Genomic DNA, 268,407 nt, shown 5'->3' on the forward strand with positions numbered 1-268,407 from the left:
CAAAATAACGTCACAGACACGAGAATTCAGTAGAACTTCTAGAAATCAAAGATTCATGATATTGACTGAAACTCATTTTATTAATTCTTCCTTTAAGTCGTAAGAGAGGTTGAAGAGCAGCAATTCACCAAGCACGCCGAAATGTAACCAAGCTCGTTATAATCTTCACAAAAATATAAAACATAATTAGAACAAAACATATTGTTACGTGAAGAAGCGAAGCTTTGCTGGAAACTTAAGATTAAAAGCTCAGGTCAATTTAACCTTGAATAAATAGCTATCTCGCTAAATTGGCCTCCACAGATAACACTCTAAATTGGTGAGGTATCGATAAACTGGCAATGGTTTTGGCGACTCATTTTTATTGCAAATTTGGCGAGAAATTGCCAAAAGTCTCCAAACTTGACGACTATTTGGTGACATTTTGATCTAATCCTTGTGTAACTAAAGTTGGTATTGTAACTAAATAACTGTAACTGATACCTATATATATAGCTGTAATCGCATCCAGCCCCTAAAAGTAACTTTAACCGCATATGCCTTCCAGTAATTTCGAGAAATGTATGGTGCTAGAGATTTCTCGGTGGCCGAAGTAAAACTATACAAGTCTGGAGAAGCATTAGTTCTCATTTTTTTTAAGTTCAGAGTCAACGTCGGAGTATTAAAATATACCCGTGTCTCTTTAGATGTGCTGTGCATAGTATTGTGTTTAACGTTCTTTGTAGTTCGAAATTCAACTACTAATTGTGCTCTGTGATACTGAGAAGAGCTGTGCGAATATTTTTGCGGAAAGTTCCAGAACTGTAAAGTGTTTCTTTTGGTAAAATGAACTTTAATCAAGCTATCATCGGTTGTGTGTGCATTCAGTCCATTACATACGCATGTAAAAATATGTTTAAAATCATCCCATCATAAACGCAGTTATCAGCAAAATCACAAAGGAGAGAGGAAAAAAAAAGAACTCTAGTTGCTTTCCCTTACGTTCCCCAAATGAAGGAACGCGCTCATAGTAAATTACGCACTCTTAGTAAATTCTAGAAGAGTGTTTTGCATCTGCACTACTTTTAAGTGGATTAAATAAGCATAAGAAACTGGATTAAATAAACATAAGACAACAAAAATAAGATAAATAACAACTGGATTAAATAAAAATAAGAAATATTGTTTATTTAAATCCAGTTGCCGTACAATTGTTAATTTAAGCGTTTCTCAGGAATGGTATCATCCATCGATCATTTAGCCGTTTCCTCACTCACGTAACCAGCCACCCATAAGAAGAGAAGATAGACCAGTGGTTGTCAACATCTTTTGCCACAAGCAACTCTTTCATTGTTGCTAGAAGATCATTCTCCTCCTCCTTTCCAAAACTTGAAAATGATAGATTATTTTCCAATGTGTTTTATAAACAACAAATAGTATATAGGCAATATTGTTAAATACAAAAACTTAAATAAAAATAGTGCTTTACAACCATAAACTAAAACTAAATACTTGCAAGTAAATAAAAAGTTGACTGCATTTCCTTCTGAAACTATGAAATTCCCTTGGTTTAGAACCCCTGGGATAGAGAATTACATACATACCTATCTGCCTTCTCCAGGCTTTGAGCCCGAGCCCAACGCTGTAGTAGTCGGCTACCCTACCACTATTGCCGAAAAGGGCGGCTGCTTATAAAGATGATTATTATATATATTATAACTTAAATGTATTAAAATATATTTAATTTGTAACAATTAATTATTAACAATAATTAAGTGCATGACAAATGCGTGCTAATGGGGCTTAATGAATGTAACAATCCAAAAATTTTGAAAACTTCCTCTAAAAATGACTATTTCAGTTATTAAAAATATTTCCGGAATAGTTTATTTTAGAGTGTACTTTTTATCTGTTTCACTTAAACATTAATTGTTTTATTCTTTGAGATATGTAAGAAACTTCAAGTTGAAATGATGGGAAAAACAGTAGTTAATGCTTTCTATCAATTTTTTTTTTTTTTTTTTTTATCTTTCAAAAGATATGCTTTAAAGCAAAAGGTCTCCTTCCTCCCTCCCCAACATATTTTAAAGGTACAGTGAACTAGCTATTAAAAAAAATAAAGATTCCATTGTTTGATCATCTATTGTCGAAAAGAAAAGAAAGAAGTACATTTCAGCGTTAAAACCGAAATAAAATAATGAACTACTTAAAAAGAATATACTTCTTAATGGCATGAATAATAAGCGTAAACAGTAAAGTACTGTAAAATATTGTTTATAATATTATATCGCTATTACATATCCTATTTACTTGGGGATTTTTTTGCAAGCATTAATGTAATTAACAATAAAGATGCCTTATTGCGCCATATATTAAACACTATAACTACAAAATAAAATTTGGTTATGTAGTGAAGAGGTAATTTTTGATCTTCAGTAACGGCTGGCGCAGTTAACCACCTAAAATGGTTACAATAAAAACGAAAAAAAAAAAAAAAAAAAAAGCAAAGCTTTTGATGAGTCTAGCTAATGTAATTTCACTGATCCAGCTGGTAATTCCTAATAGCAGAGGTAAAGAACTGCATTTACTGCTTTTATATCGCTTAATTTGTTGATTAATAAGAGACACATTAAATTTGAAAGGAAAATTAAATACCTTATGCTTCGCTAAAGGGCAACAAACTGGCGCGTGGAAGATAAAAATATTTTATATCGAGCAGTACGAACACATTTGTTTTAAATCGCTGATTTCTTTTATTAAATTAAAAATGCAAACATCTTTTTAATTAGATCTTTCAAAAGTTCTTCAAACAGCAAAGTAACAACCTTGTGTTGGACATAGATCTAGTCAAGAGCTCAATCGATTTCAATCGAATGTCCTCGATTCAGAACTCAATCGATTGTCCTCGATTTCGAGAACAAATAGGTACGGATCCCTCGTCATCAGGAACAAAGAAATCTGCAAGACTGGAAAGCAGTTTTCGAAGTTCCACTATAAGCTGAAAATATCACGTAGATGGTGTGACGTGTTCCGTCTCAGTTGATATGGTTCCTCAAGGGCTCACGACGGTGTAAATTCTGGATTATGGTTCTCCAAGGAGAGAGACGTTGAAGGTGCAGAAGAGGACCTATGCATCGCAGTCTAAGGAATTATAGCATTTCATCATGTGTTGGTTTACAATGGCACATTAAGATGATACAAGAACATAAGATATGTACAAAAATATGCCATGGTTATGAGTGCATACAAGAAAAATATATACAAGCAATTTGCAATAAAACAATTACACTACACGTTAAGTGTGCCGGTGACACACATGATGTCACCATTGGTGCAGAAAGTATAAGGTAGAGGAAATGTTATGTAGCAAGTAAATTGAGTATAAAGTGGGACAAATGACCATCAAAATATTCAGAAAAATTTGATCAACTCTATAACAAAAGTATTTAAATTCTAAAATAGAGTAAGTGCATAAATATATGAGTTGAAGATAAACTAATGAGTTCATGCAGAGCAGTGCTCTGATTGATTGAGATGACAAGTCATTTTCAGTCATTGAGAGTTCAAAAAGAGCACTGGGCAAAGTTCGTAAAATTATATTAAAAGCAAGTTTCATTACGTAAACAACACAGACAGTTTTAGCACTCAGCAGAACATGTTAATCTCCTATATTGGGAGTTACGTCATAGTTCTGGTGTTAATACTAAGTATGGGGGGGTGGAATATAAAATTACAAAGTTTGGAATAAATGCTGACAAATGGCCCATCAAAATTCTTTAAAATTAAAAAAATTTCGACATCATGAAATGGGTGTCCGCCGAGAACGTCGCGAACGGAAATGTCGCGGAGAAAATAACGCAAGGCGAAAACCTCGTGGTACGAAACATCGTGGGAGAAAAGAAAGCAAAGAAAAACCACCGCTGTTCTAAAAAACATCATGGTACAAAATATCAAAGTAGAAAATAAAGCGGTTCAAAAAATTCGCAGTTTAAAAACATCGTCGTCAAAATTAAAGTACTTACAAATCATCGCATGACGACAACATCACAAGCGTGCGTTTTCAGGTTTTGAAAGTTGTAAATGCGTGTTCGTGTAAAGATTTTGAGCACAGGAAGGAAACAGGGATTCTTTTACTTCTGTACTTCACATTTTTGAACGAAATTATAAATTTTTGCTGAAAAAATAAGAAGGAAATTCAAGCATTCAAAAATTGGAAATGAGTAGAAAATTAATGCAACTTAAGAATTCAAAATTTATGTAGTCAATTAACAAAGGTCATTAATAAATTAACCTTTTTACTTCCTTGTACGAAGTAAAAAGGAAGTATTGTAATCGCGAAAAATTTCAGGTATCATATTTCAACGAAAATGTCCATTTTGACCGCACCGCTATCGAATGCAATTTAACGATGTTTTTGAGTGACATCTGCAGTGGCGTAGCTAGGGTGAGGCAAAGAGGGACGTCTGTCCCCGGGCGCACCATACAAGGGGCGCCAAATTGATACTATGAAATTTTTTAATGAAATGTTTTCCATTCTTGGCACACAGAAAGAGGCGTAAATTCTTCAGTTGTTCCCGGGCACTGGAAACTTTAGGTACGGCCCTGGACATCTGTACGTAAACAGAATAAAGGACCCCCCCCCCAAATGAAAATTGTAAAACTGATTTAAAATGAGTTCTGAAACGCGCATAAATCAAAAACGAGTAGCTTCAGAACGTTGACATTTTGTATATAGGACTACTATAATATGCAGATGTGCACCTCCTATTTTACTTGCGATCGGCCGCACCAAAAGTTTATAAATACAAGTAACCCTCGTATAACAGGGTAGATAGATTCCTAGAAAATTCCGTGCTGTGTGAAACCGTGTTGAACGAGACCCAGAGGCAGTATAAAAAAGGGGGGGGTTACATTCCGAAAACTTATTAAAAACAAATATTTTTTAAATTATACATAATCAACTTAATTTTTATTAAAAATATATGTGTGTGTACAAAACAAAACAAAAACTATTACACATTTTAATTTAATGCAACTTTAGTTTAAAAAAATTCTTCATTGTTTTTAATATAAATCAACAGAGAACGTTTTTCGGTGGAATGAGATCGCTTTCACTTTCAGAATTTCTTTCTTCATTTAAAGTTCTGGCATTTATTTCAAGTTCATTTAAAGTTCTTCCCTCTTCAAAAAAATTTGTAATTTTACTTTGCTTAATACTAGTTCCTACCGGGTCATTTTAAATTTCTCGATATAGAGCTAGAGAGTTTTGCAGCTACCTTTTCAATTTTCGGCTTATTTCAGCGGAAGGGTCTGCACTCAAGAAAATTACCTCTAGATTTCCAGCCAAGCCTAGACCTTCTTTTAATTTTTTTAATGCTAAATTATTAACTTTACAATCTTCAGCAGTGGTAGTGTCCTCAGAATCGATTTAATTTACAGCTTCGGATGCCATTTATATCAAATCTTCGTCAATTTCTTCTTCCGCTAATAAATCTTAAACGTTCTCAACAGTCATGTTCACAAAACCTTTGCCTCCCATTGGTTTAGCAAGTTCTAATATGCCACCAATTTCATTTTCTGACGATTCAGGCTTGTTTCCTAATTCAACTGAAGAGGGTACCCTAGGTATGACGTCATACCTTCTTCTAACATGCATTTAACGTTGATGGTTTCAGTTCTTTCAGCGACAAAAAATACGATGTCGATTCAGTTCTTGATTGAAAATGTCATCCAAGCTTCCATTACATTAATCGATTTTGAATCGGTTATGTCTAAAATCTACTGTAATGCTCTTCTTATGTAATATGTTTTAAAGGTATAAATAATACCTGGATCCAATGGGTGGAGTAACGAAGTAGTGTTAGGTGGTAAGAACAGTATTTTGATATTGGGATGATTCAAATCTTGTGGGTGACATGGAGCATCATTTAATAGTAATAAGAGCCTTGAAGCTCAAATTTTTCTGCCTTAAATAACGTTCAGTGTCTGGCACAAAACAATTTAAAAACCAATCTTTAAACACATTCCCAGCTACCCAAGCTCTTGGATTTGCTTTCGAATATACCGGTAAAATGTTCTTATTTTCGCTCTTCAGTGCACGTGGATTTAAAGATCTATAAACTAACAAAGGTTTTGTCATAAAGTCCAAAATCATACTGCACAAAAATAGCGTTAGACAATTTTTAGACACCTTAAATCAGGATGCAGTTTTTTCCTTTTTTCGATATAAAGGTTCTACTAGGCATATTTGTTCCACCAAAACCCAGTTTTATCGGCATCGAAAACTTGAATTGCTGCGTAAACTTGTTATTCTATAATATTTTGAAATTTTTCAGAAAACGTCCTGGCAGCTTCATTATAAGCCGATGCAGATTCTCCTTGAATTCTTATGCTATGAATTGCAAAACGCGGTTTGAAATTTTCGAACCAACCTTTTACTTACCAGGAAATCTGGGTTGACAGAGGGTTCTCAATGTTCTTTGAAGTGCTTGAAAATTTTGAGTGCTTTTTGTTTAATGATATTATCATCCAACGAAATTCTTTTTTGACAGCTATCATCAATCCAAATGATGAGTGCTTTTTCCATCTTCTCAATTATTGGGGGCCCCGGGGGCGAACTGCACGTTTTGCGGATGTCGAAGATCCTGCCGCAGCTGCACATTTTTTATTTTTCTTAATAGTCCGCACTGTTTCTTCATTCCAATTAAAACTTTTTCCAATGTGAGATGCTTTTCTCCTTTTAAAAGACGGTCCAAGATTTGTATCTGAACTTCTAAATAAATGAATTTCCTCTTAAACGTTGTTTCTTTATGGGACATGTTCGAGGACAAAACTTAATGTCTTAAAGACGAAAAAGTTTAACATACCGTGGCTCGACTCAGACTGCCGACCAGCAGCATGAGACACTTTTGTTTTCAGGCCATGGAGACGAGGATTCGAATTTTGGAAGCCGAATGTGCAGGTTGTGCGTTTTAGAGCACTTATTGTGACCTCATGTTGTTCACCTTCTGTGATAGTGAGGTTTCTTCATTGTTATCTGGGGACATTTGTTCATACGAGTCATCTAAAGACATTTGTTCACCTGACGGCTACCAGATCTTGGAAGACAACTTACGAAACGAGGATTCTTATGTGTTAAATGACTATATGGGTGCTTTGTAAAATATAGAAAAACTTCGTGCGGAGTTCGTTGAATTTCTTCGGATTGCTTGAGCAATTTTCTTATCGTGATAGAGCGAAACCGTGTTATAGGAAAACTGTGTTGTAGGAGAGTTTTCGCAATTTATGAATCGTGTTATAGCGAAACCGTGTTACATGATGCCGTGTTGTAGGAGGGCTACCTGTATATGCATATATATGTCTCCTCTGTTACTTAGCTCATTGAGATCAATTTCTTTATTCTTATATATTTGTAAACTGTACATTTTTTGCTTTAAAAATGATTGAATTATGTAGTTTTTATCTTCCGGTTAAGATTTTTATGCCTTTAATTAACCTGCATGCAATAATTGTGGAATTATCAACATTTAAAAAGTTTTTTTTAAGTGCGGCTAAGCCTAATATTTGATTACGATAACAGCCATGTTTGTTTACATTTGAAATTGAAACATAGCAGAATAGTGGATTTGTTGCCAATCTAGAGAAACTAAGCTTCGCAACAACAAAGTAACGTCTTCTTTTATTATTGCGAATTAAATTATTCTTAATTCATTCTGGAATTATCATTTAAGTTATTAGCTTGTTTTTGCGTACAAACTATAATTTTTTAATTGTAAAACGTGTTTTTAGTCCAAAGGGACTTTGTCCCTGAAGGACTATAGTTTTCGTTTTGCGATTTTGCGTCGAATCATTCTGAATGTCCGTTTCTCTTTTCAAACTGTTGCCACCAAAGATTATCGCCCTGTATTATTACATTTTATTTTTACGAAAAAAAAAATGTTTTTATTAGTCCAAAGGGGCTTTATCCCTGCATGACTACTGTTTTCGTTTTCGATTTTGTGTTCGTTCATTTTAAATGTCCGTTTCACTTTTCAAACTGTTGCCACCAAATGTTAGAGTCCTGTATTATATTTGAAGAAATTAAATAATGAAGAATCTGCATAAATGTATGTATGTTTCTCTCATTATGATAAAACAACGGTACCTAAAGCCATCCAATTTTGAATGACGTAACTCTACTGCGAATATGAGCATCTGAAAGCCCAAATTTGAAATTTGGAATTTGCTTTATTATCGATTTCATATTTTGTAAAATTTTAACAAATTTTTGATTAACAAACTCAAGGATTTCAAAGCGAGCAATGGCAACGTTGTGCAGAAAAAACATTTTTATCGTCAGCGCTTTAGACTGTGTATCGGAAATTCTAAAGATATGCTCAATTTAAAATTATTTTGCGATATTGCTCTTAAACGGAGTTTTATGGTTTAAGTGCAAAGAACATAATATTTAATAAATAAAGGTAACACACAAAACGCCTCTTTAGACGTAATTTAAAACCTGAAACCTTTCCGTTTTTTTTTTTTTTTTTTTTTTTTTTTTTTTTTAATTTATATATATATTATATATGTGTGTGTACTTGGTGTTTTATGTTTTTCTATATCTTTTAATTTTTAATGAAAATATTTTTAATTTTTATGTATTTTTACTTTATCGCGAAGTAAGAACTGAATTAATTAGTAGGGCATGCGCATAAGCGGCGCTGAATCGTCTGCGAAAAACTGTTTCTTTTTTATTTGTTTAATTTTCTTTTATACGTCGATTTAGATTTATTATAGTATTTGAAAAGAACTTGTGGTAATGCTTTAGATGATATAATTTTTGTGCACTGTGAGTTAAAAAATGAATGAGATGTGACGCTGTTAAGTGAACCTAGCGCCGAAGTGTAGAGATGGAAAATTAATATAATGAACTTTAAAAGAGTGCATTTATTCTATTGTGGTTTATGCGCTATCGACGAAGTAGATTTAATTTAAAACTCGTTAACTGTTGATTCAATGTGTTTAAATGAAATGCAAGAAAATTGCGCATAATTTAATATTCCGTACAAGGAAGTCATGTGGTGTACACATCAGAATTTTTATAAAGCTTAAATGATAGATAACGTTTTATGTTTAGAAAAAGGAAGATAAATAGCTGCATGAAGCCTACCTCTATAAAAATTGCTTAATTATAATGAAGTTATTTTATTTCACATTTTTTAATCTGAAATTGTGTTAATGAAAATTATGTACTGTTTTTTTATGTTTATTTTTATTAAGTGTCATTAATATCTTCATGTATAGCGTGCAATCCCTTTTTTGGATGTCGATTTGTTAGTTATGACAAGAGTTAGTTACATCATATGTCACTATACGATTTGCAAAACGCATGTGTGCGATGTTATCGTCATGCGATGATTTGTAGGCACTTTATTTTTTACAGGATATTTTCGACGAAGATGTTTTTAAACTGCAGAACTTCTGAATCGTTTTATTTTCGACCTAGATATTTTGTACCACCATGTTTTAGAACTGCGATGTTTTCTCTTTGCGATGTGTTCTCCCACGATATTTTGCACCACGACGTTTTCTCCTTGCGTTGTTTTCTCGGCGACGTTTTCGCCCGCTATGTTTTCGGCTGTAACCCATGAAATGAGGTTTAAGAGTCGTTGACTAGGTAAAAAAGCAGAAACTGAAGAAAAGCTGCGTCAAGTTTAACAGTGTCAAACACGAGGCTGGCTGGGTGAGAGACCCTACCCCTGGTTGAATTAAATTGAAAGTTACGAATTAAATTTTGCCAATAACTTAGATCAATTATCTTAAATAATGATTAAATATTAATAATTTTTAAAATTGTATTTAGAATACTAAAACTAAGAGAAGAGGAAAACGAAAACTGCTGAGCTGGTGCATAATTCATAAGGTAAATGCTAATCACAGAATGCCAGTAAATAATAACATATTTACACAAAAAACAATACAAATAAGTGCAAATACAAATAGAAAGAGCTTGATGCGACTTTCAGAAACAGCACGTAATACATTACTTTTCCATCACAATGCTGAAGTAAGGAAGCGAGGGAGAAGACAGCTCCATTTGTCGGCAAAAATAGTAAGGAGTTTGAAAAGTTAATAGAATTTTAAAGACGTTAGGAAGGACTGGATTGGACTTACAGTCATTAACTAAACAAGAAGAATGTGAATAACTAAATAAGATGAACTGCATGAATGTGATGTAGGGATTATTTAATTTTTTTTAATGGAGTTTTTTTTAATGGAGTTTTTTTTTTTTTAAAAAAAAAGCTTTGAAAGCCTTTCCTTTAAATTCTTGTTTTCCAGCTACAACTTCCTGCCAGAGTGATATTTCGGTATGATGATTTATGTAAATGAAGTAGAACCAGTATTTAATGGAAAGTTCAGTCACTTCTCAGAAGTTCTAAGTTGTGTTTTGCTTTTGGGCCACGTCACTGTTTTAAGCCTATCTTAACTACGTACGGCCGTAGTCTTACGTGCCTGTTAGTATTCGTCGGTGAGGCTTAATTACGGGCTTACTCGGTTATTTATTTTTGTACATCTAAATTTTAGCTAGTTAGAATTAGTTCAATTCTTTATTTTCTAGCTTAAACTAAAGAAGACCAGCGAGTAGTCACCAGACTCTCGACTAAAGCTCTAGCAGCAAAGGACACGTAAATTAACTAGAACTTTATAGTGAAAAGCTTGAAGAAAATCCAATTCACCAATTGCAGAAGCTTTTTGAATAGTTTTTGCAGACCCAAAATCAAAATTATGATTAAATTTCCAGCTATGATTAGCTATCGAAGATTTGTTAATTTCGCCTTTTCGGTCATACCATTTGTGCCCTTTATACGAAATATTTACGTTGTTTTAGTTTGGCCGCCGATATATCTCAAACCACTCTGACACGATATGCCATAAATTCCCAAAGAATGAAAGTCAGAAATGGAATGAAGGATGGAATAGAAGCAGGACAAGGTAAATAATGTTATTTCAAGTACAGGAATATCTTTGATGGTAAACTGAAAATTTTTTAAAGGTTTTATCAACGACCAGGGAAGAAAATACTTGGTAAGTGGCAAATGATTTCAAATAATAGAGTTCATTAGCAAGCAAAGGTTCTGGGGAATAAACTGCCAGAGAGCGAAATATTCTTACTCTTTGCCAAGTGGACAGAGATTTTTTTTTTTTTTTTTTTTTTTTTTAATCGAGAAGTTTTCTTATTATATTCGAACCAGAAATAGCTTACGATTTGCCTAGTGGTAACACATTGCTTTCAATTGCCGACATTTTTAATCAAGAATTCATTTAATTCACACAGTGTACGAAATAAATAAATTTGATAAAAAAAAATATCCGCAATTCAAAGTTCAGATTCTGGGGTGAAGAACTATATGTGATCAAAATTTAGTGGTCGTAGTTGCTGCTGTTTTTCCTTAAATGACAAAGTATTATTTATAGGTTAAAGTTTACAGAAAAGCCTTCGAGTTATAAGAATATATTATTACATATTTTCAAATCAACTCACTCATCTTTTCACACGTACTCTCAAGGGTAAAATAATAGATCCTTGAAATGTATTATTTTATCCTTGAAGGTGACTTTAACAACATTGCAAATCGTTATTGAAGATGATGAGCAACGGCATGAGGAAAACGTAATGAAAGTTAATTATTATACTGTGGGGCATTTTGTGCACAGATTTCTAAAGGCGATAAAAAATAAAAGGTAAAGTCCATCATCCTATTTAAATGCAACCTAAAAAACTAGTCTACTATTATTAATATTTTGAAAATATAAATATATAAACAATCAAATTTTAATGAAATGTTATAATTCATTTCTAGTCACTAAACGAGAAATTAATTTTCTTGATTATTTTTTAACCAATGCTCCCAAAAATTTGAAGTTATAAAATTTTTATTTCGTTATTTGTAAGTATCTGAGCCTAATGTTTGAAGAAATCGAACAGTAAAGTCACTTATTTAACAAAAAAAAAAAAAAAAAAAAAAAAAAAGAACACAAAAATTGCAGCCTGATCAGATTATAACTAAATACAATTAATTTCGGAAAAGAGTTTATAATTAAATATTTTTTAAACGTTTTTAGAAAACTCTAATGTGGTCAGCACATGAGCTTTCCCTATTTCCGTCTTTAAAATTGGTAAACTTTACGTAAAGCATCATTTCCGATTGATCATTCGTAAATAAGATCTAAATTGCTGTTCAGATAAATAGAAGGCCTGTAATACGAAATTTTTGGATTGACTATTCGTAAATAAAATCTAGTTTACTGTTCAAATGAACAATGCTGTTCAAATGAAATAGAATGTCTGTAATATGAAATTTTGGATTGATCATTTGTAAATTTTGGATTGATAATCCGTAAATTTCCAATTGACAATTCGTAAATAAAATAAGTTGATGCTCCAATAAATTAAAAGTCCGCAATATGATATTTTGGTTTGATTATTCTAAATTTTGGATTGATCATTCGTAAATACCTATTGGTCATTTGTAAATAAAATTTAATTTGCTGTTTCAATAAACAGAAGACCTGCAATATGAAATTTTGGATTTTATTTAGTTAGGCATAATTGGCCATAAGTGCTTCGATATTTTTCCACGAAAATGTATTAAGAGTTCCAAAAAAGTATCAATTTCGGTTTATCATATGTAGTCAAAATCTATTATGTTGTTGTCAATCATATACAAGTTTCAAATATCGCATGTGAGAACTTTTGAATTATAGCATACTACATTTTTTTCACGAAAATCTCTTCAAAGCTTTAAGCAAAGTGTTATTCTGGTTTATCAGTTTTAGCCAAAATCTAATTGGTTGTTTCCTTCTTATGAAAGTCTTAAATACTAAAATGGAAGAGTTTTAAATAATATTTTAATATAGTGTTTCATTAAAACTGTTATTGGCTTCAAGTACAGTACTACTTTTGGTTATCGAATTTTACCCACAATCTAAACAACTTTTTATAGTTATGCACAAAGTTTAAATGCAAAAAACAGAAATTTTTAGAAGTTTGTCATAAGAGTTACCGTGGACGAAAAAATCGATACACACATATACTCAGACAGACAGGCAGACATCATTATCAAAATAGTAAAAATGTGTGGTGAGGATCCTAATTTGCGCTTATTTCCTAAAAACTCACTATCGAATTTTTGAACAGAAACAATTGCCTCTCTTACGTATGTATATGTAGGTCGGAAAAGGTAAATACAAAAAAATTTTAAATACAAAAATAAATAAATAAATAAAAAATAAAAGAAGAAATAATTTTACAAGTTATTTACACATCATACAGCATTAACAATTTTATTAATTAAAACAAAGTTACAAATATTAATAAAAATTATCAGTTGGGTGTATTACAAATTAAACTCATTTTAGTTTATATCAATTTAAAGCATTACCAAACAAATATGGAATAAAGATTTAAAATATTAAGAATTGCGTTTATTGTTTTTGTCTGCTATTGAGATTGCTAGCCATGAGTAATTTAGCTTTCTGTTTAATCAAGTTTTATTAGTTTGTTAACATACTAATAAAACTTGAAAGCTAAATTAAAGATCTTGTGCGTTGCGGAATACCTGCGCGCTGAGAAACGGCCACATCCGAAGAAGCGTAAAATAATTTATAAATAATGATAAATCATTAATTTATAATTAATTATCTTGTTTTATTCAGTGGAAATTACTCTCCTTTTAAACTGCTCTGAGTACTGGTAAGACATTGATGATGTTTGCAAGATAAATTAAAGATATGTTTTTTGGAGTGGCTATACTTTAAAAATCGGCTTACGTGACGGAAGCCTAAAGTAAACGTAACGGTGAACATCAATCAGCTGACTTGCGTCCACGGCACAAACATTCGCATTTTCTAGTACTAAAAGATTACTAGTTGAAATATGGGCTATGAAATATGGAGTCATTAAAATCATATTTTTTTATTACAACAGCTTGTCCATTGTAATAATAAAATTACCAAACTCGTTGGCTTAAAGTTGACTTACATTAAAAAATTTTGACGCACAATTACGCACATTAAACAACTTTGACAGTTGAAAACGAGATTAAAATGTCCTTAAAAGATCTCGAGATTGCTAGCCATGAGTAATTTAGCTTTCTGTTTAATCAAACTTAATTCTCTGAATATTCTCTACTTACATCTATAGAAACACCACAGCTGGTGATTTCGCCGTGCAGCAATTCGTAAATCTTGTGGCGATGCAGATATTAAGCAGATGTCATAAATGAAAACCTGATGTGGGCACTATATGACTTCCTTTTACGGTCTATTAAATTACACACATTTTTTACTGCACTTCATTTAAACTTATTAATACATTTAAACTTCATTTAAACCATTTTGACAGCTGTCGAATGAAGTTTAACGATGTTTTTGTTTGACATCTGTACGCAAGGACAGAATAAAGGACTCTTTTTTTCCAAAACGGGTCGCAAAAAGGACTTAAAATGGATTCAGAAGAGATTTTTTCGTGTCTTCTGTGCGTACATATGTACGTATCTCGCATAACTCAACAACGATTACTCGTACAACCGTGAAATTTTGTATATGGGACTGACCGTGAAATTTTGTATATGGGACTGACCGTGAAATTTTGTATATGGGACTGCTATAAAATCTAGTTGTGAACCGTCTTTTTTTTTTATTTTTATTTATTTATTTATTTATGTTTATTAAAATCGGCAGTACCAAACGTGTATATATGTAGTAAAGCAGGCACTCATTGTACTGAAGCAATAGACGTAGAAGTAATGAAAGAAGAAACGCTGGTAGTGTAAGATGTAGATCCATGATGAAGAGCCATTTGGCAACTGAGGCGGATTAAATGATAATTTTTTTTTTTTTTTTTTTTTGTAAACATTTTGTGCCACAAACAACTTGGCATTCTAATTCGTGCCTATTTCAGAACGTTTACACTTCTGATAGCTTTCCGGTAAGTAGAGAAGCTGCAGGCAGCAATCTATCAAGGCCGAAGGTCAGAAAGCGAATATATACCCATCTCCATGCCATTCCTTACCATTCCTTATTACTCCTTTTATTCATTACTTATTTACTATATGACTTTCAATTACAAAAGTGCTTTAAATGATGAAAATATTTATGTTTTCGCAATTCAATTTTTGTTTTAATTTTATTTTTAATAAATAACGAAATATAAATTGTCTTGCGGTCTTCCGGTTCCTATACCTATATTTGGTAAAGTGTTATACTCGTTATGAAAAAATTTAAAAAAAAAGTTTGATTCCCGTACAACAAAAATTGAGCGGTATATTTAATTTCAAAATTTGCAATTTTTTATGTCTTTTTTAACTTATCTTGAGGGGTTAGTAAATTACGTTAGAATAACTCGAGGAAATAACTTTAAACGAAGTGCAACAAAAAATGTGTGCACTTTAATGAAAGGAAAAAAAATCATTTATTATATAGTTTAATAGGAACATTAAATTAAATAATTCTACTTACAGAATTCATCTACAATTTTTTTTCGCGAATATTAAAACCGTAGGGTGCTTAAATAGCGAAATCTATTAATTAAATTGCATTGTCAAGTGTATAAGCCATAATCTTTTTTAATTTTCTATTAATTTAATCGCATCATAAAACGTATAAGCTATTATCTTTTAAATTTATTACAAGCGTTCCACGCTTTTATGATTCGCGATATAAAATTGTAGATGAATTCTGTAAATAGAATTATTTAAGCTATTATTTCCATTTAACCAAGTGATTTTTCTCCTTTTAGTGCAACAGTTGCCATAGCTGTTTTAAATAAAGCCAATTGTATGAAAAACTTCTTTTTAATCGTATTTTATTCCTAAATATTTTAATGATATTCAAACTTTTTTTATTATGTATGTTAACTTTCTTTACAATGGAATGGAAAATAAATAAACAAAATGAAAAATACTAAAGGAATGCAGTAAGATTTAAACACGGAAAATGCAAGTATGATGTTTTGTTAAATATGTTGTTTGTTTGTTGTATGATGTTTTATAATAAAAGCTGGTGACATTTACACTAAAGAAAATATGCACACTCCAGAGGCCATTTTCATTTCATGTTATATTTTTAAAAATACATTCATACATTCGGAATTTATACGTTTAACGATAGTTTTTATTACACGAAAGTTTCTGATTTCTGTCATAAGAGGCTCCCATTTCAGACTCACCAAGAATAACATTTTAAAATTATATCCATGCTATAAAAATAACTGAGAGATAATAAAGCGGCAGTGAATAAATTTCAAAATAAAGCATTCAAAAAACAAAGAGATAAAAGTTTATATTGTAAATGGATGTGTTATTATTAACCGAAAAAGAAAAGCATTTTTAAAAATCCATTTGTCAGATAATAATAACAACCGAACTACTCTAAATTCAAAATAGTGTAAACTTTTAAAACTTGATATAAACTCAGTTTCACATATTCCCCTTCCCCCTGAAGTTAAAATGTTGAATTAGTGTTATACTCAACAATATGTCTGTTAATAATAAGGTGACCGTACGTCCCGAATTTTCAGTCCTTATCCCGATTTTTTACAACTCGTTTTATGGTCCCAAATTGTCCCAAAAAACCGTAGTGTGCGTGTGATTATCACAAAGCCCCGCTGGCTATCTGCCTAAGGGAAGGGATAGCCTTCGTGGAGGACTTTCTAAGGGAAACTGGCTCGTATATACGTTACACATGGGGAAAACTACGAAAACGCCCATGCAGGCAGCCCGTTCGCGGAATTCGAACCTCGGACCGAACTACCAGTGTTCAGTGACTTTACCACTCGGCCGCTTGTGGGCCTACCGTAGTGTGAGAAAGTAAAAGTTTAACGGCATGTATTCATTTAAGTAGGGTAGATTGGAAACTGAGAATTCAAGCGTTAAGTTAAGAGACACGCGCCATACCGGCCGCATAAACAGATGATTCTCCATCTAGAGTTTATATTAGAAAAATTGTAGTTGGGGGGGGGGGTTCCATTTGCCATTTTTACATTTCGCTCACCAACCGTCCAATATACACGGAATTTTTGCTCACAGCTCACAGTTGCAGTTCAGATTTTCACTTACAGAGAGCACTGCAATTTTTAATTGATATTCGATTGTGATTTGAATTTATGATGCATACATATATTTTTTAATTATCAGCGGTGCATTACGTGTTCAACGGGAACATTACATACGTTAGAATGTATCATCCAATTACACATTATTACATGGCATCGAAAAACAATTCTTTTGTAATTTTCTGAAATTTCATTGTAGATATCCATCTAGAATTACCTTTCTTTCCTCACGTTTAGATCGTAAAGGTTTTACTACATTTTGATTTTGCGCAAAGGTTAAAAATTTGTTCTAAAAATCTGTCGAAACGATGACGTGTAATGACGTTTTCCATTTGGTAACGACATATTTTTTTTATTATTTATTAACGGTGCATTACATACGTGTTAAGGGTATGTTTTACTGCAGTCAATTTTAATTAATTATTTTACCATTAATCTTTACTTCCTTGTACGAAGAAGTATTGTAATTATGAAAAATTCCGGGTACCACATTTCAACGAAAATATCCATTTTGACAGCTATCGAATACAATTTAACGACATTTTTGGGTGACGTCTGTACCTAAAGACAGAACAAAGGACTCTTTTCCCCCTAATAAATAATTTCCTAACCCACATTTTGAATTTTCCTTTTTGATTTATTCCATATTCTATACGATATTAAAAAATTTTTGATTAACAAACTCTGCGATTTAAAAGTGATCACTGGCAACGCAGCTCGAAATAAAATATTTTTATGTCCAGAGCGCCGGACGTGTCATTCTGCAAAATGTAAAATACTTATCTTGCCGTTTTGTTAGAAATTTCGGCTATTAAAAGCAATGTGTTGCCACTGCATGATATAAAATGCTTCTATATTCCACGCGCTAGGTCGTTATTGATTCACAAATCGGGCGATTTAAAAGTAGTTCTCAAGAATACTTTTCTGTTTTTTAATCTGACTGATTTAAATAAAATTGCATTAAGTAATGATATGTCTAATTAGAAATATTAAATATTTTTATGATATTACTCTAGCTGAACTCATGCAGCATAAAATTAAAAATGAGTGAATGGAATAAATAACGAAATTTTAATTTCATAAATAAAAGTAAATTTCAGAAGCACTGGATATAAGCAATGTAATTTCAAAAGCAAAATCAAATAAATAAGCTCATTGTAACAGCTGTAAAGTGTATAAATAAAGCTGGTTATTTCTTTTCATAGGAAAATATTATTCAGTCTTAATTTCATGTTGCAAATAGTATTAAATTTAAAACAATTAAGTACATCTAAGTGTATTTCCACAAGCATCATTTTATGGGTTAAAAATGACGATAACTTAGTCTTGTCAGTTTCCACGTCTTGCTATTATTATGTTACATTTATTTTCAGTGTGGCCAGGGAAACCATCAGTTCTTTTATGCCATTTCACATGGTGTAAAAATCTAAGCAACTTTATAAATTTTATCATTTCCGACAGATGTTGCTTGGTATGGCATATATCTATATATTCCTGTGGATATCGTTTAATTCCTGTGGCATATCTTTTAATTCATTGTTTCAAATTAAAACTGATCGTTGGATATCAAACTTGGTATTTTTAAAGTAATATACACAAACATCTTAATAAAGTAATTTAAATCACTATTTTACTTTGAAAAAATCGTCAAGGGATACTATTTTTAACATATCTAGCTTACATAATCTAATATTTAATATTTAACCAACTTATAGAATTTTGAAGCAATACATGTTTTATATGTATACATCACATCTTTATATACGTGCAACATACATACATCATACATTACATTTTTACGTACATAGATCACATTCAATGCAATTTTTAGGATATATAATATATAAATTAGATATTATTTAGATACAAAACTCTATTAAACATTCGTACTATTATTATAATTAATCAAATATGTTTCCACTCCACGTATTTATGTGTATCCGCAGAATAAAATTCTTGAGCATCTAATAACGAATTTATTACATTTTATTTTTACGAAAAAAAAAATTTTTTTTATTAGTCCAAACGAACTTTATCCCTGAATGACTATTGTTTTCGTTTTCGATTTTGTGTTCGTTCATTTTAAATGTCCGTTTCACTTTTCAAACTGTTGCCAACAAATGTTAGAGTCCTGCGTTATATTTGAAGAAATTAAATAATGAAAAATCTGCATAAATGTATGCATATTTCTCGCATTGTGATAAAACAACGGTACCTAGAGCCATCGAATTTTAAATGACGTAATTCTACTGCGAATGTGGGCATGTGGAAGCCCAAATTTGAAATTTGGAATTTGTTTTATTATTGATTTCATATTTTGTAAACCTTTAACGAATTTTTGATTAACAAACTGAAGGATTTCAAAGCGAGCAATGCAACGTTGTACAGAAAAAACATTTTTATCTCCAGCGCGTGAGACTCTGTATCGGAAATTCTAAAGATATGCTGAATTTAAAACTATTTTGTGATATTGCAGTTGAACTGAATTTTGTCGTTTAAGTTCTAAGAACGTGATATTTAATAAATAAAGGTAAGAGACAAAATGTTAAAAAGAACGCCCCTTTGGACGTAATTTAAAATCTGAAAATTTTATTAGCCCAAAGGGGCAATTTACAGTGAAGGGCTATTAATTTCGTTTTGGCATCTTACGTCGTCCATTCTAAAACGGCATGTCGCTTTTTAAATTATTGCCACCAAATATTAGAGCGCTGCATTACATTTAAAGAAATTAAATAATGAAGAATCTGCATGAATGTATGCATGTTTTGTCGTATTTTGGAAAAAAAAAAAAAAAAAAAAAAAAAGGTATCAAATTTTGAATTCAGTAGTCCTTTACTGGAACATAGGCATCTGGAAAACCAAATTTGGAATTTGTTTCATTATCTTTTTCATATTTTGTAAAGCATTTATGAGTTTTTGACTAAGAAAGTCAACAATTTCAAAGCGAGCAATGTACGAGGAAAAAAAAAGTATCTCCAGAGCCCAAGTGGAAATTTTAAAGATATGCCCCTTTTAAATATTTTGTGATACATCTGTTGAAATGAATTTTATGGTTTAAATACGAAGAACATGATATTTTACAAATAATGGTAACACACAAAACGTTACGAAAAACACGGCTTTGGGGTAATAAAATCTGAAAGTTTTTTTTTTTTAATTTATTTATTTATTGTGATTGTTAATAAAATCAATGCTGTGTAAATATCGCAACCATTCTCGCTCGGGCTCAAATTTCTTTTCAAATTCCATTGGCAACAATGTTAACATTCGCCGGATCTTGCTAGCTGCGTATGGAGTAATGAAGAAATTGCAGGGTACTGCTATCTCACCAAGGATGCCGCGAAATAGGGCAAGTTGATGACATTACGTAAAGACCTAATGTACGAGATTTGCGGCGAAGGATGTTTTGCGACAAATACTAAAAATGCCTCGCGGCCCGGAAAGCCGCCGAGCGAGTCAAAAACAAGACAGAGAAAACAAAATCTAGCCTGAAGCGCAAAAATGCGAATGGAGTCAAAAGGAAGGTAGGAAGTCAAGTCTTTTTTGAAGAGAGAGGTGGAGCTTAAAGCATATGTGAAGGTCGACCTGTTGTGGGGCAAGTACGCTAGCGCACGCTGTTACCTCAGCTATGTGGACAAGCCACATATTTGTAGCTTCGCAAAGCGACTTGCGATAGTGATTTCGACGTTCTTGAATCCACCGAGTCGAACGATTGCACCTGCCTCAGCCTTTCTTTGGCGTTCTTTCGCAACACCTGTGTTTCTCTTCTTCTCTTCCCCTGTCTTGTTGTTGTTGTTCGAGATTACGCAATGCCACATCGTCGCGTTGTAATCTGTTATGGTCTCTTAACGTTTGTTCGATAAGCCGAAATCCCCTCGGATAAATTCTTCATATTCTGACATGTTTTAAGAATTTATCACTTTTTTAACTCACGCGTGAGCTGTTCTAATTGGACTATGACAATTGCTCTAGGTAATAAATAATTTCTTAGAACTTTTAATATATATATCTTAATAGATCATCTGTTATCTGAAAAAAAAAAAAAAAAGTACATCCTCAAGTTACCAAACTTACTTCGAATTATATTGCTTGAATTAATGAAAGTATTTATCAAGTGTAGCATTTAATAAGTATGCAGTGGTGTTGCTAAAGAAAACACGAAATTTGTGTTTTTTTAACTGTATTTTATTTGTCAATAAAATATAAAACTGTTGAATACCATGAAAGTAATACTACAAATTGCTCTATGACAGTTACTTTATATTTTCTTCAAAAGCTATCCAAAACATGAACAATAATATTTATAATTTTTGATATCGTTTGGTATAAAGCATGTATAATCGATAAAAATTACATTGACTTTTGCCTAAAAAGTTGCTTGTTACAGAAGAAAATAATAATAATAATAACTAACTAACTAACTATACGGAATTAATTCAGAAAAAGAGAAATTCACGATATTGTTTACGGAAGAAACATAAAAATAGAACAAATATATAGAAGGAAAAACATTTTCCTGCCATGAAGCGATGAAATACGTTACCGATTTTCAAGTCAAGGTCAAAAGGTATTCGAGCCTGCTATATTTTATAATCATGCCATTTAAGACTGACTGTACTCATTGAGAATCGACCCATCTTTCCCACGAAGCATGAAGTCGGAAACATTTTAACTGGTAGAAAAAAAAAATCACCTGGATTATACTTCGAGCACCTACGATGCATAACTTTAGATAGAAGTAAGTTTACACTCATAATTTTTCTTTTATGTTTATCTTTTTTTATTACGATCGAAAGCGGTGATGCAAAGCATTCTAAAATTTTATTTGATTCCCCCCCTTCAATTATGATTTTGTGCGCTAGATTTCGCAAATGATAACTCTAAATAATACTTTTGGCCTCCTAAACAAATGCTTCAGTTACTCGTTTTATGGTTATTTTTGTTTATTTACGTTTTCTTGAAAATGGTGAATCGTCTGTGAATAATGTTATTATTTGAAATTTCATCTGAAGCTATTGGTTTGTTGTACTTGTGAAATGTTCATGTATTTTTTTTAAACATAGCTTCTTCATTCTCAAAGAATATATTAAATATTTTTTCATGTTTTATAATTCAATCTTGCGTTCAGTGGAAGTGAAAATGTGCATCAAAGTTTTTGGTTTTTTCTTTTATTTTGAAAATTTTAATGTTATTAACAGTAAGTACAGATCTTCAGATAGATAAGTATTTTGATGGTTGTTAGCAGTTACGCAGGCAAATTTCCGATTAACCAGCTTCCGTAGGACCATGCCTTAAGCAGGATAAATGAACGGCCGGTTAATTGGAAAAACAGCGCGAAATTTCACTTGTAAATTATAAATCGAATTAAAAAAGTAAGTAAATATTTTTATAAATATTTCATTAAATTTAATAACCAACAATTTAAATTGTGTTAATTAACAATAAACATAAAAGAATAGGGATTGGTTGATTTGATTATTGCAGAGTACGTGAGGGTTATCTGCCGAAGGGGAGGGATGCCTAAGTTAGAGGGCTTTCTAAAGGAAATGACTCGTATTCACATTACCTCGAAAACCTCCAGCCAGCCTGTTCACTAAGATTTGAACTACCAGGAATTAACAAATTTATCTGTACACAACTACCAACTAAGGGGGAGGGATTAAACATCGAATCGTTACGTCGAAAGTTTTCCAAATAATTCAAAATAATAAAATATTATTATATAATAATAAACAGTCTATTACAAAAGCTATGTCGAAATTAAAAAACAAGTTTTTGAAAATTATAAAGTTACTTAAGACTATAAAAAGGCTTGAGAAACAAAATTATTCTGTATAATTTATATTTTAAATATTTCATATTATTTATTCTATTTTTAAATAAAGAATTATTTCTAAAATTAGAAATATAGTAAGAATTAGAAAGAAAATCAAATAAAAATCAGCAATATACTTTTCCTTTTATTTTCTAATCGAAGATCTTAGTTTTTGTTTACAAGATTAAAAAAAAAAAAAAAAAAAAAAAAAAAATAGACAGAGATGCTTCAACATGTTTTGAAACATTTTGCGTCCTCAATTATTATCTGAAATATTGTTTTCCGTTTCCAGTGAGATAAAAGGTCAAAGAACTTTAGTTCAAAACATAGTATAAGGCTAATACTTCTTAAATTATATTTATGTTTCGAAAATTTCTAATAGGAAAAAAAAAAATTATGAAACTTTAGTTAAAAATGAAATGCGAAGCTGAGTATTATACATAAAATTTTGAAACCGTGTGATTTCGTAACAGAATGGAAAAGACGAAAGGAGATTTACTTTTATAAGCAAATGTGAAGAATCTACTTCCAGTTTATAGTTTTGAATTGTATTTTTTAAGGAAAACTTTGAGTTAATTATTCCTTTAAAAGATAATGTCTGTATAGAAAAGGCATATATTTCAAAAAGCATTCGTTTTTCAAGAAAACGGTTGATATCTAGTCCAGTTTCTGGTAATGTAATCGAATGAACTGAGATAGCTTCTTTATTTGGTTAAAATGTTTGATAGCATCATTGTATCGAAAGATTCAGCTGTCCAATCGTTGCTGAAAAAAATATTTTATAAGCATAAAATACAATTAACCCTTACTTAACGATAATTATTAAGAGCATCACAAATCCAGGCAGGGTAAAACGAATCCATCATATAATGCAAATGAAAATACGTTCTGCATGTAAACAATATATAGTTTTAATGGCCCTTAGGTACTATAGAATAGGCTCGTAGAAGCTATCTCCTTCCCCCAGATTAATCAACATAACCATGGCAACTTCTGCAGCGGAAAGATGGTCGAATCTTCTAGTTTCCGAGATCACCTAAATTCCTTTATGCGATAACGACGATACACGTTACGATTGTAAATGAAAGGAAGGTCGCTACAACCTTGAAGCGTCAATTTTAAAGTTCCATACATTTTTTTAATGCATCTAGCTGTTGGGGTTATAATTGCCGATTTTTTTTTCATACCGCCCATGACAGTTCTAGTGCTGCCGATAATACCGCTCATGACAGTTATAGGGCTGCCTTATAAGAACAGCAGAGTAGTTGATGGTATTGTTGACCGTGTATCGCAGTGTGCCAATTAATACATATGTACCGTTTTCTTTTAGACCATTTTAAAATAAGTATTTTTGAGATTAAAATGAACTTGAAATATTTTTACATTTATACTTTACATATAATTACATATAATGATTAAATTATTATTCATTATTATTTATAGCCGGAGACAGAACGCGATTTATGAAATAGCTATCCTGCGTAGGTGTTACTCAAAAGTGGCACTGGATGCAATTTAAATAAATCCGTAATTTCTAAAGCATGAAGTGCCGGAGCCGCATGGAAAGCTGTTAGGACAATGAATACAAATAAATAAATAAGCAAAAAAACAAATACATGTATACATACATATCCTGATTGCTACTACGGCAGAGTGCAGATAAAAAAATGCCTATTTTAAAAGGAAGAGGATATCTAATATAAAATAATAATAGTTGATGCTCCTGCAAAACGTGGCTTAAAGGAAGAGAATGAAGACGAGCATATACATGCACCATCCATGTATTTAAAACACCTATAAGCCATTTCTTATTTACCTGAAAGCTTATTTTCTTATCTTAAAATATACTACCTACTGCATTAAAGTATATATAAGTAAAAAAAAATAAAAATAAATAAAGACATTTATTTAATGTAATGTATTTCGGAAACAAAGCTACGTATAATTCGGATAGTATACGTATAATTCTTACTGATTAGTTGGATACTCATCTTGATATTTATAAAACATTACAATTTAAGATAGATAATACCTGCAAAAAGAAAAGAAAATCTGAAAGGCTTCAGATTTTAAATTACGTCCAAAGGGCTGTTTTTTTTTCAAACATTTATAGCCGGACTAATTCATTATCTTATATTCTTCACCTCAATTAATGTTGCTAATGCATACGAATAGAAAATTTTATTTTTACATTATTTTTACAATACTAGCAATTGGAAATAACTAATAATATTAGTAACTGGAGTATATTATTATTAATATTAGAATTTAGAAAAAAACATTGCGTTCGTCTCCTCTTCAGAGTTCTAAGGCTAAAAGGGATGACATAATTTTTGAAGTTTGTGATGCGGAAGGATCCATAAAAGGGTAAGCAACACCGTCACGGCAATTATAGATAAAGAAGACTGTAGAATACCTTTAAAAAACTATAGATAATTCTAGACATTTCTAGGCAATATATCATCGCTGAGGACACAGCCCGATTAAGATTGTCTGGAGACTTAGGTCTAGACAGTTTGGAATTTCGCTATCACCTATGCCGATTTTTTTTTTTTTTTTTTTTAATTTTCTTAAGGAGGGGATGATTATGAGGATTTAAAGAATAATTTTGGAATTCTTTAAAATTCGTGTCCACCTAGCCTCAGCTTATCGCTAAAGCCCTAGTTGCGGAGATAGTACTGAAGAATTTTTCAAAGTATAATCTCATACATGCATTGCTAAAGTAAGTATAGTGCTGGTATAAATATATTTTTTATGCGGTAAAAGTTATTTTGGAAGAAACAGGAGGGGGAAAAATAAAGAAAATTCTGAAAGCATTCAGATTTTAACGTCGCACAAGAAGATTTTATTATGGTTTTTCATGCTTTTGCTCAGTATCGCACTCTGCTCTTGGACTCAAGCCTGCTAACACAATTTTTTCCCCCTGTTTTTTAGCTTTGTTATTAAGCATCGCCTTATTATATTCGCTATATTATTTCTTTGAAAATTAGCCGCTGAAGCTGCCTAAAAGAGCTAAGAGTTATCATGAAAAAGAAAAAATATATAATAATTTTAATAAGTCTAACTAGTGATTTTTCATAAAAATATGTAATATTTCTAATTAGACGTCTCATGATTTTAATGAATTTTTATTTAAATCAGTCAGATTAAAAAGTAGAAAAAATGTTTTTAAGAATTGCGTTTATTGTTTTACAATCATTTGATTTGCTACTCAGTAATAGAAAGATTAAGTAGTTAAATAACTATCTAACGCTTTACGGAATGACAACGTGCTGGTGCGTGGGTATAATAAGTACTCTTTTTGAGGCAGTGGCAACATGTTACTTTCAAATACCTGAATTTGTAGATTAAAATTGAACGACAAATATCTTACATTTTGTCGAATGGCAAACATTTGGCATTCTGAGATAAAAATGTTTTATTTCGAATAGTGTTGACACTTCTCGCTTTCAAATCTCTGAGTCTGTTAAACAAAAATTCCTTAAATTTGTACAAAACATGAAATAAATCAAAAACAAATTCGAAATTCAAAATTATGACTTTGAAGTGCCCATGTTCAGATGGATGATTATGCGTATCACAAATTCGATGGCTGTAGGTGCCATTGTTTTCCCACAATGTTAGGAACATACATATACAGTACATATAATGATTTTTAAATGCGCAGTCGAAGCCTGGAACTGTTAACAGCTTTCGATAACAATCATGACTGAGCAGACAGTTAATGGTTGAAGGTAGAATCTATGGTGACGCAGTTAACACACCTGAGCTTGAAGAATTTCCAGTCTTTACTTCCACTCATATAAACTCATCTCAATAGATATTTATCCACTCATAATGAAATCTGATACATTTCCATGATTCAATCATAATGAAATATGATAAATTTCTATGTTGCCTTGGTTTTTTAACAAGAAATGACTCAGGCATTTTCAAAGAAGCGAAGTGAGAAGATATTAGCAATGTAGAAGCTAGCTGAATAATAACGTAATTAGTTCGCCAGAGGTATTTATACCAAAGTAGGTGCGATTCTAGAGACAATCTGTGATTTGTTAATATTAGTTTTACTTGCCCTTTTCACATACCGTTACATAACATAGAAAGATCTCGAATTTGGGAGAACAGATGAATTTAGGGGCAGAGTACCAGTGCTTAAATTGCGCCGAAGCCCACCGGAGCCCGGCTCCGGTACTTCTCAATTTTTAAGATAAATTACAATTCTAGCCGGAGCCCTAAATAAGATGAGCTCCGGTACTTCTTTTTATAAAACAGAAAATATTTCAAGGAAAAAAAAAATAGAATCCGTAACGTTTTAGTTTAACAATAAGCAGACCTCGCAATACTCTATTTCCCTAGAAATACGAACTCATGAGAACATGAGACGTTCAAGTAAAGTCCCCTCACTCACATGCGGAAACCTTACCCTTTAAGAAGGGCAATAAATTTGGGGGAGTTTGTTTAGGAAAACGTCAATTTCTCGCCATGCCATCGTATCTAGCGTACTGTTATCAATGGTTACAGTTAGTTATCCTCGCAGGAAGGAAAATTTGTGTTCCTAAATGTGCGTTAAGTGACAGCGAGTACAATAAGAGTGAAATACTGAGGTAAACTGCTCAAGTACGTCCTATACATCGTCTTCCAATAGTATCTATACTAATGTAACCAAATACGGAGGGGGGCGAAAAGCGTAACCATCAACTTTAGATTCATCCTTAGGAGTGAGATTCAGGACTCATTTTACCCCTGACATACATCCGCTTGATGACTATAATTATATCAGCAGAGAGCCGCTGTCAAAGAGAACATTCTCTCTCACCAAGATTCCCCTCATTTTTTGTTTCCACCCACTCATACCCTTACGCCTTCATTCTGTTTCCTTCCTGTTTTTAGATTATCTGAATTTTCATCAGCTATTCTTTAAGTGTATTTAATTTTTGGGATGATAAAAAAGAACTCTTTCCCCCCTTACGATCACTTCTTAGTTTTTGTAATAAATCATAATTCTAGCCGGAGCGCCCCGGAGCTCTAAATAAGAAGGCTGCTGCACTTCTTTTATGTAATTGAATAACAATTTCAGTAGAAATTTTATCTCGAATATTTTATTTTTAGCAATAAAATTATATTAAAATTCACTTATTAAATTTTAATTTATCTATTTATATTTAATTTAATTTCTTTAATCTTTAATTATTTAATTATTTCAATAAATAATGATTAATTAATGATATAATAATTAACAATTAAACTATAATTAATTAACCATATAATAATTAATAATTAAACTATAATTAATTAACTATATAATAATTATTGATTAAATGACAATTAATAAACATTAATTAAATAGCTATTAATTAATTTGATAATAATTAACTATTTAATTTAAAAATTATTAATAAGTTTAATAGTCATTTTATTTATTTATTTACTCTTGTTCCTCTTTGCTGACGGTCTTCCATAGGGCTCCGGTACTTCTAATTTTAGAACTTAAGCCCTGCAGAGTACCAAATCTAGAATGTTAATTTTGAGGTTGCCAGTTAAATTTTTTTAAAGTAGCTATGGTACTTTGTTATATCTTACATACATACACATCTTTCATTATTTAATTTTTTTTAATAATACATCACGATAACGTTTTGTGGCAACAGTTTAGAAAGTGATTCGAAGACAAAAGCGATACGGATGAAATGTGAGTTTCGAAACTAATAATAACACCTGACCTGAAACAAGCGTATAAAAGCGACGATTTTAATTGAATATACAGCTTTTCGATATTATGGATGCTATCTGATTATCTTTTGATCAGTTCTCACATTTTCTGTATATACGAGTATTATTAATATTATAAATTATGCTACTTACATAACAATATAATTGTTATTATTAATTATGCTAATTACATAACAATATAATTGTTATTATATTGTTATTTCTTTAATGTTATTAACTAAAGACATAAACGAATCTCTTTTTTTTTTTTTTTTTTTGTTGTTGTTGTTGTTTTTGTTTTGCTAAATTATAGCAAAGTAAAACTTCATTACCTTCTCATAACTGATAGTCATAAATAAAGTTATAGTTCGGGAAGGTCATTATACTTTATCTGCGATTCCATAGCATGTATTCTTTCCTTCCTTATTTTTACCAACAGAAACATTTGAATGTATAATTATAGATGTAGTTAATTAAATCCACAATTAAAGTGTTCTTTGAGAACAATGATTTTCTAGTAGCGAAAATAAAAGTGTTTACGTTTGGGGAATATTAAAAAGGTAACCTTTTTTCGGTAGATTTGTTGCAATTAAATATTCTCAAAATTTTGATTTAAAATAGCGTTATGAAAAGAATAGGAAGAGTTTTATTATTGCTTTCAAATGACATTTAGTCATTGCTTGCCGTTTAATTGTTAATTGGAATTTAATTAATGTGTTCAAGTATTTTAAATGAACTTTTAACAGATTAACTAAAAAAATAATTTTATGCAATTAGTGAGAATTTTGTCTAGGACTTTCGGTTAATTCTCCAACGCATAACACAAAATATAAATAAATAAATAATGAAGATGAGAATTTGTAGTTTAATCTTTCAGATTCTTCGTTTATAAACAAACGCAATGTTTCAAAAACTTGGATCTTTGTAATGTGAAGTACGTGAGAAAGAAATCGAGTTTTTAAAATTTTATTAATTTTTTTATATGATAACAATTGCTTATATGTACTATATAATATATACGTATAATAATATGTTAGCCAAACTATAATTGTAATTACTCCAAATTTAACGGAAAAAGCTTCCCAATAGGGGGGAAAATAATAAAATAAAACAAAAAAAAACAAAAAAAAAAAATCTGAAATGTTTCAGATTTTAAATTACGTCCAAAGGGGCGTTTTTTAACATTTTGTGTGTTACCTTTCTTTATTAAATATCATGTCCCTCGCACTTAAACCATAAGATCCAGTGCAACAGCAATATCGCAAAATAGTTTTAAAACGAGCATATCTTTAGAATTTCCGATACAGAGACTCACGCGCTGGAGATAAAAATGTTTTTTCTGCACAACGTTGCCATTGCTCGCTTTGAAATCCTTGAGTTTGTTAATCAAAAATTCGTCAAAGTTTTAAAAAATAGGAAATCGATCATAAAACAAATTTCAAATTTGGTCTTCCACATGCTCATATTCGTTGGAGGATTACGTTATTCAAAATTCGATGACTCTATGTACCGTTGTTTTATCACAATACGAGAAATATACATACATTTATGCAGATTTTTCATTATTTAATTTCTTCAAATATAATGCAGGACTCTAACATTTTGTGGCAACAATTTGAAAAGTGAACCGACATTTATGAGTCCGACGCAAAATGCGAAAACGAAACTAATAGTCCTTCGGGATTCAAATCCCTTTGGACTAATAAATAAAAAAGAAAAATTGAAAAGATTAACGGTTTTCATTTTATATTACGCCTCAAAGGGTCGTTTTTTTCATTTACGTACACATACACGTTTCGAGAGCATTTGAGCTAACGTCTCTTAGGGCTACAAATATTTAAAAGCAGCATATCCTTAGAATTTCCGATAAACAGTCTCGCACGTGGGAGATAAATGTGTTTTATTCCTGACAGTTTTGCCATTGCTTAACCAACCACCAACTAAATTCTCTATTCTAGTAAGAGTTTCAAATATAAATAAATGCAGCCTCATTACGCGTAGCGTCACTTGAACGTTTAAATTGTTGATAATTCTACAGTTGATAATTAATAATTATATATTGTGTGCAGATTAATTAAAAGCATAAAAACCTTAACCGGAACATAAGAACAAAACAATTCAATCACTTTTAATGCAAAAAATGTACAATTTACCATCATATTTTGTAGGATACTAGATGATTCCAATACAATTTTGTAGGATACAGTTTTGTAGGATACTAGATGAATATATATTTCGGTTAATATGGGGGGTGTTTTATACACTATATATATTACATATGTATTTGAAAAGTGAAAATATAAAAGTAATTCTATGCATTTGCAAAGTGAAAAAATGTACTACGTAATTCTATAAAAATATTTAATAGATACATCATGAATTAAATGCATTTTTATTAAAATAATTCAGATTAAAAAGTTAAAAAACTCTGAAACCTTTAAGATTTTATATTACACCGCAAAGGAGTGTTTTCTTAACGTTTTGTAGGTTACCTTTATTTATTAAATATCATACCAACAATCTCTCGAAATGACTTTCGGCTCGCCGCATATTTAAGTGTTCCTATGCTGCACAGACATTATACATTGACAAAAATCCATGCCTCATCAGGGATTCGAACCCGGGCCCTTCCGTACGGCAGTCAACGTCGCTAACCACTATCCCGGTTGGACGGCTTTTTAATTTTTTTGTGAATGAACGTATGCGATACATGGAGCTACTTTGAAGTCTCACAGGATGTGCCATGGCGATCTGAATCGATAATGGTCATGGTATGGCTGTCATGAACTTTAATTGGACGATCAGATCGTTGCGCAGTTTTTGAGTGAAAAATCACCAGAATAAAATTTGCAAACCAATTTTGTCACTGCCTTTTTTTAAGGCTTCGTTTCCGTATATGGAGTACAACTTCTTATATGCTTGCGACACGTCCTTGCCTTTTCGGAAATAATACAATAAAATATGTCTGAAATGCGCATTTTGTTCTTCTACTATTAAACTGGGGTAAAAACGAAACTAAATAACTAATCTATAAAATTTTATTAATAATTAAAGGTAAAAGTCTAAAAAACAAGAAAACAGTGCAGGTTAGATGCTTTGAATAAGCTGACAAAGCAAAAGACTATGCTCTATGGACAAAAAGTCATCTATGGACAAAAATCCGTAATCACTTAGTTGCCAATCCAATACATGCAATTTCGAAACTTAATATTCAAAGCGATATCTTTTCTATGAGTGACGTTTAGTTATTTTTTCTTTATTTCATAATTTTCTTATAATTTAATGACTGTGTTTTAATAATTATTAAAAACTGTATGATATAATACGGGTAATTGATTCTAAAAAAAAATAGAAAATAAAATACAATTTAAAAAAAGTTTTTTTATGTAATTAAATTTTATCTAAAACAGGTATGATAATTAATGAGTAAAGGGTAAAAATAATATATTATATAGGTTTATGGGAATAACTATTATTGCGTGCGTACGGGTTCGTAATGGATTTTAATGCACACAAAACCAATAAAAGCTTGATAAAATTTATTCAGCCAAACAAAACATTTTACAGTTCTGGGACTTTCCACAAAAGAAACTCGCACAGCTCTTTTCAGCATGATAGGGCACAGCAAGTAGTTACCACTTCAAACTACTAAGAACGTTAAACACAATGCAATGCAAAACTCAACTAAAGAGCGAAGCTGTCCCAGAGATCTCTCTCTAAGAACGGAGAACTGATGCTTTCTCCAGTCTTTTATAGTTTTCTCCGGGCCGCCGAGGCGTTTTCACTACTTTCCATTCCTGGAAATTACTGAAAGGAATATACGGTAAAAGCTACATATAAAGGCTAGATGCGTATAGAGATCAATCGCAATTATTCAATTACAGTTTTGCAGTGACAGAACCAAAATGTGCCCTACTTTGGCGACCTTTGGCGATTTCTCGCCAAATTTAGTGACAAAAATTAGTAGCCAAAACCGTCACCAGGTTTTCGATATCTCATCAATTTAACGAGAGAGCCATTTACCTCAATGTTAAATAGACTTGCCACTGTAACTTTATTTTTCCGGCAGAGCTTCGATTTTTTCAAGCATGCGTTTCATGTTACATTATACAAATGACGCTACAATTTCACATATAACTTCATTAAAATTATTTACATGTATACAAAATTCGAAACACTTATTATTACCCTTCATTAAAAAGCGTAAAATAATTCATCATGTAGTTCTTATTAAACTATACGATAAATGATTTGTCTCGTTTTAACGTATTAATTATCATGTCCATCTTAAATAAAAATTTACTGTATAAAAATCCTTTTTTTAATAGTAATTTATTTTCGCGGAAAAAGTGCTTCATCTACTGTTAGAATGAATCTAAAACAGAAACGTCCAAAATCTCATTCATGTTTATTTCTTGCTGCACCATGACTAAGTGCGAGTGCACCTGCCGTTCCGCGTTATAACGCAGACCAGCAGGTGAAAGTACGAAGTGCTGGTAAAAATTCTTCTCAAGAAGTGAAGAAGCCTTAAAGATTTGCTATCTAAGCATGACTTTTATTTAGAAAGGAATGCATTTTGGAGACATTTTTTGTAATGCCGCAAGTTGTTAAAATCATTTTCTTTCCAAACGTAATTGAGTTTATTAAGCAGTTGAATTTAGTAGAAGGCAATTTGTAATTTGCGAATTTTGATATCATTTATAAACCTTTCAAGAAAACTAATAACTAACAATTAATTCATTAAAATAATAATTAAGCATTAAAATTAAACTATTTGCACAGTTTTGAAATTCATTTTAAAGTTTTTCATGAAAATATTTTTGTAATCACGTTCTTGATGAAATTTTTTATGTCTTACAAACAACTATTCTACCAATGTTTGTTCTTACCGTTTTCCAGTTTATTCTCAGTTTCGTAACAATGCTGGCATCTTTTTGATGAGCAAGCAAGAATGTATCTTCACTTTCGCCGCCAGTTTCTGCAGTTCCTTCAAAACTTCCATTGCCAGATTTTTATACACGTTGTCTCAATATTGTTGTACATTCACATATATTCTAAAGATGAATCTTCATAACTTCCTTCACCTGATATCTGAAAGATTAGTTTATTCCTCTGGAGTTTCTTCTATATAAAGGCCATTATGCAAAGTCTCCATTTTTCCTTAAAGGTGCCGAAGATTTATATCATTACTAGGTTAATTAATCAGTAACTGAAATGAAAATCGGATTTATGCAAGGGTGCGCGCTCTTTCAAGGAAAAAAAAAATTGGATTGACATATAAGTTCGTTTTAAATCAGAAACTAATCTTCATCAGTTTGCGCTTCCTTCCTTTTGCCTTGTCAGCATTACGAAGATTTGTCTTTTTCCACAGCGGTTAACATGCGTAAAAGTCATGCACCTCTATAAAAGCATCCCCAATCCTCCATAGCATGTTAAATGGATGAACTATGAAAAGGTTTGATATGAATATTTAGTACTCGTATATTCTGGCACTGAAGATTTTTCTAATTTGAGTTTCGTAAGCGGCGAAGATGAGTTTAATAAACGGCATTGATTAGCAGGGATTTGTTTCGATTCTACAAATTTCAATTTAATTTCAATGTAATAAAGCAGTTGACTTTATTAACCTGTAACCCTAGTAAGTGGCGAATACCGTATTTTAAAAGTTAACGCTTAATTATGCTTAAAAAAAACTTGTTAACGTTGGACGGAACTTGTTAATGCTTAAAAAACTTGTTAATGTTAGACTACGGACAGTTTTATTTCATTTTATTATTATTTTTACTTAGTTGTACGAAACAAAGGAAATATTGTAATCACGAAAAATTCCAGGTGTCTTATTTCAACGAAAACATCCATTTTGACAGCTCTCAGTTCCATTTGAATGCTGTTTTTACGTGACATCTGTACGTGCGGACGTAATAAGGGACTCTCTTTCACAAAACGGATTGCGTAATGGATTTAAAATGGTTTAAGAAGAGATTTTTTTCCGTGATTTACGTATGTATTTATCTCGCATAACTCAAAAACAAGTAGTCTCAGAACGTTGAAATCTTCTGTATGGGACTGCTATTACATGCAGATCAGCACTTTACTTTTCGATTCCAATCCGCCGCACCAAAAAGTATATAAATATATGTATCTATATGCCCGCACTGTTATGCAGCTAAGCTAATATTTTTTATTCTTATATGTTTGTAAAGTGTGCATTTTTTGCTTTAAAAATGATTGAATTATGTTGTTCTTATCTTCCGGTTAAGTTTTTTATGCCTTTAGTGAATCTACATGCAGTAATTGTAGAATTATCAACAATTTACAAGTGTGGCTAAGCCTAATGGTTTAACTATAGCAGCCATATTTGTCTACATTTGAAACTTAGCAGAATAGTGAATTAAGTCAGTTTCTGTACCTTCAGTGTCTTTTAGCCGAATGGGACCAAAAGTAAACTTTCAATTTTGTGCATCAAAAAATCTGCCTTCTGGCCCACTGGCCGAATACCTTGTTTTTGCTTAGAAGCTCTAATTTTCATTGTAAAAGTTGTTTTTTAAATTGCTTTCACTGTATTTGGTGTTTTACTTTTTCCTATATTTTTCAATTTTTAATGCTGTTTTGAGGTTTTATGTATTTTTTGCCTTGACGAAGTGATAACTGTATTAATTGAATGAGAAGTATATCTCTAATGAAATTCGAGGAAATAAGTTTAAATGAAATGCAGGAAAAGTGCATATAATTTAATATTCCGTACAAGGAAGTCTTGCGGTGTCCGCATCATATTTTTAATATTGTGAATAGCAAAAAGAATCTAAATAGTAGAATAATTTCTCTATAAATAGAGATGCAGAATAAAATTCTTGGGAAAAATGTTCCCATATGTAATTTACTAGAAAGCCAAAAATTATCTTCAAATATTTAGCTCAAGAATTTCATTAATTTTATGATTTGGAAGTTTACATTGTATTTTGGGGTTATTGTTGGGCAAGTTTTTATAATAAAAAAGTATCTTTTGATTTGAAAGAAAAAAAGATTTTGATATGAAAAAAATCAGAGATATTTATTATTAACTAATTCTGTATTCTGACGTCACAATTAGCCCAAATTTAAGCCATTCAGAAGGAGTGCAAACTATCAATTAACGCGCCATTTTTCATCTCGTCAGAATTGTGAGCTGAAGCGGAAAATTAGGTAGTTAACTTTATTGTTATGTTATTTTAGTTTTAATTTTATTAATAATTTATTATTTTTTTATTAATTTTGTAATTATTTTCTGACAGTACATTGTTCATTAATATAACAAATCAAGCTGTTTATCAGCAATGCATTCATATTCTTTCGTAATAGTTTTGTACTAGTAGTAACAGTTCGTAATGATTTCGATAAGTTTATTAATATTTTGAACGTGAACGTAATTAATAAAATGTGTTTATAAGGCCATACGACATTACGACGGCTCTGGCATTTCAATACTTTCCTAATTATAATATAAAAAATGAAAAAAAAAAAAAAAGCATTCTTAAAATTTAAGATTATAGTCTAACATACTAATCAGAAAAGATTTTATTATTCAATAACTAAAATTATAAATCATTTGATATCAGCACACTATGTGCATTAGAAATATCTTTTTATTAATTATAGTAGTGCTGCAAATTTTCATAAAGATAAAATGACCTGGTAGCGTAAGGTAAAATGCAGTGTGTATGTAATTATCCAAAATTTTGAAAGAAGTCGCTAACAACGTTGCTGACTACAAATAATACCTACCACTGCCAATTAAGAAATCGCATCTTTACTCTCAAGCAAAATTCTAGCGTTCGTTTGCATGTCATCTTTTTGATTGTCAAATAGTATAAATAAAATGATATCAAAATACTAAAATTTACATTACCGTGTAATTTTAAAGAAGCGAGGGAAACAGAGACGGGAGATAGAGAACACTGCAAAAATACTATATATACAAAGCACAAGGAAATGACGGAATACTGTAGATGCGTGATTAGACCCATATTGAAGAAGATTTTGATTGCGCAGTATGCTAGTAATGCTAACTTGGTAACATCTAAAGAACTTGGCAGTCGAGGCAGTTTTAATTCCATTTTTATTTCCAATTGATATTTGTGGCCACAATCACTTGGCACTCTAGTCGTGCCTTTCCACAGAAGATTTACATTTTTGATATTGTAGAGATAGAAAGCAAGCCAGCGAAATTACATTTTAGGACGGTAGAAAGCAAAAGCTGAAGTGCGTAGTTATGAAAGATGGAAGCACGCGAAGAGAAAAGTTTTGGTTTACAATTCGGTATTGGTCGTCAAGAGGCATCTGGTATTAACGGTTACGTAAGATCGCATGATTAATTTGAATGACGCAATACAGATAAGTTATTACGATTTTAGAATAGAGAGGAAGAATTAACGTTTATAGTTATATTATAATTCTGATTCATACATTTTAATCTTACATATTTCCCCCCTTCAAAAAGAAAAAGGCGTAGCGACAGAGAAGCCTTTTTAAAGAGAAAGAGTTAAAGCACTAGTAAATGTAAAAAAAAAAAAAAAAAACATAAATCATAAAATTTTTGTCCTGTAAAGTATAATTTATAAATATCAATTTTTTTAAAATAAAATTTTAATTTTTAAAGTCCTATTGAATTTTTCAGCATTTCAGTCCAAAAGTCTTTTTGTTTGAGAATTCACATAATCATAATTCTTCAGGGAAGGTTCTTGTTATTACAAAATATCACAAAAACTTTTACATAATCATTACTTATAATTAAATGTAATGCACATAAATATTTATGATACTTATTTCTATACTGATAAATTATAATTTAACATCATAAATAATAGGATTAATATTTTCAGAATTTATGGTTTCACCGTTATCATCTTTCATTTACAATTCCTGATTTTACCAAACTGGAAGCCTCGCAATACTTCTAAACAAACATATCCATCAATAGGGCTGTCCTCTTGAGCTAACCAGTGTGTTTTCTGCACTGGTGGCCCAGGGTGCCTAGACAGTTACTTGAAAAGGCATCCGTTCCTTGCATTAAGGTAACTGGCCTTTGAGAACTGCACTAATACATTCCATAATAAAAAATATAATAATAATAATAATAATAATATAAAAAATTTACATGCATTCATAAAATGAGAGCCTCCAACATTATCTTGCATGAAGAGGGTAAAAGGAACAACTGTACAGAGGTAATAACATGCCTCTGTTGAAGGAACCAATACTCCCTCGACATACACTATACTTAACATACAATCACCCATAAATTTAACATGCATTTACCATAATTTCATATTACGTATCTGTAATAATTTCACTTATTTTTTACACCTACTTCATTTTTAGAATAATTATAAAATTCGTATTCAAAATTCTCAACAAAATTTCTAAACATAAAAACTTATCTTAATATCCTTCCCTATGAATAATTTAAATAGCTTAAATTTCGTTACTTAATTTGCTCACACATAATTATGAAAAATTAGAAAAATTAATCAAAAAGAATTCCAGATTTTCTCAAAACAAATTGCAGAAATTTTAACCAAAATTGAAATGAAAACTATAGAATTCTCAGCATATTAAATAATTTAGTTCCTGAGCTAGATTCACACGAATGTAATAATTTTTGAGCTGTTAAAAAAGCGGAAGTGCAAATAATTTTCTATGGCGCATACTTGCAAACACTAACTCAGATCGACCTTGAACCCGCTGTAATGCTTAATTCCTAAACGGTAACTCACTGATGATTTTCTTTTTACTAGGCATTCGAACTTCTCAATTTATCGAGAGATTACTTTCAATCTGTAAACACTACGCGTATTTTTATTTATTTATTTATTTTTTTTGAAACACTTGCAAAACACCACAGCAGAAGAATGATCTGTTATTTTTTAAACACTGAAAAAACAAATTTGATGATTCACTTCTTTCACATTATCTTGGATTTATCACAAAACGGTGATTTGAAGAGCCGAATTAAATTTTCCATTGAGGTTTCAGGCTGCAGGAAACTGACACTGTATATATATGCTTCGACAAAACTTCACTATCAGATTTGATTTAAGATGCAGACGATAATAAATAAATAAATACAAGGAATAAACTTAAATTTTACTGTCGACTGTCATATGGTGTAAGAAACGTAGTATTTTATTTATTACACACTGTATGTCATTATAAAATAAGAATCTTGCAAATTTTACTTAGCAATAGAAATAAAGATGATTAAATGATTTACTTCGTTATTGTCATGAATAATGCACTTTAAAAATATGAAAGTTATATAAGAAATCTTAGTCACTGCCAAAAGTCAAATCTACTGCTAAAAATATTTTTATCTTTATTGTACCGAACAAAAAAGGCTAAATGAACACTGTAAAACTCCTACAAGGTGTTGACATATGGAATTAAAACTGTATTCTCTCATATATGTTCCTTGCGTTGGGAAAAAACGGCTCTACCAAGAGCCACTAAATTTTGAAAACCTTTCGAAGATCAAACTTTGAATCTTTTTTTTTTAATTATTTTATATTTAGTACGAATTTAATGGATTTTTGATTTTCAAACTCAGCGACTCAAAAGACAATGACAATACTGTCTGAAATAAGACATTTCTACCTTCCGTGCTCTGGACTGTTTCCATTCAGCATGTATAAGATATTTAGCGTTTAAATTTAATCAACAAACTTGGCTATTTAAAAACAATGCGTTTCCCTAACCTGAAATAAAATATTTTTGTCTTCCACTTCGCCAGTGTGTTGCCATTCGGCAAAACGTAACATATTTCAAATGTTATTAAAATTTAAACCTGTCTGTTACTGGCCATTCGGCAAAACGTAACATATTTCAAATGTTATTAAAATTTAAACCTGTCTGTTACTGGTTAAAAAAAAAAAATTAAGCGATTAAAAATCAACAGACGCAGTTTCAAAGCTTTTTTTCTTTTTGGTTTTCTAATCTGACTTAAGAAATTATATTAACTTGTTTCATTAAATCAATATACATTTTTTTCGTTCTTATAATTACTCTTTTTGGCGGCTAGTCGAGCAAACGGCTGACAAAGCATTAATTATTAAAGCACTAATTATTAAAGTACCAAATAACATGTTTAGTATTTCTATTATTCATTATACAGTTTTAATTTCAGGAAAATTTTCTTATTTAAGGTTACAGCGTTTAGCAAAGTTTTTCCAAAATTTATGGGTTATTACTCCGAATAACTCTATCGTGCATGTATCATCCACAAGATTTAGCAAGTGTCGCAGCTGAGACTTTTAAAGGGGGACTTTTTAGTTTACTTTTGACACGGGCCGGGCAAATGGAACATATTTAGTAATGCCATTTTATGTCACTTTAGATCTTTAACTTATCTTTCAAATTATAACTCTTTAAGAAATCGAATGTCTTAAAAACAATAAAAGTATTTCTTAATAGTTTAAACGTTTATTTGGATGCTGAAAATGTCTTTACCGAAATTTCAAAGTTCTGTTGGGCCACTGCATTACGTCGCACTGTATTAGGTGATGTTATGCTATGTTAAGCTACTAAGCATTTATTAGGTACACGATTTGTTAAGTGACTATTGAACGAAATGCAAAACTCTTTAACTTCCACGCTGCCTGAAACCTTGGCAGTTTGGACAGCGTTGCCATTCAACGTAATGCAGGAACGATACTTTTTGTTCGTAATTTTAATCCAATCTAAGTTTTTTCTTTTTATCCGACACGTGAAAATTTTCCGACACGGACAGTTTCATTTAAATACATAATTTTCCTGATTAAACTTCAAAGACGAATATCTTACCTTTTGCTGAGTGGCAACACATCACTCTTAAATAGCAGAGTTTATTAATAAAATATCTGATGTGGATGCCACATAACTTCCTTGTATGACCTATTAAATTATGTACATTTTTCGCTGCACTCCATTTAAACTTATTCCCTAGAGTTTCATTATAAATATATTTCTCATTCAATCAACTTAGTTCTCACTTCGAAGCAAGGCAAAGATGCATAAAAACTCAAAATAGCTTCATTAAAAAATGTAAAATATAGTTAAAATTGCAAAATACAAAGGAAAATAAAACATCAAATACAGTTAAAAAAATTTTAGAACTGAGTTTCTACGAAAAAATGAGCAATTCTGCCGGTATGCAGGAAGACATAATTTTCGCTGCACAAAATGTAAAGTTAACCCTTGGTTCCACTGGGAAAAAACACACTGAAGTTGTTGCACTAGCTGACTTAATTCACTATTCTACTAAGAGTTTCAAAAGTATACAAATGGCTGCCTTGTTAGGCCTAGTGCCATTTAAATTTTTAAATTATTGATAATTCTACAACTATTGCATGCATTTAACTAAGGGCAAGGAAAAACCTTAACCGGAGATAAGAACTACATAATTCAATCACTTTTAAGGCAAAAAATGCACAGCTTACTAACGTATACGAATAAAAAACTGAGCTCAAGGAGCCGAGCAAGAGAGAGGGGATATTTATATATATATTTATAGATACGTTTGATGCTGCCGGTTGCAACGAAAAAGTTAGGTGCGTTACTACATATTATAGCAGTCCCATATATAGAATTTCAGAGTTCTACGGCTATTCATTTTTGAGTTATGCGAGATACACACATATGTACGTAACCTCTGTACGTACGTAACGTACGTACAGAGGTTACAAAAAGAATCTGTTCTGAATCCATTTTAAATTCATTTTAAGATCCGTTTTGGAAAAAAAGAGTGTTTTATTCTGTCCGTACGTACAGGTATCGCGCAAAAACATCGTTCAAATGGAACCGAGAGCAGTTAAAATGAATATTTTCGTTGAAATATGATATCCGAAATTTTTCGCGATTACAATACTTCCTTTACTTTGTACAAGGAAATAAAAATTAAACAAATTCGCACAAAATGTGAAATAAATTCTAAATTGCAAATTCGACCATTGTCTGCTGAAGGGACTACGTGTGTTCAAAATTTGTTGTCTCTAATGTGCCGACGTTTATCCAGAATGGAAAAAGCATACATATATAGATTCTCCATCATTTAATAATAGATATAATAGAAAAGATAAAAATCTGCAGCTGAGATTCATACTATATGCTAAAAGAAACTTCTTGTATCAATAAAAATTTCCATGAGAATAAAATATTTTTAAAGCTTAGAATGAGATAGTTTGTTTGGGCGATGAAGCTGCTGTAATAGCAGTTATTTTCTTTATCAATACTGTCAACAACTTTTAATAAGATTATGATATGCCTGCGGCAACAATAGTTGTCAGCATTAAGTCCGCCGACATCATTAATAATAAATATTGCATATTTGAAATTTTGACAAATGCAAATATTAGTTTTTCTTATCGACCTCTTCTGTTGTTAAACCTGAATTTCAATGCGATATCTCAATCATTAAATTTCAAAACACATATATTTCCAATAACAGGATTTAAAGCTCAAAGATCAAATAACTCCCGCCCCCCTTCACCAGTCTGTTCAAGTCCTTGACACTTGGCAACCAATCAAAATGACTGGAGATGTCGGAATCCATCTAATAATTGAATAGCCCAGAATTTTTCTTTGCATAAATATTAACCCATTGCAAAATGCAGTAATTGTGTGGTTTGCTATTAAAATGAGACGCATACCTTCTTCATGCGGCAAGAGTGCAGAGGACTTTGACCCATAACAGGACAACCGTGAAAAAGAATAAAGACCACATATGCGAACTGGTATGTCCATGTTATGCGTCGTTTGTATTCAAGATGACCTATGTCAGTCATGGTAACACACATAACTAAATATTATCGGGTGGCTTTCTGCCACGCCGTCGTTAAGCTGGCACACATCACTAGTTTTCTGCTCTTAGTTACGCTGAGTAAATAATTCGGGGGAAAATTGCAAATATTTTTAATATTAGATAAATGCACATTGTTTATAATGATGTTCTACAAACAATTTAAACATTTTTGTTACTGAGTAGCAAACCAAGTGACTGAAAAGTAATAAACTCAGTTCTTAGAAATATTTTTTCTACTTTTTAATCTGATTGATTTAAATAAAAAGGGATTAAAAGTATGAGTTGCCTAACTACCGAAATATCACTAGCTGGACACATTAAAAATCATTATACACTTTTTTCTTTTTTGTGAAATCCTTTAGGCGGCTGGCTGCTCGAGTAGCTAGTAATATAGCTATAAGTAATATAGCGAATATAGAAAAAAATATGGCAACCTCTAATATTCTATTGGAAATTCTAAAACATGTATTTTAAATGATTTTGCTCTTGAATTTAAGTGAAAAAAACTGTGCTTAATAATAAAGCTAGAAAAAGAAAAGAAAAAAAAAAAGAAAAGAAAAGAAAAAATGTGTTTATTTAAGAGGAGACTGGGGACCTGCGATGTTCAGCGAGAACATTTTAACAAAACCCTCTGGCGTGACATTAAAACCTGAATCCTTTCACATTTTCCTCCTTTCGCTGTTTTCAGGTTTTTAATAAAACCAAAACCTATCTAAAATTAAATTTTACCTAAATTTAAGTATCAAATTCATGTACCTCTCATCCCATCATTAGTTATTACAACAATAACAATCGAGAAGGAAAAATGCATTTGCGATCCAGATGTATAAATTTAATCCTAGCGCTACTAAAAAAAAATTTGAAGTCAGCCTAATGGATGAAAGCTATTTTTAAATATTATTAAAAAAAAATCTGATGTGTACACCACATGACTTCCTTGTACGGAATATTAAATTATACGCACTTTTTTCTTGAATTTCATTTAAATTGATTGGATTGAATTAAATCTGCTTCGTCGACAGTGCATAAACCACAATAGAATAAATGCACTCTTTAAAATTCACTATATTTGTTTACTATAACGACACTTGAATGCACAAAATTTATATCATTTGAAGAATTATCGTTGCCACATGTTCTATTCAAATACTATAATAAAGCTAAAACAATGTATGAAAGAAATTAAGCAAACAAAACAGAAAAGAAACAGTTTTTCACAGACGATTTAGTATTTCTCGTTCAATTAATTCAGCTCTCACTACGCGACAAGGCAAAAATACATAAAAAATTAAAATATCTACATAAAAAATTACGAAGTAAATCTGAAACACTTATTTCCTCCAAAAAATTCCAGAAAGGATTAAGCATGATTTAATTCGCAATAATAAATGAAGGCGTTATTTTTGTGTTGCGAAGCTTAGTCTCTCTAGATTGGCAACAAATCTACAATTCTGCTGTTTCAAATGTAAACAAATATGTCCGCCATGTTATTTAAAACTTAACCGCACTTAAACAGCTTTTAAATTGTTGATAATTGTACAAATATTGCTTCCAGAACTACGAAAGGCATAAAAATCTTAACCGGAAGATAAAAACAACATAATTCAATAATTTTTAAAGCAAAAAATGTACTATTTACAAACATATAAGAGTAAAGATACTGAGATCACTGAGCAGGGTAACAGAGTGGATATATATATAAATATATTTATATACGTTTGGTGCGGCCGATTGCAACCAAAATACGAGGTGCACATCTACATGTTATAGCAGTCCTATATACAAAGTTTCAACGTTCTGAGGCTACTCGTTTTTGAGTTATGCGAGATACGTACATAGGTACGTACGCACGTACATACGTTCATACAGAGGCCACGAAAAATTCTCTTCAGAATTCATTTTAAAGCAGTTTTATAATTTTTTTGAAGGAAAAGAGTATTTTATTCTGCCCTTACGTACAGATATCACGCAAAAACATCGTTAAATTGCATTCGAAAATGGTTAAAGTGGATATTTTCGTTGAAATATGCTGCCTGAAGCTTTTCGCGATTACAATACTTCCTTTTTACTTCGTACAAGGAAATAAAAAACAATCAAATAACTGTTTATCTTACTTATCGATAAATTCATTCAACTTATTTTAAAGAAAAAAAAGAGAAGTATTTATAAAAATTTCTTTCGCGAAATTTCAAATGTATTTCACGTATAAGAATGCAGTCATGAATATAAACCCTCATATCATATTCATCGTCGCTTTAATAAGCTTCTTCTCAGAAATTTAAATATAATCATAGTTTGATACGGGCACAGAATCGTTTAAAAGTTAGGATTTTACATTATATTACACTACGTTACGTTACCATGCCATTTATCATTCAACCGACCCAGCAAATGTGGCCACTGCACGAATCGCAAAACCTTTAATTTACTCGTATCTTCCAGGCTGCTTGGTGAATAGCCATCATTTTCTAAATAATTGTAATGTAAATGTATTTAACAAAATCCTTTCATAGTTCTTGGATTTTTATTTTATGTTACGCTACGTTACCTTATTATGCCATTTATCAACTAAACAATGTTGTCATTGCTACACTTATATTACAGTATTATTTCGACAACCTAGCAAATGTTGCACAAATCGTAAAATCTTTCATTTGTCTTCCACTCGCCAGGGGAATAGCCAATTTCTAAAGAACTGTAATGTAAATGTACGTAACAGAATTTTTTCAAAATTCTTGGATTTTTTACTTTATTGTGTTACATTACTATGTCCTTTATCTTATCATCCAAGCATCCTAGCAAATGTTGCAATGCACGAATCGGAAAGTATGTACCTTCCACGCCACTTGGCGAATAACCGTTTCTCTAGAGAACTGTCATTCGAGATGGCGTAAAATGTTTATGTCTATCTAATTATAGCTGCTTAATAAACCGAGCATTTTACATAAAGCGAATTTCTTGGTAATTCAAATCTTTCTTTCATTAACCTTTCATTTAGTTTATTTATAATGTTTTTCCACATGGTTAAAAGGTTGTCATCGAATTTTATTCTACTTTCTGATAAGATATCGAGATCAAAATTTTTTTTTCTTTTTTGGATGACAATGCAAAGTGATGAGATGATTTTTTTCAGAATTCGATTCAGATTTTTTTAATTTAATGTTTAATTAGTTTTTACACATATCTTTGTTTAACAAACAAACTAAAAAATATCTGAAAAATTTATTGTTTACATCATTCAATAAAAGGAGGGAAAAACTTTTAAATAAATAATTTCTTATTTTGGGGCAAATTTTAGAGAACTGTTCGATTTTTAGTTGCTTAAATTGCCGAAATAACGTAGTCTATTAAAACTGAGTTGCATTGCAGAAAGCATAAACCACTCACTATCTTTATAAATCTGTCAAGCGTGACCCACGTTTTTGTTATTCATGATATAAAATTGTATACGAATTTTGTAGAGAGAAATTTTTATTAACTGTATTAAACTGTATGATAAATTGTTTTCTGCTTTTAGTTCATTAATGATTTTATAAGTTTTAAATAAAAGCTCATTTATAAAAACTTTAAAATTTTTTTCTTTTTAAAAATGCTCATAACTGGAGTTGTTTCAAACTCTCGTAAATTACATTTACAATAATGTAATCTTACTACATCTAGAACCAGAATAAAAGATCCAGACAATGGGAATTGCAAGAGTTCTTTTGCATTTGGTAGAAATATAACGTATTTAAATAGGTGGGTATTTAACATCAAATAAAAAAATTTTAAATTTCAGCAGCAGAATATTTCATGTGGATTTTGCTCTTCTACCGAGTTTAATTTATTGTATGCGGAAGCATTTTATATTTATGCATTTCAAAGCTTCGGGGAGCAACGATGAAGTTACCTCTGAGGCAGAATTATTTTTATCTATTTATTTATTTATTTTTCTTAGGAATTTCCTTTCTTTCCTAAATCCTTTCCGAGCAGCGATCTGTGACAGATGGTAATTGTGAAATTCCAACGAAAAAAAAAGGAATTTATTTAAAAATATCTGCTGCTTTTTACCTGCTTTTCCAATTAACGGCTAAATGATGTTTTCCGTTAACTAGTGGAAAATGGTATATGCTTAATGGCGCATCTGAGTCACTGATTATATCAGAGCAAAGATAAAAATCGCATTAGCATTACGTGAGGCTTATATCTGTTCTTTTATGTCGCATCTTTTATCTGTGCAACAGCAAAAGATGTTAAAAGATAACACGTATTATTATATTTTTTAAGCAATTCTTTTTCAGAATGCAAAAGAATTTCTTTTTATTGTTTTATTGTTTCCTAAGTAAGATAAGTAAGTATAATTTTATTTCATTGGCAAATTCTTTGCATTGTTATCACTGGTATTAATAGAGTGGTTAATATATTTTATCATAATAGAAAAAAATTATTTATTAATTGTATTATATTTCGTAGAACAATCAAATACTTATATGTATAATTATCAAATAAATAATGTAGCTCATTTGAAGTAAACGTATTACAATCACAATATTTTACATGTAATAAAATAATATGTAAATAATTTATTTGAACAATGTAGAAGCTCTTTACACATTTTTAAAGCGAATTTGTAATTAAATCGAAATTGCCTTTCCCTTTAAAAACAACACATTTCCAACGTGTTCCATTTCACGAGACAAGAATTTCCTTTTATTTTTCAAATTTTAATTATATTGTTTAGCAAATTTAGAGGTTTAAAATGCGTTCAATGTATGATAACTCCAAACTGATAATATCAATGAACATTTTCAAGATTATTGCAATTAATAAGAATCGTTCCAAGCGTTATTAAGCATTAGATACAGAATAATTTTTCAAAGATTTAATGGTAAATTTGAATATGATTAATAACTTTATCATAACAAAGACTTTTTTACTTGAGTGGTTGGATAATAAAATAGAATTTCTTCTTTAAATGCAGATATTAAAATGTTATTTTAATAATACAAAGAATTACTTTTAATATATTTTAAAAATCTTCTTAATTTTAATTCACAAAATTTGAAAGCAAATAGCTATTTCTTTAACTGTTTATGCAATGGTAAATTTATCTTCTTTTACATTTTAGAGGGTAAATTTGTACTTCATCAAAAGTCACAACATATTTCATTTGTCTTCAGCTAAATGATGTTAACAAATCCTACAAATTTGTTCCGCACTTAGTCACATGTCTAGCTAAAATGCGGAAAGCATTACTTAGCACTTTTTAAGATTTAAATACTTATTTATTATTTTGTTTACATAAATACTGTGAAAAATTTATAAAGATACTGTAATTGTTCTTTGAGTCGACGGATTTTCTTTCCAGATTAAAACGTAACTACTATTTAAACAGATTCAAAAGTACAATGTATAATTTTTACGAATAATCTTTGTTGCTTTCTTTTTCCATTTAAAAACAATGCTCGGCGGTTTACCTTTTATTATGAATAGGTTTGCCTATTTTGTATTCAACTATGTTAATTTCATAATTTTTCACAGGATTTCTGATTTTTAGAATAAAAATATTTTTCTTTGGAGGCACGGGAAACAGAATCCAGACCCAGATCTTGTTAAGTGACATTTTTCAAGCAGATGATATTTAATTACCGCAATTCATAAGTTAGGTTAAGAAACGAACGCTATTTGCAGCCAAACAATTATTTCAGAATGTTTTGGATTCTTTTATTTTTCCATGAAAATTATACTAAAATTACGTTAATAGCATCAGTGTTTAAAGTAATAAAGAAGAAAAAAATGAAATTAAATTTATGAATGAAAGAATTTATGAAAATTTTACTTCCTGGAAATTTCTCGAAAATAGTAAAGGAATTGAAAGAAAGTAAATACGAAAAGAGCTTTACAGAATAAATGTTTTTCTAATACGCATTAAAATAAAATTTAATAAAAATATAATAAAATTTATTTTAAATTCTTAGTTAGTTGTTAAATGGTTAATTAAAAATTCACGAATTTACGAATTAACTTGATGATATTTAGCAATTTTAGAATTTTTTTTTTTCCTTGTAGCTTCCTGTGGAAAATTTATCTGGACCGAAACTGTAATGAAGAAATTTAAGTCTTTCATTCATTTCAAATAAAGAATTATATACTCTGTTTGAAATGAAATATTGATAAGCAAGTTTAAGGTTCCGAATTAAATAATATGCTATTATCTTGCAACGAAATTTCTTTCACCATTCCGAATGGGGTGCAATTATTTTTACAGAATGCAGAAACATAACATTAAAGAAAATATTATCATAAAACTCATTGCTTATCTTAAAATATGAATAAATGAAAATGATGAAGTTAAAAACTGAAGTGCGAGGTTGAAATTCTCGCAATTATTTTTATCCATCAAACGAATCAATAATACGAAAAATATTTGGTGTAAGGGCTTTAAAAATTAAATAAACGGTCTAATTCTATTTTTATTAAGCGTTAATTGCTAATAGTTATTAACAGCAGTAATAAAATTATCTAATTTTGTTCCCGATGTTATAGAATTCGGAAAGCATTTTTACAACTGTTCATATAAAAGTATTTTCAAAATTTAATATGAGTTAGGGATACGTTTTCATAACCTTCTAGAATTTCACGAACTGCAATAGTTAATCTTGTTCCGGCATGCAAAATATTTCATTTCCTAATTTCGAGCCAGTGTGTCTTCATTTAACCAAAAAGTGTCGTTGTCCCGCTTAGAAATGGACTCTGTTATGCGTGTCACGTCCTAGAAATAGACTTCGTTACTCTGCGTAATCTTCGAAGATGACTTTCATATTGTTCTCTTACGAAGCGTAAGTTTTGCCATCAGAATCAGTGAGCATGCCAATCGTTCCCTTTCCACTTCAGTGCCAATCGGAGTAGGTGTTAACTAATAATCACTCGGATGCAGATATAGGCGTAATGATTGAAATCTTTCGTTCCGATGGTTGTTAGTGGAACAGCAGCAAGAGTCTATAGGAAAAATATAGGGTAAGAGGAAGGTAAAAAGAGCGATGTGTTACGTTCAATTGCTCAGCAAGTCGGGCGCACACAATGGGAACCAGAGAAGAGATCCGCGTATTAGAAGGCGAAGCTAAATTATACTCGATTATGCAAAGCATGTCCAGTTGAGAATAGAAATTAGGCAACTGACTTCATAGAGTTTTCATAGAAACTATCTGTTTGAGACAGCGCCAACGTTAAACAGTTTGCTGCTCGGTCCGATCTCTATGGGTCCTAAATTCATCTGCTCAGTACCTGCCTAAATTCTAAAAGTTTTCCGCTGTTAAATTCTGCTTTCGTATTCGTTCCCCAAATTCTAAAAGTTTTGCCTTCCTTAAATTTCACTACTGGTTGCTTCGCAATAAATAAATTTTGCCGCCCTTGAATTCTGCCATTCGGTGAAACAGTACCGGTTGGTTTGGCGTAAGATGATTACTTTCAAAAGTTACCAGTATTCCTTAAAAACACAAATAAGCATTTAACGTTAACATTAAATAAACATTAACTAAAAATGATTATCAAAATGATTATGTAAAACAGTAAATGATTATCTTGGCAGATTTGCTGATTTATATGTCTGTAATTTTTTCTGATATTGAATGCTTTTTTTAACTGATAAATGTTATTTTTTATGCAGTCAACTCATTACAATAAATAACCCTGAAGGTTACTCATTTTAAGCTGTGTAAAAGTTTCGGTTATAAAAAACAATTTCTAATCCCACTCCAGCTTTCTTATGTGGTGAGTCGACTATGTCCAGCTAAATAGTTCATAATTACAATCAAGCATACTAAAAATAATTTTTTTTTGCTAACGTCTTCTTATGAAAACACACTCTTATTTGCATTGCGTAGAGACAAGCCTGGAAAATTGCCATACTAGCTGCAAAATTAAAATACGAAAAGAAATTCTGAAAGGATTCAGATTTGAACGTCGCACCAGAGGGTGAATCAAATTTTTTGCTTTCGCTGAGCTCGCAGTCTACCAATCTGCTTCTGGACTCACTTCTGCTAATGCAATTTAAAAAAATCTTTTTAGCTTTATTATCAAACATCGCTTTCTTTGCACTTACAAAACACACAATTCAACAACAAGAACAACAAAAATCGCAAAACTTTTTAAAAGCAGCATGTCATATAGTATTTAGATTTCATAGTTGGTTAGTGTTGGCATAAAAGTTTCTATTTTTTCCAGTCTTTCCCTCAGTTTATGATATTAATGCTCAGTTTTCTTACTAAGATGGCTTACAGAAATTCTTTTTGCCTTTTTATTTTAATTTTATTTTTACTCTTATTTATTTATTTGCTTCGTTGATCGTTAATTATCAAATATCACGTTCTTCGCACTTACGCCATAAAATTCAACAGCAAAACCACAAAATGTTTAAAAACAGCGTACAATTGCTCACATTTATTTTCGGACATTCAAGTTTTTCGGTTTTATTGAGTGTGAACATTTTGGAGCAAACTTTTAATTTTTATTTATTTATTCATTTATTTAAAATCTTTAAAATGTTCTGTTTATAAAGCTCTGCATGTTACTTATGTAAATACAGAATAAATGAACAGATAATTGCTACATTTTAAAAAGCAAATGATCAAGCACAGAATTTTATAAAGAAAAGTTGCAGTTGCCCATGCGGTCATGCGAAAATAAACGAAACGAAGAGGCTATCAAAGAGATGGAGAATTTTGCTGAGATTTGAGAAAGACTGTGGCTTAAGTTTTAGAAGAAATAACAATGTTTCATTCCACTAAACTTTATGAGGTATTTCTTCTGCCTTTCTTAGCGTGCCTTCGTGGTGTAGTGGTCTTCATGCTGGGCACGTATTCCAGAGGTCCGTGGTTCGATTCCCGGCAAAGGCGTTGCTCATTTTTCATCTCTCCGGCTTCTCACCAGCAGCTCACACTTCAATCTTCACAGATAGCATGAGCGTTCTGAATGCACTGAATTCCTTTCCTCCAAAACATCCGCACACGGCAGCACTTAGAGAGATCCTCTTGACGTTAGGATCCTCAGTCCCTTTAAACATCAACTGGATAAAAGGACACTCCGGGCAGAAAGGCAACGAACGAGCTGATGAACTAGTTAAGACCGCAGCTGTCAAACCAGAAACTGACAAGGAAGCTCCGCTTCCCGCGGAAGTTGCAAAAAGGCTCCTGAAGACAACATTTACAAGAGACATGGTCATCACGATGGAAAGAAGAAGAGACAGGAAAATTTACTTACAACATCTTTCCAACACCTACTTTCAAGAGGCTCAAATGCAACCGACTCTTCCTCCAGGCCTGTACCAACCACAGGAAATTCCCAGCGTGTTACAGACAATTTCACAGCAGGACGTCAACTGTTCTTGAGGTCTTCGCGGGGAAGATGCGGACGCACTTCATTACCTGCTCTCCTGCCCTCTGACAGAGCACCTTCGACAGAAGTTCTTTCTTTCCGACTACATCACATATCCTGTGAATAGACTGTTCACGGACTATTACTGCAACAAGGGCATCTCAGAGATAATGAAGCAAGTGAATGAAAAGAATTATATCCAAAAAACTGAAGATTAATGTAAAATGTAGAAAGGCGGCCTAACCATCAGATTGCTAGCAACGACTAGGATGACTTCCTAACCCTGTAGTGCCATTAACTTAGTTTGGAGGAACAGGTTAAATAAAGTGACCATATCTCTCCGGCTTCCAAAAAATCCTAATGTCTCTACAGTGGCGCCCGAACTAAAATGGGTGGTGGATGATGATTCTCCACACCCAGGATTTGGCGATTGGGTTCCCTAAAAACCCAGCTGCCCTTTAAAAGGGGAAGTATATAAGGTATTTCTCCCGCCTTTCTTAGCGCGCCTTCATGGTGTAGGGGTGCGTGTTAAGACTTTTGAGATACAACGAAGAAGCTTAGTAAAAATGTAGACCCTTCTTTCCTATGTGATTTTGATTTCTGATGTGTTCTACCTCCCTTTCAAGTTTCTACGTGGAGCTTTGAAACATCCTGTACTGACAGATGCTTTCCAATGAAGATAATTGTATGTGTTAACTGTCACTGCTGCTCTTTCTGGATAACATCTTGATTTTTTCAATGTTTTCTTCAATATGAAAAGCCATAGGCCAATCATATCGAGCACCGTCTTCAATAAAATGATTCTGGAAAAATTTAAAACATCCATAAATGCACTTAATAGATATACCTTCATCTCCATATTTATGTTTCATCATATCATGACTTTCTTTCACAGATTTATCAAGCTTGAAAAAGAAACTTAAATTCGCCCGCGGCTTCATTTTATAGCTAGCTAGTGCTACACTTTGCATGTTAACGTAGAGACACTCTAAGTGGGTTAGTAATACATTTAGAGTGTTACTTATAGTGTTACTAACAGAAATCTATAATGCTTATTACTATGCCATGCTCAAACATATTCAAACCTATCATGGAGTATCGTTTCCAACCTTCCTCGTTCGGTCATTACCCTGCGTGTGCATCTTATGACCATCGCTCACCAAACTTTATTATCATACATTTCCACATTCATTATTCCAAAATTTCTACCTGAAATGATTGAAAATTTTTGTTTATTATGAAAACAATTTATTATTAAAAGCAATTATTTGCATTTAAAGAGAATTGTGAAAACTCCTGCTTTCTGTTATCATTTTCATGATTTCTCTAAACGCTAGAACCTTTAGTAATGTATTCTGCACACACGTATCATATGCATCAATCCGCATATAACTAATTGTTTTACATCCAAAGGGGGACAAATGTAATGCATCAAAATATCTTTAATTTAAGAATGGTATAATCACGATATAATTTTCAGTTTTAGCTTAGGAATGCAGAATATTACTCATTAACGAATTCAATATTAGGATATAAGCTGCTGTCCGTCTAACATACCTTGGAAACGAAGTCAAATAGAATCATTTTATGAAATTATTGCTCTTCTGAGGGGCGATGAACGGTTAACAAAACAGAAGCGTCTGAAGAGTTTGAATCATTGCTCGCAGAGGCTCACCAGGGTGTGGATGCAAACGTTGACACTGCGCATATTAATCCCACACACGCTAGTATGACTAAGTGTGAGAAATTTTTGGGTGGGTTCTTCGGCTGTTCTTTTTGGGCGGGAAGGGATTTGGGATTCGGAGACGCGCCTACGTAAAGGTCGTTCAACATCGCGTTCAAGAAAGTGAAGCCGAACATCCAACCCTCGAGCACCAATTGATGAGCAGTCTTAAATATGACTTCTGGGGAGAATTAATGTTCGAGCACCTGAGTTCTAATCCTAGAATTTTCGCCACATTTTCTGTAATCCTTCCACAAACGTAATATAGTATCTTCAAGTTAACAATGTTTTTTTAAAATCTCATTCACCGACGCTAAGTAACCTCAAAATTTCACTTACTGTAAAAACATAAATCTACTTAGGATGAGATTTAAAAGGAAGGCTTTATTGGAAAAATTAAAGAAAGTTTCTCTATGTTGAAAACAAGCGCCATTTTCCTGAGATCTACCGGACAAATCTTTCTAGTTTTTCGTATCTAAACCAAATCTGTCTTATTAGAATAATAAAGAAAATAAAAAAAGGGGGAAATTCTAAATGAATATCAAAGGTATTTTTTAATTGAAGAAAAATTTTAAAATTTTCAATATAAGAAAAACGAAATTAAAAGCGTAGTTGACAAAAATACTTCTAATAAAAAGATGGCAATGAAATTTAGTCCTTAAAATTAATAATTTCTTAAACGTTTTCTCTCTATATGATCTCAATGTAATTCAGCAAAATATTTTAATAAGAGTTTAAAGTTTCTACATTTTTCTGGTATGTTTCTAAGTTAATGTAGAAGGAAAAGTTATGTTAGATAAACACTAATCACAGAATTCTGAATTCTCTGCAGAAAATCAAGAATATGGTATAGAAGGCTGTCAAAAGGTTATATATTGTCAATCCAGGTCTACTGAATATACAATAATTGTGTTTTTTTTCTTTCACACATTTTCACTCAATTCAAATGTTTAAGCAAATTAAGGCACACGCAAAATAATTTAAACGCTGGCAAGGGTTAACAGCAGTTGATGCCCTGTTGAAAGAAAAGTTGCTTGGTGTTCGTGAGTGATTTGTTTCGAACAAGTTTAGTATTAGAGGCTGCGTCGATTCTTATTGAGATTGGTAAATGCTCTATTCTATAGTGATTAGCTAAGAATAAAACCATGTGTCTAACTTTAGAGAATTTGATTTTGATATTACGTAGATTCAAGACAAGTTATCTAATTGTTACCAGTTACTGTCGATAAGTAATTGATTCTTTAGGTTCTAAAATTCTCAGTTTTGTTGTAATCTATCAGGAGTGGACAAAATTATTGAATTTTAATCTATGCTCAGCTGGTCGTTAGATCGACAACCTGTAACGACATTGCTGAAGTTTAATTCAAAAGTTCTTTAATGTTTTAATTTCAGAGGTAAGTGACACTGTCTAAATGATGAATCTGATCTTGACACACAGTACAAAATTTATTTACGCTATGGATACACAGATTTCAGCTATATGAATTACTAGGCTCAGACCTTCAGGTTCTTAACATCATCGTGACTGTATTGCTCCTCGCTGGAATCGAAAACTATTCTGAAGAATACTCGAAGCACTGTCTAACGGCTGACGATGCTAAGTCATAATAATACTTCGCTGACGTTTAGGAAGTAACTCTTAATTAAATACCGCTAGGTGAATATATTGTTACGAATGCCCAGCCTCGACAAGATAGATTCCTCGCAAGGCGGATTTAGGGTTGCCAGAAAATGGTAAAGAAAGGTAGGGTTGCCATATTTGGTGCGAAATCGCTCATTTGGCGATATATGATGACAAAATTGGCGATATGCCATGGACGGAGAGAGAACATTCTGGAACGAATTCTTACCGGTTTGGCCCAGTATGTTCTCGAAAGCATTCTGGGGGGAGGTCTGGAAAGCTATATAAACCCTGCCTGCACGCGGAGTAGCAGCGAGTGAGAGTCTAGCGAGTCTGTCAGTCACTACTTCGTCTAGCGAGTTGATTGTTACTCTAATGTCGACCTGGTCGTCGAGAATATCGCGAGTCTATCGAGTGTATCGTCGAATCTATCGAACGCATCGCGAGTTGTAGCGCGGAGAGTCTCGAGAGTGTGTTGAGTTCTGAGAACGACCGAACAGAGTCGGGAGCTGTACTCTGGTGCTTTGCCGTGAAGCTGTCTTCACTGTTAGAGCGCCTAATAACCTAAAGGCTGTGTTGCTGATTGTTTCAACGTGTTAATCGTGGTTTTTCGACGACTGTGACTGTGCTTTTGGAACTGTCCTGTGTAATACTGGTTAATAAAGTGTGTTTTCATACTTCATCAAATGTTGTCGTCAATCACTCCAAATCCACGAACCCGTTCAGAAACGCAACAGTATGTTTAGGAATAATTTACATAGCTGGGATATAAAAGATTCGAATGACGAGAAAAAGATAAAGATTCTGAGTTCTCGAATCTTTATGCCTTTGAAATCGTCTTCATGATTCGTGCGATCTTAATAATCTGTGCCTTTCGATATTTTCCAATATTTGTCAATATTCGTGGGATTCGAGGATTCTAATATCCCACTCTTACTATTTTTCAGTTAATCAAAGCTAAAAATAGCTGATATTACCCTAAAAATTAATTTTACTTTTGATTTTGTAATGATACAAACAAATGAGTTTGCATTGAATATTTATAGAAGGAATCGCAAGGAAGTAGAATAAATTTCGATCATTACTTTGATCCGCATTAGATGGGAAATAATGCATCGGAAAAAACTAAATCGCTCATTTCAAGATTCAGCTATAGGAATTTGAGCTCGATTTACATTAATTTTTCGATTTGCATTAATTTCTATGTGCTTATAATAATAAGACGTTAGAAACGTATCTATTCTAAGGTGCATTCCTGGATTCAGTCCTGACAATAGAAAAAAAAATTGACTCTAGAGATTTAAAATGCATGAAATAAACCACTCAAATAGATCTAGCAAATATTTTTAATAACCGACTTATTAATAGCATTATATCTCTTTAAACCGGTAATTAATAAAAATGATTACTATGAAATAGTAGTATTCTTGCTGTATTAGTATATTGCTGTACTGTATAGTTTAGTATTCTTGCTAGCATAAACTAAGTCTAAACTCCCAATAGACTTGGAACGAATTATCACTTCGTCTGAGGGAAAAGAAAAGAAAAGGGAGAGCATGGTTATTCAAAATAATAATAACTTTACAAATGATTGGGAATAAGAGAAAGAAGTTTAAAGATTGCAGAATATAATAAAAATAAATACATTTTTTAAAACCTTTCTCTCTTTCCAATAGTTAAACGAAACTTAATAATAAACTTATTTTAAAAACAATAAAATAAATTTGAAACATTATGTGAAATGTAGTGGCTAAAGATTTCAAAACCGGCAATTTTCTGAGAGTCACGTCATCGTTCTAACGAATGGACAGCTGTATGGTGGCATAGCATGAAGTAACATATTGTCATGTCACGCGATACTAGGCTACAACGTCAAAATGTTTAACATCAAAATGTATTCAATAGCCACATTAAGAATGCACAGGAAAAGTGAAAGAGGGTGCATTCTTTTCAAAATTTTCCCAGTATACTTTAAGTTTCCGAGAAAATATGTTTAAATTTATTTTTTAAAGGTAAAAATTTATTATTTTCATTAATATCTTCTAAGCTAATATTCAAAATCCCATATTTCTATCCATTTAATATATGGCGCTCGGTAAGAAAGTTAGCGCTTGCCGACTGTTTCGTCAAAGGATTTCATTCCGACATCTCAGAGATAATTAAAAAATGTTAAAGGGATTTTTCCCGCCTTCTTAGCATGCCTTCGTAGTGTAGTGGTCAACATGCTGAGCGCGTGTTCCAGAGGTCCGTGGTTCGATTCTCGGCAAAGGCGTTGCTCCTTTTTCTCTTCTCCTGCTTCCAAAAAATAACTAATGTCTCTACAATGTAACTCGTGGATTACTTGCAACTGTCTCTCCAACTGCCTAGCAAATGGATACAATATTAATCTCCTCCCGTCTATTGGCCCGTCTCTGACTAACAAAATGGAATAGTGTCGGATGGTCCCGGTTATACTTCGGCCGATTCCTTATTGGTAAGCAATCAATCTAGCAATCAAGAAGGTAGAAAGCTCTTCTGTGATGTTTATATAGGTAAGAGAAACAGGAATTTCAGATTAGATTAGGTATTGATACCTCTGAATGAAAGTTAGAGAAAAAAATTAGAATTTACGAAAGCGTTTAAAATTGCTAACTTTTCCATGTCCACTTTTCAGTGTACCCACACTTCGCAAGGGCTCAAAAATAAAGTCAGCCGCGTGCTCTGTCAAGCTGAATCAACGTGTTCTATTTAATAGCTCGAGATTAGAAAACATTTTCTCGCATCATTAAGAGTGATGTTTGTGTGTAATACGCACGCTTATCGGGTAACGGAGATTTAAAAATCCCATGCAGATTGCCTACTTGGTGTGCAAAGCGCGTCTGCAGTTGCGGAGTGCTCGTAAAAATCATTCTGCGTATGAAAAACATTTTCTTTTCCTTTTTCTTCTTTTTATTCCTAAGACCGCATTCTTGCGTTCGTTTCGCACGGGATCTGAGTCTCAAGAGAAGGAAGACAATGAACTGCGTTCATCGAGTTAGAAGTCTCTTAGTCTCATGCGCTCTCTTTGTCCCCCCCCTTTCAAAATTGTGCATCTGGAGATTCGTCGAAACCTTAAAAATTTAGAGATTATGTTCGGATTGCGGAAGCCTTAAAAATTCCGGGAACGTAAAGAAGTAGGTATTGTTAGTCATTTATAGCATGGCTTACAGATCTGATGTATCTTGTAACTGTCAATCAGCAAGTGAATAACCATGTCTTCTGTTGAGATAATAAGAATGAAACGATTTTCGCTTAGGAGCTGGGGAAACTTTATGCTTTAGTATACCGAATAAGATATACAACCAGTTTCGAAGCACTATACTTAAATCATGGGTACCGGGATCATAATCGGTATGCACAATTACTTGTTTAATTTCAATGATTTTTTGGCCAGCACTTTAGCATCATTTTGATGTAATCGAATGGTATCATCAAAACGTATTGGAAATAATGCATTTAAAATATTCATGAGAAAGAAATCGTTTGCATCAGAAGTTTTTGCGTTTTCCTTCAATATTTGGCAACAAGCCATATTCTCTACGTTTTAATAGTTTCAAATAAATTCTCTTTTAATCAAAGAAAAATTTTTCGCTTTTCTTGTTTTCCTAAAATGGAGAATGGAATTGAGCAAAGAGCATGCATTAAATTTTATTTTCGAAATAGAATTTTACTACATGCAAAAATTTTTCAGCGATGTAAGATGTTTATGAAAGGAAAGGAATGTGTATAAAATAATCCATTCTACACTCTCTTGTAGATAATTCACTTTAACAAATCAGCAAAACGTTAATCGGGTCGAAGATTTGGTACTTAGAAAGAATTGTTTAATAATTAATCAAATACAAAAGTTTCAAATTATTTTATCGCAAAAATATAGTTTCCTGAATACTGAGTATTATTATGATAAGAATAATTGTCTATATAAGTATTCATCTTGATTAAAAATGCGAAATTTTTATTAATTTGCTGGCAACATTCCTTTACAATTTATTTTACTCTTTTTAAAGCAAGTATCTATTTTCTAGTTTTTGAAAACAAACTGCGCTTCTTGAATGTTTCAGAATTCTGTTAAAACATACGTTTCTTACTGACATGACATAGGCATATCAAAATCGTTTCTTCTTAAGTATTAATTGAAACAATTGAGTTATTAGTTAAGATTTGAAAAAAAAATTAAAAATTTCCAATAACTTTTTTTGCATATCTTTCCCAGCTGGGAACTGTCAGTTAATCAGCTAATATTTTTCAGTGCGTATTTCTATGTTCGAAATGTTTGAAGAAAATACTTGTAAAGCAGTTCTGTTCAACTTGAAATATAAAAATTATTATTTAGTTTCCTTTAAAGAAATATCCATGTGAACAATAAACACTTTTTTCAGCGCTCTCAACATTTCTGGAAGTATAGGTAAAACACTTCTTATGGTATTCTTCATAAAGTAGCTGTTGCGCCATATTTGATAACTTGACTTGTTATCAAACATTGAGCATACACATAGTTAGCACTAACTAGCATATAATTAGGTAAGAAAAAACAGCGGGATCAAAGGATAAGAAATCTGACAAGTAAGGTGACTAGGTCTCAACAGGGATCCACTTCTGATCAAAGAATATCTTGCCGCTTTGTCCTTTGCTCAAAACGCGGTATTTTTTATGAAATGGTTGAAAAATGCTTTAATATCATTTATGTTGCAGCACGAACTACGTTATCCCCAATGATGTCACTTCCATACGTTGATGCCGAACAACCCAATTCAACTGTTACAAGTTTAAATCATATTACGTGACTTTTTCGCGAACATTTTGAACTGAGAGTTTTCTGTCTATAAAGAGTTAAGACTAAGGGGCTATTTCAAATGATACGAGCTCAAAAATCTGAAAGCTTCCAAGATAGATCAAAGGGTTAATCTTTGGATTATGGTAACTTGGTGATTTTTTGGCGAAAATTTGGCGACCAACTCTGCTACAGCAACCTGCTAGTTTTTGTTTGGACGCCATTTTGTTTTCACGAAGTAAAGGCATGTTTTTCCCCCCCTCAACATTTTTTTCCAACAATCTGCTAGCCGAATTACACTTATACTAGAACTTTTATGGAACAAAAGTGCTTAATCATGACGAAGATTAGGTGCGAAATTAGGAGAAAGTGCAGAATCGCGGGAGAAAGTGCAGAATCGCAAACTGCTGGCCGCGTTTTTAAGAACTGCACATACACGGTATCCATGTACACGTCGACCCATTTTCACTTAAAAAACATCCCAGAATTGCACAAAAATGGCATTGCGCACACTCTTGACTTTATCCATGTACACTGCTAAAGTCCTAGCTAGTAACCTTTATTGCTAACCAAAATGTCGCCAAACTACCTGTTACCATATTTCAAAGATTAGCCGATCAAAGCTTAAATGCAAAAGTAATCAAAACCCAAATCATAACTTAATTGAAGTCAAACGTCTGAAAATCCTTGAGACATTCAGTCCCTCCGATTTCACATACCACATACCAAAAAAATAAACTTTCAAATGATCTTTTCGGAAGTAATAGAACGAGGGATCTCGACTTCTAAAATAATTTTAATTCACTCTTCTACACTTTCTTTTCTTCTGATTAACAGACTTGTGAAGGCAATTATATCAAACAACCTAATTGGAGGCCTTTCATTTCACAAATGCTGTTGTAATTCGTAAATTGCCCACGAAGGGGAGTGACACAATTGAATTGGACGAAGAAGCCGGAGGGCTACCATTTGAACAAATGGCAGATCAAAGGAATTACTTTCACACGGGAAAACGGAAACAGCGCTTTAAATCCTTGCAAATGGATTTAAAGGGACGTCTTTATCGAGTTTTAATGAAGTACCAAGATTTTATATTACGTCGTGTCTTTTTTTTTTTTTTTTTTTTTACTAACTTACACACTGAACCGTTGCATTAACCACGAAACGGTCCAGCAACCGTTAATATTTTCCCTTGTGGTGAAAGAAAAGTAAACAGTTGCAGAAAAAGGGCTATGTGCAGTTCATGCACGATTAGTTACGTACTCAAAAATGAATAGTTAAACAAAACCCTAAAATTCATTTATAAGAAATTCAAAGCATTCATCGTACGTACTTCTGTGATGTAACAATTAGCATACCGAGCAGGTTATTTGGAAAGCCCCGTGTTCGACTCTAGCGAAATGCATATTTCATTTTATTGAATAAATTATAAATTTTTAGATAAAATCAAAATATGCAGTTTTAAATAAAATGTAAATGGAAAAGCATACGTTATTATTATGAGTTTTTAATTCAGCTCACTCACGATGTTTATCGCTATTGTCAAAAATTTGCTATTGAATTTTAAACTACTTCCTGATAAATTGTCGAGTTCAAGGTTTTATATTTTTGTATATATATGCATATTATTTATGGATGAAAGTTCATTGTGGTAAAGCGATTTTTTTAAAATTCGATTTAGATTCGTTTTCTATTTCTCCCCTCCCTAAATTTACGATTTTTTTGCACATATTTTCGTTTGACGAACAACCTAAAAAATCTCAGAACTTTACCGTTTACGAGCAGAGCGCAAAAAAAAGTCTTCGAGATGAAGTTTACGTAAGATTTTGCCGTAATTTATTTATTTATTTATTATTATTTTTTCTTTTTGGTCCAAGGCGTTAGCGCAGAAGTGCTGTTAGTTTCAAAACGGCATTTTGCCTTGAATCACTTTAAATGTCCGAATCACTTTTCAAATTATTGCCACCAAGCATTATCGTCCTGTATTATATTTAAAGAAATTAATAAAGAATGTAGATGAATATATGTATGTTTCCTCGCATTGTGAAAAAACAACGGTACCTAGAGTTATCAAATTCTGAAAAACATAGTCCTCCACTCGAACATATTCACCTGGAAGCCAGAATTTGGAATTTGTTTATTGTCTATTTTATATTTTGTAAAACTTTAATGAATTTTTGATTTAAAAAAATTCAATAACTTCAAAGCGTGCAGTGGCAACACTGTAGAGAATAAAACATTTTTACCTCCAGTGCGCGAGACTGTCTTTCGGAAATTCTAAAGATATGCTGTTTTTAAACTTTTTTAGAGCAATGTGACTTTAGACCAAAGGCTCTCGAAACGTACATGTGTTTGTAAATGAAAAAAGAACGTCCTTTTTAGCGTAAGATAAAAATCTAAAAACTTTCAGATTTTATTTTTTATTTATTTACTTTATTTATTTTATTTTATTGCAAAACTTTTGGATTTATCTTTGAATAAAAGTTTGTTTAAAAAAAACATTTATTTATTTATTTATTATTACTGTTACTTTAAAACTTGGTCTCTCTTGGTTTGAAAGTTTTTGGGCTACATCTTTCTATAAGTGATGTCGATTGTTTCTGAAAATTAGATTATTATAAATTATTTGTGTTCATAATTTTCATGAAATTCAAACCAAAGAAATAGAAAATGTATTTTGATATTATGCCTTACACCTTGATAAGCCTTTGTGTCAGCTAAAGGAATTTTGCAAAGAGGATATTACGTATTAGCTCTTTTATCGATATTTCAAACGCTTTTTCCTCTTCTTTTTTAATTTTTTAATATCCTTTGTGAGGTAAAATAAAACGGTCTCTAGCAAACTGTTGTTGATCATTTATTTTATTTTACATTAAGTGTTAAAATTCAAAATTGGACTTTTCGGACTAATTCATAAACAATCATACCCGTCTTTTTCATACTTTATCATACGACTAGTATTAAAAGCAAACCGTAATACTGCCAACATACGTTTTATTACAAATTGATAGTTTTGAAAGTATGATATTGTTTATAAGAAATCTGAATACGCTTCAATTGTGAAAAACACACAGCTAGCAAAAAGAATCTGTCAGAATGGTAATAAACCATTTATTCAAACATTTGTCTTCAGTATAATCGAATAACAGAAAACTATCCGCTATTTTGCCAAGCTATTTCCTACAGTCCACTGTAAATTTTTGCTTCGCAAGCCTACAGGTAATTCCGCAAGAGAACTGGAGAAAACCAAGTATAAAATGTAACTTGAAGGCTTCTTTTGCTATTGCTCTTTTTCTTACTACAGTTTCTCTTTTTAAGCCCGAGATTTATTTTAAGCCATATTCTGTATTTCTTTTCGAATTTATGTTAATTGCATCCTATAACATGGAAACAAAACTTAAACCTCAGGTTATGTTATTCAGCAAAATTTCAAATGTAGGGATTTCGTTTACAATCCCTTTTTACTTCCTTGTACGAAGTAAAAAGGAAGTATTGTAATCGCGAAAAATTTCGGGTATCATATTTCAACGAAAATACGATTTTGACCGCTTATATATATCCACTCTGTTACTCGGTTCAGTGAGCTCAGTGTCTCTATTCTTATTATATGTTTGTAAGTTGTGCATTTTCTGCTTTAAAAATGCTTGAATTATGTTGCTCTTATCTTCCGGTTAAGGTTTTTATGCCTTTAGGAAATCTGCATGCAATATTTGTGGAGTTATCAACAATCTAAAAGTTGTTTAAGTGTAGCTAAGCCTAATAAATTTTTCGATGGCGGACATGTTTGTTTACATTTCAAACTTGGCAAAATAGCGGATTTGTTGCCATTCTAGAGAAACTAAGCTTCGCAACAACAAAGATAACGCCTTCTTGTATTATTGCGAATTAAATCATGCTTAATCTATTCTGCAATTGTTTCGAGGAAATAAGTATTTCAGATTTACTTCGTAATTTTTAATATAGACATTTTGATTTTTTATGAATTTTTGCCTTGTCGGGAAGCGATTAATTTTATTGTGGTTTATACGCTATCGGCGCAGTAGATATAATTCAATCCAATAGCTTTAAATAAAATGCAAGAAAAAATGCGTATAATTTAATATTCCGTGCAAGGAAGTCATGTGGTGTACACATCAGATTTTTTAAGAAGGGATGATTATCTGAAAGGACATCAACCATATTATACTAGTTTTCAAGTCTTAAATATGAATAACTAAAACATATTAAGACAGAAGCATATTTGGAAATTAATGATATATGATGCACGCAATGGAGCACGAGAATTCTTGTTCTTTCAGATGCAGATTCTTTAATTTATCATCGAATGTAATTTTTAAACCAAATTTAAAATGATGAATCTTCTCATTACTCGCTGGAAACGACTTACCAGTCAACATTAGATATTACTTTCGTAATTGGTAAACATTTATCATTAAATTTATCAGAGTTACGATCAGATTTCTGATAGAAACAACTTGTGTTTATTGAACTCCAGAAATTTTGAGATAAAATTACGAGTCTGATATAAAGATTAACTTTCGGAACAATATTCGTCTCCTCACAGTTTTATTACTATATTTCTCTCTTTACAGCCTCCAGTTTATTATTTATTGATAATATCCTTATTATATTTCACATATATGAAGTTGTTTTTATATAATTCTTATTAGTTATTGTTAGGGATAGAACATACAAATCTCATGAAGTTTGAGAAAAAATTCAAAATTCGAAACCTTGAACTTTCATGCATTTTTCATCATTCGAATCCTAAATTAAAAAAACTATCGAACGCCTTAGCTCGAAACTTCGAGAAAGGTAATTTTATTCATACCAAATAGAGACATTCATTGAAGGAAAAACGTAAGAAAGGAAAAGATTAAGAACTTCAATCCCTAGTATCACCTCCTATTTGCTCTGAGAGCTACCCTCTCATTTTCTGAAGACAAGTTAGTGTTTTAGTGTTTATCGCTCATAACTATTGAAATAATTCTATCTTCTCTAAACTTAATTTTGATTTAAAACGATTATGAAGAAATGAAAAATTTTAATTTATTTTACTTTAATTAAAAATTTTCAATATAAATGTTTTCCTTATTATATTTCGTATATGAAAGTTCAGAGGGACTGGGAAAATTCAACAACCTTTTAAGATTCCGTTTTAGATTTGGATTTGAGAGAATTTACGATTCATCCTACCTTTAATTATTAATAATAAACTGTACTGCTTCACTTTAAGAAGTTAGTTAAGAGATAGCATTTATTTTTCAACACCTGAATATAAATAAACTGAAGATTTAGAATCGTTTTCCTGAAAGAAAATTACTACCAGCCTTTGATGGAAAACAGAAGCCCGTATTTTAAACAGCCTGCCATGAGTGATGATAAGTATTTGCACGAAGCATCTGGTTCAAAATATGCCGTTCTACACCATAAAGTTTGTTTTCGTCTCCGTATTCGCTATCTAAATAATATCCCTTCAGGCGTCTCTTTACTGAAGAATGAAAGAGATAGAAATGAATATGTTAACATATTTGAATAGAACACACGTGCGAATACTTGCGTTTCTAAGAGGAAAAGTCGACGAAAGATAAATTTTCTGTCACGTCGAATACTTTGCGTCAAAAGATGAAACCTCTCCATCGGGGAGAGTTTTCTTCGCGGTGTTGAAAATGGAGCCAGATTTTTCCTAAAGAATTTCTGTTTGGAGCTACGCGGATACGTCTTTTCCCCTTTGGTCGCTGATGGTAAAGTATCTAGTTATAAACATTCGCCTTTGCAACCTTGACCCAGTCGCCGTAAGGTGTAGGTAGGGAGAAGGCCGACAGCGAATGAGGGGCATTTTATGCATCATCGTGGGTATACTCTCTCTTGCCTAATCGAAAATGACACTCACACATTTGACGAAAGTTTACAAATGTATCTTGGTATGTATTTTGAAATTAATTTGAAATATTTGTAATTCCTCGTATGTATTTTGAAAAAATATTTTTAAAACTTCTCCCACATCAGTCTATTACTTCTACACACTTTACTAAAGGAAAATAAATTTTCTGTGATTATCATATTCTAAATTGAGAAATATTACATATTCTGGATGATTGAAAACTTCTAAGATTGATTCTTTTCTCTCAGAATCATATTATTCTAAAGTTCCTGTACTTTTCCCTTTCCTTCCTTCATACTGAATTGTATTCTTACAGTGCTTTATGAGGAATCTAAAAACGTTCAATGGAATGTTTTGTGGCATCGCTTTTCGCATTGCCTTCATAATGTATTTCACATTTCCTTCTCTGAAAGAGTATCTTTCCATGCAGTTGCCTTCTGAGTGATAATAATATATAAACATTCTCTGACGCTTGAGTTCAGGCTACTATACTGAAGGTTATTCCAGTGCTGCCTTCTCAATTTCAGACATTACTACTAATGCGACAGCAGAAGTACAATTCGGCATTGTGATAGACCAACAAATTTATTTTCTAGCAAATCTGGTCTTTTCCTCATGGTGCCAAAGCAAACGCGTTGTTGAAATATTTGCATAATAGTCACCAATTACTACCTATCAGTGATTTAGCAGTATTGGTATGCATACTTGCAACATGTGGTTTGCCGAAAAGTGCGCTTTGACCACTCGCTTGACATTATCTTTAATGTGCTGACACTACTGACGTACCGAAACATGGTTAAGTGATTCATCACCATAAGTAATGCCATAATATTATTTCATTACCGATCATACAAAGTTTAATACAGAGTTCAATTTTACCTCTGATGATATATTTTCGCAGAGACATATTCCTCGTCTGTTACAATGAAATGAGTTGCTGGCTTACCATGCTACGTTATGGGGCTACCATGGTAATGAAAAGAGATCTTTTTACTTGCTATGTCTTCGAGTAGATATTTATATTTGCTGCGACCAGATATTGAAGGGCATGGATCTTCAGGTGCAGGTTCAGGCCTGTCGTTATACATTGTGGCCCACTCCTGCCTCTAGTAACCTACCTTCAGCGATAATATACCAAGATGGACACCATCTTTCTGACGCAATGTGCAGCGAAGAAGTGAAAAGAAGGCCAAATAAAAGCGGAACATTGTTTTATTTGGCGATACCAAGTCGGCAAAAAGATGAATAATTAGCAAACAGAGAGTAAAAGGCTCTGAGAGTACATAAGTATTGAAAGTGCATTTCCCTGATGCGCTTCAAATCACGGAGAAGGCATGGATGTTTTATAAATTTATAGTGTCTGGGCGGCATCGGGTCACTCTAAATACGCGGCGAGCCGAAAGTCCTCTCGTGTGGCGTGGTGGTAGGGAAAGAAGGGGTAAAAAACCCTCGACCAGCCCCCTTCCCTCTGGGGCCCTCAAAATTTGTGTGGAACTGGGCAAAATCATACTGTCACCTATATGTTGTCCAAGGTCTTGCCAACGACAGACGCAGTATTTTACTCCTTGCCGCGATAAAATTTGTAGCGATCTGATTATTTCAGACAAGTGAGCATAGTCACAATAATAGCAAAGATTAAAAGCTATGGAAATCAAAATTTGTAGTTCATGGCAATAAATTTGCAAAGAAACTAAGATGTTATGCATGAAATAACTAGAAATCTCTAGGCTGGAACATCAGGCTGTGATAAATCTGCAACAAAATGAATTTAAAAGTAAATGCAGCAAACAACTATTTTTTAACCGCATGGTTAGGAAATATATAATCCCTTTCGGAATATTTTCAAGAACGTGATTATTTTTTCCGAACCGTGATAGATAAGGCTGAATCATTAGTCACTTCGTTTATAAATGCAGATCAGTTAACGCTGCTTTCGGTCTTCTTTTAATCACAGCACCAGATGGCGCAGTTTACCGGATATTAATAGGAGAATTTATTTTGCTAGTGTGCTTGTGATCCACTGTGCATGCAACTTTAAATGATGCCGAAAGCTATAAAATAACTTCATAAGTAAGTGTATGCTTTATACTGTATTTTCTTCCTTCTACCAGCATGTCTTCGTGGTGTAACAATAGCCCACTCGGCATGGACGGAGAGAGAACCTTTTGGAACGAATTCTTACCAGTTTAGCCCAGAATGTTCTTGAACACAAGCCAATAGCTATATAAACCCTGCAAGTACGCGGAGAATGAATCAGTCTGTGCGGAGTTAGAGAGTCCATCGAGTTGACAGTCGGTCAGCGAGTGTCGAGTGGGTCGTCGAGTGCACCAAAAGAGTCTCTTAGTGTATCGTGGTTAGTGCATCGTCGAGAGAGCGTGTTGAGCTCCGGGGACGACTGAACCGAAGAGTCGGGAGCTGTACTCTAGTGCGAGTTGTAGCACAGAGAGTTTCGAGAGTACGTGGAGTTCCGAGAACGACCGAGCAGAATCGGAAGCTGTACTCGGGTGCTTTGCAGTGAAGCTGTCTCCACCGTTATAGCCTGATAACCTGGAGGTTGCGTCGCTTATTGTGTCAGCCTGTTTATAGTAGCTCTTCGACGACTGTAAACGTGATTTTGGAGCTGTCCTGATTAATATTGGTAAATAAAATGTGTTTCGATTCTTCATCAAGTTCTGTTGTCATTATTCATTCCAAATCCACACGAACCCCGTAAACGTACATAACGTAAAAGAAGAAAATAACGTAACAATATGTAAAATGTGGCCATGGACTTTTATCTTATGAAGAGAGCCAGCAGGAGGGTTCTGTAAACAAAATTCCAAAATCTCATGGGAAAATTCTGATTGTTATTGGATTAGGCTTTTTTTTTTTTTTTTTTCGTTTCAATGAGTGAAATGTAAAAGCGTTAAATACCTTTACTTGATAAATTCTGCGTAATATACAAAAACGAATTTACTGCGTTGGACAATTTTTTTCCAAGATTATTATTATTATCTCAAATTAGATTTTTGACAATAAATTAAGGCAGCAACAAAGTAAAAAAACTGCTGTTTTTGTCATGATTCGCTATACTGGGTAAACTTTCACACAATAACTTTGCAACTACACCTATGAAGCCATTATAATTTACATACATGTCTGCAAATCTTGCATTTAAAGGTTATAGAACTTGCTAAAGAATTTTTGCAGAATCAAATCGTCTGCAGCGTTGAAAGTGTTTTCGTGTAATTCCCTATCTTATTTTGAGAATTCATTTCGCTCGAAATACAAATGTTTGATCAATAAATATTTAAGGAGATAAAGCTTACAGCCACCATTTCCTAACAATATTAATAATAGAACATGGAAGTTATTCAACAGAATGATATCTTAATGAAACGAATTCCTGCCCCAATTCAGGATAGTTTTGTTATACTCTAGATCAGCGGCTCTCAAACATAGACCTGTTATATACTAGACGGAGCATCGCCATTCAAAACCGGGTGAAAAAGTGGCACAGGAATGAGCTGCAGGAGTTTGGGCATGAAATGGAACTGAATCCAGACTTTGGCGTACTATCGCCATGGCTGGCGATTTTTTCCTCTCTTTTCTCTCAGTTCGAAATGCGAACTTGGAAAGACGTCATTTCGCAGAAGCTGCCGTTGAATTTGCAGAAGAGGTTAGATAGATAAACACCAGCCAAAATTAATAATTTCCCTAAAATTGGACACTTTATTTTAAAATTTAACTTTATTTTAAATTTTAATTTTTAAAATTTAAATAATTTTCATGCTGTAGAATAATATTTTGCAATATGTCCATCGGCGTCTACAAAATTTAAAATAAAATAAAAAAAAACTGGAGAGAACAAACTAAATAATAAACTAATAACTAAATAATAAACTAAATAATAAATTATAAACTAATAGCAAACTAAAAAATAAATAAGTAAAATAAATAAATAAAAAAGAAAGCTTTTTAGTACTTAGGACAGAATAAAAAATAAAAAAATAGATAACATAAGAAGAATGAGTGAAAGCAGAAAATAGTACAAAAAGGAAATTTAATATTAATACGAAAAGGAAATTTAATGTTAATACGAAAAGGAAATTTAATGTTAATACGGTGTATTACAGAGAACTACAGAGTAGGCAAATCAAAGTGAGAAAGATATTAAATAAAATGAACTAAAAATGAATGTCAATATAGCAGATGTAAGTTAAAAGGAAGAGAGAGAGTGGTAAATAATTAAATTATGAAACAAAAAGGTGGTAAATTAAGACTTCCTTTTACTAGCAAATATATATATATATATATATATTATGCATGTTGCACAATGTAGTCGTACTTATTTTAAATAATTTTAGAAGGTAAAATTTAAATAATGTTCATTATTTTTAAAAAGAAACTTAAAACTATTAAAGTTTTGAAATTTAACTGCTATATAATTGCTATTTTCTTAATACTTAACAAATTCTTAATATTTGAATAAATGCCAGAAACATGATATAAGAAAGAAAATACGTGATTGAAGGTAAACAAATTTGTTATAATTGGATGCAAGAAAAGGGGATAAAATAAAGTCATTCATGTCCTCCCCCAAAAAACATAATTTTATGCAGTTCTTACACAGTGTTACATCAACATTACCAAGTATTAAATACATACATTACTACTTCGCACATGTCCGCATGAGCAAACGCATACAAAGAATATATAAACAAACGTATTCAAAGCAGTCTGTTGGCGTATAAAAAATATCGCCAAAGCAGAATACTAGACTAATTAAAATTATATTGTATTACTAAAATTTTAACATTTTTTTCAGAAAACAGTTATTAGAAACATTCATATATATTCAGATACTTTTATTTAAATGTTATTTCAAGTATGCATATATTATATAAAATTAGAAAATCTATTTTTTATTAGAAAAAGGCAAGTAGTGTGGATAAAAAAACCTCTACATTTTATAAAATTAGGTTTTAAAACATTAGAAAAAGCTCAGTTGTGAAATGTTACTCCTCCATCTTTCACGTATCTGGAATTACATCCATATGCGGAGCACGAAAGTATCATTTTGGAAGTCCGAAACAATGCGCTTACACGCAAAACACTTGCTTCTCACAAATTCTCCATAGAACTGTAATGGTAACGAAGATCCGCGGGAAATACAATTTGGGAAATGTTCCAAGTGTCACGTGGTTCGCATTCCTGTTCCCCTTCAGGGTTGCCGTTTCTCTCTCGAGTACATTACAGCTCTATGCTCTCAAAGTGCGCTACGCGTATCCCTGGGCATATGTGGTGGCGTAGTCTGGGGAACATAAAAAAAAAAAATCCTGTAATGGCGGAAAATAACAAAGTGTTATGGTAAATACTAATAAAAATCAAAATATTTAGGAAATTTAAATTTGGTACATTGATTAGAAAGAAAATCAGTTTGGCTGATTCCTATGTGAATATTACTAGCGGAATTTTGTTTAAAAGCAGGGCTTAATTTCGAAAATCAGAATTGCCGGAGCTCTACGGAAGGCCGTCAGAAAGAAAATAAATAAATAAAAAAAAGTTAATAATAAGGAATAACCGGGAAGAAATTCCCACTAGAGAGTTTTGTAGTTTCAACGAAGAATGCAATCGACCTTTTATTCTATTAAATATTTAGTTTTAGCTTGTAAAATACTTTTTTTTTATTTATCATCATTTTCTATTATTCTTGTTGTTTAATTATAAAACACATTAAAAGTAACCTAATTATAAATAAATGTACAGATATATTTTTCGAGTTTTGTAAAGGTAGGACGATCTTTTAGTAATGGTGGAAGAGTGCATAGGGCATCCCTTACCCATTGCTAGAATCAAAATTTGTAGTTCAACATGTTATAGCAATCACTGCTGTAGCATGCTGTTAATAATATTACTAGTTAAGCAGCACAGTTGCAAATTGTTGTCTTTGTGCAACTAAAAAACGTTGTTGACGTACAACAATCATCTGAAATGAAACTATTTTCTCAGTACCAACTACTGCAAAAGCAATGTTGTCTGTATAGTTTCGTTATCTTTTAATATGAAGAGAAGGCTTACTCTGGTTACAACTCGAAACACAAATGCGTGAAATGACGGAGGTTATACGATCGGAGGTTCTAAATGTAAAGCGTAGAACGTGGTTGGACAGATTACACCAGAAAAATGAGGGCGAAAATTAGTTCACTGTACGCGAAGTCAAGTGTTTCCAACAGTTGAAAATTAAATCATATAAACGTGGGGTATTATTTAGATCAGTGGTCTCGAACTAGCGGCGCCGTTGCAGTTTCATGTGGCCCGTGAGTACTACTATGCATGCACCCAGTTATGTACTCGTGGGAAATAAGCTACTGCAAAGGTTTCAGGAATTTTACTATTTGAAACAAAAGTTTATATCACCTTCACTACCGTTGAAAACGATCGAGAATAAAGAACAAGGAAATCTATAAATGGAGCTAATTAATTTACAGTGTGATGTAAATCTTACGCAAAGATTTGAAGATACAGATTAGATTAAAGTTCATGCGTACTTTTCAAAAAATAAAAAGACTCAGTTACAAATATTTGCATTAAGAATAATCGGTTTATTTTGGAATACATTTATATCTGAATAGCATTTTTTCGCAGTTGCAAAATTATGCAACGAGCATCTATAGCCCGCAATGATGATAATTTCTAACAATTTTTTTTTCCTCCAAGGCTACAAACTTTATCAGAGTCGAATCGTCATCAAATGTCAAGCTGCAGTAAGAAATAAAGACGTTTATAATTATTCAAATACAAATGTATATATTTTAATTTATTAATTTAATTTAATTCATGGGTTCTTATAGATGATGCAATGCAGTATTCTATAATTTATTTTTGATTCTCCCAAATCAAGTAATATAAAAATTTATTAACGTAATTATTTGACTCCTCTTCCTAGAAAAAATGTTTAGGATGTCCAAGTTTGTCTGAAGAATACTTGTTACGTTTGGTCAAATTTGACATGGCTCAGAGCTTTCACCATAGCACTTGCACTAAAGACGATTCATTGGGTCAATCTTCCAACCGCAAAATTTCTTATCACAGCAAATGCTGGTAATTAATTTCGTCGGATCATATTAGCATAACTATTTGCATGACACTTCTATTCATGCTTAAAAAATTAAGGTGTAATGTAGAAATTATAAATAATGATATAAGCTATCTATTATCAAATAATGACATCTAGATGAGGTCATAAGGAATTCGAGATAACTCTATTATATTTTTAATTTTGAATTCCGGAGTAAAACAAATTGAGCAATAATTATGACCCTGGACCTATTTTTAATATGCTTCAGTAAGCTAAACTAAGCTGCCATCGATGATTTATCACTGCGGCAAAAACTAATCAAACTTGTTGAACAGCATAAGAAATATGAGCTTTTATTAAAATGTGTAACTCTTAGATTATAATCCAAACAAAAATACTGTTTAAAATCTCCCGTTTTTTGTTAGGTTCTTTCAAATGCAAGTCACGAAAAACTAAGTCACGCATTCGGATTTTCAATAGAAGAAGCAGTCTAGCATCTAATTAAAGACTTTAATTAGAAGAAGTCTAATTAGAAGAAACAGACAGTCTTTAATTAGAAGAAAGTAGAAAATTAACTACAAGTAAATTACAAGTAAAGTGAACTAAAATTCAAGCTGTTTAGTTTTTCAATACTTAAATTGATTTAATTAAAATTTTTTAATTAACTTTAAATTTTAAGTGAATTAAAATTTTAATTTTCAATTGTCCAGCTGTTAAACTTTTCAATTTATTCACGAAAGTAGTTGATTAGCTTTAATGCAAAGAGAAATTTCCATCAGAACTTGCTTCACATGGCTTCAAGCTAATTCAAGCTAACCTATAAGTACTAAAAGTTTAGATGTTATTAAACTTGGAAAATGTACCAGTGTAACTAATGTCTAAGCCTTATTAATTTAAAAAGATATCTTTGGGACTTGAGCCACCAACTTGCGCAATGCCAGGATTGCGTTTATTTTGTGACGATTTGCGTTTATTTCTTTTCATACATATATTTTCGGATTTTTGCTACTAGTTTGGAAATAGTCGAGGCTAACTTTCATAGGATATCTATCAGTTTCTTCGGGAAACATTTTGCTGCAGAACAGTATAATTCAATTCAAGACAAAAAAAGAATCAATCACGTTCGTCGTCAGATTAATTTTACAAACACACAGTGTGCATCTTCTTAGGTCTGCAAACAACGATGACTGGATGTGCACATTGTAAATAAGGGGAATCAATATGAAATGACTGATTTACGTTAAGGCCTATTCTACAACAAATGCATAAAAATTCGCAACATATCGCTGAGTGAAAGTAATGAACTTCTTTCCAAAAATGAATGTCGCGGTTTTAGAGTAGATTATAAATTCCTCCACTTAGTACTCACTCCGAATGATCCATTTTAGATCAACCCTCCCCCACGCGAATATTTTTGACGATATATCCTTTGTTTTGGAGCATAGTTTTGTGCTACGATTTATCGGCCTCGAAAATCCTTTGTTTCCAGACGACCAGAGAAAATGAGCAATAATGGAGTCACGCTAACTGGAAGTCGTTGTCCGGTTTATGCGAAACCGTGACCGTGACCTATGTGGAACGTCGTTTCAGTAGTACGAGGAAAGGGGGAAGTGTACCAGAGGTGGAGAAAGGGGGGTTGGTTGACCGACGAAAGTTTTCAAACACCCCGAATGTCATGTCAGTGGAATTTGATCCCTTTGTCGGAAATGGAAATCATTCATCTGTCATTGGAACGTTCTTCCCGACCTTTTGGCATTCTGGACATGATTCGAATTGCCATGTGAAATAGTTCGTTTCCTTTAGAGTTAAGTTACACGTTTTTGGCCTTGCGGTATGTTACTGATTAGAATCTGTTTGGTGAGTTTGGTCACTCATCTGAGAACGATTATTCTTTTTAAAACTGACATAAGTTAATATAAGGAAATTTCAAGGCTTTCAAAAAGTGTGATTTCTATGCGTTAAATGTTAGTAAACAAAATAATATTTTCCTTCAAAATGAAACATTTTACTATGAAAAAATTTAAATGTAGCAAATTTATTACTACTTATCAAACAAACAATTTATTTCTGTAGTGAATATTTAAAATCGGTGCATATGCCTTCCATTATTTACACAACTGGTATAACTGTTTTATGCAATTTATCAGTTACATAGAATGAAGCTTCTCTAAGACGACTTTGCATAGTTCCAGATGATTTCAATCTTTTGCGGACATTATCACTTTTGCGATGATTTGATTATGATAAAGCATATAGGGGCTATCTGCCTAAAGTGAGAGATACTTTCGTGAGGTATTTTATGAGAGAAATTGGCTCTTATTCAAGTCATAAATGAGGGAAACTATGGAAACCAAACATGCAGCCAACAGGTTCGCTTAAGATAGAAATCGGGTCGAACTACCAGTATCAGCAGTCTTAACCGCTCGCCTACTGATGGGGGCCGATGATCGCCATAGAGATGTGGCATTCAGTACTGAGATATATCTGCATTTTAAGAATGGCTGGTCTCTTTCATAAGTGATCGCCTCTGTAGGTTTCCCTATACATTGTCCCCTCACGACAGCAAGGTAAAGAGTTTTGTTGTATATTCTGTCAAACTGATTTTGAACTGAACAATGTAATACGCACCATTAGAAACATCTTTAATCGATTAAAACAATCCTAAAAGTATTTATAAAGATTACCCGTCAGGTATACCACGCATTAAACGAACTTTAAATTATAGCAATTAGCTATAATAAAATAAAGGTTTAAATTATTAAAAAATGTATTTATTATGTTCCAGCTGCTCTGTTTGTTAAGCATTTACAAACTGATTAAATTTTAAAAACAAATTAAAGATTTTATGCTTTACGAACCAGCAACATTCTAATAAACGTCTGTGCATGGATCGCATGGAAAGTAAATGAAATATTTTTATGTCTCGCACAATGGCGACACGTGTCAAGATTAAGTGGATGCAAAATGCTCTGTATTCTTGTAAAATCATGGGATTTGTTGAAGCAGTAAAAATGAAAACAATGCAATGCCCTCGTTGAGATTTGAAACTAGGACATCCCGATATTGTAACCGGACGTGTTTCCAATCACAGTAAACCCCTGCCGAATTCGGGGGCGGAGGGCTTCGTCATTAATACATTGCACGTACGACTAAATCGCTATCCACATATTTCACTTTCCGTGGAAAAAATGTGTTACTTATATTTCAGATTACGAAAATATGTATAATTTAAGTAAACCTAAATATTATTGTAATTAAAAGAGAAAAAACGTAACAAATATTAATTGAAAGGATTTTTATTACTGGTTAACAAATACGTGATACAATTATTTTTTTTAAGAAAGCTGGTGATTTTTGCCTGGAACTGTGTCTGATGTGATTCTGTGTATGTTTCGCGGTAAGGAGGGCAAGGTTTTGCAATATCTCTCATAAGGCATCCTCTTCTTTCTTTATTTATGTCAATCTCCATTCCAAAATAAGACAGTTTCTGTACCCTATTTAGCAATTTGTATAATTTATTGTAATTTAAAAGAGCTTTATCTTGATCATTATGATTTCTTTCATCATGGGTTTCTTCGTTTTTTATTTTTCGATTATCATTACTTGACTATATCTTTGACTTCTCCATATCTGAAAACCCTTCGCCACCAATTGCTTTCGTAATCTGATTTTTTTGGCTTCATTTGCAGTCGATGAAAATCCTTTAAAATTGTTGATAAGCTCTGACCAAAACTAATGCTAGCAAGCGTTCATTGTTGACGAATGTACGTTGAACCGCACATGAATGAAATCCTAGCATTGTGTAAAATAAATAGGAGCAACTAAGATAACGAGTATGTATGAAATCACGTTCCGCAAATCCAGGTACGGAAAGGATTTACTGTACACCACGAAGGCACGGCGTTTGGTTTGGTTTAGTTTATGTGATTATTTCAGAGCCTCGAGGACTATCTGCCTGAGGGAAGGGATGCCTTCGTGGAGGACTTTCAAGGAAAACTGGCTCGTATACACGTTACACATGGGGAAAACCACGGAAACGACCATGCAGCCAGCTCCGTTCACGGGATTCTAACCTCGGACCGAACTACGAGCGACTCGGCCGTTGATGGGCCGGAAGGCATGACGTAAGGACGGAGAAAATACGTTACACTCTAACGTAACTCAACCGTCCAAAATTTCGAAAAGCTAAAAATGTTTCTAATTTCATCTAAAGAGTAAAAAAGGAAAAATAAAGCTTTTAAGTAAAAAAAAAAAAATAAATAAAATAAAAAAAAAAAAAAATAATAACAGAACGATTTTTGAAAAGCATATTCACGCCTCTTTTGTTTATTTTCATGTTGTTTAAAGAAAATAAGAATACCTATATTTTCAAATTGCACAGGATTTTTATAATAAAGCATTTTTTACTTAAAAAATTACTCAGCGTAATTATTAAATAGGTCTTTATCTTCCCTTTCCGTGCACATCATGGGATTAAATAAAAATTTCAATATTTGTCTAACGTAAAAAGCGCGTATTCAAAACAAAGCTTTTTATGAATCTTTATGAGTTCCGAATCGAATAAAAACGAGCTAAATGTTTTTTTAAATCCACTCACTGTTTCCTGTGAAGACGTTGATTTAAATTTATTACCTGAACTCTCAACCTTCATTGTAATGAAAAGTAGCTTCCAGTTTACCGATAACTCTCTTGAACCTCTGATAAATTTCTTCTGAGACAAACCCAAATCGACAACGTATTTTGCTTGCTTGTTTAAAGCAGTAGTCTGTAGTGCATATATTTCTATTCAGTAATTTATTTATTTGGTATTATAGTGATGTAGCACTGTGCTGCCTTGTTTCGACACCATAGCTGTTTAAATAAGGAACTGCTGTTCGATGATTGTAACTATATATGAAACAGTAAATTCAAGAATTTGAGACTGAAAAATATACTATACAGTAAGTTCACTGGGAAAAAAATTGATTATCATTCAAATAGTTTAAAATTTAAAACATAAGAGCTGGGGGTCTCATCCAGTATAACAACATTTTTGCTTTGACTTTATTATTTATTTATTATTATTATTATTATTATTATTTTTTTTTTTCAGAATTATGCTAACCGGTGAACTAGATTCATAAAGGAAGGTTCTTAACCGCGGTAAGAGAGCAAATATGTTGATCTATGGCGCTGTAAGACAAGAATTTCTTAGCTCTCCTTTCCGATGATACTTTATAAAATTGCTGCTTATTCATGGCTGAAATAGTAGTAAGATGTGATACTTTTCAGGACATAAAGCCTCTTTTTTTATGCCTCCAAAGATTTCTACTTTTTCTTTATACGCTACTTTAGTAATATAGAGAATTTTCACCGAGACGCCTGATTCTCTTCTAGGCAGGGCTGGTGCCAGAACCGTTGCGGCCCCAGCGTGTGGGAAAATATTTAGAATTTTTAGAGAAATTTTAGAAGGAACCGGAGGGAATCTAGTGCCGGCTCTATATCAAGGATTTCAGTTACTGATTTAATAGTTTTTATAGGGAAAGTGGATTGATTGGTCAGCTCGCGTTTCTAATCTGCGAGTAGCAACTACTTGACTATGCTATCACATATCATTATTACAGTTAAAATAATTTTTATGATTTGCGATTAACTAGGCTTTTAGATTTCAAATACATGTACATTTTTCCTAGTTAATTTTTAATAAGTATTCCGCTTTTAAACATATAGTATAAATAATTTTTAATGTTAATTAATAATGTTTAATCAAATGGTTAACTGTAAAGTAATACTGCATAATTAATGTATTATGACTACGGAATTCACAATAGGTTTGAAACTGTTTTCGATGGATTTCAAAACACAGAGGGGTATCTCATTTGAATGAAGCTGGATATCATTTTAGAATTTTTTTCATCTTCTCACTAGAGAAAGTTTCACTGTTAAAAATACTTGTACAGAACCTCTCTCTCTCTCTCTCTATATATATATATATATATGTCATAATAAGAGCAAAGGAAAAAACGGAACACTGTAGATGCGTGATTAGACCCATATTGAAGAAGATTTTGATTGCGCAGTATGCTAGTAATGCTAACTTGGTAACATCTAAAGAACTTGGCAGTCGAGGCAGTTTTAATTCCATTTTTATTTGCAACTGATATTTGTGGCCACAATCACTTGGCACTCTAGTCGTGCCTTTCCACAGAAGATTTACATTTTTGATATTGTTGGGATAGAAAGCAAGCCAGCGAAATTACATCTTAGCAGAATAGAGGGCAAAAGCTGAAGTGCGTAGTTATGAAAGATGGAAGCATGCGAAGAGAAAAGTTTTGGTTTACAATTCGGTGATTGGTCGTCAAGAGACATCTGGTATTAACGGTTACGTAAGATTGCATGATTAATTTGAATGACGCAATGCAGATAAGTTATTACGATTTTAGAATAGAGAGGAAGAATTAATGTTTATAGTTATATTATAATTCTGATCATACATTTTTATCTTACATATATATATATATATATGATACTCCAACCAGCACTATATATATACTTTAGAAATTTAGCTCTGCAATTATTTATACCGAAAAACATAATTTATTTGTAAAAAGTTTTTTTTTTTTTTGCTCTTAAATATGTTTACAGCGTGTATACATAGAATGCAAAATGTATATTCGCACTATTCACGATTTTTTACGATATTTTTTCACTAATATTACTTGAAGCTCTTTATATTTATTCTTTACAAATTACGCGTTCTGACAACATTGTCATATTTCATCGAAGTCTATTTAAAACTCAACAAAAGCTCCTGATCTGTTTTCCGCCCATTCGGATGGGAATAATAGCATGCGGAACAGAAGGTCAGTTATTATACTTGCAAACAAATGACGAAATCTCTGCGTGATCCAACTCATCTCTTCGGAGAATGGCACCGATGAATGGAACACGTAAGGGAAGAGGCGGATAAAATTCGCGGGGGATTTTTGATGATGATACTGAGATGAAAAATGTCCCTGGAAATGAATTTGAGTCAGGTAGTTGGCAATCACACTTCCCGCTGACTTAATCCTAACAAATGATGAAACTGCTGGGAGACCTTAGACTTACAAATGGAAACGTAAGGCGATGGATGCCCTTGAAAAAAAATGAAGAAATGGCTGAAGTTTCCACAGGAATTCTATCCTAATTGCTTTCTCGAGATAAAACAACCGCTGTTTCATAGAAAAGATACAAAAGGAGAATAAAAAAGACTAGCTATATATGATTCATAAAATTCTTAATCACTTATTAGCATTCTGGAGTAGGTAAAATTCTAAATAGCAGGCATATTTCCTATTCTGCGGTTAGACTCTGAAATAGTTCTGCATTATATTTGAAGATTATTACTTTAAATGCTGTCTGTCAAAAACAATCTTTTCGAAGTGGCTTGATAAAACTACATGCACTTAGAAAAAAGCAGTTATTTATTAGCCGAATAATCAGTATCACGAACACCTTTGCTTTAATACCAGAACGCTGATAAATAACTAGTTTCACATAAACATATTACCCCTTAGTTTAAATCTACGATACTTTTATTTGTTATGCTGTTTACATCACCACATGCAGACGATGCTATACTCAAAGCTGTTAACCAGAGTTTTACCTCGCCGGTTAGGATTATAATACCAAAACGTTGGTTGGCTTTCGTACTTTGTAGAGGAATGTTTCGTTCCGTCCGTTTTTATTAAATTTTACGGAAGTCCCTTGAACTTTCGAAGATTTTGGAACGAATTCTTTAATATTTTGTAAATGGAAATGAAAACAGATATAAACGCAAAGGGACATATGGATCTTCGAAGCAGGAAGAACTGGGATTTACTGTATTACAGCAAATCTCTCTGTGTTTATCTGTCTAAGGAGTAGGGTTTTTTCATCGAGGACAAAAAGTCTCCACAAAGGGCTTAAAAACTAAAAGTGTTTTATATTCACGCCATGGATGTGCGAATACAGCGTTGCATAACTTGCTACACACGTGAGGTAAAACATGAAAACGCTCTTGTAGACATTCCATTTTGGAGCAGGGGGAGATTTGACCGCAAGTCAGATTATCAGTATTCAGCCATCTTATTCACTCAGTCATTAATGAAGGGAAAAGTCATTAGATGTTACATGAAATGGAATTGAAGAGACAATTGTTTTTACACTGGACAGAGTATTCAAAGAAGTTACGAAGATATTTCAAGAATTTCATGTTCTTGCTATTTCTTCCTTGATCCACTGAAACTTTTGAATAAAAAAAATTCCAATGTCAATTAAGTATGGTGATAATAACACGGCTAAACAAGAGTTCATCAACGAGAGAAAAGTATTTCAAAGTTTAATTTCCGCTACAACTTAGGAATACGAAGTAAAGAGATAAAGGAACGGTCGCTTTCAATTTTTGCAGTTCATTCTAAAACAGTCTTCAGACCGCAGTTTAGAATATTGTGAGACAAATTTTCACCACAATTGTTACAATTTTAACTTGTAGTAAGAGGAAAGTTTTTTAATGCAAAGCAATCATGACCTGAAAATGAGTAACCTGAGTCTCGCCGACCATTTTCGATGAACAAAATCTGCCGCCAAACCGTGTTATGTGGCCAATAATATTTAAGCATAACGTCACAAAACTCATAAAATCATCATCTTGGTTTCATAAAGTCTTGATTAATCCTCTATAAGCCAGTTTATCTGATGGTTTCTAATAAACTGAAGAGCAATCTGTTTCTTTCAGTTTTCTTCCGGAATAACTGTCGTAACTCATATTAAATTAAACCTTTTATATACTGTATCCGTATGTTTATATCCGTTTATATGTAGTATCTGTTACCTAACTTTAAAAAGAAAAAAGCGATATTCTCCTTTAAATTTTCGGTCGGAATGATTGGCACACATTTGGCGAGATCTCGGCAACTTTCATGGTCGACGAATTCCATATTGTTATTCTGAATATATGTAACTGAATGTAACTAAAGTGAGGTGAAATCCATCATAAGATGGCCTTCAAGCATTTTGCATATGGGTTATCTCACAAAAGAACTGCTAATGACAACTGAAATGTTCTTTCGTTACCCATCAGGGGAGGAAAGAAAGCATAAAATCCTTGTACAACGCTTAAGAATAAAATCACTGAAGAAACTACACGGGTGCTGTTTACAAGGGGGTTATTTTGCAAAACGTTATTTTAATTGCCATAAGTATGTTCTTTTATGCAACTTTAAAAAATCTCACAAGTAATCACAAATTTCTAACCCATATGATACCGACTAAGAAGAGCAGGCTCTGTTCCAGATGATTTCTGTGAAGATGGTCACCTTAAATTATTAATAATATTCAGCAATGTTATTAGAAATACTGGTCATTTTCAGAGATGAACCCTCCAGAAGTTTTACTGTAACTGGCACAGGCGGTTTTAAATTCCCCACGAGTCTGGCAGAGCCGAGTGAAGGATATTAGAACGAGTTCATTGTCGCCGTCGAGCTTGTATTGTTGACAACCGGGATTCCTTTTTTCTTCTCATTCCGTTAATTTGGAACTTCCCGGAACCGGGAATCGCCATGCATCACGAAATCTCTTTGTTGCAACTGCAACAGATTCACAACAAATGACATTTTAGTCATTCCGCATTCTCTCGATGGGCACGCATGAGGACGGAATGCGGGCTGCGAAACAGGTGGGGCAATCTCAGCAATAAGCAGAGCAGTTCAAAGCAGGGTCATGCTCTCTCTCCTTCTCTCCCCCCATCGCATCTGGCCATGGAGGTAGGAGGTAGAGTCTTACTTCCTACCTCCATGATCTGGCCTTCCACCCACCTCCATCCTTTTCTCTGCAGCACCAAACAGCTGACCTCGATGTCGAGAAGATCAAGCTCTGTGCAGACGCACAAGTAATTACGGCTCGGGGCTTTGTGGGTGTGTCTCTACTGCAGGTGCCGTCCATACGACCCGTCCTTATCGACCCATAAGTGAGCATTAGAGTTACATCGGAGATTCATCGATATTATAGTACTCAGAATGAATGTTTCTTTTAACTCTCTCAGTGGGAGAGCGGGAAGGAGAAATCCGAATCTTAAAACTTCAGCTTACAGTCTTAAAGAAGACTTAATCAGGCTGAAAAAAATATAAATAAATAAATAAAGATAAAAATAGAACTTAATAATAATAAAAAATAAAATACAAATAATAAATAAAAATAAAATTAAAATTAAAAGTAATAATAATAAGATAATCATAAAAATAACAGATAAAACACTGATGCTAAAATAAAATATGAAAAATTTGTTGAATTAATAAAATACAATGCGATATTCATTTTTTATGTCAGTTTAACACCTAAAACAGTTCTGAGCTAAATAATTATAATAGGCCTCCTACATTAAAAAAGAAATGCCTTGAAATTTCGGGATGTAGAATATGAAATCATATATTGAAAACAAGTTATTCAAAATAGCATTGCAAAGTGGTGGGGAGAACTAGCTATGGTATTATTTCATCATAAAATAATACCTAATGGTGACTCATGCATTTATTTTATAAAGAAAAAAACTTAAATGTTTAAGATGTAATTGTGATCTTTTCCACTGGATTCCTTGAGCACTGGTTTGCAACAAATATCATCTTCAGATGAGTGGGCAATGATATTTATTTTTCCAGAATGCAAAATACTTATAATGAAAAGTGCATATTATATTTAAATATGGGAAAGTACATGAGCGCTACCTGCCTAAGGGAAGGAATGCCTTGATGGAGGACTTTCTAAGGAACCGTAGTCTTCACATTACAAGTGTGGAAAACTAAGAAAAGATAATTTAGTCTGCCCTTTTTGAGCCCCCAAGTATACAGAATTGCTCCGTAATCTTTGCTTCGGATCCATAAACCATTACATTATACCCTATGAATAATTTCCGGTATTTCTGTACGATGGTCACTCTCATTAATTATAAAATATTCTGAATTTTTAACAGATGAAACAGATATTTCAGAATTAATTTAAAAAGAATTAACTCTTTACCAAGTATATCATGTTCTCGTGGCGTGACCAATAGCAAGATCGGGTCGCAATGGAAGATCCGGAGTTCGAATACCGGCGAAGGCATAGGCCATTTTTCGTGTTTCCTGTTCTGAGTAATCCTTTCAGCATGCATTCGTGGGGTAACGGTAGCATACTCGGAGCGTATTCGAGAGGTCCAGTCTCGAGTCCTGGAGAGGGCACTGCTTATTTTTCAGATACTCCTGCTTCAAAAAATCCTAATGACTCTTCAACTTAAGTGTTTTGCAAGTAGGAAATCTTATGTATTTATGCTTAGAAACAGCTCATTACTCTAATTACGGAATCGTGATCTCCTGAACACTTTTTTATCATTTTTTCTTTGTAAGTGTTTCACATGTGTAGTTAACCAAAGTAGAAGACCCGTAATTTAAAATAAGGCAAAACAGCAAACTTATTTTGACTTAAATTTGCAATAAAACTCTATCGATTTCAAGATGATCGGATATAGGTCGCTCTTGTTCAGGAGCAAAAATTAAAATCTATTCCCATTTAAAAGGTTGCTGTATTTCCTAATTTTAAGTTTTACATTCACGTGATTCTTTAACACGTGAATTTTACAGTCACGTAATTTAAGTTTTACTTCACGTGACTCATGCTGAAGGCACAGCTGATTTCTCAAGCTTCCCGGCACAACAATAATAATAATTATAAATAAAATTAAGAATGAAAGCAGATTATAAATAGATAAACAAATAAACAACTAATAATGTCTACAAAGATTTGTTTCCTCTATATGCAGGGCGGGTATCTGCGTACATATTTTTATGAAGATACTCAGGTCCTTTTTTCTTCCAGCCCACACAGGCACTACAGGACATCAACATACGTCGCACTCATTTAGATCCGAAAAATATATAGAGCAACTATGTTTTTAAACCTTCCATATAGTTCGTTTCCTGCATTTATCAGTCTGGCATTTAGCGGCTAGATAAGACCTCAGAATATTGCTAATCTTACTCATGCTAGTTCTCGAAAAACTGGATGACTATAGGAGTTTTCTTGGTTTCCTCTTTGTAAGTACCACGAATTTTGAATCAGTTCTCCTTAAAAATTACTTCACGAAGGCATCCCTTCTAAAGAAGCTAGCGCTCGTCTTTTCGCTTGCTTTGCCATAATCAGCTACATCAGTCTAATTTACAAATCTCACCTACGCTTCTGCTTGGCGCAGCTTTTAAGAAAATTCGAGGAAACTCTGAAATAAAGGGGTATTTCATTTGCTGTATTAGGTAATTCATTTGCATTGCTTCCGCTGTTTCGTAATGTTCAGCTTACAGCATATGCTCCCATGCGGGCTGTCGTAGTGCAAATGGTTACCACTTTCAGCTTGCAACAAGAAAATAAATGATTCGGTTACTGGTGAGGACGCAGTTGATATTCCCCGTTTCTCGCTCCAAAACATCTAAAGGTTTTTGTGTTGATCCCCGAAATAAAATGTGCTGGGCGAAAATTCGTCACAGCCTGAATATCATCGACTGTGTTTCGTGCCTTTCTCCAACTGCCCTTTAATTGATAGAGAACATAAACAATTATCTCATCTCCTCTACTTGCTGTCACACTGTAAACGTTTAGCCCGTTTAGCTGGCAATTTAAAATTCATGGTTCGAATTTTGGGAAGGACAGAATGGATGATCTTGCGATTGTCGCTTCGAAAGACTCAAAAATGTCTACTTTTCGTTTACTTTGGTAGCTTGTTTCGTAAAATCACGGATTAACTGTGAAAATTCATTTTAATTGTCGTCTAACTGCTCAGTTTTCTATTTAAGGTCATAGTTCTAATGGATAATTCATTCGTAATTTTCATTAATTTTTCCATGTTTATGCCCAAAGTTTCTTCTTTGGCTGGGATTCTAAAAACTGAGAGTTCTTAAGTCATATAGAAAACTATTCAATTGAAAGACACACACCTTCTTTAATTTTTTGTTCTCTCTATATAAAGCGGTATGATAATATGACATTCGAGATAAATAAGTGGTGAAGAGAATTCATAATATTTCGTGAGATACGATCTTTCAAAATTAAAAAAAAATTACGTTTTTAAAAAATCAGTAACAAAGAACTTTACTATTTTTAGATAAAGACGTCATGGTTTTCCTTAAGATTTAATGATCCATAACTAGATATACGGAATTCTTTAACTATTCTAACTTTTGTGTTTGCATGCGCTCTTCAAATTTTGTGTTTCGAATTCCGTTACAGATGGTTGCCGACTGTAAAATGATAAACTTAACTACAGAACTTGAAGAAAGAACTTAGCTCGCTATTTCTGTGATTGATGATCATAAATATTTGATAGCACATATCTGCAATCAAATTTCTACGCTTATATCTTGAGCTCTTTCAGCAAATTTAATTTTCTTACTTTCACTTCACCATCGGGATTAGATATCTGTTACCAAGAAATCATCTTTTCGATGCAAAAATTATGCTATTCTTCATTGTTATCACACATCATGGATTTAGATTAGATATTTATATTGATCCTATTGTTATCAGTTGCGTTCTTATTCATTTCATTGTCGTCTCTTAAATGCGTGGCGTGAACTCGCATCAGCTTTCAGATTGTAATGGCAGCGTTGCTACGTTTTGCTCCAGATAACCTCTGATATATGATGTGTAAAGGGGAAACTGCATTCTTCAAAGCCTTTTGATCAAGAATGGAAGCGGGTTTTCAGAACTAGGTGAACGCTTGAGCACTGCGAATACTGTTATGATTATATTTTAAAACATACCTGCACTCGATAAAATAATATATTAAAAAATCTAATGGGACCAGCGCTTGACTTCCAGCGAATTGTGTGTTTTAAATAACAACGAGTTTTAAATTAATAAAAGAACTATTTAAGAAATATTTCTGAAAATATAGTACCTAAATGGCAACCAGCAGAAATTTGACGTTTCCAGTTTTGCCAGTGGGTATTGAAATTTTATCACGATTGGAAATCAATATGATGTGGATACCACGATATAAGTAGATAATTTAATTAATCGTAATAAATTGCCTAATACTTGCGCAAAAGCTGCAAATTAATAAAATAATAAAAACTAATTCCCAACATTCATTTATTGGGATAATCTAAATAGACATACATAACAGCAATATTTAGAAAATCTGAAAGGATTCAGATTTTAAATTACGTTCAAAGACGGGTTTTTTTTAACGTTTTGTGTGTTACATTTATTTATTAAATATCATGTTCTTTGCACTTAAAGCATAAAATTCAGTTCAAAAGCAATGTCCCAAAATAATTTAAAAATGAACATATCTTTAGAATTTCCGATACAAAGTCCCGAGCGTCGGAAATAAAAAATTTTTTTAAAATTATTTTTATTGTAGAGTGTTGCCATTGCTCTCTTTAAAATCCTTGAGTTTGTTTTGTTTTAAGTTTTCGCTTTGAAATTCTTGAGACTAAAAAATTCTTAAAGTTTTACAAAATATGAAATGATTAACAAAACAGATTCCAAATTTCAAATTTAATCTTCCAGATGCTCATATTCGTAGGAGGGTTACGTCATTCAAAATACGATGGCTCTATGTGCCGTTGTTTCATCACAATGCGAAAAATATACATACATTTATGAAGATTTTTCATTATTTAATTTCTTCAAATATAGTGCAGGACTTTAACATTTGGTGGCAACAGTTTAAGAAGTGAAACGGACATTTATAATGATTCAACGCAAAATCGCAAAACGAAAACAATAGTCCTTCAGGGACAAGGCCTCTTTGGACTTATAATAATTTATTAACTAATGAATTATTTAGTATATTACCTCTTTTGATAAAGGTAGTTAGAATATTCAAGTTTTATTTTTGATATTTCCAATTAAAATTTTTTTTAAGATACAATTTTTAAATATGCTTTTCAGTTCTTTCATCTCAATACATTTATGAGTACCTTTATCAAAACAGATAATATACTAAATAATCCATTAATAAATAAATTATACATATTATTTTATTACTTTGCAGCTTTTGCGCTAGTATTAGGCAATTTATTACGATTAATTAAAATGTTTACTTATATATATATATGTTTGGTACTGTTGTTTACAGTAAAAAAGGGAGGTGCACAAATAAATGTTGTAACAATGCTATATGCGAAAATTTCAACGTCCTACGGTTAATCGTTTTTGAGTTATGCGAGATACATACCTACGTACATACGTGCGCCCCGAAAAAAGTCCGTTTTGGATCCAATCCAATTTACAATTCGTTTTGAAACACGAATGCTTTATTCTGTGAAGATTCTGTACAGACGTCACTCAAAAACATCGTCCGAATGGATTTGGGAAAAGGCAAAATGAATATTTCAATTGAAATATCATACTCGAAATTTTTCGCGATTACAATACTTCATTTAATTAAGAATTTTTATGCGGATTCGTCCTTTAAAATTATAAGCGTTAAATGCGCAATTAAAGGATGAAGGAAGTGTAATAAATGTGGTCTAAAAATAAATAAAATTCTGTGACTTTTACCAAGAAATTTCGATCACATGAATGCAGTATAGGTGAAATTAACTAGTGATTATGGGTGACAGTTCTATAAATGTTATTAATTGGTATAGAAATGTTCCTATTATGAATGTTAATTAAAAACAATTAATATTAATTTTGAGTGCGTAATAAATTAACTATTATTAAAGTAAACAATTTGACAAACGTATCTGCCAAACTCTTATAATAGTTATTCTATATTTTTTCGCTAAAATTTGTTAAGAGTACCAAGTAAAGTAACACTTCCGGTTGCAGAATTTCACCCCGAAACTAATCAACTGTTCCCAGAATAAAGAAGGTTTTCATATGAAAAGAAAAAAAAAATTGGAAGTTTCTTGTAAGAGTTATCGTGGGCGAAAAAAATCGTCACACCGTTTACACACAGACACATACACAGATAGACACAGTGAAAACCTATGTTGTTGGAGACCCTAATTCACTGAAGACTCGGTATAAAGTTTTTGGACCGAAAACACTACCTTCCTCGCCTATATATGTAGTTGGCGGTAGGTAAAAATTGCATGTGAGTTTTACAGGTTAGCTTAGTATGTGTCTCGTTTTACTACCTAAGACCCAGTTGAGCTCCCACAAAATGATAAAAATACATTTACCATTAAATAATTCATATTTAACTTCTTAATTCGCGTCGAATGGCTTGAAGAACAGTGGCCTCGTTAAATTACGCAACAATCTTTACCTTCTTTCCTTCCCTGTTATCTAATATTTCTCAACCTGAAAGATTACACAATTAGAATTCGAGTAGTTAAAAAATCAACTAGAACTGAGTTAGAGAGTAATTCTTATTAAATACACTCCTAGTTTAAATATTAATAAAACTTGCTATGGGAAATTATTCTTAAGAAATCCGCGTCCTTTTTAAATGTCTCGCTTTGTTATACTGATAGGTAATGTATTATAATAATACGAAAAACAAACGAAAGAACTAATGTCAAGAGTACTTGTCGTAACTTCGTACTCTAAGTGGAAATGTTTTTTGTAAGTGAAGAAGTACTTCTTTGAGATGCAATTAACAGTATGAAAGAATATGACAAAGCACATAACGGCTATCTACATAAGGGCAAGGTTTCTTTCGTGGAAGACTTTCTAAGGCAAACTAGAAAAACCGCCAAAAACCAAGTCGAAATTCTACCATTCAGACGTCTTCTAAGCACTCGGCCACTGATGAGGCACCAAATACAAGGAAATAAAATATTACCAGTGACTTTATAATCTAAAGTGTGGAAGTGTGGAATCTAAAGTTTCGAAGAGTGAAAGGTGGTAAGGATTAAAAATTATATTTTACACTTAAATAATAGTAAGCATGAATGAAGATCGTGTTTATTAATCACCTCGAGTAAAATCTAAAAGATCTAGAAATAATAATTCTATTCTCGTTGGTACAGTGGTTAGCAATGCTGGCTGCAGTGTCATTGGTTTCTCACTAACATAAAAAAATATTATTATTATTATGTGTTTTTATTGTGCTTTATAAATAGAAGGGCTAGCTCATTTCTTTGTTCGACTCCTCGCCGACGCGAGCCTAATGGGGGGACGTAACAGCAGTGGCGTAGCTACGATTCCAGCGCCCGGGGACAACTGAAGAATTTGCGCCCCTTTATGTGTGCCAAATGGGAAAACATTCCATTAAAAAATTCCGTAGCATCAATTTGGCGCCCCCTGGATGCTGCGCCCGGGGACAAATGTCCCCCCTTGCCCCACCCTAGCTACGCCACTGCATAACAGGCAATAATCTGACGTCACTGTGATGCCACCTGTCCTGATTTCCCGCGTTTAAAACAGTAGTTTCATTGAGCTGCGAGACGATTTTCTAGAGGTTACATATCCCAAATTAATTTTAATAATATATATATCTGTTTTTTAATAATGTATATATTTAAAATAATTTATATATATGTAATTTTAGTCAGTTTTTATTTTAAATTCTATATTGTAAAGTATCGTTTACGTAATATGGCTTTTTGCGCTGCAGTAACGTGCCGTAGCACTTACAGAAACATGAAAGGATGAGTTATTTTATTTCATGGGACCAAAGGATCCAAATGAGAGTTTGCTTTTGACGAAAGAATGGATACACAAATGTCAAAGAGAAGATTCTATTAATGTGAAGAGCGGAAAAATCTGCAGCGAACATTTTCTATGCAGTGTTTATGAAGATGATATGAAAAATCGCTTGTTTGTATAGCCACAAAAAGAAACTGTTGAAATGGAATGCTGTGCCGAAATTAAATCATGATGACAATAATAAATCGAAATTGATGATGACAGTAATAAATCAAATTTTAATGATTTTGAAATAAAACTCACAAATGAAAATGTAGATCATCCTGAATGTTTAAAGATAAACAAGAATGCATTGATAATTTGAAGAACAAAATAATATCCTTAGAAAATTGTATTAAATTGTATTAAAGTATTGAAAAATAGAGAAAAGAAAAATTTTAGAATGTTTGTTCAGTGACAAAGAAGGTGGACGACATCTAGACAGAAATTGGTATCAGAAATTAAAATTATTATTAAAGAAGTTTTAAATAGAGATTGAGAAGAAATTAAATTGTGTCACAAACTAAAACCAAATTATGTAATGGTCAAGGGAAAAGAGAGACAAAACGTCGCTCCAGAGAAAACATTATTTTCAAAAAGTACCGCAAAAGGTATACTCTACTCCACAGGAAATCAGAAAGCATCTGACTTCTATGAGTTAATCGATAATATCTTCGGTATTATGAATAGTACCAAAATAGTACCAACAAGAATAACAAGTATTTAACAAACTAATTTTGTTAAGTACTTGTTAAAGTTTTTCTTATTGTATCCTTTGTAACTAATTATTGATTAGATTTTGTGCTAGATTAGCATGCTAGATAAAATATAATAGTATAAAACATCAAAGTATTTGGCATAAAAAGATCTGCTTCCTTTACTCACACTTTTGAATAACTGTTTTAGGTACTCTGAATAAAGCTATTTTGTCAAAATTAAGGTAACAATCTTATATACATTTATTTAATTGTAATATAGATATAAGTATAAATTACAAAATTATTTAAAAAATATCTATTATATTGAATCGAAGAGAATTATAACAATGTAAAATTTACAATTAGGAAAAAAATCAAACGTAGGTTAGCAGAAATGTTGCCATATATGTCATATATGTTTAAACCTACGTCAATGTAAAGTTGTTTTTTGAGTAAATTTAAATAGCTGCTATTATAGTTATCTTAGAAGCAGTATAAAAATTCTCTCAGTTAGCATGCAAATAAAGAAATGATTAGAAATAAACGTGCATTAAATAAAAAAAAAAACCTACAAATAAAAATTAAAAAAAACCATGGATCTTTATGTTAAAAGAGTAGCACATTTTATCTATTATTTTAAAATTGAGTAAGCATTATTAAATTTTTTAATGGTTCAGTCTAAAATGCATAAAACAGTAACATTGCCTGTTCCAAATTATAGCTATCTTTCACACACAAGCTCATTTTAAACGCTGGTTCAAAAACGCTAATTTCCAAGCTGTGAATTATATTGGCGCGCTCAGTGTCATCATGGCTACGTCATCACTTCTCACTTTCTGCTTCAGGGGGAAAAGCTCTATGAGCTAGTCCTTCTCTTCTAAGTCCTGGCTTTAAACAAGATTTATTGCTTTCATTTAACATGTAAAATCACGTTCCTGGCAAATTAAAATCCGTGCATGCGATCATGCCTTGGAAGCGGACGCACAAAAATAATTGCAAGAATCTAGAAAAAATATTCGGCAGGTGTTGGCACCATGCGACAAAAGACTTGCAATTCATCCTATATAAACACATCATTACACAACGCGAATTTCCACACAGCTAGCCATTCAGTAAATTGTAAAACTTTTTTTTTTTTTTATTTAATGAACCGCTTGTTGCCTCAAAAGATTTAAGAGCAATAAATGCATTTCTCATAATTTAATTTTTATTTTATTTTTTCACAAATTAAATACATTAAACTTATATTTAATTTATGTCAAATAGATATTCAATTTATAATATATTTGAGTCATAATTTTTGTGAATACTTGCAATGATGTGGCAATTAATAAAAGATATTTCTAATGCCGTATGTTAGGATGTATGAGATGTATGTTAAGTCGTATGCCGTATGTATGAGATGGAATCACTTTAAAAAAATTCTTTATCTTTAAAAATTTTGATTTTTAGTGGGGGATTTTTTCCGAAATTTTTAATGACGAATTCTTTTTTGTTTTTTATTTTAGATTGTAATCTAAATTTTTTACATTAGAACTTTGTTGTTAGCTCAGAAGGGCTATTAATTTCGTTTGGCATTTTGCGTTGAAAACTTTAAATGTCCGTTTTACTTTCCAAATTGTTGCCACTAAATATTATTGCCCTGTGTTATATTTAAAGAAATTAAATAATGAAGAGTATGCATAAATGTATGTATGTTTCTCACATTGTGATAAAACAAAGGTACCTAGAGCCATCAAATTTTGAATAACGTAGATCTCCACCCGAATAGGGGCATCTGGAAGCCCAAATTTGGAATTTATTTTATAATTTATTTCATATTTTGTATAGCATTTATGAGTGTTTGATTAAGAAACTCAACGATTTCAAAGTGAGCAATGACAACACTTTACGGGGAAAAAAAATTATCTCCAGCGCGCGAGACTGTGTATCAGAAATTCTAAAGCTTTGCTCATTTTAAAATTATTTTGCGATATTGCTGATGAATTGAATTTTATGGTTTACGTGCAAAGAACTTGGTATTTAATAAATAAAGGTAACACACAAAACGTTAAAGGTTAACGCCACTTAGTGTGTAATGTAAAATCTGAAAGCTTTCAGAATTTTTATTATTATTATTATTATTATTATTTGTTTAAATTTTATTTTTAAGCATTTGACTTTGCTATTCACGAGGAAGGGATGGCATGCACAAAATGTTTTAAACATGAATAAAAATTAAGATCTGTTGCTATGAGATTCTTCTGTTCAAAAGCATAAACGGAATTATACAATCGATTGTCACTATTGATTATATTCTCTGTTTTTGTTAAAAATAAGGTGTTCAAATTTTACCCAACAAAATGCCTGTTTTCTTTAAATTGCTTCGTTTAATCTTATTTACCTGGCCTTTTTAAATAAAAGTATGCTTTACAATTCATCAGGATTTTGAAAATCTCAACTTTAAAAATCACACAACATATATTTTTAACTTAAGGTTCGCGCTGTTGATCTATTAAACATTATTTTTGAAAAAGATAAAGCCACTGTAAAATTTCTGTGGAAAGAATATGTGGTTTTTTGCGCATTATGGCGAAAATGCGTATTTAGGACATCAGTGACTGTAATAGCCTAGTTGTGAATCGGTCCTTGCCCTGTGTTTAAAGGTTAGTAGAATCACTTTTTGAAGTGATTGGTTAAAATGGTTAGTGGTTACCATTTTACGCAGAATAAAACTTTACAACAAATTCCAATACTGATTTCTATCAAAAAGTATTTTTTGGTTTAATTTGGTTTCCAAACAGGTTAATTAATTGCATACATTAACTTAATGGATGAAAATTCCATAGTAAATATCGATTTTGCCAGTATTAGACGAAAAGGCAATTATTTATATTAACAGTTAACCTAATTATTATACTGAGTTATTGCAAATGAAATAATAATAGCACAAATTCTCTTCACAGAAGGAAAAACAGAGCAGACCATGCAAATTTTTGATAAAATTTTAAGGTATTTTCTTCCTGTTCTCCGCATGCCTTCCTGACGTAATTGAAAGCATACTCAACGCGTATTCGGGAGGTCCGGCGTTCGAATACCGGCGAGAGCGCTGCTCATTTTCACCGTCTTTTGCATCGATAATGCTTATGACTCTACAAAATAAAATGTATGTTAGCATAGAGGATGAAAAAATAACGGATGGGGGTGTCAAAGAATATGTATTAACGAAATACTTCAAGACAAAACGAACATGGGTACAAATTAACTATGGGTCTGCTTTCCTTTATGAGTTAAATTTGGGAATTCTGCAAGGATTGTAGTCAAAAATTTTCATAAGGCTGTAAACAAATTCCTAGTGAATGGCTTATTCGCCATTTTTTTGCAAACGTTAAGTTAGGAGATACTAATTTTCAGTATGGCGATAGCTTGTAAAGTTTTGGCCAAGATATGCTAGTCTTCACATGAACCCAGTGACTATCTACTTTTTCTGTTAATCCTGTTCAGGCAAACGACTTGAATTAATCGGATCCATGCTTAATAGTATACAAGATTCTTCCAAAATTGGATACTCATTTTGAATTCTTCCGTACCAGGAAGAAATCACAAGAAGTCAGCTAAGAAAACTTGGTATCTGGATGTTATTTAAGTTTTCTAGTAGAAATAAGCAAATGATTCAGAATGTACATTTTTGTCCTAGAAAAGGAAATACAGGACAGATTTCTTCAACATATTGTGATTGTCGATAAAATATGGATCTTAATGATAATTCTATGATATCAGTTTAATGGTGAAAGAATGTCCAAGTAGTCCTGCTACCTGTACTTCAAAAGATGTTAAATGCTAAATGTGATTATTTTCTTCGACCACCATTAATTTTTCTCTGAAGGCTTAAGTATGATAGCACGCAGCTACTATGCGGCAAATGTGCACAGTAACGAATGCTATATTAGGTTAAATATCAAGAGATGCATCACCTCAAACTCAAAACTCGGCCTCATCCTCCTCCCTCTTTGACATTATTTGGGCGCTAATGAACAGCATTTTACCTTACTGAATTCCAGTTTTGTTATCGCATGATGCCACGTGGAATCCATGTGATACAGTGGAAAACCTCTATTAATGCATTCGTTATGAGTGATACCCACTTAGCGCCACGGGCTAAAATGATAGAGTTTCACAGTTTAAGAGATGAATTGTCCGTTAACATTATTATTATGATTACTATAGATTTTCTCCTTTTTCCATGTACATACAGTTTTCATGTATATTAATTTTTAATGACACTGCTGATGGCACAATTGAAAAAAAAAATCAGCTCATGTTCCCCACATGAACTGATTTATCAGAATATGATCAACTCGAATTACTGAATATATGAAGAATTGGCGTTCCATTCGAAATAGCTAAGCGAGAATGATACTCTTTAACTTGTACAGCTGTGAGCATATGAAGAAATGGCAGAAGGCGTGTGAACAAAAACAGAATGCTGCATTAAAAAAGAAACTAGTTGTGAAAGACCTTGAGCTAATTTCAATCACATTCAACATGACTTTACACCAACGACGGGATGCCCGGTTAACTGGTGTTTTAGCATATAACAGCTTGAGACCCGCATTATTTATCTCCATCTCAGTTTCGACAAAACTTCCTCCTCAGAGAACGGATGCGAGGGTCTCCTACCTCCATCCGTACCACCAACCTCTCGAGAGGATTTTCTGCTCGATAATGTTTTAAGCGCCTCCATCCCGCAGATATGCTACACACTTACAGACATCCATCCTTCTCCGGAATTTCAACTCTGGCCAAGGCTAAAGCACCTGAATGTGCTATCATTAGGCAAGCAAACAGTCAATGAAAATCCTACAAAAGTTTTGTTAAATATTTACCCTGCATGTCTAATGTTCTTCCTAGCTCCGAAGTTTATCAAAATCTCCTTAAAGCTATCGCCATCTCACAAATTTGCACGGCAAAATGAAAGTGTCAAAAAACATCTTAAGTTTTTAGATATCTGTTTAAGTATTAAATAAAAAAGCCGGATGCAATTATTCAAATATTAAAGGAAAATGTTGATTTATCAGGTATTTCGTCTGCCTTCTTAGCATGCCATCGTGGTGTAATGGTCAGCACGCTCGACGCGTATTCGAGAGGTCCGTGATTCGACTTCCAGCTAGCGCATTGCTCATTTTTCACGTCAATGCTTTCAAAAAATACCTAATGTCTCTACAGATTTTCATTAACATTAATGCTTTTATCTTCTAACATAAGGTCCTATTTTTTTAAATTCAAGCCTAATTAATAGACCAGTCATAATTATTCCTATCGTTTAATATATTTATTTAATACCCACACAGTGCGCCGTACTGAGAGCTTAATTAATAGCGTTAAATGGTGTTTTCCTGTAACAGGGAAGTATCCGCAGTGAAAACTCCATAACGGGTAATAAACCAAATTTTAATGCAACACAACTCTCATATTTCATTTTCTCAGATTATTTACCACCATATCATTATCAAAGACATCAAGAAGGAAAGAAAATTCATCACCTGAGCATATATAAACAGAGTCAATTATCTCAGGTTGAAGATACGAACTCTACACTAGTATTGTACAGTTAGAGAACTTGAACTTGCGATCAGGTTTCGAACTGGTACTTGACACACCTCATAACTGGTACGCAACACACCCCCATCGTAAGATGACCTTCACCTTTTATGTAAGAAGAATGTGAAGCGTAAGGAAAGACATTAATATTTTTATTCTAGATATTTGTAAACTATGAATTCATGGCAAAGTTACAATCCAGGATTTAGCTTTATTTATGCGTAGAATATCGTTATATAAACCAGTGACCATTTGTATTGGTTTTGCTAGCATAGAACTTATTTAAAAATTTTAATTCTTTAATAATGGCATTTGTAAGTAGTTCAATAAAAGTACATTAAAAAGTTACCGTTAAATCTTAATTATTTAATAAATAAAATTACACGCAGAGATAATTTTTTAAATAAATGAAATCTTTTTTGTCAGATTATTAGTTTTATTAAATACAAATTTTTTATTTTAATGTAGGACTACGTTCCTCATTGGCAGTCACAGGGGCAAAAAATTTTAATACGCAAAACATGTTTTAGTAGAAAGCTCAATAACCCCCAAAGCTACAGTTTTCGTTTATGGCTTATTGATATTTAAAGGAAACATTACAAAACACACATACACACACACACACACACAAAAAAAAAAAAAAAAAAAAAAAAAAAAAAAAAAAAAAAAAAAAAATGAGCCACAGTAGAGTCTTGAAGTTAGGCAAAAATACACAGTATTTTGATTAGCTCTCATTAGGTTATAACATCGTTCTGTTCTATATTGGATTCGATAGCGAACGGTTATCGGATCGACGTGCTGATTTTATTTGTACAAAAATAAATATAAAATGTGGAAATATAAAGCTGCATTAAAAATACAGCGTAAGAGACAAATAGAAAAATTAAAAGAAGATTTATTGAAAGAATATAATAAAGACCGTTTAATGTAAAAAGGAAAGAACGCAACAAGCGATATAATGAAAATAATAAAAAGAAAGTAAAATCGACTGAAGTTGCTAGTTTTCATATAAATCAAGGTATTTCAACTTCTACTGTTGCCAATAATAAATTGTCAAATTTGGGTTTACCTTTAGCAGATTATAGTGGAAAGATTCTTCGACGGTAAATATTCATTCCTTAAAGTAACAAAATAATAAAAAACACTAAACAGAACAAAAAAAAAGGTTGCTTAATAAATAAAATAAAATTTAAAAGAGTTAAGAACTAGTTCCACGCATCTAAACCCAGCGGCCGTTTGGAACAAATTTGACAGCCTACCGTCAATTTTTAATTATTTTTAGATTTGAATTGAAATATTCATTGGATTCAAAACTAAAATAAATCGCCCACTGCTTGGCGCGTTTTTAAGAATTGCACATACTCGGTATCCATGTACACGTCGACCTATTTTCACTTTAAAAGAAATCCCAGAATTGCACAAAAATGGCATTGCGCACTCCCTTGACTATTTATCCATGTACACATCGACCTATTTTCACTTTAAAAGTCAAAGAAAATTGAAAAAATCCAATTCTTCTTACTCTTGTAAAAAGCGCCAAGCAAATAAGTGGGCGATTCTGCACTTTTGCCAATAAATCTCTCTTTCTTTGTTTTCCATAACAGCATAAAAAATTAATGGAAAAAGTATAGCATGCACACAAACTATTAATTTCATAAATGATTTGCGAGTTAAAATTGAAAAACGACAAAGGAAAATTTCATACTAATATCCAATAAAAAGACTTAACTGCGATAAAAGAATTGAACAAATTATTATACTCAATAATAGAATTAAAATTTGCACAGCAAGCTTAAAGTATGTATTTAGACGAATGAAAAAAAAGACAGTTTTTCAAACTTTGATTATTTCTTAAGTAAAAGAATAATTTAGAAATCTGTTGAAAAATTCACTGAATTTTTTTAAGAAACTAAAGTTATCTCAAATTAAATTAGTATAAATAACATTGAGATATTTGACGAAGTAAGCTATATGAAGCAATACGTTTGTGCTAGTAATAAATCGTAAAGAATCTTATTATTCGCATGACGAAAGATGGAGCGGATTTTCAAACATTTCTTCAAGTTCCATTCCAATAAAAAACATACCTGATATTGCAAATTTTATTTTTGTACTAGCGGGAAAGTCCACCAGATGAACGGATTGCGAGCAAAACAAAATTTATAAGTTCTAGGTACACCTGAAAAGAAAATGCATAAAAACCTTTCAATATGACTGATATCAGTTCATTCTTTCCAAGCAACAACCAATTTGTAAATAATATTGTGTTGCCAAATCAGGAAACAAAAACTTTTGACACTTCAGGTTAATACTTATGAAGTCATGAAGTGTTCCAAATGAAGGAAATATTCATGTTTTGGCAATTTCAAATTCAAGAAAAAAATACTTTTAAGACAAATAACGAAATCTAACTTTTAATCTGCTCTCCCGATTCTTAAATTTACTATATTTCGCAAAGTTTTATACTCGTTATGATAAAATAAAAGCACAAGAAACTTGATTCTTGTCGGACAAAAAGTGAACCGGGTATTTGTCAAAATTTGCACTTTTTGATGCCATTCTCAACTTTCCTTGTGGGATCGGTTTATTAAATTAAGGAGATAGGATTCAAGGAGAATCCTTTCTCCTTAATAATAATAATAATTCAAGGAAATAGTTTAAAGGAAGTGCATCAAAAAATTTATATAATTTAATAGGCTGTACAAGGAAGTCGTGTAGTGCCGAGGTCCAGATGAGCTGATTGCATGGGCGTTTTCATGGATTTCACCACTTGTGACGGGGATACAAGCCAGTCTCGTTTTAGAAAGTCCTCCACGAAGGCGTCCTTACTTTAAGCATGCCTTTGATTTACTTTGCCATAATCAAATTACCAAACTATCTTTGAAAATGACCATTACTTCTCAGAACATAAATAAGCATCACTATTTAACATCCCTTCTCTAAGGCGACTATTTCAAAAGAAGATCAAAATCATGGGTGGTCTCTTAAAGGGGACAATACGAGAGATAGAATCCTTTTCACTGTCTTTTACTGTGGATTATATTTATCACGTATTCAACAGTTTTCAGGAAAGTTTAGCTTCACTTATATTTTTTTTAACCAAACCTTTATATTCTGCTCCACTAAAATCTTTAAAAAAAATGCAGCGAGAACCTTCATTTAATCTCGTATTTGGAAGAATGTTATGCGTTCAGAGAAGCGTGCAATTGCAAAAGAATGTCACAAAGAATAATCAGACATATTTCAACGAAGCAAACATTCGTTTCCCCGCGAAACTCCTAAAGTGTGTTAGAAATCTTCTTACCTCTCCGAGAAAAACTACAACGAACAACTATAAACACTTATTGTTCACAAGATATTTATTTCCGGTTCTTCTAAATAGCAGCTTAAATTACGCAAAGCCAACGTACTGCCAACAAGAAAAGAAGGAATTTAAAATAATAATAATATTAAAAAAGGCAGCAGACGATAGTGAGCTAAACAAGCAAAAGCAAAGGAATTTTGTACCTCGAACGAAAACAGTGGGAGACATCATGAGCAATTATGGTACGCGGGAGCCGAAAAGGAAAATTATATTCTTTCAGGCGAATGAAAAAGATCCATTTTTCATCCTTTGTCACTCGATGCGAAAATCCTTTAAACGCAGCAAAAGTGGCATGACGTGTCGGCTACGGTTAGGCTGCTATTTGCAGAAGAAAAGAAATTCTATGTGCCTTGTTTATTTTATTCCTTTCAGAAGTCTTTCAAGCTTCCAGTTAAAGCTGAGGGCAGCTGGTAGAGTAATTCCAAGAGTGGACAAATAAGAGTTCAATGCTGTCGTCCTCTAAAGAAGCGTACGAAAGATGCTGTTGCCAATTATCATGCAGAATAAGTTAATTTACATCGCAGAACCCGTGCGTGGTATAAAAATTACTTTATCTAACAGGGGAATTATTCGAAAACTCTTGATGTCTATTGCTTACGTTTTTTGGCCACAAAATTATTCAAAGGGGTTTCGATTTTTTTTTTCTGTATAAGTAAGAGTGAAGAGCATTACCAGATATTCTTTCATAACTTTAGAAAATCTAGATTTTCATACCATAAGCTATAACATGTATATGTCATTCATTCACCTTGGCAAGTGTTCCAGTAAGCGAAACATAAGGTATTTAATTTACCTTTAACATGACCTCGCGCGTAGCCAGTTATTAGAGTATTGCAATTTGGCAAGACGTTAATATATTTTCAAGTTTAATAAATCTGTAGTTGCTTAACAAACTGAGGAGTTTAAAAGCAGGAAACATACTCATTAAAAATTTAAATTTTAATTTTAAAATTAATAATTAGTTACTTGTTCAGCCAGCCATCTAAAATACGTAGTTATGAATAAAAAAAGAAAGAATATATAATGATTTTAATGACTACAGCTAGTGTAATTTCACGGTTTTAGCTTCTAATTAACATTAAGGACTGCGTTTATTGCTTTTAAATCTCTTACTTTTTTGATCAATGACAGACAGATTAAATTTGAAAGAAAAATTAAATAGCTTACGCTTCGTCAAATGCCAACAAATGGTGCTTGGAAGACAGAAATGTTTTACATCGAGCAATGGCAGCTTTTCTTTAAATGAGTCCTTTTATTAAATTTCAAAGACAAACATCTTACGCTCTGCCGAGCGGCAGCGCATTTCTTTTAAATCGCCAATTTTCTGATTAAATTTGGAACATAAATATCTTTCGCTTTACCCAGTGGCAATATATTGCTTTTTAACAACCGAGATTGTTAATCAAGAATTCATAAAATTCGCATAAAATATGAAATAAATTAAAAAAATTCTGGCTTCGAAGTGCAGGTGTTCCGGTGGAGGACTACATTATTCAAAATTTGGCGGCCGTAGGTGCCGCCGTTTTTCCGCAAGCCGAGGAACATACGTACAGACTCCTTATTATTTAATAATAGATATACATATAAATAAAAGTTATTAGCTAAAATTCAAATGAATTTGATTCCCAGCAAATAATTTGGTATTTTCTGATTATCCGCACAACCGTTTTTAACATTCGGCAGAATTTCCGTTTTTAAAAATGTGCAACAAATTTAAAAATGTGCATACAATAATCTTGTTTGAATACATGTGCAGTTACATGTTTCATACTTAGCCCTCATTTCACTGAACGATACCCAACCACTGCATAATTGGGAACTGTAAATATCAGCCTTATATATTTTTGTATCTTCTTAATTTTTTTTACTTCTTATAAAATTATTGTGTTTACTTCTTTTAGGAAGTAATGTAATCGTAAAAACTTCGGGTTTCGGATTTCAGCGGAAATATCTATTTTGACGTTTCCGTTAATGTTTGAATCAAATCCATTTGAAGGATCTTGAAGTTTGTAGGCACGAACAGAATCACGGACTCTTTATTCCAAAGCCTACTGTAAAATGAATTCAAAATTGATTTTTTTTCGTGACGTCTGTACGTCTGAAAGTTTGAGTTACATGAGATACATACGTTTGTGTAACTCAAAATCCATAAATTGTAGAAAAATTTTAATTTTGTATATTCGACTGCTATAGCATTTAATAGTGCACATCCCTTTTTCATAGCAATCGGCAATGTACATCAACCATCCTTTATCAGGCTTGTCTTACCGGGCCTTTATTTTCCCAATCGTTTAGTCGTAGATATATACTTCCAGTTTCCAGTCGTAGATATATACTTCCAGTTATTTAACATTTAGATGTGCACCTCGTTAAGTTACAGAAGTATTTTAAATGACAAAAATATTCATTTGCCAATATGAAAAAATAAAATTCCGGTACTTTACAACCCCCTCCCCCCGTACGACAAAAATTGAGCAAGATATTTAATTTCAAAATATGCAGTTTGTGATGTCATTTTAAGCTTGCTGAGACGGATCGGATGATTAAGTTAGAATAATTCCAGGAAATAAGTTTAAACGAAGTGCCGCAAAAAATGTGTTATAGTTTACTAGGATTGTACAAGTAAGTCATGTGATATCACACATCAGACTTTTGAACTATTATTAATGAACGGAAGAATACCTATAAGGCTGGAGTACCAAATAAACGTTTTTCACCAATTCGCAAAGTCAACCGAAATCTTACAGCATTATTACCATTAATAAGAGATGTTACTAACATCGTATATTTGACACTTACGTAATACAGAATCGTTTGGTGATAATTTGTAATAATATTTATTTATGGAATTATAATAATTTTAATAAATGGAGAAATATAAAAGTCAGCTAAAACTGTACATTTTTATAGAGCTTAATTGTACTTCATTGTTTCATTAGAAAAACCACTCAGAAGCTATCAGTTTTTATTTATTTTACTGATAGTGATGACGTTCTAATTAAATAGTTTCCAGATGCTTGCTTGTCTGTAGAATTTGTTTATTCAGCAAGATATTTATTCCCTACTTTCAGAAATTTTATAGGCTGAGATTCATTCTGAGAATAAATGAGTAATTAAACATGTTCATACTAAAGGTTTTTTGATAATAATGTAATTTGTATAAAATATATTATTATTAAAACGCGTTTACTATGATGGCACATGTAATCTTACCATACACTGATATTTTAATCATTATTTATTAAGTCATTATGCATCAGTTGAACATGGGTATTTTAATAATTAATATCAGGATTTTATCTTGAAAAACAGTTACAAATTTGAATTTAAATAAAATGGATCTCAATTCAAGCTTAAATCTGCAAATATATAAAATAATTGGTACCTTCGAAGCATAATATGTGCAAGTCCATCATGCCTACCCAACATTTTATTATTATTTTCCCATCAAAAATGAGGCCTCTGCTGCCTTTTACTTCCTTGTACGAAGTAAAAAGGAAGTATTGTAATCGCGAAACGTTTCAGGCAACATATTTCAACGAAAATATCCATTTTGACCACTTTCGAATGCAATTTAACGATGTTTTTGCGTGATATCTGTACGTAAGTACAGAATAAGACTATTTTCCTCCAAAAAAATTATAAAACTGCTTTAAAATGAATTCTGAAGATAATTTTTCGTGGCGTCTGTACGAACGTATGTACGTACGTACGTACGTATCTCGCATAACTCAAAAATGAGTAGCCTCAGAACGTTGAAATTTTGTATATAGGACTGCTATAACATTTAGATGTGCACCTCGTATTTTGGTTGCAATCGGCCGCACCAAACGTATATAAATATATTTATATATATATCCACTCTGTTACTCGGCTCAGTGATCTCAGTTTCTTTACTCTTATATGTTTGTAAATTGTACATTTTTTGCTTTAAAAATGATTGAATTATGTTGTTTTTATCTTCCGGTTAAGGTTTTTATGCCTTTCGTAATTCTGGAAGCAATATTTGTACAATTATCAACAATTTAAAAGCTGTTTAAGTGCGGTTAAGTTTTATATAACATGGCGAACATATTTGTTTACATTTGAAACAGGAGAATTGTAGATTTGTTGCCAATCTAGAGAGACTAAGCTTCGCAACACAAAAATAACGCCTTCATTTATTATTGCGAATTAAATCATGCTTAATCCTTTCTGGAATTTTTTCGAGGAAATAAGTGTTTAAGATTTACTTCGTAATTTTTAATGCAGATATTGTGAGTTTTTATGTATTTTTGCCTTGTCGCGAAGTGAGAACTGAATTAATTGAATGAGAAATACTAAATCGTCTGTGAAAAACTGTTTCTTTTCTGTTTTGTTTGCTTAATTCCTTTCATACATCGTTTTAGTTTTATTATAGTATTTGAATAGAACATGTGGCAACGATAATTCTTCAAATGATATAATTTTTTTTTTTTTTTTTTTTTTTTTTTTTGCATTCAGAGTGTCGTTATAGTAACCAAATATAGTGAATTTTAAAGAGTGCATTTATTCTATTGTGGTTTATGCGCTGTCGACGAAGTAGATTTAATTCAATCCAATCAATTTAAATGAAATTCAAGAAAAAAATGAGTATAATTTAATTTTCCGTACAAGGAAGTCATGTGGTGTACACCTCGGATTTTTTTAGTCCAAAGGCGTAATTTGCACTGAAGGATATTAATTTCGTTTTGGCATTTTGTGTTGTGAAGCTACACTACAAGCGTTGCTTTGTTTTATTTTCACTTTTTTCAAAAATAAAACTCGTCGATAATATTTGGTGGCAACGATTCGAAAAGTGATAGGTCGTTTAAAGAGAACCAACGCAAAATTTCATTTCGAGACTAATACTCCTTTTTGGGCTAGTAAATATATTAACCTATGAAGAATTGTAACACATTTCTTTTAAATCGCTGAGTTTTCTGATTAAATTTGAAACAAAAATATACTAATCTTTGCCCAGTGGCAACACATTCCTTTTAAAGCAATGATTTTGTCAATCGAAAATTGCTTAAACTCTGACAAAATAGGAAATAATTAGAAAAAAAATTCGAAATTAAAAATTCGAACTTCGAGGTGTACTTGTTGGGATTGAGGACTACGTAAAATACGTGCTGCCAGTTTCCCACAGTGCAAGGAACATACATACAGATTCTTCGTAATTTAAGAATAGAGAATTAACCCTCTAAGCGGCAAGGCCGTATATATATGGCCTAGAATAATTTTCGTAAGAACGTATATATACGTGCATATTAAAATATGTCAAAAAATTAAGGCAATATATCAAAAGTAAACAAATCCAAGTAATAAAGTTTAAAACGAAGAAAATTTATAATATATTTTAAGTATCATTCTTTAAATCTTAGCATGCAGTTATGTTTATGTGAGACATATTTGGCTAAAATGACGAAAGGGTCTTTTCACTGGCATGTTTTAATCTAGAATAAAACCAATGTAAAGAAAAATATAATGGCTTCCAGAAAACTGCTGTTTGTTATTTTTGCCATTTGTTTATAAAGATTAAAACGCAAAATGTGCGCGTTTATGGTTTGGTAAACTACCATCATCGTTGTTTTAATGTATATAAGATCCACTGGCGCACAAACAATTCGCTTTTAATGGACATTCAGTCAGTGTAAGATCGTTTATACCAATGAATGGCCAACAGCAAATAAGAAAACAAAGTTTATCTCCAAAATATAATAAAAGTTATTCCAAAAACTTCAAGCTTCTCCCGTGTCTATAAACGAATAGAAAGCTGGTGCTGAAAGTGTTTCATAAGCAAATAAAGTTTAAACTACTTGGCTCTTTTTACCACCTTAAAAAAAAAAAAAAAAAAAAAAAAAAAAAACTGAAAGGTTTCAGATTTTAAATTACGTCTAAAGGGACTTTTTTTAACGTTTTGTGTGTTACATTTATTTATTAAATATCGTGTTCTTTGCACTTAAACCATAAAATTCAATTCAACAGCAATATCTCAAAGTAATTTTAAAATGAGCATATCTTTAGAATTTCCGATACACAGTCTCGCGCGCTGCAGATAAATATTTTTTTTTTTTTTTTTTTTTCGGGATTGCCATTGCTCGCTTTGAAATCGTTGATTTTTCTTAATAAAATATTCGTTGAAGTATTACAAAATATGAAATAGATAATAAAACAAATTTCAAATTCAAATGAGGGCTTCCAGATGCCCACATTCTATGGAAGATTACGTTATTCAAAATTCGGTGGCTGTAGGTACCATTGTTTTATCACAATGCGAGAAACACACATACATTTATGCAGATTCTTCCTTATTTAATTTCTTTAAATATAATACAGGGCGATAATATTTGGTGGCAACAATTTGAAAAGTGAAACAACGCTTGTAGTGTTGTTTCACTTTGCACTTTTATTTTTGAAAAAATTACTTTTATTTAAAAAAAAAAAAGTAAAAATATAACAAAGCAACGCCTGTAGTGTTGTCTCACAACACAAAATGCCAAAACGAAATTAATAGCCCTTCAGTGGACTAAAAAAAGCAGCCCAGGCCCCATTTTTGATGGGAAAATAATAATAAAATGTTGGGTTCGCATGATAAAGTGGCACATTTTATTCGAGTTTTATTTTTAAAGAAATTAAATAATGAAGAATCTGCATGCATGTATATATGTTTCTCTTATTGTAAAAAAAACGACAGTAACTAAAACCATCGAACTTGAATAATTAGTCCCCGATCCGAGCATGTGCACCTGGAAGCCCGAATTTTGAATTCTGAATTTGTTTTCTTATTTATTTCATATTCCGTAAAACTTTAATAAATCTTTTATTAATAAAGTCAACGATTTGAAAGTGAACAGTGGCAACACTGTTCGAAATGAAACATTTTCGTCTCCAGCGCGCGAGACTGTCACCATTCGAGAAAAAGTAAGATATTTAGTTTTCAATTTTAATTAACAAATTCGGCTCTATAAATGCAATGTGTTACCGCGGCCGAAAATAAAATATTTTTATCTTCCACTCGTCAGCATGTTGCCAGTCAGTGAAGCCTAAGATACTTTCATACATAATCTGGAAGGCTATTAAAAAAAACTAAGCGATTTAAAAATGATAAACACAGTTCTTAAGAATACTTTTTTCTACTTTTTGATGTGATTGATTTAATCAAGCATGCATTAAAATAATGATATGTCTGATTAGAAATATTCATAATTTTTATGAAATTACACTAATTGGGCTCATTAAAATATTACGCCCTTTTCCTTTTTTATGACAACTATTTTAGGCGATGGGCAGTGAAAGCGGCTAGTTTTTAAAGAAAAATTAAAGCGAATATGAAAATACGTATGTGACTTCTAACATTCTATCGGTAAACCTAAAAATATACTGTTTTTAAATATTTTGTGATCTTGCTATCGAATTCAATTTTATGTCGCGTAAGTGCGAAGAACGGAATATTTAATAAATAAAGTTAACACATAAAAAGTTAATAATAAAAAGATCAAAAAAGTTTTGAAAGCTCTCTTACTAAGAAAACTGAACATTGTTATGATGAACTGAGAAAAGGCTGAAAAAAAAATAGGAAAATGTATGCTAACGCTTAATTTTTCATCCAGAATTCTAATCATATACGCTATGTTGCTTTTAGAAATTTTGTGATTTTGCTATAGAATAGGGCGTAATTATGAAGGAAATGATGAAATGCTAAATGTAAAAAAAAAGTAAGAAGACACACAAACACACAGTAAATAAGTAAATTAAAATTACTAATAATAAGTAATTAAATTTTTCAGATTTTATATTACGCCGAAAGGAGCGATTTGTTTTTCACTTGCACACACATACACGTTTCGAGAGCATTTGGGCTAACGCACCTTTGAGCTAAAAATATTTAAAAACAGCATATCTTTAGAACTTCTGATAGACAGTCTTGCTTGCCAGAGATAAAAATATTTTATTATGTACAGTGTTGCCACTGCTCGCTTTGAAATCGTTGAGTTTGTTAAGAGAAAATTCGTTCAAGTCTTACAAAATATGAAATACAAAATAAAACAAATTCGAAATTTAAAATTCGGTCTTCCAGGTGCCGATGTTTTTTACTACGTTGTTTAACATTTGATGGCTCTAAGTACTGTCGCTTTCTCACAGTGCGAGAACCATACATACATTCATGAAGATTCTTCATTATGTAATTTGTTCAAAAGTAATACAGAGCAATAATATTTCGTGGAAGCAATCTGAGAAGTGATTCAGGAGTATAAAACGACCCGCCACGAAATCCCATTTCGAGACTAAAAGTCCATTCTGGCTAACGCCTATTTTGGGCTAAAAATTTCATTCATTTATATTATATAGAGAAGGGTAGAATTTATCTCCATAGTGTCATTGACCGAATTTATAAATTTTTCAGATTTAGGCTTAAAAATCACTAGGTAATCGAAAAGCAGCCTCAGGCTTAGCTTATCTTTGCATAAAAATAGGCGAATGAAGGGAAGCATTCTAAATCACTTGCAAAATAAGCATTTTCAAAATAAACGGATCAATGATTTGATTGATTTTGAAATGTAAAATAAACATTTCATAATCAATCAAGTCATTTTATGTGAATAGAAGTCATCTGCAGAAGTCAAGTGGAAATAGTTTTCCTTTATTATATTCATTTTGTATTTCTTTATTTTACAGACTAATATATAATGGTTCTTTTTATTGAATTAGGTTTTTCTTTTAGCTTTCTAAATATGGTGTTAACTGGAAAAGTAATCCTCAGGTTTAGTAAAGATAGTTTTAAAATATTTTCGTAGAATCTTGTTTTCAGTAGCCACAATGCTAACTTCTAATGATGAAGGAAATGCAAAGGGTGTTTACATATTTTAAAGAATTAAGAAAAGAAAAACAAATGTTTAGAATAAAAATTTCTGGCAGCAGCTTATTATTTGAAGTGAGAAATGTCGTCTGCTATTTTTACATTTATTTTTCTTTCAAAATGTCGCATGTAAAGAAGCTGTGGATTGAAGGATACATTTTTGCACTTACCGAAGAGAAACATTCCTATTCCATAGTTCAAAAACGTTGTGAATGTATGATATTAAAATTTCGAAGTGCAAAATATGCAATATTAATCAATTGGAAAGGGAAAAAACTATCAATTATTACTTCATATAAATTATTACTACATGGAAAGAAATTCCAAGCGAATACCTGAAAAATATACGTACTCTTTCTGATGTTTCTAAAGTTTAAATCGCTGATAGCAAAAGAATATTCGCCGAAGCGGGAATCACTTGCAGAGGCTTTAAATAATCAGTAGCAGCACTAAATAAAATAATAAATCAAGATTTACAGCTTGAAAAATCTAAAAACATAATGTTTACCAGCTTTTGCCGAGATATGTTTAAGGCATAACAATTCGTAGAACCCATGTATGAAAACTATTTAGCAGGAGCTAATAGAAATATATTGTGACCTTTGACGAAACATGGGTCTTAATGACAGCAACAAAAAAGGTCTATTTACTGTCAAAAACGGAGAGAAAAAATGTACAAACGTGGTTCTATCTATCCAAACAATCGGAAATTAAAAATACAGGAAAAGAGGAAAAAATGTTAAAATCAACTCAACGTACGATATTTACGTCCGTTATTTATATACGAAATTCCATTACTTTATCCCAGTGACTTTCAAAGAGTGAAACTTCAATCGAGACAAAGCAGCAAGTCATACTTCGAAAAGTACCGCTGCATTCTTTGAAAACTGAGGACTGATACAGGTACCTCATATATACCTTTTCAACGCATTCGTGACAAGTCCTTTGACGTTTCGCCTATGGACTATTGTGACTTTACTCTCTTGGAAAGAGCTTTTTCTAAGCGCTAAAGATAGGAGACAGGAGACCACTGGGTGAGCAGCTGTGCCGCCATGAAGACTTTCAGCTTTATTGCTCACTCAGTGGGACCACGTTTATTTAAAATTTTATTACAATAATATTACAATAATATATTTTATATTACAATAATTCATAAATAGTTCACTGTTCATTATAGTGCACAGTTCATAAGTCTGTTAAAGTTTATTTATCTGTTGAAGTTAATAATTAGTCTGAAGTAAGTTCTGAGAAAGCTCTGAGAAATTTTATAGTTAGTGTGAAGTAAGTTTCATATTTGTTGATTGAAGTTGGGCTGTCTTGAAGTGATGCTAATTATGCCGAAAAAATGCTGATGTGGAATTGTGATGCCTTAATTTATGCTGCCTTTAGATTATCACAATTTTCTATGAGATATTCCATTAAATTATGAAGTTTTTTGCGGAGAGATTTACTTCTGAAAGCGCTAAAGATAGGAAGAAGAATGGAAATCATTATCTCTTTAAATTTTACAAACAATCCTTCTATCATGGAATGCAGACCTGTGGTCTAGGAAACGAGCAGAATTCAGCTCTTCGAAATTCGGGATCGGTAAATAAATATATTAATAATGCAAATCCTACAGTTATCTGTTTCATGCAAGATGCCTACTTCATGGAGAATTTTCCAAAAGAAACTTGTTTGTCTTACGAAAATCTATCATAGCAATGATATTCTATTACCAGTAATGATAATCAGTAAACAATGATGGCTAATATACTTTTACTGAATCTCAATCAAATAATTTCAAATAAAGCAGAATGAGGGCATACTCAGCTTAATATCTCATAGAATTTCTAAACAAGAGAATAAATTATTTATTTTCGTGCGAAATAAGAAAAGCGTTCATTGCGTGTAAACCAAAAAACGCTTTCATTTCTTGCGAGGCATGAAATATCTTCTTTTCGTGCGAAACGCAGCTTGTGAAATCGAACATTGAAAAAGCCTGAGTTCTCACACTTTGTTTCTTATAAGTGAACTTTCTTAGGTGAAGGAAATAACATGATCGAAATTTCATTTAATAGTTTTGTTGCCTTTAGCGAAGATTAGAATTTTATTTTCAATTTCAATAACAGAAAATTCACTTTTTTAAGTACACAGATTTAGTAGATTTTCACAAATATTTTATTTTGTCTGAATTTGAGAATTAGTAATAAATGTATTGACCCAGATTCAAGATTTGTTTGGAGAAATTCAAAATGCTAAAATATATACTTATATAAAAAGAAATGTTTTAATAAAGAAAAGACAAAATGAGTCAGGAAAATCCTGAAAAATGAAAGTAGAAAACATTTAGATGTTTTAAATTTGTTTCTTATTCAAATTGTTAATTAAAGTTAAAAAGCTACAGTATTTGTTTTACAACTGGTGGCATTTTTTTTTAATTCAAAGTAGGTTTTCAACATAAGCCGACATTTCACTGATTAAACTTTATAAAAGTTTTTGTTTTAGAACATAAAAATTCCACAATTAGAGATATTTATTTCGTTTCACATTGATGACGATTTTATGCAAAACTGTACATTTTTTAGCTTTTCCAAACTCCATTGCTATAGATAATGTTTTTTACGTACAAATATTTTAATAAGTAAAGGTGAAATTTCTTTGCATTCTTTAATGGTGTCTTCATCAGAATTGGCCCACCAGAGGGCGAAGTGAAAAGAAATACTGAAATCAAATAATTCGATCAGGGCTCGTATTCCCGTGAACGAGTAAGCTGCATAGGTACTTTCGCCATTTCCCCCATGTGATGTGAATATGAATTAATTTCCCTTAGTAAATTTTTTGAGAAATCATTCCTCCCATTAGTCCATGGGCGGCCAACCTTTTTGAGAAGAGTGCTACTATCTGAAAAAAAGTCATGCATGCCACTTCCAACTTTAAATATATAAGGTGAAAATCTGTTAATTATAGAATGATTATGATCTTTATGCAAATAGTGCATTTTTTATAAGTCTGAGTAGTGGGCATTTAAAAAATAATATAGTAAATAAAACAAACGTACCAACTAGAGTTTCATTGCTAATAAACCTTTTTAAAGGTTCAGTTAGGTTATGCATAAATAAAAATGAATAATTTGAAACATTTAATTCTGAATAACTATTAAACACTCAGTATTTAATAAATGTAGTTTTTTTAATCAAGGTTATTAGGATTAGTTCTTGAAGATACTAAAATTGTTAGGTGTTTTAGGTGCATATCAGTTAATCTTGAATGATATTTTGATTTCATTATGTTCATAATAGAAGTCATTTGATCACAAACATATGTTGATCCAAATCTATAACAATATATGACAGCCAAATCGTGTAAATTTGGAAAATTGCTTGTTGGTACAAATTTCCAAAATTCAGTATAATTTGGATCACTTGCAGTTATGAGGGTACTACTTTGGTAGACGGTTGCACGGATTTTTGGCGATTTACATTGGCCCAATTGTTGGCGCGGTTTTTACAGTCGTCAGCCATTTTGAAAAATGCTGTTTTTACGTATATTACGCCTATAGTAAATATTCGAAACTTTAAAAAAAATAAATAAATATCGTTAAAAATAATGGATTAATTTTTTGTTGAAAACGTTGTTTTTAAGATGGCTGGCAAATGTAAATAAATACATTTACTATGAGTATAAAATACTAAAGTAAGGTATAAAATACTAAAGTAAAGTAATAAATTTCCTCTGACGCTATTAACAATTTATAAATAAATCTTCGATTAGGAAAGCAAGGTTGGCCAAAATAAGGTCTCAAACGGCAATTTTTTTATTCCGGTACCAATAATTCTTGGTAATTACCAATAACAACATTCATATTCGAAACGGACACATCCATTCGCTTTGAAATGTGAGGAATTCGAAGAGATGAATAATAAACTTTTAAAATGGCACAGTAATGCACAAATATTCAGTAACCAATCAGGGAGCTGATTACATCACGCATAGAATTAAAATTATTTAAATAATCATTCATAATAAAATAATATTTTAAAAAATGCAAAATTAAATTGTATTTTAATATTTAACAGCCATAAATAATGTTTAAAACGTTAGATTAAATTTATAGATATTAAAGCCAATTACTTTTTAAATATTTTGTGACGTCATTCATTACATTATTCACAACATAAAATTCCATAAAATATCATAAACAATAAAATTTTTATCTCAAATAAAAATGCAAAATTAAATTCATTTTTATTATTTTGAAGTCACAAATAATATTTAAAACACGGAATTTATGCATAATAAAACGCATTATTTTTTAAATAAAATGACAACAAAGTATCGGTTACCATAAACAACATGTCTGGTTTACTATAAGTCGTATCTCTGGCCAAAACAAAATCACCAAAATCCGTGCAACCATCTACCAAAGTAGCACCGTTATGAGTTCCTTATATTTGCTTTTCAATGGAGTATGCTACTGTAGGTCAATAATTTCGATTCGGATTTCAGTTGGGTAGCAATTAACGTCTTGCAGAGAAATTGAATTATTATATTTATTCTAATGTGTTTAAGTGTGTTGACACAGACTGTATATTTTTTTTTTTCAAATCTTTTAATTTTTCATTAAGTCTTCTCGTACCACTGTTAAAACTCCGCCGTGTCACACTGTGGCACGCGTGCCGCGGTTTGGCCATCCCTGCAATTAGACAGAGAGCCTCTGTTTGCTTTCCTGTAATCAAATAAATTGAATATGAATCCTGTGATTAAGTCAACATAAAACTAATCGTTGTTAACTTCTTAAATTTCTTATTCATCTCCTTTAAAACTAAGATTACACTGAAGATATGTGTGTTGGTATTATAACAGAAAGCTTTATTGCTAAATTGCATTTACATTTTATTATTCACATCACAGAAAGAATTACCAGTCATATAGGATCTTAAACGGAGAGATAAAACATCCACAGAACCCTTGCCCTATCGTTGATATTTATTTTCCACTGTCTGTCCTCTTCAACATCTTTTAAAACATTGTTTATCCTTTGATGTTTTATCAGTTACTGGTTTCCTTAAAATCGTTTTATTTTTTTTTTAAATTTTTTCTTGCTGTTGCCATTTACCATTTGCTGAACTCTGTCTTGCTGTAAACACGCGCTTGAAAGCCATTGGGTTACAATCCGAATTTTTGAAGTTTTGTATAAAAGAGGGTATATCTAATCTCATTTTGTTTGCATACTCTAATAAAACTCTTTCTTAAAACTATTGCGCGGCTTAAAATAGTTATTATATAGAAAGGTATAATAAATAATAATAATAATAATGATTTTTACGAATACATCTTCTTTAATTTCACGAATCCAGTTAGTAATTAGTAATAAAAAGAGATGAAAAACTCCGTTTATTGCTTTTATATTTCTTGGTTTATTACCTCATTAACAGATAGTTTAGTTCTTAGTATCTTATGATACAAGCCGAATGGCAAAATACTGGTGCTTAAAATAAGAAAATTTTATTTCAGTCCGTGATAAAAACGTTTTCAAATCCTTGAGTTTGTTGATTTGAAAGCGGATATATTTCGATTCGCTGACTGGCAACACATTTCTTTTCAATCGCTGAAGGTATATAATGTCGAAAAGGGGCCGGCAATGTGTAAAACGATTAAACGTTTATCACATTTCTTAGGTATTATATAGACTGGCAAATGAGACCAGCAAAGTATGAAACGATTAAACATTTCACACACTACCTAGGCATTCTATAGAATGCCAAATGACAGACCGACAAAGTATAAAATACATCTCCGATTATTCGTTTCGAATAACCTAAACTACTTACCAGAAGTTAATAAATGATGTAAAAAAGTCAAAGTGACTACTAAGACGGAACCACGGGACTGTTGGTTGCTGAACCGGTATGACGTGATGTTTGTAGAAAACAAAAGTAAACTCATCTATTCTATTAAAGAAGGCGTCAGTACTATACAGTATTAAGTTACGGATACTGAGTTATTTCACATACTTTATGACCCTTCCCCACTTTTTTTTGTTTTTGTTTTTTGGCTGTTGCACACGGAAGTCGTGAACGAATTTTGAGAGAACCTTCAACGAATACGAAACTGTTACACGTAATGATATTGAACTGTACATCCACCTTTGTGAGCCCTGCCAGGGGAAAAAAAAAAGGTATTAACAAGGGCAGAAACCTATGAGTGATTTACAAATTGAATTCCAGTTGCCAGGTGGATCTTATTGATTTCCAGTCTGAGACAGATAAAGAATGCACATTTATTATGATGAACCAAGTTAATTTGACTATTTTTTTTTAACGTATTTTGAATGAAAGTTTTTTAATGGCCGTCTATCTTTCTTTTTTTTTTTTTTTTTTTTCAAAATAACGTTTCCATTTTTGAAGAATGAACGCCTTTTAAATAGCATTACCATGACCGTTTTTCATACTTCATTCATTCATACCAAAGACCATTTCCCATTCTATAGAATGTTTAGGTATTATTTATAGTGCCTAGTTAAAGTATGTAATAATTCTCATATTTCATGCTTTGCCCCAAAAAGGCCAGGCATTCTATAAAATGCCTAGTTATTCTGTAGAATGTCGAGTTTCATACATTGTCAGTAACATAAATAACTTATGCTTTAGCGAGTGGAAACACATTGCATTTAAATCGCTGAGTTTGTAAACAAAATATTCCTTAAATTTGCGCAAGATATGAAATAAATCAAAATACATTTTAAATTCCTATTTCGATCTTCGAGGAACACATTTTTGGCTGGATGGCTTCGCGTGTTCAAAATTTGGTGGCTCTTAACCGTCGTTTTTCGACATTGCGAAGAATATACATACATGCATACATTTATACAGATTTAGTTTATTTTTTTAACTCGGTTTATAAATTAAACAACAAAAAGCATAAAAAGGGTTTTTAAATACTAAAACTTGAATAAAAGTAGTTTTATATTCCAAAACTAAAACTAAATACGTACAACAGGTACATAAAAGGCTGACCACGTTTTTCCCCTGAAACTCAAAAATTCCTAGCAGGTTTCCCTGGTTGAGAATCCTGCTAGATATCCTTGATCGGAAAATATTTGCGCATGTAGAAGATGTTATCATAACGAAAAGGATTGAGACGCTCTGAGAAATAGGTTTTTCAAACATCTAATTTTTTAATTGGCAGTTTTAATCATAATAATCAAAAAAATCCTTTGCACTCTGTTAGAAAGCTAAACATTTTCGGAATCGAAATATTCGGTATGTTCGGTGCGTTGAACCTGCAAGATCTGCATCTACGTAGGACGGGAAGAAATATGCGAGTACTCCATACGCTTCGATGGACACATGTATAGTATCTGCTGCTTTCCTGCATTTCCGATACGCACCCATTACGACAACATTAACTTGATTATTAATGGCTTATTTTCATCATTGACAACTCACCATTTGAACGTTCGGCTACTCTTAAAGCAATTAGATTAATGAGTTTAATAATGGAATAAGATGTTCTGTTTCTTTTATTATTAACATGACAATCATGACTGGAATTATTAAGTAAAAGTAATAAAAGAACAGCCTAATAAGGATCTTCGATTTCGTGAAAATTTACAGCGTTTGCAAATAGCAAAAACTGTAATGGAAGTTCAGTTTGCAATAATTTATTTAGTAGTAAACAACACTAGTGAGTACGTCTGGCAATGTAACATTTTATGCTTAATGCCTTATTCAAAAGCATCGCAACAACAAAATTTTGAACACCTTCGAGCCCGAAATTTGAATTTTCAATTAGTTTCTTTACTTATTTCGTATATCGTGAGGATTTAATGAACTTTTGATTAAAAACTCAGCGATATAAAACCTTTGTGTTGTAGACACTCCTAGGATATTAGAAAAATAATGTGTTATTAACTAACAAACTAAGCGAATTTAAAAGCAATAAATGCAGATTCCTTTCTATTATTACTAATTACTAAGCTGGATCAATGAAATTACGTTAACGGAATTCTTTAAAATAGTTACACAATTTTTTTTTATAATAATTATTTTGGCCGTACAAGCTTTAGTCTTCAACCTGAAAACTTTTCTTTTCCTTAACCTGAGAGTTTACTAAAAGTTTCAGCATAGGAATTGAATATTGTTGCAAAATACGAATTCGTGGATGTCTCTTCAACTATCATTTCAGATAAGCAGGAATAAATTTACAATAATAAATAAATAATAAATAAATAAATAATAATCATATGCATCGAAATAAATAGCTGTAAATAATTTAAAGGGAATGAAGATAACAAGAGATCATTTTCAACGTAAGAGTAATGGCAAAAATTACTATATCATTTGCAGAGTAAACTCTAAAACATAAATCTTTTTTAACAGCAATATTTTTGTGAACTAATAATTAACTACTACTATTTGTCAAAACTCTGTTTATATGGTGTTGTACGGACTCCTGGAAGCTTCGGGAATTTTGTACGGTACTTATAATGGTGTTCGGGATGTTGCTACAGTTTCAAAAATGCGTTCGCAGAATTTCCAGAAAATCCCCAAGTTGGCGAGAAATTCCCGAACCTCACCAACTTTGGGACAAAAATTGCCGCCAAGTCCCTTCAGGAATATTTTGTCTCATATCTCGCTTTATATAATTAAGCTATTTAAACAATTTAAATTATTCAAACTGTGATTTTCGGACCAACAATGTTGAGCAACAGAAGACTTCTGTGTTTCCTTTTTTCTAACATATGCCTCACGATCCTTGATGCGAAATTTTAAGGCTCTCTTAGTTTGGCCAATGTAAATTAAACCACACTGGCAAGGAATCCTATAAATACCCCAGGAATTCATATCCGGAATGGGGTCCTTGAGTATGGAACTCGGAATTTTTTTTGATGGGAGAATAAACGACCCGAAAGTTAAATTTCTGCAAAATATGTGCAATTTTATTGCTAATTGATGGAAAGAAGGGAATGACAACAGAATTTTTATAATCTCCTAAAACAAGAGTGTGCCGTTTAGTGTGTTGAGATGAGAATTTTTTAACTGCTTGATTAGTAATGCTGGGTGAAAAGCCCCTGTCAATAGCTATTGCTTTTAAATAATTTAGTTCTTCATCAAGGGATAGTTCGGAGGAGCAAACTTGAAAACACGGAAAACATAGGAATAAAATGAAACTAACTTTTGTTTAGTCGAATGACATGATTTAAAGTGTGGTGGAAGGCAAACCGATGAAGGTTTACGGTAAACCGTAGTACTGAAGTTGGATGTGTTACGTGTGACCAGAATGTCGAGAAACGGAAGAGAATTGCAAGTCTCAAGTTCAAAAGTGAACTGAATAGCAGGATCTATAGAATTAATTGTTGAAAGAACTTTATTTAAATCATCCTTATTACCTTCAAACAGGATAAAAGTATCATCTACGTAGCGTAACCATACCGGGAAAGTTTCAAACAATTAGTTTGCTCCTCCTAACTATCCCTTGATGAAAAACTAAATTATTTAAAAGCAGTAGCTATTGACAGGGGCTTTTCACCCAACATTACTAATCAAGCAGTTAAAAAATTCTCAGCACACTAAACGGCACACTCTTGTTTTAGGAGATTATAAAAATTCTGTTGTCATTCCCTTTTTTCCATCAATTTGCAATAAAGTTGCATATATTTTGCAGAAATTTAACGTTCGGGTCGTTTATTCTCCCATCAAAAAAATTCCGAGTTCCATACTCAAGGACCCCATTCCGGATATGAATTCCTGGGGTATTTATAGGATTCCTTGCCAGTGTGGTTTAATTTACATTGGCCAAACTAAGAGAGCCTTAAAATTTTGCGTCAAGGAACGTGAGGCATATGTTAGAAAAAAGGAAACACAGAAGTCTTCTGAATTTAAATTATGTTGGAATACAATTTAAACTTTCAGAATTATAAGGTATACAATTCTATAAGAAATAAATAAGCATTTATATATATAACATGCGGACCCCCCCCCAAAAAAAAAGAAAAAAAAAAAAAAAAAAAAAGGGCCCAAGAAAAGAAAGAAAAGAAAACCTTAGCTATTAGCATAAATGCAAAATTAATTTACAGTATCATGAATCAGTTTTATCACGATAAGTGTGTACAATATAAATAAGAAAATAAATAAATAAAATGTCATTATAAGGTTGGGCGAAACGGGTGGTAGTTGTACAGCGAGTTATGTAATATATGGTGCTTAAAATATTCTTTATTAATTAAAATATTGATACTAACGTCAATAAAAATACTAATAATTAGATTTATATAACTTATATTAATGTTAAATCAATTAAAGATATCATCATAAAATAAAACAAAGTTACAAATTATTGCAAAATATTTTCTCATTGCTTCAAAATTCATACTTTTTTCGAAAAGAATTTGTTTCTTTCCCTACGGCCTCATTTCCGAGACATATGTAGCCAAGGTAGGATTCTCTGCTACGAACTGCACACCTCATGCAACCATAACTGATGCTGCATTGCTAATTTCTATCTGCACTGATCTTCATCTATAATTCAATATCTTGAAATGATCAGCTGAGAATTGTTTATAATCAATCCGAGATTAATTTCTGCCGCAGATATGTCCACCCGTAGACGTAACATAGCATTGCTAATTTCTGAATAGATCAATTAGCCTTTTAATCAATTATCCTTGTAATTTTAATTGCGTTGTTAAGCTCGCCCACCAGCGCCCGTGCGGTAAAATCGCTGACCACTGGTAGTTCCGATGTGGATTCCGTTCTAGGCGAACGGGCTGACTGCATAGGCGTCTTCGTGGATTTCCCCGTATGTAACGTTTATACGAGCCTGTACTAGTATAGTGCATGTATATATTCCAAAAAATCATTAACTTGAAAACTCATTATTTTTTGTTTCATTAAACTTTTTTTTTAACTTCTAATAAAAGACGTAGAATTTTATCTTTATTTGACTCTTGTTTTTCTTAAATACTCTTCATATGTCATTTTTCCTTTTCTGCTCAACATTTTAATTATGAGGAGGAGGGGAAGAGTTAGTAAAACTATGGGTATTCTTCAATTATTAATTTTCCTTGGTGTTTCATGCAAATCACTCACTTAGTCAAATAATTTAATGTTTTCATTGGAAAACTAAATTAGTCTTCTGGAACATCGAAGAGCATATGAAAAACGGCAATTTGCCGCTCCGCACAGATGATAAATGTTCTGGCAGCGTAACGAAATTAATGACAGTTAAAAAAATTGGAATGTCTAAGTTATAGACATTTCTAAAGTCAAAATTAATGAATATGTACATAATCAAATAGATTATTATAACTTGAGGGAGTTGGATGCATTACAAATTACATAATTTCGTCATAAATTGCTTCAGTTTCTTATTGCGTTTGCCGAGCGGTAACACATTTCTTTTATTTTCACTGTATTTTCCGATTAAATGTGAAATTTTACGCTTTGCGTAATGGCAACACAAAGCATTTAAATTGTTAATTTTTCTTTCGTTAAATACTCGCAAAATACAGAATAAATCAAAAACATATTTGAAATTCAAAGTTCGGCTTTGAGGTTCGTATGTTTGGGTGGAGGACTACATTTGTTCAAACTATAGTAGCTCTAATTTCCGTCGTTTTCCGCAATGTGAGGAACATACAAACATACATACATGCAATGCAGATTCTTCATTATTTAATACTAGATATTACTTTAATCACTGAACCCATATTTATTTTTACTTCCCCTAATTTTTTTAAATATTTTTCTATGTGAAGTCTTATGTTAACAACATATAGTTTCAGACATGCCGCACCTGTTCTCAAAACTTTTGACTTGAAAACAAGTGATTTCGGACGGGAATATTTTGAACTGTTTCGCAGTTTCAGTCCTGCATTCTGTAACACAAACTGAAACTTGGGTACACCAAGAAGAGCAATTTTTTTTTTTTTTTCTGGTATTTTTGGATTTTAATTCTGGTATTTGCACTTTCTTGCGCTGAGTAAGCAGAATAGTGTTCCAGATTTGCCCATTTCCGTTTTCCTTCAGAACAGGTACTTTAAATGCCTTTCTATAGACGTGTACTTTTTCCGCTTTTCGAAGATGCTCTTCCTAGATTCCAGGCATTCAGCATCTGTCAACAACAATTCGTGGCACGGTTCTCTCAGAGTTGGACAACGAAAGACGCCGTTTGAGCTGCAATAATTTTTTAACACAATCTTGTTGTTACTAAAAAATATAGAAACGTAATTAGTTTCATTAGTTATTGTTATTAAATCAATCAGTAGTAATGTTGTAGTATCGATTAGTTATTGTTATTAAAGAAAAATAATATTGTGGAGAACTGCGTTGATTCCTTTTAATCCCCCCCAGTTTATTGATCTATAACAGACTGATTAAATATAAATGATGAACTAAAGATTTTGCGTTCCACCGAATGGCAACACCCTGATAATCCACTTTGCGAGAAGGTTCATGGAGGATAAATTAACTCTCGTATATTGGCGCACTTTATTTTTCTCGCAAAGGCAGCATTTGCGAAAGGCTATTTTCATAATTTCAGATCAGTTTTGCTAGGATAGAATTTTATATGTAGAAAGAAAAGAATCTTTCTCATTCCAGATATACATATATAATAGAGAATATATAAATGAAAATTTTCTGCTGTGAAATGTGAAGAGAAATTTAGATAACAAATGTGTACGATTGTGGAAATTAATGATTGGAATTTGTAAATAATTAAACTGGAATTATTAATTGAAATGCAAAGCTAAAAAATAAAACGAGAGAATTATTATTGATTCCATTATAGAGTTCCTCACTTTGCTAAGTTACAGTTGAATGTGAAGAATCTTAAGAACTGATAAGCGAATAACCGCTTGAGTTCGTGCAACAAGAAACAAGATGGAAGGGTAAATAACCCTTTGTTATTCAGATAAGATTTAATAGAACTCCGTCTTGGAGTGTACAGTAAAAGCCGATACTTGGGCTTGAACTTAAGAGGCTAAGAAGTAAATTAAAACTAATCTAAACTAAAGAGATACAGCCGAAGCTATCAAGATTCTAACCGAGTTGGCCCCTTAAAGCTAATTGACTGCGAAGCTATCAAAGGCCTAAGTACGGCCGAGCGTAATAATAGCTTACGAGAGAGAAGCCTAAAAAGGCGGACGCGTGCCGATAGAATAAATGGTAACTCACTCTCTAAGACCGAAGAACTTCGCGGTTAAATACCGCTCTTCCTCATTATGTATTCAGTCATGATTTCTAAAACTACGTTCTGGCCGGAAGTAGTAAGTTGAAGTTAAGAATTTGACAGGAAAGAAGTTTAACTCAAAATTTAACTGTTAATAAAATTAACATAATCCTTACACCATAAAAAGATCCCGACTTATGAAGGGGAATTCGATCCTCTACAACAACCAACAATTCATAAGGAGCGCGTTTCGTCATTTCGCATTTCTGAACAAAATCTCAACTCCAATTTTAAATTTGCATTCAGTTTTATAAAATACAAATTTAAATCTCAAAGAAGTTCAGAAATGTGAAATAATTTCCCGACGCGCGAATAGGTAATTAATTACAATTAATTTCAAAAATAAATATAGTGGTCATACAGAACAATACTTAAAACTAAAAAAATAAGATAAATATATGAAAAAATGAAATACAAAATTAAGATGCAAATGAAACGAAAGAAATAAACAAATATACGACAAACAAACGTGAAATTGTTACATATTAATAGGTCAAAATTAATTTTAAACTTTATTTACATTTTACCCTAATCTAAGGAGATTTCAAAATGGTGATATCAGGAACAATCTTGAGACGCTGAGAATGGGCATGATTAAAGTTTGGAAGAGTACATTGCATTGTTATTTTATAACTGCTTCTGTAATGGCATGAAATTGAGGCAGGAAGGCCTTGCCATTGGCACGAATGTTTCTCCCAGTGAGGCAATTCAGCAGGAAAAAAAAAAAAAAAAAAAAAAAAAAAAAAAAGACAGAAAATAATAGTAAAAACTGTATGGTTAGAACTGTAAAAGTTAAGAAATGCAGAATAAAACTTATAATTAATTTTGGATGAAGGTCAATATGGAAGAGAAAAATTTTTACATCTAAAAAAAATTATTGTCGATATATTTACAGCTTTTGAACACAGTTTACTTACAAAATATACAAATCTTCAAAGCAAACATGTATCCTATTTTAACCTCCTCTACGGTTTCGGATAAGCTTATCATTACCTATTAGTTTAAAGATTAAATTTGATATTCAATGCCAGCTTTTTTAAGAAAATAATTCATAAATTATTTTTTTTTTCAAGTACTTGTGAAAGTAAAACACAGTTCCTTTTAAATTTATTAATTTGGTTGCGCATTGTGTTACCGATGACTTTCTTAGAGATATGTATTTCCAGTTAATAAGTTAATTGTAGAAAAATTAAATATTCTTCTTTTATCAAAAAGTTTAATTGGTTTATAATTAACGATATAAAGTTCAAGATATTTTCTTTCTTGTTTATTTTCATTGGTGTTAATTAATTTTTAAGCAAGAAGGATAGCTTTAGTCAGCAATAATTCTCTTGTTTCATTCTTTAGTTTTGCATTTCAGTTACTTTCAAGTTTAATTATTTACGATTCCAATTATTAATTTCCACAATAGTACACATTTGCTATCTAAATTTCACTTCACATTTCATAGGAGATAATTTTCATTTATATATTCTCTATTTAAACTAAATTTTATATTTGCGGCAATAGCGCAAGATTTTACTTTTTAAGTCTTTTTTAATAAATTTTAAATTTCATTAATCCCCTCTTTTTTTTTTTTACAAATTATATATATATATGTAAAATAAAATCTTTATTCTGTAATAGCCGTTTAATTCTCTTATTTAATTTTTAAATTTCTTTATTTTCCCATTTGTTTTGCAAAAATTTCCGCATTTGTATCGTGAATTATAACTGGTACTCACGTATTATCCCGTAGATCAGCCAAATAGCACGACTTATCGCCACTTACGAATGACAGTTTCCTTTAGAATTCTGCAATACGGATATTGGCGACGGTTGCCGAAATATCCGTCAACTGTCGACAAGATAATACATAAATACCCTATAACTTCACAAACATTTATATGGAACATATGGACACATACTTTCATACATATGGACACATACTTTTTCTCGTTTGCTGTTCTGCTAACATGTAGCCTCTTATTTTTCTTATATCGTATGTACTGCTATTAGTCACCTAAAGTATTATTATAAAAAAAACAAAAAATACATAATGATTTTAATGTTCAACCAGTGTAACATGGGTCCACTTCACTGGTCGAGTTAGAAGTTAATAAAAACAGAGATGAAGAACTGCGTTTATGTCGCTTAGTTTGTTAAAAAGAGAGATTAAATTTGAAAGAAGAGTTAAATATGTAACGCTACCAGTGGCAACACATGGGCACATAGATAGCTTATTTTGATTTATGTGGTTACGACAAAACCTCGAAGCTAAGGGCAGGGGTGCCTTTGTATGGCTCGTATACGCGTTACACATGGAGAAAACCACGAAAACGCTCATGCAGCCACGGGATTCGAGCCTCTGACCGGATTACCAGTGTTCAGAGACCGCTCGACCACAGGTGGGTCCCTTTGGCGCATAGAGGATAAAGATATTTTATTTCGGGCAGTGGAAACACGGGCACAATTCTTTAAAATCGCTGAGTTTTCTCAAGGAGGTTAGACTAGATGGAGTAAGCGTGATATGACAAAAATGACGTCAAGGAAATGTCAAAAACGTGACGTCATGACTGAGTATGGCCGCCATACAGCGTACGATAAGACTACGAAACATGTTAAATAAAATTACATTGAGAGCAAATGTTAACTTCTGGAGACTTCAGAAAGTGTCTTTAGGCATAATTCGCGTAAAATATCATTGAAACTTTCACTGGTTTCACCATGTCGTATAGTTACCATTTACACATCTTCATGCATCTAGATTTTATTTAATTTGAAACAGTTATTTGCAAGCCTTATTAGTTTTCTAATATACTAAGTAGAAAATCATGACGTATTAAAATTAGAAAGTGAGATTTATAAACATTCAGTGATGAAAGCTAACTTGTAGGCGACAGAGATTAGAATGTAAACGAAACCAACCATAAGATCGCTTATGGCAGGGGCCATGATGTAAGTCGTGACGTAATATCGTGACATTTTATGGCTTCATTTTCATTGCACGGAGCATACGGAGGATGCTTACTCCATTTATTCTAAATTCCTTGAGATTTCTGATTAAATTTGAAACGAATATCTTACGCTTTCCCGAGAGCCAGATTCTCTTTTAATCGGCGAATTTTTTAATTAAGAATTCATGAAATTCCCACAAATTGTGAAAGAAATCAAAAACAAATTCTTAATTAAAAATGCTCATGTTCGATTGTGTGTGTAATTTAATCGTAACATTAAAATTACAGAGCATTTTTCTCAATGTTATCTTCAGGTGGATACTAATTCTGAAACATTATTAATTATGTAATCTTCGGAATTTATTATCACGTCTATCTACAAATTCCATACCAAGCGATAATAAAACTTCACTTCGAATAACAGAAATTATCAGATAATACTGAAAGAGACATCTGAAACGTTATTTTGTTTTCTTTTATGAGACATTTTAACTACGATTTTATCAATAACAAAAAAGTAACTACTTTCGTAACCTTCCGAAGCGATCAAGCTCCGATACAAAGAACATGAAAACGATGATTGCAGTTGACAGCTCAGGTGAATTCTTTTTGCCGATAAGTTGTGATAGCGTAAGAATTAGAAGAATTTGTCATGATAATAGTATGTTCGCTACAGTAAGCAAATAAAAACTTTTATCTGTGACAAACATAAAGATCTGACAGTGGCGTGTTCTTTTTCGAGAACCTGGCACGATGCCAGCTATTTTAGGCGACCCACGGAATATTTGGTGATTGCTCTCGATTTCTCACCTTGGTTGATAATAAATTGGAAATAAATTTTCACGCCTCTATGAATCAGGAGGCGTAATGCAGATCGAACTTTCGACAGTGTGCCCACGCATGAGACCTGACACAAACCATCTTGAAAGCCAAGTAGGTAAACTGAATTTGGGAGTGTTACAGTAATTACTATATGCATGCCTGATTTTTGGCATATCCCAATTACTTTCACTGTCCCCGCCTATGACACTGAAGAAAATAATGACGTTGGACTTTAAATTCTGTATTTTGACCGAAGCATATGTTTGACCACTCCTAAAAGCCAAAGGTCCGAATTACTTCGGACGATAAATAAACCATTATAATTTAAATGTTGATACAGAATTTTATTTTTATTATTAGATTTTGCACACGGTAGGGGAGCTTGAGTAATTTTGCAGTTAAGATAAAGAGCTTTTATTAATTACAGAAAGAATTCAAACGTCGTTGCAACTTCTTGTTACAGAAGTATCAAAATATCATAGAAATATAATTTAATTTACATACTTCACTTTTTTGCAAACCATTTTCTATTATAATTTCTGAGATTAATGAAAGATATTCTAGTGTAGGGAATAGCAAAAGTTTCGTTGGGACATTATTGAAGTTAAATGAAAAGAATAAAATCTAGAAGTACTTTTTTTTTGCTTTTATTTCGTATTACTATTAGATACGTATGGATACATGTTTTGATTTAGAATATTTTCACATTTCAACTATCTACGAAGTTGAAGAAATTTAAATTTTATTCCGACTGATGCATTTCCATATTTTAAGTATACTATACTTTCGATTTTTCATTGCAGTGAACTGTCCTTGAAACTAACATGGGACTTTTACATTTATAAAGCTTTAATTAAAAAAAAAATAAGTGTTGCTTTTGAGAAGAGTTAAAGTGAATATAATTTTTAAAGAAAATTTTATCAGCATAAATAAAGTATTGTTTTTGAGTATAAAAATAAATATAGTTTTTGAGAACAATTAAAGTTAATAGAATTTTTTTAAAGTAATTTTTGTCAGCACAATTGGATAAGTTTGGTTTAAAAGGCAGAAGTTTCGCAGTTCGCATGCTATTAGTTAATTTGAATATTTGGTCCAATATTCTTTTTCAAACCCATTTTCCTGAAAGCAGTTATAACATGCAATCGAAAATTCCCCCTTTAAAATGGGGGGGGGAGCGTTAGAAGATTATTTAAAAGAAGAAATTTGAGAAAATTTACGTATGCATATGCTGTTATGGGAATTTTCATACAAAAGACAAATAATTATTATACTTAATATAATCAAGCTCTTGAATAATAAGCTATGTATTTTCTTGTAAAATGTAAGTATTTAAACTTTTATGCGTGCATTTCCTCATTATAAAGTTACAGATATAAATTTTGAAGTAAATAAGTGTTAATATTTCTCATAATGTAGGTTCTATTCAAGAGAACCAGAATTTATTTGAATTTTCAAATCTCGCGATGATCTCCAAATAATAGCGTTTAAACATTTCGATAGTCCGAGAATTTTATCGCTATTCGTATGTTAAAACACCTGGCGTATTTATATAAGAATTTCTAAGTATCACCATCGCTTAGCGTAAGTAGAGTTCAAGTATTTTAGAAAACTAAGGGGAAAAAATTGGCGCCCATATCAGGAATAAAGCAAAAATATAGTACGTTCACATACTTCATCGAAAATATTTTTCTAATCGTTGACCTCTTTCATAAACTGTGAGACTACTGTGGCATGAAAAAAAGGGGTGAAACCAAGGAAAAAAAAAGAGAGAGAGAGAGAGAGTGATAATAAAATAAAGCGAATAAATAAAATGCACTCAATATACGTATTTAAAAAAAATATACTTCGAAACATCTGTTTGTTGTTCAGATGACAAAAAATAAAAATAAAAAAAAAAAAAAAAAAAAGTCATATCCATTGAAGAGTGCTAGGCTTCTTTTAATACATGTGCATTCCCTATTATGTTCATTTTATATATGTTCTAGCACGTGTTCCGAGTATTGAATCATGAGATTGAGGTTCACGCAATGCGGGCTTTGACAATGAGAAGTAATTTCCTGCGGTTTCATTGTGACGAAGTAGTTTTTTTACAGCTAGTATGTGTTCTATGGAATAGTCCTTTTCTTCTACTCCACCCTCATCCTCACGCCACATAGATTTCACTTTTCCCGGGGGACGCGAAATAAAAGTTGGCGGGCTCTCCACGTAAGTCTGGCTGCCATTGGTCACATTCCTCACGAGCTTCACATTCCAGCTGCCGATGCCACCCTCTCGCCCTCGCTTTATCTGCGCTGAGAAGAAGCGGTATTTTGTCAACGTGGCTGGCCATTCTTGAAACTTATTCGCCCTTTTTGGCGCAAAATTTGTAGGTTAAAAACAGTTTTGTTTTAATTCTTGAATCGGGAATAATTTTGATCTCTTTACAAGTTATGTTATTGGATTTATAAATTCTGTCAGGTTATGTTTTAGAATTAACGTGTAATAAATAATGCAAAATTTATGGTTTAAAGTCTTATTAATTTACATTTAAGAAGAAGTATTCATTTTATACAAAGTAGGGAAAATAATACGATAACTCAATACAACAATTTTTTGACTTTTTAAGCAACGTTGCGCAATAAACATACTTACTATCAAATTTTGAGGAACACTTATTACATAATTTTTATTTATTAAATATTAAATATTAAATAATAAAAGGCATTTTGAAAAATCTTTCTCTTTTATGATCTTAAAGGGCAATTCCCCATTCTTCTCAAAATTCCTTTGCGAATTATTGAAAATAATATACATACCTCAGTATCCTACTGTAAAATTTAAAGAGCCAGTTATTAAGTATCCAATTAATTTAAATTTCAATTGACGAGCCTCCCACTGAGTTTAAAAATCAGTTCTATTAAGAATTTTCTTAAACTGTCAGATTAAGTAACAATTAATTAATCTCTTTTCACATTTATTTAATCAAATATACCGTGTTTCGTCATGTATTTTTTCCCCTGTCATATTCCCCTCCTAACACTTTAAGCACTGGGTTCTGAAATATTTAGAAATATTCGCATAATATTCCCCTTCTTCTACTGTAGACAGTTTGCCACCTCTGAGGGCTATTTTATTGGTAAACAGTATTCCCTTGATTGTTATTTTTTTTTTTATTATTCAGTGTATTCAGTTTGTATCTGCGTTTTTGTATTAGCATTTCATTCATTTAATTCCCTTGCATTTATTATTTGAACCCTACTTTATGTAGGTTCTTTATTAAGCTACCCGGATGTGATAGGTGTTCTCATACTTAAGAAACTTTCCAAATATGTGATTTCAACTTACTTCAGTTATTTCCGTTCCAGCTCATTGTAGCCTTGTATACTGTTCAATCATGTGTTCAATCTTTTGAAATCGTGGTATTTAGTTCGCTTCTACTCTTCTTCGTTCCTTCGATGCCCCTCTTAGAAACTGTGGTCAAGACTCACTCATGTGAGGTGCCCCTGGGGCTTTACAAGGTAAATTAAGCCGGACAAGTCGCGCAGCGCAATCTGTACGGTTCCACTTACCGTCAAATGCCCGTTAAATATAGTTTAAATATCCTTCAGGTATTGTAATGTTTATATTACTAAGCATTCTTATTGGAATGTTGGTTTCTTTTAAAGAATAATATTGTGACAGTTACTAGTAACTTACCCATGACTATTTTTCATTTCTTATTTTCTTACTCTCACCGCATTTTTCAAAAATTAAATTATTCGCATAATTTTGACCTCTCTATTTTAATAAGTTCGATAAAATTATTTTAAAAACTAGAAAATACGCTAGGAAATACGGTATATAATTTAAATATAAAAATCTAAAAAGAGGCTCGTTCTTTTATATATTTCAATTTTAAGAAAAAAAGTTTTCTTTCTCCTTTTTTTTTTTTTTTTTTTTTTTTAATGCAACAGTAAAATTTAAAAAGTAAAAGTCTAAATCATAAAAAAAGATAATTTAAAATTTTTATTATAATACTAAGAGCTAATATTTATATCTGAATGGAGAAAAATAAAATGAATAAAACGTTTCTTCAAAGAAGCCCAAGACTGTGCACTAAGTGCATCAATAAGTGGTGCTACAAATATTCTTCATTAATTATAACGAATTTTATCTTATAGCCGGTACATTATATTATTGAAAAGAAAATGAGGAAAACGTTATTAAGAAAGGCCTTTTTGCTTTTAAATAGCGCATTCTGTTAAGATTACAGAGCGTAAAGAATAATGTATGGTTCAAACATTTGAGAATACACCTTACTTTTCCTTGATGAGTTAAATATAAATAACACATTACCAAGAGGCGGAAAAACGTTTTTCTTTTTACTCTAAAAAAATGATATAATGTTCAGTAAAAATAAAGAAAAATAATCGAAACAGTCCTAAAATGAAAAATTTCAGAAGCATTTTAAATAAACATACAGTGTCTCAAAAACGTAATGGGACACTTGTGCTTTACAAAAGGAAACTGCAATAAAATAAATTTAAAAAACATGTAAAATTTTTTGTGGGTGTGTTTCATACTTAAATTTAGTAACAATTATTACATAACATACATTTTCTCAAAATATTAAAATATTAATTTAATAAAAATACAATTGTTTAGAACGGAGCAGAAAATGGCTGCTCCGTTCTAAACTAAGTGATGGGACACTTACTTTTCCATCAAATATTTATCCAAAAATTTTACTTTTTAAAAGGTTTTAATATTTTGTTGGATTTCCTTTTACTTTTAAAACATGATTTAATCTTCTTGGGATGGATTCAACTAATTTTTTTGTGATTTATGGAGTGATTTTACCCCATTCTTCTTGAAGCACCGATTTTAATTGTTGTTTTGAAGAAATGGTGTGTTTGCGAATTCTTGATTCCAATTCTTGCCAAATATTCTCTATGGGATTTAATTGTGGAGATTGTGGGGGTGTTTTTATTATTTCAGGACAGTTATACAGCAGCCAGAGTCTAACGTTCAAAGCACTGTGCTTGGGGTCATTGTCCTGGTAGAATTTAAAATCGTTATGAAGGTTCAATTTTCGTGCTGAAGATTTCAAATTTTGATTTAAAATGTCAATATACTTGTACTGATCCATTATACTGTCAATAAAAACAAGATTACCAACTCCAGCGGACGACATACACCCCCATACCATAACTCCTCCTCCACCATGTTTTACTGTTGGCACCAAGTTCTGTTTGCGAAATTCTTCCCTGGGTTTTCTCCACACCAAGATTCTACCGTCAGAACCAAATATATTAAACTTACTCTCATCAGCAAGTATAACTTCATTCCAGTAATCAGAATTCTTATTTATGTTGGATTTTGCGAAACCCAGTCTGAGTTTTATATTCTTTTCACTTGCCAAGAATTTTTTCGTAGCTGCTCTACCGTGATATCCAGCAGATCGAATTACTGTTCTAATAGTCTCAGGTTTAACAATTACTCCATATAATGCTTGTAAATCAGCAGTAACTTTAGGAGCACTCATTCTTGGATTTTTTTAAATATTTCGAACGATAATTCGCTTTATTCCATAGGATAGCTTTGATAATCGGCCAGGTCTTCTTTTATCCTGAATCATATGATTCTTTTTATATCGTTTAATGATATTGAAAACTGTTGAATGACTGAAGTTAACTGTTTCAGTAGTTTCTCTAATAGATTTTCCACGTTCAATATGCAAATTAATAACTAATTTTCGAATTCCAGGCAAAGTTTCTTTTCGTTTAGCATTCATGGCTGCACAGAGCTAAAAAACACAAAAATTCCAAAACAAACTGGAGAGAAATACTGCAGATGATTTTATAAATTATTGGCAATTGCTTTTGAGTAAAAATAAATACCCCAAAAGATATTTTTATTCCTTACTTCAGACGATTTTTGTTGCATAGTACGTAGTGTCCCATCACTTAAGTGAGCCATTTTCTGCTCCGTTCTAAACAATTGTATTTTTATTAAATTAATATTTTAATATTTTGAGAAAATGTATGTTATGTAATAATTGTTACTAAATTTAAGTATGAAACACACCCACAAAAAATTTTACATGTTTTTTAAATTTATTTTATTGCAGTTTCCTTTTATAAAGCACAAGTGTCCCATCACTTTTTTGAGACACTGTAATGCAGTTTTTTGCTTCAAAAAAATGAGAATACACCAATGAAAAATATGTTTAACTACCATTACATTTTTTCTACGTGGCTTCTATTCTAATCTAAAGTTGCCTAATCTTTTCTTAAACCTGATCACTTTTGTGATGAAGTTTATTATATGAATTTAAAGCCACACTTTTAAATAGGTAATGGCTTCTCGAAGTGAAACCAATATTGAAGTAAAGGAATTCGTAATAAGATTTTTTTAAAAAATCTGATGTGTACACCACATGACTTCCTTGTACGGAATATTAAATTATACGCATTTTTGTTGCATTTTATTTAAACTTATTAGATTGAATTAAACCTACTTCGCCGACAGCGCATAAACCACAATAGAATAAATGCATTCTTTAAAATTCACTTTGTTTACCATAGCGACACTCTAGCGCTAGGTTTACTTAATAGTATTATATTTCGTTCATATTATAACTCAGAATGCACAAAATGTATGTCATTTAAAGAATTATCTAATCGTTGCCACATGTTCTATTCAAATACTATAATAAAGCTAGAACGATGTATAAAAGAAATTAAGCAAACAAAACAAAAAAGAAGCAGTTTTTCACAGACGATTGAGTATTTCTCATTTAATTAATTCAGTTTTCACTTCGCGACAAGGCAAAAATATATAAAAACTCAAAATATCTGTATTAAAAATTACGAGGTAAATCTCAAACGCTTATTTCCTCGAAAAAATTCCAGAAAGAATTAAGCATGATTTAATTGGCAATAATAAATGAAAGCGTTATCTTTGTTGTTGCGAAGCTAAGTTTCTCTAGATTGGCAACAAATCCACTAGTCTCCTGTTTCAAATGTAAACATCAAAGGCCGCCATTAAAAACAGGCTTAGCGGCAATTAAACAACTTTAAAATTACTGATAATTCTAAAAATATTGCACACAGATTTACTAAAGGCATAAAATCCTTAACCGGAAGATAAAAATAACATAATTCAATCAATTATTTTATATAAATATATTTATATACGTTTGGTGCGGCCGATTGCAACCAAAATACGAGGTGCACATCTAATGTTATAGCTGTCCTATGTAAAAATTTCAACGTTCTGAAGCTACTCGTTTTTGAGTTATGCGAGATACGTACGTACGCACGTACGTTCATACGTTCGTACAGACGCCAAGAAAAATTCTCTTCAGAATTAATTTTAAAGCAGTTTTATAATTTTTTTGGAGGATACGAGTCTTTTATATTCTGTCCTTACTTACAGATATCACGCAAAAAGATCGTTAAATATCATTCGATAGCGTTCAAAATGGATGTTTTCGTTGAAATATACTGCCTGAAACTTTTCGCGATTACAATACTTCCTTTTTACTTCGTACAAGGAAGTAAAAAGGGAAATCTCATCGTGAAATAGTTAAATTTGTTGGTAAAAATCACACCTGTGTCTAGAAAATCATTGGAAAATTTAAAAGTGATGGATTGATTGAAAATGAAAGTGAAAGAGGAAGAAAAGGTATTCTGAGTGATGTCGCTGAAAAGGAAAATCTTGAAAGATATCAAGATTGATCTTAAAATAAGTGCACTCAAACTTGCTGCAGAAACTTCTCTAATCATTGGCAGAAATGCTGAAACTGTGCGAATTGTATTTAGATAAGCTGGATACAAGAGTAGAGTTGCTAGAAAGAAATCATTCATTACTTACCAGAATCGTATGCAGTTTGCAAAAGCTCATCAGTTCAAGATGTGTAACGTTTGGAAGAAAATTATATTCACTGATGAATGTAAATTCAACATTTTCGGCAGTGACTGCCGTTGCACCGTGTGGAAAAAGGCCGAACTTCGCTTTGGATCCAAAAAATATAAGTCCTACAGTTAAACATGGTGGTGGCTCTGCCATGGTTTGGAGACCTTTGGTTCCAACTGGGATAGGAAATTTAATTTTTATAGATGGCATTATGAATCATATGGTTTACTTGGATATACTCCACAATAATCTAAAAGAAAGGGCTAAAAAGTTAGGTTTAGATGGAAATTTCATATTCTAGCACGAAAATGATCCCAAGCATACGGCACATAACGTCAAAATGTGGTATCTTTTGCATTGTAAACAGCAGTTACACAGAGCACCACAGCCCCTAGACATCAATGCACAATAAATCTGTGGGTCCACTCGAAACAACGGTCCCAAAACACAAAATTTAAAACAAGTTCTGCAAAAAATAAATACCTTTAGATACGACCAAGCAGCTTATCGAATCGGTTACATGACATTTGGAAGAGATCCTAAAAGCCGGAATTCGGGATATGTTTATATAAAATGCTTCTGAATTTTTTCCTTTTAGAATTTTTTTTGGTTGCTTGTTCTGTACTTTTACTTTAAATTAAACCATTTGTTATGTGAAAAAAACAAAAATGTGTTATTTATATTGGTAATGTATTATTTATATTAAAAGTTACATTTATCAAGTAAAAGTAAGGTATATTCTCAACTTTTTGAGTCACTGTATATATGTGTGTGTGTAAGATATAAAAAAATATGACAGATATTTATTAATAAATTAAACTTAATTGGAACAAATCGGTAATGGTCTATTACAGTTCTAATTTTAATCCAAGTCCCTTCAACGCATCTAAACTGGGTCATTAACGTCTCTTTTTCCTCAAACAGCCGTCTGCACTACTATAGACGCTTGTCAGTAGCCTTGCAGGATTAAAACAAGTGCTACGATGTATGCGCTCTCTTTTGCTGCTTACTTATGCTTGAATAAGCCACATCTCTCACTTGGCTGTATTTCTACATTGTTTTAAAAAAAAAGAAGTTGTGCAGTTTAGAAAATTATGGGGTGCAATTGCCCTCATTATGCTGAGCCATATAATGAGATAATATATACTGATAAGAATCGTCAGTTAATAAAGATTCAGTGATTTGCGACTCCTGCAAGAGTTCTAGTTCTCTATTATGCAAGGGATTCAAGCAGTCTTCGATCGTGGGAGAATTTGCCCACTCTGGCCATCACTGCAAAGTAACTGATATCATCTCCACGAAATCCTCTCATCGAACCATTCTCTAAAATCTCATCTGAAATTAAGTTTTTTAAATTATGGAGAAGTATAGGCATAGAGAAACGTGGCTTATTTAGGCATAAGGAAGCATCAAGAGAGAGTGCATATATCGTGGCCAGAGGTTTTCAAATATGTATGTAATATAAAAAATGGGTAAAACAAAATTATAACTTAAATTAGCATTCTTCATTTTAATTTGTATATGTCTTATTTCTGTTCTCGAAATAGAAACTGTTTATAATAACTTTTTCTTGCGTATTTACAAAATTTATCCATTTCATGCTCTCTATAGGCCTGCAATGCGGAAAACTATTATCCAGTCCCGGATCAAGATTACCTTTTGACTATATATCACTTTCTTCTAAAATTGCGCGCTTGCTTTTTTTCTTTTCCACTTCTTCGCTCTTACTAACACGCATCGCTTGCTGTCTGCTTCGTCTATTGTCTAAATTTCAAAGAATATTATGAAGATTGGATGCATATTACGCCCAAGGTAATGTGTGAACCTGATTATGCATTTCAAGAGTTGCTTTATCATCAAGAGTTGTTTTACATTAAGTATTTTTGGAAGCTGGAAAGATGAAAAATTAGCAACGCCTTCTCCGGGAATTAAAATTATCTTCGATTGCATCTATTTGTAAATATCGTCTTTATATCTACATAGAAAAGTCTTCACTAAGCTGTTGCAACTATCGTTCAATAATCAAGATATTTTACAGATTATATTACACACACATATAGATTATAAATATACAATCATATAAGAAAGCGATTTGAATCTGAAATAATTTAAAATGCTTTACTTTCAAAATTTATAATTAACTTAAACAAACTAATGGCTTAATTGATTGGATATTTAGAACAGTCTCTTCCATATATTAAAAAAAGTAAAATAAAAATAATAATTATAGAATGACAAAATGTACGTAATATACGATCTTAGAAACATCTTTTACTAATTACGATGGTGTTGCAAATGTTCATAACCAGCTACTGAGACAAAGAAAAAAAAAAAAAAAAAACTAAACTAAATTTTTATGTTGTTAAGAAGTGCATTCGTTTGTTTTTAAATCGTCTCGTTTATTGTGCAGCTGAAATTTGAAAGATAAATTAAAGGTATTATATAGCGCTGAATGGCACTATAGAGGAAACTGGCAATTATCCCTAAGTCTGACGTTTCCCTCAAATGACAACACTTATCTGTGGTAAATCTATGATAGTACATAACGGTATACATAACGGATAGATATAACGGTCCAAAAATTTCGAAGATTTCTCTAAAAATATTCCTAATGCCAAACATTCTTGCTGTTATCTTTCTTCCTATATTTCTCACTCGGTTGCGAAGTTAAATCATCAAGCGCATCTTATATTTGCCCTCTAGATGTTTCGTTCCTTTTACAAACTACAACGATTTCGAATTTGTCAGGATTAACTGAAGTATACGAGGTGTCTAAGATTAAATCTTCTCAGGTAATACTTTCACATCCAAATTCTAAGAAGATAATTACAGAATTTCACTAGACAAAATTTTACATGTCGCGAAAAACGATTCTCTTCATATTTTCGTCTGCGAAGAATGTGATTTTTTTTTACTACTTTGACTACTATGATAATATTTGATTACTATGATATGATTTGACTACTATTTTTGACTACAAGGCTTTGTACTTTTTAAAATAAAATACTTTTAAATTTTTAAAATATCTGCATATGTTACTATTCTCCTAAAATGAGCTATAATTATTTAAGTTGTGATAGTAATTCAAAAATTACTTGGCATCAGGATTCATTTTAATAATGATCATGTCTGCAATCACTATCAGACTTTCTCAGGCATTAGAGAATACTTACAGTGTCTCAAAAAAGTGATGGGACACTTGTGCTTTACAAAAGGAAACTGCAATAAAATAAATTTAAAAAACATGTAAAATTTTTTGTGGGTGTGTTTCATACTTAAATTTAGTAACAATTATTACATAACATACATTTTCTCAAAATATTAAAATATTAATTTAATAAAAATACAATTGTTTAGAACGGAGCAGAAAATGGCTCACTTAAGTGATGGGACACTTACTTTTCCATCAAATATTTATCCAAAAATTTTACTTTTTAAAAGGTTTTAATATTTTGTTGGATTTCCTTTTACTTTTAAAACATGATTTAATCTTCTTGGGATGGATTCGACTAATTTTTTTGTGATTTATGGAGTGATTTTACCCAATTCATCTTGAAGCACCGATTTTAAATGTTGTTTTGAAGAAATGGTGTGTTTGCGAATTCTTAATTCCAATTCTTCCCAAATATTCTCTATGGGATTTAATTGTGGAGATTGTGGGGGTGTTTTTATTATTTCAGGGCAGTTATACAGCAGCCACAGTCTAACGTTCAAAGTACTGTGCTTGGGGTCATTGTCCTGGTAGAATTTAAAATCGTTATGAAGGTTCAATTTTCGTGCTGAAGATTTCAAATTTTGATTTAAAATGTCAATATACTTGTACTGATCCATTATACTGTCAATAACAACAAAATTACCAACTCCAGCGGACGACATACACCCCCATACCATAACTCCTCCTCCACCATGTTTTACTGTTGGCACCAAGTTCTGTTTGCGAAATTCTTCCCTGGGTTTTCTCCACACCAAGATTCTACCGTCAGAACCAAATATATTAAATTTACTCTCATCAGCAAATATAACTTCATTCCAGTAATCAGAATTCTTGTTTATGTTGGATTTTGCGAAACCCAGTCTGAGTTTTATATTCTTTTCACTTGCCAAGAATTTTTTCCTAGCTGCTCTACCGTGATATCCAGTAGATCGAATTACTCTTCTAATAGTCTCAGAATTAACAATTACTCCATATAATGCTTGTAAATCAGCAGTAACTTTAGGAGCACTCATTCTTGGATTTTTTTAAATATTTCGAACGATAATTCGCTTTATTCCATTGGATAGCTTTGATAATCGGCCAGGTCTTCTTTTATCCTGAATCATATGATTCTTTTTATATCGTTTAATGATATTGAAAACTGTTGAATGACTGAAGTTAACTGTTTCAGTAGTTTCTCTAATAGATTTTTCACGTTCAATATGCAAATTAATAACTAATTTTCGAATTCCAGGCAAAGTTTCTTTTCGTTTAGCATTCATGGCTGCACAGAGCTAAAAAACACAAAAATTCCAAAACAAACTGGAGAGAAATACTGCAGACGATTTTATAAATTATTGGCAATTGCTTTTGAGTAAAAATAAATACCCCAAAAGATATTTTTATTGCTTACTTCAAATGATTTTTGTTGCATAGTACGTAGTGTCCCATCACTTAAGTTAGCCATTTTCTGCTCCGTTCTAAACAATTGTATTTTTATTAAATTAATATTTAATATTTTGAGAAAATGTATGTTATGTAATAATTGTTACTAAATTTAAGTATGAAACACACCCACAAAAAATTTTACATGTTTTTTAAATTTATTTTATTGCAGTTTCCTTTTGTAAAGCACAAGTGTCCCATCACTTTTTTAAGACACGTATTAAAATTTATACGATCTATGATAATTCCAGAAACTTTTTTGCCCTAATAATTTAACTTCTTTCAATAGTAATGTAATTAAATTACTTCAATAGTAATGTAATTAATTAATGTAGTAATTAAAAATTTCTTAAATTTGAGGATTTAATTTCATTGGTTATGTTTCTTTTTAAAGCTGTTACTATGATTGAAGTCTGTATTGCAATTTTGAATTTAAGCTGTAAATTATACATGTGATAATATTCAGTTTTCGCCTTAAAGAATAAATTGGTACTTATGTATTATCCCGTCCACTGTAAAAGTTGGCTACTGTCTAAGCATTTGATGAAGATCCCACCAAAGCTGCGTCAAACATTGCACGGAATTCTCAGCCTCACTTCTATTTGTAACTCTGAGAATGAAACATTCCCGAGTCAACCTGCACAGCCAAATGATGCGGAAACATTCGACCTCTTCATTTTTGTGCTTTGTAAAAATGCTTTTGTCTATTTCTATTAGTTAGGCTCTACGATTTTACCAAAAGCTTTGTTTAGAACGCTGTGAGAACAAACTTTCCGCAGGTGATTGTGCGAACGATTACTTTTTTTTTTTTATCTATTACACTTTTACTGCCATATCCAGCTGTTTGTTTCCCCATTCAACAGATGTTAATTTTCTCCACCAGATGCAAATAACAAATATGTCACAAATATGATTCTATAGCCCTCGTACTCATTCCTCTCAACAGGAAATAATAATAAAAATAATAATAATAACAGTTAATTTATATCCTTGTTTATAAAAACAGAAGGTAGCTAATCCAGAATTAATCGGATTTACATATAAGAAAAGCGCAAATATTATGAGTAACTTCATGCTTATCCATAACTAGCGTGAAACAGCTTTGCTTGGGGCCAGTTTCACGGTCGATGATATAATATGTAAGTACCGGCAACCTTCCAAAGACTTTTCTGTGAGTTGAAAGGGAAGAGATATACATCCTTCTCCTTGATTATTTTAGCACCAATCTGGAACCTCACTTTTTTGTACCTATCACTTTTCAAATAAAAGGATGTTGCCGCCAAATGTAATCGCCATGCATTATTTTTAAAGAAATAATATAGCGAATAAAAAAAATGTATGGCAACACTTAGCGTCCTATTGGGAATACTAAATATATGCTGTTTTTGAATATTTTATGATTCTGTTATTGAATTTTATGTGGCGTAAGCGTGAAGAAAGTAATATTTAATAAATAAAGTTAAAAAGCCAAAAATTCAAACTGAAAAGATAATAAAAAAAGTTGTGTAAGTCATCTTACTAAGAAAACTGAACATTGATATGATGAACTGAGAAAAAACTGGAAAAAAATAATGGAAATACTTAACACTGTATTGGGAATTCTAAATAGTATATGCTGTTTTTAAAAATTTTGTAATTTGTTGTTTTGCCTTAATGTGGTGTAAGAGAGAAGAAAGTGGAGTTTAATAATTACGTTTATTAATGATTAAGTTGTGGGCTTTTATTTAATTTAATTAACAGCTAATTTTATTTTGGAAGCAACCTTTCCCATAGCTCTCGTTTTCAACCCACGCTTTCTTGCCAGACTTAGATTTCAGTTTCGCGCATTATGCAAAGTAACGTAAAAAGCTACTATTTAAGCTGGTGTCTGAGTTACTTTCAGAGAGAGCATATTCTGCCTTTCGACCACGTTGTTTCTGTGCTATTTAAGCTAGCTAGTATTTTACGGCCGTGCATATTAATTGCCGGCTAATCTACGGTGTTAGGACCAAAAGCTAACTATGCGTTAAAAATACCTATGAGCAGCTTTGGCTGATTATTCAACGTAGGTTTAGTTTTAATTTTACATGTCTATTTTGAGTTACCGCCAAAAGTATTGGCGTGGACCTGTAAGTACATTGGACTTGCAAGCACTGTAAATACTTTTTTTTGAGTTGAATAAAAGGTTTTTTTTCCTCCCTTCCCAGGGGTTGTTACTGATACAGCTGAACTTAGCGAATAGTCTCTACGGATTATGGCTTTGTTTATGTGGCCCCAGAAGGGGCCTTAATAAGCTAGATAAGAAAATTAAGCTCCTGAGATGACGTAACTTTGACGAGATAGCGGATGAAACTCCAAGAACGGTCAAGAAAGTGAGGTAAAAACTGGGAAGATCATTGCCTGTATTGCATGTGTGCCAATCTAATGGAAAGTGACGATGAGACAAAGTCATGCCACGAAAGAAAACAAGTAAACTCTGGCAGTCTAAGCTAAGTTAAGAAGCTGTGGTCTTTTAGCATGTGAGTAGCAAATGGTCTGATCAAGTTATTTTCCGAAATGATTTGGTAGATAAGAACTTCTAAAAATTTTTCAGCATCACAGCTGAGTTCACGTTTAAAGAAGCGCTTGTTAAGTTTAGCAATGTGATCCACTATAAGGTCTATTTGTTAAGGTATCATGGATCAGTTTGTTTCTAACCAGGTAATGAATACTTACAATCCTTCTCAGAATTTTATTCAGTACTACCTGAAGTTTGTGGAAGTCTGCATTTGAGGCTGACGCTGACGCCCAGGCTGCAGATGCGCCCAGTACTGACAAAGAATCTGTAGGGAAAACAAAATCCTGACAAATTCTTTGTACTGGGCTTTCCGTATACAATCTGTCTATCACAAGAAAAGCTCTCGCCAGTTAGTCTGCAGCTGTCTGTTGCCGTAGAAACGAGCCTTGACCATATTTTCCGTAGGGGTGTCTTGAAGACGAATGATAAACTCTTTTTCCTACAGCCAACAATCGCCAAAAACAAAGTAACAGTTAAGCAATCCATGGTTTGGCATTATTTGAAATATACCAGCCCTGTTGCTATAGCCACAGCTACCCGCCAGACACTGTGACGGGGTTATTCTTCAGGTAGACAGACAGTACAGCAGTAAAGCTACAGTAACATAAGGGGTTGTTCTCACAGCTTGGAATGCGCTGCAGGTAGAAATAAATGCACAGATCCCAGGCGGGACTCATCCAACATGAAAAACACTCAGAAAGGGAATTAGTCTCGAAACGGTATTTTGCTTTGAATCACTCTAAAAGTCAGAATCACTTTTCGAAATGTTATCATCAAATGAGCGTATATATGTTTTTCTCATTGTGAAAAAACAACGGTACCTATAGCCATCAAATTTTAAACTACGTAATCCTTCCTCAGAACATGGCACTTGAAAACCCGAATTTTGAATTTCGAATTTGTTTTATTACTTATTTCCTATTTTGTACAACTTTAACTAATTTTTAGTTAACAAACTCAACGATTTCAAAGCAACAATGGCAACACTGTACGGAAAAAAAAAAAAAAAAAAATGTCTCCAGCGTTCCAGACTGCCGGAAATTTTGAAGATAATAGCGGTCTGCGGCAAACAAAATTAAAAAGTTTATGTACACCTGAAAAGAAAATAATAAAAGCAATTCAGAACCAGGAAATAGAAACTTTTGGCACTTCTGGTATGCGTATGACGCCATGATTTAAATCTCTACATATAATAAAAGAAATAGTCTGTGTGTCTTTTCGTTCGTGCTGTGCATAAGCTAATAGACCCAATGCTACGAAATTTGGTAGATACGTGCATGTAGACAAGAGTCAGTGCACCTCGAAGCGACTTTTTTAAATTCGAATCAGATTTTTTTTTAAATTTTATCTTTTTGATTTTATTGCATTATTTTGAATTATTTCATTCAGACATGTGGTTTTGGCAATAGCTTTTCATTCAGTTGTGTACTGGACTGCTGAAAATCAGCACTGTTGCCACTTGGAAAAATGAGGGCGATAATTCCGCGCAGTTTCTAAATTTAATGTTTCTCTTGGATACTGGACGTTTGTTGAGCGAAGGCAGTTGGTTAATTTATTTATTGGAATAATTAATATTTGTATTAAGGAATATTGCTTATTTCATTGTAATTTTTTTATATGTAATATATATATTTTTTAAGTTTTTTTTATGAAGTTGTTCTGCAGAGTAAAATTGTGTGGAGTTTTTAAATTTAACTTTTGGTGTTCTCTTCAGACATATTTCCGGTACATTTAAAAGCCAGATGAAGCCCCAATTTTTAATTCCGAATTTGTTTTATTAACTATTTCAAATGTTGTAAAACTTTAACGAAATTTTGATTAACAAACTGAAAAATTTCAAAGAGAGCAATGGCAACAATATACGTGAAAAAAAAAAAAAATTACCTCCAGCACGCGAGACTGTGTATCGGAAATTCTAAACATACACTGTTTTTAAATATTTTGTAATATTTCTGTTGAATTGAATTTTACGTGTTTTAAGTGATAAGAATATGATACTTAATAAATAAAAGTAACACACAAAACGTAAAAAAAGGTCTTTTGGGTGTAATATAAAATCTGAAGGCTTTCAGATTTTCTTTTTATATGACTTTTTAGCCCAAGATGCGTTAGCCTAGAAAGGCTATTAATTTCGTTTTTGACATTTTGCGTCAATTCACTATAAACGGCGAATCACTTTTCAAATTATTGTCACCAAATATTATCGCAATGTGTTATATTTAAAGAAATTAAGTAACGAAATATCTGCATAAATATGTACGTTTCTCGCATTGTGATAAAACAACGGCACCTAGATCTATCAAATTTTGAATGACGTAAATCTCCACCGTATATGGGAATCTGGAAGCCCAAATTTGGAATTTGTTTTATTATCGATTTCATATTTTGTAACACTTTAACGAATTTTTTATTAACAAACTCAACTATTTCAAAGCGAGCAATTCCAAAACACACACATACACAAGGAAAAAAAAAAAAAAAAAAAAAACTGTCTGCAGAGCGCGAGACTTTGTATCGGAAATTCTAAAGACAGGCTCATTTTAAAATTATTTTGCGATTTTGATGTTGAATTGAAAAAGCCCTTTGGGCGTAATGTAAAATCTGAAAGCTCTCAGATTTTTTTTATTACTTCTTATTTTGTAAAATTAACAAATTTTTTATTAACAAACTCTACGACTTGAACGATATGAAAGTGAGTAATGGCAACACTTTTCGAAATAGCGCAGATTTTTATCGCCAGTGTGCGAGACTGTTGTCACTCGAAAAAATGAGTGCGAAAATTAGTGTTTTCAGAGTTTTTAATTAATATCTCGTGTAATTAAAGTCGTATGGAGATGAGAATAGTCGAAATGGTTTCTCACGAATTTTCGAAATCTAGGAGTACTTCTCTCGAAACTCAAGACCTCATCTTGCTGGGGGAGAAGAAGGGGAAAAAATAACAGACAGACAGACGCTGTAACAGCTTTAAATAATATTAAAATCTTGTAGTTTAAATAATTTAAATAGATGAACATTAAGGTATTTGTGAATGGCAATATTTGAAATCAGACTCGAGTGCCACGTGCGACTCTCGCACGAAGAATGTAATTTATTTTTAAATGTTAGAATATGTTTTCTCTTCTTGTTTGTATGTCGCCATTTTTGAGTGTTAAATAAAAGTTATTGCTGTGTTCCATCATTGGAGTTGCTTCATATCGCCAAAGAAGCATCACAACGCGCACAGATCTTAATAGTATAGATGATGCTGTTAAATATTTTGTGATACTGCTGTTGAATTTAATTTTATGTGGTTTAAATGCGAAGAACATCATATTTGATAAATAAAGGTAACACACAAAATGTTCAAAAAACGTTCAAAAGCTTTCAGATTAATTTTGTTTTGTCAAATTTTGTTACGTATTTCGCTATTAGGCACTGCACGGAATGGAAGAGATGACCCGTGGAGGACTTTTTTAAGGGAAACTGGCTCATATCCACGTTACACATGGATAAAACGGACATGCATTCAATCGAACCCCAGACCGAACTACCAGCGTTCAGCAGCTTTTAACACTCGGTCGCAGGTGGCTTGATGATGTATTAGGTAACGAACAAATATCAAGTTAAATTTTCATAATTATCAACTGGATGCATTATAAATTAAATGCATTTTAATTATATCTATTATTAAACCATAAATAAAGATCTGAATTGTTAAAGAGCTGGTTTATTGCTTTTCAATCTCTTAATTTGTGAAAGATTATTCAAGATCTGAAAAAAAAAATAATTAAATTCTTTTACGTCATTCTAAATGCCAATGTTCTAGGACCTGTTCTTTCAGAATGCGCGGAAGATAAAAGAATTTTATGTCTTACTCAAGGATGACAATTGCGAGGTAATGGGATAATAATAAATGGCTAACGTTCCGGATAAATTAGAAATACTCTTTTAAAGATGTTTTTAGAGTTAATAATATTTATTAACATGTTTAATTAGCGCAGATTACACCTTGGCATATATGGGTAATTTTACACACTAGAAAGCTAGCGTAGCTATATGTAGATTAGCGTATGTATGTCCTTTTACGGAACAGAAAACTACTCTGAATACAGTCATGGTAACAAACATGCAAGATTCATTAGGACCACTTATTAAGGATCTCAATTTTTTTAATGTCAACCAGTATTTTTATTAAAAAAGACTAAGCAAACACAAAATAATACATTTTAAATTAATTTTCTGCCTCACCTCATGCTCTTAACTCCTACCACGTCAGACTTCCTACCGTCATGTGCCTACTGGCTCTCCTCATGAGCTGGAAACAGCGCGCTTCTCGCGCTACTCCAGCCATACTTGTTCGGATCGGATTTAAATTAATTTGTTTAATGAGTATGTAATTTTGAAGAATGATATATTAATATACTCAGTGACGTCTTTTTGTTGGACATGTTAATACTGAATACATTAAAAGTAATGCTATTTCTGTCGATGAATCGATGCAATGATAAATGTTAAAGAAATTACGAAGGTGGTTAGAATAGAAAATTGCTAATGTAATGTATGTTTCTTAAATTATTTTTGTTCAGAGAAATTTTCAAGATATTTTTTAACCAGACTTCATAAATAAGCACGATAAAAAATACCGTTAAAGGAATATTTATTAATGAAATATTATAGTTGCCTTTATCATACTTTTCTAAAAATCCTAATTATACATTAAATAATTATTATTAATTTCGAAATAAATTGAAAAAAAATTCTGAAAGCTTTCAGATTTTACATTACGTCCAAAGGGGCGTTTTTTTTTAACGTTTTCTGTGTTACTTTTATTTATTAAATATCATATTCTTCGCACTTAACCATAAAATTCGGTTCAAAAGTAATATCGCAAAATAATTTTAAAATGAGCATATTGCCGTACAGTGTTGCCATTGCTCATTTTGAAATCGTTGAGTTTGTTAATAAAAAATTAGTTAAAATTTTACAAAATATGAAATAGATAATATAACAAATCCCAAATTTCAAATTAGGGCTTCTGGATGCCCATATTCGGTGGAGGATTACGTTATTCAAAATTTGATGTCTCTAAAGTACCGTTGTTTTTTAACACTGCGAGAAACATACCTACATTCATGCAGATTCTTCATTAATTAATTTCTTTAAATGTAATGCAGAGCTCTAATATTTGGGGCAGCAATTTGAAAAGTGAACCGACATTTACAGAAGCAACGGAAAATGCCAAAACGAAATTAATAGTTCTTCTGGGCAAATTGTCCCTTTGGACTAATAATCTTAAGAATTCAAAAGTATATTTTGGAAAATGGGATTTCAGTTTGTTTAAAAACGTATGCATTTATTATCTAAAGACGGTTAAGAACATTAGTTTTCCTTCCCATAGTCTGAAGTCCCTTTCCGACATTAACTAACAATAATTTTGACTTTATGTAATTTTTAGTGCAAAGGGGCTTTGTCTCTGAGGGACTATTGTTTTCGTTTTGCGATTTTGCATCCAATCACTTTGAATGTTCGTTTCCCTTTTCAAACTGTTGCCACCAAATATTATCACTCTGTATTATATTTGAAGAAATTAAATGATGAAGAATCTGCATAAATGTATATATGTTTCTCGCATTGAGATAAAACAACGGCACCCAGAGCCATCAAATTTTGAATGACGGAATCCTACTGCGAATATGGGCATCTGGAAGTCCAAATTTGAAATGTGGATTTTGTTTTATTACCGATTTCATATTTTGTAAACCTTTAACGAATTTTTGGTTAACAAACTCAAGGATTTCAAAGCGAGCAATGGCAACATTGTACAGAAAAAACATTTTTATCTACAGCGCGCGAGACTGTGCATCGGAAACTCTAAATATATGCTCAATTTAAAATTATTTTACGATATTGCTCTTGAACTGAATTTTATAAATTAAGCGCAAAAAACATGATACTTAATAAATAACGGTAACACAAAATATTAAAAAAACGCGCCCTTAGGACGTAATTTAAAATCTGAAACTCTTCAGATTTTCTTTTTAGTCCAAAGGGGCTTTGTCCCTGAAGGACTATTGTTTTCGTTTTGCGATTTTGCGTTGAATCACTATAAATGTCCGTTTTACTTTTCAAACTGTTGCCACCAAATGGTAGAGTCCTACATTATATTTGAAGAAATTAAATAATGAAAATTCTGCATAAATGTTTGTATATTTCTCGCATTGTGATAAAACAACTGTACATAGAGCCTTCAAATTTTGAATGACGTAATCCTCCTACGAATGTGGGCATGTGGAGGACCAAATTTGAAATTTGGAATTCATTATCGATTTCATATTTTGTAAGACTTTTTCGGAACTCGCTTTCAAATCCTTGAGTTTGTTAATCAAAAAACGAATTTTTGATTAACAAACTCAAGTATTTGAAAGCGAGCAATGGCAACACTCTACGACGGGGAAAAAAAAAAAAAAACTTTTTTTATCTCCAGCGGGCGCGGAACTGTGTATTGGAAATTCTAAAGATATGCTCATTTAAAAATTATTTTGGGACATTTCTACTGAACTGAATTTTATGGTTTAAGTGCAAAGAACATTAATAAATAAAGGTAACACACAAAACATTAAAAAAACGCCTCCTTTGGACGTAATTTAAAATCTGAAACCTTTCAGACTTTTTTTAAAATTCTTTTTTTTTTTTTTTTCTCATTTCATTATTTTTGGAGATGCATGAAACAGAACGCGCAGGTGGGAAAAGGTGAAAAAAAAAAAAAAAAAATAGAACGCTCTTACATGGAAGTCACCGATTTGGCGACTGTCGTCTGCTGTTGGCGCGATCACAACATCAGACAGCTGCGCTTCCTCTCTGCGCATCATACAAACCTAAACCGCGTGTAGATCGCATACTTTTTTCTGACGGTTTGGTTGCGACGTGTGGATCCCATCATTTGTATAATTTGCTTATTTCATGGTTCATGAGTGTAACCTATTCTGTTCTTTGGGAAACGCATGTGCTTCCTCCATCAAAAAATCGTTTTCGGAGATATTTTCGATTTATAATGTGCTTTTGATCGGATCTGAAATAAATACGGATTCAAATGATGTCGAGCTGTGTTTAAGGATTAAATGAAATTATTTTCTTGTTTGCCGTACCACTCCAGGAATCTCGCATGCCTAACATTCCCCTGAATCAGGCTATTAGTCGTTTTCGTAACTCATATTCAATGATTTTTGGAAGAAGAACCTCTCCTGCTGAAGATGACGAGCAGGTAAGTTGAACGAAGTGACCCCAATTAACATTGTTTGATTATTATTACGAAACACTTTGGTATGCTAATGAACGTTTTCGATCGTTGCAAGTCGAGTTTTTTTATATTGTACCTGATCTCGCGCTTATTTAATGTACGTGTTAAAGGTTCAGAAATGTTTCTGAGTTATAATATGTTTGTTAAAATATGGTACATATATATATATATCTTTGAGCAAATATTTACAAAAATACTTCCTTATCATCAGTCATGACATTCCAGCAAAATATGCTGTGTATTTATCGTATATCCGTCAAGCTCTTCTCTAATATTATGTGAATTTATGTACCGCTAAGTAAGTAAAGAAAAGGATATTATTCTGTTCATAAAAATATGGAAATTGTAAAATTTTGATGTAATTTCATGAAGTGAGGAAACTTTTTCACGTAGCCTGTATTTTTAAAATGTCTTAAACTTGTGCACTATCAATTTTTTTTTTTTCATACTTGTATTCTAGCATTAATAGTTTGCTGAAAAATTCCGTAATAATAGTTATTTTAATTATACTGTAATTTGTTATATTTACAAAAAGTTTAACCCCCCCAGCAATCATTTAAGCTTGACCGTATTTCTCTGTTGCCTATGGCATGAAAAAAGGAGTCCATTATTTTAATATTTCTTTCTATAATGATGAATTTGACTTTTTAATAATACCTAATATAATTTTTAATAAACAAAGGAATTTAACTGAAGTTCTCAGACTAAATTTTTTAATTGCTATATATAATAAATTAAATTGCTATCAGTCATTAATTCCTATATATAATAAATTGCTATCATTCATTAATTAAATGGCTATCTATTGTAAATTCTTGCGATTTATTATTTTGTGAAAATACTGCTCTTCGACCCCATCCATTTAGGATTTAAAATTATCTTGTTAAATTTGTATTGAAGTGCACTTTTTAATATTGATAATGACTGGAAATTAAATAATCCTTCAAATCTTGATAGTGATTTAACTCACTTAAACTTACTGGTATAACTTTTTTTTAAATGTATGATTTCGAACATGTTCCTTTAATAATTTCCAGAAATTTACAGTGGACGTATGGTAGTAAAGTGCACTTTTTAATACTGATAATTATTGGAAATTAAATAATCCTTCAAGTCCTGCTAGTGATTTAACTCACTTAAACTTACTGGTATAACTGTTTTATAAATGTATGATTTTGAACATGTTCCTTTAATAATTTTCAGAATTTTACTGTGGTATTAACAAAGGACATGGAAGATCAATATTTAATTGTTGTTGACGATAATAATTATATTAATAAAAGCTTTTAAAATGAATGCAAAATTGAATCATTTTAGACATTTGTTTGTATTTCCTTGTTAGGTCATTTTGATCTGCATTCCGCTGTATTCCTAGTATTGTTTATTAAAATTTTGTAAAGGATGTCCACAGGGATGGATTAAGATTTTTAGAAGCACTTAAAAAATTTTGATGTCCCCTACATAAATTTATGCCTCTCCCTGTTTCTTCTTTCTGGATTTTAGTTTATTTGCACTATATATTTCATAGTAAGATCAGAAATGGGAAATTTTTACGGTGTCTCCTTTTCGTTAATGCCCTAAGCATGTATTTAATTTGCAATGGTTAAGCCAGCTGTGGGTGTGTACAGGTGAATGGCTTGTCTAAATTTTGAAAATCTTCATTATAAACAGTACAATAAAAAGCATTTTTTTATTTTTTAAGATTTTAAATAGTCATATTTTCAAGTTAAGAGTAATTGTCTACATCGGCAGTTCTAAACTTCAGAAAATTTATATTTAGCATTAATTAGAAAGAAAATCAGTTTGACTAATTTTGATGTGACTGTTACTATTTTAAATGCATTTTAAGTGTAATGTAGCTAGTCCCACCCACACTTGTCATATTAGGTGTGCATCAAATGTTGCCGTTCCCTTCTTCGTTATGTCACATCGTACTACATGCGGTGACTGTATTTTCAGCATTTAGTGAATAATCAAGTCACTTATGTAGCTTTCTTTTTTAAAATTGTGATATGCAAACTGGTTTGAGACTAGAGCTTTGATTTGTAGTTTTTTAAAGATACAAATTGTTAAGTGTTGTTTATATAAAAAATGGATAAATAATTAAAAAGTAGATCTTTGCACAGGACAGAACTACTTGTCACAAATAGTTTTGATTTGGTGTTTGTCTCAAGCATGTTTTGGACGACTATCCATTTCAAATGAACTTAAAAAATTCTTGTGATGAATGGCTTCAAAAACTTACATAACTGTTCAGTTCTATAACTGCTTTCAAAGTGTCTGACAAAACTGATTCTTTACTCAGGATGCTCAAAAAGTTGTATTTCTGGGAATCATTCATTAAAAATATTAAAAAAATTAGAGACACTGAAATATTTAAGATATTGTACAAATTCTTGTCAGAAAAATTAGCCTTAATTTACAAACAAAGTCAAAGAGATCGTTAGCAACATCCTTAAAAGGCATTCAAAGATCTTTCAAACATTACTTACCCAAATGAAGTGAGAAGGACAATTAGATTTTAGATCCTCTCAAAATTCAATTAAAAAAAGTCTCAAAATTAACATTCTCTGAAAAAGAACAGCTTATACATTTCTGACTTTATTCACTTCAGTTTATTAATTTTATGGTATTAAAATAAAGCATTGTGAGAGTACTAAATGCTAGGGGGTACAGGTTCTTAAGAAGGAGATTAGGGTGCTTAATAATTGGTCTGTGACATTAAGGGGTACGTGAAATGTTTGTCTCGTTAATGGGCATGTGAAAGAAAAAAGGTTGGGAGCCACTAATCTACATAGTTACACTGCGTAAGAAAATACATCAAAATGTAATCTACGGAAAGAAAAAAAAAAAAAAAAACTCAATCAAAAGTCACAATTAATTGTTAAAGATGAATGAATAGTCACAGATTTTTTTCCTAGTACAGGGAGGGCCTCCATAGAAATGCAATCTGTAGAAAACTTCATGAATATTTTATCTATGACAGATCTGCTATTGCTAAGTATTTAGCATAATAAATGAATGCTGATATACTAAAAAAGATATGTATGCAGTGTATAATGAGTGGGAAAAAATTTATTTTAATGACTAATTAATTTTATTACTTCCAAACTGAAAATTTTGTGTGGGAAACCTTCAAGAAGGCTTACAATACTGCATCTGCAGTCAGCTGCCAAAAATGTAGGTAGTTTCTGTGATGTTTAAAATTAAGCATTGGTCTCTAATGATCTGACAAGACCATGTCTTCCTTTCAGCTTGCCGTCTTATTTAAATTGTTGCAGTTTTCACTAAAGAATGTATGATTATTTTAGCTGATACAATTTGTCAGATTCCATCTGTAGGACAGACTTTTTCTCCAGATATTTTGCAAGTTGATAAAGTGCCTATATGAAGGACGTAGATTCCTTTTACTGAATGATAGGATTAATTTCATTATCAGTCATATTCAAATCAGACTCAATTGAACATCTGTGAATTGCTGAAAAAAAATGTCAAAGAATTGAATATCTTCTAGCTTTGAAGCAGTTGGCAGCTTTTTGAAAAGAATAGTGATATATTTACTTCACTGGAGGAAGTTCATAAATTATACATTCCAGTTAGAAGCCCTTTTAAAGGCAGGTGTTGATCTTATCCTTTGTTAAAGAAAGAAACAACATCGACTTCCAAGACGTTCATATTATTTTGTTCAGCCTGTGTACTTTATTTCAGTGAGCATCGAAAATGAACTTGTATAAAACTTTTTTTATGTATAGTTGCTGTTTTATGACATGAATACAGAGTAACATCTTTCCTTTTTTGCAGACCCCTTTTTCTAAATGCTAAATTTTAAAACTATGTTTCTAAATTTCAGTTAAGGTGAAACTGAGGAAAGGAGAGTTAATGAGACTTTTTGGCAAATTCTATTAAGAAAGAATATTATGCATAAATACATGTAAATTTATTTAAAGCAAAATGTTAATACATCTATATTAATGTTTGAATTTTGGTAGGAACATATTTGAATAATTTTTAGAAATCATGAAATTAAATATGAATGCATTGTGTACTCTTAAAGCTAAATTTCAGATACTGTTTTAATTAATACCAGTGGAAGTAAATGGTTATATTCTTACTTGAAATACACTTGTCTAATTTGCTCCTTCTTGTAAAGGAATATTTTTGGCCTTTCTTTTGTAGAGAAAAGAAGTAGTGACATATGAATTTATGAGATTAAAAAAGGAAAGTAGTCTTACATCACCATTTGAATAGGTGATTAGAGGTGATAGCACATCTGGATTGTTAAAGGGTTTGAAGCACTTGGAATGATTGTAATATCACATCAGTTTGGAGTACTTTTAATTTAAAATATTATTCTATTGCAACTGTTTGGCAATCACAATGAAAATTATTTTGATACATAAATGTTCAGACATAATCAAAATCAGGAAATTCATACTTTTAGTTAAATATTTAAATCAGAAAATTGGGTAAAAGTATAGTTTAGGGTACTCCTTGGCGATTTTTGGCGGTACATGGATACTGATTGTGTGCAATTCTTTGACTCGTTATTTTGGCTTGCAAAGAGGCGGCCGCTACACAAAGCTAAAATAACAAGACAAAGAATTGCACAAACTCGTTATTCATGTGAACATCGACTTATTTTCACTTACCCCCCCTCCTCCGAATTGCACAAAAGTGGCATTGCGCACTCCTTTGACTTTATCCATATACACGTCGACCTATTTTCACTTTAAAAAAAAATCCCCGAATTGCACAAAAATGGCATTACACATTCCATGTACTTTGCCCATGCATACATCGATATATTTTCACTTAAAAAGTCAAAGGAGCACCAAATTCTACAATATAGGCAAACAAAAAGTACATAATCTAATCTCGATGAAATACATTTTAAATCAAACAATAAAATAACATAAAAAAGGAAAAACATATTATACATTTAAGCACTACCAAAAGCAAATCACTTACCATGATTTTCGAGTTCGCTTCGTACACTCAGAGCCACGTAAAAATCAAAATATAAATCGTACTCAAATGACTTTTTTCAAACCAGGTACTCTTTCTGATCGAATGCTTCACATAGTGACCATCTGAACCTTTCTTCTTATAAACCCATTTAAATCCATCTAAACGGTTTTAACACACACCACAAAAATGCTTACAAAACATCCCATGATTCAAAATTTCCCAGAATCATGCACTCGATTACGTCACAATAGGGTTTCCATAAAATTCAACTACTCAGGCTACCATAAATGAAACAACAACTTGGCGATAAATCAAACAACAGCTTCGCCATAATACAAGGGGTGCCTTAAAGTCAACTCTACCCGAAAATTGTTATATAAACTGATAGAGGCATGAAATCATACTTCATTATGCTAAAATCATGAATTAGCTTTTTTCCCCCTCACATTCATTTTCTAGATTGTTTTGCAGTGTTTTGTGTTATGTTAAAATATTATTTTTTCATATTCTCTTAAATGCATATGCAAAAATTAATATGTGTGATTCAGAACTAAATTTCTCTGTAACCCAAATAAACTTATTTTAAACTTTTAAGCATAATTATCTGGAAAGATGATTTTGCAGATTCGTTGTTTAGCCTTACTGATGATAGTGTTATTTTGTTTGGGATTTGGATGGTATGTGTCCACTGGAAAATAATAATGAAAAGGTTTATTTTGCATTTAGGAATATTTTTTTCTTCAACAGCACAAATGTAAAAGAAAAGCATTAATGCAAGCAGTTAACTGAAAACATTTCAATCTTTTGATTACTGTAAAGATCAAAATGTTTTCAGTTAACTGTTTAAAGTATATTAAAAGTTTTAAAGCACGCTATAAATATATGAAATGTTATATAGTTGAGCTATATTTTATTTTAAATAAAAATATAGATTATGTTTCTAAAATAAATTGCTATTGTCTGTAAAATGAATTTTTAAATACTCAGGAGAGCAGAAGTGCTATCAGGGAGGATTAATGACCCAGCAAACCACAGGAGGGTGAATTACTTTGCATTTAAAGATTCTGATAAAGGGATTTGTGGTTATGACCTTTATGATTTAGATACAATATTTAGCTTATTAATAAAACTAATTAAATTTACATTATTTGAGAGAAATTTTGACATATTGATTATTTCAAGTTATTAAAAAAAAAGAAAACATTAATATTCTGTTAGTTTTGTTTTTGAGGGCCAATCAGTTTGACTAATGAAGAAGTTATGCTTATTAGAGTTCAGTTAATATAGAATATTATGAATTTGGAGTATTAAGTTTGCTTAAGTACACCACAGACTAAATTTAGTTGAAGATGTTGTATAGTGTCTGACAAAAATAATGGGTACTTTTCCGTTTCACCGGCGCAAATCTCGCCAAGAAGACTTTGTTGGCGAGAGCATACAGTATACACATAAAAAATGTTAATAAATGTTAGTTCTAAGAACTTTTTATTTTGAAGGCATAAACATTTTAATATGGTTTAAAAATTTTGTAAAAAAAAGCCAGTAAATAAAGACAATAAATTTGTAAAAAGACATTAATTTAAAATTTACCATGCTTTCTTGGTTCAACATCCTAAGTCGCCGGTTCGTATCACGTGGCCCCAAGTGATCTCATCTCACATAAACTACGCTACAAAAAACTAATTCCATCAGTAATTATCTACATTAATTTCAAGTTAAATCTTATTTTGGAATACAAGTTTAAATGCAAGAATTATTTCAATTTGTAAGAATAGCTTACTCAGAAATTATATGTAAAACCGCATTGCTTTACTTCGCTAGTGCATTCTCATTAGAATGGATGAATTTAATATTGATTTTGCCTTTTGTATATTTTCGGGTGAGCGGTTTCATTGCATCCTAATTGACTTAATTACCGCGAGTGGTCTTAGAGCATAAAATTTAACTATCTAGGTAAAAATTCTATGTAATTGTATGCCAGTATTGAAAGAAACAATCAGTCTGATAAGAAATAGCTGCGACTTGTTTTGAAAGTAAAGCGTAAAAGGTTACCAGGGAAGATATTACGTTTGGCATCAGTTGTACCATTATTGGCGTCTTCATCGTTTGCCCCGGCAAAACGGAAAAGTACCAAATAATGTTTCTGTCATTAAACCTAGTCTATCAGTAGTGCTGTGGATGAGAATGCTGAATGCTAGTAGTTCGACCTAGATTCAAATCATAGTAGATTAGGGTTGGGACTTGCTGTAAGGATGTTTTTGTGATTTTCCGTATGTGTAACAAGTATTAAAAAATCATAGATTCGAAAATCCTGTCAAGAGATTGATAGTTAAAGGTTAAACTGGGAGATTCCTTCCAGATTTCTCTTTTCAGGCAGCATTATCAAAATTCAAATGAAACTGTTGTAAACTTTTTCATAATTATAATAATCCAAGCCATTTCATTGTTGCACTGCAAGCTGCATTTTTGTTGTAATTCACAGCTAATTGTATTAGAGCACAATTATAGTTTAATTTAATATATATATATCTATAATAATTTATTTCCTAAACCGTATTGATTAATTGATTATATTATCTCCTAAGTTTAATTAAAGTAGAATTATTTTAAAAGTGTGCATCCATACTGGTAAGTTATATTTTGAAAGATGTTTTGAAGTAATTTGAAAGCAAAATGTTAATAATGTTTTAACGGGGACTGGAGTTAAATCATCAAGAATAATATTTTTGTTTTAACGGGGACTGGATATTCATTTTCATGTGGCTTTTGTCTTGAAAGGGAGCAAGGGAAACCATGTTTTCTAATGTTTGGAAATGCTTTCCTTTTAATATACATATGTGCCTATATTTTTTTTTCTTCTGTGATTTACTCTACTTTTCTTTGAAAAATGCATGTTTTGCATATGCAGTTCCTTTTTATCTGGTAGTGATATGCAATAGTATATCCTAAAGCATAAAACTTTAGGTGTGCATAATTTTCAGGTCGCGTAGTTATAAAGCTATTTTTTTCCCCTCCATCCATCCTTCATACTTAGCTGACAGCAACTGGTATACTTTGCAATTAAAAGTTCAAAAGTTTGAATCCACTTTTGAGAAGCCAAATATGGAAGTGCATGGAATTCATTAATGAAGGTTCTTGAAAACTGCTTTGTACAATGAAAATAAACGTTCAGGCTGTTCTGTAATATACTATGAAATTAGAAAAGAATAGTCAGTAAAATCTGAAAAAATTAAGTTTTAATGTAACAATGAATTATTTCTTAAAAAAGGAGTTAAGTAACCCATTAATCTTACATGTAACTCAGGAATCTAAAATCACATTATTTGCTTTCCTAGTGAAAACTTTTGCTAAGGGAAGTAATCTTATTACAATTTCTCACTTTTCAGAATTATATGAGAATTAAAAAAACATTAGAAAAGGAAATTAAAGATAAAAACAGCCCCCTTCTCAAATGGATAATAATGATGATAAAAACTCGAATTAAGGAAAGAATTCAGAATGGAAAACTGCTACAAAAACCTGCAAACACAAAGCTTACTAAAAATAATGGGGATATTCCAAAAGAAAAAAAAAACATTCTCTACACTTAGTATAGAAATGGGCATTGCAGTAGTCCCCCCCCCCTCGAAGAGATACCTTCCATAGTTTTTACTGAACCAAACCCAGATTGGTGATCTATCCAAAAAATGTTTAATGAAATATGCAAACAGAATTTCGAAGTGGAAATGAAAAACCATGGTCTTAATTTACTTACTTTCTTAAATATTTAATTCAGAGTAATGTATCTTTATAAACCTATCCCGGTAAAGATTTACAAAATGAACATCCCATTTTCCAGATGGATGGCTCATTGTTATTGTCATAGTATTAGCATTTTATCTTTTATGTGTCTTTGTTTATTGTTGTAGGATGACCTTTTTCAGTAGTCGTATTTTGTAACACTTTTGAATGAAGAATATTTCTTAAAATTTTTATTATTATGATATTGTCAATTCTGAATAATTCTGAATGAATTTTTTGGGCCTGAGATTTTTAAATTGCATGATCATAGAACTTATAATTTTAAAAATGAGTTGTCTTAATTTTCATTTATAAATGAAAAAATATTTCCTGAAGAAACTAAGAAAAAAGATAAAAACTTTCATCTAGATGAGGATTGATCAACTACTTTGTGAACGAGGTGATGTGGCAACCCCTTCCCCCCATAGGTGATGTCACAATGTTGGTGAGTGAGGGGAAAATATAGGAAAAGTTGGTAATTCACACAAATGCCACCCATAGGTTGGCCAACACTGATGTAAACTGTATATATTTTTTGTTTCTGAAGTGGTTGCATTTTTTGTAAACTCATTTTAAGGAAGAGCTGTAGAAAAAAATAAATGGATTATTTTGTAAAGAGATAAGGGTATGGATAGTGGCGTAATTAAGCTTTCAAGCCCTTATGACGGGGGAGGGAATTACTGCTTCCTTTTGTAGAATTTTTAACAGCACGATGGAAAGAAAGTCCAAAGAGCTTGCTTTTTGAATAATGATGTTTTTTATTGAAAATTCTGCATTAATTATTTAGGAATATAAGCAAGGTGGAAGATGTGCAATTTAATTTTGCTTACTGGAAAAACTGTGTATATCACTCCCCTTCTCTTTCTGTGGTTTTTTTTTTTTATTTATTTATTTTTTTTAAGGTCATTAATGTTTAAAAATTGATGAAAATCTGGGTCTCGATTCTAGCCTCAGCTCAAGAAATTACTTGGACTTTATCAAGTTTTTTTTAGGGTATCTGTTTTTTTATGAAATTTCTCTTTCACTGGCCTATATTATGGTGGCAAATAAATAAATGCAGGGGGAGGATATGCCACTGTACCACCATGTAAAATGTAAAATTAAGAAGACATATGTAAAAAAAAACATAGAATTAGAGAGGAAGGCAACCCTAAACTGGTGACTATTTTATATAAAGTTTTAATTTGAGTTTTATATGAAATATGGGCCAGTCTAAATTATTAGCTCAGAAGGGCTGTTAATTTTGTTTTGGTGTTTTGCATCCAATCATTATGAATGGCATATCTCTTTTCAAATTGTTGCCACCAAATATTATCACCCTTTATCATATGTAAAGAAGTTAAATAATCAAGAATCTGCATAAATGTATGTATGTTTCTCCTATTGTGATAAAACAACGGTACCTAAAGCCATCAAATTTTGAATAATGTAATTCTCCACCTGAATATGGGTATCTGGAAGCACAAATTTGGAATTTGTTTTATTATCTTTCATATTTTGTAAAACTTTAATGAATTTTGGATTAACAAACTCAATGATTTAAAAGCGAGCAATGGCAACACTCTACGGGGAAAAAAACAGAACTACTCTTATATACGCCCTCGTTTGGTGACAAATTTCTCGCCAAATATTTTTGGCGAGAAACTCCACGGTGCCCTATTACTATCTAAATCTTTTGTCTACATTTCAAACTTTAAGTCTAAAATGTATCAAAAAACGCAGTTTTCACACATGCAAAAACGACGTTTTGAACACACAATTTAAGCTAAAAATCTGAAACGGAAACAAGAAATTTAGATAGCAAAACCGTAAAGTTTCTAACTAAAAATATTTGACAAGAATCCATGTACACAGCGATATGTTTTAACTTAAAAGAACATCTACGAATTGCACAATCTACGCAGCGAAGGAATCTACGAACTATGCACACTTCGCTTTAATAAATTAACATAACAACAATAAATTTCAAAGAATACCATGCCCACATAATACTGTTTAAACTTAAAAAAAATCTACGAATTGCATAATCTTGGCATTGCGCACAAATCAACCAAATAAACTAAAATAAATTACAAACAATCCAAATAACAACACAAATTCATAGTAAAAAAACAATGAACAGAACATTCTACAAAATGAAAACAATAAAATAAAATGCATTTACCATAATACATACGTGAATAAAATTTCGCCAGTCACACAACGTCTGTGAACAAAAGTGCCACGATTTTGCTTAATAACATGTCTTTCTGTGATTCAAAATTTCAAAAGTAGCGATAAAAACTTCCTCCAATGTTAACTTACTATACGAAAACCACGATCCAAATCAAACTCCATTGACAGACACATACTTTACCAGCAACCATTTGACTGCAAACCCACACAAGTTTATCAGAAACACCATTCTTCGTCCGAGTTCTCATATCAGCTCCGCGTTCGGACACGCCAAACTCCGTTTTAAAAGTCCTGACTCTCACAGAAATTCCAAAAATGCACTTCTATCTGCATAAACACACCCGTGAACAAAAGACTTGTTAACAACTCCAACATCGTACCTTTTAATACTAAATTTACTTTGTACACAATCTAAAATATGTGGCTGAAATCTTGCCGCCATGTTTCTCATTGCAACATTCAAAGCACGAACCAATGAGCAATTAAACCATTGCAACAAAAGAGTTAAGTTTCAACGTCAAAATGGTTGCCATACAAACAGCATCGTCCAACAAACCAATCCATAGCATGGAATCACGCCAAAAACCAACACAGAGCACATATCGACACATTTGGTGATCTTAGGGTGCATATAAGACTAGAGCCAAAAAAAAAAAAAAAAAAAAAAAAAAGCCTCTTTGTGTATAATATTAAATTTGAATATTTTCAGTTTTTTTTAAAGATCCTTTTTTTTTATTATTTACTACTTTATTAGCCCAAAAAGGGGCTTTAGCTCAAATGGACTGTTAGTCTCAAAATTGGATTGCATTGAATCTCTATAAATGGCATATCACTTTTCAAATTGTTGCCACCAAATATTATCACCATGTATTATTTTTAAAGAAATTAAAAGATGAAGCAAGAATTATATTCGTAGTATGAAAGAAACAATTGTACATAGAGCCATAAAATTTTGAATAGCTTGGTCTTCAACATAAACATGTGGATCTAGAAGCCCAGATTTTGAATTTCGCATTGTTTTATTATATAGTTCATATTTTGTAAAACTTTAGTTTTGATGAACAGACTCAAAGATTTGAAAGCGAGCAGAAACAAAAACTATTTGCAATAAAAAAATTTTTATCTCCAGCACGCTAGACTGTCTATTGAAAATTCTTAAGATATACTGTTTTTAAATATCTGGTGATGTTACTGTGAATTGAAATTAATTTGGTGTAAGTGTGAAGATTGTGATATTTAATAAAAAAAAAGTAATGCACAAAATGTTACTAATAAAAAGAAAAAATATTTTCTAGCCATGTCACTAAGAAAACTGAACACATATGAAGACTGAGAAAAGAGTTAAAAAATATAAAAATGTATGTCAACACTTAACACTGCATCAAGAATTCTAAATTTTGTTAAATTAAATAAAAATTTTGTGATTTTGCTGTTGAATTGTATATGGCATAAGTATGAAAGAAATGATGCTTTATAGTGAAGCTAAAAAGGCAAGACAAATGGGTTAGCAGGCGTGAGTGCAAGAGCAGACTAAGTAGATTGCGAGCTCAGTGAGAACATAAAAAAATTTAAAAACCCTTTTGGGCAACCGCTAAAATCTGAAACTTTTCAGATTTTTTCTTCTTTAAGTATTTTTTTTATTAATATTAATGATTTTTAAGGAATGAATAAATAACTGGTTAAGTAAGTTATTGATTCACAGATACATAGTATAATAGGCAAATATACAAAAAGAAATTAATAATACACCATGATTTGCTTAGCTTACAAGTATGAATTGTTTCAACATTTGCAACAAGAAAAAAAAAAAGATGAGCCCTTTTTGTCATACAGTGTCTCACAGAAGTAATGGGACACTTGTGCTTTACAAAAGGAAACTGTAACAAAATAAATTAAAAAAACATGTAAAAATTTTTTGTGGGTGTGATTCATACTTAAATTTAGTAACAATTTTGACATAACATACATTTTCTCAAAATATTAAAATAATAATTTAATAAAAATACAATTGTTTAGAACGGAGCAAAAAATGGCTCACATAAGTGATGGGACACCATTAGATACTACTATGTACTACAATAAAAATATTTTTTGGGGTTTTTATTTTTACTCAAAAGCAATTAGCAATAATTTATAAAATCATCTGCAGTCTTTCTCTCCAGTTTGTTTTGGAATTTTTGTGTTTTTTAGCTCTGTGCAGTCATGAATTCTAAACGAAAAGAAACTTTGCCTGAAATTCGAAAATTAGTTATTAATTTGCATATTGAACGTGAAAAATCTATTAGAGAAACTGCTGAAACAGTTAACATGAGTCATTCAACAGTTTTCAATATCATTAAACGATATAAAAAGAATCATATGATTCAGAATAAAAGGAGACCTGGCCGACCATCAAAGCTATCTGATGGAATAAAGTGAATTATTGTTCAAAATATTAAAAAAATCGAAGAATGAGTGCTTCTAAAGTTGCTGCTGATTTACAAGCATTATATGGAATAATTGTTAATCCTGAGACTATTAGAAGAGTAATTCGATCTGCTGGATATCACGGTAGAGTAGCCAGGAAAAAATTCTTCGTAAGTGAAAAGAATAGAAAACTCAGACTGGCTTTCGCAAAATCCAACATAAATAAGAACTCTGATTACTGGAATGAAGTTATAGTTGCTGGTGAGAGTAAATTTAATATACTTGGTTCTGACGGTAGAATCTTGGTTTAGAGAAAACCCAGGAAAGAATTTCGCAAACAGAACTTGGTGGCAACAGTAAAACATGATGGAGGAGGAGTTATGGTATGGGGTGTATGTCATCCACTAGAGTTGGTAATCTTGTTTTTATTGACAGTATAATGCATCAGTACAAGTATATTGACATTTTAAATCAAAATTTGAAATCATCAGCACGAAAATTGACCCTTAATAACGATTTTAAATTCTACCAGGACAATGACCCCAAGCATACTGCTTTGAACGTTAGACTCTGGCTGCTGTATAACTGTCCTGAAATAATAAAAACAACACCACAAGCTCCACAATTAAATCCCATAGAGAATATTTGGCAAGAATTGGAATCAAGAATTCGCAAAACAACAATTAAAATCATTGCTTCAAGAAGAATGGGGTAAAATCACTCCAGAAATCACAAAAAAATTAGTTGAATCCATTCCAAGAAGATTAAATCACATTTTAAAAGTGAAAGGAAATCCAGCAAAATATTAAAACATTTTAAGAAGTAAAATTTTTGGATAAATATTTGATGGAAAAGTAAGTGTCCCATCACTTATGTGAATCATTTTTTGCTCCGTACTAAACAATTGTATTTTTATTAAATTACAATTTTAATATTTTGAGAAAATGTATGTTATGTAATAATTGTTACTAAATTTAAGTATGAAACACACCCACAAAAAATTTTTACATGTTTTTTTAATTTACTTTACTACAGTTTCCTTTCGTAAAGCACAAGTGTCCCATCACTTTTGTGAGACACTGTATATGTTATCTAATCTTAAAATATACATTTATATTAAAGACTAAGTCAACAAAAATTTTTGTACGTATAATTTTTGTTGAAGATATATATGCTAAAGAGCCCTACCGACCTCTCTCCTTTCATTTTCTCTCAGTTCCCACTTCTCTTTCCATCTTTTTCTATTTTTTTGATAACTAAGATAATATTGTATCTGGCTAATGAAAGTGCTAAATCTGAGAAGCAAAAGTCACTTAATGCCTATTGCTAAAAAATAATGCTAATTTATTAAAATTTATGTGCTACTTTAATTTTTGCAAAATTATTTATTAATTCTTGGTCTTTATTTTCTTAGTTGTCTGGTATGACACTAATAAACTTGAGTAAAATTGTAGTAAAACTGAACATTAACTTTTTCACGTGGGCTATAGATACTAATTTTTAGACAACCAGTAACAAAATTTCTTGAAATGGATAACCCATCTTTTTCACAGTGAATGGAGGATTTTATGAGTAATGAAATATACTTTCTAATGTTTTAATTGGTTATCATTGAATCAAATTAATCATTAAGAAAACATTCTTGTAATTGATTAAATATAAAGTGTCATACCCTTGCATGCAAAATTCACAAAGTTAGAAGTTTATTTTTAAATTTAACCATTGTAGATATAACTGTTAATCATGGTAGATATTTTTCAGTATTGACACATGTTCTTTAAAATGCATTGTATTACACATTTTGATATATAAATACTTCTGTTGGTTGGCTTTTAAATAGTAAGGGAATTATCTTCCGTGTTTTCAAAATGGATGCTCTTTTTACTAACCATTTTATGCATAAGATGTTATTGCTGTATCTACATATGAATTCTTCAGAACAGTGCTATCTTTACAAATTTCCCACCAGTTTGTCAAGGCAGAAACCTTAAGTGTGTAGGTACCAACATGTTAGGAGGGGAATTCTAGTGAAGGCTTTACACCTTTATGATGGGGCACAATTTTTGACAGTTTATACACATTTATACACATAGAAACCAAGTAGCAGCACTGTTGATCACCTTGTACTTGTCTCGCATTTAAATCTGGGTGAACACATTGGCTGCTTGAATTTTTACACATATATTTTGAGGGAATTCTGATGAAGGTTTTATATCTTTATGATGAGGTATCATTTTTAACAGCTCCCCCTTATATACATAGTAGGCAATTGGCAAAACCACTGACAAACTGTAGTGTGTCTTTCATTTAAATCTACATGAAGAGATTAGCTGCATGAGTTTTTATGGGTTTTCCCATGGAACATGAATACAAGCCATGAGGAAGTACTCCATGAAGGCATCCCTTCCTTTAGGCAGATGGCACTTATGTGCTTTGTTACAATCTAAATAATTGAATACTGTCTGCACATAAAGTGTTTAATTATGCTGAGAATTAAAAAAAAAATCTTAACTGGCTGTTATAGTGAGATGCTAATGTTATTACCATTATTGGTTATATGCATTATTAGTTATTTATGTATCATAAATTTTATATGTAACTGTTTTTGCCTCAAAATAAATGTATTTCAAATAAATAAACATAAAGAATCATTCTGTGTAATTTATTAATTGATTTTTTTTTTCAGTGGAAAGGGGAGAAATGTCTTAGTACCATGCGCCAGTCTTTTCACAGGGCTTTGATGACCTGTAGGGCCCCTCTGCCTCCAGGAAAGAAATATGTTGCTGTTCAGTTCCTTACCAAAGAGTTAATTTTTTATGTTGTTGATGTAAGTATTTCTTAGATATAAGTATGTGATGTGACGCGGGCGTGCAATTTTGTTTCTAAGAGTTTTGAAATATAATATATTTGGCACTTGTATGTTAATCACTGCTGGAAATTTCAATTGGCAGAAAGGTATAGTTGAAGTTGACAGTAATTTCTACCTGTGTTATAACTATGCCCTTAACATTCACCATATTATTCTTATTCTATTTGCTTCAGTGTGTTCTGTATTTATTATTTCCTTAGTGGATCTGTGGAATTTGCCAAATAAAGTGGAAACTTTTTTTTTTTTTTTTTTTTTTGTAACCTTACTGAGAATTAAAGAAACGGGCAAATATTTTTAATTACTATACATTGAAACCATATATCATTAAAGAAAACATTTTGTAGAAGTGGATCACTGAAAAGTGCTGGTGTATAGTAAAAATGAGAGTACTAAAAATAGAAAATTTTTTTCAAGAAAGCTAGGTAGCTGTTCATTATCTTCCAGAAGTCTGCTTTGCTAAAATAGAGGCCAAAATGGGAAACTGCTACTCCCTAGATTACTGGGAAAATTATCAGGGATTAAATCAGAATTCTTGCAAACAGTTAATGCTAGAAATTTGTATTCTGAGAACAGTGTTATATTTACTGTAATCTGTAGTAATTTGGTACAGTTTTATTAAACCATTTCCTATTAATGCAATAAACTGGGATACAATCATTTTCTATCTATTAGCTCATCAAATCTGCAGTTATTTTTGTGCTATTTATTTCGTGTATAGAGATGAGCATTAAATGTATCCATTTCAAACAGTTAAAAAAGGAAAATATGTAAATTGTATATTGAAGAAAAAATTGTGTTAAAATATTGAAAATTTATTATTTTTTCTTTATCTTTTTAAAATATATTTATAAATTTTTATAGACAAAAGGCAAAGGACAAGAAGTTTTTGAAGAAGCTAGTAAACATCTAGGTTTAATGGACACAGAGCTGTTTGGATTGGCTTTTTATCAAGGTAAGATTTTTATGCATAGCTAATTTGTTAGATTACTCAAATTTGCTTATTTCCTCTTTTCTTAAGCAATACAACATTTTTAAATGTTTGTAATTAAATAATGTAGAAAATTTAATATCTTGAACCCAATAAGAATGTTATTTTTATGTGTCATACATGTGTGTACCAAGAGGAGCATATTAATTAACACGTTGAGTGCCACGTCAGCCATCTGTGGCTGACACTAAGACTTTCCGTTTAGGCCGCATCGACCGCCGCTGGCTGACAGCGTGTAACATGATATATAAGTATAAAATTTACACTGTTTTATGGAATCACGGAAAATTTATTTAAAATTTACTTAATTTTGATTCATTACAGGACTAATGGATTTCATTGAAACACGGTAAACATAAAAACTTAATGTCTTGAATGAATACCTATAAGAATCACGTTCTAAACGTAAACTATCTTCTACTGCAATAAGAATGACTAGCCCTACAATACCAGCACTTTTAAGAGCGTTTAATACCCCTTTCTCATGTCGATTTTTAATAACAGATGGCGCTACGAACGTTGAGCGATAAAGACTCAAATCTGTAAGACTACCTACAGCCTGGTTACTATGGCAACGATGCTTCCTTCCTCTGTACTTGTTTGGCGGGAAAGTGAGTAAGCCATAAAACACATTCCCTCAGTTGAACAAAAGACCTGCTGTCATTTCTTCCGTCTGTGACTCAGACTGCAGGGTATGTTTTGAACAGGAATAGAACTTTTTCACCTTTGTGTTGAATGAAAGATATCTGTGAGATACGTGCAGCAGTCGCTATTTCTTTTCGCAAAATTTGTTCCTCACGCTTTTCAATGTTGCGTAATGTTTCATAATTTGCCGTTATTTTGCGGAAGAAAACAAATTTCATCGCGACATAAAAATTATATATAAATGATTTTATACTTGATGATATGTGTATACATATATAGCACGCACATAATATTCCATTTACTCATCCATCCATAATATTTCATAAATTACCATCCATAATATTCCATAAATATGTGTTAGCACTTTCCAGAGCTTTATATATATTTTTTACTTGTATTATAAAATCGTATAACACTCCTAACTATTATTTTTTTACTTCAAAAGTGGATAAATCATTATCAAATTTTTCTAGTACACGGAGAAATGGTCTATGTATCCACACACATAAACGTAGTAAAAGATACTATTGTTGATTGAATATCTTTTGGCAGCAATATCAAGATGCAACGAAAATTCGAAATCAATTAATAACATGCATTTTATTACAAAAACACTAGCAGGACGTATTATTTGCACAAAAAACTTAGTGTGGAAATAATTTGCGGCACATTATCTGAGATCCGCTTTGAATGAATACATAAAGTGTTATAATGAACAATCAGTTTTAATATTTCACTTGATACTGAAATGCATAAAATCAAATTGCGTTTCTATGTTTCAGGTTTATAAAATACAGCTGATAATTGAAGGAGTATCAGGTTTATAAAGTACAAGCTGATAATACATGATAAGGGAGAAGAAATTCCTAAATTACAAAATTGAATATTATATTTTAATAAAGTAAAATGATACATATTATAGATACATCCTAAAAAACGATAATATATATATATATTGTATATCGTTGTATACCGTATATATATATTATGTATTTATATGTATATCTACTCTTTTCCGGATGTAACTGTAATTACGTACTGTGCTGGTTTATCATCTTCCTGTAGCGATGCATTTGGATTTGCTGTGTATGAATCTGTTTCATTGAACAGGAACAAATAGGAAACAGAATATTGAAAATTGAATTTTTTTAAAGCATTAGTAATTTATATATATTAGATTGACTAAAAAGAGTATATTCATGCATAACGTATAAATATGCGAAGTGAATACTTTTTGGCAATCACCTTTCTAGGATGATCATTTTTAAAAATAACCAGTACTGTTGATAAAATAAACACCGGTACGATCTATCTGCCTAAGGGAAAGGATGCCTTCGTGGAAGACTTTCTAAGGGAAATTGGCTCCTAGACACGTTACACAGGGTAAAACCACGAAAGCGCAACCAGTCCCTTCGCGGGATTCGAAACTCGGACCGAAATACTGGTGTTCAGCTACTTTACCACTTCGTGCCTCATTTCAGAGCGGATTCGCTATATATGAAACAGAGTAATGTGCTGTTACCGTATTTAGCAGCCTGCCTTTTTCCTTGACCTACCATAAAAAAATAAAATAGCAAAATTATAACAGCGTCTCTAAAAAGATGCTTTGCTATATTCTCATTAAATCTTTATCATTCTGCGCAACTAAAAACGAAGTACGATTATTTCAAATTCAAAATTTTATAACATTACTTTACAGAAAGCGATCTCATGTCTTCTAAAAATAAAACCCAACATCTGTTTCTACTCAAGCGCTTACTTTCTAGACAAAGTAATTTCAGTGTAACGTACGTTCAGTTTTATCTAACTTTGAACGGGAAAAAAAAAAAAAAAAAAAAAAAAAAAAAAAAAACTATGTACATAACAGGCAAAGATATTAACAGCACATAAATTTAATCAATTATATTGGATTACCAGAGGAGAAAAAAATAATTCGATGAGATAATTCTCTGAGAATTCATAAACGCTAAATTAAGAATAAATTTTATAAAATGTTTACTAATGAATACATGTATTTGCATAGTAAGTTTCCTTTTTTAAAAAATTTTTCATCTTTATCACGTTTATCGGAGTGTCGTATTTAACTTCACAATTATGCTCCGAAATTTCATTGCTGTAGATTGGATTATTACCAATATATAATTCTACTAGTAACCAGAGCCAGTATTAGAGGTTTTTGCTGCTCACTACAATATCTGTGGCTCTTACTTCTGCCACGCGCCGCCAGTGACTGAGTGGTTAAGAATATTGATTACTGGAAGTTCGACCTGGTTTCGGTTCGATCCCAGGCGAACCAGCTGGCTGCATGGTTTGTTTTCCTGTTGTGCAACATGAATACGACCCAGTTTCCTTCAGCAATTAGGCTCACCCGCGGCCGAGCGGTTAAATCGCTGAACACTGGTAGTTCCGACCTGGGTTCGAATCAAGGCGAATGGGCTGGCTACATGGGCGTTTTCATAATCTTCCCCGTGTGTAACGTGTATGGGGAGCTTTGCTATAAACTAAACTAAGCCTTCAGAAACTTCCTCCACGAAAGCATCTGCTATCTGCCACCTCGTGGCTTTGCTATATTCAAAGAGCCTAACCCAATTCTAGCACTCAGTTCCTCTCTAAATTCTAGCGGGCGAGCGCTAAAGTCGCCTATTACTGGTAGTTCAACCTCGGCACATTATCTGAGTTCAGCTTTGAATGAAAACAACATAAAGTGTTATAATGAACGATTAGTTTAAAGATTTCACTTGATACTGAAATGCATAAAATCAAATTGCGTTTCTACATATCAGATTTATAAAGTACAGCTGATAATTGTAGGAATATCAGGTTCATAAAGAACAGTTGATAAATACATGAGAAGTGGGAAGGAATTCATAAATTACAGAATTTAATGGTTGTAATGAAAATTTTAAGCACAAACGTTCTTCATAAAGTTATGAAAAAAAAGCAGTCAGTACCTTTAGTGCGGATAGTAATCACTACCAAAAATCTATGCTTTTCTGCCAATTTTTTGGTAGTTTTTCAAAACCTTCGGCTCGGAAACTTGGTGGCCCGAGTCCAAACACAGGTCAACCTCATTTCGGACGTCTTGTGCAGAAGTGAAGATAGGACCAGCAAGATGTAGCTGAAAGTCCGAACGTGCGATGTCGGGGTTATATGGTGGATGTGGTGAAAGATCCCTTTCGAGTCCGTACAGAGGCTAGCCGGTGAATGCAGACACGTATGGTATTATCTTGATGGAACGTTACCTTTCTGCGCCGGAACTCAATTCGACTCTTTTCCTTGATAGCAGCGTCAACATACACTAGCATCTCGTTGTATCCTTTACTGTCAAGGGTTTTACCTTTTTCCATATACTATTTGTGATTAATACCACGGCAATCCCACCAAATACAAAAGAATGATCTTTTTGTTAGTCAAATTACGCTTTACGATGCTGCCGATGGACTCACGGGCGCAGATCAACTAAATTTTTGGCCTATGTTGTTGAAATAAATTTATTTTTCAACACAAGTGACTATCCAGATCACCAGATCCAAAGCATGATCTTTTCGTTAGTCAAATTACGCTTTGCGACGCTGCCGACAGGCTCACCGGGCGCAGACCAGCTCCCTTTTCGACCTATATTGTTTGTGTAAACTTGTCTAACTTTGAAAGAAAAAAAAAAAAAAACTATGTATATAACACGCAAAGATATTACAGAACATATACCACGTTTATCGGAGTGTCGCATTTGACTTTACAATTAAGCTCCGAAATTTCCTTGCTGTAGATTGGATGATTACCAATATACTTACAATCCTACTAGTAACCAGGGCCACTATTAGGGATTTTTGCTACTCAGTACATTATCTGTGGCTCCTACCACACGCCACCAGTGGCCGAGTGGTTAAAACTACTGAATACTGGAAGTTCGAACTGGTTTGGGTTCGATGCCAGACGAATCAGCTGGTTGCATTGTTTGTTTTCACCGTGTGTAACATGAATACAAGCCAGTTCCCTTCAGCAATTAGGCCCTCCCGCGGTAGAGGAATTAAATCGCTGAACACTGGTAGTTTCGACCTGGATTCGAATAAAGGCTAACGGGCCGGCTGCATGGACGTTTTCATAATTTTCTGTATGTGTAACGTGTATGGGTTGTCAATTTCTCTAAGAAAGTTCAACATGAAGGCATCCTACTGTGCTTTGCCATAATAACCTAATCTAAGCCTTCAGAAAATGACTCCACGAAGGCCTGCCATCTTAAGAAGGTAACCCTCGTGGCTTTGCTACATTCAAAGAGCCTAACGCAGTTCTAGCAAGCGAGCCGCCGAACACTGGTAGTTCATCCGGAGTTCAAGCCTCGATAACGAGTTGGATGCATGACCGATTTTGGTGTTTTCCAAATTCACCTGCTTTGGCGTAATCAAACTCTATAATTCTAAACAAACTGACGTTCGGTTCGGCTCCAACGGCTCTAGCACCACGTTCCAAATTATAACTACAGTTCAACAAATAAATGTCTGGCGTATACATTCGAATAACCTAAGTAAAAAAAAAAAAAAAAGGGGGGGGCTTTTTAATTTCTTCCACAACCAAGCATGCATGCATGCACATAAAGCGAATAAAGAAAAACTTATGGAGTGCAATAGGGTTCTAATCCATAACATATTTAGTTAGTGATCGCCATCATTGGGAGCTATAAATATGCTATATTGACGGGAAGGAGAAAATTTTACTTCCTGAGTGAGCTAATTCAGAACTAGTCATTATTTCATCTGTCATCTTAAATTTAGGATGTCAAATTACGTGACTAACAAAAACCTAGTATTTATATGAAGCTTGATAAAAATCAAAGTTTTGAAGACGGTATATGTGATCATGTTCGGTTGATTACCATTATGATCAGCAAATAACAACAGCAATTTACTGATGTCTTTCTTATCTTTATATTCAGATGTAGTTTTCAGGGCAACTAGAGAAAATTTATTAATTACTTTTATTATTTTTGATACTTTATACGTACGAAGATACATACTTGTAGGAAGAGAGATATAAATATCATATTCGAACAAATAAAAACAAATCGTGACTTGAAGACCCTAGAGATACGGCTTCTGATTGCTTTTCAAATTTTTACCATATTAGTAACGATATAATCGAATAATCTTTCAAAGATTATTGTTTACCGATTTTAGGTAACAACTAGAAAACATTTTTTCGAACTTATCCTCAAACAAGTTTGCTATTGGTAATGAATACTGCTGTATCATGAATCAGGTACGGCGCTATGCATTTTGCTGACTTTGTACGCAATAAATTCTGTTGTCAAGTGCCCTTCCCACAAAATTCTAAAATTTTATTGCTTGATGCTTCGCTGAATTTTACAATTTTGCTGTACGTAAATTCTGCCGTACCGGCAGTGATCATGATTTCAAATTCCCCCTCCCCGAGATTTACTGTGTTATCTGAAAAACAGCTCACAAGTTGCTAAAAATAGCTATAAAAACTGGTTCCACAGCTTTTAGCAACGGCCTCCCGTTGTGCGTTTGGAAACTCAGCTTTTGAAAGAAAAGGAAGGGGAATAATTTCTCTCTGACTACAGTATAGATGAGGTCCGTGACTTTGTTTGAGCTACTGCAGAATGTTCTGAAGTACACTTTTTTCTGTTTCGGCAACATTCATCTTGAGAATTCAACACTTGTTCATTAGCCCTTAGTAATTGACAGAAATGCTTTTAGAAAGTAGTGGGTTCATTGATACCAACAAAATGGTTGGTATCAATAAACTGGGGATACGTTAGTTTCAGTTGTTGGGTTCAAATGAACCTTTCAAATACTAAAAAAGTCCTTTTGCATAATCGAATCCTTTTGCATAAAGAATTTCATCTGAGAATAATTTTTCTACTTAAAAATGAGTTTTGCAGTACTTTTTAAATACTACTTGTATTTTTATTTTCGAAAATTTTCATAAATATTGTAATTAATTATTTCCAATTTTAATAACTCGCAGAAAAAACACAATTTTCAAGAAATTTTTTTATTATGGTTATTCAAACTTATACTAATATACAGCATCTTTTATATTCCTTATACATTTGACACTGCATGCTTCAACCTGCATGTAAGTTTCTCTTCCTTAGTAACTCCTGACCCAGAGACGTCTCAATGAAAGCCAAATCATGCACAAAATTTTCACCTGAAAAGAAAAAAAAAAGAAAATGATAAAATATTTTTAACACCATATTCTCGACCCCCCCCCAAAAAAAAAGAAATTGCAAGAAATACAAATTTCTAACAGAAAAATGCATTTTCAAGCAGCTGAAATTGTTTCACAAATTAATAATGCAGATAGCAAATGTAACATATGGCACTATTGCCACTCAGTGCAATCTCTGCATATCCTAAATTCTGCTGGCTGATGTCTTCGTAAGTTCTGAACATTTTTTTGCCTCTAAATTTTGCTGCTCAGTGCCCTCTGCTAAATTATAAAATTTTGACTACCACTGGTTGCACAGGCCCTGATCAAAGTAAAGAGGCAAGATGCTACCTGCTATTGATAAACTGCCTTATAAATACCACAAATCTAAATAAATATCAGTTTTATTTCCAAAACAGAATTATCTCACAGCTAAAGCATTGCCTTTGCAGAAAATCTTCTAAATGGAAATAGAATTGCATCCACATTACATGTGCAGAATCCCAATAATTCATTATAAACAGTTCCAAACCATAGTTAGGCTTAGAACTCACAACAGTATTCTTCTTGGAAGTCTTCCTAAGGAAATGGTAGTATATTCAGGGAACATGTGGGCAAAATCATGACAGTATATCACAAGCCTAATTCTTGACCATACATACTAGAAAGATCACAGAAATTCCTCACAGGAAGCTAGATTCATATAACAAAATTTCATGCAACATATGGCATATGGGAAAAAGCAAGGACATTATAATCACTAGCATAGTTTATACCCAAATGAGTTGCAGATGGTGCACTATGTGCTCACAGCTGATTATCACTAATGCAGATATATATTTACTAATATTTAGAAGATGATGAAGTATAGCAAAATATACAAAACATTAGTCCTTAAATCCAACACATTTTCTGATTTTCATACCATCTAGAATAATAGATTTGACGTTAGGTACAATATCAGAATTTTGGGTACATGAAATGTGAAATGGTTTTTTATTTTTAGTTACTGTTTCTAGTAATTTGTTCGAAAGTAACAAATAAGCTGGTTTCAGTCTGTCAATGAAATGTTAACTTGTCTGTCCTTAATTAAGACTCGGAAATATTTATCATATTTTTTCACCACAAAAAAATGGTCCCTCAATAAGCAAATTCAAGTGCCTTTTTCACACGATCAGTTCTCACAAACACATGAGAACATGATCTCAAGTCTTTATGCATAAATATTTTATGTTTGTTAGCAGTTGATAAACTGGTGCTGATCCATAAAAGACAGTAAATTTGTTACAAATGGTTCAGGTTTAGTTTTAGTGGTAGGTAGTCGAAAAACTCACATGGTAACCTTATTTGCATAAAATATACCATTTGAGCTACAGAGTGATTAGTATCAGGACATATTGCAACTCTGAATCCTAGAAGGATTTCTGTCCATCTGATGTTGCTGTGAGCCTTTATTGCATTTTTTTAAGTTCTGAGAAACTGCTCAATTTTCCCACTGCAATGTGGGTGGTATGGAGTGGAATGTAAAACTTTAGCACCACATACTTTTGCAAGGCTCTTGAAAGGCTGCGACTCAAACTGTCTTCCTTGATCTGAGATTATGGAACTAGGCACAACAAATCTGCTAATCCAATGATTGTAAAATGCTTTGACAACCATTTCTCTTGTGATATCTGGTAAAGAAACTACTTCTCCCTAACAGGAAAAATGGTCAATAAATGTCAGATAATACGTCCTACCAGCAGATGGTGGTAATGGCCCAATCAGGTCAACTTGCACAATACTTAATCTAGCATGAGGTGCTTGGAACTCGGCTATTTTAGATTTTGTATGCCTGTTGACTTTGCTCCTTTGACAATTAACAGGACTTTAAGTCTATTCGTGAATTTCTTTCTTTATATTTGGAAAGATAAATTTTTCAGTCATCTCGTTGACAGTTGTCCTGATACCAGAGGAGCAAAATTATGAATTTGATGAAACATTTGTTGTCTAAATTGCTTTGAAATAAAAGGCCTGATACTGGTTGTTGAGCTGTCACATCTTAATGTTTTCCAAAATGCTAATGTAGATGATTTAAATTTCAGTGAAGCACTACCTGTCATTAAATGTTGCAATTCTTCATTATATTCTTGAGCATCTGCTACTGCTTCATAGCCAGTAACTGAGACTACTTCAACTGCAACTAAATTTTCTTTGGCATCAATATGCTGAATATCAGTTGAAAATTCCGATATATACTGAAGTTGGTGTTGTTGTCTGGGTTATGCCTTCCCATTCTTTTGCTTCTATGCATATGACAGTGGCTTGTGATCAGTAAGTATGATGAATTTGCGTCCTTCCGATACATGTTTAAAATGCTTAACAGAAAGATATATTCCTAAGAATTCTCTGTCATAGGTACTATAAACCTTCTGTGCATTATTTAATGTTTTAGAGTAGAACACAATAGGTTTTCAGTCTTGTTCTTGTTCTTCCAATTGCTGCAATACTGATCCTATAGGAAAGTCTGATGTATCTGCACACAAAGGGTAATCCATTGGGAAACACAAAAGGGCACCATTGACTAAATCAGATTTGCACTTCTCAAACTGGTGAATTCCTTCATCTGTGCAGGCCTACCAGCGGCAGAGCGGTAAAATCGCTGAACACTGGTAGTTCGGTCCGAGGTTCGAATCCCACGAACGTACTGGCTGCATGGGCGTTTTCGTGGTTTTCCCCATGTGTAACGTGTATATGAGCCAGTTTCCCTTAGAAAGTCCTCCACGAAGGCATCCCTTCTCTTAGGCAGATAGCCCTAGTGTGCTTTGCCATAATTAAATACACTAAACACCTTCATCTGTGCATGGAACTTTACAATGATCTTTTTTTATCACCCTTTAACATTTCGTGTATGACTCCTTGAGTTTCTGCAGCATTTTTCAAAAAGCATCGATAAAATTTTATCATGCCCATAAATGAACAAAGCTCATGTATTGTCGGTAATTTACATTACAGATTACTTCAACCTTTTCTGGCAGCGAACAGGAACCTTCTGTAGTTATGAGGTAACCCATAACTTATGTTTAATATGTAATACATAATGTAATATCCCACCACATTACCCATTTCCAATCCTCAGATGTCCAGTGTCTTTTCTCGACACCACTGAAAATGAAGTCTTGCATGTCGGCAGAACTGAGTGATTTTCTTACAGGCACCAAAACTATGCATTCCTATCCTTCTGCAATTCGCTGCGCATAGTTCTAGCTGAAATTTGTTGGGAAGAGCCTTGGTTGACGATTTGTGATAGTTGAATCCGTGTTCTGCCGTACAATTCATCGGAGATACCGCCGATCACTGTCTTTGAAAACTATGCTCGAACTGCAGTTACATTTTTTAGAGAAGGATTCGAAATCGATGCCCCCACTAAATGTGCACCAACAATAAGCCCCTTTTTCAAATGGTGAACGATCTGCTGCCTTTTTTCCCCATTTTACTTCATTCATCATGAAAAGCACTCTTACACCTTACTTATACTGGCATTTTAACCAAGTATAATCCACATCATAGGAAAAATTTGGATATTTCATCCCTAGCATGCATTCAGATGAAAATCTGAAAGGTTTCTTATTGATTGGCCAGTGTGTGTATTATTATATTATGCAACATGAGGCAGCATTAACATGTGGAGCTGGGAAGGCTTCTAATGATCACCTTTCTCTCTTGTGAGAGCAGGATGCACTGAAATTTGATGTCCTTATTTTTTAGAATGGTTATGAGTTTTGTAGACAAGTGGATCATCCACGTTCAAGATATAAGCAATCATCTTTCCACAATACTCAATTTTGTATGTCTTCTTCTCAAATATCATTGTATGGATGTCCTTCCAGTTGAATCAGGAGCAGTGACTTTGTGGAGGTTTTCCTTGGAGAAATGGACTTATATTGGAGTTACACATGATTCAAACCAAAATACTTCTTTACCGCAAGTATTTAAGTTCAGAGGTGTAACATGTTGTGCAGAAAATATTCTCAACAAGTTATCAGCTATGGATCAAAGCACACAAGAATACTTAGAAACAGAAGTGCATGAGGAAACATTCAGAAAAGAGATGACTTTAATTTTTTCCAATGTTAGTGCAGCACAGGTGATGCTATTTTAAAAAATTATTTATTGAATTATGACAGAGGTCATCAAACTTATTTTCTTTTTCACAGAAACTGTGACTTTATGGAAGTCTTCTTTGCATAAATGTAGTTTTACCAAAGTTACTGATGATTAAAACCAAAATATATGATTGCACGCATTATTTACACTGCAAAATATAACATGTGGTGCAGAAAATGTTCACAACAAGTTAGCAGCTATAAATGAAAGCACACAGGAATATTTAGAATGAGAAGTGGATGATGAAACATTCAGAAAAGAGATGCAATGGCAGTGCAGCACAGGAGATTCTAGCTTCAAGTATTGATTACAGAATTATGGCAGAATTGATCAGACGTATCTATTACTGAAAGCAGAGACTTTTTGAACATATTTTTTTTAGAGAAATGGGGTAATATTCTAATTAGGTATGGATTTAATCATAATGCTTTGTTGCAGGCATAGTTTTTATTCAGACGTAGAAAATGTTACGGTGTGCTGGCTTGGCTTGTTACTGATTACAGATCAAAAATAATTTTTGGTTTCCTGATTCTTTTCTCTCCTGCATTCTTTCTAGGAGATGAAATAATTTTATCTGCTTCTGAAATTTCAATTTCTCTTTTTTCTTGTGTTTGTTTTACAGAAGCAGTGGCCTGTTTTTGTTTCTCATTCTGTGCTCTAGCATCAACAATATACTTCGGTTCTCTAAGAGATATTTTTCTTGGTGCTCTTGGATCAACAAGCTCAGGAAGAATACAATTCACGTAAAATTTTTCGACTTTTGGAACTAAACTGATCCAGAAAGTTTTGTCTTCGGGTATTCTTAATGTGATTGCATCTTCTCTGCACCATATATATAAATCACACCAATTCCTCTCTGTTATGGCTAACTGCCCTTGAATTTGAAAATAATATTTGTGGCTTTTCGGTAAATAAAGATTATTATCAGCATCCATCCGAAGACCAACAGAATTAGGCTTGCTGAAAAAGTCTGACAAGTCTGCTGAGAATCTGGCTGTATAAGGACATTTTATTTCAAGTAATCCATCTTCGTCTATCAATCCATCTGGCGAAGTACAAAGAAAGGGATATTTAGGATCAATAAAAAGGCCACAACGTCTGATGTTTTTTCCCATGTGCTTTTCCTTGTATTGATTTAAGGCTACTGCTTCGTTAGCCAAGCCATACTTTAATGCTTTAGTTGAAACGTTATCATTATATATGATACGTTTCACTAAAGCAGCACTGAGTGTTGTTGGACGCCTATCAGCAACATCTTTGAAAAAGGATGATGATATTCTTCTTGATCTTTCATGACGCCATCTTTCAGATGATGACTGTCCACGTGTTACGGCCTCAAGAGAATCTTTTTTTGGAACTTCAATTGATATAAAAAAATTTTTAGCTGCCAATTCATATGCTTCATCTGATAGGTCTGGTTTCTCAGGAAAATCACCATAAGAAATATCCCCACCTTGCTGAATATGTCCTGCTTTCCTCATATTTCTCTTTTTCTTCTCAGTGTCAAAAAGTCTACGTCTCTCAAGACGTTTTACATGGCGCTTATTTCTGGAAGCTAAGAATTTCAAAGTTGGAGTCCTGGGGCTACTTCCTGTTACAGCTTTTTGTGCATTTTTTTGCCACTGCTGTGCTGGATTTTGATAGGCCATGACAGCAATACTCGCACGCCTGTTCATGCCACCAGCTTTGGAAAAATCAACTCTTTTTCCACCAGATGTTTTACACAGTTGACTCATGAAGCTTTCAGCAGGATTATTTGTGGCATTCCAAATAAGAGTACTGCTACACGATATCAGTACTCTTCCCACTTCTGCTTCAATAGCTTGCAACATACCCGAGGAAAAAATTTCATTGTATGTGCTGTCCAACTCTGCACCTTTCTTTGCACAAAAAGCACTACAAGCATCATGCTTGCCAAATATATGATGTGGCCCATTTCTCAAGTCAGATACTAATGCATCAATAGCTTCTTGTGTGTGCTGATAATGGCTAGGTAAAGCATGAGCTTTTATAGCTACTCTAGCACCTCTGACTAACAGTGGCATTTTAATTTTCAGCAATTTACGGGCAGCAATTCCTTTAGCCCCGGGGAAGCGCGCAGTATTTTGCTGAAGTTTCTCAAGAGCTCTGCGATATCTTCGAACAGCATGGTTAGCACATTCTACTTTGATCACCCGTCTTCCATATGAAACGCTTTCTTTCACTTTGGCCATTGTGTTAGCATCTCCATCTCCAACAAGTCGAGTACAACGTATTTGGTGAACACACTGGAGATAATTCAGACCTTCCACAATGGCACTGCTTTCCATACCTGTAGAAGGCCCATTCCAATTTCGCCAACAAAGGTGCACTTTATTTGGCATCTTGCCATCTTCAATAGCACTGCATATAAGGCACACTTTGTTGCGAATTCCAACAAACAAAATTTTCTGGGTGACCATGCCTATAATAACAGATATGCCACTTGAAGCATTGTAACCATGCCCATAGCTTCTTTTACACCAACCTCCATCAACAATGACAGTTATACAGTGATAACCATCATTATCTTTATCATTGCGAAGTTCTGCCTGCCTTTTCTCCTCTTCTATAGCAGCACACATAGTTTCCTGTGCACATCCCTGTATTATTTTGCCAGTAGTTCGCTCACAAGAAGCAAAGGTCGAGTTGCTCATATACGGAATTTCCATGATGCTAAACTTTTCCTCCTCTTGTGAAAATCCACTGCCAGTAGATAACGCACCTAATACTGCAAGCTGATTTAGGCTGCTTTTCTCCATATCAGAACAAATTGTTGCCATTTCCCCACATAAAATTTTATCACATACATAGTTATATGTAGTGACAAGACCACGTCGAATCACTTTGTTAAAAATAAATGATCCTCCAAATTTACAATTTAGGGAATGTTGCTCTAATGTCCTAGCCTGCACTATTACAAAAGACATATTGCAAATTGTTCTGCCAGATGGTAATGGATTTGCCTTTCGTCGATCTTCCCTTTCGATAATTAAAGGTGAATCAGGACACAGAAATTCATCATTAAGGTTCTCCTGAAGAGGCTCAGACTCCAAGCTAAAATATATATATATACAATATATATACATATATATAATTAATATATATAAATATTACAAATTAGGTTTAAATTTGGCTTATTTGATGACAGCAAAGCACTTGATCTTCCTAAGAGGAGGAATGCTTTCATGGAGGACTTTCTAAGGGAAATGGCTCATATACACGGGGAAAACCATGAAAACGCCCATGCAGGCAGCCCATTCGCAATTAGGTTTAGGAAATTTAGGCAACAGATAGCAAATAAATTAACAATAATAATACACTGGATTACCAGTATATTACTACAAGAAGATGAGTCATCTTCACAACTGCTGCTTCCATGCTCGCAGTGTCATTTGCTCGTGCAATATTAGTCACTACTTTGTGTGCCGGAGGTTTCACATGAAGGGCCTCTACACCTGAGTATAAAATGTTCGTGTTCCAGTAAACACTGAATTCAGAGGGGCAAGAATAACTCTTTCATGGTGGATAACTCAGTTACCAAATGGCTTTCTAAGGCTCTATTCAAGCCGTTGTATAAATGTCATAATTCCCAACTAACAACGCTTTGTAGTCAGACCTTGCTATGTCACAAAAACTAGTTTGGGCATTAAGCTTGAAGTTTTCAACTTTGTGCCGACTTGATATAAGAGTCGGCCAATCAGAGCATATACATAAAACCTATTGAGAGAGAAAGCTGTAGACACATACATGCATGCACAAATTTAGCTTCTCTAATTGGCTATGGCTTAGACCCTCTCTCGCAGGTGTGAATGGAACTCCCACATTTTGTGCCTTATGATTATGCGTCTATGACATTTATACCATCATGTGAACGGAGCCTTAGGATGGCATACTAAGAAGATGCACTGTCTTGTGGGGATAAGCAATTTATACTCCTAAGCCTAAAAAAAAAAACTTGGAAAAAAAAGATCACAACTTAAATTTGTTGTCTAATTGCTCTAATTTGAGGCACATTATGAGAGGAAAGCAAAGGTAGTAATCAGAATTATTTAAAAAATTTTATCCTTATATTTTTCTTAAAAATTCTGTAAAATAATAAAATTTGTGGTTTTCCTCAAATAAATATATATGGAAAAAATAACAGCCACATAATCACAGATTTCATTTTGTTATATTTTATTAACAAAATTTAAATTATTAAAAATCTCTTTCATGAAGGGAACATAAAACATCATGAAAACAATGAAAAAGAAGCAATATTTAAAAAAGATAGTAGGCTTATTGATGAGGCTCCCATCAAAAGAATCAAACCCCAAAATATTTTCATTTGCTTCAGTGTCCCGACTGAAAATTTCACTGATTTCAATGAATATATTTTTAAAAAAATCTTTTATTTTCAAGTTCTTTCATGCAAAACGTCCAAATTTGGTACAAATCAAATTCATCCCCCTCTTTTTGATAGCTACAATATTATATTTAACAGTTTTAATAGCTATCAGTATGTAAACAACATAATGTAACACCATAAAAGAAAAACATAAATGATGACATTTTAATTTTGGCATAGAGAAATACATATTTACCCCAAAAGAGAGCTTGTATTTCTACCTTCTACGTCAGAGTCAATAACTGAAATGTCCAGATCAGAACTGAGAAGAAAAGAACCATAATTAGTTTAAGATACAATAACACACCGACCAAGTATTAATTTGAGAGTCAAGCAACAAAAATCAGCATCATATTTTGAAATATTCACTATTTGAAAATATAACGCTGATTTTGGTTGCTTGACTTCTAAATTAATACATAATTAGTTAACCATAATTAAGTAACTGTAATATCATGCACAGCTAATATCTATTTTAAAAATAAACCAACTTACCTCAGGAAAGCCTGGTTTGTCTTAGGAACATTAGCTGTAACTTCTGGCGTAGAAAAGTCAAATTTTTCACTTCCGGACCTAAGAATGAAAGAAATAAACTGCTATAACATAATAATAATAATAAAAAAAAAAAAAAAAAAAAAAAAAAAAAAAAAAAAAAAAACTTGAATAAATAAATAACACATAACAAATTTAAGCATTAAGCTATGTATGACTACCACCCATCTCAGACAGTGCGACAGATATTGCTGTATACTGTTTCGCCATACCCTGTGTAGCTATTATATCATGCTGTATAACCACAGTTTAGAAAAATTACAAAATGTGTTATTTATATCTATCTAAAATAGTACATTACTACATGATTTGTAAGAATAAATTAGAGGGCTCTGCGAATGAAATTCCTTCCAATTAAAAAATGTAGGAATAAAGAAAATGCAGGAATTGCAAATGCAGAAATGAAAAAGGGGATTATATTTTTTGTACAGAATCTAGATGACATATTTTTCAACATTTTAGAAATTTCAATATTAATTTTAGGGGCATAAAATATTAGGCCCCTAAAAGCAGAATATAGTTTTTAAATGTTCAGATAATCTTCCTATGAGAAGAATTCCTTTGAGAAGTACACATCTGAACCACAATTAAAAAACATGTACAAGAACAGAGCTGAGGACTTCTGTTTGCAGAAAGTCTGTCACATAACATATGAAAAGTTTCTTAGTGGTAGATTTTTGATCAGACGGATATTTTAATGTTATACAGAGAAAGCATTCACTCCCTTTATACTGGAGATAATTCAATTTGGACAATGGCAAAAAGGCTAAGCAAGCCTGAGCGTATTGGTCCCATTCTTGGCACTAGTTTGGTTTACGCTCAAAATACACAGCAGATATTTTCTAATTACCTGCATCCCAATATCAATTCAATTCAGCTTTTGGTGGAATTTAACATTTGTGACATATTTTTCAAAAACTACACTTCACAACATGCATACATGACAAATACACAGAACCATAAATAAACAAGCAATAATATATATTTATATATAAATTTTACTAAATGATCATAAAATGTTCCAACGCTAAAAGAAAGTTTTAACATCCAAGTAAATGACATAATAAAAAAAAGCAAGTTGAACAGCGAGCACATGAATAAATGTGCATACACCTGTTAAAATATACCATAGGTAACTGACAAAGCATTTCGTAGCAAACATATGACTATAAAATTTCCAATAATACATGTAATGATGGTGAATTCAATTTAGATCGCAAGAACATGCTCATACTTTTGAAAAGATTCAATTATTTCCACAATTCCTTGTGAATTGGAATTTACCCTTTCAATATTTCCCAACAATTTAGTGTGAATGGAGGAATAAATTCTTATAACAGAATTGAACAATTATTAGCATCCCCTCATACACACACATACAAAAAAAAAAAAAAAAAAAAAAAAAAAACTTTGTAAAAAAAATCATCCGGGCAATGATTCTCCTTTGACACAGATGCAGTTGTATCAATAATTTCTGACCTTCAATAAAAAAAATACGCATATTTTACTTCGGAATTAACTTACTACGAAATCATAAACACGGGGTAGTCGATATAAAGAATAAATTATTTCTCACCTTTCGAAAACATCCGCTTGTTCGGAATCTTCCACATCTCGGGAATTTAATTTCATATTTTTTTCTTGAGCTCGACGTTTACGCTGAATTCTGGATCTTTTATTAAAACCAGGATGTTTTTTCGGTCGTCCTTGATATTTTCGCATATTTTTTGCAAACTGACCACAGTACAAATAAATGTAAACAAAACGAGTGCGGAATAGCAATGCAATAGGGTTGCCGTAAACGTCATTCTGCTGACAGCTGACAATGTTTAGTGAAAACTGTGTATAAAGGAATATATGAAACGCTTCTAAATATTATTTAGAAAAAAATATGATTTATAACTGATATCAAAATCAATTACTTCGTGAATTTTTGCAGAAATAAGATTACAATGTTAAATTTTAACTCGTAGCGCCATCTATTGATGGCTTTCCAAACTACACATTAAAATTACGTATTTCAAACTAATTTTTTTAAAATATAATATTTAAGTAAATTTCATTTCAAACCTGATTCTAACATTGTGATTCGAAAACTGACCTATTGCTTTATATTTCTGCCAAATTGCACGCAACATAGTTTCTTAATTAGCGATTCTGCGTGTAAAAAAATTTTTAGTATTGTAATGCTGCTGTAGTAGACCACCTTAACTGGTGCGCGTGGCCTGAACGGGATTGCCTAAGAAATACGTGTGGCGCTCAACGTGTTAAAGTTTCCTAATTTAATGGCAAATGAGTACAAGATAATGCATTATATATCTCTGGAATGAAATATTGAAATAATTTGGATAAAAATGAATCTAGTTTAAATTTATTTGAAATATCAAAGTATTTTTTAACTGTGCTAATTTTACTTGTCAGATTTTTATTTTAGTAATAATAATAAATATTCATACATATAAAAACTTATATGACTTTTTGAAATGTTAAAGAGATCCTGCATAGAAGTTTATAATGAAATTTGGGAATTAATTATTGTATATGTTAAGTAAATCATGTAGACTACTATATATAAATTTCTTTAATTTAGTTAAGGATTTTTTTATTAGTTTTACTGTTTGTTATGATTGCAGTTTATTAACTAATAATGCTTAAATTGAGCAAGTAGCAAAACTGGAAACAAAATTCATTAGTGTTTGTTGCATATACTATATGTGACATTATTCATTATTTGTAAGGCAGCAAAATTATTATCTTGAAAACAGTGTGCAATTTTTAAATGTGTATGTTAAGTATTTAATTTATTAATTTTTTATGAAACAGTGAATGATATTTTACAAATATCTATTAACTCATCAAATCAGTATGTATTTTTAAGTACTTAAAATATGTAGATTGGCATTTAAAATTGTAAATTAATTTCCTAAAAAGTATTTGCTTTTCTTAAATCTCTGTAAATTTTCAGATGGGGAATATATATTTATTGACCTAAATTTAAAAGTTTCTAAATATGCTGTAAGGAGCTGGAAAACTCAAAGTAATGTAAGTATTAGATTTTTCATTTAACAAATGATTTACAAAATATGTAATGATTTAGAATGTTTAATGTACCAAAAGAATTTTAATTGGTCCAACAATTCTGTTCATAAAATTATAAATTGTTGTCTTAAAGAAAATTTAATTTTTAAAGTAAGTTTCCTAAAATAAAATAGCTGGTGATAAGAAAATATGAAGATATTTATTAAATTACTGAATTTTTTATAATAGTGCTTTTTGTAGTAAATTATTTTCTAGTTCAAGCTTTTATCTCATTCAATTTTGTCATATTAAGACACATCTAAATCTTACATTTGAAATATGATTTACAATGTATATATATAAATTATGCATGTGCTTATTACAAAATATATGTATCAAATGATTTCTTTCAGGGCATTGGAGGTGATGGCCAACCTTTACTAGTTTTGTATATGCGAATCAAGTATTATGTAGATTGTCATCTTTTAATAAGGTATGTATTTTCTGGTAACTCAATTTTAAAACATTGAATTATATAATACAAGAATTCAGTGCCTGAGATTTGGGGGCCCCAACATATGTTTATGCCAGTTTTTTTTCTTCATTCCTTCTCTCTTGCAGTTTTGGTTTAGCTACACCATGTATTCCACGGAAAAACTTTTGGTGCCCCTTTCCCCCTTTCCTTTTTCTCATGTCCCCTTTCCTTGATGCCGTAAGCATGTGCTTAATAGTTAATCCAGCCATGTAAGAATGTGATATTTGTAAAATATCATTCACTGTTTCAAAAATATCTGCTTAAAAGTTATTTATAACATCTCATTCAGTTTCAAGAGTGAACCGAATGGCTGGATCAATTGAATTTAATATAGATAGAATCTGGGATAAATCTTTATTACCATCAAAAAGTATGAAAGTACTGTCTGCATAGCGAAACAAAAATTTAGTTTCTCAGACTTTTGAAACTGAATCTGACAATATCCATCCTTTGATATTTTTATAATTCACAATGAATCTGATTTCAGCACTATTGTTTACTGTAAACCATTTCTGTTTGTTTACTTAAACAAACAGAAAACCATGCTAAAGTCATGTCAGCTGGCTAAGCATCTTTTTATTGTAATGTATTCCATGCTGTCAAAGTTTGTTCCTCAGAATCATTGTTTGCTAATGAACTCAATTATTTGAATTCAGTTGCCATTGCTAATGAGTTGCTAATGAGTTCAGTTGCCACCACTGAAGATTTTCTCCCATGGTCATTGATAAAGCCTTTAAAAAATTTTAAGCTTACTGTCAAAGAAGACATTCTGCTACTAGAAGTAATATTGTCTTGCTTCCATTTCATCTTTCTGTCAGTTATAAAATTGCACAGATTCTGCAGTTCATTTTTGAAGTCAATTTCTCACCTATCAATAAAATCCATGGTTCAATTCTTAAAGATTCCATTTCTGACTTAATTTTGGGAGAATTTATAGTGTATTGTGTCAGTTTGGTTTGAGAATTTTGTATTGAGGAATGCAAATTTTTTGTCCGAAAAGGCAAAAATATTAAGTCTTCGATAGCTAATCATAGTTAGAAATTTAATCATAATTTTGACATTGGGTCTGCAAAAATTAAAGCTTCATTAGAAAGCTTCTTCAATAGATGAATTTGATTTTCTCAAAGCTTTTTACACTCACAAAGATTTATCTTTGTGTTAATGACTTTAAGCCCAATCCAGTCCTTCATAACAAAAAGTTTTAAAATTCTATTAACTTAATTTTTCAAGTTTGTTACTAGTTTTACCAACAGATGGCACTACCTTCTTTGCTTTCTGGCAGTAAGTTATAAATATCACTGATGCCCAGACTTGTAGATTATTTTGCTGCTGATGAAGAAGGACCTGAACCTGTTTGCCCTTAAAATTGATTGAGATCTTGACCATATCTTTGGCAAACACAAGATTGTTGCTTTGCTAATTTTAAATTATTTGTATCAGATTAATTATTAAATATTTATTTTATAAATTTAATTGTCTCAAATTTAGCAATATTAATTGGGCGCACGACACATAAATATTTATTAAGAGATCATAAATATTTATAAAGGGAGAGTGTGGTCTATTTTGTGATAATTTCAATGCAAGTGTTTATAATTCTCATTAGAAGGCTAATTATGTTGTAAATGGATCAGTTTCTAGTTTTTGACTTTTTCAATTTAATTTAAAAATTTCTCTTTTAATATTTAACTTCCTTTCTTAGTTTCCATTTCCCTTTTAAAAATTTGTGCATGGCAATTAAATTTAAAGTTTTTAATAAAATTTTGTTTGCTTATTTTTTTTAATTATATCTGAAGGGCATTTAATGTTTGCAAGGTCACCTTCCTCTCTATATATTTGCTAGACTTGCTTAATTTTTCAGACCTGTAAGCATATATCAAGACCATTGCTAGACTTTTTGTTGCCCAAAGGGGCAGAATCTTTCATTATTAAACTTTTATTTATCTAGCATAGTTTAAGGATTTATTACAGATGTTGTCTGTATAGAATTCAGCAGGTAAAGCATTTTTAAATTTTAGAAAAATGGTGAAGTTTTCGTGCTTTTTGATGTAAAATGTTTGTTGCAGAAGTGAAGTTAAAAATTTTAATATTGGTGAAAAAGTATTTAAAATATTACTTTATGCAATGTTATGTAATAATATTTTGCAAGAAGGATTCTAAATTATGTTTTGTGCATGTTTGTTATTTTAGTGAAAAAGTGGTTCGTCATCATTATTACCTGCAGCTCAGGGAAAATGTTAAAAATTATTGCCAAGCTGTAAGTGAAGAAAAGTCATTTTTATTGGCAGCACTGGCCCTTCAAGCAGATCTGGGAAATTACGATGAAGAAAAACATAAAAATCGATATTTTGAAATCAGTAACTACTTTCCTTCATGGGTAATTGATTTTTTTTTTTTTTTGTTCTTGTTTTCTATATCAAAACCTTGTTTTATGTCTTATAAAATACCTTATTTTCAATGTTTAACTTTATTTTCTTTTACATGTTCCATGCATTAGGAGAATTTTAATAATTTTTTTTTAGTTCTTTGCTTTGTGTTTCACTCGATTAGTTTTGCATTTCACACCATACTACTTGATTTGAGTAGTAATAGAATTTGAATTTGGTGCTAATAATTATATACAGTAAAATTTTGGTAATCCATGCTGCTTAATCTGAAAATGCCTGTAATTCGTGTTAATTTTTAGATGTAAATCATAGCTGCCAACTTTTCCAGTTTTTCTTACATCTACTAGTAGTGTTAATAATATGGCTGCACATCTGTGGAATGTAATGGCTGAATTGCTACACATATTAAATTTAGGAAAAATCTTACTACAGGGATTTATGTGAACAATGTATTTTTTGTGTTTATCAATTTTCTCCATCATTTAGAAGCATAAAAATTATTTTGAAAGTAATTCACTCCCTCCATTTTTAACACAAGTATTCTGATGCATTTTTATGGCATTTTGTACATCCTCAAAACACTTCCTTCTCATTTATCCACATTCTCTTCAGTACATTTACCCTCTTATACTGTCTTTATTTCCTTTCTATTTAGTTGCTTTTAAAAATGTAGCTTTGCATTTTATAAATTTTAATTAAATATTTCTTAAAGTATGAATATGGTTCATTAGTTGAGAATGTGTGAACAAATTCTCTTAATCTAGATAATCCTTGGTACCAAGGTATGCACATTATGGGTGTTCTTTTTTATAATACTAAGTTAATGGATAATTCAACATCTCTATTTATCAGTGGATTCCAATATTTATGATCCATGAAGCAGTGTTTGTTTTACTGTAGGCTAAGTGCCAAATCAAAAGGTTTTTAAAATTATGTGTTCTTTGTTATGCTATGACATTGTTTTTAATATTGTAGGTTTTGCATATTTCATTTTCTCATCCTGTCTAATTCAGGGTTGAAAATGCTTACAAGTCATGCCACTGCATGTAAGCTATTATCTGAGTATTCAAATAAGGCACTGTAATGAAGCAAAACTGTTATTTTTTGAGAAAATACAATCTTTTATTCCTAATGGTCCCATGGAAATGGTTTTCTAGACCTTTACACGAATTACTGTTCATTTTCTGTCCATGAGCATATAATACTCATGATATGTAATGCAGTGGACAGTCTACCAGAATGCAGTTTTTAATCACATGTATGTTACTGTCTCAAATTATCATTGAAATATTAAACACAGCTAACTATTTCTTTACAACATGCATACTGCAATGTTTCAAGTCTTGTGTAATGACTTTTCACAAAGTTAACTCAATATTCATCATATCTATCACTACAGAAACATTTTCCTTAACCTCTAGGGAGGAATGTGGCTATTTCTATTTTCTATGGCCAAGCACTGAAATGTTATGGATATTCAGTGGAGTAGATTTAAATATGTGTAATGCAAATAATTTTTACTAGACCCACTGTTAGGTTTTTAACTTTTACAAAACCCACTGTGAGTTTTTTTATCTTTCTTTAGGAAAGAGAAATAGAGGCAGTCTTAAAAATTTTTAGTCAGCTCTTGTATGGATAAATATGGCTGAATCCTGTTTTTTTTTTTTTTTTTATTTAGATAATTGAAAAGCTGGGTGAAGATTTCATCATTCGGAACATTCCTGCTTTGCATAAAGACAATGCTGGACTGAGTCGAGGTGAAGCTCAAGTAGGTTACATTAAAGAAGCCTCAGATGTAACTGCTCCTCACAACTTACATTTTTACAAGATGCGTAGAAAAAAAGGAAAGCTGTGGAGTGATGTGTGGCTTGGAATTAGAGACAGTGGTATTCACATTTATGAGGTAAAGCATCATTTATGTTATGTATTTTTAGATTTTAATTTAAAAAGGGGGCTGAGGGCTTTTATAAATTAGTATGTAAATAACATGTTTTTTTTTAAATTTCATATTTTATGAAACCATTCTGTTTAAAATGAATAGTATATATTTTTGTTCTTGATAGATTTAAAACGTAGTAACATTTTTTGAATGATTAGTATGTGTATTGTGTGAAAATATTTGCTGTTGTATGTGAAATTCTGTTTAAAATACTCATTAAATGCGTCTTTCTTTTGTTATGTATTTTTTTAGAAAGTTTTATTTTTTTCCATTTTTAGCAGCAGGAACATGAAAAGACAAAGTCATTGCTTTCAACATTTTTGTGGTGCGACATTGCTAAGCTTCACTTTGAGGTATCTTGCAATTTTTTTTTCTATTTTTAATTTTTTAATGATAAATCAGAATAATTTCATTAAGGTTATTTAGATATTTCATAAGCTAAAGTGTCTATGAATAACTCAATACATATTGAAATGCTATGTGGTAAATAATGGTAATTATTTCCTGAATATCTAATTATTTTCATTATTTGGATAGTACGTTATGTAAAATGAATTTGCTATTTTGCCATTTCTTAATTTGAATTCGTAGATGCCGCTTTTACTTCATAGCTGTTGTAAACTTATCTGATATTGTATTCTATTGTGAGATTTGTTATTTGGTTTTATATGCTTGAAAATTAAAAATTTTTCTAATGGGGTACCTCCCATTAAAAAAAAAATAAAAATTTTCAAGAAGGAGAGAGATGATTATCTTAAAAAAATCTGTAAACGCTTTCAGAAAAAGAAATTTGAAATACTCTCAGAAGGCAGTCCTGAGTATCGAAGATTCACTTATTTTGTTCAAACTGAGGAATTATCAAAGCATTTGCTTTGGATTTGTCGAACAACCCATCATTTTCATATGGCTAATCAAAACAGAGTTGCAGATTTGAAAAAACTAGAATTGGATGGTAAGAACTTTATGAAATATTTTTATTTTATGTAGTTATACCTATTTTCCTATTGGCTTCAATAATTATAAAGTGGAGTTTATATTCCTGGAACTAAAATTCCTGTATGAACTTCTGTTATAATCTTAATGGTTCCTGTTAGGGAAACTAATAAGCATAGAGGCTACATGAAATAGCAAGTTTTGAAAGTTCTTGAGTTGAATATTACTCTTTGCATGACTTGCAATATTTCTATTGTCATTAGTAAGTTGTTAAATTATAATACGTGGATTATTATTTTGTGTAAGTTGCAATATAGTAATGTAATACTTAATTATTGGCTGAAAATTTAACAGATTAAATTTAATTCATTATTAATAATTAAAGTTTTCTATGTTTTGTTTCATCCAAATTTTGAGGGAGAGAATCCCTAGCAGATAGAATTAGAGGGGCACATATCCCTCTTTTTCTGATGTGGACCACTTGTTCTCACCAGTGGATAAGGTACTGCTGGAGTCTTTGCCTAGCTAGTTGTTTTTCATAATTTTCTTCGTGTGTAATGTGAATACAGATGGCCTTCCTTTAAAAAATCCTCTTTGAAAGTATCTTTTATTTAGTCCTCATATGCTTTGTCATAATCAACTAACTTTGCCTCCTAACCATGAGTCCAAGGAAGATGAATTTGAAATACATGTAAAATTTATGTCGAGATTCCATCGCTCCCCCAAAAAAGCAATTATAATTTTCTGTTACATTTTCTTATCATGAAAAGTTAGTATTTATATAGTACAAAGTCTGTAATCCGGACTTGTCGGGACTTTGGCGATTCCGGATTATAGATCATCAATTTAAATCTGGTAAGATGGCATGCAGAAATTATACAATTAAAAATATGAAACCGTAATTTATGAAATAAAGAGCAGTTACGATCTAAAGGGTATCAAAATTTACAAAAAAAAAAAAAAAAGCTTAATATTTATTTGTTTACTTTATTAAACATTTCTTTCAGTATAAGTTGTTTTAAGTTACTTCGTTTTTTTGTTCTAATACTTTCTCTTTAATTCTATTAACAGACATAATTTCTTGTTCAGTTATAAAGTTCCACTGTTCAAGTCCTGTAATTGCTGTGTCGAGAATTCCAACTAACGTGTCAATCAAAATTTTTTTGTTTTCATTAACCTCTCTGTCACTTTCTTCACTATCACTGTAATATCTGAAAACCTTCAAATTCATGGCTATCATCTTCATTGTCCTCACCATGAAATATGGTAGCTGGCCATAACTTATGTCAAGCATTTTTTAACGTACCTGGAGACACATTCTCCCACGATCTTGCGATGCTCCACACAGCAGATTTTATGCTAAAAAATTTCAAAAAGTCTTGAATAGTCTTGCTATTGTTCAAGAAATTTTACATAGAATTTAAAAATGTTACTTTATATTTGCATTTCAGTGTGTGCACAGTTCCCATATTCGTAGGCTGAATGATAGACGTACAATTTGGAGAGTAGAATAATATGGATACATTATCTGTCACTAAAACTTTAAGTGAAGTATGCGCCGAACAGGTGTCAACAGTCAGGACTATTTTTGAGTCATCAGGTTGAACCAACCGAATTCAAATGTCGCGAAGCCTCGGGTATCAAATGATTTTCAAACCAATCATTCATCAACGCTTGTGTCATCCATGCTCTTTTATTTGCTCTTTTATTTGCATGATTTTATTTGCGACAGGGAAAATCATTACTCCTTTAAATGCTCGAGGTTGTGCATGCTTTCTGATTATAAAAAGGTTGCACTTGTGCGTTCCTGCAGCATTTGCAAACGCTAAAATTGCTAGTCTCGCTTTGAAATCTTTGACACCAGTTGGAGCCTTTTCTGTAGAGGTTGCCGAGGTATTTCGCATTGCATATTGCCAGAAAAGACCAGTTTCATCAGCGTTGTAAATTTGTTCTGGAGATAATTGTTCACTAGTAATGAGTTCAATGAATTCATCTGCAAATTGTTCAGCAGCTTCAGTATCAGCTGAGGCCTTTTTCACCTGAAATTTTTAATTGTCTTATACCATGGCGATTTTGAAACTTGGTTAACCAACCTGTCGAATATGTGCACTCAGTGTTTAAGTTCATTTCTTCATGAAATAGTTTGGCTTGAGCCATTAGCATTGGACCCGTCAATGGCACACCCTCACTGCGACGCTGTCTACCCATTCAATCATCACTTTGTCATGATCGTCACTTTTAGCATAATGAACCCTTTTCCTGTTATTATTCATTGCAAGTGGGATGTTGGAATCTACAAAAAGTTCCCTTTTCTTTTTGCTTATGTCATATACAGCTGACTTTCCAATATCATACTCCTCGCATAATTTTGAGATGGATATGCCTTTATCCATTTTTTGCAGCAATTCCACTTTTTGTTTGATGGACGTCGAAACATGCCTTGTAGATCCTTTGGCAGCTCTGACATAATCAAAAGTTCAAGCTTAATTTTTATAAAATTGCTCTAACAGTCTGCAAAAAATAATAAGCCGGATCCAGTTAGAAGATTACGGAACAGTGCATTCTGCAACATTTAACTGAAATGCCTTAGAATCATTAAAGGTAATTTTAGCGTAGCTTATACAGTCCGTTATACATTAAACATGCATGTGTAAATGCATTACGTGCATGCATAAAGCATACAAAAAACAGTTTGTGGCTTTGAGGTCCGGATTATAGATCATTCCGGATAATGGATGTCCGGATTACGGACTTTGTACTGTATTGCATTTATACTACATATGCAGTTAACTACCAATTAAGTAGACAAATTGATTGGGTCTTCTGTAAAAAAAGAGTTTAATTTTTAATTGCAGAACAGTGGAAAATTACTATCACAAACCAAAAGAAAAGAAAAAGGAGTAATAACCATATGGGATGATAGCAGTAATTACAAAAGATGTCACAGTGGTATATGAGAGTTATTTTTATATACAACAATACCTATTAATTGTATATAAACATTTTTTAATCATCCATTAAAACTAATATTAATAAACTAATATTTGTTTTGTTTGCCTGCTGTTGAAATATAAGAGAAGTATAAGCAAAAACATTGTTTGCTATTTTTTGAATTGTGTTTTTGTTTTGAATGTTGATTTAATTTTTATACTGAAATAAATTTATTTTCCAAACCAAACTGCCTACATTAAATTTCATTAGGATCCAAGTAGATACAACATGTATTCTGCCCACATGGATCGTTATGTATCCCAAGTGAATATAAAGAATATAAATAAGTTATGGTCTAAAACATAGGTATAATATTATGGTTTACAAATATGTTACATGACATTAGGGAACATATACACAGGGCTCGTACGTCCTTAGGAGTCCTTAATTTTTTTCAATTCGATTTTTGGTCTTTAAAAGTCCTTAATTTTGGCCAAAATCAGTAGAAGGTCCTTAATTTTAATAATCTGAAATTTCTCTCTGTTTTTACGACTGCCATTTTGAGTGTGAATTAGCATTTTGGAGGAATATTTTTGGCAATTCACTGATGTATATGGTTATCTTTTGAATGGGTTATAATTTGTTTCTATTTCTAATATAAATGATGGAATACTCGAGTTTCTAAGCAAGAAGTGAAACATAAGCATTTCGAAATTCATTTTTTCTAATAAAGAGTTATTAAACAAGTTTTCGCTTTTGGGGTTGTGAATTCTTTTATTAAATGGTTCTAAATTTGACAACTTGTCAACATTTTGGCGATTTTAAGATCAGTTTCTATTGAAAAATTTTAATTCCGAGATCTGAGAAATTTTCAGAGATTTTTTTAAAACATCATAACATTGATAAATTTCATTAAAATAATGGTAATATATTAGAATTATATTTAAAAAATAACATTAAAGTAAAACATTTTTATTTTTTGCTGTCATATTATAAAGCTTCATTTTGGCAACTTGTTATACGATATTTTAAATCTGAAAAATAAACAAGGTATATAGCTATAAAGCATAATTTACGAAACAGCTCTTTATAAAAGCAAAATTAGCCATGTAATTAATTAAAATGTCTTCTTTTTAATTTTTTCATAGTAAGCATTGTTCCTATGTAATTGTCTCAGATTACATCATCCAACACCCATCAAGTAACCATCAACACCATCAAGTAAAACTTTTCTTTGCATCTACTGAGACTTGTACATAAAATAACTTATCACCTCTGGTGCTTTAATGGCTTATTGGAACCTTAAAGTATATTAACTGGGTTACAACCCCTGGAACTACACAAAGCTATGACATTAACTGCATTAAGCAGAGTTTGACTAACTTTCAACACTTGCCAGCCGTGCCTACATCAGGCCTTTCAGGTTTGTTCCAATCAGCAGGTCTCTCTATAGATAAGCCGCAGAGGGTCAACATTCAGCCTTTTGTTATGAATTGTGCTGATTATGATCTCACTTCTCATTTTAACCTATGCCGTTTGACATAAAATCTTCCTATTATTTGCTAAACCTCTAGACTGACCAAGTATGTGACAAAATAAGATGCATAAAGCTAACTATTAGTAAAACGTAAATGTCTCTTATCTTCTTTTAAATATGTCCAACTATTATAAGTGTAAAATATTTAATGCTACTTGATAAACTGCATGAAGTTTATTTTATTCTCAAACTTATTAATAATTATGTTAATTAATTCATGTTTAGTAATAATGCATACTACTTAGGGATCTATTTTATTTTTAGCGTGGTATTATAAAAGTGAAATTCAGGCATAGAATAATATTTTTAATTGAATTTATTCAGTTCCCATTTGCTCATAGGTCCTTAATTTTTTTCATTAATGGTCCTTAAAAGTACTTAATTTCCGTGCGCAGAAATGTGTATGAACCCTGTATATATGTTAATAAAATAATAATAATAATAATAATAATAATAATAGCAGCCAGAAACAATAACTTTTTATTATTATTTAGTTTTTAAAATGTGGTTTGCTCTCAGTGTGTTAAAACTAAAACTAAATTGTTAAAACTTTTTTTTTTTAAATAAAATATAGTATGGTTTATTCTTTCTTGCAATTTTTCCAACTGCTGTCAAATTAATCATAATTTTTAGTTAGCCATGGAAGTTGTCCCGAGTATTACCTTAGTTAATCAAAAGTCTACTGTATATGGTTTTTTACTTAAAATGTAGAATGAAATTAATAAGCAATTTTTTTAATGCTTTCCTTCCCCAGATATATTTTATAGATTAAGAACTAAATAAGAAATGAAATGACTAATGAAATATATGTTTTATAATTAAAATGCATATTATTAAATGATCAAAATCTGAGGAATGTAATTCCTTTGTTTAATTTCAAAATCATATATATCAGTTGGAATTAACATTTAATAAAGTATGCACATTTTAACTTGATAAATTACTGAATATATTTAGTGATTTCCTATATATAGTTTAGATCAGAAAGTTTCCTGTGTCTCAGTTATGCTAGAAAGTTTCCTATTTCTCACGGCTGTCTATAATTTCCTGGAAGTGTAATAATGTAATCCATAATCAATTACTTTTGGTATAATAAACCATAGTCTTCTTAATTTAATGCAATTCACCATCTTTTACTGTGTCATTGGAAAATATCAAGCTCCCCGTATGTTATTTGAGCATGTGAATTCCAAATATTAATTGATATTTAAAATCATTGAGGCATTCTTTATGTGAATTAGATTATGAAATTATCACTTTGTAGTGTATGGTTTATAACTATAAAAAGAGTATTTTTTTAATAACTTATAAATAAATCTGAAATTGAATGTTTTATAATTTTTGAAAATTTTGATTTATTTATTATCAGTTTTATTTACCACATTAATTTATAGATCACTGTATATATTGTAGGAGGGAAATCTTACAGAGAAGCATATATATATACAGACAAAATAGACCAGGCTTGGGAAAAGAAGCAAAATACCATGCAGAAAAATAAGTACAAATCTAACATTGAAAACAGCATCGTTAATTTTAATGGGAACAAGGAAAATACAACTACAGAAAAGGACTTGAAACCCATTGTGATGAAAATGTCTGGAATGCCTTGGAATAATACCGAGTCTTTAGAATGTAAGTAAAATAATTGATTTTTTTTATTTTTTTAAAAAACTGGTTTCATATTTATGTATTTCAGTACCTTGCAAAGAAAAACAAATATATTTAATTATTTAATAAGACTTTGCAGATTTTAAGGAAAGTGATGAAACTTTTCAATATTGTATTAGCTAGTTTTTAAAACAACTATGCTTTTAGAAGTTCTAAAAATGGATTTTGTCTATTTTTTACAAATAATATTTTGAAATAAATTTATATATTTTAATTGTTAATGGGATTTTTTTAATAATTATAACTTTTGCTCTCTTGTTATTTAGGTTACTTGTACGGATAATGCACAATTATATTTTATGCGTTTAAATCTTTATATCTTTTAATTTCCGTTAATAATAAAAACCATTGAATAAGAATAATTTTGTCATTAATTTTATTTTTAGTGAGATGGATTAAAGTTTTTTTCATTTGACCTTGTATGAAAGTAATAATTGAGTATATACAGTATATGACTATACAGAATAATTAATGCTTCACTTTCTTGTATATATATATGCTTCACTTTCCATAAATTTCATCTTAACAGACATACAACTGTATCTAGTGGAAACAAAAAATACTGAATATTTAATCAATATGACTTTTAGTCATGGGATATACTTGGCTACAGAGTGAATTAAATGCCTATTCATATATGACATCCCGGTGGTGGGATGTTTGCTGGCGATGCAAATATGATAGGCTCATCCTGACCCGGTTAAACATTAAACCATGTTTTTATACTAATCGTACTTGAATAAGTATATGAAATTAATTTTAATTGTGGTAACACTTTTGAAGCCAGTTTGTGTTTAATGTTTTTTAGCTGTCAGTATTAGTGTTTTAATACAATTCTGTTTTCCATATAAAGATATATTTTACTGAAATTTGTGTATTGTATAAAAGCTGAAGATTTCATATGTTAAATATTTCTCTGATAATAAATTCCTTAATGACTTTAAATTAGGTTTATTGTATGAAACAGTCAATATAAATATGCTGGTGGACAAATGCTAAGGAACTGATGATTTTAGCAGCAATGCCAACCACAAAATGGAATGCAGGAAAATGTGGGAATTAGCATAAGTGCGAAATACAGTAAGACGTGCTGTGTGTGTGTGCAAACTTTGGATTGTCGATGTTGTTCATCACGTGATGCGATGATAAAAGATTTGATGTGTAGTTCAAAAATAAAATTTAATGGAAAAGATTCAATTGATAAACTTGCAATTTTTGGTATGTCTTCCTGACATCACTTAACTGATATTATGCATGACCATATTATTGGCAACATTGAAGAAGGGTGAAAAAAACAAATGTTGCTAGGGATTTTGACGTCAGGTACAGTGTTGTTTCAAGGCTTTGGAAATAATTTCAAACAAATGAAATGCGTAGCAAATATCAAGGGGGAGGTTGTGTTCACAATGCAACATCGCAAATAGACATGTAGTGCTATCGACGTAAAGGAACTGGCACAACACAGCTATTGAGGTAGCAAATCAGTTCCTTGCTGCTACTGTCAAATGAATCTTCTGAAAAACTATAGCCAGTTGTTTGCATCAAGGAGGACTATACGCTCGCTGTTATTTCGTGTGCATTTCATTGCTCAGACAGCAACATTCCGCCAGTTTGCAATGGTATCGTGAACATCGTATTTGGACTCGATAGAACTGGGTTTGTGTACTACTCTTAAATGAAAGTAGGTTCAGTCTGTTATTAAATTACAGATGGTAACTGATGTGGCGTGATAGTGGTACTGCTTATCGTCCAGAAAATATTCAGGAAAGCACCAGTATTCAAGATGCAGCATCATGGTATGAGCTATTGCTATGATCAGTGGCCGTGCCCTCGTACACATGGTTGCATCTAGGACTATAACTAATTCAATGGTACATTAATGATACTCTGATGCCTCATGTTTGCATGATCTGTGGTGCTGTCGATGATAAATTTCTTTTCATGAATGATAATGCAATATGTTTGGAACAGTCGCTGTCCAGCAGTATCTAGAGAGCAATGATATTCAAGGCCTTGTATGGCTATCACATTCTCCAGATCTAAATCCCATTGAAAATGTTTGTGGTGCTTTGGGGAGGAGTCTTGCTGATTGACAGTTCTCTCCAATAAACAAGGACACCCTCATATGTGCAAGTCAGATGAATGGGATAAATTACTACAACAGATGTTGGATAATGTTCTGCAAAGTATGACATGATGTGTGGAATCTTAAATTGCCCTGCATGGTGCATAGACTCCAACTACTACGGATTCTCCGTAGTTTCTATGGAAATTCATGAAAAACTACGAGCTACGAAAAGTATGGAATAAAACTACGGATTTTACAGGAACAAGAGCAGGAGAACCAGTACGCAAAACGGAACCAACTAATTCATCCGATGATTGGCTGAATACTCGTGTTATCATATATCACGTGTTGAGTGCGTTCCTAGTTTTGAAGAATTAGCCAATCGTAGATCAGTAACTCCAACCGTTAACGACTTATCAATAGTTCCACCCAATTGTCTGTCTCCCAGGTTCCTCGCTGATGCGTGTTTAGGCTGCATTCGGCTGCATTGTGTAGTTTACGGCGAGAGCTTAGCGTGTGTCTTGTGAACTGTGAATCAGGTGAAAGATTTTTAATCATAATGCTGCCTCGAACGAAGAAGCCAAAATTATCAAAGCAGAAGTTTAAAGATTCATATTCTTCAGAATTTCCATGCATTAAAGCGTCCGAAATTTCTGTGAATCACGCACATTGCAGTGTATGCAACAGACTTCTCAGTTGCTCATGGCGGAAAAGATGACTGTAAACGGCATGTGTTTTCTCAAAAGCATATAGAACTTGGCACTGTAAAATCTAAAGAAATAACAAATTTCTTAATAAAAGATGATGAAACAGATCCTATAAAAGCCGAATGCTATTTTGTTCGTTTTTTAATTGAACATAATCTACCGCTTTCTGTTTCGCATCATTCCAAAGAGCTTTTCAAAGCAATGTTTCCGGATTCTGCCATAGCAAAAAAATTTAGCTGCGGTCATACCAAAACTGTTGCTATTGTGAAAACGCTTGCAGAAAATACTGTTGCTGATATTATAAAATCAGTGTGCAGTACATCATTTTCTCTAAGTACTGATGGAAGTAATGATAACAATGATAACAAACTGTACCCATTGGTTATAACATACTACAGTAAAGAAAAGGGAGTGATAATTACTTCATTGATTTCTATTTTAGAATGCACGAATAATACAGGAGAAGGTATTTTTAATTGTATAAATGAAAACTTTAAAAACAAAGGTTTAGAATGGAAAAATTGCTTATCATTTTCTTCAGATAATGCTAGTAATATGATTGGAAAGTTTAAAGGTGTAGCATCATTTATCAAAATGCATCAACCAAGTATAATCACCCGAGGTTGTCCGTGCCACTTCTTGCATATAGCTGCAAAAAAAGCTACTGAAAAATTAATTGGCTCAGAAATTGAAATGTTGATAATAGATATATATTTTTACTTGGAGAAAAGTTCGAAACGGAAGCATAGCTTCAAAGTTGCTCAACAAATTTTGGGACAGAATGCAAAATCTTATAAAATTTTGAAAAATCTTATTAAATTGCAGTACGAGATGGTTGTCTCTTTTAGAATCTATAACAAGGATTTTGGAACAGTGGGATGCTGTGATAATTTTTTTTGGAGATAAACCAGATAACAGTGAGAATGAAGGAAAGAGATTGCAAAACATTAAAAAAATTTTACAGTCACCGACCACCAAATTGTACTTGTTATTTTTGAAAAATACTTTGCCTTTGTTTATAACAGTAAATATTAATTTGCAACAACAAGCTCCTTATATGCATAAATTGAGAAGAGAACTTTTTGAACTTTTAATGAATTTATTTGTTAGATTCGTAAAACCATCAGTAATTTCTAAAGAAAATGAAGATGTTACTCTAACGTCTATTCCATTTCAGAAGTATAGTAAACAAAAAGAAAATGAAAATTTAGTGATTGGTGCGGAAACAAGACTATATTTAAAAAATGCCAAGTTGAATGAAAGTGAAGTGAAATCATTTTTCAATTCTGTGCGAGCTTTTTTTGTAACTGCATGTTCATATATAATTGATAAATTTCCACTGAGTGATCCATTTCTAAAACATGCTGAAGTTGCTGACATCAACTTGAGAACTGAAGTCTCATTTTCATCTGTTCTTTACTTGATGAATACTTTTCCATCCATTATTGATGAAAAATGTCTTAATCAAGTAGAAATTGAATTTTCCATGTATCAAGTAGATGATTTGAAAGAAATTGTAGATTTGCATATTGATATAGCATGGGGAGAAATTGCCAAATTAAAAAATATGAATGGGTGTATTAAATACAAAGTATTGCCTTCTGTAATGCTTGCTGTCTTAATAATACCTCATTCAAATGCAGCTTGCGAAAGAATTTTTTCTATTGTTAAAAAAAATCAGACGGAATTTCGACCAAATTTAGGTCTTAAAACTCTTGAAGCAGTTTTGATTGAAAAAATAAATATGCAGGCAAATGAAGAACTGTGTTATAAAAAAACATTCTCAAAATCAGAACTTAAGCTTGCTAAGCATGCTACATATAAATCTTTGCATTCATAAATTATGCGTATTTTGTTTAATACTTATATGTATCATTCTTGGTTATTTAAATTTTATTTCCCTGTAGAAATCATATCCAGAATAAAGATATGATTTATAGCTTCTGATTTTTTCTATGATTAGTAGTGATTTGAAGTACTTTTTATTAGTGAATGCTTGAGGAGTTAAAAGAAAATTTCTAATTAAATGTGCATATAATTTACAAGGTATATTTTTAATTATTCAGTTTTATATGTATATGGATTTTAAATGTAATAAAATTGATTACAATTAATTATTAATTTAAAATTAATGAATGGTTAATTACAACATACGCTACGCGCACATTTTCAAAGTTGTAAAAATGTCGTTCGCGCGTTGACTACTGACAAGGTTTGCTGAAGGTTGGAGTCTATGCATGGTGATCATATCCCTAACTGACATCTTACAACAGAATGCCTGTGGACAGTAACTGCATTTTTTTCACTTTTATGTATTCAGCACAATATGACCATTTTACTCCTTGAACACTTTTCAAAGCCTTCTAGATTTCAGAGCACAATAAATTGTTATGTCCTAGTAATCTGGCATCATTTTATTTCTCTTGTCATCCAGACACACTTACTTTTTAATGTGCTATATTGCTGTTTATGATCCATCCTTAGCAATTCTCCATCGGTATATATGAAAGCAAAGATGCTGCTTGTAAAATTAGAACCAGAATTTTAAGTATTATTTTATCTAATAGAAATATTAAACACATTTAATTTCTTTTTAGCTGGAAGAGGTAGTGGCCAATCACTACAGCACCATTCGATGGAAGTACTACCATTAACTAATGGCTGCAAATTCTCATCTGATATTAAATATAAAAGTCAGAGCATTTCATGCTTTTCTGATCGCTCTTTAGCACCATATTCAATGACAGGTAAGGAGAAAGAATAACATTGAAATTATTCAGTTTTTTCTTTCTATTATAAACTTTATAAACAAATGATACATGAAATGCTTAAAATAACAGACATTTCTGTAATTTTTATTGTTATTAATGATGCATGAATATTTTATTTTCTTGAAATTTTCTGTTTTTAAAAATAGAACTTCTTCCTTAATTTTCTGTAAATGAATTTTAGATTATTCTAACCTATAAGGATTTTTCTAAAAATGAAATTAAAGTTTTCATAGTTGAGTAATAAATCATGTAATATTTTTTATGTTTATTGCTTACTTAATATTTCAGACTTTGTGGTTTGACAGAAATATGTGTTAATGGATAACGTGGTACAAAGTTATTCATACTATAAATATGTGTGATCTATTTCTTGTAAGAAATTCGTATATACCAAATGAATGGAGTGGTATAGAGTTATTCATAATGTAAATATGCATGATATGTTTCTTAATTAAAATCATAATTTAAAATTTGCAAAATCTATGATTCTTAATTCACAAGAGACTGGTGATGAAATCCCAGGTGTTAAAACTTTTGAATTTTACCTTAAATATTATTTGGCATTCATAATTTTATTGAGTTAAAAGTAATTATTGCTATTTAAAACAAAGAAAACTCCTTAGTTAGAGTTTATGGACTCAGTTATTTAAAATAAGCCAAGTTCTTTTTCTTTTTCATGTAATTTTATGAAACAATGAGAACATGAAATATGAAGCTCATAAATGTATGTTCAGTGACAATTTTTTTTTTTAAGAATTATGTTCAGAATTCTTTCTTACTTCCTGCAGATACAAGGAAAAAACAGTTTAATATTATGGTAATTTTTAAGTTAGATTCTGTAATTATTCTAAGCTCTTATCCCTTGCAGACACATAGGAGGAGATGATACATTTTGTTAAGCTCTCCTTGTGCCTATTTTCCTATCATTTTTTACAGAATTTTATTTTACCATATTTGCTTTTGTAATTTTAGTTAAGTTTACTTTTGTAATTTTTGCTTTTTAAGTAAACTGTTGGTCATGTTTTGAAATATGAACTGCATTTTCTATACTGACAAAATTGAGTTAATTAGTGATACAATTAATGATTTAATTTGCAACTGAAGAGTAGGTTTAGAGTATAAAATGGCAAATTGCATCATTCACTTTAGTAGTATTTAACCATCTGCAGTATCTTACCATACATGGCTAAAGTGCTGAATGTTGCTGTGGCATAGTAGAACTAAAGAATTTGATGCGTGTTAAATATACATATGCAGGCCCAGTGTAGTTTTCTTTTCTATTTAATTACACACAGTCATTTATGATTTTTTATTAGTAATTTTTAATGTATACATATAGAAGTATGAAAATATTGTAGCTTGGAGAATGATTATATGTGGAACTGGAATATATCAGTTTTAATTTTTTTCGCATTTAAAAGGCAGTATTTTGCAAATAAACATGCTTGTAACTGTTAACATAGAAACATTCTTTAACTTTTTTACATTAATTTTAATTTAGGAAAATATTTGACATTCTTCATATTGAAAGATTTTTCATAATAAAAAATTTTCATTCACCTAAACCATAACATTAATTTTTCATTAATTAATTCACAATATTTTTATATTCAAAATATGCAACAGTTTTATGCATTGAGAAATAATTTATTAATTCTTCTTTTTCACAGCTGCCACCAACAACTCTGGGCAACTTTGGAGTCCTCCTTCTGGAAGTAGTGTTTCTACTATTCCAACATCAACACTGATGTCAAGAAGTAGCTGTGCTTCAAACACTGATAGTACTTGTAGCACATTGTCCCTTACCAGTAGTTCTACCATCAAAGCTGGAAACAGTCGAATTTCACAGGGTTCAAATGATGGAAAACGTTGGGTAAAGTGCGACTCTTTTGAAGAGCTTCCATTGAAAAATTCTCCTCCAGAAAAAATTATGCATAAAGTATGTATATCAACTTTTGTTGATAAACATGTACGGACAGCTAGTGTTTATGATGCTGTTACTACACAGAAAATAAATTATCCTAAACCTTCACTTAATATCACAGCATCTAGTACTTCATCTAGTAATATTCAGCCTAATGTTGCCTCTGTTTCATCATCTACTGTAGCGCCAGCAAATGTAAAGACTTCAGATGTGAAACGGACTCCATCTTTAAATGTGTGTATTAATAATTATGCGGGCATATCTCAGAATATATCAAAAGAAATATCATCCTCTCATACAAAACTTGTACACAGTATTGCTCAAAAACCTCCTAGGCATTATACTTCCAATGCTCAAACTCACACGTCTTCACACGGACGGACAGCCACAAGAATTGGAGTATCTTCTCTTAGCAGGGACCAAAGATTACCTCTCACTTTGTTCAATGATCAGCGTATGATGGCTTGTGGCTCAGAGCCAAATCTTTATGTAACTGTTGGTGACCGGTTACCATTGACCATTACAGACAATCCCGTAACTTCAATAAAATCACAGTGGTTACAGAGGAACTTCAATAGTCGTAGTGAAATGAGCCTTAATGTGATTGAACATAATGTACAAAATGGGACTTTTGATTTTCAAAGTCCTAATATAATCAAAAATGATAGTTGTGATTCCAGGAATAGACAGTTGTCTTTGCCTGATGTCTGTAGTGATATCCTCGAAGGAGATGGTGATTTTCCTTGCATTCCACCTCCTCCAGCATACAGAAATGGTGTAGAAGACTGTGTTCCTGTATTATCCAGTAGCTGCTCAGGTCTATTTTCTCAGAATGCTGTGAAGTTATCATATTCTTTGCAGAGTGAAGGGGTAAGTTCTTGATTCATCTATTTATTTATTTTTCAGAACCTAGCAATATTTAATATTTTTTTAGCTTCGAAATTTTTTTTTTTTTCTTGCTAATGCATTTGCATATTTTGCATACCTAAAATAACTGTGTAATCATTTCATAGCAATTTATAGCCTAGTTGGTTTTTATTAAAGGTGTGCTTTGGATAATAGCATTAACTCCTTCTAGACAGCCTACTGCTGAATTGAAAAGCACTTTGGAGATAGGTCATATATATATATACATCATTCCCACAGAATATATGTCATGTCATTAGCAGCCAAGTAATGCACTGGTGCATTGCCACTTGCATTGATCAACCATATGAGTGTATCATATATGTACTTTCAAACATACACATTTTTAAAAAACTTTTTTGAATCCCTAGATGGAGTTACATGTCTGCTATGGTTACTTTATTTGAATTTGTACATTGTTGATCTTGTGTCCATAATCATCTCTATTCTGGTTCTTTGAGTGAGAGATATAAAGTAAACAAAACACAACTGAAATGCAGCTGTGGCTTCACGTGCTATGAACATTGAACAGTTTCAGATACTTCCAAATTTTTTGTTTTCTCTGTGGGAAGATTGGGGGTTGAGCTGTGCAGTTTCAAGACTTTGTTTATATTCAGCGTGCATCTTTAGATAGTAGATGTAAGTATTTTGTACCAATTAAGAGAATTAAACTAAGGTTGTGATGTCTGAGAGAGAAGCATTTAGCAGAAGAATATTTGAGTTGTAAATGAGCCCATGAGTGACTATTCTGACAGCAAAAGACTGTAGGTGTAAGTGAGAGTTGCAATTTGGTTCTGAAATTTTGTCAGAGACTGAATTGGAAGCTTGTTTTGCTCCCACCTCACAATCCAGTACAACAGTGGATAATTCATCTTAGGTTTGGTTTGTTAAGGAATCAAAGCTGTATGGATATATAGGAATTACAGGGTAACTTTAATTCAAAGTTATGAGAATAAAATTGATTTTTCACTATTTTTTCTTGATAATAATCTGATGGCCATAGTAGTTGAAGAAACTAATAATTTCTATGGAGGGGAGAAAGATGATGAGTCAAAATCAATCATCTCCAAAATCGACTAAGTTTACTTCTATAAATGTATCTAGAATGAGGGGATTCTTAGGATTAATTATTCTAATGGAAATAATTAAAAAGGCCCAATCACAAAAAGTATTTCCCAGCTAATCAAATGCTGATAACTCCATTCTTCAGTCGAGTGATCCTTTAGCATGATTTTCTGAATGTATTGCAGTTTCTACATTAATTTCTAACACTGAAGAAACAAATTAGCTAAATTGGGATTTTACTGAAGGCTTGCAGAACAAATAAAAAACATTTATACACTTGAATACAGCATATTGTTATAGATTTTGTGTATATGTAATTAACTTTCATGAAATTGTTGTGTTCTTTGTATAATGCAGCATGAAATGCTTGAAAAAGATAAAGCTGTGTTAGAAAAATAAGAATATAAGGGCAAGATCTATTTAACCCTAAGTAATTGGCTATTTGCTAAATTGACAAGATATTACTAAGGTGGTGATGGTTATTTTTGGCGAGTAATTTTTGTCACCATACTTGGTGAGAAATTGCCAAAAGTTGCCAAACTTGGTGACATTTTGGTCAGGTCCCTGTATAACTGTAATTGATCTCTATATGTAACTATTAGTGTAGCCTTTCAGTAATTTAGAGAAATGGAGGAGACTAGAGATTTCTTGGCAGCCGGGGTAACGATGTAAGCGTGAAGAGAGCTGTGCAAGCCTCTGTGTAAACTGTGTAAGCCTGAAGAATGGGAAGCCTGAAGAGAGCATTCTCAGTTTTTCAGTACAAAGTTGATTTTGATGTAGTGAGATATCTCCATGTTAGCTTCATGCTTTAAATGTGCTTTGCATTGCATTGTGTGTTTAACATTCTTAGTCGTTTGAAGTGCAACTCTTGAAAAGAGCTGTATGAGTATTTTTGTTGAAAGTTCCAGAATTGTAAAATGTTTCTTTTGATAAGATAAATTTTATCGAGCTGTCATCGGTTCAATTTTTATCATTTATCTTGATTTATTTTACCGAGCTGTCATTGCATTCAAGCCATTAACAACCCATGAGTATCTTTTCACATGGGAAGGACATCTTAAATGCCACCAATATTTCCCTTCTAAAAGTCTTTTATATCAACACTTCAAATCAAATTCTGGGTATGTGTAGAATTTTTTAGTTTATTGTGACAAAGACATAGATTTAATGGTGGTTCATCTAACAGCCTAATGGTGGTTCATATGGTGAATGAACAGTGAAAATCCTAATGACATATTTATATGACAAAGGATACAATTTTTATTTAGGTCAGTTTTTTTAAATTCCACATCCCTTGCTGAATATATAAATTCAATCTAAACAAATGTGTGTGGAACTGTTTGTAGAACTAGGAAAGGAATGCCAAAAGGTTGTTCACAAACTAAGTTAAAAAGGGGAGAGCAAGATGCAATTCAGAGAGAAAATATAAACATAATTGCTTTCAAAGGGGTGGGGAAAAAAGACATTTTACTGCTGACTACTTACTATACATGATCTAGATAGAGGGATACCAAATGAAGCGTGAGGAGTTGTCTCTTTTACAGTATTTTAATATATTATCTCAACCTGAGCATCCTTATAAACTCTGTTTACTTGATAATAGCTGCGACCTTTTATTTGAGCCACGTCCATCCTGTGTGCCTTCTTTCGTCCCCTCATTGAAGAATTCTTCCTGTCTGATATGTCCCCACTAGCAGTACAGCATTTTGAAATCCCACCTTGGGAAAATGCACAAATCCAGTTTCTTGATATTTTTCACAGTTACATCAAAACAACTACTAATGAGAACATCTACAGACAAAATTTTTGCTGAGCACAGGCATAGTTACAGGAGTTATGCTTCCATATATACGGATGTATCTAAGTCAGCTTGCCATGTTGGGATGTCATTTATAATTGGTGACCACATGGAAGGCAGACGTTTACACAATGCTTCCTCTGTCTTGTGGATTTTAATTAACAATTTTTTCAGAACATCTTAATATTCTGTATTTCTGATTATATTATTGTTAGTTATGATTAGCAAAAAATCAAAGCAATTGATAAAAAAATTGTTTTTAATGAACTTGTTTAAAAGTTAGGTTTAGCTATTTGAAATATCCCGACCTGTTAGATCATACTACTACAGCATCATTCCATCTCCAAGGTTAGTTGCGCTTAGTGGCATGCTATAGTGCAATATAATTAAATACTGATGTATATGTGTTATACCGTTTTGAAGGAGTTACTACTAAAAAAAATTAATAGTGTGCTAATATGGAATTATACTGAATAATTAATACTGTGAAATGTTGGCATGTTTACAGTAAGAATGGCAATCTTAACAATATATTCAGCTTTTTAAAATCAAAATAAATGCAAAAAAAGAGATCAGGGAGGAGGGGGGAGAAAAATACAAATAAGAATGCATGCAATTATTCCAGTTAATAAAATTCTGCATGTTTTAATCTTGACATCAGAAGTTCATGCTGCTAGAAAACTAATATATGAGCTTTAATCCAGTATCCATTCTGTAAATCTTTCTTTTTGCGACACAATCTTTCATTGCAAAAATTATGGGATTGATTTTCTTTCTTCTCATTTATTCGTAATAATGTCATTGCATACTTGTGAGGTGAAATACTGATTATCACATTTGGGAGTTATGAGTGGCTCAACAGCAACAGAAAAGTAACGTATTCAGTTACAAAAATAAGCTTTTCAAAAGCTATGTTTATAATTTAATAATTATAATTAGGAATTAATTAACATATAAAAATGTGATCATATCATCAGATTAAAGATTTATAATTAAAAAGAAAGATCCACATCAAAGTCATTAGTCTCCTTCCTTCTACTTTCACTTATAAGCATTTTCTGTGTAATTTTCCAGTTTTTGCTGCTATGTTAAGAAAAAAAAATTTATATTCTACGAGATGAAAATATTGTGTAGAAATAATGCTTTCTTAAAACTAGCATGTATGCAATGTTCAAAAGCATTTTTACTTTGTTGTAGGAAGTATCACGGAAAATTTTGGTTATCAGGTTCCAACGGAAATATCCATTTTGACCATTTCTGAATCTATTCTATTAGTTATTTCTGTACATATGGATGGAATAAAGGAGGATTGTAAAATTGATTTTTTTCATGACGTCTGTATGTGTCTCATGTAATTCCAAAATGATTAGCCATACAACTTTGAAATTTTGTATGTGGGACTGTTACAATATTTAGTTGTTCACCTTCCTTTTCTTATTGCAGTCGGCAGCATATATATATATATATATATATATTACTCTTCTTTACCCAGCTTAGCTTTACCAGCTTTAACTCCTTTCACGGCCTTTATTTTTGCAATCATTAGTCATAGACATATACTTAAAATTATGGAAGTGTTTTAAATGATGAAAATATTCATGTTTTGTCAAATAAAAAAAAATGAACAAATTACAAAATCTAACTTTTAATGAGGTCTCCCAGTACCTATACTTATATTTGGAAAAGTTTTTGTACTCATTATAAAAAAATAAAAATACAAGACGTTTGACTCTGATATGAACAAAAATTGATCAAGATATTTTATTTTCGTAATTTGCAATTTTTTTTTTTCAACTTGCCTTGAGGAATCAGTTAATCAAGTTAGAATAATTAAAGGCTATAATTTTAAATGAAGTGCATGAAAAATGTATATAATTTAATAGGCTATACAAGGAAGTCATGGTGTCTACATCAGATTTTTTTTTTAAAGCAGTAGTTTTGCAGATTCATGAATTTGGTTAGAAGGTGTAGTATCATTCTTTTCATTAGTAAAAATGGAAATACCAGTGTATCATTCATTTCATTAATAAAAATTGAAATACCAGTTAATCCTAGTTTTGTAAATGTATACTTTCTTTAAAGTCATACAGCACATTTTGGCTTATTTATTAACTCCTCAGTATCAGTATTTTCTGGTACCATTTACTAAAGGAAATAAGCCAAAATTTGTGCTCTGGCTTGATGTTAGGTAAAAAGAACAATTAGGAATAGCGATAAAATCTCTAATTTCATGACAAAATCCTTCAAAAACTTATTATGGAGAAGAACACAGTCTACATTTTTTTTTTCTTTTTGTGAATAGGCTTTTATCAGTTTCCATAATTTTGTATTGGCTGCCAGTTTTAACGTCAGGATAAGATAACATGGAATTAGCACATACTTCTCTCAACTGCTGGGTAGTGATTTAATTTGAAGCAAGTTCAAATATGTCACAGCTAAAACTTATTTGGTTTGCAAAACTTGGTAAACATTAACTCCTGAAACATTATTAAATAAACGAATCTGCAGTAATGTAAGGAATGTTTGATATAACCAACACAAATGTGTTCACACATAGTTTTCTTTCTGGCAAAAACAAGCTGCACAGCCATTTAGGCAATCAAGCCACTTTTTATTTTATTAAATATCTATTCCAATGCAGTCTTTGTCTTTGCAAAAAAGTATCTTCTGATGAGAAAATGTGCCAAAACGAACCCCCCCCCCCAAAGCGCCAAGCAGTGTAGCTTTGATAGAAAAGTATTGATTACATGCTGTTTTGCTTATCTGTTTGATTAACAAGAAATTTATATTTCCATATGACTGTCTTCCAGATGACTGTGTTCAGAGCTGCTCAAGAAAATTATATTTACTGTAAAATGCTAAAATTTTGTTATTCTGACAAAGAAAAAATTTCCATGTAATTCATTCTTCACCATGATGTGTACTTTAACTATGGCAAAGCACACTAGGGCTATCTGCCTAAGGGGAGGGATGCTTTCGTGGAGGACTTTCTAAGGGAAACTGGCTCGTATACTCATTACACATGGGGAAAACCACGAAAACGCTCGTACGGCCAGTCCATTCACGGGATTCGAACCTCGAACCGAACTAACAGTGTTCAGCGACTTTATCGCTTGGCCACTGGTGGGCTCTTCACCATGAATCAAATCTTATTAGAAATCAAATAAACTCTTGTTTTTGAAGCATGTAACCTTCGGGAGACACAACCAGTGTCTAATTTTCAGTTACTATATTATGTGAATTATGTGCTACTAATTTCTAAATATTGGATCTTATAACAAGTTATGATTTTATCATTAAATAAGGCAAAATTCATACTTGAGAATGGCATTAATTATGAAAAGTGCTGAGCACTGGAGCTGATGTAAGACTTATTTTCTTTAATGAAAATTAATACTGCAAAATGGTTATTTTTTAGATGCTAAGAATAGTTAGGAAATATTAATGCTAATGTGAGATGGAGTTTTATCTAATTTTAATTGTTTGAATTGGTATGCTTCTCTTTTTTCAGATTAGTTACTGTAGTTGAATATTTATGGCATGACATGAAATCATTTTTAACTTATGTTTATTTTATTAAAATTGCTTAATATTAACACATAAAAAGCCGTATTAAAAAAAAAAAAAAAAAAAAAAAAAAAAAAAAAAAAAAACATGGAAGTTCAATAAATAAATGCTCCCACTAATGAAATGCATTAATGAATTTGAATATGCTAATCATATTCACAATATATGATGATAAAGTAAAAGATTTTTTGTGTGTTTAAATACCTTCTTTCAATTTTTATAATTTGAGTATATCATATTAAATATTATGAGTATATCATATTAAATATTATAGTTTTATGTTAACTGTGTAAGTATATAAAATGCTGCTTAATTTCTTTAATAGGGTTCAACAAACAGCTCAAACCTACCTTCTTCATCTGTTGCGTTCGAAAATCATAAAGAACTTAAAAATGCTCATTCTACTCCACCAGATGTGTTGGATATCCAGCAGCTGCGGCAGAGGAGCCGTGATTTAGATCTTCCTCTAATTTCAGCCTTGTGCAATGATCGATCTTTACTAATGCTACCTAAAACTGTTCCCACATGTTCCAGACAGAGGCATTTGGGAAATAAAGATCCCATGAGGTTCAGTCGCGCAACATCCTTACCAAATGGTGACATGACAGATAATATGCTTGCTAACACTGGCCGGCCAATTAGCTGGCACATTGACTCTAGCCATGTTCCTCATTGGTCTGAAGTTTCTAAGCCATGCTCTGCTTCTTGGGACAATGCCATTAAGTCACGCTTGCCTCAGATAAATGCAGCATTGAGTGAAAATCCTGCACCATCTCTTCCTCCTACCATACTGACATCATTTGGGAAGACACCTGTGAAACAGGTTAAAAGTGTTCATGACCACAGTAGTGTATCTGATAATTACAGGTACAATAAAAATCAAATGATACCTACAAAGCTTCTTGCAGGACCTTTTGGATGCATTCCCAATGGTAGGCTGTATCAAAAAGGCTCATCATCTTGATCTTTTAGAATGTTGCATGAAAATAATCATGTATATTTGCTCAAATGTATGTTATTGTACATAATGGTAATCACGTGTAAAATTTAAATATTTTTGTGTAAATTTTTAATGCCTATAGAAGAAACCCTTTTAAATGTGTAAAAGTTTTTATTTCTTAATTGGTATAAATTTATGAGTCATTATGCTTTTTTTTTTTTTTTCCAAACTGTACAATAGTTTTAAGAACATCATAAATTTGCTGGTCATTGGAATTGTTTTGAAATTTTTCGCATTCACTTTGTAAAATACTGTATAGCACAAATTAATTTTTTGATAAATCTGTAGGTATATAATATGGAAGGTAGGGTGCTTTATTTTTCAGATTTACTATTTTTCTTATTCATTTTGTAGGTAAACCTAAAATATCGAAAACAAGAACATGGGCATCTCTTAGTAACATTTTAAAAAATGAAAAAAATATCAGTATTTTTCACACCTTTGTTGTTCTAAAAGCATATATTTTCACTAGTTGCTGAAGCATTATAAATCTTGAGTCCTTTCTATCTCTTCAACCAAAACACTTCATTACCTAAATGGTAGAACTGGATTCTGGCTTAGCATCGTTGTTTATGAAAGAAAGAAAAAAAAAAAAAAAAAAATTGGAGGTTAAAATTTTAATAAATTTTAATTTAAATGTTATATAAGAGATTTTAATTATTTTATTAAAGTATTAATAAAGTATTTAACTTTTAAGTTGGGGTACTTAAAACAAGTAAAGAAAGCAGAAAAAATATAGTATAATCTTAATAAGTAGAATTATATGTGTTTGCTTATAGCATAACATGCAATCTCGATTTCCTTTTTGGATTTTAATTATTTTTATGCTATGTTTTCCTTGAAATCTGACATAAAACATATGTGTGCTAAAATTTTAAATGTCTTGTGCTGCAGCTATGAGTATTTGATTGTATAATAGTATATATAATTTTATTTTTATATGTTGATATAATGTCAGTCATTGTAAATAATGGTTTTATTAAAACAAAAGACATTTCATTTAAATAAAATATTTTATAATGCTGTATGAAATGTGTCTTATTTTAAACATACTTTATGAATTAAGAAAAATTTTTTTGAACTTTTTATATTAGTCTTAAATTTTATCAGTAACCAAAAATATGTTAGTTATTTTAGATTTTTTTTAATTAAAAAATATACACACATAATTTTGCAATAATTCAAATATTTAGTTTTATCTTTAGACTATGAAAATAAACTGAAATACAATCATTGAAAATTTCAGTACTTTTTAATATTATCCACACTCCCACAGGAAAGTTGACAACTCTGAACTGGTGAAAAACATTTCTTTGCTGTAGTTACGGTTACCATGTCTGGCTGATAAATAATAATAAAAATAAGCATTTTATGAACACTAAAATTTGTGAGGGGAAAAAGTGTATGTTTTCTGATTTATAGCTGGTGAATACTGATCAGTTTATTATATAAAACTACCATATCTATGTATACTAAAATGTGTGGTATATGTATGCATGGGTTGGCTACTATTGTATGTACTATAATGAAAGTTATTAAAGAAAGTACACTTATGTGAATAGCAACTATCATTTTATTTGAAAGATTACAGATAATTAACTAATTTTAGGATGCGTACCTTTTTCACATCTTAAAGTAGTGAGGATGTTTCAGTCATGAGGTTATAATTATGGTAGTGTAGCAAAGTTGTTGCTACACTACCATGATGAACGCCCATTTCATCAAACCATGGCTGCTCAAGTCTCAATGTGTGAATGGCGCAGTCATCCTGCTGAAAGAGAAATCAGCCTTTCCCGAAATATTGTAAGAGTCGGGAGAGTAGCATTGTCCAGCATGTCCATATACATCTTAGAATACATATTTCTAAAAACAGGAACTAAAGGACCCAGGCCAAACCATGAAAAACACCCCCACACCATGATGCTGCTACCACCAAACTTTACAGTCGGTACCAATGCAGTCAATTAAGAAGTGCTTGCCGGGCTTTCCCCAAACCCAGATGCATCCATTGGACTGCTAGATTTATTTTTTTGTGTCCACTGTCTAATGTGGCGGTAAACTTTGCACCATTGCATTCAACGATTTGCATTCTGGGGGTGATGTTCGGCTTTTGAGTGGCTGCATGACTATGGAATCCCAGGTTTTTTAACTCTGCACGAACAATCCTGCTGCTGCCACTGATGCCTGATGAACTTTGGAGCTCCTGAATGATTTCAATGAACAAGGACAGTGATTTTGTTTCACTGCCCTTTTTAGAGTTTTACGGTTGTGTTCACTAATTGTATCCAGCTTGCCACATAGTTTTTCTGCAGTTTCACTGCCTTGGCATTTCCACTTCACAACTACAACACTCACAGTGGATTTTGGCTTCTGTAGAATGCCTAAAATTTCATGAACTGGTTTCCCACAAGGTGCCATCTCACCATACGATAGAAGTCACTAAGCTTCTTTGATTTACTCATTGTCTCACGAATGCATAAATATGACCTGACAAAGCACTACCAACACTTTTATAGCTATGCATCAAATTGCGTCAACTGCTAGATCCACTTTAGGGGAATGTGTCCGGATACTTCTGTCCATATAGTGTCTTTGGTTTATGGCAAAGCACATGAGCCATTTGCTGAAGGAAAGAGATGCCTTTCTGAAGACTTTTTAATGGAAATTTGCTTTTATTCATGTTTACACATAAAAGAGAATCGCAAAAATTCTTACTTGGCTAGACTTTTTTGCCAGGTTTTGAACTTGTGTCAAACTTGGGCGTTTACTGTTCTTCCTCTCGGACTGTGATGGTCAGGTCTTAGTGGCAGAGCTCAAATGTCCACCTCAAACTTCATCCATTACCTCAAAAGATTGTTCAGGTAAAAGACCAAATAAAAATTTTCTGAAAGGCATTTGCTTAAAAAGTACCAGTCTCATTGTTAGGTATTGTGCAATTGCTGGATTATTCTCATTATTACTGTTATAGTATAATTACTAGTTGAAGATCGAAAATTGTCTGCAACTTAAACTAATTTTAAGTGTAAAACAGCTTCATCATATATAGTCGGTTTGCATTAGTATGACTTTGTATATATAAAGTTTTGCATTCATTCCTGCAACTAGGGTGACAACCCGTAATCAATACAAACCCTTTCTTAATCCCCCGAGGCTGAACTGGGCACCCGCCACTCATCAGCCCCGAGTATCAGAAACCACCTCAGGAGGGAGGTACACTACAGACACCGATATCAACCTGACAGTCTGACTGGTCGTCGATAATTTCCCCGCCAGGACTACACGGGCTACTTGTCACCGTAGGATATTACCCTAAATACTCAGACCAGCTGAACTACCAGTGGGCCTGGTTCTAGGTCTTGCGCCAATTCCCTGAACATTGAGGTAGGAAGTAAGAGGAGAGGCCCTAACTGGTTTTTTCCATAAGCAGTTGCGCACTCATTGTAGAGACCGAAAAATTCAGTAACTAGCCAGACAATGGGATCAATGGATTTTGACATGATCAGAGGTAAACATTTTGTAATTACTTCGTAAATATACATATAAATTTATACATTTTCTTTTTCTATAATACTCCAGAGTCCTAAGTATGTGAAAAGAACACATTTTTAAACAACATTTCATTCTGAATGGAATTAAATGCTATACTTTTCCCAGAATAATTTGCTCAGAACAGTTTAATTTGAATGAAATATTTTCAAAAGTTTTCGTTAATTACAATAGAAAGAAATTTTTTGGTAATGCGATTTTATTCGGTTAATGAACACAAAATTTAACATTAAAGTTTATTGTACTATTATTATTAAAATTACACATTATTTCTTTTCTGTTTACAGAGCTTCTTCGTTAAGCACTTTTTCAACTATGAGACGATACTTTAGCTTCTGAGGTATCGTTTAAATTAAAAATCAGAATCACTTTATAAATGCTCTGTTTGATTTCTTAGAGCAGCTTTTATTTTAATAGTGAAGTATGTCAAATATTGCTGCTCATTTCCGTGTATTTTCTACGAATATTTCTGAAAGGAAATTAAAAAAAAAAGTTTTATATTTTTAAAAAACGTTTTATTTTTAACATGTAGCTAAGTTATTATAAAATGTAAGGAAATAATCTTTTAATACTTATCCATTTTTTTTACCCTTAATTTCAACAATACATATTCTAAAAATTCTTCTTTACTACTTCCTTAAGTACGCATCTCATAGACGTTGCTTTATAACACCTTTTAACTTGCTTTGCAGTATGAACAATTCTTGTTTAGATAGTATTACAAACATATTTGTGAACAGAATTTCAGTTTATCTTTACATTTAAATGTTAAGGTTATTATACATTAAAGTCATCCCGACGAAAAAAAAGCTACTGGCAGACATACATTTCCTGATTCAAGCATTGCAAGTTACATACTGCTAAATTACATAAAATATTACATTGTACACAAGTACATGCTTCGTTAGACTATTACATTCATTATTCGCAGTGATAATTTCTAGCATTGCAGATTACACACAATTATGTTATATTCAACGTTATATGCTACACAAACTCGTGCTTCTTCAGGCTTTTACATTATTCACAATGATTTTTTATGCTATGCTGTTCGTTTAGCATATTACAGCATTTAATGTTTGAAGGAAGTATATATATATATATTATAACAAACAAAAAAAGGGGGAAGAAGAAGAGGAAAAAATAATGAAAGAGGAAGGGAAAGAGCTTGATTAAATAGTATAATTATCAACAAGAATAGTGAGAAAATAGATATACAGGGTGATTCTAAATTGTTTTTACAAATTAAGAGGGTGATAGTATTCATCCAGATGAACAATAATTACTATGGAACATAGGGTCGCATTCTTCTCTGAGAGGAAGAAAAGAAGAATATTATAATTCCAACCTGAACTTACAACAGTGCTAGAAGAGCGAGTGAATGAGACCAAAAGTTGCGCAATAAGTTTAATGAAAAACTCACAGTGAGTGCACAAAACGGATAAAACCGAAAACTTGGAGTTCGAGTGTTAATTCGAGCTCAGGCTTTGATGGCAAACACTCAAATGCACATCTGCGAATTTTGGAGTTTCAAGACGTTAGAGATGATAGCTTTCCTTTCAACTAAGTCCAAGGGTAGTATTCGGGAGATTACTTCTAAGGCTAGAGTTAGGAAAGTACGATAAGCTATTGTTAGCAGTAGCAGACGTTGAATTGTACTGAGCAGTTTTTCTTTGTTTTGGGGTAAGTTTTTTTCCCTAGATTGAAGTTGCGTACTAGGCGATTCTCCCAGAGATTGTTTTTATTCAGGTTTTAAGACATTCTGCAGGGACTTCCGAGCTTTAGTTGTGCTGTCTTTATTATTGAGTTTTGTAGTTGAGTTATCCTTAATTTAATTTGCCTGAGATGCGGAAGTCACGAAGGTCTATTCTTAATGATAATTCCCAAGTATTTAAGATTGGTTTCAAACTTGATAGATTGGCCCGAAATTATAATACTTGAGTTTCTCTATAGTGCCTTACGTCTGCCAATTAGGAGTGCTTTAGTTTTGGGTGTAGAAATTTGAATTTTATGTCATTTTGCCTAGTTTTGAAAGTTGAAAATGCAGTGCTGGGACTTAGTCTTAACTGATGAGCGTCCTGCGATAGTAATTACAAAGTCGTCAGCATAAGCCATCACGTGCACATCCTCCAAACCTTCAAATTAAAGAAATGCTGTTTTGGCCCAGGGATAAATAGAAAGGGCTAGCTCATTTCTTTGTTCGACTCCTCGCCGACGCGAGCCTAATGGGGAAAATTAACAGGCAGTAATCTGACGTCACTGTGATGCCACCTGTTCTGATTTCCCGCGTTTAAAACTAGTTTCATTCAGCTGTGAGACGATTTTCTAGAGGTTACATATCCAAATTAATTTTAATCATATATATATCTGTTTTCTAATAATGTATATATTTAAAATAATTTATATATATGTAATTTTAGTCAGTTTTTATTTTAAATTCTATATTGTAAAGTACCATTTACGTAATATGGCTTTTTGCGCTGTAGTAACTTGTCGTAGCACTTACAGAAGTACGAAAGGATGAGATATTTTATTTCATGGGACCAAAGGATCCAAATGAGGTTTTGCTTTTGACGAAAGAATGGATACACAAATGTCGAAGACAAGATTCTATTAATGCGAAGAGCGGAAAAATCTGCAGCGAACATTTTCTATGCAGTGTTTATGAAGATGATATGAAAAATCGCTTGTTTGGATAGCCACAAAAAGAAACTGTTGAAATGGAATGCTGTGCCGAAAGTAAATTATGATGATAGTAATAAATCGAAATTGATGATGACAATAGTAAATCAAATTTTAATGATTTTGAAATAAAACTCACAAATGAAAATATAGATATTCCTGAATGCCCTAAGTTTAAGGATAAACAAGAATGCATTGATAATTTGAAGAACAAAATAATATCCTTATAAAATTGTATTAAAGTATTGAAAAATAGAGAAAATGAAAATTTTAGAATGTTTGTTCAGCGGCAAAGAAAGTGGACGACATCTAGACAGAAATTGGTATCAGAAATTAAAATCTCAAATAGCGAAATTTTGGTGGGGGGGGGAAGCACAAATCGGAGAATTTGAAAAAATGTCTAAAGCCTATTTTTAAAAAGACGCAGATTAATGTATTACTGAAAAAGAAGGAAAAAATCAGGTGGACTAGTGAAGATATTTCACGTTGCATTGTCATAAGAGCTCTGTCATCTTAAAGCTATGATTTTTGGAAAGAAAAAAAAATTAAGAAAAAACTGGAATATCTTTACCTGGTATTAGCAAATTAAAGGAATGGTGCGCTAAATTTTAGTGTAGTCCAAGAATTCATTCAAAGTGACGTTCTTACTCTAAAGAAGGAAAGAGGCGAATATTTGTATTCTGTAGAAAAAATATGCGTTCTCAGTTCGACGAAATGCATATAGATTGAAAACTCTGCTATGACTCTAAACTGGACCAAGTTCTCGGTTCTTTTCAAAATGTGCAGTTGGTTTTAATCAGAGGTCTCATTTCGCGCTCTGCCTCAAATTACTGAGAAACCACGTTATAGATAAAGGATTTGTTTTAGAAGATGGAACTGTTTTAAATTTTGTTATTATTAAAGGGTTTTAAATAGAGATTGAGAAGAAATCAAATTATGTCACAAACTAAAACCGAATTATTTAATGGTCAAGGGAAACGAGAAACAAAAAGTCGCTCCAGAGAAAACATTATTTTCAAAAAGTACTGCAAAAGGTATACTCAACCCACAGGAAATCAAAAAGCATCTGACTTCTATGAGTTAATCGACAATATCTTCGGTATTATGAATAGTACCAACAAGAATAACAAGTATTTAACAAACTAATTTTGTTAAGTACTTGTTAAAGTTATTCTTATTGTATCCTTTGTAACTAATTATTGATTAGATTTTGTGCTAATTTAGCAATCTAGATAAAATATAATAGTATAAAACATTAAAGTAATTGGCATAAAAAGACTTGCTTCCTTAACTCACACTTTTGAAAAATTAAATAACTGTTTTAGGTACTCTGAATAAAGCTATTTTGTCAAAATTAAGGTAACAATCTTATATACATTTATTTAATTGTAATATAGATATAAGTATAAATTACAAAATTATTTAAAAAATATGTATTATATTGAATCGGAAGAGAATTATAACAATGTAAAATTTACAATTAGGCAAAAAATCAAACGTAGGTTAGCAGAAATGTTGCCATATATGTCATATATGTTTAAACCTATGTCGATGTAAAGTTGTTTTTTGAGTAAATTTAAATAGCTGCTATTATAGTTATCTTAGAAGCAGCATAAAAATTCTCTCAGTCAGTATGCAAATAAAGAAATGATTAGAAATAAACGTGCATTAAATAAAAAAACCTGCAAATAAAAATAAAAAAAACCACGGAACTTTATGTTAAAAGAGTAGCACATTTTATCTATTATTTTAAAATTGAGTAAGCATTATTAAATTTTTAATTGTTCAGTCTAAAATGCATAAAACAGTAACATTGCCTGTTCCAAATTATAGCTATCTTTCACACACAAGCTCATTTTAAACGCTGGTTCAAAAACGCTAATTTCCAAGCTGTGAATTATATTGGCGCGCTCAGTGTCATCATGGCTACGTCATCACTTCTCACTTTCTGCTTCAGGGAGAAAAGCTCTATGAGTTAGCCCTTCTCTTCTAAGTCCTGGTTTTGGCCATTATATTCCACAGTAGAAGTCCCAAGCAGGAGCCATGCGAGCAGCCTCTTGAGACGTTCTTCTTAGATATCGAACTTCTTGTGGTAACTTGAACAAGACGATCTGTTAGATAACTGCAAATCAGATTCAGTATCAAACGGCAGAAACTTTCTTTTCTATATAGTCCGACTTTATTTTCGACAGCGTCTATTCTGCCTTCCATAGCCTCGAAATTATTTTCTATTACGTAGATAATTTCTCTTTTCATTTCCTGTTGACCTGCTTCAATCTTTTTTTGAACGGCTTTTATCTCTCTTTTAACGGATTCTTCCATCTTTTCCTGAGAAGATTTAATCTTTTCTTTCATTTCTTCTTTAAACGAGGCAAAGGCTGATATCTACTGCCTTAATTGTTCTTCCATCGCTCTTGTTACTGGCATTCAAATCCCACTTCTGACACCAAAAAGTGTTGCGTGCGTACGGGTTCGTAATAATTTGAATGCACAACTTCGATGAAAAGTGAATAAAAATTTATTAGTATTACAACAAATAAAGCAAAATACTTAAAGTTCCTTAGATATTCGTACAATATTCCAATACCTCACAGTAGTTAAATAAATTAGATTCAGTATTGACAATTTATAGAGTTTAAAATATTAAAGACATCCGGCCACTAGAATGCATCAAATGCGCTCTAGATGTCCAAAGAGACCACTATTATATGCATATTCTTTATCCTTATTTGAGCTTATTGTTTGCAGCGAGTCATTTAGTGCATGTTCTGTTAATTTATTTTTAAAAAATCCGTATTGCTGTTCATTGAAGAATTTTATTGAATCCAGGAAATGGTGAAGTCTTGGCAATATTGTGAGCCCTAAAAGCTTGCCAAGTGCAGGAAGTAGGCTTATCGGTCTGTATGAAGTGGGGAGGGACGAAGCTTTATCATCCTTTAGGAATAATGCGACATCTCCAATTTTTGCATCATAAGTAATGTAGACGCCAGCGGTTGGCTATTAAAGAATGTACCAATGAAAGAAATTGCCTGTAAAGTACCTTGATGATCTGGTTATCTATACTATCTGTTCCCGGTACCTTCTTTTCACAGCCAGATGTTTTATTAAGTAGTCCAATTCATGTTTTGTGGAGACCTTTGCATGCGACGGTCTTTCTTATATTCCTCAAACTCTTTTCTTAACACAGCGAAAGAAACACATTTCCTTCGCTGTGTGTAACGACGGGTTAGTTTTTACACAGTATTTAGCTTAGAATTGATTCCCCAAGCGGATCAAAAATCATTGTTTGTCACAAAGTAAATATATTTCGAAAATTCAATTTTTTTAAATTACTGTTCCAATTTGAAATCGCATGATAATAAAAATACTTTTATGCGCCGTTTAGCTATTTTAAACACGGCATTACATAAGAAGCTGATTTTAATATTAAATGAGAAGATATTAATTAACTATAAAGCATTAAATAATACATTTTGTTTTAAACATTTTATTAACACCTGGAAACAGTCTTCTTCTTGTGTTTAGATTACATAAAATCGCTTACATTAATAAATAGAGATACTGTTGCTGGACGGCGATTAAGATCTTTCATTTAGCTTCGTTCGATGTTGGTGCATTGCTTAATAAGCATTATAATGATCACCTGAAAAGATTTTTATCATCCCATCTTAACAATAATCTTAACTATCATATTATACTATGAATGTTGTTAATGAGTTTTTTAGAATCTATGATATACTACAGCAAAATTTCTTATTCTTCTTGCTGTGTTCACTGTCAGGTTTTAAAATTTAATTCTAAAGATATGAGCAATTTTATAGAAATATATATATATATATTTCAAACTTCTTTATGTATTCTTTTTTCCCCACTTTTTGTTTAAACTTATTACATCTTTAATGCGTTGAATTTTTTTCTACTTTCTCATACCTTTATACGTTCAGGTGAGAAATACCACAAGCGCTGCAGCATTTAAATAAAATTCTTTTAGAGTGCAGTTTTCGTGCTCTTCAACGGTAAAGACTTAGTTTTACGAGTCGGAAGAATTAGATACTATTTATTTACTTTTTAAGAAAGTAAGCGAAATATTTGTCTCATTTAAAAAAAATTTGCGAAAATTTTTTTGTGTATTTTAAATACAAAAATTTTTAATGGAAAACTATTTTATTAAGTGTCATGCTTTCAGATTTCAGTTTTCGGATTTTTTATAATACCCGCCTCTGAAAATATTTAAACAGAAATTTAAAAAATATGTAAAGCGATTGTTATATCGTACGTACACAATTAATGTTTTTCTGTTCTAACATTGCATTCTAACGAAGCATGTTGTAAATAATTGAGATGCAATCTACTTTTAAGAGTAAATGATTTTCGAGTTTGATTAATATATTAATCTCTTACCGAGTAATTTCTGCACACATGACTATACCGCGAAGAAAATTGGAAAATTATAACAGTGTTTATGAATATATCCGATAGATGGCACCACAAGTTTCAATTTCTTTGGCATCGTTGAATTACCCGTTCTTGTATCGACTCATTCGTTAATCGCATACTATACAACTTTTGTTTCGAACAGATGTTTAATTTTTAAGTAGTGTATTTCATCACCCTTTGCAGCCCTAAATGATTTAAGTGTAGGTGGTATGACCCAGCAAATAAATGTCAAAAGAGCCCAATACCCGACAAATACATATACCAACAATACATATAAATTATGTATGTGCATACATAATACAGATTTATCATCGACCACTGTATAAATTAATTACTGTCACATCTGGTAAAACTGCATTTATTTTTTGATTATAAAGATATTTATTAGGAAAAAAAAAAAAAAAAAAAAAGTAAGGACATTAAGCCTGTGTTTTAATACTATGACATCTGTACTTAGTTTGCTAAACGCGGTAACAGTTGGGAAGTATCGAAGTATGTATATATATATTTAATTCAGTGATTCGACGCTTGCTTGTTAAGCATTCATCAGAGTTGGACTAATCTGTAGGTCATTAACTTGCTTTAATCGTCGGTCAATGGATCTTCAAGGCCCATTTACACTAGCGGCACTTTAACCCCAAGAAACGCACTCGAACTTAAGAGAAATATTTCACTCTTGAAATTTCGCGTAACATTATCCCTTAGGTTGTTTATTTGTTTTATGCAATTAAATGTGTAAATACTCTACTCAATTGTATTTGAAAAAGAGTTAGTATTTGTTTTTCCCTTATTTCTCCTGCATTTTGTGGGCTCAATGTTCCGCTAATGTATACGGAGCTTCTTCGCCGAGAATGCTATAAATGGTGCACGGCAGTGGGCGATTGATATTACATTTAAGAAGAGAGAGAAAAGAAGACAGTATAACAAGAAGCCAAACCTTGCGCTGGAGTCGAACTCACACCTTTGTTTTGGAACTAGCAGTTATCCTGCGCTGACCACTTGCCAGGGCGGCATACATTCCATATGTTCGAAAACATTTTTTTTTTTCTTATTTTAAATTTTGGGTATTTCATATGAAAGAGCAATTGATCTCAATATCTACGTTTTCTGTTTTCTTTTCTCATCTGCTTTCCTCCATGATGTTCTTTGAAGCCATGTAAATATTCCCTTGGTCTAATATATCTTAAAAATATTCTCTTTCTTTATGCTACGTATCTGATTTCAAATCTGCACATTCGTAGTTACACTGCAGTCAACTGCATATAGCTGTTAGTTCGTAGTTAAGTCTGATGTCAACTAAAACCTGAGTAACGAACATACTCGAATAAAAACTAAAGCTTCCTGAAATCTGATCTTTTTTTAATAAAGTGGAAACCACTGCCGCACAGATCTTAGACACTCCTAGACAAGCCTAGAAGAGGTTTCAGAAGACCCTAAAATTATCCTACAACAGACACATCCTACAAATATCTACAGTCATCATATAATACAAGGTTGGTCGCCCCAAAAGTTTTCATATCGATTGGCTTCGAGAAGGCCCCCAGTTTTCCTATTCCACGAGTTTTTGTTGCAGTAAAATGCAAAGGCCAACAACATATTTAGGTGTAGATAGGCCTAACATTAAACCTCTAATAAATGTATTTGTTTGGTAAAATCACTGCAAAAGGAAGCGTAAAATTGCCGTTTGTTTTAAATCTTTACTGTGCCTCACAAGCGAATCAAGGGGAAAATCCATTTAGTTCTGAGGTAGCATAACGGATAAGGAAATAGATTATGAAGTGCTTATCTGGTCCTAGAGGGAGCCTTAATGAGATAGATAAGAAAATTAAGCCTCTGAGGCATATGACGGTGAAGAGCTAGCAGAGAACAAGCCCCAAGCATAGTGAGCCCGAGCGATAGCATAGCCCCGAAGTAAGGTAAAGGCCGTTGTCACCTATACCACACCTATACTTTCAGATGGAAAGCGGCGAAAGACAAAAGTCGCGTCCTTCGAGAAAACAAGTAAACATCAGAAGTCCATTCTGAATAAACGCTTAATTATTTCTGTCAATTTTTGAGTGAATTTGAGGGTCAATTTTTGAGTAATCATGGATTAGTTTGTTTCGAATCAGGTGATGGACAAAGGAGTCCTTTTTTCCGTCCTTACGTACAGATGTCAAGCAAAAGCATCGTTAAATTGCATTCGATAGCGGTCGAAATGGATATTTTCGTTGAAATATGATACCCGAATTTTTTTGCGGTTACAATACTTCCTTTTTACTTTGCACAAGGAAGTAAAAATGCAATTTCTTGGCATCATTTGAAATTGATCTGTTTTATAACTTTTATACATGGTCGTCCACAGAAATAGAAGATTAAAAATGCCAGCGAAACAATACAGGGATGTAAAAAATCGTTTTTAATGGAGCCATTTTATAGTGTAAACTGCTACATATCTGAGTTGTGAACACAGAAATATTGCTTAAATATAATTGTGAACACAGAAATTAGAACACTTGTCATTGCTGTTTCAAAATTCTGCTTCTGAATTTGTCTGCATTTTTAAATTGGTGCGGTTGATTTCAAATGCAGATTTCGGATGCAGAAAGAAACTGAGAATACGAGTCTTATTCGGAATACGCGTCCGAAGCAGAATTATAATGGTTTCCAAGAATTATGTTTCCTTTTTTTCCCACTAACCTCTCGAGATGAACTTTGGGGATAGACAGATGTTTAAGTGCCATCACTTAGCAAGGACATCAGTAACAGACTTCTATACAGTATGCTGGATTTTAAGCCGACTGGTAACATAATAATAATAATAATAGTAGTAGTAATACTAATAAACGAAATCATTATATCGCAGGTGAGGAATATTCAGTTAGAAGTATCATTAATCGGGTATCACTATTTTTTTAAGAAAAGATGTAGCGTCTATTAAGCAGTTAATAAGGATGACATTCTCCAAACCATTATTTCGATATGTGTCAGAAAGAAATTTTAGAAAAGCACAATTTTCAAAAACATTCATCTGTTTTACTTACCTCTATAAAGAATTCTTTCGGGTAATTTTTCTCGCCATCTTTTATAAAAAGCTATCATTTGAATAAATAATACAAAAATCATGAACAAAAGAATTTATTTTTTACCGTCGGAGATAAGTTTGGAATAAAATTTATCAGTAATATAAAAAGATTTCCTGGTGATTCATATATTTTTTATACTCTCTTTAAAAAGTTGTTCCTCAGTCATTTTTCCGTACGGAAGAAGTAATAATAACAATAAAAAAAGTGAAGGCAAGCATTAAAAAAATGCATTTATCAAACGATGTGACGTCCTTCGTCCGTGACGTAGAATATTTAATCAATTTTCAACCGATTGAGTTTTGATGGATGAATTTTGAATTGGAAAAGTTAAACCCAAACCGAACTAAGATTTAATTTAAATGCAGTAGGTGTCGCTAGCGATGCGCTTTTAATGACAGAATAAATAGATTATAATTATAATTCTATTTGAAAGGCCATTCATCTCAACCAACAGGTGGCGCTACTATTCTGTTCTGCATCTAATGTCATGAGATGAAAAGATCGCAAAGTTAGGAATCAGCATTCTCTATTCTAAAAGGAAGATCTCTACATTTTGCAGCAGAAATGTTATATAAATATAGAAATAAGTTAACGAGTTTGGAGCAGTTCTGACTGACAAATACTAAATATTTAACGAATCGTCACTCGTTTGCTTCTAGAAAATTTCAAATAAACAGTAATGTACTGCTAAAAGAGCTTATTAGTAAAGTTGCTAATTCTGCGAAATTGACATAGACATATCGCCTTCTAATTATCAGAGATGCCCATTTCAGAAGTAAAGTCAATTTAATATGTTTTAAGAAAATATTACATAAATTTAGGAAATGATTTCTAAAGCAACAGTTCTTTTAAGTATTTTTATCTCTTACATTTCTAACAGCAAGGTAAATTCTATTGTTCTTAGCATCCTTGAACTCTTTTTTTTTTTCCTTGACCACTTTTCCTGAAAATTAAACTTGATTCGAACATTTATACAATATAATATTTTCTCACGATTTACAGATTTAAAATGAGAAGTAGTAATATTATCATTATACTGTTACTCGTCATCCTAGTCTTGAGATAAAAAGAGCTAGCACAAAGCAAGTAACACCATTAGCTTTTAAATAGATGAAGACTATCCATATGCGTCAATTATCTTAACTATTTTATCTTGTAAATTTACGAATTACATGGAAATGCCGTTTAAAAATGCTGAGCAATGTTGTGTAGAGCTATATAATATACGCTGTTTCACTAATTACAATAATGTTGCAGTTAGTCATAAAAATTATCCGTTAGACAAACTATAAAATAAACGTGTTTTAAATTTCATTAGTTCGATAGATAGTCAAACATGAAATAAGTATTTCAGTTATCAAGATGCACGTTTATAGTGTGGTGATGGCGATAAGGAGCGCGCCTTGCGCCCTCCGATAAGTGTGGCAACCCTAGAGGAGAAGTTTCTTACGAGTAGCGAGCAGAGCGAAACAGGCAGGCTGTCGGGGAGTATGCGCGATGTTCCTAAATAAAGTTTAATTTTTATTGTGCACTATATCTTGTTAATATTTATATTAATGCAGTAAGAACATAATCTGTGATATGGAATTTGAGGATTGGTGGTAAAAACATAACTGGAAATTTCCATAATGGTAACCTGGACTGTGTTAAATCGTATGAACAGTTCTCAAGCACTTTCGGTTTTGACTACAAGCCATCACTCAAGATCTCCAAACCAGAAGTAATGGATTACATCGGTTTTCGTCCTCCGGATCACAGATGAGTAGTAATTATAGATCATTTTATAATTCTGTTTTCTACTTATCATTTAATTTCATTTTCTTTAGTTAAATTTTTGCTTTTATTTTGGCTTAAAAACCTTGCACAATGTCTGATGTTCATGCCGTCCAAATTCCGGTTTATAACCGATCAGACCCATCTTTATGCTTTATTATGTGTGAAAGTACTTTTGCTCTTGCCACCCCCAAACCTATCACAGAATCCATTACTAAATATAATTATGTAGTTTCTCATCTTCCTCCAGATATTGCATCAATAGTACGGGATTTACTTATGAAACCAGACCCTATTGATCCATATACAAAGCTCAAAACTGAGTTAATAAATCGTTCAGAAGAATCTTCTCAGCAAGAAATTCGCCAATTATTATCTGGAGAGGAATTAGGTTCTCGAAAACCTTCCGATTTGCTTATAAATATGAAACGTCAAGCAGAATCTTTAAATGTTCCTGATAACTTAATGTTAGAATTATTCCTTCAACGTTTGCCTTCGACTGTTCAGTCTATTTTGGCAGCGGTTTCCAATTTAACTGTAGATAAAGCTGCAGAAATTGCCGACAGAATTTTAGAAGTAAATCCAACCCCAGGGACTTGTGCCGTTTCTCGCACAGTCGATCAGTCTCTTGAGGATAAATTATTTAAACAAATAGAAAAATTAAACAAACGTATTGATCGCATTTCTCTTTCTCGTGGTCGCTCGCCAAATCGCGGAGATCGCAATAAGGAAAGAAGCAATTCCAAAAGGAGAGATTATTCTGTTTGCTGGTATCATAGACGTTTTGGGAAAAAGTGTAGAGATGACAAATGTACAAAACCTTGTTCATGGCAGGGAAACGAAACCAGCAAAGAATAGAGGCGACTTATTCTTTGCCTCAAGTTTCACGTCGCCTGTTCGTTCGTGACCGTAGAACAAACCTTTCATTCTTGGTCGATACCGGCTCTGACGTGTCCTTACTTCCAGCAAATAATTCTCAAAAACGGAATTCGTCCCAACAAACACTTTTCGCTGCTAATTCTTCTACTATTCATGTTTATGGTCAAAAAACACTTTCTTTGGATTTCAAATTAAGACGACAGTTTACATGGACTTTTCTTATAGCAAATGTTAGTACACCCATTCTTGGAGCAGATTTTCTCCATTTCTTTGAATTGGTGCCTGATCTCAGAAACAAATGTCTCAAAGATTTAAAAACGCATTTTAAAACCGTCGGTTGCGTGAAAAATGCAAGCATTTATTCAGTAAAAACTGTATTTAGTGATACACCATATCACAAAATTTTAAAAGAATTTCCTTCAGTTACTAGATTACCAGATCCTAACCAACCTGTTAAACACAACACCGTTCATTATATCATAACTAAAGGTCCACCTGTGGTTGCAAAACCTCGTCGGTTAGCTCCAGATCGCTTAAAAATAGCAAAACAAGAATTTCAAACTATGATGCAATTGGGGCATTTGAGACCTTCGAGCAGCAATTATGCATCCCCACTTCACATGGTTCCAAAAAAGGGAAGTCTGGAATGGAGACCTGTAGGAGATTATCGAGCATTGAACGCTCAAACAATAAAAGACAAATACCCTATTCCATGTTTAGCCGATTTTACTGCTGCATTGCACGGTACTAAAATTTTTAGTCATGTCGACCTGATTAAGGCATACCATCAAATACCAATTAACCCAGCCGACATCCACAAAACCGCCATATGCACACCATTCGGTTTATTCGAAAGTATCCGTATGCAATTCGGCTTATGCAATGCATCTGCGACTTTTCAACGTTTTATAGATGAAGTCACGCGGGATTTAGAAGGCGTTTACGCTTTTGTCGATGACTTGCTCATAGCCTCTAAAGATTCTGAGGAACATTGCAGGCATTTGAAAGCTTTATTTTCCAAACTTCAGGAATATGGACTTTGCATAAATGTTTCAAAATGCACCTTTGGTCAAACATCTATTGATTTCTTAGGTTTTCACCTTAGTGAAAACGGAATTGAACCTCTTCCTGACAAAGTCAAATGTATTTTAGATTTTCCTCAACCTACCACTCTCACTCAGCTTCGCCGATTTTTAGGCATGTTTAACTTTTATAGATGTTTCATACCTAAAGCAGCACATATTCTTTCTCCTTTAATAAAATTGTTAGAAGGCTATATTAATAAAAAGAAATCTCGTTCTCGTGTTCAGGATTCATCCCCACAATTAAATTGGAACGAGAATGCTGAACAAGCCTTTATTGCTGCCAAAAATGCCATTGCTCAGGCTACCCTTTTGAGACACCCTATTCCCGGAGCCCAGCTAAGCATCTGGGTAGATGCCTCAGACGTCGCAATCGGCGGCACACTTATGCAGTTGTCTCAACAAACATGGGAACCTATAGCATTTTTCTCTATGAAACTCAGTAAAAGTCAACAGAAATGGTCCGCGTACGATAGGGAATTATTTTCTATTTATTCTGCAATTAAGAAATTCCGACACATGTTAGAGGGCAGAAATTTTATAATTTATACGGATCAAAAACCGTTAATATACGCTTTTAAACAGAACCCTCATAAATGTTCACCTCGACAATTGCGCCATTTAGATTTTATTTCTCAGTACTCTACTGATATTAGGCATGTGCAAGGTTCAAAAAACGTCGTTGCTGACGCTCTTTCAAGAATCGAAATTGATTCCATAACAAAATCTCCATTTTTGGATTTTAAAAAATTTTCGGAAGCTCAAAGGCATGATCCAGAGGTACAAGACCTTCTCAAAAACAACACATCATCTTTGAAACTGGAATTTAAACCGTGCCAATATTCTGATGGTAATATTCTTTGTGACATATCAACGGACATTCCTCGTCCATTTGTTCCGAATTCCTTTCGCAGACTCATCTTTAATCATCTGCATAATCTGTCACATCCAGGAATTGCAGCTACTACGAAGCTTATTTGTTCTCGTTATGTATGGCCCGATATGAAACGTCATATCAAAAATTGGGTGAAATCCTGTGAATCTTGCCAAAAATCGAAAATTACTAAGCATACTAAAGCACCACTGGGCACATTCTCTCTTCCTGATGCACGTTTTTCAGAAATCCATATGGATATCGTCGGACCGTTACCTCCATCAGAAGGCAACGTGTACCTTTTGACTCTAATAGATAGATTCTCCAGATGGCCTGAAGCCATTCCCATTCCGGATATGAAAACGGAAACCATTTGCAGAGCCATCTTCAACTGTTGGATATCTCGTTTTGGCTGCCCATCGATCATAACAACAGACCAAGGTTCTCAAATGAGATCCGCACTTTTTGCAGAATTCACGCGCATTTTGGGTACGAACAGAATCACAACAACAGCCTATCATCCAATGTCAAACGGCATTGTTGAACGATTTCATCGACATTTAAAATCTTCTCTCAAGGCTCACGAGACCAATAACTGGACTGAAACACTACCAGTTGTTATGCTTGGTATTCGTACAGCCGTAAAGGAAGATCTACAATCATCTTGTGCTGAACTGGTGTACGGCACAACTCTCAAGCTGCCTAGTGATATGATAACGTCATCTAAGATATCTCCGTATGACACACAATTTATCACGAATCTTAGGCATAGAATGCAACAATTGAATCCAATAGCAACATCTGCACATTGCCAAGAAAAATGTTACGTAAGTGCTACCTTAAAGTCGTGTACGCATGTATACTTACGTGTCGATCGAGTAAAGCCACCTCTGTACCAACCATACACAGGTCCGCATAAAGTCCTTTCTAGAACGGACAAAACTTTCACAATTGATATTAACGGTCTGAAATCTACTGTGTCTATAGACCGTGTGAAACCAGCCTATTTGCTTTCGGACTCTAATTTGCCTGAACTAAAAACAAATAAAGACTTAAAGACAGTTCAGCAGAATAAATCTGCAAACGAACTCTCTAAGACACAAACTGTCACCAGATCGGGAAGACATGTTCACTTCCCTAAGAAACTTGCTTCTTACATAACAATTTAAAACATTTTTTTTAAATTCATATCTTAACATATTTCTTGTTATTTCATGTTTATTATATGTGTCAATACCTTGTTATATATTGAATTTCATTTTGATCTTTTCTAATTTTATATTTTAATTTTGTAATCATGTAAAAATACCCGACAGTACGGATACTCTGAGATAATTTCATAACCTATGTCGTTCCTTTGAATAGCCATTAAAGGAACTGGGGGGAAACTCTGTGGTGATGGCGATAAGGAGCGCGCCTTGCGCCCTCCGATAAGTGTGGCAACCCTAGAGGAGAAGTTTCTTACGAGTAGCGAGCAGAGCGAAACAGGCAGGCTGTCGGGGAGTATGCGCGATGTTCCTAAATAAAGTTTAATTTTTATTGTGCACTATGTCTTGTTAATATTTATATTAATGCAGTAAGAACATAATCTGTGATATGGAATTTGAGGATTGGTGGTAAAAACTAAAAGGAAATTACTATAATAGATCTTAAATGGTTGAGTATGTTAAGCAACACTATTGTAATTTAAATGTAAAATCTTATACTGCCTGAAATGGATGAACTTGAAACCTGGGTATTTGGAAGGTCGCAAGAAAGAGAAAAGGTATTAAGTTTCGCACAATAACTACATTTGCAATATTGGACGTTTTTATGAAATAAAGACGTTTCTACGGAACTGAATAAAGACTTTGTATGAAACCGAAAGATGTTTCTACGAAAAGAAGACATCTCTACGAAACCGAAATCGTAGAAACGTCTATAAAAAATAAATATTAGACATGAATAAAGGCATTTCTACAAAAAGTAGAATAAAGACGTTTATAATAATTAAGAATGAAGACGTTAGTATGAAATCGAACAAAAGAATAAAAATGCTCTAGAGTCATTAGGTTATTTTTAAAGCAGGAGTGATGAAAAATCAGCAACGCCTTCGCCGGAAATCGAACCGCAGACGTCTGGAATACGCACCCATCATGCAGACCACCCCACCACGAAGGCAAGCTAAGAAGGCCGGAGAAATAACTCAGAATGTTTCTGTGAAACCTAATGAAAGAATAAGGACGTTTGTAAGAAAATAAAATTGTAATCCTTGCTTGAAAAGTGCCGGGCTTTTAGCTAAAAACTTGTTTTACAATAGAAGTACAGTAAAATCCGTCGTAATCGGCACTCATTTATGCGGCAATATCAAAATAACAACACTTTTGAAAGTCTAAATCTAAGTCCGAAATTTAGGCTTATAAGATAAACAAAATATATAAAAGGCTAACAATTTAAGGACTTATTTTCTCCCTTCTTTTTTCATGCCTTCGGGGTTTTACGGCTAGCAAACTCGGTGCATATTTGAGAGGTCCATCTTCGAGTCCCAGCGAGGACATTGCGCATTTTTCACATCTTCTGCATTCAAAAATATCCTAATAACTCTACAACTTAAATGCTGAAAACAATAGTGTTATGTTACTGCCGCCGAAATTATCAAATCTTACCCTACTAGCGAATTAAGGAATTATCCAGAATATAAACTGCTGATTTTTTTTTATGAATTCCATGTGAGAACTTTGAAAATAGTATCCACGATTCTCAGAAAAAATTAACACTGAAGGACGCCGTTTTTATTTTGCCTCTTTCCTGTAAAGATACTATTTGTAAAGATAATATTTGCTGGAGTTAAATCAGCCGTCTTCAAATTTTGTCTAACCGATTGCTGAAAATTATAAGGTAGTTTGGGGGAACCTCATCCCGCCCTTAAAAAAATATACTTTAACATAATATTAATAAGTAGATCAATATGTTATAGGTACTTTATGTAAAGACAAATAAAAAATGCATTCTATTTTTATTAAAAAATTTAACAAAGAATTTATGTAATCGATTCATTAATAGCATGAAATCGTGCTCCAGACATCACGTACTCTTGCATTATAATTAGTCATAGGAGTGTGCTTGCATTTTTTTACATGAACTTCCAAAGTGTAGCTGTATTGATGTCATCTGCAAAAGTATGTCATATTTTGCATTTAATTTGTCTTATATTTTGTTTTTGTAGCAACATACGTTGAGACAAATTTTTTACTTGCTCTTAATAGTATTAAAAGGTTTATTGTGTGAGAAACGTTTATTTAATCTGCTTGAGTCTAAAACCGAACGTTTAGGACCTGCTCTTGGTAAATTCAGGTTGATTGGTAAATTAGTCGATTATGTCGATAAATTATTACCCTTCCTGTACTGGCTAACCTCTTGATTTATCACGGTACTCGAATCGATTTTTTATCCAGTTAGTTTTTTTTCAGAGAAATATTTTCTTCCAGTTTTCTTCTATTGAAAAGCCGTTCCATTTTATAGTTTTTAACACTGTCGTCCAAATTCAATTCATTTTCCATTAGAAAACTTGTTTAGTTTTGCAATGCATTACACGTCATTCTCTTTAACGTACGGTGACCACATGTTAAGTTTTAAAAACCGATGCATTTTTTTTCTTTAATTTTTATTTATGTGCATTGAGTCCTCGAAGAAATATGCTTTTCTTCATTTAGAGTGGCAAACATGTCTGATAAATGGGATAAACATTGCAACCATATTTCTTCGCATAATTTTGGAGCACGGTCATGATTTCGTTTGTTTAAAAAATCTGACTTAATCTTTTAATTTAAAATAATCCACATGTATATTACTCATTTAATAAACACTAGTTAACTAACATGAGTGCTTTATAATTTTCTTTTCGAGTTTTTATTTTGACTCGAAGAATCTCGAGTGTTTCACCCGAGGAACCAGGGGTTCTACTGGCTTAAACTCGGGATTCCACGGAACACACCTTGAAGACAACTGGTGTAAACTGTGGCCTATGATCATGTTCGCAGATGATGAGTAGAGTGAAAAAGAAGCTGTTTGTTTTAAAGTACATCCAGCGCCTGTGTCAGGCGTCTTTGATTTACTTATATTATAAAGAATTTTCTCCTTCGTTTCTGCTCACCTTCTGGGTGTAATTGGATAGTACAGTCTGGCTAGTAGTTGAGAAGTCCGGTGTTCGAATGAAGATGAGGACATTGCAGATTTTTCATGTTTCGCACCGATATAACCTACTGTACAATGCATTCGATGAAAATTAGTGTTAGTGGAGAGGAGGTGCAGGCTTGCATGAATGTTGATAATTCTGTTCCCGTCGCTTTCTCTCTCTCGAGATGATGAAATAGTTCGTTATCTACAAAGGAGGAAGGTTATGTTAAAAGGAGGAAGATGATGATGATGAGGAGGAGGATGAAGATGAAGACGACATACAGAACGTGAAAGAAAGCTAATGAAGAATTTTCATATGATTTCTCGAGAAGTGTTCGTTTATAACCGTATATATAAAGTTAATTTTATACACGACGAATTTTTCAAACTACTTACGACAATCTTGCAATCAGGCGAAATAATATATATGGCAATTTTAAAATGTTGCTTAATTTTGTTTTTCTGGATTTTAAATGTTTCACTCGCCCAGTCGGTATAGTGACTAGTGACCCTGATTGCCGTAGCAATGGGCCCAAGTTCGAATCCCGGATACAGACAGACAGACAGAAAGAAGTATAGGGGGCACCAAAACATCGCCATGGGCAAAAAAAGTATCGCCCTACTGCACTAACCATCTATGGAAGTGTACCCTGACCGGGCAACGCTAACACCATGCTCGGGAATTTGTTTACATTACAGCATTCATAATACACAGTTATATATTAATGGTGCATAATTTACATTGCAGAGAATATTGTCTAAGATATACTTTACACGGGGACTTTGCAGTTGGACGGATAACTACAATAATTACAATAAATTATTTACAGAATTATATCCATATTTCTTTTGCGGTTTGGAGCTTTGTTGGCGGGGGGGGGATGCTTTTGGTATGTGTTTTTTTTTTTTTTTTTTTTTTTTTTTTTTTTTTTTTTTTTTGTTACACGATTCACAGTTGAAGGGTTTGTAACTGTCCGTCTCTTCATAGGAGGAAAAGATGGCTACTTACTAGGTGCTTCCATAATGAAATGACCACCACTTTCGGCCCTTGTAGTGGCGCAAGAATAATGGCTATTAAATAAAGTCCACGGCCATTAAAAAAATTATGTGTTTTAATTTTAAATAATGTGCAGGATTTTCGATATTGTTTATTCGATTGTGGCCGATGTATAAAAATACATTAACGACGCATTTCGTTTAAGGCCACAAAACATGAGCAAATAAGTTCTAGAAATACATATTCAATTAATCTGGAAAGTTCTCTTATCCGAAATTCGCGCTGTACTGTTTCTGCCAATTAAAAGGGATTTTGCTGTAGTCAATTAGGCATTGAGGTAATGAAATGTTTCAAGTCATCGAGTGCTTAAAAACTCAAAATAACTCATTCAGCAACATAAACTTAAAAATGCAAGAAATATTTGCATGTTTAAATCGGTCCACAGCAAAACATTTCTTTAAAAGCAAATTAAAAGTGTTGAAGAAGCATTTTCTTAATGTTTCTATCTTGGATAACTGGCAGCGTATGACATTCAAGAGGTCTGAAGTTCGAATTTCGGAAAGGGCATTGCTGATTTTTTTTATTTCCTATTCTAGGGTCCTCCGTGTCTCAAATGTCCTATAAGTGGGACATTTTATCCTTCTTCATCTGTGCTTTGGCAGTGTAACTACAAAGCATATTCGGCTGGTAGTCGGGAGCTCCAGAGTAAGAAACCTAGCGAGGGCTTTGCTGATTTTTTCTGTTTTCTGCTCCGAAAGTAATCGAATAACTCTAAAGTACCCGTCGGAATTCGAGATTCTCATCTCCCGATTTCTAGCCAGACGTACTGCCAGTTACACCACGAAGGCACGCAGTATGGATCGTGAAAATATTTTACAATACTACTTCAAGTGACTGAAGTTTCGAAACGAACTGAAGGGAACAACGAATTTTAGGTTTAAAAAAAATTACAGATTTAAAGGGATGTTGCGAATATATATTGCGCAATCAATAATTCTTTCCATATTTCAGCGAATTTAATATTATTATAAAAATAAAGAGGAATGCATGTTTTACACTTACTTCTGCAATACTGTAGTAATCGCTTTATACGTGCTCAGATTTTAATAAGCATACATGGTTTTAGAAAATACTCAAAAATCTCCTGCGCTTGGATTAGAGTAATGTAGAGTGAATGGAATTTTTGTACTTAGGAAATGCCTTCACATGCAAAAGTAGCAAATATTTCAACATTCTTCAAGGAAGTGAATTCCACTGATAAAGAAGTACTTCGAAAACTGTTCCAAAATATACAGTACCGAGAATTTCAAATCATCTTATAAGATTTTGCTCAAAAGCGGTGAAATTCCGTTTCTTGGGAAAATGCTTAAAATTTCTAGAACGGAGATGTAATTTTTTCAGTAAAATCCAAGGTTTTTTCCCCCGAAATATTCTATTTTTGTCGATAAAGTAAATCAAAATACTAGAATACATTATATATATATATATACATACATTTAAATTATACATATACATAAATTATAACGAAAATTTAAATTCAAAACATATTCATCCTGGAACAGAATATGTTTTGAATTTATAATAATTACTGTGTTTAGGACAAAAAGAGGAAAACTTCAAATTAAAATGAAGATTATAAGAAGTTATTGTCAATTAAAGTTAAAAGTTCGCTTTCATAGTTTTTTATGTTACACACACACATATATATAGATGGATATAGATATATATGTGCATGCGTATATAAGAAAAAATATCTTAACATATAAATCAGCTTTATATTTTAACTTAGTGCTGCTTGGAAGCTGTTTTATTCCGCTCTTTTTCTATCGCAACAGTATCAAAAATATAAATATTCTGGAAACAGACACTATTAGAATGCCAAGTGAATTGTAGCCAAAATGTCAATTGAAATATGAATGAATATTAAATCTTCCTCGGCTGTCAAGTTTTTTAGTCATTATGGATTCAACATTTTAGCATTCTACGCAATTATAATACTATAATACTTCCTCTTCAATATAGATCTACGTTCTATGACGTGCTTCGCCATCAGTATTTGCGGGTTTCTATGTCTCAGTGTTCCTACATCAGTACTTCTGAATTTTGTTTTTATTACATACATATCTATATACATAATAAAAACAAAGTTATGTATATATATATATAATTCGATGTAAATAACTTGCTGATTCCCAGCTGTGCACATAGAATGACAAAGCAGTGTAGATAGTTTGAGGGTTAGGAAATACATCCGATGACAAAACAACAGAGAAGAAAATCTGTAGTAAAAGTGGCGTTTCTTCATCATAGTTTTACTGTCGTAATTGAAACAGGTTCGCGTATCATCATTATGGATGCTGTATGCATTTGCAACAGTTTTGAAAGCTTACATCTTCTTTAATCAAAGGAAGACCATTCGATGCTAGCAGAAGCAAAGCGAAGCAGGAAAGGTAGGGATAAGAGCAGTTAGTAGCAGCGATATTTATAGTATAAGTCTTTTCTTTAGTCTGATTAGCTGAGAACTACACGCAATACAAATGGTTAAGATGACTTGATGTGGAATTAGTTTTCAGATATGATGGAGTTTGGAAAAAATTGCTATTGGTTTTAAGTTAGAGAAGGAAAATATTGAAATTAAAAGAGGAATTAAAGAGCTATTGTTAATCTAAAATAAAATTTACAGTTGCATATTTTTATCTTATCTTACACACACACACATATATATGTATTTTATAATGTAAATAAAATGAATACGTTTGTAAACTAGGAACAGAAATAACTTGCTGCTGTTAAAATTAGTTAAAAAATTTCATAAATTAAAAGGAAGTGTTACATATATTGCAAGATCTGTGGAGAGGTTTGATAACACGTGATATTGTAACAGGATACCCATGTTTCTAAATCTCATGTTAAACACTTATACGAAGCTAAACATTTTGATAACTCGATTCTTATAATTAAGCTAAATGAAAGAGCTAAAGTGATCATTTATAGAATTCAACCTCTACAGTGCAAAAAAATAATGTGATTAAATTCGAAACGGGGGCAAGGGTGTGGAAACAAATTACACAAACATAATGCTTAATCCCAAATGTAAATAAAAGTTAAATACATTTAATCAACGAAATATGTCTAAAGGATTCAATTCAAATAAAGGAATAAACTGCAGGCAAACCAAAAAGCAGAAAAAATTAAATATTCTATTCTAATAATCTGTTCTCAGTCATAATGAAAAGATTTCAGAATTTGCAAAGAACTGGTAAAAGCAATGGAGATTTTTAGAAGCCAGTGAATTAAACTGGAACCCATTTCCTTACATGGTCTTTATTTTCGAAACCGTTCACCGTATGCTTCCAGTCACAAAAAATATTTTAAATGGCACCAATATTTATATTTTGACATTTGTAAATTAAAAAGAAATCAGTTATAAATGTTATGAAATCCTTCTTTTTATACGGTCTCTCGGTCCTTGTACTTACATTCAGGATAATATAATACTCATTACAATAAATAAATAAATAAATAAATAAATAAGTAAATAAAGTTTGACTTTCGTATGTTAAAAATGGAAATTAAATAATAATTTCCAAATTTGTATCTTATTTATTTGATGTCATTTTCGACTTATTTCGAAAGGTCAGTTAATAAATAAATTACAATAATTCGAGGTTAATTTATTTCCATTAAATCCATTAAGTAATAGTCTTTTGTTATTCATAAATGTGTAACATTCTTTAATTTTTATTTTGTTACAAACGCAAAGTATTTTCACACGAGCTGATATTCTCATAAATTTTTGTTATTTAGAATCGTAATCTAATAATCATACAAGATATTCATGATATTAGAAGCAGTTTTCATTTTTAATTGCTATCCAAATAATATTACGAATTGACTAGGTGCGAATAATGGAACCTACCTGTGTTTCCTAGAATGCTGATTCTATGAGATTCTGTGATTAAGATCGCCTTTTTGAAAACAATTATATTGATCAATTATTTCATCTAATAATCTGCATAGAAATTCTCTCAAATCAATCTGTTAGCATCAGAATCCTTTTACTCAACTGCTATTTAATTTTTAGTTTCGTAAAAATGCAAACATTTCTCTCTTCACTTTGTGTGCAGTTCCTGATTACGATTTCAAACTTTACAATGAGAGATCTGTATCAGTTTTTGCCACAGGAAAGTCATCTTTTTGCACTATATTTTTTTACACCAAAAGGCGCTTTAACCGCAGTGGGCTATTAATCTCGAAATATTATTTTGCGTTGAATTAAGTTGTTGCAACCAAATATTATCGCCCTGTATTGTATTAAAAAATTAAATACTAAATAGATTTCATGAATGTTTTTCGCATTGTGAAAAAACAACGGGGCATAAAGCCATCAAATTTTGAATAACGTAACCCTCAGCCCGAACAGGGGCACAAGGAAGTCGGAATTTTGTGTTTCGAATTGTTTATATTATCTATTTCTTATTTTATAAAACTTTGACGAACTTTTGATTAATAAAAAAGTTATGAAAGCGAGCAACGGCAGCACTATACGGAATAAAAAATTATTATCTCCTCGCGCGAGACAGTCGATCCAAAAATTCTAAAGATATGCTGTTTTTAAATATTTGGTGACCTTGCTGTTGAACTGAATTTCATGCGGCGTTAATGAAAAAATCACGATATTTAATAAATAAAGTTAATACAAAAACACTAATAATGAAAGGACGAAAAATATTTTTGCTAGTCATATTACAAAGAAAACTGAACGCTGATATTATAAAACTAAGAAAAGAGTAAAAAAAAAAAAAATATATAAATATATGCCAATAGTTAGCAGCACTGCGCCATGAATCCTAAATTTTGTTAAATCAAATAAAGATTTTGTGATTTTGCTATTGAATTGTATTTGACGTAAGTGTGAAGAAAATGATGCTTAATAATGAAACTAAAAAGGCAGAACAAATGGGTTAGCAGAATTGAGTGCAAGCGCACACTTCAATCTCAGCCGAGAGCGTAAAAAAACTTTAACAAACCCTTTTGGGCGACACTTCGAATCTGAAGTCCTTCAGATTTAAAATTTTTATTTATTAATTTTTTTCTTTCCTTTTATTATTTATATTTTTGTAATGAATACACAATTTTTCAAAGTATAGGGAAAGGGGGAACGTATAAAAAGTTAGGTTTCGAATGTTTACAAAACTGATGTTTTTAAACTCAAAAATGCTAAAAAATTTAATATTTGACCATTATATTTGAGATTGGGAGAATATGTCTATAAACAGTTGAACATTTGCGCAAATAAAAGCTGTCTAACGACTTTTGTATAAATGGTGTTTATAGAATTTGGAGAAGTTTTGCTTGTGAAATAATTTCGTTATTTTACAACAACGTCTTCACAGTTCTGTATAGAAGAAGCTACATGCGAATACATCCTCTTAAGCCTTGTTCTTGTTTTATTTAAGAAGTTCTTGCTTCTCAAGTTCTTGTTTTATTTAAGAAGTTCTTCCTTATTTAAATTCTTGTTTTATTTAAGAGGTTCTTGTTTATTTAAGAAGCTCTGGTTTATTCAAATTCTTGTTTTATTCAAGTAGTTCCTGACGTGTTCGATGACACTCCATTCAATGAATCTAATAAAAATTTATCGTTCGAAAAAGCTTTAAATATAAATACTGTGATCTGAAATTCCCTTTTCAAATCGTACAGTTCAATTCTTTCGGTATTCCATTTTAATTATCGACTTATTATCATATCAAGAAGCTGTAAATTTCACTTGCACAGCTTGTTGGAGGGGGTGGAGCTGTCATGTTAGAGAATTTATAGAGCAGAAATAATAACTTTTACAAAGCAGAGACAAAAACTCGAAACTTTGAGAGCAAATATTATTCCTATCCTTAACTTGAGATGTTTTAAGAGTTCTTTTAAGGAATTTCTGAGAAAATACTTTAAGAGTTTTTAATCTGCAGCGACCATACAAAATGTTAGATTCTATATTTAAAGAATCATTTTATCCCTAAGACTGAAACTGTGTTGATAAAAATTTCTCCTTTATTTTGAGAAATTTTGTTACTGAATGTCTATAGTTAGAATCAAGAGTTAAGGAAAGAAAAGCCGCAGTATCATTTAGAAATTTAAACAAAGTGGATTTTCGGGTTAACGAACTCGCACAGGCTGCTAAAAACATCCTTTAGATCGAGAGTTCGTAAATGAAAATGACATTTAAAAATATGATTTGCGCTGGGATTTACCAGGGATTCCAAAAGTGACTAATTTTTGCTTCTAACTATTTAATGAAGTTCTATGTTAACTAATTTAATGAAGTTCTATGTTGATTCCAACAGCCAGTTTTGTATTTTCGATCATTTCAGGATTAAACAAGACATGATGATATATTTCTCTTAATTAGTCTAAAGGGGCTTTGTCCCTCAGGGAATATTGTTTTCGTTTTGCGATTTTGCGGCGAATCACTCTGAACGTCCGTTTCACTCTTCAAACTGTTGCCACCAAATATTATCGCCCTGTATTATATTTGAAGAAATTTAAAAATGAAGAATCTGCATAAATGTATGTTTACTTCTCGCATTGTAATAAAACAATGGTACCTAGAGCCAAATTCTAAAGATATGCTCATTTTAAAATTATTTTGCGATATTGCTTTTGAACTGAATTTTATGGTTTATGTGCAAAGAATGTGATATTTAATAAATAAAGGTAACACACAAAATGTTAAAAAAAAAACGCCCAAAATTTGAAACTTTTCAGATTTTCTTTCCCCCTTTTTTTTCTTATCATGTAGAGAAATGCACGTTATCTTCTTTTCTTACATAAGATAGATAAAATATCAAAAATGCATAAAGCGCTAAGGCTAACAGTATATACACTCATGTCCATAAATTAAGGATAATGCAAAACCAAGCAAAGGAAAAGTTAGAAGAAAACAAATTTGACTTATTTGTGAAGCTTATTTATTAAACAAAAGGTAAGGAGCAAAAAAAATGCTATATGTTTGATATTATTAAACAAATTAGCAATTTTTTCTCCCTGAAGAAAATTACAAAAAAACCCTATTTACGAAAAACCAATATTACATGTTTGGTATGATTGTTAATACATTGTATGTCTCCCAGACGATGCAATACAGTCCATACAACGCCTAGGCATGCTGAGTATCAAATTATCGATCTGATCTTGGGGGATATTACACTACTCAAAAAACAATACACTTCAAAGTTCCGGTAGACATGTAGGAGGTGGTTGACGGGCTGTAACTCGTCGGCCAAGCATGTCCCACACGTGCTCTACTGGATTCAAGTCCGGTGAGAATGCTGGACCGTTCATGCGGGTGATATCCTCCGATTGAAGGCATTCGCTTACGATGTTTGCACGGCGAGGACGGGCGTTGTCATCCATAAACACAAATTGTGAGCCCATGGCGCCCCGAAACAAACATACATGCTCTTCCAGAATGACGTCTCGATAGATTTGGCTTGTCATGGTTCCAATTTGAACATGCAGGTCAGTTCTGGAACCCAGAATAATTCCACCCCAAACGAGCAATTTTGCACCACCGTAACGGTGTCGTTCAATGATGTTTTCTTGGTGGTAACGGGTACCTGGAGCTCTCCATATGAAACTATGGCGAGAATCAGACTGCAAGCTAAACCTCGACTCGTCGGAAAACATCACACAAGCCCACTGTTGCGGTGTCCAGAATGCATGCTCTATACTCCAGGCTAACCGCAGGCGACAGTGAGTTGCAGTAAGTGGAACACATCTGACAGGTCTACGAGCATATAGACCAATCTGCCCTAAGCGTCTGTACACGGTCTACCTTGAAATTGTCGTATCAGTGGCTGAAGAGAGCTGACGAGACAGATCTGAGGCTGTGCTTCGCTTGTTTCTTTTGGCAGTAACTGCCGAATACCGGTCCTCATTCGGCGTTGTAACTCTGGGGCGACCTGTGCTGTAACGTCTACTCACATTACCATCATCTTGGAATCGTTGCCAAAGCCTGAAGATGACACTCTGGGCAATTCCAAGTTCGTCTGATAGTTCCATTTGGGTACCCCCACATTCCAGACGGCCGATAGTTCTACCACGTAAAATATCATTCATATGCGTCCTTTGTGTCATAACTATTCGGTTATTGCACTGAAATGCTTATAAAGCGCCGGCGAACAAATTTACTTCTTTGCCTTTATTCCTTATATATCACTCTTTTACACTCTCGTCATTGTGACGTACCATCGGTGTCATCTGGTTACTTCCTGAAATTTGCATATGATTCTTGAAGATGTGTGTAGTGATTTTACAGGTGATATATTTATTTTAGAGTTCGATTTCCGCGTGACTCCGAATTATCCTTAATTTATGAACATGAGTGTACATTAGAAAATTTTTGGCACACAGCAAAATCTGGATTACTGTAGTGCATAGGTGTCAGTCACAGAACTTGAAAGAAATAAATCAGTCGAATTGATTCTTTTTTCCTCTGCGATCTTTCATGGATAACCGTCTGATCGCAGCTGAAGAAATGGGAAAGATTCAGAGAATTTTGTTGTTGTTTCTAACCTTCTTGATCTCAATCTACAGACAGATCACAATCACGAATTTATTGCGGCCAAAAAGCAAGGCTTTTTCTTAGATTTTTGGTATCTTAGGGAGAGTTCAGACGAGGACTTTATAGTCACAACAAGCGCTTGCTACCTAATGGAAATTGGTACAAGGATTTTGTCTAAATATGCTAAGGTAGGGTTCCCACAATGAACGTCATTATTGTCATAGTCTTAATGCGTAAAATTTATTAGCTCCATCCATACCTCTGTAGATTTAAGGAATGGCCGATCAAGAAATGTAAAATTGTGCATGCGTGAATGCGAAGTTAACACAGCAAAGTCGTTGACTGAATGTCAGCCCGTTTTTGCTTTCCTGTGATTAGCTGGCTCTTCTACCAGGTTGGTATTAAGTTCAACAGTTAGAATCGTGACGTAGGAAGATGTGGCTGCCAGGCACCAAAATTCGGCTTATGCCCCATGTACACCGCAAAACCTCCAGTAAATATCCTGTATCTGGTCCAATTTATGTCACGCTGGTATAAGAACCGACCAATCACAGCGAAACAAACATGAACTGACTTACGGTTGGCGATTTCTTTGAGTCAGCTGCACACTCACCCATGCGCAACGTTGCCATTACTGATTGGCTAGAAGCTTATAACTTTTACTCTTTGTGACTATATAACAACCATGATAGCTGTATCACAGTCTGAGCCTTCACTTATAAGTTTGTCCTGTTCCGTCTAATTTTTAACGGAGAATCCCCCTGGGCCAGTCCGATGGTCTTCAGCTCTCCTTTCTTTCAACCATCAATCTTTCGAGAGGACATTCTGTTCGACAGCATTTTACCACACGCTACTTCACTACAAAGACACTATATATTTACAAACATCTATGTCTTCTTGAGTATTCGAGTCTAGGCTCAAGGTTATGGCAGCCGGCTTCCTTTAAACGATGCCAACAGGGGTCTCAGAGAATTACATTATGGTTTGTTACTCCTGTGCTTATAATTTTGATTTTAACAGCTAAAATTTTTTTAAAACTTAGCAAGGTTGAAATGCTACTCAGCTTTGATTTCAACATAACTGTTAGAATAACGTTTAGGTTTAAAATTTACTTTGTAAAGTTATAAGGTATTTCTCCCGCCTTCTTAGCGAGCCTTTGTGGTGTAGTGGCCCGCACACTCAGCGCGTAATTGAGAGGTCCGCGGTTCGAATATTTTTCATCTTGCCTGCTTCCAAAAAATACCTAATGTCTCTGTAAAGTCATTAGGATATTTTTTTGAAGCAGGTGACATGAAAAATGAGCAATGCCCTCGCCGAGACTCGAACCTGGACCTCTCGAATATGCGCCGAATGTGCTACCGAATCATCATCCACCACCTTTTAGTTCGGGCGCCACTCTAGAATCATAGAATTCTTTTATTTTTTTTTTTTTTATTTTTTAACGCAGGAGAGATGAAAAATGAGTAGTGCTCTCGCCACGACTGAAACCTAGACCTCTCGAATTCGTTCCGAGTGTGCTACCATTACACTACGAAGGCATGCAGAAAGGTGGGAGAAAATACCGTATAACTTCTTCTTGGTGCCTCAATAACCCATTAAAAATGATAAACAAGAAATTACGTTTGGGTGCTAAATTTTTAAAAAAAGAATAATACTTCTATTTTTTCTAAATATCTCATAGTTCTAGCATAAAATAACTACATTTAGCATGTGAATTTTCACTCGTAGCTAGTTAACATGAATTATAGCCGTGTTAAAGCTACCGATAAATCATAATTTTCACGAATATCTTACACACTTCCTAAAAGATCCGTAACACAGTTTAAAAATACAGATGGATAAATAGCCATGCTATTATTTTAGTCAATCTTTGCAATCATTCGTATTACCAGCACTCGAACAATGATCAAGTGCAGCTATCTTAATCGAATTGTGGCTGATCATTTTAACTACAGGAGACTAGCTGCATAATGTTCTGGCTACCCCAAATATTCCTTAACATAAGATGAAAAGTTATCACGAAGAATATATTATACTCTTCGTCTCTCTCTGCAGATTTTTATTCCATATCTTTCAAGTGGAAGAAATTCTGCAAAATTCTAGAAACAGTTGAAATAGTTTCCAAGTAAACCGGAAAAAATTATTACAGTCAAAAGTCGTTAATTCGGACACCCATAATCCGGAATGATCTATAATCCGGACCTCAAAGCTACAAACTTTCTGCGCATGCGTCGCGTTGACGCATGCGCTTGTAAAGCTTTACGGCTGCGAATATGCGTGTGCGCATGCAAAAAATACGTTTACGCATGCGCGTTTAATGCATAACGGACGGTATAGGCTAAGCTAAAATTATCTAGTTCAGCTAATGATGCAGATTGCGTTGTTCCTTAATCTTCGAATTGGATTCGGCTTATTATTTTTTGCAGACTGTTAGAGCAATTTTATAAAAGTAAGCTTGAAGTTTCGATTATGTCAAATAGAATTTCCGATATATTTACTAATATGTAAAGGATCTACAAAGCGAAAGTATGTTTCGAAGTCCATTAAACAAAAAGTGGAATTTCTGCAAAAAATGGATAAAGGCATATCCTTTGTTTATCTAACCATTCCGAAATCTGTTTATCAATTTCACGCTGCTCTGCGGCGGGGGGACGCCGCGACGCGCAATGAATTGGAAGTTGATCTGTCAGCACTATCCTTATCTTCAGGGCAGATGTTTTTATTTTATTTGGCTTATAATTCCTTGTAGTATTTCATCTCGATTTACTCAGTCTTTGATATGATTTAAATCAAATTCCTCGTCATTATAATTCGCTTCCGATAGCGAAGAAAGTAAAGTAAACAAATAAATATTAAGCTATTTTTTGTAAATTTTGATACCCTTTAGATCATAATTGTTCTTTATTTCATAAATTACGGTTTCATATTTTTAATTTTATAATTTCTGCATGCCATCTTACCAGATTTAAAGTGATGATCTATAATCCGGAAAAATTGATAATCCGGAATCGCCGAAGTCCCGACGAGTCCGGATTAACGACTTTTGACTGTATTATAATTTGATATCGTTGTTTGTTTTCAGTATATAACAAGTAAATTAATACAACAAACATTAGCAAACTTCAGGCTTAATAAAATGTACGAACTTTTAGGTACAGATTACATTTAATTATTTGTCTGTCATAAGAGAAGTGAGAAAAGATCGTTTAGAATACAGAGTATACGCATTTATTAATATTTAAGAATGTTAAATATACCTATAAAATTGATAAACAATAATCATTTATGAAAATTATCTATATTTTAAATTTAAATGCTAAAAATCTTGAGAATTAATAACTTTAAACATTGTGTAATAATTACAGATGTATCGCCATGTGTGAACTACATTTATCACCAATTTTTTCATGAATAGTTTAGTTAAATAGTATAATAAAAAAGACGCTGGTTCACATTATAGTGTGAAATATTACGGACTTAACTCAAACACTTCATTCTAATGATGATAATAATATTTTGAGCTCTGATTTACAGTGTTTCCGATAGAACAGCTCTTTTTTTATATTTTCCACTTGATTACTCATTTCACCCGACAAAATAATTTGCTGTTTCACTTACTTTCTTCATTATGTTTTCCATTTTACCATTTTTTTCTGCCTTCCACGTTATGTTCTTCGCTGAATTTTAAATCTTTGTTCGTATATTATTTAATATTATTAACTCCTGATGTTAAGTAATTCCGAATTTTCTTTAAATCATTAGGTCATTTAAATCATACTATATGAATTGTCTCTTAATTTTTGCAAAATTTCTTTGCTTGTCGTTATACATATGACCTAATGTATCCTAATGGTGAAGCCATTCTTCGTGAAAAAGTTCAGATCTTTTGATGTTCTTTGTTGTCAGATATCTTCTTGAAGTATACTTGAAAAATATTAACACAAACATCTTATTTACAGTCTTTTTGTCGAGTGCTGTATACGTAACGAAAATAAGGGATATCATAAACAATTAAAGGGATGTTATATATAAATATTTACCAAGCACGTTAGAAATGTGTTAAAGTTACTTTGAAGAGTATTCCAAAAGTTTAGACAAACGTAATCTTTCGAAATTTGATTCACGAAGAGGTCTGACGTGGATTTCCGTTTCGGAACAAGGATCCATTTCACGGTTTTTCAGTGATACAGTAGCTTCCCAAACGCAAGTAGCGGACCATTTTTCGAGAGTCAACTTAAGATAGATGGGATAGGTGTTATTTCTTGGTTCGTACTACGTTTCTTTCCTGAAAAAAAGCTAGACTATATGGATTCCCTCTTAATGTTTTTCAAAAATTTTATAGCCTTTCGGGCTATAAATTACCATTTCGAAAGTCAGCGTAAGATATTAGATGAGGTAGGTGTAATTTCCTGGTTCGTACTGCGTTTCACTCAATTCTGTAAAAAGCTAGACTATATGAATTGTCTCTTAATTTTTGCAAAATTTCTTTGCTTGTCGTTATACATATGACCTAATGTATCCTAATGGTGAAGCCATTCTTCGTGAAAAAGTTCAGATCTTTTGATGTTCTTTGTTGTCAGATATCTTCTTGAAGTATACTTGAAAAATATTAACACAAACATCTTATTTACAGTTTTTTTCGTGGAAAGCAATATGAAATACTTTCCATTAATATCAAAAATAAAAAACAGTTTTTTCATTTCCTTGAGGAAACATAAATCCAAAATTTCTTGCAAATGGGTTTATTTTCATACATTGGCTTGTTGCTTTGGTTTGGAATCATAATGTCTGATTTGGGATTCATTTCAGTTGTTTCTCTCTTTACGAACTCCTGACTGTACTGATCGTCAGCAAGTTTGTGCTTTATACTTAATGGCGTTAAGACTCCTCTTGCACAAACATGAGGTGCTTTCACTTGCTTCTTAACAACGTTGTGGTATTTTGGTGCAGAAATTTTTCAATTTAGTATTAATTCCGAATCGGTAAACTGTTGTCTTTTTTTCCAACAATATCTTTGCTTTCACAATATTCTCATCATTCATGTTGACAAAAGCCCATTGCTCGTCCCATCCTATTTAACGTCCTTAAAGTGTTTTCAGCGGTGGAGTATGGACAGTCTAAGCATTCTTTCCTTATTATATTCTTATTTGATCACCTCAGGAATTTCCTGGTTACTTCTGAGCAACATACAAAGTTCAATACTGTGAAGTATTGAACTTTGTATGTTGCTCCATATAGTGACATGCTCCATATAGTGTATGTTGCTCCATATAGTGACAGTGTGATAAGGTTACATAAAAGAAGAAGAGACTGAAGATTTATATGGACAAGGATGTCTCGTGAGCATAAGCTGAAAATTATTATTTTTTTTAACTTACAAATACGTTTTCAATAGTTATTAAAATAGCCTTTATTAAAATAATTAAATCGTTGGCAATGTTAAAAAAGCACGCACGAGAGCCACAAATTGCTCTCGCACGTAAAATGTATAGAATTTAATTTTTGAAAATAGTAAGTTTCTCTCTTGTCAAATTGTATGTAGCCATTTTTTTTTTTTTTTTTTTTTCGTTCAATAAAATTTTTATGCTATGTTTTGTTTTGAACCTGATGTCACAACCCAGGTTTTGCATAGCGGTTTCGGCCACTACACCACAGCAGTAAATATTAAAAGTTGGTGGCAGCTTTTTGGGATTGTTCCTGAGAGTAAATTTAGGAACGGACTTTTTCGCCTGTGAACTTGAGTTTTATGTGAATAGTAAAGACTTTCTTCTCTTCAAGAACGATCTAATTTTGCGTGCAAGGACAGTTCGCGTGGTGAAGCCTCTTCAGTGACAAGTGACAGTGTGTCAGAAGGGAACGCCGGAGGAAGCGTGATCTAGTGCCGCAAAATAGTGAAATTTCCCGGAAGAATATCCAAGTAGTGCCAGGAGAGTCAATCGAAGGCGTCTTCGAAATTAGTGAGTACCATTTTTGTGATTTTTGGAGAAGTTATACCAGTTATTCGAGACTAGGCTTATTTTGGATATAGAGCAGGAAAAGGTTGCCTCTTAATTAGCATTTTTTTATATGAAAACTGTATGGATGAAACAGCCTTTGGACACAGAATGTAAATGTTTACCTTTGGCGAAAGTCACCATTGAAGGTGATTTTGGTGTGGTCACCACAAAGGCAGCGGTTACTCCGGTAGAGTTAGATAAAGAATACTATTTGTTAGGGAATAAAACTGCACAGTTGATTGAGGAAATTAGAGCACGACCGGTTCTCTTGAATGCTGTGGAAACTCGTAGTCAGGCGCATGCACGCAGGAGTTTAGAAAGAGTGAGTGCAGAAGACTTTGATTCCAGATTGGAAGAAGAGAAAAAGATAGAAATTGAAATGGTTGTGAATAATGAGCTTTCGGAAGAAACGAAATTAACTGGTAATACAGAGGAGGCCATTAAAATTTCAGACATCAGTTTAGAAGGAAGGTCTATCCTTGTGGATGTCTCGCCAGCAGAATTCTCGGAAGCACAAGCAACAGAAACTCATGATAATGTTCAACACCAAACAAAATTTATTATATCGCCTACTGAAGGAACACAAGATCTGCAGAATTCGATATTCGAAAAACCCACTTCTATCAAGACGTTTTCTTCTGAGAAATTGCTTCCAAATAACCTTGCTGTAAAAATGATGTTCAATTATAATGCTGAATCAAATACATATACTATATGGCGTGCAATGTATAAGGAGACATTACCAGCCGTTGGCGAGTTTTCTTCGGATGAATTGACAAATCATAAAGTCAGGAAAAAGAAATTGGGAAGTCCAAATATAGTTGTAAATGTTGAAGAGTGTCCTATCTCAGTGATTGATTATTCGAGATCAGATCTACGGACAGCACGAACTTTAGCATATGAAGTATATGGAGGAGCCAATCCTTTTTGTTCTGTAAACTGTTGTTTGAAAAATGATTTTTGTAGCGTTTTGGAATTATATTTTTGTAGATTTAAATTTGTTTGCATAGTGTGTTTCATTTTCAAAATGGTTAGAATCAAATGTTTAAGTATTAGCATTTTGTAAACTGAAAAGGTACTTTGTGTAGATTCAAAATTTAAATCTTTTTGTTGTATTTTTGCATTTATGTTATCTAGAAATAAGTGCAGGGTAATGTAACTGGCTTCTCTATTATCACTTAAATGGTTACCACTTGTGTTTTGAAAGCAGTGAAATGTATTTAGAATTTTTCCTTCCATAGTCAAGAAAAATTTCTTTATGAGGGGAGGAGCTGTGATTAGGTTACATAAAAGAAGAAGAGACTGAAGATTTATATGGACAAGGATGCTTCTCGTGAGCATAAGCTGAAAATTATTATTTTTTTAACTTACAAATACGTTTTCAATAGTTATTAAAATAGTCTTTATTAAAATAATTAAATCGTTGGCAATGTTAAAAACGCACGCACGAGAGCCACGAATTGCTCTTGCACGTAAAATGTATAAAATTTGATTTTTGAAAATAGTAAGTTTCTCTCTTGTCGAATTGTATGTAGCCATTTTTTTTTTTTTTTTTTCGTTCAATAAAATTTTTATGCTGTATTTTGTTTTGAACCTGATGTCACAACCCAGGTTTTGCATAGCGGTTTCGGCAACTACACCACACCTTTGTATGGTAATTAATGGTATTGTATATCTTTCTCATCTGCAAATGTAAGTTCCACAATTCAGCATTTACATTGAGCGAACAAATGACAACTGTGCTGTAGCTATACCCACATTAAGAAAGTACAACGCAGTCATCATATCAGTTGTAAAATTGTTTCTGTAGAATCGGCGCAAGGCTTCTGGTCCACTAACTTTCGATGCAGTCCTAATGTAAGTGTATTGATAGACAATTAGCATTCCGGAAGAATGCAGAGCGAGAGTTAAGAATAATCTTAAATTTCTGATTTCCGCTTCGCTGCACATTTCCGCATAGAAAAATATAATGAAACAGAAAATTCCAATCAAGTGCATAGCAAGAGACTAAATCAAAAGCCTGTCGGTAAAATGAAACAACAAAATGTGATATAAATACACTAAAGTAATGATAAAATCTACATTAAAAGCTTACTAAATCTTTCATATATCAGATAAAAGTATTCAGAGTATACCTGTCTAATTCAGGAATTCCTAGGTAATAAAATATGACCATTTAAAATTAAAGATTTAACTAACAAAACTGAAAAACGAAATATACCAACAAATGAAAACTTTAATTTACCCATACAATCAAAGGAAATAAGGATAGCAAAATGTTCAATGTTACAATCGATTAATCACAATATAGAACACTATCAAGGATGAAAGTCTTTAGTTCATCTGAAGAAAATATAAATGCAAAAAGTATCAAGCGATTTGATTATTCTACTTGCTATTTGCTTTCCTCACTCCTTTAGCTGAGTTCTTAAGTGAAACGACGTAGTTAGACTGCATTACTGAAATACCGTTTTCGAGGACTGCAAAATAAAAAATCGATATCGAATTAGAAGCAAAATTCGAGCGTGACTGGCGACTTTAACTTTTAATACAATTAAATTCAGCTTTGAGGGAAAATTTAATTTTTTTTATCCTCAGCGATACTAAATTTCACGCAGTCTAATGGTTTTTGCTTTTTCTCGAAGCAAAGGAACAAAAGGAAAAGTCAAAGAAACATTATTCTTAGTTCAAATGGCGTAAAATTATCTTCTTTCCGTGATGTCAAACAGATTATAAATCATTCAAAGGATCTGGAGGGGAAAAAAAGAAAAAATTCTTTTATCGTTTGATTTTTTCCCTTTTATTTCTCAAAAAAAGGAAATATTTTCCGTAACCGTAACACTTTTAAGATAGTGATAATGACAATAAAAAAAAAAAAAAAAAAAAAGAATTTCACGCGGCAGAATAAAATGAAAAGCAGAACTCTATCAGCTAAATTTAACCTCGATATTTTGATGTTTTTCACATTATGTATTTATATTTTTATGAAACGGAATGGATTCGCTTATCTCTGCAGCATGCGAATATGGTCACAGTTAAACATATGTTAAGAATATTTCTAATATTTGGGAAAGAAATGTTTGACAGTTGCAAATGGCGATCACACAAGGAAGGATGTTGAGTTTAATCGAAAGAGGAAAAATCGATTATCGATTAAGACGGAAGAGCTGGGGCTACTGAGAATACTTTTTTCCTTTCCCCCTTCTTTTAGAGGATATTGTTTTTCCTTTTTAATATTCAGAATTCGTTATTGGTTTTTATTTATTTTTTCACCATTGCGGAACTGTCGAAGCGCAGCTGCAAGAAGATTCATAAATATGAAACGTTAAGAAAGACAGCGAAATTACAGCCTAGGACCTCGAAATATTTTGATAGGATGTTTGTAATCACCTCTAGGATGTGTTCGTAGCTTATTTGACATTTTGAGTCGATTCTAATCTACAGAGAAGGGAATACTATGTCTCTCATTGAGAATCAATAGCTAAACGTATTTGCCCGTGTAGCTAAATTGGATGAGAAATTGAGAATTCCAACTATTATGTTATATTCAAATTATCAATATTATGTTTACCGATTTTCAATATCAATACGGTAAAGAATATATTATTGCACTTTTATGCAAAATCAATAAATGCAGCGAAAAAGGTCTTCTTCTATTCAGTTACATGAATTTACTCTCAATAAAATGACAAATGCCTCATGTATTAAAGAAGAAAATAAGAATATATATATATATTTGTATTTATTAGCCCCCAGAAGAGCTATTAATTTCGTTTTAGCTTTTTGCGTTTAAAACTTTAAATGTTCGTTTCATTTTTCAAATTGTTACCAATAAGTATTTCCCTGTGTTATATTTAAGGAAATTAAATAACGAAAAATCTGCATAAATATATGCATGTTTCTCGCATTGTGATAAAACAACGGTTCCTAGAGATATCAAATGCTGAATAACTTAATCCGCCACCGAATATGCTCATCTGAAAGCCCGAATTTGGAATTTGTTTTATTATCGATTTCATATTTTGTAACACTTTAACGAATTTTTGATTAACAAACTCAACGATTTCAAAGAATGGCAACACTGTACGGGAAAAAAAAATTCTCCAGCGCACGAGACTGTGCATCGGAAATTCTAAAGATATTGCTGTTGAGTTAAATTTTATGATTTAAGGGCGAAGAATATGATGTTTAATAAATAAACGTAACACACACACACACACACACACAAAAAAAAAAAAAAAAAAAAAAAAAAAAAACAGTAAAAGCTCCTTTGGGCGTAATATAAAATCTGAAAACTTTTACAGAAAACTTTTCCAGAAATAATAATTACATTTTAGCACGAAAAGTCAGATTTGTAACAGTGCCATAAAAAGTGAGACTTTTATTTTCCTACGAATAAAATCTTGAACTTAAAAACTAATATTATTATTTGAGTGGATAAATCATGCAACAAAAATTATCGTATAATTCTTCTCTTACCATCAAACTTTTTGTTGCATTTTAGTTAGCTTTTAAGAACATGGTTTAATCTTTGTGGTATATAGATTCAACTAGATTTTTTTTTTATTATTATTTCTATTCCAATTTGTTTCCACAATTTGCATTACTACTAATTTCAACTGTTTTAGAGAACTATTTTGTTTCCCAGTTTTACTCAGAAATATTTTGCTTCTTTTAGTATGTTCCATTACTTATCAAATATGTTCCATAGGACTTAATTTGAAGCCCTACTGAAATATTTTGAATGTTTTGTAAGATTTATTTTAATTTTAAAACAGTTTTTTAAATTTTGAAACCCTTTCCTTTAAATTCATATTTCCCACTTACAACTCCCTACCAGAATGAGTTTTCATTATCACGTTGCATGTAAATGAGGTAGAAGGAGTATTTAAGGAATATTCAGCTTGCTTCAGTAGGAAAGCTTAGAAATCTTTAGTGGCGCGTGTTTGCCGTCAGGCTACTTCGTTATTAAGCCAACTAAGCTGGGCCGTATTGTACGTGCCTGCTGATAATCGCCGCCTAATTTAATTAAGGGTCGACTATGCTAGGTAACTGTGGCTAGCTTCTGCTAAGTCTGTTTAGTTTAGTATTAGATTAGTTTCTTATTTTCTTATCTTGATTTAAAGCCCAAGTGGAGGCTTTCCTATAAGCTCGAGAAAGGGCCATCTGTTATTATTTCTTCGAGTGAATAAAAGGATATTTTAACTCTTCTCTGGACTTCGCACTTGAACTCAGCGATAAATCGCTACCCAATTCAATAGGTTCCTCTACGTTCAGCATAGACGAAATACTTAGGAACATTATAATTTCAAGAATTTTAAGCAGACAACAGAAACATATCTAAATGTACTCAGTTTCTGTTTGTAGAATTTGGAATTATTTTGTAGGTTAACTTTTATGTGAATGATTCCAAACTTAAATTGGAAATATCAGTACTTTAAATCTAAGATCAGTGTTTGAAGGAGGACACTACTGTATCAAACTCTGCTTTCACCATTTTCCATTATTAGAACTAACTTACTTTTCGAGTTCAATAACTTAAGATATTAATTTAGCTTTCTATGATCAGGTATTTCCTTTTCCTAGTATTTTAAAATCTTATAAATTTTGAATTTTGGCAAAGAAAGTTGAAATATTTTATTAATTCCCTGACATAGAATTTCTTAACTTAACACTTGGGTATTTAGATCGAAGAACTGGATCATTATTTAAAAAATCTATCGATTATCAATTAATAAAGTACTGTTTGAAATGTTCAGTTTTCGATTATTTTAATTATGTTAAACATATATAAGAATAATCTCACAGATCACTTCAGTTTGAATTCTGTCTTGTTTTGAATAATACTTTGTTGTATCAAAAAGCAACAGATTCTTTAAATAAACCATTTCAACAAAATTTTTTATAGATATTGTATTCTTTACTTAATATGTTTCACAAACAATAATCAATCAACAAATGGACTGTATTCCTACACTTTTATTTCATTACACTAATTATAAACAAAATGTCAGCGATGCGAAATAATTGATACAAAATAAGCGAGCCATGGCTGTCACAAACACAATTCTATCAATCAATTATCTTGTTGCCACACATAAAGTTCAAAACTAAAGGAAGAAAAACAAAAGAAATTTACGCTGTTTGCAACAATGAAATGAAGCAAACGATACTCACATAAACATCCTGGCCCTCGTTGAAATCCCAGGGGATTTCAACAGTTGGAGCATTTTGAAACTCCTTAGTCTGTAATAAAAGATAAACATAAGAAAAATAATACAAAATATTATATGTGAAGCAGTTCATAGTTTTTAGTCTGAATAGGAAGAGGACACAATTTCACGACTGGTCGTTTTATGACACCATGACCAGTTTCAATACTAGCAACTCTGACTCTTTGATCTGAGCCCGGATGAACAGCAATTATTCTCCCTAACCTCCATTTAAGAGGCGGAAGGTTGTCTTCTTTGATGAGGACTAAGTCATTGATTTCTAAATTGTTTTGACTCTTTTGCCATTTAGGTCTTTGTTGAAGCTGAGACAGGTATTCTCGACTCCATCTTTTCCAGAAGTGCTGAAAAATAAACTGTCTCACATGCCATCTGTCAATGTGATTGAAGGAACTATAATTTAGGTCTGGTTCAGGTATGGCAGTTAAAGACGTTCCTATTAGGAAATGACCAGGTGTTAATGCAAGTAAGAACGATTGTAAATTATATATTGAGAAAATGGCAATAGCTAATTTCTGGATGTCGTTCTGTTTATAATTTTAAAAATATGCACTGAGATGATGTACGCTTCAAATGTTTAACGGGACGATGCAGTAAGTACGTTTATTATGTTATGTACGTTTACGAATACGTTACGTATAGGTTATTAAGATTTATCTTCAAATAAATGTTTGTCTTTTACAACCATTTTATGAATGATTAATTTAACTACAAAAGGAAGTTAACATGCAGTTAAATCATTTGGATCAGCCGATGTTGGACACAATGGCCTAGAGTTGAGACAAGTCTCAACCTGTGCTATCAAGGTCTGAAATTCCGGATAGGTCAGCACAGTATCACCAACAGTCCTTTTTAGATGTAATTTCATTGACTTTACTGCCGATTCCCATAGTCCACCAAAATGGGGAGATGATGGCGGGTTGAATATCCATTTTATTTCCTCTAAAGACAAAAATTTCTGAATTTCTTGATTTTGCTTACATTGCAAAAAACATTTTCTGATTTCTTTGTCTGCATCTTTAAAGTTAGTACCGCAGTCACTATAAATCTCAAATGGTTTCCCTCTTCTTTCAATAAATCGTTTCAATGCACCTAAAAATGCCTTTGTTGACAAATCTTCTACCACTTCAAGATGTACTGCCTTGATTACAAAACACACAAATAAGCATACGTAATATTTAAAGATTTTTGTCCACGTCCTGCACGATTTTTAATCATGAACGGTCCAGAAAAATCTGTTCCAGTTCGATGAAATGGTCGCGATTGTGTTACTCTAGATTCCGGTAGATCAGCCATTATTTGACTTGCAGTTTTAGCTCTAAGTTTGCAACACGTGATACAAGATCTTACTACTTTTCGGATAGCAGATCTAGCAGCTATGATCCAAAATTGTTGTCTAATCAAAGATAGAAGAAGTTCCGGTGCTGCATGCAGATATTTGACATGAAAGTGTCTAATTATGATTTCTGTCAGATTGTGTTTTGAAGGTAATAAGATTGGATGTTTTTCATTTTCTGATAGTTGCGCATTTTTCAGTCTTCCTCCTACACGTAACACTTTGTTGTCATCTAAAATTGGACACAAGCTAAGGAGGTTGCTGTTTGTAGGTAAGTCCTTTCCCAACTCCAAACATTGAATTTCTTTAAAAAAGTGAAATCGCTCTATTATTCGGACAATACAGAAAGTTGCATCTCGAATTTCATTACTAGATAAAAAAGACGTATTTCTTTCTAGATATACTACTTTAGAATTCGATATGAATCTTAATATCCAAGCAAATATGCGTTGTAACTTTGGAAATGAAGATATATTTGATATAATAGCAAGTTCCTGTACAGGTTCAGAAACTACAAATGAGACTGTTTTACGTGCATCTGGTAATGCCTCTTCATCTATAAGAATATTTTTAGACAAGGCAATTTCACTGCACTTTAACCAAGAAGGACCATTCCATTACAGTTGATGAGATAATAGTTCTGCAGGAAATAACTCACGTGAAGCACAATCAGCTGGATTTTCCTTTCCATCAACATGACTCCAGTTCTCAGGTGGTAAGATGGATTGTATTTCAGAACTCTATTGGATACGAATACTTGCCATTTTTTAGGATCTGACCTTAGCCATGACAACACGATTTGTGAATCACTCCAAGCTTGCACTAAATCAAAATTTATAACTAATGCAGCTTTTACAGACTGAATCAAGCGTGCCAATAACACTGCTGCACATAATTCCAGTCTTGGAATCGTAATAGAATTTAATGGTGCTACAGGAGTTTTAGCTGTTACGAGTTTAGCATTAATGTCAGAGTTATTGCAAGTTTTGATATAAATAACTGCTGCATAACCTCTTTCAGACGCATAACAAAATCCGTGAAGTTCACAAATCCGTGAAGTTCACATCGAAAATAATCAGGTAGCAGAATTTTCCTAGGTATATTTATAGAATTCAAAAGTTTAACTTCTCTACATAGATTTCTCCAATTTCGATCAATCTTTTCTGTTACAGGATCATCCCATGATAATTGTAATTTCCACAATTGCTGAAGGATCATTTTAGAGAGAATTACAAACGGAGCTATCCGCCCCAATGGATCAAATAGCTTTGCTACGAATGACAAAATAATCCTTTTAGTCGGAACACTTTGATACTCTATTACACCGACATTACATTTGAATTCATCATTGTCCGGATGCCATTCCAATCCCAGAACTTTCAATGTTTTGTCTTCTATTATACGATGAATATTGTCAGTATCTGTATTTGTTAAGCCAGAGGTTTTTAACAATGACGGTTCACTTGTCGACCATTTGTGAAGCTCAAAGCCACCCCTTTTTAGCATTTGTTGCAATTCGTCTATCAATGCAATACCTTCCAAACTATCTTTTACACCAATTAACATATCATCAACATAACAATCTCTTAAAACTATATTCTTTGCCTTTGAAAAGTTCAATCCTTCATCAATCGCTAACTGACTCAAAACTTTGGTTGCAAGATATGGAGCAGCTGCAGTTCCATATGCAACTGTTTTCCAAACGACAAACTTGTATTTGTTTATACGGGCTATCTCTCCATAATATTCTCTGAAAATCTCTATCTTTTTCATGAACCTTTATCTGTCTGTACATCATTTTAATATCAGCGGTTATTACAATGTTATGAAGTCTAAATCTTAGTAAAATACAAATTAAGTCATCTTATATTTTTGTCCTATCATTAGCGTATCATTTAAAGAAACACCTGTGGTTGTTTTAGCGCTCGCGTCGAAAACAACTCTCAATTTTGTTGTTAAGCTAGAGTCCTTCAACACGAAGTGATGTGGGATATAATAGTGTTTATTCTCTAATTCATAATCTGTGTCTGGCACTAATTCTACGTGTTCTAGTGAAAAGTACTCTTTCATAAACTGAATATACTGGTTGTAAATTTCTTTCATAGATAACAGCCTCTTCTCCAAGTATTGAAATCTTCTGTATGCCATTTCACGGGAGTCACCTAGAATATCTCTATTATGTTTGAATGGTAATGCAACTGAATAACGACCTGATGTGTCTCTAAAATGCGAGTTTTTAAAAAGTTCTTCACAAAGTTTTTCTTCATTTGTTAAAGGTTGTAAATTTGGAAACTTTTCTAACTCCCAGAAAGAATTTACTAACTCATCTGTGTTTGTATTCAAATGATTTACATATACTGGCTCAAAATTTGTAGTACCCGAAATTATCCATCCCAACCTCGAATTTAGAGCAAATGGTAGATCAGGACCACGTTTGACAATTTCTCCCGTCATTAAATGCAGAAATACATTTACTCCAAATAAAATGTCAACTGGTTGTGACTTGTAAAATAATGGATAAGCTAATTGTAAATCACTGAAGTTATCGAAGATGATTGATGGCAAAGATACATAGGGAATGTTATCTGTCACCTTGTCCAGTACAAACGCTGATGCTGATACACGAATATCACTTTTAAAATGAGAAGTGAATACTAAATCGACTTCCCCATTACTTATAGTATTAAATTCTCCTAGACATGATACAGAAATGGAATTATCTTTCACTCGTAATCCTAATTTCTTCACACAATCCCTTGATATAAATGATCTCTGAGATCCAGTGTCACATAAACATCTACACTTCACAAATTGTTGCTTAGAATTTTGAACTTTTATTAAAGCAGTACACAATAAAATGTGACTGGTTTGATTACCTTTTGCATTCGAATCATAATGAGAGGCACAAACTGTGGCTGAAACGTCTTTAGGTCTCGTTAATTCATCTTTTTTAGGGATAGATTGCGTAGGCGGAGATATACTGTTTAACTGAGTTTTATTCTTTGAATTATTTACAATGTGCAAAATACTGTGATGCTTCTTAAAGCAATGTTGACATGTATTTAAACTCTTGCATTTTTTGAGCAAATGCATATTAGATAAACAATTAAAACAGTAACGATTAGATTTTACAAATTCTATCCTTTGCTGAACCGATAAATTTAGAAATTTCGAACATTTGGCTAAACTATGATCTTCTTTACAATAACCACAACCCAAAGTAGCAACCAAAACATTATTCTTATTTTGAAACACAGATTTAGGTACCTTATTACTTGTTGATTTGCTATTTTGAAGTATTCTTGCATAGTTTTTTAGGAATTCAATTAAAGTCGTAAGTTTTGGAATCTCATTACATTTTAACTGACGTTCCCACCATAATTTTGTAGAAGGGTCTAATTTTTGCAAAATTAAATAAGTCATTAAAGTATCGCCAAAATTATCAATGGTTTGATTCAATACTTCTAAAGAACGAATTACTTCATTAATATTGATAGCTAAATTTAAAATAGCAAATGCTGATTCATTTTGAATAGTTGGTAAGCTTAGAAAACGTTTAATATATGCAAAAATTTGTTCTCTCTTATTTGAATATCTTTCGTCTAACAGATTCCATGCTATTTCAAAATTACAATCCGAAATTTGAATGGTTTGAATAATGCGATATGCTTCACCTTTCAACGAAGCCTTCAAATACTGCAATTTTTGAGCATTAAATAAATTTGTATTATTTCTTACACAAGCACTGAAAAGATCCTTAAAAGCTATCCATTCTGTAATATTACCACCAAAAGTCGGTAATGTTAACTTGGGTAGTTTAATATTGTCAAGAACCTGTTCTGAAATTACACTATTAGAATTATTTTTACTATTTTGATTTTTTAATATTTTTTCACCTTTAAATTTCCACAAATAAATTTTATCTGTGTACTCCTGAACATTATCTATTTCGTTTTCTAATTCTTTAGTATCTGTAATTAAACCTTCGATTTCAGAATTAAGCTTCCTTAATTCAATTTCTTTTTTTTTCAATAATTCGACACATTCCTCTAGTTCTATTAAATTAATTTCATCTACAGTTAAAATAGTTTCAATTTTATTTACATAATTAGTAACGCTCCAGCGTAAAACCGTTCTTTTTGTTTTAAAAGTTATAAGTTCACTCATAATTGATCAATTCAAAAACAGAAATTGTTCTTAAATCACTTAACACTATTATTAAAATGAAATCGAATTCTATGCTGTATTACAACATTGTTCTTAAAATTTAACAACAAATTAAACGAATTTTTGTTCAAAATCCACTTACCTCACAAAGTGGAGTAATTTTTCACCAACCATATGCATATTTGCGTAGTTAGAATACACTTAGAACAGTCACTATCTTCACTAGCTCTCCGGCTCGACGGACCAACAATAAATGTTCTTTACTTAATATGTTTCACAAACAATAATCAATCAACAAATGGACTGTATTCCTACACTTTTATTTCATTACACTAATTATAAATAAAATGTCAGCGATGCGAAATAATTGATACAAAATAAGCGAGCCATTCTACATGGCTGTCACAAACACAATTCTATCAATCAATTATCTTGTTGCCACACATAAAGTTCAAAACTAAAGGAAGAAAAACAAAAGAAATTTACGCTGTTTACAACAATGAAATGAAGCAAACGATACTCACATAAACATATTGACTTTTCTACTTATGGTTAAAAATAAATTAAAAAATTTCTGAAAGGTTTCAGATTTTATATTACGCATAAAGTGGTGATTTCTTTCCTTTTTATAAAGTTCTTTTAATAACTTTTTATAAAGATTATATAGTTCCTTTTTATAAATATATTTTAAAAGAGTATACCTTTAGAATTTTCGACAGACAGTCTCGCGCGCTGGAGATAAAAGATGTTTTATTCGCACAGTGTTCCCACTGCTCTCTTTGAAATTGTTTAGCTTGTTAATCAAAAATTCATTAAAGTTTTACAAAATGGGAAATAGATAATAAGACAAATTCAAAATTCGGGCTTACATGTGCCCATATTCAGGTGGAGGATTACGCCATTCAAAATTTGATGACTTTAGGTACCGTTGTCTTTTCATAGTGGAAGAAACACGCGTACATGAAGATTCTTCATTATTTAATTTCTTTAAATATGATACAGGGCGATAATATTTGATGGCAATAATTTGAAAAGTGATTCAATCCTTTTAGTGATTCGATGCAAAATATCATTTCCAGAATAATAGCCCTTCTGGCTAATTCCTGTTCGGGCTAAAAATTTCTAATCTAAACAAAATTCAGTGGCGCAACAGCCCTAGTGGGCCACGGCCTGCACTGCTCCGAAATCTGCTTTCTTGACCACTTGCCCAGGGTATACGCCAATCGTATACCCTGGGCAAGTGGTCAGCTTGTCACAGGACCCACGGTGTTTAGTCCCCAAGCGAACTTGATACTCATTTTATCGACCCACATAAAGTGATGAAAAGCTGAGTCAACCTAAAATTTCTAATCACATATGCTTTTTTTAAAGAAACCAGTATAATTAAACGTAGAAATAAAATAAATTTTACGAAAGCTGTATTGAAGAATTTAAGACGACGGTTTTTTCAAGTATTGCCTGATGCATTTCGATAAAAAATAATACCTAAAAGTACATACTGAATCTTTATCAATGGTTTTATTTACAATTTGAGTGATGTTCATTATATGGTTTTCTTACCTATAGATAAAACTTGTTTTAGAATCAAGCAAAACTTCTTCTTTAGAATGGAAAAAAAAATATTTCAGTACATAAAAGATACAAACAAGGAACTAGTTAATTTCAGAGATGCAAAAGAACTGCGCAATAATATACATAGACTACAATTACTCTTCATGCTTAACAGCAACATGTTTGAGTGTCTCTTAGGCTAAAGATATTGTTTGCAAAATAAGTGTATATGTGCCGTCATATAGACAAAGTTTGGAAGCTGTTTGAGCAACTTGATAAATAAGAGAATGTATTAAGGCTACAGGATACGAAATGTAGAAAGTCCTTGAAAATCGGAACGCCAGAGAGAGTTCTTGGTGTGAAATTTTTGTTAGACACCATAAGAAAAGCGGAGGCAAAATATAAAATATTTGATGTAAAGAAAACGAATACTGGATTAAAGAAACTAACTACAATATACAATATGTACAGTGAAATGGCTAATAGGTATTATTATGATGAATGGTCTGTGGACGTTTATAAGGATGGTCCAATCATATTTGGTAATTTATGCAGCTTTCGTAATTGGCAGCTTTATTTTAATATAGGCATGATCATTATTATTTTGAAAAATATAAAGTTTTCTTCTACATGATTCGACCCTGTTGGTCATGTAGCATAAAAAAGAATAGAAAGATCTGAAGTTAACACAAAGAGTCCTTTTGACAGGCAAATTCATTTATGATCACCTTGCAATAAAGTAGGTATACAGCCATAAAAGCAGCATTCAATATATAAATTTAAGTTCTTTATAAAGCCGAAATCCAAAATGTTTCGTGTAGCTAAATTACTAAAAGAATTTTATTGCATATACTAATGTCATTATTTACCAATGCTGACTTTCCCGGTTTTAATAAATGATAAAGAAAAAATGAATGTTGAAAATGTTTTGAAAACGATAAAGAATTTTGAAGCGTTAAGCTTTACTCTATAGAGTCCGCAACATTTAAAGATATTAATTATTTAAGCTAAAGTGAAGATTATGAATGGCGTGTGGCTGCCGAATTGATTTGGTCATTACTACCATGTTGTCATCCTATTTTGCTATTTTGACTATTAAAGGATCTGGAATGTCGTTTATAAATATATTAAAAAGAATTAGTCCCAAAATCGACTCTTGAGGAATTTCAGTACGCATATGGTTCCTGTTGGAATATGCATATTTTAACTCGTGCTTCATATGCATGGCATTTGAAATAGGTAAGATATACTACCTTTGACATAGTTAAGTGGAAAATTAATTTCACCTAATTTAAATATTACGCCTTGCTGCCAGACTTTTTCAACGCTTTTCTAAGTGCGTTTTCAATATCTAAAAAGCATGCCGCGGATGACAACTTTTTATAAGCAGGCATTTACACTCATGTCCATAAATTAAGGATAATGCAAAATCAGGCAAAGGAAGAGTTAGAAGCAAAACAAATTTGACTTATTTGTAAAGCTTATTTATTAAACAAAAGGTAAAGAGCAAAAAAAAAGATGCTGTATGTTTGATATTATTAAAAAAATTAGCGATTTTTTCTCCCTGGAACAAATTACAAAAAAAAAAAAAAAAAAAAAAAAAAACTATTTACGAAAAACCAATATTACATGGTTGGTATGACCGTTAATACATTATATGTCTCCCAGACGATGCAATACAGTCCGTACAACGCCTAGGCATACTGAGTATCAAATTATCGATCTGATCTTGGGGGATATTACACCACTCAAAAAGCAATGTTCTCCGAAGTTCCGGTAGACATGTGGAAAGAGGTTAACGGGCTGAAACTCGTCGGCCAAGCATGTCCCACACGTGCTCTACTGGATTCAAGTCCGGTGAGGATGCTGGCCAGTCCATACGGGTGATATCCTCCGATTGAAGGCATTCGCTTACGATGTCTGCACAGTGAGGACGGGCGTTGTCATCCATAAACACAAATTATGCGCCCATGGCTCCCCGTAACAAACGTACATGTTGTTCCAGAATGACGTCCCGATAGATTTAGCTTATCATGGTTCCAATTTGAACATGCACGTCAGTTCTGGAACCCAGAATAATTCCACCCCAAACGAGCAATTTTGCACCACCGTAACGGTGTCGTTCAATGATGTTTTCTTGGTGGTAACGGGTACCTGGAGCTCTCCATATGAAACTATGGCGAGAATCAGACTGCAAGCTAAACCTGGACTCGTCGGAAAACATCACACAAGCCCACTGTTGCGGTGTCCAGAATGCATGCTCTATACTCCAGGCTAACCGCAGGCGGCAGTGAGTTGCAGTAAGTGGAACGCATCTGACAGGTCTACGAGCATGTAGACCAATCTGCCCTAAGCATCTGTACACGGTCTGCCTTGAATTTGTCGTACCAGTGGCTGAAGAGAGCTGACGAGACAGATCTGAGGCTGTCCTCCGCCTGTTGCTTTTGGCAGTAACTGCCAAATACCGGTCCTCATTCGGCGTTGTAACTCTGGGGCAACCTGTGCTGTAACGTCTATTCACATTACCATCATCTTGGAATCGTTGCCAAAGCCTGGAGATGACACTCTGGGCAATTCCACGTTCGTATGATACTTTCAGTTGGGTACGCCCACATTCCAGACGGCCGATAATTCTACCACGTAAAAAATCATGCAAATGTGTCCTTTGTGTCATAGGTATTCGGTAATTGCACTGTAATGCTTATAAAGCGCCGGCGAACAAATTTACTTCTTTGCCTTTATTCCTTATATATCACTCTCTTACACTCTCGTCATTGTGACGTACCATCGGTGTCATCTGGTTACTTCCTGAAATTTGCATATGATTCTTGAAGATGTGTGTAGTAATTTTACAGGTGATATGTTTATTTTAGAGTTCGATTTCCGAGTGACTCCGAATTATCCTTAATTTATGGACATGAGTGTAGTTTACTCAAGGTGCTTATCGGTATGGTCAAAAGATCATTATTGTTGCTTTTTGATTGTTCACTCAAGAGGCGGAATGTGTCTGACCATAATGCTGTAGTTGAAGCCCTCTCATACGGAGGAGGCCTTTGACGGCTTTAAAAATGTATTGGAACACATTAATGGACTTCCTTCTTATATCACAAAATATACTTGCCGGCTCACCTTGCTTATAAGGAAAAGATTGAAGGACAAGTTCTAGACTGTTCTGGATACTCCAAGAAGTAAAAGGGAAGCATTTTTGGTTGGAATTAACCCTCCTGAAACATATTAATTCCATACGCGTATCGAATCAGTCCTTATGCTACTTATTCAAATTGACTGGTCCCTACACAAGATGAAATTAGTGATATGTATAATCAGGATCCTGATACAGAATTTAATGTAACAGGCACCAATACTTTAGATGAATTCAGGTCTCCGCGAAAAGCTGCTAAGCGGCCCGAGACTGCTTCTTACTTCGAAATACTTACTATGAATAAATTTGCTAAGTGAGTAAAGATGAAAAATTGCTCCTGATTGTACGAAAAATGGAGAATTAATAGCCCTACCTTTGCTAAAATTTATACTACGCCACATATTCTTATCTAAACTCAGCTAGATGACAATAATGTACTCTTCGAAATTGGAAATAATACTAAAGCTTAATTAATTGATAAATTCTCCTCAAATGCTGTCAGCGATTCTCAGTCTTTTGACTAACAGGTACCATCTAAACAAAAATTGAAAACCTTTAGTTCTGCCATTACAAAGTACTAATATCATCATTACTCTTGAATAAAGCTTTTTCAGATCGCGTAAATTTACGAGTGTTAAAGAAAAAATCAGGATGTTGGGGATTTAATTTATGAATTTAACAGTTACAAATGTTTTGCTTCTTTGCATACCGCCTATTTTTCTCTTGCGTACCATCAGTGGTACGCGTATCACCGGTTGAGAATCCCTGCTCTAAGGGTTATGTATAGGGCGGTGTCTCAAATGGGTGATTTTAATGTAATCTCTAGCTACCTAAATGACAACTCATGTTTGAATATTTACATGGTTAAGCATGAATTTGATAGGCCTACGAAAATAGCAATAACTGTCCTGTCGATAAAATCGTCATTGAACTCACTTCAATAATTTTTAAAGTCCTTAAAGTTGTGCAATTAAATTTTTAAGAAATTTTAGAACTAAATCTCCCATCTCCATTTTCCGAGCTTATATGGTAACCACTCAGAATGTTAATGAGTTTTATAAAATTGCTACTATCTTGCACTGTAACGCCAAAATTGAAAATTGAAAACTTGCAATGCTGTAATTGCTAAAATATCGGCCAATTCATCAGCGGCTGATCGATAAAGTCGCTGAACAGCGGTAATCCGGTCCAGGTTTGGAATCCCGGCTTGGCGAATTGGGTTTTCGTGGTTTTCTCCATGTGTGATGTGGATAAGAGGCAGTTTTTGTTAAAAAGACCTCCACGGGACATCCCTCCCTTTTGTGGATACCAATGTGTGCGTCGCCGTAGTCAAAAACAAAATATCGGCTATTCTTCAGAAAACTGCAGGCTCCAAAAACAATCACATTTTTCTCGTAGATATGAAACACACAAATATTCCTAAATGCCGTAACTACCAAAGAAGCCATGTTAATTCTCATCGTGATTGTGTTCACTTTAACAAATAAACATTAAGCACAAAAAGCTTTAAAGTCTGGCGTGATAAAATTTGCGCCTCAGAGGTTAATTCTGCACACACGAAAACTACGTCTCAGCATGATAACGATATAAAATTCAAACATTCGATGACAAATGTCGACATTCCAAGCACAATATTAATAATAAACTTAACTCTATGCATTTAATTTTCCATTCAAAACATGTGCCACCTTGAAACCAGAACTTTGAATTTTGCTTTATATATGTCACATTTTGTGTGAATTTAATGAATTTTTTAATAAAACTCATCGATTTAAAAAGCAATGCGTTACCACTGCTCAGAATAAAGAATTTTTATCTTCGGTGCTCCA

The 268,407-nt window shown here is 32.2% G+C and overlaps 1 protein-coding gene and 1 long non-coding RNA gene across 4 annotated transcripts; one reads left to right on the forward strand and one right to left on the reverse strand.

Annotated features, from left to right (window-relative positions):
- The first annotated feature begins 20,264 nt into the window (after positions 1 to 20,264).
- On the forward strand, positions 20,265 to 213,665 carry LOC118205744 (uncharacterized). Of its 3 annotated transcripts, none has more exons than XM_085814798.1 (13): positions 20,265 to 21,809; positions 164,263 to 164,403; positions 165,307 to 165,397; positions 184,321 to 184,397; positions 184,787 to 184,866; positions 187,099 to 187,285; positions 188,974 to 189,198; positions 189,513 to 189,587; positions 190,015 to 190,186; positions 196,049 to 196,270; positions 201,679 to 201,828; positions 203,523 to 204,646; positions 211,438 to 213,665. In XM_085814798.1, the coding sequence occupies exons 2-13, from the start codon at positions 164,290 to 164,292 to the stop codon at positions 212,074 to 212,076; spliced, it is 3,156 nt and encodes a 1,051-aa protein (XP_085670924.1). In that variant the 5' UTR covers positions 20,265 to 21,809; positions 164,263 to 164,289; the 3' UTR covers positions 212,077 to 213,665. The 3 variants fall into 3 exon arrangements, with proteins under 3 accessions (XP_085670924.1, XP_085670922.1, XP_085670923.1); XM_085814796.1 differs by lacking the exon at positions 20,265 to 21,809 and adding an exon at positions 147,844 to 148,211; XM_085814797.1 differs by lacking the exon at positions 20,265 to 21,809 and adding an exon at positions 147,844 to 148,211 and having other exon boundaries at positions 189,516 to 189,587.
- LOC118180453 (uncharacterized) lies at positions 172,075 to 183,550 on the reverse strand. The gene is made up of 5 exons (XR_015040643.1): positions 182,932 to 183,550; positions 182,765 to 182,834; positions 181,299 to 181,376; positions 181,000 to 181,065; positions 172,075 to 172,249 (listed from the first exon to the last, which is right to left on the reverse strand). It is a non-coding gene; the product is annotated as an uncharacterized LOC118180453 (long non-coding RNA).
- Positions 213,666 to 268,407: the final 54,742 nt, after the last annotated feature.

Source organism: Stegodyphus dumicola, chromosome 4, assembly GCF_044657685.1.
Source record: "Stegodyphus dumicola isolate Sdum_Otavi_A_Nest chromosome 4, ASM4465768v1".
Lineage (NCBI taxonomy): Eukaryota > Metazoa > Arthropoda > Arachnida > Araneae > Eresidae > Stegodyphus > Stegodyphus dumicola.

What these genes read in the sequence shown, in the direction of transcription:
- LOC118205744 (XM_085814796.1), top strand. Translation starts at nt 148,113, where the DNA reads ATGCCTAACATTCCCCTGAATCAGGCTATTAGTCGTTTTCGTAACTCA. An exon ending in GATTGTCATCTTTTAATAAG is followed by an intron (nt 184,867 to 187,098) that starts GTATGTATTTTC and finishes TTGTTATTTTAG; the next exon opens with TGAAAAAGTGGTTCGTCATC. An exon ending in GTAACTACTTTCCTTCATGG is followed by an intron (nt 187,286 to 188,973) that starts GTAATTGATTTT and finishes TTTTTTATTTAG; the next exon opens with ATAATTGAAAAGCTGGGTGA.